The following is a 288,358-nucleotide window of genomic DNA, read 5'->3' as shown; positions in this document are numbered from 1 at the left end:
TGGGAGGAGGTAGTAGGAGAAAAGGAAGGGTGTGTGTTTATTAAGTTCCTGCTCTTTTTCCCTTCTCGCTGGTGCCAGCCTCACCCATGGCCTTACCTATGGGAAGCATGGCTGATATTGTTGACACACTGGGTTTTCTCATTCTGCTGTGTACTTATTCTTTGGGTGAAAAACGTTGATGTTTGCTGCCATGTGATCTTATCCTATGTTTGGAGCCAGTTTTCACAGCCTTTACAATTGACAAAGCACTTGCTAAAAGGGAATATATAAAATGCATGAAGGGAGAACCCACAGAGAAAGTGGCTGCCACCAATGTATCTTTTTAGCCTTGGTAAAGCCAGGCATTGGGCTGGGTATTTTACATACATCAGGTCTAATTTTTACGCCTCTCTCCATTGTATAGATGGGAAAACTGAGGCTTACATAGGTTAAGTAACTTGGTTAATCTGTTGTGAAGTCGGGATTCAAACTCGGGTCTTCGCGAATTCCAGACCGGTGCTCTCTCCAGTCCTGTGTAATGCATGTGAGGGTTCAAAGCCCAATGCCCGCCCCCCACACCCGGCCTTTGTCTCCTTCCTTCTACAGTGACCTGGACAGCTAGCTCAGTGATGGGAATGGATATCGATGGAAAACAATCACTTGCTGTTCCGGGGACGATGGCTGTATCTCAACTCATTAAGAGCAGTGAACATGGACTTCCCTGGTGGTCCAGTGGTTGAGATTCCGCGCTGCCTCTGCACGGGGCACGGGTTCGATCCCTGGTCGGAGGGGGTGGCGTGGGGGGGGGAGGAACTAACATCTCACATCGCGTGGCGTGGCCGGAAAACAAAAACCAACAAACAAAACAGTGACTCTGGAGTCCTCAGTGTGTGCCAGTGACTCCGCTAAGAGCGTCACATCCATGGTCTCATTTAATCCTCACTGCGAGCCTGTGCGCTAAGCACGCCGTGTGCGGTGAGCTGGGATTAGCACAGCGCCTTCCGAGTGCACTGCCTTGCCCCACCAGGGTGGGATCCACTGCGCTGGCTTCCAGGCTGGATGGAGTAAGAAAATTAGACTGGGGACTCCGATTACTTACTAGGTTCGCAGCATTCTCTGCCAGACCACGAACAGCTGGTTGTAGGCCCATTCCTTCCCCAGAAACAAGTGAGTGAGGAGTGCAGATGCAGTTCATTGCCAGGGACCCATGAGCTGGGTGGGACAGCAGTTTTGGCGGGGCCATGTCCCACCTTACTACCCCCGTCCCTGCCATGGTAGTGAGAATATTAGCTCATGTTTGTTGAGCTGTTGCTAAGTGCTGGGCACCGTCCTAGTCATTGGACATGCGTTTGCTCATTGCATCTTCGCAACTACTCTCTGGGGGTGGAACTCAGACGGAAAAGTCAGGGCCATTTGCCCAAGGTCTCACAGGAAGCAAATGGAAGGGCTCTGATTCAGACCCAAGTATGTTTGTTTTTAGAGGCCGGATGCCTGAAAAAGGTCTACAGCTGATAATCTCCACCTGATTGTAACTTCTTTGAGGACCATTGTGTTTTCATCCCCTTCACGACACTTGTCCGTACCTAGTAGGGACTCTGTAATTCTTGTTACTCAGTGGGACCGCGGAAACGTGGTTGCTTCAGGTGACTGGCAATGCCGTGGATCTTAACATACGTGCTAAGTGCTTCATAACCGACTTGGGTTGAGGCCAGGGTTATTTTCCTCTTCTAGATCTGACCTCCATATGCTCCCTTTGGCCAGCTGGCTTCAGCGATTAGGGTTGTTTCCCGCTTAGCTTCCCAGCCGAGTTTACTGTCTGAGCGTTCTGCTCACCTTTCACTTTTTTTCAAAAAAGAGAGACTCGCTTTTTTTTTTTTTTTCCCCCAACTTTATTTATTTATTTATTTTTGGCTGTGCTGGGTCTTCTTTTCTGGGCGAGGGCTTTCTCTAGTTGCGGCGATCTGGGGCCACTCTTCATCGCGGTACGCGGGCCTCTCACTGTCGTGACCTCTCCCGTTGCGGATCACAGGCCCCGGACGCGCAGGCTCAGCGGCCATGGCTCACGGGCCCAGCCGCTCCGCGGCATGTGGGATCTTCCTGGACCGGGGCTCGAACCCGCGTCCCCTGTATCGGCAGGCGGACTCTCAACCACTGAGCCACCAGGGAAGCCCTCGCCTTTCACTTTTAACTAAGCCTTCCTGCTCAGACCTCTCCCCTGTGTGAATCAGGTTGGATTTCCACAAAGGGCATTTGCCAGGCAAAATTCCATACTTGCTGCTTTCAGAGCTGTGAAGATCTGACCTGGGCGGAGGAGGCATTATGTTTTCAGAGAAGGTCGGGACTCGAAGCTGTTCCTTCATCTCAGGGCCCCCCCCCCCGCTCTCTCCCTTTGGTGCAGTTATCAGTTGGATGCACTTCATTAGAGAGACCCTGGGCTGGTTCTTTGGAGCTTCCTGCTGGCCAGCTGCTGCGGTGGGGTTGGCAGGTACCAGGTGTGGCCGGCAAACATACCTGCCGCAGAGGCCAGTGCCCTTTGAAGTGCCGCAAGAATGTCACACTTCAAAGAAACCTCCCTGCAGCTGTCACCTGGCTATCTAGTGGAGGTCAGAGAGTTAATATGCAACCACAAAAGCCAGTCCTTCCACCTCTGACCTACACCTGGGAAGCTGAAGCCCATTTTCCTCTGGCGCAGAGGATCTGAAAGCATTGTGCCTAACGTATCTCAGCATTGTTCCTGATTTATCTCGGCAAGAGCTCGGTGCCCTGGATCTTTAGATAAAGATCCATTGTACACACCCATCCAGCAATAAAATAAGTAAATGAGCTGCATTTTTCCTTTCTGAATAGGAATTATTTAGTAATGAAGTATTTACAATTACTATTAGCAGGAGTTTAATTATGGGACTAATTTATGGAAAAGATTAGTGAGGCCTTGTTCAAAGTGGCACCTTTTATCTGAGGATCACAATGCATTGTATGCAAGTTAATGAACTCTCCTGTGCTCAGTATACATTCAATTACTGTTTCAAAATTTCCTTGGGCATCCAACAGCTCTGGGGCTGGGTGGGAAGCCAAAGTTTATAAATTTCAGCAAGATGGATGTAGATTAGATCTAACACTGGACTTCCTGGTTGTGATGTTATTAAATGATGGCCTGAATTACTGTGTCAGTTTTTAAAGACTTGCGTGACGGGGTCTTTCTGCCACTCTGATGGAGCACTTTTCACCACCAAACCAAACCGTCATCCTCCTGAGCAGAACAAGCTGCGTTTTGGACTTAAACACAAATAGTAAAGTATTAAAGGAAAGAAAAAGAGAGTTGGAGTGTGTGACCTAGGAAAACCCCAATTCTGGGCGACTCTTCTTTAAGACTCTGGACTCTGGGAAACCAGCACAGCAGGAGGGTGTTGATGCCTCAATAACATCATAAGGAACAAATGTTTCACGTGATAGACTTTGACGCTGTTTCTGTTCACAAGTTGAGACTTCAGCTCCCTTCTCCCCCACTCGCAGCCACACATTCCAATAAAGGTTATAGGCTCCATGTCGTTAAAAAATAGGAGAGACAGATATGTGGACACATGTGTTTGGGGTGGAGTTTCATTTCAGATTTCTGTCTAGTCCTGACCCATCAACCAACCAGCCCCGTTGTCCTAATATTCCTTCCGCAGTTGGTTTATATGGGCTTCACGTTTCTTCTACCTAGTCCTCCTTGGGCAAGGAGAAACAAGATTTTGCAACACAGTAGGTTCTTTGCAAACTGTTCTCGATGACTCAGATGATGGAAACTTACCTTTTATTCTCTTTTCCCCGATATTCTTCCCCTCCCAATGTTTTATAGTTTATTAGAACCACCAAAATTTCTGAAGCTTTGGTGCTAAACTTTGCAATTAGTTTTCTTCCACCCTTAAGAGTCAGGGTCCCTGGACTCATATCCAGCTGCAGCAGAGTGAGTGGAAAGCCAGAGGAGTTAAGACAAGGGTTTCTAGAATTGGGCTTCTTGGTTCAAAATCTGGTTCTGCCACATACTAGCCACGGGAGTTTGCGCAGTTTTCTCATCTGTCACGTGGGGACAGTAATAATCCCTACCTATCAAAAAGTATGAGGGTTTACATGTAAAACACTTGATAAGCACAAAAGAATGTTCTGACGATAATAATTGTTACTGCTAAGTAACTGGACTCCAGAATATTAAGGATGAGTCTTCTAGGGGAAGAGTTCGGCTTACATCTCTTCCTAGGTCTAGAACATCTTCAGTTATTATAGTGTTTCTCCAGTTGTGGGTTGGATCTTATTAATGGTTTATGAAATCAGTTTAACTGGGTCTCAACTAGGCTAAGAGAAAAGAAAATGGCAGTATGTATGGCAGGTATTAAGGGCAGTTCTGTTTTATAAAACTTTTGTTTCTATTAGTGGTGTATACGTATATGTTATGTATTGTATATGTTTGCTTACATACTTAGATGTGTCTATTGACATATATACTCAGAGAAGTTATTCTGAATCACAAAGTAAAATATATGAATTCAACTACAGTCAAAAAATAAATAAAAGCAGAAAAACATGAGACTAAAAATACAAAGTGAAAAGAATTCCTTGTTGCAACCCTGTGACTCCTCTACAGCATGGATTATATACTGAGCTCTTTCAAAATATTTGGTTTTAGAATATGATTAGGAAAGTCATAAATGCAGCCAACAAGGGAAGAAAGAAATCGTTTAAATGACTTACAGGGCAAAGAGGACAAAAATGATTAGGTATCTATAAAATGTAAATCATGGAAGCTCATTCTTTGCAAAGTAGATACATGCAAAGGGTTAATATCCTTACTGTATAAAGGACACTCACAAGGCATGTGAATAGTTAATTCATAAAACAAGTGAATAGCAAACATGCATATAAAAAATCTTCAGGCTCATTTATTACTGATGAGGAAAACAGTGAAATTATTTTTTTCACATATCAAATTAACAATTTTGTTTTATGGTAATATCCAGTGTGGAGAAAGTTATAGGCAATTAAATACCTCCACACAAGACTAGTGAGAACAAAGATTGGTACAACTTCTCTGAGGGAGCTGTCTGGTAATTTGGTTGCAAAAGTCATAAAAATATTTATACCCTTTGAATTGATAATTCTACCTGAAAGAATTTATTTTATCGTAGGCTATAATAAAGCGAGTGAATGAACATTTAGCAGTCAGATATTCATTACAGGAATATTAAGTTAAAAAAAATGGAAGATAAAAAAATTATTTTTCAGAAAAAGACATTTGATTAAATAAACTTTGGTTTACTGATACCATGGAATAAGAGATAGTCAATGATGCTGTGGCTGGCTCCTGGGATAATTCCTCTAGGAATTTCCTGTGTGAGCCTGGTGCCCACAAGCAAATCCCACCTTGAGAGGAGGCTTTCTTTGTTTGGGCAGCAGACTTCCCTTAAATTATTTAGTGATTTAGACCTTAAGTGTGCAACTTTGCCAAAGTACAACAGATTGAACTTAACCGTAAGTGCTAAGCTGAATAATAAGGATGTGACTGGCTTTTAGTAATATATAACGTGGAAGAAATTACAGGTTATTTATACCTGGGCCAAGTAGCCCATGCCTGCCCTGCTGTTCTCCCTAAGAGCCCTGACCACACCCAGGTAAGCTTTGGCCTCCCTCCCAGGTAAAACCTGAGGCAAGGGTCAAGCATTCCAGACTGTGTGTTGTTGTTAAACCCACTGATGGAACTGCTGTCCTTCCACTGCCTGGGCCAGGTGGACCCATGCTATGAACCAGGGCCTGCAGGTACTTGCAGCTGTCAGGATGCTGCCCACCCGCTCTCTTCCCTGCAGTCAACTGGGAACTGTGGGAGTGGTAGCAGTTGCTCTCTCCTGGTCGGAAACCCAGGGGTGGGGATGGCCTGGGGCTCCATTTACTCTTCCCTTTTCTCTTCCTCATATCTATTGAGTCTAGCTCACCGAGTAGGATTTTTAAAAAAATGCTTTTACTCCTGCTTTTGAAATGAGGAAGTTAGCATTTAATCAGACTGTAACATATGGAAATATGGCTAACAACGTGACAAGTGAAAAAAGCAGCCATGATACAATATTATGTACATTTTAGTATTATCTTGGGGAAGATAGTATGTATGTACATATGGATTCATGCACATTGAAAATAGATTGAAAAGAAGAATATATATCCCACAAAGTTAACAGTATTTTTTTTTTTTCTGATTGGGAGAATTCAAATGATTTCTCCTTTCAGTTTATCTCCAGTTTATAATTTTTCTTGAATATGCATATATTACTTTAATAAGGAAGACAAAGAACCTTTTTGTCATTGCTCTTGTCCTGTTCACTGCTGCCCAAGTCCTAGAATGATGTCTAGTGTATAGTAGCCTTTCAATAAATATCTGTTGGACGAGTGAATGAATGTTGAAGGTCATTGCTTCCATTGGGAAGAGATAGCAGTGAAGAAGGCTTTTCATTCACTGTTCCCATCAGATTCTTCCAATATCTTTGGCTTGTTAGGTCACAGGTTAGAGTTTTGTTAGCATAGGTTAAAAAACATAATTCATGTCTTTTTCAAAATCACCTATGGCTTTGGACTCCCTGTTGTGTGCTCTCTTCCCTCCAGTACAGGTGGTTTCTGTCTGCTCACCCAAGAGGGCTCACTACACCCCAGTTAACCCAGTCAGCCTTCCCCTGGGGGTTAAGGGCCATTCATGTGACCAAGAACTTGGTCCCTGTTCAACCCAAGTCTGGCCAAAAGAGAGAGAAAAAACAATTTATCCTTGGACCATAGCTATCTACGTATTCAGTGCCCTTAGACACGGGGGTGGTGCGCGGTGGCGGGGAGGTGAGACTCACCATTCATCCTCCAAGAATGCTGAATAGCCCTTCATACATTCAGTTCACTTTGGGGTGAATTTCTGTCCTTACTAATGAGCCTCCCACTTGACTGTGGGAGTCAAGTGCAAAGGACGAATTAAATCTGGTTTTATTCAAGTTACATAGTTAATTCTGGTACTGTCATTGGTTTCCAAATTTTAAGCATGGCCTGTGTTTGTCAATGGAATTAAAAGTGAGGGTAGGGGTTGATGACATAGTGGCTGTAAGGTTCTTGTTCCCTGTCCTTCTTCATGGGGTTGTTCTGAAGAATGAATTAACTTAAGTACCAGGTGCAAGGTTAGGAATGTGGTTAGTGATGAGCAAATGGAAGTCCCCTGTCCTCTGTCCCTTCACAGCCCCCCACACTGGGGGCTTTCCTTTGGAGGCTGGGTAGCTCATTATTTCAAGCTGGTGTGGGAATTTAGCTCTGGAGATTGGTTGATCAAAACCTGGATTGTTGTGACCAAAAGGAGCACAGCTCTATACCTCATTAACTATCTTTGTGGCATTTTGTCTTTCCCTCTGCTTCGGGCTACGCTCTGTTCACACCCCTCTCCAAGACTGCTGCTGATGAATCTAAAGTTTTCACAGTACCATGCGGTTTGTGGGAACTGAATAAATTTCTTCAAGATCTAACATAAAAATAAGTCCTGGCCCCAAGCCCAAAAGAAGTCACTGGGAACCCAATCAGAACTGGGCAGCAAGCCCAGACTCAGGCTAATGAGACATTTACATTCTAGGCCTTTCCTTTCAGTTTGGTCCTCGTGTGTGAGGAAACCCAGAGCGTACTGCAGGCAGAGGCCAGTGCTTCCAGCTCGTGCCGTGGCTTTCTGAGGTAGAGTGGAAAAAAAACCAAAACCCAATACATTCGATAAATGACAAATCCTCAGCCCCAAGCAATTACTTATGTACCTGTTTTTTTTTTTTTTTTTAAATTACGTGGGTTTTTTGTTTTTTTTTAAATTTTTATTTTATACTGGACTGCAGTTGATTTACAATGTTGTATTTCAGGTGTATGGCAAAGTGGTTCAGTTATACATATACATATGTTTATTCTTTTTCAAATTCTTTTCCCATTTAGGTTATTACAGAATATTGAACAGAGTTCCCTGTGCTATACAGTAGGTCCTGTTAGTTATCTCTTTTATATATAGTAGTGTGTACATGTCAATCCCAGACTCCCAATTTATCCTCCCGCCCCCCACCTTTCCCCTTTGGTCACCATAAGTTTGTTTTCTAAGTTTGTGAGTCTGTTTCTGTTTTGTGAATCAGTTCAATTGTATCTTTTTTTTAGATTCTGCCTATTTGTGGTATCATCGTGTGTTTTTCATTTAAATCCTCTTCTGAGTCTTTACATCTTTTTTTTTTTTTTTTTTTTTTTTTTTTTTTTGCGGTACGCGGGCCTCTCACTGTTGTGGCCTCTCCCGTTGCGAAGCACAGGCTCCGGACGCGCAGGCTCAGCGGCCATGGCTCACGGGCCCAGCCGCTCCGCGGCATGTGGGATCTTCTCGGACGGGGGCACGAACTCGTATCCCCTGCATCGGCAGGCGGACTCTGAACCACTGCGCCACCAGGGAAGCCCGAGTGTTTACATCTTTTACCTACGTTCAATCTGTTTACTACTAAAGTCTAATCTTTTACTCTGAGAGGAGGTAGAAATAGGCAAAGGAAATTTCTTTCAGTATTTGTGGGAACACTTGGTCCTTGGATCAATATCTGTTGGAGTTTTAGGAGAGCATTTTAATCTATCAGGTTCAGGAAAGTTTAAAAGGGACCCCCAAAAGAATTTGGAGTTGGAAAATAAGATAGGAGGACATTAAAGGCATGGTGATCATTTTGTTTGGAGAATAGTACTGGCTTTCTAATCAAAGGAGAATGGCTACTAACAGAGGTAGTTGGCTGACCATTAATGCATAGAAAGGACAAGAGGGTAAGGACTCGTGTTCACTTAAAGGAAGGATTTTTCTCTTAGGTGAAAGTTGTTGGATGTTAGTGTGGCAGAATGTGGTATTTCTTCTAAAATAGGAAAACCGTTTGTGTAATTTGTGCCAGTGTGCAGAGGGGAGAACCAGATGGCTTTGCCAGGAAACTTTCAGGTCTTTATTAGAATAGGAAGAGAAAAAAGGGAGGCAAACACAGTGACTCACGAGATGGAGAATCATTCTTTCAAACCAGGGCTGAAGAAACGAAGTTAAATTTCATTTCCAGAAATTTTGTGTTTCCAGATTTGTGTTTCCAGGAATTACTTTTCAATAATGGCTCTTAACGATGTAGTATTAGAATCTCATTTTCATTTCTTCAAGCACAACTTCAGAGGTGGCAAGAAAAATAATCGCAAACTTGGAAATAAGGGCAAAATAGGACAGCATGTGCCATCAATGTTACACTGGGGAAATGTTTAAAAGGCCACCAAGGGTTATATAATTAACCAAGGAAAAGTACCTTTTGTTTAACACACAGTTTACTACCAACAAGGCCTAGACTCCATGGGGTTATATGTTGATTTGTAGATTTATGTCTGGTAGAAAGATATCTCCAAAGATTATCCAGTAGGACATTAACCAGTTTTGTATTTAACGTAGCAGTTTTGTTCAGACATTCTCTTTTACAAATTTCTACAAATACACAGGTTCTCAAAAGCCCTGGCAACCAGCTTTACCATTCCACCGGCTCCCCCATCAATGAGTTGAATATGAGTTAACACGGGTTCATTCTATGTTTGTGTGAATCATGTTTTAACTATTTAAAAGTTGCTCTTTGACAGTGGAATTTGATCTCTTATTGTTTACCAAGTAAGGTTTCTCACAGTAACTTCTCTACTGCTCTTTGATTAAGGCTGAATGGAGTCATGATTTGACCAACATTTATTTTGGTGGCGGCATCATGTGTAACCCCACCTGTATTCTTCAAAAGCATTTGTAAACCACCAACAAAACTCTTTCCTTATGTCAATCAGTGTGCAAAGGCTGTCCTTGTTCTTAAAGGAAGTTAGAACGAATGAGACTTCATCACAGCAATCTAAGAATTTTATCTAAATGGAAGAAAAATCAGTGTTTAATGTAGTTCAATACTGATTGTCAATAAGCAGACCTTGTACATATACAATTTTTGCTGGCTTTTGTGTTAAAAGTTTTATCTACCCGTATAAACGGTTTGCGGAAGAAAGACTGAATTGGTTTGGGAGGAAAATCAGCTCTTTAAAAAAGAAAATAACCTAAACCATAAACAGTTGAATGCAGCCAGAATTGGTTGTTCATTGCCTGAATGAATTTGACCTCTCATCCTTGAATAATGAGCCACTTGAATTTAACTACTTTTTGGTGTGATATACAGTTGCACCTTTGAAATTTAGGGGATGCAGAATGATCTCAAATAATTTTAATTGCTTATAAAGAAAAACAGGCATGAGAAATGGTGCCACTTTAAATGAAGCAGAGACACAGATCTGGGACTGTAGCAATTCTATCTGTCTCTTCTGTTCAGACAGGTAAGATCTCTTTATAGAAATAAGTACCTGATACCCAGAAAGGAAATACATTTGTGCTTGTTATATGAACCTGTCTGGAAGCTAGAACTAAAACTCATGACAGATGAGCGTCAAATGTTTATCTTAATGTTTCAATATTTAAAATCAGAACAATTTTTATAAACATAGAAATATATATTTCTTTAGAATACTCATTCTGCAGTTGAGTCCTTCAGTTCTTGCTCACAGGTTCGCGTAAATGGACTGCCAGGAAGTTTTTTCTTATTGAGGGCAGTGGGTAATGATAGAAAGTAACAAGTGGGTTGAGTTTGGCTTAGAAAGTGGTATTCACCACTTTTGCTCCCCAATCTATTTTGTGTGTGGCGTGGCCTTTATTTAAAGTTGGGGTAAGAATAAAAAGTTGGGGTAAGCAGTATGCCCCTCTTTGTACTAGTTCCTTTAGCAACTTGTTTCCAATGGAGTATCAACCAGTATTTGAAAGAAGAGAGAATGTACATACTAAAAATCTAAGAGCAAGAGGGAAATTCTATATGTACTCCTATGAATGACAAATTAGAGTTGGTTAAAAAAGTAAAAAGACAGGGGCTTCCCTGGTGGTGCAGTGGTTGGGAGTCCGCCTGCCGATGCAGGGGACACGGGTTCGTGCCCCGGTCCGGGAAGATCCCACATGCTGCGGAGCGGCTGGACCCGTGAGCCATGGCCGCTGAGCCTGCGCGTCCGGAGCCTGTGCTCTGCAGCGGGAGGGGCCGCAGCAGTGAGAGGCCCGCATACCGCCAAAAAAAAAAAAAAAAAAAAAGTAAAAAGACAGAATGGAGATACATAATTTTTAACATGATTTCACTAACCAATATGGCAGTTATTGGTATTTTTAAGGCTGACATCCCTGGTATTGTAAGTTTTCAGGCATCTAATTGGTAACAATTTAAAATGGACAAACAGATTTACAAAACTGTTTTAAACTGTTGTCAAAAGCTCTCTAAAGATAAAGATGTTTATTATTTGTTTCCTTTTTGACTAGTAAGGAACTGTAAATAAGTATAATGAAAAACCTTTGATCTTAATGAAATATCTTAAATTAAAAAAAAAAATTGGGGTTTGAAATTGTTGAAACCAGTTTCTAGAATCATTCCTACCACCACCCGCCCCCGGGGTTTTGGTGTTCTCTTGGTCTTCAGGATAGGGGCTACATAAAACCCATTGATAATGGTTTCTCTACCCGCCTTTAAGGCTGCTTACGGCTGCAAGAAAGTTCTACTAGTTCTGCAGGGGTTATCTCATGTTAGCTTGAGAGGCTTGGTTATCTTAAACAAGCAATGTTTACATAGTTCTTTACTGAGGCTTCTCATCCAGCTTTGATCTATTTGGGAAAAATAGAAATGATGATCTGAGAACTATTGACTCCTAGGACTCATGAAAGTTGGTCAGGTTTTGTTTTTGTTTTTGACAACTACTGTTCGGAAAAAAAAAAATTAACAGCAATAGATATTCCTAGCTGAATATACAGAAAATAATAAAGACCCATAAGGGCTCAAAGTTAATCCACAAAGCTAGATTCTACCATCAGCCAAAGATTACCCTGTTTCTCTTTTGTTCAGCAACTTTGAGGAGGAGGTTTCTGTTACTTGCAGCCAAAACGGAACTAATAAGTATTCTTAAAACCTTTCCCCCAGATTCATTTCTCTAATTAATAAAATGACACTAAATTCTAAATAGAAAAATTATGATATAGATAAATTATAGTTCTCATCCCTTTAGATGTTTCAGTATTTTGTTCATGTCGAATCATATGGCCTGTAACTGGTACCTTTAAAAAAAATCATCTGGCTCCATTTTCCTGTGGGTAGGCAGATAAATCTTCAACTTAGAACACTTTTTACTAAAGGAAAATAAATTTTTTTTACATTTTCTTGAAGTCATTCTCTGTGTAGTACACAAATTATTCAAAGATGACTTTCCCACAGTAGAACTAGCCAGCTTAACTCCTCAGATAACGCCTTAGGAGTGGCTTAAGATCGTTCTGAGTTTTCCTCAGAAAAGGCACCTTTAGCAGGCTCAGCGTCAGAAACTTGATGAATGTAATCATGGTCATCCTGAAGTAACAGTCCCAAATGACCAGAAATTGCTCTTTTCAGTGAAAGAATATAGGGGATCCCAACAGAAGTAACATAGCTCAAAGCATCTGGGGAGGAGTCTGGACATTTCAGAAGTTTTCAGCCTTAGGATTTAACAAGTGGAACAGCAGATAGTTTGTGTTGCTTGGTATACCTGGTAGAAAGGTTTGCAGCTCAGCTCTGGCCCACACAGAACTGGCCAGAGGTAGAAAGAATTGTAAGGCAAAGTTTGTTTCCATCTTCGCCCTGATTGACTAGCATTGCAGATAAACTCGTGGACCCTGGAGTCAGACTGTCTGAGTTCAAATCCTGACTCTACACTTGCTAGCTGTACGACCTTGGACATGTGGCTTAAACGTTTTGTGCCTCAGTTAACCTACCTGCAAACTAGAGATATCAGTAGAATTTACTATTGTGTGAATTAACCGACTTAATATGCATAAAGAACTTAGAAAAAGTGGCTGGTGCTGAGTGTGCATGTAATAAATGTTAGCTGTTATTATTTTCACAATTGTTCCTATGTATGTACTTTTACATTCATTTTGTGTGTGTAATAATCACCTATCTAGTCCTAACAGTACATTCAGAAACATTAAATAGGTCAGGAAGAATTTTAAGGATGGAGAAACCTTCCCAGTACTCTGAAATCTAATTACTCAAGTGCTGTCGACTTCAGGCTCACAAATTACCTGATAAGCAAAGTGAGGGAAAATTCCTGTTTAGAGAGCAAAGGCTAGGGTTTTTCTCATAAGGCACAAGGAGGATTAATTGATGAAACACTAAAAGAGGAAAACACCTTGTTCTTAATTGACATGGGTTTTGTTTCTTTCTTGGGGTGGATCTAAGGCATTCCAAGTTCTCTGTATACCTAGGCAAAGCTTCCTCTTTCTCCTGCATATTCCCTTCCTTGAAATCCTTTCTTTATTCCTACTCATCCTTTAGGTTTCAGCTTGGATATTAAGTCCCCTGAGAAGACCCCCTTCCCTCTTGAGCTCCTGTAGGAACCTGTTCTCCCACCCCACAATTATAGCACTTAACATATGCTGCATTGGAACCAATAGTTAACTTGTCATCCTCTCCCATTGGACCACAGATCGCTGAGAAAAGAAAAATGATCTATTTTGCTTATTATTGTAACCCTGGCACCCAGTACAGTGCTTTAGCACATGCTGCACGCTCAATAGAATTTTGTTGTATTATGTAGGGCATCCCAAGACCTCTAAACTTTGGTGCTGGAGGCTCTTATTAGCTTTGCATGTTAGTAAATGTGGACGCTGGCAGAACTGGGTGAATCTAAGGCTTTTCTGGACACATTTTCATGTGCAGGGTATATAGGAAGGATGGATTAGGGTTCTGGAATTCCCGAGGCAATGGGAATGTGCTTCAGTTTCTACTTACTTTGCTTCCTTCCTCCCTGCTTCAATCTTCTAATTGAATCTTTAATCCTAAAAAAAAAAAAAAAAAAAAAGTCATCCCTGATAAATATACTGCAGGGATGGGACAAGATCTACAGTAGGCATTAAGATGGGAAAGAGGCCAGTCACTTCCTGTTTACTTTTTGTGCCATCACAGTATACAACTATATTTGTTTTTCAGTTGAAAGGTCAAGGCGGATCCTTTATCTGTGAATGAACGGGTGGCTGTTTCCTTTTCCTTTTTTCTGGCATTACGCTACTCTGAGACTTCCTGCAAAGGTTTATGAGCATCTTTGCTCTAGTGGATAACGTGGGATTAAACTTCCTTTTGGAGGAGATAAACCTTTCCTGAGTCAGTCAAAGGCTTCTTGTCATTCAGATTCCTTTGTAAGTGGCAGGTTAACCTGCCGTGGCCTCTTCTATCATCTCATCTGCCTGTTTATCTTACCTGTTCATTTCTCTCAGCCAATGAGGATAGGAACTGGTCAGGCTGTGTGTGCAGTATATGCAAGATGATGTTGTTGTTTCGTCCAAGGAGGAGCCCTTTACCTTTTTGCTACTTGAATGAGAAGAAAAGGCCTATTCAGATTGTATGGATCAGTGACTTGACAGATATCAATGCAAGCCTGAATAAGAAAAAGAATTTCTCCCTCCTAAGCCATGGCATATCAGTTGTACAGAAATACCATTTTGGGAAACAGTCTTCAGGAGAGCCTCGATGAGCTTATACAGTCTTAACAGATTACCCCCCAACTTGCCCTTCAAGTTCTACTTCAGTTTGATAAGGCTGTAAATTCAGCATGGGCACAGAGGGTCAGGAACAGAGTCAATTTCAGGGGCTCTCTAAATACATACAGATTCTGTGATAATGTGTAGACTTTTGTATTGAACGATGTTGAATTCGGAGAGGTGACAGAACTTATTAAAGTGGATAAAGTGAAAATTGTAGCCTGTGATGGTAAAAATACTGGCTCTAATACTACAGAATGAATAGGAAAAAAATGGCTTTTTAATGCCATCCTGTTATTGTTCATCGCTTTTTGAAGAGAAGCATAGAAGAGACTTTTTAAAAATTTATTCTGGCATTGCAGAAGTGACTGCACTGTGCTGTACTATCAGAGGATTCCAGTAGAAAGAAGCTTATAACTCTGTACCTTCTTACATTACCTTTATTATACAGCATGAAGAAACAGAACTTCGTTTTACGACAAATCAAACATTGTGGCCTTCCTAAGACCATTCTTTAATAAATTCATTTTAAAACTAAAAAAAAAAAAAAAAAAGAAGGTTTGTGCTAGGTAATGATTATATGCCTCTATCTCTTTTAATTCCTGCTTTAAAAAGGAAGTGACTCATACGGTAGATAAACTGGACTTGAAAGAATGTCTGGTTTATGCAAAGCTCTTATTTACATACTAGTCTCTTTCATTCACAGGGAAATAGGGACTCAAGGACTTTGGGAGTTCCTCCCTTTTCTGTTTTCTGATAGGCAGTGGCCTAAATGATCTCTGGAAGTTTGTTGTTGGTTTTCCTTTTTTTTTTTTCCTGCCCTTAACGTGTCCCTGACGCAGCCTTTCCTTTCTCTGTTGAAAATATGAATTACATGAATGTGAGAGCAGAGACCAGAGAGATCCTATAAAAATTTCTTCTATCTTACATTCCTAACTCCTCGAAGTCTCAGATCCTTCATCACTAGTAGCTCAAGTCTGTCTACATGGGGCTTCATTTACTCCCTTCCTGCCTTCCCAGGGTTTAGTAAAGCAGTTTAAAGTACAGGTTAGAAGCATGTGTTTAGAGTCAGCTAGACCTGGACTGGTTTCATATTAGCAGATAGTCTTGGAAAAGTCATTTAACCTCTTACCCTGTTTCCTCACCTGTAAATGGGAATGCTAGTAATACTTGGATCACAGGACTACTATGATGGTGACATGAGAATTTATGTAAAGCACATGACTTAGTATGTGGCCAGTGGTAAACTCACTCAGTATTTGAGATTATCATTAATAAGAATTTTATTTGTAAGCTGACTTAGTCTTTAATTCTTTTTTCACTTTCTTTTTTTAAAATGTCTTTTCTAAATCATGTCTTCAATTTATTTATTTCTTTATTTATTTTAATTAATTAATTTATTTTTATTTTTGGCCGTGTTGGGTCTTTGTTGCTGCACGCGGGCTTTCTCTAGTTGTGGCGAGCGGGGGCTACTCTTCGTTGTGGTGCGAGGGCTTCTCATTGCAGTGGTTCTCCTTGCGGAGCATGGGCTCTAGGCGTGTAGGCTTCAGTAGTTGTGTCTCGCGGGCTCTACAGCGCAGGCTCAGTAGTTGTGGTGCACGGGCTTAGTTGCTCCGTGGCGTGTGGGATCTTCCCAGACCAGGGCTCGAACCAGTGTCCCCTGCATTGGCAGGCAGATTCTTAACCACTGCACCACCAGGGAAGTCTTCAATTTAAACCACTATTTTATTTCTCAGTCTTTGTTGAATAAATGAATCAACAGTGACTGAATGATAGTGGTCTATGTTCCCAATTATAAGAGCCAACTATATTCTCAAAAATTCTAATTTGTTCCTGAGATTCCTAGATGGGCAGATCATTTGCAGGGTGAGGAGTTTATTCTACTCGGTTACAGAGTTACAGGGGTTCCTAGAGGCCTGATTCCTTGCCCTGCTCACTGGCTTATGAACCGGAGATGACCTCAGGCTGGTGTGATCCAGATCAACTCCCATTTGAGCCAGGTCCCAGCCAGACAGCAACAGGGCAGGGCACTAGGCAAACAATCCTCTCTTGCTTTCCCCTCCCTTAAAATATCCTTTCGTACACTCATAGATAGTTATTAACTCGACCACAGCTCATATATTAGTTCAGGTATAAAAGACTGAAAAAGGAGTGAACTCATTTGAGTTTTTCTCGTAGGTTCTACTTTTAACTCCTTTAATATTTCTTTTGCTCTATGAATCCTGCTTTGGTGCATATTCATTGGTCTGTTTTTTTTGTTTGTTTGTTTTTTTGCGGTACGCGGACCTCTCACTGCTGTGGCCTCTCCCGTCGCGGAGCACAGGCTCTGGACGCGCAGGCTCAGCGGCCATGGCTCACGGGCCCAGCCGCTCCGCGGCATGTGGGATCTTCCCGGACCGGGGCACGAACCCTCGTCCCCTACATCGGCAGGCGGACTCTCAACCACTGCGCCACCAGGGAAGCCCCACTGGTCTGTTTTTTCCATGCCATTCTCCCACTCCCAATTAACCAGCTAACCAGTGGTGAGTAGAAACTTGAAGGCTTTAAGTTAAAGAGTTAATGACATGGGACTTCCCTGGTGGTGCTGTGGTTAAGAATCTGCCTGCCAATGCGGGGGACACGGTTTCAATCCCTGGCCCGGGAAGATCCCACATGCTGCAGAGCAAGTAAGTCCGTGCGTCACAGCTATTGAGCCTGCTCCCTAGAGCCCGCGAGCTACAACTACTAAGCCCGCGCGCCACAACTACCGAAGCCCGCGCACCTAGAGCCCGTGCTCCGCAACAGGAGAAACCACCTCAATGAGAAGCCTGCGCACCACAACTAAGAGTAGCCCCAGCTTGCCGCAACTTGAGAAAGCCCGCGCGCAGCAACGAAGACCCAGCACAGCCAAAATTAAATAATAAATAAATAAATAATTTTATTTTTTTAAAAAAGAGTTAGTGACATAGCCCTTCCATTCATGTACTCAACAACTATTTGGAGCATCTTCTCTGGTCCAGGCACTGTCTTCAATGTTGGGTGTATATTAATTTTTTAAAAAAGAGAGACATAGACCTTATCGTTACAGAACTTATAACTGAGCCTCATCTTTATGGGAGATTTTAGTGTTCTTTTAGTACCCATCCAGCACCCAACCTCACACTTTTATAACTGTCTTAATTCTATTTGACTTTCACCTCCATCCCACTTCAGCCATCCTTTTACATAGGCACTTCATAGGCATTTACAATTACACTTGACCTTGTCATCACCCAGAGCTGAAATCTTAAACACCATAGACTGGCTTGCTAACCACAGGCTCATAATTCTTCCAGCTTTCTCACCTCCATTTTCCAGCCATGCATTTTCTTCAAGACTTCCGGTTCCTTTTTGTCCCTATCATGTCAGTCACTTCCATATTTTCACATCCTTCCTATCCAGCCTAGACAGGATGATGGCTTAATACTTCACTTTTTCTCTAGTCAATACCATCGTATCCCTTCTGCTGTCATATCCTTCAAGATCCTTACCCTGTACCAATGCAACTTCTTCACTTTCACATCAAGCCTTCTGAAGGCTGCTAGGAAAAAAAGTCACTCAGCTTTGTTGCAACAAATTGTGTTCAACTTTAGGAAGACTTACAATGCTGCATATTAATCTTTCTATGTGTCTTGGGTTATCACTTTCATTCCCCACAATTGCCTTATTTTTTTCTTCTGGCTTTTAAAAATATGTATTTTTGGTTTAAAAACATTTTTATTATGGAAAATTACAAACATTTATAAAAGCATAGAGAATCGTGTCCTAAACCTCCCTATATCTGTTACTCAGCTCGTGACCAGTCTTGTTCCATTATGGCCTCTATCCCACCACCAAATTATTTTAAATCAAATCTTTGACACCATATTATTTCATCTGTGAATACAGTATGTACTCTAAAAGATAAGGACACTTTAAAAAACTAAGCACAATAGCATTATGTCAGTAAAAAGTTAATAGTCATTTTCTAATACCACTAGACATACATACAGGCAGTTTTCACATTTCTTTGTTGCCTTTTGACTTTTTAAAAAACGTTTGTTTGAATCAGGATCCAAATAAGGTCAATATTTTGTGATTGGTTGACATGTCTGGTAAGTCTCTTTTAAGGCAAAGTTTCTTCCTCCTTTTCTCTTTTTTTCTTTATATACATATACGTATAGTTTTCGTTTGTTTGAAGAAACCAGGTCCTGTGATTGCTTTTGAAACCATTGCTGTATTACTGTGACCAGCTCTCTCATTCCTGACAGCTGATCAGGATTTACAGAAAGAGTCTCTTAACTAGTACCCTTAACTACCTATAATCCTATTAGTAATTGCACCCATCCTTCCCTCCTCTGCTGGTCCTGAGAAAAGTGTCCCTTCTCCCTTCTATCTAAGGCTAATTCTTCCATCAGCGCCCTTGGTCCCTCTCCACCAGCTTTTTAGGGAACGCCCTTCATTTTTTAATCCTCCCTCTCCGGTATCTTTAGCCTCTCCCTGACTCTTTCGCTTTCAGGACATAAACACTGAAGGGCTCTCTCAACTATACAAACAAACTAACCAACCAGATAACATACACACACACACACACACACACACACACACACACGTGCGCGTGCGTGAGTGCGTGCGTGAGTGCGTGCGTGAGTACCCTCAGTTTTGTGTCTCATTTGGATTTTGGTCCCATCTCTCACATTCCTTTTAAAACCAAGCTTCTAAAAAAATCTCTTCATTCATTTTTTCCACACTTTCAACTTCCATTTACTCCCTAACCCACTGCCTGACTTCAGTTTCTATCACTCCTCAGAAATAGTGTTTTCCTTTCCAAGGGCACTAAAACCTCCTGACTAAATGCAATGGCTATGGTCTGAGTCTTCATTTCATTTGATATGTCTGCAGCATTTTACAGTGTTGGCCACGCCATGCTTCTGGAAACATCCTTCAGCTTCCGTGAATTGGTTTCTCTTGGTTTTCCTCCTACTTCTCTGATTGCAACTCCTCAGTTGCTCCAAAGGTCTTCCTTCTTTATCTGCCCTTGAATTTAAGCCTTTTGTGAGTTCTATGTACTTTCCCCAGATGATCTCATGTATTCCTATGAATTCAACCATCACCTTACAAGGACTCCCAAATAGATATCTCTGGCTCTGAAATCTCTCTCCTGAGATCTGGGTCTACGTAGCCAACTCCTACTGGACAGACACTTTGACATCCCTTAGACAGTTCAGACTCAGTTAGCTTAATTCATCCGTTATGTTCCCACTTAAACTTCCTCTACTTTCTGCCTTGTCTGTCTTTGTGAATGTTACGACCCAGAAATTTCGTAACTATCCTTGATGTCTTCCTCTCCCTCCCTGTTCTCTTTTCTCCCGTTTCTAATAGATCACCAGCTGATATTTCTCTTAATATTAATTGCCCACTTTTCACATTCTTTTCTTTGAAGCTCCTTTCATTTTACATAGATGACTGCCATAGCCATGGGTCATTCTGCCTCCTGCTTAGGACCCTCCAGTTCACTTCCCACACTGCTGCCTGATCATATGAAATCCTTCAACGGCTTTCCATTCCTCCAGGAAAAGAAAGAAGCTTGGTAACACAGTGTATAAAGCCCTGTATGACTTGATTAGGTCTTCGCCTCTTCAGCCTCCTTGTCTGTCATTCCCCACCTGATACTCTACATTCCAACTTCTTGCATTTTCAAAGAGGGCCTCATCTTCTCACCTCTAGGCCTGTGCGCATGCTGCCCCCTCTGATTTGACCACCCCTCCTTGCTCTTTTTTTTTTAACTCAACCTTTGCGCTTCAGCTCAGGGGTCATCTCTTCTACGAAGTCTTCTCTGCCCTGTAGTCCAGGTTAGGGGCTCTTCTTATCTATCTGCCTTGAGAAATCCCCCCATGATAGGCTCACATCTCCACCCTGTCCTCCTTCACCCACTGATCTGGCTGGTGCTCACAGACGTAGCTACCTAAGTCATGGACCAGCCCAGCTGGGAAGGATCTCCTCCTCATTTTGCGGGTGAAGATTTGTCTGTTTGCAGCTTGCTGTCTTTAAGGAGGGGAGCTTTTAGCAATTCAAAAACTGTTTACCAAGGACCTGCCATGGGCAGGGCTCTGTGTTAGACATCTTCAGGGAATAAAGAAAGAAACCCTCCCCTCAGGTCGCTTAGTGGGGGAGAGGAGATAAAATATCCACGTAAATAAACAGAATGCAATCAATAAAGAGGTACAGCTACAATGCTGTGGGACTTCAGAAGAAGGTGTGATAAAGGGCCCTGAGGTCACCAAGGGAGTCAAGGAAAGCCCTGTGGGGGGGCGGAGGCTAGTGTTTGAGCTGAGCCTTGAAAATGGATGGATCAAAAACAAGTATGGAGGGAAGAGCATTTGGGGCAGAGAAGCCTGTGAGGGGAGAGGCAGAGACTAACTTGAATTTTAAACTATGGGCATAGTTTGCTAAGTGTCTGTCTGGGAATTAGCAGGCCCTCTCATGCTACCTTAAAAAAGAAAAATTATGGGCTTCCCTGCTGGCGCAGTGGTTGAGAGTCCGCCTGCCGACGCAGGGGACACGGGTTCGTGCCCCGGTCCGGGAAGATCCCACATGCCGCGGAGCGGCTGGGCCCGTGAGCCATGGCCGCTGAGCCTGCGCGTCCGGAGCCTGTGCTCCGCAACGGGAGAGGCCGCAGCAGTGAGAGGCCCGCGTACCGCAAAAAATAAAATAAATAAAAAATAAAAGAAGAGGAGAAATAGATTCAGTAGGTGGAGAAATACCACAAGGCAGAGGAGAAAGGCGAGGACCTGGTTCCACAGCTCTGACTCTGCAATTCATACGCTGGGCAGTTGAGGAATGTTACTTAATATCTCTGGGCATCTGTCAGTTTGGGCTCTGGCCTAGTGATCTTTAAAACCTTTTCCAGCTTGAATGATACGGGGCCCTGTTTTCCATGACTTTCCCTCTGATGATAAAGCTGGACATATGTATGCTGATGGGTCAAGATCTTTGGCTCATTATTTGCTGAGAAACAGCAAAGCCTGTTTTCAGATTTCTTTTTTTTTCCCCATGATGAGCAGTGTAAAGTTTTTACCCATCGTCAGCTGTTTTCCTTGGAGCGAGGGAGGGAAGCATCAATTCTTTTAAAACATTCTGACACCTTTCCTTGCTACAATATCAGGACTGCCCTGAACTACATAATATGGTGATAGGAACTGAAATTACTCATTGACATTATCATGGGGCTATTTTGAAAACATTATCTCATGTTCATTTCCTAGAATATCATCAAGTCTCTGCAATGTCAGTTCCTTAAAAGAGCATGTTGTTTTTGTTCCAACTGCAGCCAAACTGTGTTCGTGAATTGTGTCTTCAGTACTGCTAACTTCCTTCTCTGATACTGTGACCAAAAATATAGCTTTGAGCAAACTATGCCGTAGCGGAATCTGATAAAATTTGCTGAATTTGAAGCTAGCTGTTTTCAGTAATTTATCTTTACTCTTTATGTGGGTTATCTACATTGTAGGTTACTTATGGCATATTTCAAATCCTGGACTGAACTTCTACCATCGTTACCTGTGGTGTTGTCGTCTCTCTCCTCATCCTCATCCTCCAGCAAGTCACCATGTGCTCAGGCAAAGATAACCAATTAATCCTAATGTTAGGCCAAGGATCCTTTCACAGCTGAATTCAGCATGAATTGATATTTTATATATTCCCAAAGATAGAAAAAGCTATCATATTATCTGAGAGTTTAGTTTGACTTGTTTCCATTAATGTGGAAGATTGTTGTCTAATAATCAGACACTTCTCTTGTCTGACTTTAAATCCTTATTCATGAGACCAGATGAAGTGAGCATTCATTAGTTTTTATATGGAAAGATGCTTTTAAAAACTTCTGGCAAGCTCCAATTTTCTTTGCCTTTTATCAGTCGATTCATTCATTCACTTATCCAAATCAATTCATTTTTTATATTGCTCTCTAAACTACTTATATACAAAGCTAATTTTAGGCAGCATCCTTAAATAAGGTTAAAGCAATATTAGTTAAGGGAGAAGACAGTCAGCAGTGTTTTATGACAGCCAAAGGCAGAGCAGCCCAAGGTAAGATAATTTGGAGCTTCTGAGAAGCCCAGGGGCTTGATGGCTTAGATTTCAGTCCTTAGAACTTGTTTCAGTAACAGTCCTGCCTTTACTACATGAGTCATAAACATTAGAATAGGCCATACCTTCGGCCAGATGCCATGGAAAATAGTTTGTTAAAACGCAAAAACTGGATGGCTGTTTCTCATACATCAGCATGATTCTCAGGACTGAGTCTTTTAGGCCTGCTAATTACTTTTTGAGTGAATTAATGTATAGTAAACATGGGTAAGGATGTTGCCAGAGCATTATTAGCCAATGAGCAGAATTCCTTGCAAGGCAGATGGAGACTGAGACCAGCTACCTAATGAATTTACATAAAGGATCACATGAGGCCGCTACACAGAGAATTTAGCAATAAACAGTTCTGTCAACTCTTGACCTTTTCAGCTGTAGCCTTTCTTCCTGTATTTCTATGGAATAACAACACCTAATATATAGTGATCAAGATTATGCTTATTTAATATAATACTTTTTTTTTCTTTTAAAAGTATCGTTGTATATCAAACAGTGCTTTTTAAAATTTATGCAAGGACAGTGCCTTGGAAACTACATTTCTCTGTTATTTTTCAGATCATTCTTCTGGATACAGAAATAATATGAAGGTGGGATAAATGCAAAGATTTTTATTGAACACTGCCTTATTTTAGGTACTTTTTAATATTTAATACCTCATATCTGCTAATTTAGGAGGAAAAAGTATTCTTTTGAAATCTTCTTTTGCATAGGTTATTTTACTCGTTATTTTCTGCGTCTGGAGGGTACAAAATGACTGATAAAATAGGTAAATGGTAATGAATCTAGTTTCACAAGAACTTGACAGCCTCATGGCCTTTAGCCAGCCCCTCAGAACACCTACTCTTCTCTTGAACAGTGACAGCAGGGCTGGGAGATGAGTGGCGCATTTACTCAGTGTTTCAACACTATGGGAAGGACCATGGTGGAAAGTCAGCTAGAAGCTGACAATGCTAGTTACAGAAAAGAGAACTTTGAAAAGGAGTGAGAATGAACAGATAAAAACAGTTGACTCTAGGTAGGAGGTTGGTGGATGATGAACTAAAAAGTGTAACCACTCTGAGATTGAGGTTCAGGATAAGCAAAGAACAGGGTGTATTCTGTGACCAAGGGCCAAGCTGTTTACATAGTGCGTGAAGCCATCCCATTCACTGTGTGTGCATTCACGGAGCCTCGGGGTGTGTGTGTTGTGTGTGTGTGTGTGTGTGTGTGTGTGTGTGTGTGTGTGTGTTGGGGGCCGGAGACTGAGGCAGACTGGAGAGAGGACAGTCAAGTCAGCTGCTCTGTCCTTAGCTCTAGCCGATTGTTGCATGTCAACCTCATGTGTTACCAGTTTTCAAAAGAAATGGGAAATCTGATATCTTAGAGGGAATGATCAAATGTAGCCTTAAAAACAATTATGTGAGCCAATTGACTGTATCTTTGGGCTGATAGGACCCTCTGGTCACCAGCTGGCCATATTTATTCTAAGCTGATTTCAGAATTACATCCTACCTGTCGAGACTTGTGCTACTTGTTAACTGGATAGCCTCAATACCTGCATCTGAATAATGACTCTAAGAAGATTTAGCCCATTGAGTTGTTTAACTCAAAGAGTTTATGATATCCTTTAGTGGGAGGTATGTTACCTCCAAGCTCTGAGAGTCCCTACACTATTGTCCTACACTATTAGTAGTCCGTACTCATGGGAACATCTTGGGGTCATGTCCTAAATTAGGATAATCAAAGGTCTAAAAGGAGCCTTAGAAAATGGTCTCCAACTTCCTGGTCAAAGGAAGATCTTACAGAGGCTTTATGAGCTAGAATGATTCTGTGTGTGTGTGTGTGTGTGTGTGTGTGTGTGTGTGTGTGTGTGTGTGTGTTGGGGAGCAGTTAGGAGGGAGAGGAGTTGGGGGGAAGAATCCCAGAAAGTAACCATGGACCCCAAGAGCAGTCCTCACTGTTAACAGTTGCTCCAGTGACTAAAGTTGCTCCAGCAACTAAACAGTTGCTCCTCCCCTGATTGTGGGCCTCCAAGGTTTACCAGCTGATTACCAGATTTTTTTAAGCAGCTTGAGTCTTCTTTCCTCTCTGGTCCCTTAAGGATTGAGGGGTTGGGTTAGAAAGAGAGAAACGGATTAGTTAAACATCCTAAAGATTAAATGGCGGTTTTATATTTTGATTATCAGTGTTACATGTGAATTTCGGCTGTTGAAAAAGTAAGTACAATGGTGTGGTAGTGTAGGTTCATCGATTGTGACTAATGTGCTCTGTGGAGGGGAGATGTTGATAATGGGGTAGGCTGCGCGTGTGTGCGGGTGAGGCTATACAGGGAAACAGGAAAAGCTGTGTATTCCCTGTTCAGATTTACTGTGAACCTAAAACTGCTCTAAAAACCAAAGCCTATTAAAAAAAATAAGCACACCTTCTTCTAGTTCCTTTTCAACTCTTAGTACTCTATAAATTCATACATATTTATGGTGAAAAATGTTGGGACTCTTGTTCTGGAAGGAGTGTGCTAACATATTTCTTTTCTCTTTTCTCCTTACTCTTCCCTTTACCTCCCACCGGTTTATAGAGCTGCTGGCTTTGAAATCTTTTACCCTCTCTCTGAGCTTCACTCATGCTCAAGGGGGTGTCTGGTACGTAGCAGATGTTCAGTACATTTTATTGACTGTCTGAGTAAAGGAAGGAATGAATGACCCTGGCTTGGAAGTCATGAGCCTTGGTGTGATGTTAGCCTCCATTCCAAACTCAAGGAGCATTTGTTTTGTGTTAGAACTCTGGCAGTTTGGGGTTTTTTTGTTTAAACCTACACTTATGTATTAGGAGTTAAAATGATTCCTATTTTCAGAACAGGATGTTATAAATGGTAAATGATTTTAGACATCATCTAATCATTTTTTAGATGACAGTTCATGTGTCTGTGCTCCTGTGTGTTTGAGGAAACAGAGGCCAAGAGAGATTTCCTGATGTGTCACTAGGCTGGTAGAGGGTAAGGTCGATAATTTGAAGCCCAGTTCTTCTGACTCTTAGTGACACGTTTGTGACATGGCTATTCTCAGAGAAAACCTAACCTAGGCGGGTGCTCTAGCTGGTGACAAACGCCACACTGGTGGTGCCCTTCTTCTATGGGAACATGGCTGTAACTTGTAGCTTTTCCTCGTCATCAAGCTAATTTCCACCAGAGAGAATGTTTTTACTTCTAGGGAGGGCTATGTGGCTTCATTTTGCCCCAGAGCCGAAGTTTTTAATGGGCTTCTAATGTATATATGTGCATATATGTATATATATTTCCCATCTTGCTGACATCAAGGAATTCTGAATGTGATCTTGTATACATTCAGATTCCTGCTGAGAGAAGAAAATTCTATAAAGTGAGCCCTGCTGATAACCTATCCCACATTATGTGTTTTTTTTTTTTTTTTCAACATTATGTTTTATCTGCCCGATCAAAACTGGTGTTGAGTGCAAACACTTATCTTAGACTCATCTCAGGTTAAGCACTTTTCTCATCATTGGCTTGGAAACCTCACCTGCCGGTGGTGAGAGTATGCTCACATGTAAGCTGGCAACAGAAACAGAGCAGGCATTCTGTTGAAGTGTGATCTTCAAGAGCATCAAGATGTCATTAAGAGAAGACTGGAAGCCCTTTGTAATTAAATGGAGAGAGATTGAGTTCACTTTATGTTTAATTCTCTGGAAAATATTTGTAGTCTTTGCTTGCCATCCTTGCTAAATTATTGTTTTCCTGGCTGCCTACTGGCCCTCCCCACCCCTTCCCCAAGCATCATAGAGTGGGTTTGGAAAAAACTAATGTTAGCTGTGCGTGCTTTTGGACATTTGGATTGACTGAAAGAAGAGGCAGAAACTGAGCCAATGGGGTGGATGATCCATAAAATTAAGGAGTAGGAAATCCTTAGGGCCTATTTTAGACAAAATGGTCATAGCTGGGTAGGCCTCACACCTTTTACTGATTACTCTTTATCACTTCTAGAAAGGCGCTGAGGATGCATTTTACACTTTAGTATAAATTACATTAGTTTCACTCTATTCTTTGCATTTTAAAAAAGAACTAGCTAAGACTCCAAATATTTTTGGTCCCATGTAGCCATGAAGGTTCCACAGTAAAGATACAAGGAAAAGTTTTCTGGGTTTAACTGAATTGAGATCTGATTAGATCTTAGCTTTACTATTTCCCTCCCTCCCTCTCTGCCTTCGTTTGTTCATCTGTTCCTTCCCCACCTCCTTCCTTTTCTCCTCTTCCTCCTCTTCTTTATCCTTTTCCTCTCTGTTCCCTCCCTTCCTTCTTTCCTATCAAGAGAGGAAATGGAAAGAGAAAGGTGAGGCTGGGAAATGTGCTTTATAAACTCTTCCTGCCAGAATAGAAAATAAATTACAATTAATCAATAGTAAAATTTAGACTCTTGAATATAAATAATTTTCCTTCTCAGCTTTTTGTCAGATGAGTAACTGGGGCTTGGCCAGAGAAATTTCATTGTGCTCCAGGCTGGACCTCTATTCTAGGGGTCCCTTCTCCCTCCCCATGAAAGGCAAGAGGAGGAGAGCCCAGGCCTCCGTGCTGTGCCCTGTGTGAGGGCCTGGCACTCCAAGCATCCCTCTCCTGGAAGCAGAGGGGCGGCCTCGGCCTAGGCTGTTCCTTTGGTCCCCGGCTGTGTGTAGAAGGTCTGAGGCACTGAATACACAAGCAGCAAAAAGTCCTGTTACTTCCCTCTCTTTCCTCCCCACTACGAGCCTTCCATAGTGCCTGGTCCATGGCGGGGAGCTCAGAATCTGTTGGTTGAACAAAGCATTATGAGGTGACTTTTGGAGCTGTTTTCTCAATCTCCTTAAAAGTTTTCAACTGGTACTTTCTGGTTTGTACTTTTTTTTTAGGGGCGGGGGCATGCTGCACAGCTTCCGGGATCTTAGTTCCCCAGCCAGGGATTGAACCCAGGCCCTGGCAGTGAAAGCGCCGAGTCCTAATCACTGGACCGCCAGGGAATTCCTTGTACTATTTTGTTTTAATCTTCCCCACTCCTTACCACTTCTCTTATCCTAAAAACATAACAGTGTATTTCAGATAATATGTGGATATTTATGCTTTTAGCGAGAGGGTATTAGGTATTAGAGAAATAGAAAGGAGAGTTTTAGTAGTTTTTCCCTGGATATAATTTAAAGCAAGATTTAAAAAAATTGCTGGTCTCGGGACTTCCCTGGTGGTCCAGTGGTTGGGACTCCGAGCTCCCAGTGCAGAGGGCCTGGGTTCCATCCCTGGTCGGGGAACTAAGATCCCACATACCTCAACTAAGCCTGCATGCTGCAACTAGAGAAGCCTGTGCACCGCAACTAGAGAAGCCCATGTGCCGCAACTGGAGATCCCGTGTGCCGCAACAAAGACCCAGCACAGCCAAAAAAAAAAAAAAAAAAAAAATTGCTAGTCTCAACCCATTAGTGGGTTGTCAATTCAGTTTAGTGAGTTTCAACTTGCAGCAGCATTTTCTGAAAAAGAAGAAATTGATAGGAAAGGGCCAGGGTGAGCTCTGTTTTAGTCACACACTCATGTAAGGGTGTGTACTAGGCTGTGATGTAAGTGCGTTTCTTACAGTGGGTCCCTAGACTCTGAAGCTATTGATCTAAGGCATTCATGCTTTCTTGGCTCAATTTAAAGTAATAAATGCTGTCTGTATAAGATCTTAAATCCCTCAGTTAACCACTGAGCTTACATTTCCAGTGAAGACTTCACTTGACCAGAAGTAAAACCTTAACAGATAACAAGATAAGTAAGTAGTTTAAATATCTATTTGTACCAACTGTATTAACGCTGAGCTAGTGGCTTATACAGTCAGCTCTCCACTGCTCCAGATTAGCTGTTAGCTGATCACATTTTGTAAAGAGGTCATCCACTTATTTAAAAAATCCTATTGTATTGTATTGGGAAGATGTGAGAACAAACTAAAACTGTTGTCAATGGAGATGGAAGGGTTTTTGGTTTTTTGTTTGTTTTATTTACCCAATAGAGCCCTGGAACAAACACGGTTTTATCTGGATCAGGACATTCAGTTGTGTTGGATACACGTGGTCAGAGGCAGAATAGAATTTAAACGTACAATAGCAAAGCTCTCGGTGACATCCTCTGTTCCCTTCGCAGCCACTTGGCTGACTTGTTTTGCAGTCACGATGGGTGACCCCCTGACGTGCTTATCTGTTTGGCCAGTTATCTGAATGGGGTCTCTCCAGACCCCCTAGGACTCTGGAGTGGGATTGTGTCATAGGACATGCACGCTGGGCTGGTGTTCACAGCTAGAGGGGAGGGCGGCAGAGGTGTGCCTGGCTGGGCTGGGAAGCCCATCTCAGCTTGCTGCTCAGGACACCAAGCTGGCGCTTGGAAAGGCTGTAATGCCCACACATGGCCGCCCCCTTTTGGATGTGCAGTACTCAGACCCAATCTGCTATTCAGTCTGACAAGGATGGAGGTTTTCACACAGTTTGCTCTGTATTGTACACAGGAAGGCACAAAGAAGCTAATTGATTTATAGACTTCTTTTAGGGAAAGCAAAGCATACAAAACAAAACCAAACAAAACCCTAACAAAACGTAAGCTCTATTTTCCCATCTGAACCTGGTTTTGTCTTTCCTAGAATTAGTGCTTCTTGGATGGATTCACAGCTTTGGAAATTCCTCCTGTTGTTGAAGGGCTCTTCTTGAGACAGGTCAGTGAGTAAAGCTCACTGAAGCTGTTTTTATTTTTATTCTGTCCAAGAACTAGCCCACTTTTCCCCTCTCAGACAATATAACGATTCCCCAGACTCAGGAGTTGGCAGATGGCTCATGGTAATATATTGATGTCCCATTTAGAAATCTACCTTTAAATTTTGTCCTTGTTCTCTCCACTCCCTTCTGTTATTCGAGAGGTCAGGGAGGGACAAAGACGTGCAGGAGGAAGGCTCTGACTTGCTGGTGATCTCCCCCACCGCCAACAAGCGACAGGGCATCCCGGTGTGCTGAGTCTGGACCCCTTGAATATGCGGTCTGCCAGTTGAACTCCTTTTTTATGTGCAGATCTAAAAGGAAAAAAAAAAATAAACTGACATCTCATTATGGGAGGCATTCACTTCAAGTGTGGACATCAGAGACGAGGCTTTGACAGGAAAATGCCTCCTGTCCACTCTCCCCAGCCTTTATTCCAGGACCTTTGAACTCTCATTGTTACTGATGGTGATTAGTGAGAAAATGGGAGAAGAGGAGGCACATTAAATGCTATGGATGGGCCCATAGGACTTTTCATTCAGTGGAAGAAACTGGACACTCATGAGCGAGTAGGGGATGCGTCACTTATGTCTGGATTGTTAAGTTGCTGGACCATCTAGGCCTCTTGTTCTCCTGTCACCCTGTTATTTGGTCATTAACCCAGCTGCCCAGGGGTTGAATGCTGGAAGGATGAGGGGATAAAACTAAAAAGAGTTTTGGGTTAAGGTGAGCAAAATGTAGAAACTTCCAGTCATAAAATAGATAAATCCTGCAGATGTAATGTATGGTGTGGTGACTATTTAAAAAAAAGAAAGAAAGAAAGAAAAAAAGAAACTAAAAATCCACAAGTGAGCATTTCCATTAGAGAGTAGACACATCTGATTCTACTTAATAAAAGAGAGTTTAGGGCTTCCCTGGTGGCGCAGTGGTTGAGAATCTGCCTGCTGATGCAGGAGACACAGGTTCGTGCCCGGGTCCTGTGCTCCGCAACGGGAGAGGCCACAACAGTGAGAGGCCCGCGTACCGCAAAAAAAAAAAAAAAAAAAAAAAAAAAGAGAGAGTTTAGCTCATCTTTGTCCATCACACGGTAAAGGAGGGCATCTCCTTAGTCTGCTCTCTCCTTTCCAGCTACCGCATTCTAGTCATCTGATTTCGCAGGGTGTTTGACAAGTCAAGCAGGTCCTCCTGACCCCAGGCTAATTACGAGTTAACTGTGTGTCTGTTCATTAAGTTGCTTACTTCCTAGTCTCAAAGTAAGAGCAGTTGCTCACACTCCAAACTTGGGCCAGGAAGTAGCATCCGATGCTGTAATTCAAGGTGTGAGGAAGGCTTTTCCCCATGATCCTTCCCACCACCCAATCACAGCACCTGAAATTAGAGTTATTCATGTGTGCTAAAACTTACCTTTATTTTTCCCAAGGAGAGGTAATACCATATCTATTTTTAAGTTTTTCACTTTTCTACGTTTTTTGAAATTGATATGCTTTAAAAGTGATGAATGTATTATAGCGTTTTTTTCCTAGCCAAGTTTTATTAAATTTATAATGCATTTTCAGTAGATGGGAGCTTAGAATGTTATAAATATGGTATATTAAACAGTTATTAGTTAATCATATCTAAGTATGAATTATTTCAGAATTTTTGTTTCTGGAAAGTTACCCGAGAGAAGTGCTTTGTGGAATAAGGAATACTAATATATATTAATATTAAATTTATTAACATTAAATTAATACCTATTGAGCACCTTGCAATGGTCCAGGCTCCGCTTTTTTTTTTTTTTTTCGGTACGCGGGCCTCTCACTATTGTGGCCTCTCCCATTGCGGAGCACAGGCTCCAGACGCGCAGGCTCAGCGGCCATGGCTCATGGGCCCAGCCGCTCCGCGGCATGTGGGATCTTCGCGGACCGGGGCACGAACCCGTGTCCCCTGCATCGGCAGGCAGACTCTCAACCACTGCGCCACCAGGGAAGCCCCCAGGCTCCGCTTTTATTAACATGATCTCACTTGATCTTTCAAAGAATCCTATAAGGCAGTGATTACCTGGTATTATTACTCTTATTATTATAGAATTTTGGCTCAAATAATTTAAATAAATTTCACTTATTTGTGTAACAAATGTTTTTTTATTGAGCATCTAGTAGGTACCAGGCCTCCTTTTTTTTTTTTTTTTTTTTTTTTTTTTTGTGGTACGCGGGCCTCTCACTGTCGTGGCCTCCCCCGTTGCGGAGCACAGGCTCCAGACGCGCAGCCTCAGCGGCCATGGCTCACGGGCCCAGCCGCTCCGCGGCATGTGGGATCTTCCCGGACCGGGGCACGAACCCGTGACCTCTGCATCAGCAGGCGGACTCTCAACCACTGCGCCACCAGGGAAGCCCAGGCCTCCTTTTAAGTACTAAGGAGTCAGAGATGAATAAGGCAGGTGCCATCTCTGATCTCAGGAAGCTGACTGTGATAAACAAGCAAACCAATACATGAGATAATTTCAGATATCAAGTGCTGTGAGGAAAATAAAACATAGTGCATCTGGTAATCACTGATTGTGGCGATGGTGGTGGGAGCAGCAGGTGTGAAGCAATGAGGGTTTACTTAAGGCTCTGTGACTTTTCAAGGTCACCCAACTAGTGAGAGGCTCTGAGTTTTCATCCATTTCTGGGATAGCAGGCAGCAGTGGCATGCATGAAAAGTTTCACTCCTTTAAGGTGGCTCTGTGAGAGTTATTGGAGCATGTTGAAACAATTTTTGCAGAACTGGAATGGTGCCAGGACACCTGGCTTGTGAGGACACCCCCCTCTCGGAACATTAGTGACTTCAGAGGAAGTATTTGTTTTCCTCGTTTCTGGAAAGGGGATTGTTCTTTGATGTTTTCTCATTCTGTTTGCCTGACGACCACATCAGAATCAGACTTTTTCAAGGCCTTTTTCGCCTAATGAACTAGAGGCTTTGGAAAAATCTACCAAATAATAGAAATATTTCTCTTTCAGCTTAACTGCTGACCCAGACTAGTCAAAGAAACAGCCTTTCAAAGGATAAAGCTATGAAATTCCATGTCTGGGGGCAAGGGCCTTGATTTGCATTGAGCATTGTTGTAAATGTCACTGTCCAGCTTCCACTGTCAGCTTGAATGGCCGGCAGTGTTTATCCTCCCAAGAATATTGCACCGACTTATTTAGCGCATGGTTAGAGGCTGTGAGGCTGTACTGTTTCTTGTTAATGACAGTCATGCCCCTCTTATCTGTCCTCCTTCCTTTTTCTCCCGTGAGCCACTTCCAAACTTTCCAAACTTATGATGAAATGCTGACTTCACTTAGCTGGGCTGTTAGTTTTCCTGGGCTGCCCTGCCGAGCCGACGTTCCCATGACCGATCTTGTGAAAGCCTGGGAGGGGAGCAAAATGTGAGCCCGTTGAAGAGGCTGAACAAAGGGACAAACTGGGGCAGTTTTCTTCCCTTGTACCTGGAAGTAGATGGGAAGAACCCAGGGCACAAAATAATTCCAAATCAAAAATACTGGAATGTAAAGTGCTGTCCTGTTTACCGCTCTATCCCCAAGACCTAGAACATAGCGGGTGTTGAAGAAATACTTAGTGAATGATGATTGTGTGGCAAGTTGTCTCTACGAGCTTAACCATACCCTGCATGGTCTCCTCGGTCCCTTTCTTTGACCACTGCTGGGCTTTTGCCAGTTGTTTGCTCTTGAGGAAGGGATTGAGACTTAGAAAGAGCGGGGAAGGCTAGTCTTACTGCGGGGCTTGATTGGCTGCAGCGATCATGGCTTTTTCCAGCCACAGAGCACTTTGTGTGTGATAAATGATACAGAAACATACCCCTGGTAGCCAACTGGCCCCTCACCAGTTCTTTGTAAATAGCTGCCAGAGGCGGCTCTGGTCTTGTGCCAGGCTAGAGACAGCCAGAGGAAATCTCACAGGTTCCTATCCCTCACATGGAGCTCATCATACCTCTACAGCTGTTGTCTCAGCTCCAGATACTGGTCGATGAAGTCTTTGTACTTTTCCTTCAGAGAATCTAGGAAGGAAATGTCATTTTCCCACTTCCCTCAGTCCGTCTCTGTTTGCTTTGGCAGAGAATCACTTGGTGGTCCTCTCTCCTCCGCTCTCATCTCTTTGATTCAAAACGATCTCTCCTGCTGGTTACTTCTTGTCCCTGGAGATATAAAATACAAGCGTGGCTTTGAGAGAAATGACAAGAGGATGTGTTAGGTCGCTTGAGGGGTCTAGATGAACAATTCTGTGTCTTAACATTTATTTCTCCTGTCCTTCCAAGTGGCTTCTTAACACTGAGACAGTCTAAGAAAGAGAATTTATATAAATGAAATGTTGAGTCCAATGACTGAGGGGCTGTGTTGCTATGTTTTGTGGCTTTTGGGACTCAGACATTTTCATCCTTTAACACCTGAGAATTTGGGAGGTGTCTTTCTTATTATGTATGTTACACATTAATTAATTGGCTTTTTTTTTTTTTTGGTGGTGGTGGTGGTTAAAATAATGGTGTCACTCACAGTTAATGAAATCTTAGATTTGATAAAATAAGGCAGTTAATTCTGCCCAGAAACGTCTCAATTTTTTCGAAGACTTTTTTTTTGTGTGTGGTATGCGGGCCTCTCACTGCTGTGGCCTCTCCCGTTGCGGAGCACAGGCTCCGGACGCGCAGGCCTAGCGGCCATGGCTCACGGACTTAGTTGCTCCGCGGCATGTGGGATCTTCCCGGACCAGGGCACGAACCCGTGACCCCTGCATCGGCAGGCGGATTCTCAACCACTGCACCACCAGGGAAGCCCATCGAAGACTTTATTTTTTAAAAGCAGTTTTAGGATTACAACAAATTTGAGAGGGGGGTACAGAGATTTCCCATATACTCTTTTCCTCCACATATGCATAGCCTCTCTCATTATCAACATCACTCACTGAAATGGTACATTGTTTTTTTTTTTTACCAAGGATGAACCTACACTGACACATCATAATCACTCCAAGTCCATAGTTTACCTTAGGGTTCACTCTTGATTTTGTACATTCTATGGGTTTGAACAAATGTATAATGACATATATTCATCAATATAATATAATGTAGAGTATTTTTACTATTTTATTCATCATCTCCTGCCCCCCTGGGGCAGCCACTGATCTTTTTATTGTCTCCATAGTTTTGCCTTTTCCAGAATGTCATGTACTTGGAATCATGCCGTATGTAGCCTTTTTTCAGATTGGCTTCTTTTACTTAGTAATAGGCATTTTTGTCTCCTTCATGTCTTTTCATAGCTTGATAGCTCATTTCTTTTTAGGACTGAATAAAATTCTATTGTCTGGACATACCACAGTTTCTTTATTCATTCACCTACAGAAGGACATCTGGTTGCCTGCAGATCTGCTTTACCAATTATGAATAAAGCTGCTATAAACATCCATGTACAGGTTTTTGTGTGGACATAAATTTTCAACTTCTTTGGGTAAATACCTAGGAGCATGATTGCTTTATCATCTGGTAAGAGCATGTTTAGTGTTGTAAGAAACCGCCAGACTGTCTTCCAAAGTGGCTGCACCCTTTTGCATGCCCACCAGCAATGAGTGAGAGTTTCTGTTGTTCCACATCCTCACCAGCATTTGGTGTCGTGAGTGGTCTGGATTTTGGCCATTCTAAAGCTGGGTAGTGGTACCTCATTGTTGTTTTAATTTGCTTTTCCCTAACAAGTGATATGGAGCATCTTTCCACATGCTTACTTGCCATCTGTATACTTCTTTGACGTCTGTTAAGGTCTTTGGCCCATACGTATATATTTTTTTCCCTGTAATTGATTTCTAATCTCATAGCATTGTGGTCAGAAAAGATGCTTGATATGAATTCAATTTTCTTAAATTTATTGAGGCTTGATTTGTGACCCAAGATGTGATCTATCTTGGAGAATGTTCCGTGCGCACTTGAGAAGAAAGTGTAATCTGCTGTTTTTGGATGGAACGTCCTATAAATATCAATTAACTCTATCTGGTCTATTGTGGCATTTAAAGCTTGTGTTTCCTTATTAATTTTCTGTTTGGATGATCTGTCCATTGGTGTAAGTGAGGTGTTAAAGTCCCCCACTATTATTGTGTTACTATCGATTTCCTCTTTTAGAGCTGTTAGCAGTTGCCTTATGTATTGAGGTGCTCCTGTGTTGGGTGCATATATATTTATAACTGTTATGTCTTCTTCTTGGATTGATCCCTTGATCATTATGTGTGTCCTTCCTTGGTTCTTGTAACATTCTTTATTTTAAAGTGTATTTTATCTGATATGAGTATTGCTACTCCAGCTTTCTTTTGATTTCCATTTGCATGGAATATCTTTTTCCATCCCCTCACTTTCAGTCTGTATGTGTCCCTAGGTCTGAAGTGGGTCTCTTGTAGACAGAATGTATATGGGTCTTGTTTTTGTAACCATTCAGCAAGCCTTTGTCTTTTGGTTGGAGCATTTAATCCATTCACGTTTAAGGTAATTATCGATATGTATGTTCCTATTACCATTTTCCTAATTGTTTTGGGTTTGTTTTTGTAGGTCCTTTTCTTCTCTTGTGTTTCCCACTTAGAGATCCCTTTAGCATTTGTTGTAAAGCTGGTTTGGTGGTGCTGAATTCTCTTAACTTTTGCTTGTCTGTAAAGGTATTCATTTCTCCATCGAGTCTGAATGAGATCCTTTGCTGGGTAGAATAATCTTGGTTGTAGGTTCTTTCCTTTCATCACTTTAAGTATATCATGCCACTCCCTCTGGCTTGTAGAGTTTCTGCTGAGAAATCAGCTGTTAACCTTATGGGAGTTCCCTTGTATGTTATTTGTCATTTTTCCCTTTTTGCTTTCAGTAATTTTTCTTTGTCTTTAATTTTTGCCAATTTGATTACTATGTGTCTTGGCGTGTTTCTCCTTGGGTTTATCCTGTATGGGACTCTCTGCGCTTCCTGGACTTGGGTGGCTATTTCCTTTCCCATGTTAGGGAAGTTTTCAACTGTAATCTCTTCCGATATTTTCTCGTGTCCTTTCTCTCTCTTTTCTCCTTCTGGGACCCATATAATGAGAATGTTGGTGCATTTAATGTTGCCCCAGAGGTCTCTTAGGCTGTCTTCATTTCTTTTCATTATTTTTTCTTTATTTTATTCCCCAGCAGTGAATTCCACCATTCTGTCTTCCAGGTCACTTATCCATTCTCTGCTTCAGTTATTTTGCTATTGATTCCTTCTAGTGTATTTTTAATTTCAGTTATTGTATTGTTCATCTCTGTTTGTTTGTTCTTTAATTCTTCTAGGTCTTTGTTAAACATCTCTTGTGTCTTGTTGATCTTTGCCTTCTTTTTCTGAGGTCCTGGATCATCTTCACTATCATTATTCTGAATTCTTTTTCTGCAAGGTTGCCTATCTACACTTCATTTAGTTGTTTTTCTGGGGTTTTATCTTGTTCCTTCATCTGGTATATAGCCCTCTGCCTTTTCATCTTGTTTATCTTTCTGTGAATGTGGTTTTTGTTCCACAGGCTTCAGGATTGTAGTTCTTCTTGCTTCTGCTGTCTGCCCTTTTGGCCCATATTTTAAGCATGTCGTTTGTTTTCTTATTGAGTTTTAAGAGATCTTTGTGTATTTTGAATAATACTCCTTTATCAAATGTCTCTTTTGCAAACATTTTCTCCCATTGTGTGGCTTGTATTCTTCTTCTTCTTTTTTTGGGCCACGAATGGCATGCAGGATCTTAGTTCCCTGATCAGGGATTAAACACCTGCCCCCTGCAGTGGAAGTGCAGAGTCTTAGCCACTGGACTGCCAGGGAAGTCCCTGTGGCTTGGCTTCTAGTTCTCTCAATAATGTCTTTCACAGAGCGGGGGTTTTTAATTTTAATGAAGTCCAGCTGATCAATGATTTCTCTCATGGTTCATGTCTTCAGTGTTGTATCTAAAAAGACACCACCATACCGAATGTCATTTAGGTTTTCTCCTGTGCTACCTTCTAAAAGTTTTATACCTTTGCATTTTACATTTAGGAACATGATGTGTTTTTGAGTTAACTTTTGTGAAGGGTGTAAGATCTGTGTCTACATTAGTGTCTTTTTTTTTTAACATATTTTGTGTCCAGTTGTTTCAGCACCATTTGTTGAAGAGACTATCTCTGCTTTATTGTATTGCCTTCCCTCCTTTGTCAAAGATAAGTTGTCTATATTTATGGGTCAGCTTGTTTTTCCAGTCCGTTTTTTAACCATTCAGACTAATCTATGAGCAAAATATTCTATAATCAACCTATTTAAAAATATGTCCATAATTGTAATTTTATTTTAAATATTTGTAGATAGATTTATATAGAGGAGGCAAGGAACCAGGAGTGAGACAGGCTGGGTTCTAGTCCTGCTTTTGCTTTAACTTTGTGTAAATCCTTGTATAAGTCATTACCTTTTACCTTCTCCTTTCTTATCTATAAAATAATGGATTTGCAGTGATGGCAAAGACTTTGACTTCATAGCTTCCTCTCCTCCCCATGAGTCATTACTCAGAGTTGAAGGCATGGGGAGCGCAGCATGTCTGGCTCACATCTCTTCAGAGTGAAGGTGTGTCATAGTGACTTGCGAGAACCTGTCATGCTAGACCAAATTAGTTTTCTCTGTAAGGTAATGATCCCGTAATGTGAGTGTATAAGAAGAGTAGTTATTGAGTGCCAACAGAGCGCTGGACAATCTTCCATCTGCTTGTTATGGGTTGAATTGTGTCTTCCCCCCAAACGTTGAAGTCCTAACCCTCAGTACTGATCGATGTAACCTTATGTGGAAACAGGATCTTTGCAGATGATCAAGTTAAGATAAGGTCATTGGAGTAAGCCCTAATCCAGTGGAAATATGGACACAGAGACCAACACACACAGGTAGAAGGCCACTGAAGGTGAAGGTAGAGACTGATGCAGGTACAAGCCAAGGACCACCAGCGATGAACAGAAAACCACTAGAAGCTGGGAGAGAGGCCTGTCACAGATTCTCCCTCACAGCCCCCAGAGCTGCCAACACCTTGGACTTCTAGGTTCTGGAACTGTGAAACAATACGTTTCAGTTGTTAAAACCCAGTTTGTCATACTCGGTTATAGTAGCCTAGGAAACGAATATCAATATGTCACTATAGACACGAGTCATTCAATCCTCATAATGACCCTATTCTTTATTCTCAAGGTGCTAGTGCTGATGCAGAGGACAAAGTGAAAAGTCCTGCTCTTGTGGGTTTTACATTCTAGTGAGAGAGGCCAGTTGCAAAACAAACAAATATATCAGATATCAGATATGAGACATGTAACAGAAGAAAGTTGGGCATGAAAAGGGAGACAGAGAGTGAGTGTGGAGGAGGGCCGCAGAGGTTTACAGTTTTATAATCTGCACATATTGTGTAGAAAGAGTCCTGAGACTACCCAACAACCAACAGGAAGGCAAATTCCTGGCATACTGTGCAAGCAAGTGCCTTTATTAGTTTTAGGTGTGGTGAAGCTTAGACACGTGGAGGTGCTTGCTCAAGGTCATACAGACAGCAAGTGGGGGAGTTGAGATTTGAACCCAGGAACTCTAACTGCAAGAGCTCACCCTCTCAATTATTAAAGGGCCTTTTGGTCACTCTTATCTCTTGATTTCAGTGTGATTTTATGTTCTCGTCAGCCAGATTCTATTTCCAGAGATACTACAATTAGGCAGGTAGAGTATTTACTTGACAGTCCTCCCAGAAGCAGTTTCCAATGATCTGGCATCAATGTGAAGGGCATATGTCAAGTGATCTTACTACCCTTAGAGTTATTGATATCTATTTAAAAAAATATCCACAACAGATTGTTTTCTTTTTTAAAAGATTTATTTTATTGAAGTATAGTTAATTTACAATGTTGTATTGATTTCTACTGTACAGCAAAGTGATTCAGTTATACAGCTATGTAACATTCTTTTGCATATTCTTTTCCACTATTGTTTGTCACAGGATATTGAATATAGTTCCCTGTGCTATACAGTAGGACTTATTGTTTATCCATTCTCTATATAATAGTTTGCATCTACTTATGCCTAACTCCCAATCGTTGATGTCCTGATGATGGACATTGAGGATATGCTTATTTAGCTGCTAGGTGATGCTACATCAAATAGACCACTGCAATATTATTCAATAGGAGCACAATCCTAGACAAACAAAGGGTGAGAATAGGCACTTAGGAAACCAAAACTATAAAAATCATTACCAGATTGACTAGCTACAGTCATTATTTTAAAAGACCTGTGGATCAAAGCTGATCATTATGTGAGTCAGCACCATCACGGTTGGAATAGAGCTGAGACGAACTGAGATGAATTCTTCCTCTGTGCTCTGAGTACCTCAGACACTTACTAGTGTGTTACAAATAATATTGCCCCCCAAACCTTAAAAAGAAGATTCAAACATTAGTATTTTAGTTTAACCAATAAAATTAGAAAAGTTAAAAAATAAGACTCAGTGTAAACAATTGTTTGAAAAAAAGGCTCATTTCGGGAATTCCTTGGTGGTCCAGTGGTTAGGACTCCACAGTCTCACTGCCAACGGCCCGGGTTTAATTCCAGGCTGGGGAACTAAGATTCCATAAGCTGTGTGGTGTGGCCAGAAAAAAAAAAAAAAGCTCATTTCACACACTCCTGATGGGATTCTGAAAGATACCACTTCTCTACAGGGAATTTGGCAACATGTATTAAGAGCCTTCAACTGTGAATATTATTGGAGCAATACTAATTTCAGAATTTTTCCCCTAAAAAATTATTGAAGCTGAATGAAAAGATATGAAAAGATTTAGTTATAAATTTTTTTTTTAACTTTTTTTTTTTTTGGCGGTATGCAGGCCTCTCACTGTTGTGGCCTCTCCTGTTGCGAAGCACAGGCTCTGGATGTGCAGGCTCAGCGGCCATGGCTCACCGGCCCAGCCGCTCCGCGGCATGTGGGATCTTCCCGGACCGGGGCACGAACCCGCGTCCCCTGCATCGGCAGGCGGACTCGCAACCACTGCGCCACCAGGGAAGCCCCTATAAATGTTTTTTACAGTATAATTTATAATAGCAAGATTGGTTAATATGGTGGAATATTATATGGCCATTAAAAATGCTGTGGCTATGGGCTTCCCTGGTGGCGCAGTGGTTGAGGGTCCGCCTGCCGATACAGGGGATGCGGGTTCATGCCCCGGTCTGGGAGGAGGGCTGGGCCCATGGGCCATGGCCGCTGGGCCTGTATGTCCGGAGCCTACGCTCCGCAGCGGGAGAGGCCGTGACTGTGAGAGGCCCGCATACAATAAAAAAAAAAAGTGCTGTGGCTAAATGAGAATTTTCAACTGTTTTTAGGTAATACACCCTTTTGGGAATATGATGAAAGCCACCAACTCCCTTCTTGGGAAGAAAACACATATGTACCTACATAAAAATTTGTATATAATTTCACAGAATTCATTGACTGTATGAAGCCCATGCACAGACTTGGGTTGAATACTACAACTCTATAGTAAAGAGCAATAATTAGTGACATGGGAAAATAGTCAGAAAAGAACATATGTACATTGGCATATGAGACTGGAAAGATACATATCAAGATAGTTAGCTCTGAGAAATGAGATGTTAGATTTTTTAAAATGTCTTCTTTGGGCTTTTCAGTATTTCTCAAATTTTTCACCAGGAAAATGTATTATATCAATATGATTTTAAAAAATTATTTTAATATGGTGTAAAAAATACACAGGAGCCTTAGAGAAGTCTCCAAGAAATATAGCAAAAGTTAAAAATGATGAAAAGTGCAAAGGAATAATGTTGCCTACGGTAGTAGGCACTGCTGTGAGGAGGGCACAAAATGGTTCTCTGTCCTCATGGAACATTCAAGGGAAATGGATTTAATTTAAACTAAAGGTTATGCTTGGGCAGAAAATAGAATTTCTTTTCTGTTGTGCGTAAAATACTTAGATGGGGCACCCAAGGACAAGGTGGAACCACTGTCCATGGAAATGCAAAAAGTGTAGCAAAAAATTATCAGTCTTGTTGGTTTAAGTTTCCATTTCCCTGAAGGCATAAAATGGAATCAGGTGATTTATCTAGAGCCCTTCTGTTCAATTTGTTTATATTTTTGAAGCAGGGTGCGCTGGTACACAAGAGGAAGAAGTGCTGTTGGTACTCAGCGATCCACTCTATCCCCATATAAACTCATTGATAGCTCTTCTCTCACAGCCAATAAAATGGTGGGGTGGGTGATGAGTGCTGCTTCTCCAATAAGGTGATTTCAGATCTCCTATTAATAAATATTGGCTACCAGGGAAACTGGTGATCTAATTGCAACGAAGCTGAAATTCATGTTTGTGCCTTGGTCTGATGCACATCATTAAGTGAAGTATACAGCAGGGAAAGTCTGGTCAAGTAAAATTATTCTCCATGCTCATGATTATTAATATTCATGACTTCTTTGGAGGAAAGCATTCTATGTATCAGGCAGATTGAATCCTCTGGAGACCTGCTGAATCTGTAGGGGAATTTCTCTAATTCACTCTGTAGGCTTGGCAATCCTTTGACCTTGTTATTTCTCGTTACTTATCATGCTTACCATTCTTTTTATGACCTTGAAGTATTGCTGCTAAAAGAATATTCCTTAGGACAATTCAGTTTCTATGACAGAATGCATGATTGAATGTCAACGTAGTACACACACATACATACACATATGTATGCACAAACATGTACACACATATGTACTACATGTAGAGATGTAGAACTATGCAATGTAGTGTCATGGTTAAGAGCATGGGCTCTGTGGACAGACTTTTTTTTTTCAGACTTTCTGAGTTCAGCTCCTGGTACCACCACAGCTTTGTGAACTTGGGCAGTTTATTTAACCTTGATAAAATTTAGTATATCAGAGTGGGGATAATAATGGTTACCTTCCTGATAGGATAGTGATGAAGATTAAGTGCATTAATACAAGTACAATGATTATAATATTGCCTGTACTATAATGCATGTTTGCTGGTAGTATCAACGCTTTCTGAGTATCAGAAGGTTTGAGAGAGACTCTGATTTATTGTCCCTCCCACCCCCAGATCACAAAAGTCTTGCTTGTTCCTAAGGCCACAAGAACCAGAAGCTGCGTTGTCCATTATACCCTTTCTGGCACTAGCTGCTCTAGGGCAGATATGCCCAGTTGCCCCTATTGGTGCTAGGTCATTATGTGGACAGGACTACCCAAAGGAGGTTCATGAAGTAGATAGAGCTCTCCAAGCTTTGTGCACCCATGGGAGTGGAGTCCTGCTAGTTATCCCTAAGTTAACCTACTAGCCAAAGCTGCCTGTAGAAGAGGATCCAATCTTAGTCCCTTGTATTTTTACTGCTCTTCAAGCTTGAGTACCATAGATTGTCTTGGGAGTATTGAGTGTCTTTTCTGGCCCATAACTTCATAGTCTAGTTGATTATCTCTTTACAAATTCTCTACCTTCCAACAGGAGACCTGAATAACTCAGAATCATGGATGGGTATGTCTCCTTTAATACAGAAGTAAAATTTCTAAAGTTGTATGTAAATAAAATTTTTGTAACTCAAATATACTTACCTTGTTGAAACAGTTTTTTTTTTTTTTTTTTTGGTAAAGATTCTGCCATAGTCTCAGATAACGCATCAAATAAACACAGGTAATAACATTCTTTATTGTGCAAGGCACCGTATGAAATATTGGGAGGAGGTTTTCAAAGAAGTAGAAATTATATTTGTCTCTACTGAATCTGTGTTTTAATGGAGAGTCACAGAAAAACACGAATTAGGGTTTGTTTTTTTCACTGTATGTGATCCTGTTTTGATTGCTTTGCAGTTGTGGGGAGTAGAAATAGTGCCTACTGAAATCCACAGTTAGAACTTCACAGAGGCAACTCTGAAATATCTTTACCATTTTGATTTCCTAAACGTTGCGTATTCTGGATTTACTAGTACAGCATCTACTTCTTGTTATTTCATTCTATTCAGTTAAAATGATTGATTAAATCCACAAATAGTGCAACTTAATTATTTAGGCTTCTAAAACTTTTAGTGCAAATCAAACAATAACAACAACAAACCCTAGATGGACTTCAAGTTCTCATATTGGTTCTGAATATACGTCTTTTTGGACTCAGAGCCCTTTGGTTTCATGGGCTTCTCAAAAGCGTTACTTAGGAAAAGAGACCAACATAGCAGGGGAGTCTGACAGTCCCCTGTGAGGTGAGGACAATGCTTTACTATTCCTGCAGGGCACCTTGCCTTTGGCACAGTTCATCCTGGTGCATTGTGACCTCGGTACCATGATTGATGACCTGGCAGCTTTTCCATCTGTCAGAGAGGACCAGGAACAAAGACTGAGCGATGCTGCCATTGTTTATCCCTGACTCCTGCTTGCTCTCTTCTCTGCTTCCCACAGCTGCTGCATTGTTCTCCGCCATTTAGCTTCCTCACCTGGGACACTTTGAACACTGGATGGTCCAGGGATAGAGCGAGGTGTTTATTGAGTGTCTAGACAGCCTCTGCTCTTTTTTCTTTTAAAGGAGATTAGAAAGGACATTGCTGGGCGTTTTGTCACAATGTAGGTCTGGCCCAGTTGTCTAATCTGAGAAGCAGAGAGTTCATTGTTCATCTCCTTTGTGTCTCTGGGCTGACAGTTCTTTAGCTGATTTTGTCCTTGAGCTAGAAAAGTAAATGTTACCCATGAAGCTCAAAGGAGTTTTCCTGCTTAGGATTTAATAGTGCAAATAATAACTTTAATACCGTACAGAAAGGACTCTGATGGTTGAAAGAAAACCTTTAGGGCCAACCTAATCCCTGAAGTTAGAAGAAGAGAGGAGATAGGGCAGGTCAAGTGTTTCTAATCTCTCCAGATCAGAGTTCTAGTTTTGCAAACTCTCTTATGGTTCATAAACTGCTCTATAAACATTTTAGAAAACTTAGTACAAAACATTCTCTAATAGGCTTCGGAGTCATCTCAAAATAATTTCCCTTAATTAGTTGTAATGGATTGTCTGGTGGACTGTATGACTCTGTGTGGCCTGGCAGAGGTAATTAGCCATGAACAATTGTACTTGGCCTTTTTTATTATGCAAGTGTGAGAATTATGCTTTTATTTTTTACAGCTGCCATTTGATGAAACTAAAGACTTTATTCAAGTGAATACCAGATTGTTGTTTTTGTTTTTTTCAAAACGCCTATTTAAAATCAGAACACCTTCATTTGAGGGCTGCCCACCCAACACCCCACCCCAGCCCTCACTGGCCATAAGATCCTGACAAATCCCTCACACTGTGTGTTTTCTGAGCTATAAAAAGGGGTTAGTGATACTCACAGGATTAACTGAAATTGCATCACGATCGCTTTTAATAAATAATGCCATGTCATATTGTCTATAAGAAATAATAAGGAGACTTTCTGGACCCTTGAATAAGCAATGTTTTTCAAAGAGTGCATTGCAACCCATTACCGGGTCCTGAAATCGATTTACTGGGTTGAGATGAATAGTTTAAAAAAAGGGAAATAGAATGGGATAGAAAACATGAGTATGCTTACAGGTAGTAAGGTAGTAAGTGTTGTTTCACTGAAGTTTGTGAAGTACGTATACGGTTGTGCTGTTTATTATATTTTTTACCGTGGATCAAGGACACCAGTGTTTAAGAGCCGCTGGGGAAGATGTGCCACATACAATGGAAGCAACATCAATTTCTGAGCAATTTTATCCGTGAGAAAAGTTTCTTGGGACTTCCCTGGTGACACAGTGGTTAAAAAGCCTCCTGCCAATGCAGGGGACACGAGTTCAAGCCCTGGTCCGGGAAGATCCCACATGCCGCAGAGCAACTAAGCCCGTGCACGACAACTACTGAGCCTGTGCTTTAGAGCCCGCGAGCCCCAACTACTGAGCTCATGTGCCACAACTACTGAAGCCTGCGCGCCTAGAGCCCGTGCTCCTCAACAAGAGAAGCCACTGCAGTGAGAAGCCTGTGCACTGCAACGAAGAGTAGCCCCCGCTGGCCGCAACTAGAGAAAGCCTGTGTGTAGCAATGAAGACCCAACACAGCCAATAAATAAATAAATTTATTTTTTTAAAAAAAGCTTTTTATAACTTTTCTAGCTGCCTTCCTCTGAGTTTGTATTGAAGACAAAATAGTTTTCTGAAGTCTTAATCCCATAGAATCTTAATCAGATTCATTCAATAACAATTTTGAAAGCACAATATGTTCTGTCTTTAGCAGACACTGTTGCCCACCTAATTGCCAAACCTCTACATCTCTTTTCCCTTGTTGCTACCTCTGGAGCTCTCCCATAAAACTCAGGGAAGAGGGCTTCCCTGGTGGCGCAGTGGTTGAGAATCCGCCTGCCGATGCAGGGAACACGGGTTCGTGCCCCGGTCCGGGAAGATCCCACGTGCCGCAGAGCGGCTGGGCCCGTGAGCCATGGCCGCTGAGCCTGCGCGTCCGGAGCCTGTGCTCCGCAACGGGAGAGGCCACAACAGTGAGAGGCCCGCGTACCACAAAAAAAAAAAAAAAACAACAACAAAAAACTCAGGGAAGACTGGCCCTATCTTCAGTTCCAGGGATAAAAGCCTGACAGGTTTAAACCAACCATAATGGTTTCATTTCCCTTGATGGTGATTGGTTTAGTAATGGACATGATATAATAATTCCGGCTGGCAGGATATGAAGGCCGCTTCTGAGAATGATTTCCTTGCTGATAAAAACAAGTCACAAGAAAAGGTTTCCCCTCTTCTTCTTCCACTAGATGTGTCATCTAATAATGCCTGGGTCTTGTGGTAGGCAACTTTTCACTGTAGAGGAAACAGCTGAGGACATCTCAGGGGATGGCAGAGCTGAAAGAAGGAATTAACTTGGGTCTTTGACAATGGTGTTGAGTCCTAAACTTTACCTGTCATGGGAATTCCCTGGCGGTCCAGTGGTTAGGACTCTGTGCTTCCACTGCAGGGGGCCTGGGTTTGATCCCTGGTCAGGAAATTAAGATCCCACAAGCCAAAAAAAATTTTACTCATCCTGAAGCTGTTCTACCTCTACCTCTGGCTTCTTTCTGAGTTAATACATAATCTTTGTGGTTTAAGACATTTTGTGACAGGGTTTTCTGTTGTTTGCCACTGAAAATATAATAGCTAGTATACAGAATAACATCTTGATTATGTTCCTAAGAAATGTAACTAAACCCTGTCACTGCGTATCCTTAGACTATATTGAGCTTTACCACATGACTGTTTAAGACCTGAGAGCCAGAAGGTTCACATCATCTGCTTCTGAATCATTACATCTCATACCCTTTGGAGTCATCTCCCTACAGAGGTTGTTGGTATAGATGTGTGAGATTCTTAATGCCTCATGTAGGTTTTGTGCTTTTTGAAGCAATTTTACATCTATTTTTATTGAGCATTTATTAATTAAAAATTATTTATTGGGCACCTACAAATGCCAGATATTAGGTATTGGAGATACAGTGATGAGTATGATCAATATGGTTCATCTTCACTGTGTGCCTCAAATCAAGTTATTCTCATTAGCTTTGTGAAGTATGGCCGCTATTATGAAATTTATTAATTTGTGCATTTATTCATTAATTCATGTTTTGATGAGATTCTGGTATTTACAAGGCACTGTGCCAGGGAATGCAGTGGTAAGCAAAACAGACACGACTCTACTGGGAGCTTAAAACCGGGCTCTTTGTGATCATCTTACAAGGTAGTTAATATTATTAATTCATTCACTCAACAAATATTTATAAGACACTTTCTTTTTCTTTTTTTTTTTTTTTTTTTTTTTTTGTTTTGTTTTTGTGGTACGCGGGCCTCTCACTGGTGTGGCCTCTCCCATTGCGGAGCATAGGCTCCGGACGCGCAGGCTCAGCAGCCATGGCTCACAGGCCTAGCCTCTCTGCGGCATGTGGGATCTTCCCAGACCGGGCATGAACCCGTGTCCGCTGCAACGGCAGGCGGACTCTCAACCACTGCACCACCAGGGAAGCCCTATAAGACACTTTCTATGTGCGAAGTACAGATGAGAAAACTGAAGCCAGAGAGGTGAAATATTATTAATTCATTCACTCAACAAATATTTATAAGACAATTTCTATGTGCTAAGTACAGATGAGAAAACTGAAGCCAGAGAGATGATATGACTGAATCAACATAGTACTAATTAGTGAGAAGGTACGGTCTAGAACAGAGAAATCTTCTGTGATTCAAGTGACCTCCTCAGCTTGATCACATGGTCTTTTAAACAATGCATAGGACAATGAGAATTACTTCCTAAGCAAGCACACCTTGTCAAGTTTGTGAAAGAATCAGCATCAACACTGTCCTCTCAAACAAAGCACAGAAAGTGAAACTGGAAAATTCCTCTGAACTTTAAATGTGACATTTACTTTTATATCTCAGGGTGCAAAATGATCCCAAATATTTTTAGCTCAAAAGACTGGGGCTCCATCAAAATGTAAGGTTTGCAAATGAATAAATAGAATGATTAGGGTGCTTAGAGAAAAGCAAAAATTCTAGAATTTATGGAGAAAAGAACACAGATCAGTGCCTATGCAGCTGTTCACTTCAAGTAGATCTATGTCTATATGATATTTCCCCAAAGAGTCCATGTATCCCATCTGTCTGTGTTGTTGGAGTTCCTGTGATTGTCTTGTTTGTACCTTTTTTTCTCCTCAAATCTCTCTTCAGATTCCTCACTTTTTCTAATGTCATTCTTGACCTGGCTCTATTCAACATCATTGACTCAGATTCTGATTCAGAAGGACAAGAAAGGATGCTTTAAGGCCATCAAACATAGAACTTTTAATGCTTAAGCGGTTTTAAGTTTCTAAGTACAGTAGTGCCCCCCTTATCTGTGGTTCTGCTTTCTGCCATTTCAGTTACCGTGCTCAATCATGGTCTGAAAATATTAAATGGAAAATCCCAGAAATAAGCAAATCATAAGTTTTAAATTGCAGTGCCGTTCTGAGTAGTGTGATGGAATCTCGCACTGTTGTGCTTTGTTCCTCCCAGGATCCCCAACCATTGACATCATCTGCTCCTGACATGCAACCATCAGTGATCCAGGAACACCCAAAGCAGATAATCCTCCTTCTAACATATTGCCCAAAGGTCAATAGTAGCCTAAAGATATGTCAGAGTGCCTTTGTCATTCATCTCATTTCATCTCCGCACTAGGCATTTTATCATCTCACATCATCACAAGAAGAAGAAGAAAGAGTAAAGTAAAAAAAGCTAGTTTGAGAGAGGAAGTCCATATTCACATAATTTTTATTAAGTATATTGTTATAGTTCTATTTTATTATTAGTTATTGTTGTTAATTTCTTACTGTGCCTAATTAAAAAAATTAAACTCTATCATAGGTATGTATTTATAGAAAAAAACATAGTATAAATAAGGTTTGTTACCATCATGATTTCAGAATCCCCTGGGGGTCTTGGAACATATCACCCATGGATAAGGGGGAACTACTATATCATAAATTCTCATAATTTGGAAACAGAGTTGGAAAATAACCACTTTCTGAAATGGTAACAAGCATTAAGACAATATGACATTTGTTACCTAGTGGAAATATTCTTAGGAAGTAGCATACCTTAAGAGAAGAAGGGGCTTCCCTGGTGGCGCAGTGGTTGGGGGTCCGCCTGCCGATGCAGGGGACACGGGTTCGTGCCCCGGTCCGGGAAGATCCCACATGCCGCGGAGCGGCTGGGCCCGTGAGCCAAGGCCGCTGAGCCTGCGCGTCCGGAGCCTGTGCTCCGCAACGGAAGAGGCCACAGCAGTGAGAGGGCTGCGTACCACACACACACACACAAAAAAAAAAAAAAAAAGAGAGAGAAGGACAGTGATGAAAGAAGAAAGCAAAAAATGTTGAATAAATCAAAGAAAGAAAGAAGCCAGGGGAAGGAGGTAGAGGATCAGTGAGAATATGGAATGAGAGGGTCACCTTTGTACCCTGAGATGAGTTGGTCCCAGGAAGTAAAGGTGGTCCCACGAGGTCTGGCCTTTCTGATTTGCACGTGGATTCCAGGTGGCTCTGCGAGTGAGCGAGCCCTTGGGAGAGAGTTGACGGGGAGGCTTCCTGTCAGATGACTGGTTCTATTGGAGTCATCTCTCGCTGCTCAGAACACATGTACTATTTTGTTCCTCAATTCTGCCTGTCATGCAGTTAGTTATAAGTTGAATGAATGGACCGCCTGGAGTCTTTTAGATTGTACTCTAAAAGGATTGGTTCATTCTAGTTCTATTCACATATTTATAGCTCTAAAGATAATTCCTGGACATGGCAGAGAGTCAATGAATGTTCTTGAATGTTCAGTCAATGAAATGGGACATGGGTGTGGGTGTGACTAAAACTCAACTACAGAGGTGAAAAGTTGAAATGCATCATTCTGTTTTTATTGCATTTAACTTCCTGGTAGTTGTTGCTTCTGTTGTGGTTATTACCTTTCAAGTTAGCAAATCATCATCAAATAGTGCAATATTGGAAAACTAGTTTTCTAATGGGGGCAGAGAAGGGTGAAAGCAACAAGATAGTGACAAAATAATCATCAATGGAAACTCACTCTGGTCCATGTGACCTGCTTGGGCAGGAGCATATGTGGGCAGACCAGGCAGCATGAAGGATTTTTATTATTATTATTTTTGCTTGAATTAATTTATTGTTCTTTTCATAAAACAGTTATCATAGATTTCTTGGTTGTGTCCCTGGTCAAATATAAGCCAGAGTATACATATACATTTCAGTTTGTACCCAGTTAGAAATATGCCCATTTTCATAGAATATGAAATCAATGTCAAAGTTATACATAATTTTCAGATCAAAAACAGTGGCACCAGTGTATTATTGCATAGCTGAGTTCTCACCTAATTGTGTTGAAATAAAGAGCTTGGACTCTGGAACCAGAATGCCTGAGCTTGAATCTCAGCTCTGTCTCTTACTAGCTCTGTGATAAATCACTTAGCCTCTCTGTGCCTTAGTTTCCTAATATAGAAATTGGAAATGATAATAGCTCTGCCTCATAGTGTCATTGTGAGGATTTAATGAATTAATATGTGTTAAGTTGTTAGAACGGTGTCTGACACATAATAACTGTTGGATATTATTAACAATCAAACATTACAAATATTAATGTCAAGATTTGATAAAATATTAATACTATTATATTAAAAATTTAGAATCACTACATACTGTAGCATTAGCAAATGTTGATCAAGAAAGTATACAATGATAAATGCTTTTACAAATTAAGTCATGCTTTTAAATAAACTTACATTTTATTAATAGTATTTATATCTACATTTGAAACAGCAATACTGAAAATTTATGAGTATACGTGGATATATCTGTGTATACATATGCATATATATGTATATACATATATTGCATTATTCATTCAGTCTTCATGTGAAGCACGGTGAGTATATGAATTTGTAACCCTTGATGTGTCCACGGAATGTGCAGCCCTCAGTTTGGGAACCACTAGCTTTTTACACTTAAGTGCTTGCTCTATACATAAGTCATACAAATTAGTACAGATCCTTTCTGAAAGGAATTTCATTGAATCTGAAGGAAATCAGGCGGCAGTTTGTTGAGAATCGAATACACTTAAATATAGTTAAGAAACAACCAATAGAACTGGTATAGTATCTCCCTTAGGCTAGTGGGGTTCACTCCACGTTACCAGGGGTCTCTTGGATCTGACAGAAGTGAAGGGAGAAACGGGCAATTTTGTGAATGGAGGTAGTGTAGAGAGCAGAGTGGTTAAAAGCCCATGGCAACCCTTTGAGGAAGATGATAATACTGTCCTCCTTTACAGATAAGAAAACAGACTCAGAGGGTTCAACAACTTGCTCAAAGTCTTTCAGTAGAGCTGAGATTCATATCTAAGACCAGCTGATGCCAGAGCACCATACTTTTAGGCTATAGTTCTTCCAATAATGGCTCTTATTTTAAGATAGCCTCAGGGTTGTGCAAGTTTTTTTTGTTATAGTTTTATTTTGCTCTATCCCCAGAACACACCACATCAATGTAATGCAGATGGAGACAACAGAAGAATAAATATAGCTATTCATTATAGCAGCCTGCAGCAAGGAAGTGTCTGGGATCTTCCGTGAAGTTCCTTACAAGCCAGAGACTAAAATCTAGGTTATTTGAATCAGTTACTTGGGCATCACTGGTCATTAAAGATTGGGCCTGCTTCAGTGCCTGCAGGCGGGGGATAAACCAGGCGAGGTGAACCTAAGTCTCCATTGCAAAGGTGGTGGTGGTGGAGCTGATGAAGTGGTAAGAAAGAGGCCATTCTAAGTGATAGGTTATCTTTCAAAGGAGGGGATAGTAGTGGATAAGGAAAGACCCTATCAAGATCAAGGAATGCATGTCTAAAGGGGAAGAGAAGCAGGCTCCATGAACACAAGGAAAGCAAGGAGACTGAGGCTGAGAGCTGGTATCCATTAATTCCCTGGGGAGGCCTGTGATGTAGGGGTGTATGAGGAGGAAGGGTGGCCCTTAATAATGTGTCTCTTCTTTTTTTTTAATCTTGTTTTTTAAAATTGAAGTATGGTTGATTTACAATCTGTTAGTTTCAGATGTAGAGCAAAGTGATTCAGTTATACATACATATCTATCTATTTTTTATTTTCAGATTCTTTTCTCTTATAGGTTATTACAACATACTGAGTATAGTTCAGTAAGCGTCTATTCTTTAGCTGCTCTATGCTCTAGGACGGCGTTTGGATGTCTGGTCTTGTCTTAGGCCAGTACTCTCTAAATTTACCTCTTATAATTGGCATGTGGCCTGTGGTTTCCTCTCTCTTCTACTATCCCTCCCTCTCCCCAGCCTGTTTCAGGTTTTCTTCCTTTGAGGATTCCAGAGGACACTCTCCTGCTGCCTTATTTTATCAAATGTTATCCCTGTGAGTGAGGTTTGTTAAGCCCCTTCCCTTTGTCTCAGGTACCTGGTCTGAGCTCCTGATGACTGTAAAGAAGCAACAGAAAGTGAAGATGAACAATTATTCACTGAGCATCTACTATGTGTATGGCCCTGGGAAAGCCGTGATCAATGAAACATAGTCCTTCCCTTAAGGAGGCGACATCCCCTTATGGAGGTGACCTTTTAAGAGGGGAAAACACAATTACAAACAAATGTATCTAATACAGTGTAAGAATATACTGTTAAGATTATGTGCAATGCTGACTGTGAATGGGTCTTTCTCAAGGGCTCCTCTTTCCATCTCAGGGGAATTCTGCCTGCTTAAGAGGTCAGTGTGGGTCATTATCTGGCAGCTGGGCAGCGGTCAGAACATAGGAGTGGGGAGTGAGGGGATAAGTCAGGGACTCATCAGGGTGAGCTGATGCCACCTCTTCTTCTTTTTTTTTTTTTTTTGGCTGTGCTGCGCTGCTCGTGGGATCTTAGTTCCCTGACCAGGGATTGAACCCAGGCCTTCGGCAGTGAAAGCAAGGAGTCCTAACCGCTGAATCGCCAGGGAATTCCCTGATGCCACCTCTTCAGACAAAGGACTGTGTTGGCCCAGAGTTGGCCCCTGAGTCTCCCTAATCAGTCCTTTAGCTTTCTGGAAGTGCAGTGTAACTTTTGTTGTAACAAAAGTTACAACATGTAAGATAATTATGCTTTCTCCTTGTAAAGAGAGCATTTCTTGATATTATCTCCTCTTTTAATTTAGATTAAAACTGGGTGGGTTAGTCTGTAAAACTTTTTTGAAGACGATTTAAGAAGAAACTGGATGGAAACCTGTCTGGCAGATAGTTAGGGGATTATTTTGAAGAGATGATTGTTCCCAGAGCCCGGATCCTGAAGGCTCAGGGAAGCATCTGAGAATAAGGAACAATAGGGACGGAAGAGACACTCACTACAGGGTACGTAGACGCGGAAGTTGCTTCAAGAGCCTGGGCCCTCCCCACCCCAGGAACACTCGAGGAGAAGATGCTTTTGCAAACAGGAAGAACTACAACTTGGCACCAACCTTCGGAAATACAGGTTAACTGATGCCAATAGATTGCAATGAGAATGCTTCAGAATAAGAACTTGGTAAATAATGGGAAGAATCGACCTGCCTTTGGGAAATCATCTGCCTAAACATCATGTATTAAAGTATCTCTGTGTATTGCAAAGTTAAAGGAGGAATATTAAAATACTGTGTAGATAGTCTCCTGTTTAGAGAAGGATGCCAATATGAAAAATTACCAAAACATGGACAGAAAAGAAATCGTTCTGAAGAAAATGTAGGGTCTTTTTTCCTTTAGCTATTTTTCTTTTTTTTTTTTTTTATTTTCTGGAAGAGATAACTTCAAACAGAAATGGGATTTCCTGAAATGGGAACTTTCAAAAGTCTCTGAACTCCCCAAGGACGAGAGCTGACTCAAGATCCAGAAATAGCAGAAATGGGAATGTGGCTTCACAAAGCCCTTGGCCCATTTGTGTATGGATGGGAGAGTTGCTTCTGGGCTGTCACAGTAAGAGGAACTATATAAAATATGAATCAGCAAAGATACAACCGACTAGGCACTGTTCCTTTGCTTGTTCACCTAAAAGGAACTAGAAGAAACTGCGATTTAAAATTTTTGGTTGGTGGAGTTCCGAGAGTTGTGAATGGTGTCATCTGAAGTTAATAGATGTTTTTTGAACGTCTGTGCCCATCACCAGTGCTGTGGAGGTACACAAAGAATGCTAAGATGGGACTCATATTCTTTGGCCAGAGCTGGGATATGATTCGTGAGTGGGATAAGAATGTGTTGGGATTTTTGAATACATTTTTTTAAAAACACCCTGTCAGATAGCGTGATCATAATGTTATTCACAGATAATTGATAATTGATCCGACGTTTTGAGAATCCAGACCTTGCTTGGTGGCAAACGGAACATATCTAAGGCCCCCAAAGCGGGTCTCTGAGATGTTATGTATTTTTCTCCCTGCTGTTTATTAAATAGTGACTGGAATTTGGGAATGGGGTGGGGAGAGGGGGGCGCCATGTATTAGGGAGAGAAGCCATTTCCAAACTGAGACTTTTGTTTACTGAGTATCTGGCTTTTAAACGAGCGAGTATTTAATCCAAAGTGAAATTGGTGGCTTTCACAGATGTATTTATTCCTCTATAATTAAAAGATCAGTCTCATAGAGTGCTTTTCTTTACAGATTATTCTACAATATGAATAAACCATTCTCAGAAATGGCAGCTTCTCTCTTCTGAACCCTTTCATCTCTTCCGCAGCTGATTAAAAGGGCTGCTCATGGTCTTTCTCAGCTGCTTATAAGGAATAAAAAGCAAACCAGTGCAGCAGAAAGAGATGCATAAAGATTCCTTTGTTCCTGATCACGTGCCTGAAGGGAGAACACCACTGCCCTTGAGGCGCTCTCTCGAGTGGGTTCAGGATCTTCCGCCTTCCTGTAGCGGTCGGTAGGCACCATTCTCTCACAGCCCTGCATGAAAAAGCAGCACTGTTCCCAGGCAGTGCCCCTGGCATCGGAGCTGCCACTGCCACCTCCAGTCCCCTTTTCCCAGACAACAGAGAGGAACTGCTAACAACACAGTGTATTTATCCCCTCCGCCCAGTGGAAATTGTTTCAAAGAAAGTAACAAGGATTACATGGCGTTAGAAGCTTCAAAAAATGGAAACACGTTTAAAAACACAATTTGGCTGCATTATAGGAATGGAAATGGTGGCTATTTGGGGGAAGCAATCAGCATATCCGTCAGAGAGGGAAAGAGGCAGAGGAAAAGAGATCCCCGTATCTTCTCTCTCTCTCTGTGAGGAGGCATCACATGACCTTAGTTTGCACATCACATCTGAGTTCTCTGCCCAGTCAATTGATATGTTTGTTTTGATTTCCTAAGCTTTATGCATTTCCTGGAATAATAGGGCATCTGGTCTCTGGAATCTTAAAATTCTAATTTCTGTGGTTTTTCACTCTTCTCTTAGAAATCTTCATCATCTAGTTTCCTGGGGGACTCTTTATGGTTTTTTGATGTGTTGATGATTTATAATCATCTGTAACCCTGGCCCTGATGCAGAGCCTCACATATACTAGATGCTCAGTAAATGTTTCCTGAAGAAGTCAATGAATAGAAAAGTAAAGAGGTCAAATATTGAACCGTTTAGTGAAAATCTGATGAGTAATCCTTTCTCCTTAGGAATATTCTGGTCTTGATACTAGGCTCAGATATTAGGCTCCTCTGAAAAAGGGGCTTATTTCCACTGGACTTTTACTGACGTGAACCCCTGAAACATAAACTTTGGGAAAACATTCAGTAGAATGGCCATGGGGGGGGATAAGATTAGGGGAAAGATGGCCAGAGTAAATTTGGCCCCATTTTCCTCAGGAAAATCTTTGGCTCTTTAGCTCCCTACCTGGGATTTACTAGGCTGTTAGTGTTTGAGTATAAAGAAAATAAAGGGAAACACTGGAGATCTAGTTTAAGCTACTGAAGAAGGTGCGTCTCCTGTGAATGACCCAAATCTGTCCTTCCGTATCAGTGGGACGAAGCATGATGGGAAGGTGGTGAATACCATGTCAGCCCCCAGTACTGTTCCTGTGTGCTAGAACGGGGCACGCTAACCACCTGTCTCCTCCTAACAGTAGCAGTGGGTATGGACGGAGGAGTAGCAATATCATTTTCTCCTCCAAGGTCATAACCAGGAGAGGGGCCTGCACTGGTTTTCTAGGGCTGCTATAACAAAATATTGATACTATAGCTTGAGTGGCTTAAACAACACAAATTTGGTTTCTCACAGTCCTAGAACCTAGAAGTCTGGCAGCGGGACTTCCCTGGTGGGGCAGTGGTTGAGAGTCCGCCTGCCGATGCAGGGGACACGGGTTCGTGCCCCGGTCCGGGAAGATCCCACATGCCCTGGAGCGGCTGGGCCCGTGAGCCATGGCCGCTGAGCCTGCGCGTCCGGAGCCTGTGCTCCGCAAAGGGCGGGGCCACAACAGTGAGAGGCCCGCGTACCGAAAAAAAAAAAAAAAAAAAAAGAAGTTATTGGCGGGGTTGTCTCTCTGTGTGTCTGTGTCTAGATTTCCTTATAAGAAGAGGAAATATTGAATAGGGCCCACCCAGTCATATTGAATAGGGCCCACCCTAATGCCCTCATTTAACCTTAATTATCCCTTTAAAGGCCCTATTTCTAAATATAGTTATATTCTGTGGTACTAGGGGCGGGGGGCTAGGGCTTCAACATATGAATTTTGGGGGGACATAATTCAGTTTATAACAAGGCAGTAGCAGCCAGAACAGTGTTTTACCATTGGATATAAGTTATTTTACCTCTGGAGGAAAATGAAGCTATGAAAATAGAGAATAGTTAACTACTAATTAGAAGCAAAAGTAACCAGAAATAGTTGATGTTGAAATAAAGCTGAGAAAGAGAAAATAATATAGCTGAGTGTGCTTAATTAAAGCAAAACAAAACAACCACATTGCTCCACATTGGGATGAAAAAGAGATTCCTAGCATGCAGCAAGAACAAGGGAATTTTCCCCTTAAACAATATAAAGCAGGCTACCATCTTACTGGGCCATTTGAGGCTTTTAAGAAAAGAGTGGTTGAAAAGGTGAAGGAAATTATAAAAGTGTAGGAAAACAAACTATGGAGAAAAGACAAAAAGAATCAAAGTTGTTTAGCTCAGTGAAAGCTGAGAGGTGAAAACAGAAGGCTCCATGATTTGAAGAAGAGTAGGTGTCTTAGCTTGGGCTGCTATAATAAATTACCTTAGCCTGGGTGGCTTGAACAATAGACATTTCTCAACGTTATGGAGGCTGAGAAGACTAAGATCTGGTGGGTACCTCTGGTGTCTGGTGAGGACTTACTTCCTGGTTTGCAGATGGCTGTTGTCTCCTTGTATCCTCACATGGCAGAGAGGAGAGTGTGGGTGGGGAGAGAGAGAGGAAGCTCTCATGTCCTCTTTTTTCAGGGCACTAATCCCATTTATGAGGGTTCCACCATCATGACCTAATTACCTGTTAAAGGTCCCACCACCTAATACCATCACATCAATCGTATGGTATTTGGGGGCAGGGACACAAATATTCTAGACATAACAGTAGGTTATATACTATGGGTTATTGGGGAGTGTGAGCAGAGAGAGTGTCCATTTTCACTGATGTCAAAGGGTTCCTCTAAGAAATTGTAAAAGAAATAAGTACTCATATGATTGGGGTTTTTGGTTGATATAAAACTTAAGGGACTTATCCTTAAGATGCCTTTAAAGTTAACTAATAATGCTGAATTTTGAGAGTCTTAAATTGAAACACAGTAGAGAGATAAAAAGTTCAAGTCTAAAATCAAGAAGAGGGAATTATTGACTGTTAGGGCTAGAAGAGATCTGTGATCTTCTGGACCAACTTTTTCCTTTTATAGAGGCCTACAGAGGTTTAGACTCCAAGGTCACTCAGCTAGTATGCATAATTACTGTTGCAGGTCTCACTTTCTCTCTTTTATTACTTAAATGATCTTAGGCAAGTTACTTAAACACATCATATTATGTACAGATAGGGTAGTGTATGAATGGCAGCAGGTGTAATGAGAATTTAATGATTTACAATATTGAGTCCTATGTGATTGAAAATGTACATAAGTCCCACGTGGCTCAAAAATCCTAGCATTTTAAAGAGGTAATTAAATTGAAAATGTGAACGTGTGACACTTTATTTAATGTCCTTTTTGTAGAGCCAGAATTCAAGGGAAAAATCTGTGATTTGACTGCTCAGAGCACCCCGTGTAAATTGTGCTTTTATTGCAGCTCTCTGATTTTCTAGCATGGAAGCAGAAACCATAGGGTTATTTATTTATTTATTATTTCCTACTTATTTTTCTTCCTCGATAGCTTTGTTTTCCCATTTTGATTAGAAAAGAATTCACTTTTTTTTTTTCATGCATAGGGCCAGAATTTAAGATCTAGAAGAGAAACTTCTATGCCACAAAACATTGCATGTTTTAATAATTCATCCTATCTTCATTCTCTCCTTCCTTAAATCTTGTTGAACAGTGATATTGTGCTCTGAGATCTACTAGATCTATCTTAAAAATATAGAGGATTCGGGCTTCCCTGGTGGCGCAGTGGTTGAGAATCCGCCTGCCGATGCAGGAGACGCGGGTTCGTGCCCTGGTCCGGGAAGATCCCACATGCCGCGGAGCGGCTGAGCCCGTGAGCCATGGCCGCTGGGCCTGCGCGTCCGGAGCCTGTGCTCCGCAACGGGAGAGGCCACAACAGTGAGAGGCCCGCATACCGCAAAAAAAAAAAAAAAAAAATATAGAGGACTTTTTTATCGGTACAGAATTTGAAAATACATAACATGCTTACTCAATTAAACTTTTGAATCATAATTTTTAAAGTAAGCTTATTAACTTAGATGCAAGAGATGTTTTTGAAAGGCATATACTGAATTCTTTCAGTATTTGCTGAGGTTTGATAATAGTTCAAACTTTCCCACCTTAGAAATGATAGAATAAATCAAGTTAAATCTTTAAGAATGGTACCCTGATTTTAGCAAAGCATAGTCTATTTAACACACATATTCATGCATTTTAAAAAAAAATCCCTCAGCATCTGGGGGAGTTTCCTTTTCATTCATACTCTTTTTTTAAGTGGTTGGATTCTGAAGATTTTACCCCTTTTTATTTCTTCCAACCACTTAACACCTTCTTATCATCTTTAACTACTTAATAAGGAAGATGTTGCTTCATCTTTCTAGCGAGGAAGCTGGGTATTTGAAATTCTGAGCTCAGTGTTCATTGAGGTGTTACCTCCTGAATTTGGTGATGGCTTAGTGTCAGGTTGAGTGAAAGAATTTACTATTTAAAAAATTCTATTTTCTCATTTGTGTAATGAGGTTCCCAGGGGAGGCCTAAGGCAGGAGATATGGGCTCATCAGGAGTCTTATCACTATGAAAACCTGATGGTTGGCCTGGGAGAGAACAGGACCAAGATGGTGACTGAAATTTGGGCACCAGAACATTGGAACATGTGAGACTCAAAGAATGAGCTCCCTCAGCTTCTTGGGAAGTTTCTTTTAAAGCCAAGGAATTCAACTGGAGGGAAGAGATCTGAGGAACCCAGACTACATCCTAGGATGCTGGTTTACTGTTTTTTTTTTTGGTTTGTTTGTTTTTTTCGGTACGTGGGCCTCCCACTGTTGTGGCCTCTCCCTTTGCGGAGCACAGGCTCCGGACGCGCAGGCTCAGCGGCCATGGCTCACCGGCCCAGCCGCTCCGCAGCATGTGGGATCCTCCCAGACCAGGGCACAAACCCGTGTGCCCTGCATCGGCAGGCGGACTCTCAACCACTGCGCCACCAGGGAAGCCCTGGTTTACTGTTTTTGAGAGCAACTCTCCAAGTTGTGGCAACCTGGGAGACATCGTCCCTTTGTTTTTCTTTTTTTTTTTTCAAGAAAGGGAGAAAAACAGCAAGACCACCCTTTTCAAAGTCTTATAAGAACTGTACTCTTAATGGGAAGAAGAGCCTCTTCCATCCTAGGCATGTCCATTTGTTCAGTTATTCATTCATTCACTCATTCATTCATACCTGAAGCTGTATGGCAGCACTGAGATGCTAGAAAGCTTAGAACAAAACTTCAGCCCTCGTAGAGCTGGCATTCTAATATTGGAGGTAGAAAATCAATGTGCATCATATGGAAGAAAGGCTATAGACAAAAAGAAAGCAGGGTAAGGGGCTAGGAAGCATGGTAGGGGGCAGTGGAAAGGAGTTGTATTACCTTGGAGCTCAGGGTAGATCTCTTTATATGGTGACCTGAAAGAAGTATGGGAATGAGTCACATAGACACGTGGGGAAGGGCATCCCACGGAGTGAGAACAGGTGTGCACTTGGTGTAGGCAAGGAGTAATAAGGAAGCCAGGTTTGCTGAATGATAATGACTATGGATGGTGGTGGTGTAGGAAATGATCAAGGAAAGATGGAGCTGTGGGACAGATTATGAAGGATCTTGTAGATTCTTGAAAAGAATTCTGCTTTGACTCTGAGATGGGAAGCCACTTGAGGGCTTTGATCAGAAGACTGACATAATATGACTTTTTAAAGGACCGTTCGGAAGAAGGAGTGAGAGAATAACTAGAGGGTGGAGGCAGGAAGCCCAGTTGGGAGGCAATTGCAGTAATCCAACAAGAGGTGATGGCAGCTTGGGCCAGGGTGGAAATGGTGTGGGTGTGAGAAGTGGGGGAGTTTGGATTCCTTTGACGGTAGAGTAAAAAGATTAGCTGATGGGTTGGATGACTGGTGGGAAGGAAAGAGAGGAGGCAAAGATGAGATGACTGTGAAGTTTGGCACTTCCCATCCTCGAGATAGGGAAATGGTCTGAAGAACAGGATCGGGTTGGTTTTAGGAAATGTAGTCCGACGTGACTCTTAGATACCTAAGTGGCGGTGCTGAGATGGCAGTTAGATCAGCATGGGATTCTGGGGGAGAAGTTAGTGCTGAAAATCTTAATTTGGGAGTTGTCAGCGTATAGGTGGAATATAAAGGCAAGGGGCGGTGATGGGAGGAACGACAGGGCATTTGGCAATAGCAAGGAAGTAGCAGCTGGGTGCAGGACCAAAAACTGCTATGGATTAAGGCTTTTGGCAGCGGGTGGGGGAAAACAGTCAGTAGCTGCTGAAGAAAAATGTTGATGACTGGCAAGGAGACTGGGTGACCTTGCGAAGGGAAGGCAAGCTGGTTGATTTGGGGGAGTAGGGGGCCAAGGACACAGCTTGGCGAAGGCTCAGGTCCAAAGATCCTTTTTGCTGCAATTGTGATTTTTACCCAAAACACATGCCTGTGTGCCAGGCAGGTGTGGCTTGGTAAGGTAACAGATACACCTTCACAGCCCTTGAATTACAAAGCTTCTTGTGTTTTAGATAATAGCTTCAAGCTTTCTACTTCCTGAATGATTATAAGTTCCTTAAGAGAAAAATATACCACGTTCTCATTCTTAATATGCATGGACATAAGACGCTTAGAACAGAAGACTTTGTATATGATAACGTGTTCAGCAAATATTTGTTGAGTGAATTAATTAGAAAATCACCAAAAGTTTCAGAAATCTCAGGATGCTTGGGTGGAAAGCACTCATCATGAGGATTAGCTGGACTGGGCTTTCCTGAACAAGTGGCTTGCTCTCTTGGGAAATGCCCTGAGCATGTGCATCTAGAATTGTGAAACTCGCGGAATCAATGACTATGGAGGGTGGCTTCCTAGGTATGACCTTTATAAGACTAAAATTATTGCTTGTTTGGCTGCTTGTTTAAAAGTATTTGTCCCAAGTAAAAGTTTTGCTGTGTTATTGGCAGAATTACTCAAAAAAATATATGCTTAAGTTGAGATTTCTAAGTAGGCTCTTGTAAAAACAGGCAATTACTTGCTCAAGGCAGTTAATTGCATGCACAGATGGGTGCTTGTGCTACCAATTACTCATTTGCACTGGTGATTACCATTTGCATTAATTCATGAAATCTAGGGGAATTCTTAGGTACTAAGAAAGGTTTTAGGCATTTAAAATACATATTAGTACCATAGGAGGAGACCAGAGGGGCACAAAAAGCTAAATATAAAACCCTATTCCAGTGGCTGTATTTAAAGAACAGTTTTTGAAGCTCACCGTTTAGGGAGGTTAGAGGTTTACTTGACTATCTTTCTTAAGTTGTTTCCATTCACTCTGTCAGCTTAAAAAAAAAAAGGGAAAAGAAAACAGTGTTTCAGCATTTCTCATTTTACTTTGTTTTTCCTGTGGCTTTCTGTTAATGGCAGCCTCTGTCAAACTGTTTCTACTTTGATGGCTTCTAGTTTGCCAGAAGAGTTGTTTTTTTTTTTTTTCTTTTCCTAAAATAGACACTCAAAGTTCTTTGAAATAACTTGAAATCATAGATCTGGGAGAAAAGTGGGTAAAAATCCCAAATCCTCCAGGGTTGAGGTGAAATGTCAAGGAGACTTGCTGTTTGAGGTGGTTATCCTGACAAGCCAGTGCTATGATAAATGGGCAGGGACGATAAACAGAAAATGAAAGGAGCTCCTCTCCTCATCAAAATAAGAGCACTAGCTTTTTTTTTTTTTTTTTTTTTTTTTTTTTTTTTTTTTTTTTTTTTTTTGCGGTATGCGGGCCTCTCACTGTTGTGGCCTCTCCCGTTGCAGAGCACAGGCTCCGGACGCGCAGGCCTAGCGGCCATGGCTCACGGGCTTAGTTGCTCTGTGGCATGTGGGATCTTCCCGGACCAGGGCACGAACCTATGTCTCCTGCATCGGCAGGCGGATTCTCAACCACTGCGCCACCAGGGAAGCCCAAGAGCACTAGCTTTAAGAAATATTGTTTTCAAAATAATTATTGAATATTCTGCTGTGAACAGCCTGAAATAAATGTTTTGTGAGGAAAAATATCCTACGCTAAGATGTTCTCATGTGATATCAATTTTGAGTACTGAAAAAGGAATTAACTTGTCAAACTCTCTACCCTGTGGAAGCTACAAAGAAATTTTGCTGTGAAGTTTCTCAAGGCACTTTGTGGGATTTGTTGTTTTAATCTGGTAGTTGAATCTATCGGCTGGAACATCCTGGGGAAAGAAGACAGGGAGTAAAACATTCCAAGGAAGCAGCTTAATTAATGGGACAATGGGTTTAAAGCCTAGAGACCCCTGAATGTCCCTTGGGCTGAAGAGTACTGCTTAGGAGACTCACAGATATAGAGAACAAGCTAGTGGTTACCCATTGGAAGAGGGAAGGGGAGGGGGCAATATAGGGATAGGGCATTAAGAGGTACAAACTATTGGGTATAAAATAAACTGCAAGGATATATTGTACAACATGGGGAATATAGCCAATATTTTATAACTATAAATGGAGTATTGGTTTTAAAAAAATATTTATTTATTTATTTTGGCCACGCCAGGTCTTAGTTGCGGCATGCAGAATTCTTAGTTGTGGCATGCATGCGGTATCTCGTTCCCTGACCAGGGATCAAACCTGGTCCCCCTGCACTGGGAGCACAGTTTTACCCATTGGACCACCAGGGAAGTCCCTATAAATGGAGTATTGTTACTGAACACAAGTTCGTGTCCCCAATGCACAGTGAGGCCAAACAAACCAAAACGTTGGGGTTTGGAGCAAAGAGAGGTTTATTGCAGGGCCATGCAAGGAGAATGGGTAGGTCATGCTCACCACTAACCCCGAACTCCCCGAAGGGTCTAAGCAAAGCATTTTTAAAAGCCAGGTGAGGGAGCATCGCCCCAGGGTTTGTGATCAGCTCGTGCACAATTCTCTGATTGGTTGATGTTGAAATAATAGGCCAGTTAACACTATCAATCCTTAGGCACCAGAAGGTTCCAGGGGCTACGGTGCTCATGATCATCAAGTAGTTCATTTCTTCCATTTGGTGGTGGCTTTTAGCACCCGAAAAACTCAGAAAATATGCATGAGATACTGTTACCTGGATACTTCAGAGAGGAGCTATAGCAGAGGATATGGGGGAGGAGGTCTGTCCCAGGAAGGCCCCATAGGGTCCTGCCTGGTTACAGTATAACTTTTAAAAAGTGTGAATTACTGTATTGTACACTTGTAACTTATATACTATCGTTCATCAACTATACTTCAATAAAGACAAAAAAAAAAACAGAAAAAAAAAGAGTACTACTTAGGGATGTGGGGTTGAAGAGTGAGGGAAGTCGGCCCTTGATTTGGAGGATTTCCAATGATGATTGGGTTGGTTCTTGGAGTCTCTTGTTGTAGTCCATTCTCGTGCCTACTCCTCCTGAACTGAGGGGATCTAAGTTAGGATAGGTGAAGTAATGCTACAGCAACAAACAATCCCCAGGTCTCAGCAGCCTAAAACAACAAAGGTTTACTTCTCTCTTGTGCTATATGTTCATTGTGTCTCCACACCTGGGGTGGAGGGCTTGTTCATCAGTGTCAGTCTGGAACCTAGGTAGATGAAGCAGTCTCCATCACTGATGCTTCTGACCACTGTGTCAGAGGAACAAGAGAGGTCTTAAAGGTCTTGAATCACCAGTTAAACGCTCTTTCTTGGAAGTGACTTATTTTCCTCTGTTCACAAGTTATTGACCATAACTAGTCACATGGTTTCACACACAATAAGGGAGCCAGAACAGGCAATTCTATCTGGGCAATAGGATGAACCGGAAATATTTGGCAAACGGTACTAATGACTATCCAAAGTGACTTTAGATTTAAGTGGACCCCATTGGATGTTCTCTAATTGGTTCCAGGAGCCGCAGAACTGTCATCTGTAGCTAGACTGGTGCCCAGGTGCTACCTTCTTTTTAGATAACTTTTCTTTCGCCACATACTCTCCTGGTAGGACAACTGTACTATGATACTTAATGTTACTTGGTGCACTTTTTTTTTTTTTAAACTCCCATGATGATGATAGGTTTTACATAACTAGAGGACCACTTCTTAGGAATTTCTGAGACATTTGAGAAGAAATCCATTGTATTACTCATGGTTGTATATAAAATTATCAGAACTCTAAAGCACTGAATTAAAGCATTCAAAATTATCTGAACTCAAGTACCTGCACTATTTCTTTTTGGCAGGAGGCATCTTTTCTCATTCTATTCTAGTTTTGAGGCATTTGGACTTTTTGTTTTGGGAAATATCAGCAGATCAAGAATTGTGCTGAATCTGAAAACTCAGAGGAGAATTGAATTGTGAATTTGTTAGCCAAACCAGCTCACAAAATAGAAAAATTGAGGGGAAAATAGATGAGAGGAAAAAGGATAGATTAATATTCATCCGTTATAGCTTCTTGATTTTTAAAAAACTGCATTCTAGCCTTGGCAACAATGTTTATTAACCAAGGTAGATGAATAACGGTATAAAAAAGATTTGTGCTAATTCTAATCTTGATCTCTGGTTTCTTCTCAAAGAGGACCTAGTAATAATACCAACAGGTATGTCTAAGTTAATATGGTCCTTTTTATTCTTTGTGGCCTGATCTAAGAGATTCTCTTCTTGCTTTAGGATCTTTGTTGCTAAGTCTTAGTCTTTGCTCAGGTATTTCTCAAAGTGCATTTTGAATACTGGGTTTCCATCGATTAACTTCCACCTTTGCTCTCTTTCAAGGTGAATTGCAAATTCTGTCTGTGGATATGCAACGCTGTAGTTCTCTAGTTTCCCACTCTGAGCTCTGTTTCCCTTTCTAGCTCAGCTGCTGCTTGCTCTTCGGAATGCATATTCTATGTTCTCGGGGATCAGTGTTCTTTCCTTTGCCTGTAGTAATGGGTGGTAAGTATTTAGATACTTTTTCCTGGGAGGAGTCACTTTCCACCCGGAATAGATGCTGAAATCTGGTTACTTATTTTCATAAAGCTATGATACTTTCTTGTTTGGTTCTACAGGGAAGGCTTAAATATTCCCCTGGAGACAGTGGTTTTAGTTGAGATCGTTTAATTGCTTATTGACTTGTTTGTGTTACAGTAGCATTATCAAATTTGTTGTCCATTTTCATGTCTGCCTCTGCTACTTCATAGCTGTACCACATTGAAAGAATTATCAAGATTTCCCGTTTTCAAAATCAGTGAAATCACTTAGTCTCTCAGATTGAAAGTGGAACTTGTCAACTTTGCTTGTGCTAATAAGTAACCCATGTGGCATCATGCATGAATGAATGCTTAGTAAATTCATGTTTTTGATGGTAGAGGTGATTATACTGGCGAAAAGCATCACGCATGAACCAGTTTCCCATTTTGTACAGTGGTCTGCATTTGTGAACACATGCATTGCAGGAAATCGAGGCTGTGTATTGTCAGAGAGAAAAGTCGCAGAATCATGGAAAGTGAGAACTGGGAAAGACGGATTTTTTTTTTCAAACTTATAAAGCTGTGAAAGCCTTTCTCTAAGGAAAATCTGATGTGGAAATTCAATATATAAACAGATAAGAACTGACTTGTGGCTAAAGTGTGGTGGTGGGAATGGGGTCCTAGAGACGCATGTATTCTCCAATATCTACACCCCAAACTTTCATGGTGCACAATTTGAAAACCACTGATGCTTAATCCCTTTTCTGCAGACAGAAAACCTGAGCCCAGAGACGGTCTGTGACTTCCCCAGAACTGCAGCAAAGCCAAACCACACCGAGGTCTTCTCACTTGCCTACTTTTGCCCTTTTCCATTAAAATGTGGTCTCTTTGCAGTCAGAGCGTTTTTATAAACAAGAAGGGAACGGACGCTTTGTGTTATTACTATTGCTACTGAAAGAAAAATGTGTGGAAAAAAAAAATCTTTTGAGATTGTTAAATTAAGATTTTGTGCCGAGAAGTTATCTCCATCATGAAAGAAAAGAAACTGGGCTTCCTCCAAGTCCCTGGAAAAGCAAAGAGAGAGAGAGAGCTTTCTGTGCAATCAGTCTCAACCCTCTCGCTCTCCCCTCAGCCACGGGTATGTCTTTTCTTCTGACTGTGTGTGACCCAGTATGAAATTGAATGAGAATTTGTCAGAACAAGTCAGTCTAGCTTTCTTGCTCAGAAAGGGCTTGGCTCCCTTTTCTCCACACCCTCTCCAGCATTTTATTCTTTATAGATTTTTTGATGATGGCCATTCTGACCGGTGTGAGGTGATACCTCATTGTGGTTTTTTTGTTTTGTTTTGTTTTTAACATCTTTATTGGAGTATAATTGCTTTACAATGGTGTGTTAGTTTCTGCTTTATAACAAAGTGAATCAAGTTATACATATACAGATGTTCCCATATCTCTTCCCTCCTGCATCTCCCTCCTTCCCACCCTCCGTCTCCTACCCCTCTAGGTGGTCACAAAGCACCGAGCTGATCTCCCTGTGCTATGCTGCTGCTTCCCACTAGCTATCTATTTTACGTTTGGTAGTGTATATATGTCCATGCCACTCTCTCACTTCGTCACAGCTTACCCTTCCCCCTCCCCATATCCTCAAGTCTATTCAATAGTAGGTCTGTGTCTTTATTCCCATCTTACCCCTAGGTTCTTCATGACATTTTTTTTTCTTAGATTCCATATATATGTGTTAGCATACGGTATTTGTCTTTCTCTTTCTGACTTACTTCACTCTTTATGACAGACTCTAGGTCCATCCACCTCACTACAAATAACTCAGTTTTGTTTCTTCTTATGGCTGAGTAATATTCCATTGTATATATGTACCACATCTTCTTTATCCATTCATCTGTCAGTGGACACTCAGGTTGCTTCCATGTCCTGGCTATTGTAAAGAGAGCTGCAATGAACATTTTGGTACATGACCCTTTTTGAATTATGGTTTTCTCAGGGTATATGCCCAGTAGTGAGATTGCTGGGTCGTATGGTAGTTCTATTTGTAGTTTTTTAAGGAACCTCCATACTGTTCTCCATAGTGGCTGTATCAATTTACATTCCCACAAGCAGTGCAAGAGTGTTCCCTTTTCTCCACACCCTCTCCAGCATTTATTGTTTCTAGATTTTTTGATGATGGCCATTCTGACCGGCGTGAGATGATATCTCATTGTAGTTTTGATTTGCATTTCTCTTATGATTAATGATGTTGAGCATTCTTTCATGTGTTTGTTGGCAATCTGTATATCTTCTTTGGAGAAATATCTGTTTAAGTCTTCTGCCCATTTTTGGATTGAGTTGTTTGTTTTTTTGTTATTGAGCTGCATGAGCTGCTTGTAAATTTTGGAGATTAATCCTTTGTCAGTTGCTTCATTTGCAAATATTTTCTCCCATTCTGAGGGTTGTCTTTTGGTCTTGTTTATGGTTTCCTTTGCTGTGCAGAAGCTTTTAAGTTTCATTAGGTCTCATTTGTTTATTTTTGTTTTTATTTCCATTTCTCTAGGAGGTGGGTCAAAAAGGATCTTGCTGTGATTTATGTCATAGAGTGTTCTGCCTGTGTTTTCCTCTAAGAGGATAGTTTCTGGCCTTACATTTAAGTCTTTAATCCATTTTGAGCTTATTTTTGTGTATGGTATTAGGGAGTGTTCTAATCGCATACTTTTACATGTACCTGTCCAGTTTTCCCAGCACCACTTATTGAAGAGGCTGTCCTTTCTCCACTGTACATTCATGCCTCCTTTATCAAAGATAATGTGACCCTATGTGCGTGGGTATTTGTATCCTGTTCCACTGTTGGTGGGAATGTAAATTGATACAGCCACTATGTAGAACAGTATGGAGGTTCCTTAAAAAACTACAAATAGAACTACCATATGACCCAGCAATCTCACTACTGGGCAAATATCATGAGAAAACCATAATTCCAAAATAGTCATGTACCACAGTGTTCATTGCAGCTCTCTTTACAATAGCCAGGACATGGAAGCAACCTGAGTGTCCACTGACAGATGAATGGATAAAGAAGATGTGGCACATATATACAATGGAATATTACTCAGCCATAAGAAGAAACGAAACTGAGTTATTTGTAGTGAGGTGGATGGACCTAGAGTCTGTCATACAGTGTGAAGTAAGTCAGAAAGAGAAAAACAAATACCGTATGCTAACACATATATATGGAATCTAAAAAAAAAAAAAAAGGTTCTGAAGAACCCAGTGGTGGGACAGGAATAAAGACTCAGACGTAGAGAATGAACTTGGGGACACGGGGAGGGGGAAGGGTAACCTGGGACGAAGTGAGAGAGTGGCATGGACATATATACACTACCAAATGTAAAATGGATAGCTAGTGGGAAGCAGCAGCATAGCACAGGGAGATCAGCTCAGTGCTCTGTGAACACCTAGAGGGGTGGGATAGGGAGGGTGGGAGGGAGACGCAAGAGGGAAGAGATATGGGGATATATGTGTACATATAACTGATTCACTATGTTATACAGCAGCAACTAACACAACATTGTAAAGCAATTATACTCCAATAAAGATGTTTTTTTAAAAAAAAAAAGAAAGAAAGGGCTTGGCTCAGTTCTTGGGGGGAAAAGGAAAAAGGAAAATTTAAAAATATAAAGGAAAACCACCCACCCCCAACCGTTGCCACACTTGAAACACGAAACCCTAGTCTGTTAATACATTTTAATAATTCCCAGACTAGAGACAATTATGTGTATTCCTATTTAAACAGAAATCAATAGTTGTCTGCTGTGATTGAACTGTACACTAGAGAACTGTACTTATATTCATGGCGGCACCAAGGACAAATCCTCTGGGTTTTGAGTAGGTGTGAGACAGGAAGGAATTACCAGCCCAGTCATAGAAGATTAAAAGAAAAATACTCACAAAGCTTTTCTTTCAGAACAGTGGGTTTAATGACATATTCTTCATCTAACATAACAGTTCTCTGACCCTTGCTAAAATCATTGCATTTAAAAATATGTGTCTGGAGGAAACAATGCTGTAAAACAGTTTTATCCACATCTCTCTGGGTTTTCAGTTGTTTTACCTGCTCCTGGTTGGGAGTGAATTTTTTTCTGCTTCTTCAAATTGATAAAATATGGGCACTAGTTTTAAAATTGTCATTGTTTCCCCTTCCTTCTATTAATGATAATTTAAAGAAGTGCAATAAAATCTATGATTCTGACATTGCAAATTAGGCTGTTCCCCTAAAGTGTTAAATTTCACATCAGTTTCCTGGGGCTGTTTTGAGGCCACTAATTTATGATTGGACTGGGAACCTTTCCTTTTCTCTGTCATATGATAGAAAAATTGATTGCTCTGCTTTCATCCAAAAACCGGCAGAGTCAGGCACACAGTAGGTCGATTCTATGAATACAATGGCACAGTCCCAGCTTTTGAGGGGCTCAGTCTACTGAGTGATTTTGGTAACAATTAACCCCTCACTTCTTAGCTCAGACTGTGTTCCTTACACACAAATAGGCCACCTCACTCCCTTCTCTGGCAGCCATGGAATTCTCTTTTCCTCCCTTGCTGTTGCTGAGAATTTCTCTGTCACTCTTGGTGTTCTCCACTCCTCCCATTACAGACGCCAAGGATCCTGCCAACGGACAGTGAACCTCACGGCCAGCCGGGGGTTGGGGGGGGGGAGGCTGGGTTCCCCACTTGCTCTGCCCACCAAGTCGAGAGATGGAAGAAACACGTTCATGTAGGTGTTGAGTTTTAAGGTGAGAGTGTCAAGTACATTAGTACCGAGTTTTCTGACCTGCGCATGAAGACCACAAAGACTGTTTTCTATGGGGAAGGAATTTAACAGAAGATTAACGGAGGCAGAAGTTTTTTTCTAATTTGCTCTTTTCAGAGTTGGGTTTAGTTTTTACCAGCCTGTAAGGCAGAGGCTGAAACCCAGCTGAGTGTGGTTAGAAGCTGTTCTGTTTGGCTCACAGCGTATGGTGGTAGTTGTTTTTAATTTGAGTTAGGGGCCAGCTTTCTTTTATTTTTTATTTGAGTGTAATTGCTTTACAATGTTGTGTTAGTTTCTGCTAACACAGTACAATGTTGTGCAGTGAAGTGAATCAGCCATATGTATACATATATCCCCTCCCTCGTGGACCTCCCTCCCCGACAAGGGCCAGCTTTTTACATTTGAGGGATTTCTTATGAAATCTGAAGTCTGGCTTTTCTTGAAAATCAGAAGATCCGGTAACCTGGCATGGCAAAAGTCAGCTGATAGCAGCTGCCTGGAAGGACAACTTCTTCATTGTGCCGCCAGGGCCCTTTTGATCTGCATTACCTTTATGACACCTGAAGACTTTTCAGATTCATCTTTTGTGGGTTAGGGGTAGTTTTAGTTTAGTCAGTAATCAATGGGGAGACTTCCCTGGTGGTCCAGTGGTTAAGACTTCACCTTCCAATGCAGGGGGTGTGGGTTCAACCCCTGGTCGGGGAGCTAAGTTCCCACATGCCTCGCGGCCAAAAAACGAAAACATAAAACAGAAGCAATATTGTAACAAATTCAATAAAGACTTTAAAAATGGTTCACATTAAAAAAAATCTTTAAAAATAAAGAATAAATTTCCTAAAAATCTCAGATGTTACCGTTTAAAAAAAAAAATAAATCAGTGGGGAAATTTCATTGCTCCTGGAACTGATCTTCTCTGGGAAGATCTCAGTGGCATGTATGGTTCTCCTTGGGTGCTCATGTTTTTTCATAAAGCTGCTGTGGTTTGTTCTACCTAACAGAGACTCGGAGCCATTGAGAAGTACCACATATAAGGGAAAGTGCGCCCTGTCTTCCCACCCAGCTACCCTGGGCCGCAGCTGCTGTTCTATTCTCATGGTCTGAAATGTGCACTAGAAAAAGAATACTATGCCTGGCAAGATGAGAGTTTAAAAGCAGAAGAATCATTCCTGGTGTTATAGTATAGATAGCTAAAAGTTTTTTCACCTTTTTTTAGACAACTAATATTTATTGAGCCCCCCTCACTCTGTGTCTGACCCTGAAGATAGAGTAGTGAGAATAAAAGGGATAAAAACATCTGCCCCCTCCAACCCGCTGAGTTTTACATTCTAGAGAGGGAATCAGCTGAGGAACAACATTATGTTAGATTACATAATTATAGCCAGGGATTGTGTATAGTGTTGAAGAGGGTAGGAGAGTAAGGCAGGAAGGGGGACAGGATGGATTGGGCGTGGGGAGTTGCAATTTTAGATAAAGTTATCAGGGAAGGTCACACTCAGAAAGTAATGTTGGGGTAAGACCAGAAGACGGTGCGGGAAGGTGCCAGGCAGGTATCTGGGGGAGGAGGATGCAGGTAGCATTCGAAGGACAAAGTCCTGAAGAAGGAGCAGGTCTGGTGGTTGGAGGACTAGAAAGTTCAGGAAGGCCCTCGTGCTCATTTATCTGGATTGAGCTTTTGCTCTGCGTACTTGGGCAGCCGTGATGAGAGACTGAAGGGGCAAAGGTGGGGGAAGAGAAACCAGTTAGCAGGCTGCTGTAGTGATTCAGGTGAAGGATGAGAGCAAGGAGGACCAGGGTAGGGGTGTATTGGGGGATATATTTTGAGAGTCGTGCTGACAAAATTTGTTGGCAGATTGAATGTGAAGTATGAGAAGAAGAAGGAAGCCAAGGATGACCTCAAGACTTTGACCCAAGCAATTAAAAAAATGGAGTTGCCATTTACTGAATTGGGGAAGCCTGCAGGAAGAGCAGGGTGGGGAGGGGTGAATAGTAGTGGTATTCTGGGGATATGTGAAATTTTCAATGTATATTAGACATCCGAGTGGTTGTGGAGAAGGCAGTAAATCATGGCAATCTCTACTATGCTACAACTTCAAGACTTCGCCTATACAAATGTGCTATAGAAAGTCTAAATAATAATTAAGTGTAACCTTATTCTTATGCAATTAAGGAAAGATGTGGTAAAAGAAGAAAGATCTTTTCAACATCCAGTTGCCTGAAAGGAGGCCTATTTTAATAACCTTCAATTTAACATTAGATTCTTCTATTATTAATGCAAATTTTAAAAATCATCATAAAAACTAGTCATTAGAAATCACCTTGGGCTGAGAGCTGGGAGAATAAGTTTTTACTTCAATAGACCTAAAATAAATATTTAATACTGATAATAGAGACACATAGGAAGTCAGTGGGAAATATGCATGACTCACAAGGAAGGCATCAAGGGCTTTTTAATCAAGTTGAAACCTTTTATAATAAAAGTTCTTTGAATTTTCATATGACTTTTTTTGAAGTCAAAGGGTTTCCTAGAAATAACCTCATTAAGCTCTAGTGAGACTAGCCAGGACACATAATATTATTTCTAATTTATAGATCTGGCTGTGGAGGAGGAGACGCTTCACAATAGGGTCGCTATGTTCTTGGCAACTCAGTGGCTAAACAATGCTTGGAGCCTGCATTTTTTTTCATTTCACATAAGTTATTTTGGAGCGTAACTAAATTGTTTCCTTTCTTTTCTGTTCTTTATAAACAAACAAACAAATCCTTGTTTTGCTTTCCTCAATGGCTTCTACCATTTTAATTTTAAGGGGTCATGAGCAAAAAAGGTTTTTCACATTAAAGGAAAGATTTGAGCTCTGGCCAAGTATAGCTTAATTTTCAGTCTCTAGGTTCACGATGTGGACAGACTCATACATTCTCCCCTCAAGATGTGTGTGAAGGATGGTTCTTTCCTCCAAAATTTCAAATAAACGAAGTGAACCCATCCCTGCTGTCAAATTGTAGCAAGATGCGTCATAACATCAAGTGTGGCCAGAGATGGCAGTTGTCTGTACTCAATTTTCAGTATCCCTTTAGAGATGAGGCACACCCAAACATGAGAGAGTCAGTCAACAAACATTTGTTGAGCATCTGCTAAATGGGTAACTCCAGTCAGTGAGACAGTGGTCTTTGATAGAGGGAAGCTCAGTGCATTCTAAGAATATACTAGAATTCTTTAGTTAGAATTTAGTGGAGAATGTGATCTTTTTTTAACTTTTTATTTTATATTGGAGTATAGTTAATTAACAATGTCATGTTAGTTTCAGGTGTACAACAAAGTGATTCAGTTATGCATATACATGTATATATTCTTTTTCAAATTCTTTTCCCAATTAGGTTGTTACAGAATATTGAGCAGAGTTCCCTGTGCTATACAGTAGGTCCTTGGAGAATGTGATTATAAATAACCCCTGAGCCACATCCTTCTACTTCCATGACCCCAGACACAGAAACCTTTTCTGCTAGCCCCATTTAGAACAATCCAAGGCAAAGTTTTGTTTTGTTTTGTTTTGTTTTTTAACATCTTTATTGGAGTGTAATTGCTTTACAGTGGTGTGTAAGGCAAAGATTCTTATTGGCTAAGCTTGTGCCACATCTCCACTCCTTGGACCAACCACTAGGGCCATGGATTATTATTTAAATTTTGGATCTAGGTAATGTGGCTGGAGGGCAGCAAACCATGATTACAGATACTGTAGACTCACACAGAATGCGTAGTGGGAGAGGAGCCATTCCCAAAGGAAAGAGGGGTGAGTTGAAGATATTATTAAAGGAAGGGATGATGAGAGGGCTACAGTAATAGATGTTAGCTAATAAGTGACCATAGGCAGGACACCGAAGAGGGAGTCAGGTGTCAGGATGGTTTCCTGCAGGAGGTAATGCCTGACCTGAGTCATTTAAAAAATGTGAGCTAAGTATTGAAGAAAGAGTAGGCATTCTCCAGGTGTTTATGTGTGTATTTGTTTGCAGACATAGGAGAGGTTAGGATGGTCCAGGTAGAGGGAGTAGGGTGTATAAGTAGGGTGTATAAAGTAGGGTGTATAGGGCTTCCCTGGTGGCGCAGTGGTTGAGAGTCCGCCTGCCGATGCAGGAGACACGGGTTCGTGCCCTGGTCCGGGAGGATCCCACATGCCGCGGAGCGGCTAAGCCCGTGGGCCATGGCCGCTGGGCCTGCGCGTCCGGAGCCTGTGCTCCGCAACGGGAGAGGCCACAGCGGTGAGAGGCCCGCATGCCGAAAAAAAAAAAAAAAAAAAAAAGTAGGGTGTATAAAGGTACAAAGGTGGGAAAAAAGAAAATGACCTATCGGTAAGTAATGAGGAGACAGGTAGAGGTTAAAGGGGGTAGATGAGATTGTCCAGAAAAAGTATATACAGAGAAGATGCTGGAGGATGGACTTGCAAGACAGGTGAGAGAAGCATTCCCATCAGAGAATGAGAGTGAGTGGCCAGGCATAGAGGAGGAGAAACCAGAGAAAGTGTGTTCAGTAAAGTCAAAATTCCTAGGAGCATCAGTAGATGTGGTTTTCTGATTTTCTCCAACAGTGCTGAGCAGCCTGGCTCCAAATGTGGAAAAGATATGCAGACAGTGTGATGGATCCAAAACTTGGGTTTTGCCAGGTCAACGTGGCTGACTATAGGCAAGGAAGTTGAGGATAGTACAAGAGATGCTGTGTGATGGACCTGAGCCTTGACAGGTAGGGCTGGAAGCGAATATAGAGAAGCCTTAATTAAAAGACGTTGGTCAAGGATGGGAGGTCTTAATGAGTCAGAGAGAAGCTGTGGTGGCCATAAAGGACTCAAGGAGCTGAAGGGATAGGAAATTATGGTTAGAATGAGGTGCTGAATTTCAGGTCAAGCCATAAAGTCTAAAGTTGTAATCATGGCTCATGGGTGTGGGAGGCAAAACTGCAAGGGAAGTATACTAGTTAGGGTTCTTCTGAAAAAACAGAATCAATAGAATATATATATCTTATGGTATTGGATATTGTATGTATTCCATACTCCATATCTATATATCCGTGTCTGTCTGTCTATCTACCTACCTACCTATGTAAAGAGATTTATTCTAAGGAATTGGCTCATATGATGATGGAAGTGGGCAAGTCCCAAGATCCGTAGGATGAGTCAGCAGCCTGGAGACTCAGGAAAACTGATGGCTTAGCTCCATCCCAGTCCAGAGGCATGAAAACCAGGAGAGCCCATGGAATAGTTCCAGTCCTAAGGCCGGCAAGCTTGAGACCTAGGAAGAGCCAATGTTTCGGTTTAAGTCTGAAGGTGGGAGAATTATGTGAATTCCCCCTCTTAAGTAGGGGAGGGTCAGTAGTTTTGCTCTATGTAGCCCTTCAATTGCTGGATGAGGCCCATCCATATTAGAGAAGGCAATCTGCTTTACTCAGTCTACCGTTTTAAATGTTAATCTCATCCAAAAACACCTTCACAGAAACACCCAGAATAATGCTTGACTAAATATCTGGGCGCTCTGTGGCCCAGTCAAGTTGACATATGAAATGAACCATCATAGAAAGTGATCCACTTACTCCGCATCCTCTGTGCTGGCTCTGGTCTTTCTGGCCTTGACCTTCTGGCTCCAAGTTCCCACTTCAGCTCCTGCCTTTGGCCATTGACCCTCAAAGCTGAGTCTGCTCGTTAGCACAGTGATGGGAAGTTTCTGTGCAGATTGGGGTTGACACCTGGGAGCTGGGACTGAGTTTTGACAGGGCTGTATGCAAAGATTGCTTGCTGGGAGTGGCCTGCTATGAAGAGAGCTATGTAGTAGTATGGCTGCAACTGTCTAATCTGTTTCCAGTACCCAATTCCTACAGGGAAAATCAAGGCTAAGTTGGTTCCTCAGAGCATTTGAGGGCCAAAGAAATGATTGCAGGTACATTACTATGTGCCACCGCTTAGGTGAGCTTAATGGAACAGATAACAGATGCTGTCTACATCCAGCTACAAAAGGAACTGCCCTCCCTGCAGATGAGGACTGCTGGAACACACGTTCACCTGCCAGGGACTACCAGAGAAGAGATTATGATTAGACCTCTTGTTTCCTGAGCAGAGCAGTGTTAATGGAAATCATGGAGATCATAATAAGTTGGTGGCTTCAGGGTAGTAGATGGATCATAAGGAAAAGACCTGCCTTTGTTGAGTGATTTTTGTTACCCCCAAAGGTAACAAGACTAGTAAGTAAGCTATCTCTTTTAAGGTGCTCTTGTGGTGTTAAAAAGTCTACTGCTTCTGAGCCTCCCAGGACTGGGGTTTTAAAGTGACCCTTGACAGAAAGTCTGAAAAATTGGACAACTTCTCTGGAATAGGCCTCGGGAGAGACAGATAATATTATCAATCTGTACTCTTGTTTCTTTCCTCATTGGGATCAGTTATATTCCCACCGATCCCTTCCACATGGGGTAGTCTCCTGTTCTGTTTGAATTTCATGGAGTTGAAAGTCTTACATGTATTCCAGACTCCATTAATTCCAAAGGAACCTAATTCAAAAATAACCTTCAAAGGTGTTCACTTATTCCTCTAGTTCTTAACTCAGCTGTTAAAAGATTGGATTTTTATCTTTTCCTCTGTTTGGGATTGAATCCAGGCCCCATCTTTTACATAATGTGCAATCTTGGGAAAGTTATTAAACTTCTATGGATGTCCATTTCCGTATCTATAAAATAGTGATAATAATAGAATCTACCTCCTGGGTTACCATGGAGAGTCAATAAGATATTCTATATACCGTTGACCCTTGAACAACACTGGGGTTAGGGGCACTGACCTACCACACAGCTGAAATCTGCCTCTGCCTCAAAAACAATGGAATTGATAAATGATTCACCCAAGGACAGGAAGCTGAAACAGTTTGGGTAGAATCAGAGTTCAAACCCTACTTTGAGTCCACACATTGTGATCTCTAAACAAACACAAACTTTTCCCCACACTTAGTTCAAGGGTCAACTGTAGTTGCCACAATTTTAGCAAAGAGCAAATGCTCAATAGACATTAGCTCTAATTTTTATTTGTTATTCTGCACCTCAAATTCTTTCAGGTGGTCTTTATAGGTATATAGCTGATATATGTTTATTGAGTGACCAACAATGGGATTTTTACCCAGCTGTGACTCATGCTTTATTTACTGTAGGTGACTATATTATATTTGAAAGTGGAAACAAGAAAATCTTGCTTTTCATAGTCTGTGCAAGTACCAAATTTTGCTTGATTGGGTGCATTTAAGGGGAGTGAGGTGAAAGAAGGAATATTTGGGTGGTAAATCTCTATTCCTAAGTCTCATTTCTAGCTTTCAGCTGTGCAGGAAGCCAGTGATTACATTTCTAACACTAATAACCTTCTTGTTCATGACTCATCTCAGATGATGGCATAAGGAAACCATGGTTCTGGTAAATGGACATGTAATTTGTTTCTCAGATTTAATAGTGTATGAACTGGGATTCTCTGAGCACTGATCTCCCTAACAAGGACAATTCCTGATTGCAAATTATTTAGTCTGTATACAATTTGGAAACTTAGGAATGTTTAGATATTCAGTATTTCACAAGCCAGACTATTCATGTTCAGAGAATGTCTACCAAATCCTCTGATTTGGTTCAGATAACATACAAGCTTACGCAACTCTTGTAGAAGGTATTGAACAAAAAAGCAGTGAATCACATGGCTTGGTTAATTCTGCCTTAGGTTATTCAGTCATTCTTCAAACATGTGTACTCTGGACACACAAATGAATGTGATACCATCTCTGTTCTCTGGGGGCTCAATGGCAGGTAGTACTTTAGTCAGAAAAATATGGGGGTTACAGCAGGAAACAACCATTTATCCATCTATCCATTTATCCATCAATTCAATAAATATTAATGAAGCATTTAAAGGAGCCAGACACCAAGCTAGGTATAAGTGATTCAACAATGGTAATATAGATGCTTCCTGCCTTCTTAGACTTGTTAAAACTCATAGTAGAGATAAAAAATTAAACACATTTACAGAACATTGTGATAAATACAAGCTAAGGAAACCATTTATAGCCCATTGTGACACACACGATCGATATAAGGAAAGGAGCTACAGTAATCAAAGTTAAAATGCTCAATTCAGAACTGATATTTTTTCTTTTCTTTCTTTTTCCCTCTTTGTTTTTGTTTTCTCTTTTCATTTCCTCTTCTTTTCTCTTGAGACTAGAAAGATCGGAAGTCATGAGCAGAATACAGTTCCATTCAAAAGAAGTTATATGGGAGGGTTGTACCTTTATACGTTTCTTTGGTTATATGAGTTTGTACAAAAGCAATTAGGAGTACAGATAGAAAGAGTGATAGTAATATAGTTGATGTCTTAAGTGGAAGAAAACCTGTATATTAGGCAATGGACTTTGAGTAATTGCAGACATAAACAGCAAAGAGTTCTTTAAGATGAGCATGTTAATACTGACAGCAGGAAACAACCAAAAAGGACCTGCCTGGATCTAGAGACCATGATGAAAGAAGATGCAGATTTGGACCTGGATGAGGACAGGGCTTTTCTTCTAAGTGGTCCTGGCTGAGGGCTTCACCAGTGTCCTAGAGAGGAGGGCGTTTAATACTTGTAATTGTTTATGTTTTACTCTACATATTTCTGCTTAAGATAACTATAAGTAAATTATATGTATTCAGTTCCTTTCATCATAGGGGATTGTATTTCCTTAAACATTGTCTCATTTTTCCTCATCAGGTACTGAGTTATAAAAGTTTATTTCTTTTACCATTAGGAAGTACCTGAATCAGAGAGAAACAACCAACACGAGTGTTCTAGCACCCAAGCAGGTAGCTGAGTAAGAAGTCCTCACTTGTTTTTGGTAAAAAGTCCTAAACACTGAAGGCATCTGCAAAGTCAGAAGTTCCCATGTCTCCTTGTGTATCAGAAATACCTGAGGAGCTTTGAAAAAATAGAGATAACCTTCCTATCCTGGGAGATTCTGATTTAGTAGGTTTGGGAGAGAGAGCTGGGGATATATTGTTAAAAAGGCTTCTCGGGTGATTCTAACGTACCTAGTCTGCCATGGGTGGCTGTTTCTGATCATTGTACCAGGTTAACTGTAGATTTCTCATTTATTTCCCTTCTCAGGTGGATCACTCATTTTAAAACTTAAACATAGGTTTACATCAATGGCAATTTAAAATTATTATTCCCTTCTTTTGTCCCATCCTCTCTTCCACATTTTTAATTGAATTCTAAAATTTGTAGATACACTGTGAACACCTTGTCTAAATCCTGCTTTGAAATAAGAGAAGAAAAGTAAATAAACTATTAGGGAAATCGCTTGCCCAATAAAATTTCCTGGAAGAGTCTCAGAGTCAGGTAGCAATTCACAAGTGGAACTACTTTACAATCAACACAACTGTGGTTGAAAAAGATGTGGGGCGGAGCACTTGACGATCTGCCGAAGTCAACACATTGTGCAGCTGGCCTTTTCAGACCTGCCTTCTTGCCTCTGGTAAGCTCTTTCAGTGTGTTCCATCCCGTCTCATGACTCATGACTCAGCTTCAATGACCTGGCAGGCTTCTCACTGTGGCCCCTTGGTTTGGCAGTTTGGTGAAGGTTTTCCTTCCAGGGCTGGGGCTGCTCTGAGCCCTACTCTGCCAACTGGGATTTAGCCTATCCGTCTCCTTGGCCCTTTCCGGCTTCCTTGTACCTAGGCTCCTTCCCTAGGCAAATGGCCTTTTGGAGTCACAGTCCCCCCAGAACTTTTTTTCCAGTGTTTCATCAACTTCATAACCAAATAATTTCTCCCTTATGTTCAGCTGAGCTCTCTTTTGTCATAACGTAACCATTATCTCCTTATCTAGTCTTCGGAAGACCAGTATCCTCATAGGACCCAATTTCTGTTCCTCTAATATTCTCTCTTACCTCTAAGCTCTCATGCTTTTTTCTTTTATGAATTCATAAGTATAACAGTGCTTGACATAGAGTAGACGTATGTAGGTGTTATTTCTATTATTGTTTTCTTTACATCCTTCTAGTACTGTGAACAGAGGTACATTTATTTCTCTAATAAATAAGTGATTTCTCGAATAAGGATCAGAGGAAGGACAGGGGTACAATTACTGTCACGTTCCTTTTACTTCATTACACACTTACTTCTACTTTCCTCCTTCGTATCTCCCGACCCTCAACCTCACACACCTCAGCTAAACTGCTAACTTTGAATTTGTTTTCAAGGACAATGACCTCCAATTTTTTTTTTTCTCTTTTATTTGTCACTGCTGAGTACTTTTTCCTCATGTTAAATTAGGTATGTTTGGGCAGTAATTTGTGGTAAGAGACATAGCGATGTAGTTCCCCTTTTCATTTTCCATAAAAATTGCTTATTGTGCCATATTTGTTTATGGTAGGAAGTTATGGTCACATAAACTCATATACATTTACATTGCCCAGAAGCATTGTTTGTAGAAGAGCAGACATTTTCAGTTTCATTACCCCTGGTCTTTTTTTCAGTTTGAGGTAAAATCTTCCTCCCTAAGATTCATTACATGAATAAAATGTGATCAATGAGTTTGCCTTGAAATAATTTTTGAGGTGTGATATGAAACATCTTCTGTTGACAAGAGACCTCTTACTGTAAGACTTGGTCTACATAGGAAGACAGAGGTACCTGCTGTAATTTTGGCAAGAGTCAAGGTAGGGACCAGAGGTTGGTTGGTCAATTGAAAATGTCTGCTAAAGCTAGGAATTAAAGATACATAGATATATAGCTATAGATATCTAAATGTCTTAAACTTTTTAGCTTAAACTTAAAATGCATGGGTTATTTTTTACTGTGAAGTCCGGCTTTTCCTTGCTATGAGTTCACTGTTTGGAGTTCCATGTCCTCATTCTTATATAAACCACTCTTGTCATGCATCATTAACCACATCCAGTTTCCATTTCTTTAAAGTGGAGAAAGATCTTTAAAACACTTGCAAAGTAAACTGACTGTCATCTCTTTCTAGATTAAAGTTTTCATATATTTTTCTTCCTGCCTTTTACAGTTGCCTTACCCACACCTAGATGGACAGCAGTTTTTAAAGCAACTCACTTTTGAGTTTTTTGAGACATTCAACTAAAGTTTTACAAAAACCTGTTCTGTTTACATTTATTTTTTTTTGGTTTACGTAGTATTTACTATAATTACGTAATTCTGATAACAAATACAACGGGTATAAACATGTCTGGGATTGAAGACAAGTGATTCTTTATAGCTCAGTTGATGGGCAACTGAAATGCAAAGGCTGCTGGGAAACAGTCTGTGCTTGCCTATAGGTCAGTGGGTTTAAAGAGGGACAGAGATGGCTCAGTGTGACCACATATCCTGGTTTGTGCCTTTTGTCCTGGCTTAACTATTAAGAGCACTGTTTTCATTCTTCCAGAGGTCCTGGGTAATAAATTACACTGTCACCCCTAGTGTTGGTTAACCCAGTTAGTCTGGTTAAGTGGAGGTAAAAGTTGATTAAGAGAGTTTCTATTGAATTTGGTTAGAGTTTCATTGTAGCTGACTTGACAATGCTTATAAATCCTTGCCAACTGGTGGGTAGAACTGGAGTTGTTGAGAGGATAGAGTTCTTTTTTTTTTTTTTTTTTTAATTGCAGTATAGTCAATTTACAATGTTGTGTTAGTTTCAGGTATATAGCAAAGTGATTCAGTTATACATATATATATATATTTTAGATTCTTTTTCCTTGTAAGTTATTACAAAATATTGAATATAGTTCCCTGTGCTATACAGTAGGTCCTTGTTGGTTATCTATTTTATATGTACTAGTGTGTTTATGTTAATCCCCAATTCCTAATTTATTCACCACCTTTCCTCTTTGGTAACCATAAGTTTGTTTTCTATGTCTGTGGGTCTATTTCTGTTTTGTAGATAAGTTCATTTGTATCAATTTTTTTTTAGATTCCACATATAAGTGATATCATATTTGTCTTTGGCTGGCTTACTTCACTTGGTATGGTAATCTCTAGGTCCATCCATGTTGCTGCTAATGGCATTATTTCATTCTTTTTTATGGCTGAGTAATATTCCATTATGTATATACGTATACACACATGCACACACACACACCACATCTTTATCCATTCATCTGTTGATGGACAATTAGGTTGCTTTTATATCTTAGCTATTGTAAATAGTGCAGCAGTGAACATTGGGGTGCATGTACCTTTTCAAGTTATGGTTTTCTTTGGATATATGCCCAGGAGTGGGATTGCAGGATCATGTGGTAGAGGAGGTAGAATGCTTGACTCAGGCTGGGAATGGGGCCAGAGGCACTGAGTAGGCCAGATGGCTGCTGAGAGGCTGTGTTGATGAGCCTCCCAGGTAAATGGTGCCACAGGGGGTCTCCTCCACTGCTGCTGGTAGAGCGGCTCATTCAGGTAGGCAGGGATTAGAAACAGGTGATGATCGTGAGCACCAAAGATGACTTTCATTGACGTGGGCATCAAAAGTGTACCAATTTTCTGTGTGTGTGTGTGTGTGTTAAGCATTGGTAAACGTGATTAACTGAAAATGATATTAAATAAAACCTTTTTGCTTTCTGGGCCTGAGTCTCCCCAACCACATCCATTTTCTCCATTTCTGCGGTTGCCTTCCTGTACTGTTCCTTCCTCAGTCCCTCCCTGTCTTGGTTTGCTCCCAACACTGCCTCTTCCTTATCTGGCTCAGGATCCTAGAGGGGATGCTGACCACCAGTGTGCTATATCTTGTGGAGAGACAACCCCGCTTCACCCAGCAGGCTGATTCAAGGGGACTGCTGCTCACCACCTCCACCTCTTCTTTCTCCCCTCCTTCTACACGCACCTACCTTTTTTGCCACGTGGACCTCTATGCTGGTTTCTGTGCTTGGAGGACAACTCCAAAGCTACAATCCTTAGAATGGATTGAGCCTGGAGTTGGCTCTAGACCCTGACATCCAGAAGATCTGACCGTCCACTATATAATCTATGTGGTCTGTAACTGAGCACTGAGCTTGAGTTGGGGCAGGAGGGTCACTGAAGAAACATCCATGGGGCCTGAATTCTGCTACTGCGTTAAAGCTTTTTTATAGCACTTTGACTCAGTTTCAGATCAGCCAGTAATTGAGTATTTGCTATATATACTAGTTCAGTGCTAGTTACTTTTATAAATACCATAACATTTAATCCTCACAACAATCCTTTGAGCTAATATCACACACACACACACACACACATACACACACCACACACACACCCATGCCTGCATGCACACATTATTTTTAAACAAATGAAGACATAAAGATCAGAAGGCATGAAGAAATATATTCCTGGTCACACAGATGGCAAGCATGGACCCTGGATTTGAACCTGATGCCTTTGACTCGGCATCTCCTTCCCAGCAGACCTTAGTTTTCCTCTTCTGTAAGCAGTTGTTCAGAGAGTGTTGCTATTTACACACTGTAAGTAAAGAGATCAATGCCATGGTTTTCAAAATAAAATCATAAAACCTGTTATTTAAGTGGAGTCTTGTGAGGGAGCTCAATGGCTGAAGTAGGAAGCGGGTCTAAGCAGGGGGTCTAAGCAGGTGGAGGGCGTCTGCAGTCGTCGCCATTGCCTCCCTGCCTTCCACCCCTGCAGCCCCTCAAAGCCGGCTGAGGAGTACAGCCCAGAAACACTGGATGAGTGTAATCATACATCTGCATCCGTTGAACTCAGAGGGCTCCGAAAGGGCAGGCAGTGGGAGATCGCCATCAGCCAGTGCTGAGTTCCCTCTCGGGAAGCAATGAGACTATACTTCCCTGTTCACCTCTGGTAGTTCCTTATCTACGGATAAGCAAATGCACATCTGTTCTTTTTGGTGAACAAATTGATGGAATTTGCATTTATGATCTTATTCACTTTCCCAGTCATCCTTGGAATCCCAAAGACCAAAACAACATTTTGTTAAGGTACTTTGACAAGTGGTGGCTGTGCAGTAGGATGACCGAACAACCCGGTTTGCCTGGGACTGAGGAAGTTCCTGGGACACTAGACTTTTAGTGCTAAAGCTGCAACAGTCCCAGGAAAACTGGGACAGTCAACCATGAAGCCATGAGGTCACAAGAACTGGCCCTGAGGACCACTCTCCAGGGTACCCCAAACCACTACTCCCATGACCTGGACAGTTGGTTCCTGGTCCCTGTGATCAGGTGAATTGCAGGTAGTTTCAGGGAGCTAGTTAACACTGCTCCTTTATTCCTGGCCCTGAACCTGATCTAAAAATCAACGACAAAGGAGGCCACTTCAAGGAGATTGAAAAGCAATACTTTTTGTTTTTAAAGCATAGTTAGAATATGGACGCTACCTCTTTTTCTTCTATTCTCAAGCTATTTTTAAGGTAAATTAATAGCTACAGCTATTTTTAACGTTACCTAATAGAGAAGTGTTTTTTAAATTTTTATTTTCTATGGATTTCAGTTATCCTTTACACTCTTCTTTGTTTGGGGCATAAATAAATAAGAGTTGGCTAAAACAAACAAACAGACACCCCCCCAAACCTCTCATTAGTTGTAAACTGTAGTAAGCGATATTATCTGGCAGTGTGATTAAATGGAAAAAAAGGGCTCCCGAGTTGCTTACGGACTGTAAGACATTGGGAGGGTCCCTTAAACTCTCAGAGTCCAAGCTGCTTCTTTGTCCCAATGGAGATAATTACACCTGCCTAACAGGATTAGCATGATATATCAAAGTGCTTGGCAAATTGCATTTGCTTGATAAATGTTAGTTTCTTTGCTCCCTGGCATGATCAAGTACCGCTTAATCAAATATTCTCATTACAAACTGAAAGCTTTCTACTAAAGAATAAAGCATGTTTACCATTAAAAATGTATCAAACAAGCATACAGGCATGAGGGAACTTTCTGGGTGATGAAAATATTCTATATTTTGATCTAGATAATGGTAACATAGTGGTTCTCCAAGCAGTACACTTAAGACTTATGTATTTTACTGCATGTAAATTAATCTTCAGTTTTAAAAAGTACTCCAAACATAAAAGGTATTTGTATTGATTTATATGATTCTTCTGAAGCAGGAGAGGGGTCATAACATAGGAATTTATTGGTACTTTACTCTTAGTAGGGAAAAAAATACCATTTATTAGCGTGTTTAGTAATTAAAATACTCAGCCTATTACAATTCATACTAATATATATGAGTCTGTATGTGTCTATATGTATATGTGTATATATATACATACATTTATATTTAAATTTACAGAGTAATGGACACTGATGTATTCTATGTGCAATGGGGAGAAATGATGCTTATTCAAGCTCTAAATCAGTTACATTTTGTATTCTCCGTGGAATGTATGGTAAAATATTGCTTTTTTTTGCATCTTGTTTTTTTGGCTTCCCTGGGAGCCTCAGCTAACCAAACTTTTGCAGTAGTTTAGTTATTATCTAATAGTTGGATTTGAGGAAGGTGGTCAAATTCTGTAGTCTGTGGAGCAATGGACTGGTAAATGATTTTGGAAAATGGGTTTGGAAAAAGCCTTTGGGCACTGGGCCTACACAGAACTCACTCATAGACCCCTGGTGACAACAGTTAACACAAAGCAATTGGCTTAAAAAAGAGAAAAACAATGGCATTTTGCAACTCATTTTTACATTGCACCACTTATTATAATCTCTTTGTGGCATCCTGTGTTTAAGGAAATAATGTTATCATCCTTTTCCAGAAATGGTTTGGATAACTTCTTCTTGGAAACCCTTCCCACGCATTTGTATTTTGGTATCTCTCCATTATTTCCCACTTAGGCAGACTGACCACAGGGACACCGGGGGACTCTCCGGCTCTGGAATACACAGGCCTCCCACTTTTGCATGCCGGAGACACACGTGGGATTGTCTGGAAAGAGAAGGAGGGAGTCATGATTTGGAGGGAAAGCTAAATATAGCATTTGGCTCAACGGAGGGAAAATGTAACCATCACCACCACCACCTGGTATCATGGGGAGGTGGGGAGATTCAGGAGAGCTGCCTGGGATCATCTCATGAGATACGGCATCCAGTGTCACCCTGGTTGCTGATGACAGGTGATCTCAGAATAGTGGTGGGCAGCTAGCCCAGGGAGCAGTCTTTCTGTATTGGAGCAGAAGAGTGGAAGCTCTGGGGTGGCAAGGATGTCTCTGAGAACATATAAAACGGAGAGATGTGTTCAGTCTATTAAAAGGTTTTTAATAGAGAGGTTTTTTGGGGGGGTGGGGTAGAGAGTTTGCCGATGAATTAGAGATTACTGAAAAACTAAGCAAGGGGATAAAATGATGACTAATTCTAAGAAAAACAGAAAGTTTACAAGAAAAGAAATACAGAAAACAACATGATGCAGCTGTGAATAAATGTTACATAATTATGATAATGTAATACTGAATACTAATTTAACCCAATGAGATTTGTTGTGAAAGCCCCCAGATGGGAAGATGAGTGGAAAAGCAGGAGTTTGTGTGTGTGTGTGAGTGCGTGCGTATATGGGTGTTGAATTATATGAAAGCTAATCTCTCATTTTCAGTAGTATGGTGTCAATAGGTAATATCTATTAGTAAATTGAAAAATCAAGAACTAGCAGTATAAGCATACTATTTCAAAATATGGAGGTGAAAAAGAGCTATAAGAATTGAAAGTAATTGCTCTCAGGAAGCAGGGAATAAGAATGTAACTTCGATCATTGAAATTAAGTTAAAAATTATCCCAAATTTGTCTTCGGTCATTTCAGCTAATTTACCTTTTAAAACTAAAGCCTTTCCTGAAGAAATTAAGGTAAGCAGAGAAGTAGGGCAGCCACCAAGTAAGAATTTTCAGTGAGAGTGGAAAACATAGCCCAGAGTTACCATACTGTTAACTAAAGCTGTTGGTGCACAGGCCTCTCAAAATGGGCTCTGGTAAGAATAGGAAGGGCTAGGAAGTGACTTTTGCACCATGTTCCTTTTCTTCTGGAGGCTGTTCAAGATTTGAATCTGCAGAAAAGTATCTCACCAGATCCTGAGAGCTGGAGAATATAGTCCTAGTGTAAAATAATGGTCAAAACATTTACTCTGTGGATTAGATCCCACCATTAAACTGGATCCACTCTACGCTCTTCCCACCGGCATTGTGGAGTTATCTGTAGTGGATTATGACTACTCCACATATTTTCCTGAATTCCAGATTGTTGCAAGGCCCATCCCTGACTATGCCAGAGTTTCTCTGGGCAATGTGGAACCATTCCTGCTCCCTCCTATGAGAGCCTCCTAGCACAGGGCTAGAAACCTGGGAACTACACTTCCAGAATCCCTTGCCATAAGGTCCCAGTTGGATTCTGTCACTGGGAGGCACTTGTGAGAGATCTGGAGGCAGAAGTGAGACATATTGTTCATGCAGCAGTGGGCGTAGATGGAAACGCTTTACTGGACGTGAGATTTTTGCAGCAACCTCTAGGCAACCCCTGGGAGTCATCTGTTGTGGTGTTGCCGGCAGCTGTAATCACTGGCCGTAGGTACCTTGGGATTCAGGTGACTTCTTCATTCTCTGAAAGCAAGGACAAACTTGAGAGCTAGTGATGTTTCCACTTAAACCTTAGATTCACAAAGACCTAGATTTGAATCCTGACTCTTCCCTTTTAAAAACTATGTTACCCTGAGTTATGTTTTTTAAAAAATTCTTGGTTTATGTTTTTTCAACTGTAGAAAAAGGGTAACATCATTTATCTCATAGATGTTGAGAAATAAATACATGTAAGAATGCCCAGCAGAAGACCTGTCACCAGAGTAGGTATTCAATACATGGTAGCTATTGCTATTATTGCTATTATTTTTATCCTCTGTTTGCCACCTGCCACTTTTGTTATTTATGCTATAGCTGCTGTGCAGTCACCAGGCAAGAAACCTGTGTGCAGGGTGCCGGGTTGAGCAGCTAGGATAGCTTGCCCGCTCCTCCTTCCATAGACTTCTCTTTTTACATAAAGCTGGAATGTCCACATTTTCCCTTCTCCCTGCCTCAGAGCATAAGCCTGTGTCTACCAGATACCCAGGCCTGTCTGTGTGCAGGAAACCAGGACTGATCAAGTCGGCTGTGACCTTGGCATATGGGTTTTGCTTTTTTTGTTTTTCCTAGTTTGCTTCTTTCAATAACCCAGGGAGCTCGGTAGCCCCTACCTTTTTCTCCATGTGATGAGCTGACATTTGATTGACGTCTTTGGCTCTGCGGCTTTTGGGGGGCCAATCACTCGCTCCTACTAGGTCTCCATGCTTGACCTAGACTCATTCTTACACATCTGGGGGCTTTCACAACAAATCTCATTGCAAGGCGGAACCCTTTTGAGGCGAAGTGGTAGAATTCTTGATTTGGAGAATTTCTTTCCCATCCCCCCTTTTATATGTGAAACACCAGATGTTCCAGCTGATGAGCCCTATAAGTGATTTCTTTCCCCTCATTGATTTAAAAAATTGTACCCTTTCACTATATGGCACATGATCAAGCACTTTAAAATATATAATTAATTAAAGTGTTTACTGAAACTACAAGAGGCAAAATAGATGCAAATGAAGGAGGAAATCTATACAAATAGCCTAAGAATAGCCAACTCTTCATGGGCTGACTTAATCCTGAGGTCTAAGAAACAGGAGTCCTTGCGGATGGAGGAGGTAGCCAGTTCAGACGTGGAGGCCACCGCACTTAGCATGCAGTTTCTACTTCCCTCTTGCTTACAGCTACAGATTCCTAGCAGAAATTTTTAGCCTCTCTCTGTCTTCAAGAAATATGAACAAACAGGGAGAGAGGAAAAAAATAAATGAACCTATAGAGTGAAAGTTATCATATCATGATCTGTTCCATTTCCCCCACTATTTCTAATTTCTTCTCGCTCTGTTCTACATTTCCAAAAGGCTCACAATGAAACAGGTCCTCAGGGGAAGGCAAGATGCTATGGGAGAAGTCTCTTCCCTGTCCTTCCTCAGAGACCCTAGCTCTAGGATGATTGCTTGTGATGCTGTGAGAAACAGGGTCTGCTTTCTTGCCTGGTGACCTATGACTAAAAATGAATTGAAACAAAACACCTTCATTAAGAGTCGTTTTTTTTCTTGAACGAAAAATATAAAATGTCCCTTACTTTAAAAGACAGGATTTTTGCATGAAACACATTAAAATCCCAAATAATCAAACACATGCATCTTTTCCTTATTGTGATAAGAGCCAAAGAAAAGAAGAGACAGAGGGAAAGAGGAAGGAAAGTATAGGGTTTTCTATTCAGTGGTCATTGGGTTGGTCAAATTTGTCTCTTTGACAATTGACTTTAGCTGTTAATTTTGGATGTGGTTAGCAGCTTTACGGTAATTCACCACTGTTCACAGATTTTCTGCGACTTTAAAAAGCCTTTCATGATCCTCAGTGGGGCATCAGAACAGCAGACTGGGGTGAGTGAGGGTGTCATTTTTTTTTTTTTTCCCAGGGTTGGGAGTTGGGAGGGAGACAAACTATGGTCTGTGGGCCAAATCCAGCCTGCCACCTGTTGTTGTAGATAAAGTTTTATTGGAACCCAGCCATGTCCATTTGTTTACATGTTGTCTACGGCTTCTCTTCTGCAACAATGGCAATGTTGAGTAGTTGTGACAAACATCAGCTGGCCCACAAAGCCAAACACTTTTACTATCTGACCTTTCACCGAAAAAGTTTTCCAAGCTCTGGTCCAAGAGGAAGGGTTGTTGTAGCTAGAGTCCCATTAGCAGCTGGTTGAGTGTGACAGACTAGGTGAAATTAAGCCAAGAACTAAATTTGACTCTTGAAGTGCTTTTGTAGTAACTGAAAACTGCAAACATTTTTTGGTAACTGAAAACTGCAAATAGCTTGTGAACTGTCCTATGGTTGGTTTCATGTAGATACAATCATTCAGTTTTTCAGTCACTCACGGTTTAAGCAAATGTTTACATTCACATCACCCTACATGGGTTTGATGAAGAATGGGCTTCGAGTATTTGTTGAAGTGAATGAATTACCCTTGCTAGCACCTAGATGTCAAGCAAATGATTCTGAAAATTGAACTCCTTTTTCCTTCTGGGATGAGATGGAAATATTTTAAGAAGGCTTGTTGGATGAAGAACCTTTATGATTTGTGAGAAAGATGGACACTAGAATATAAGATTACTTATAATTAGGCAAATTTACATTATAAAATCAAAATACTATTTTTAAAAAGCATCTTCATGCCCATGTCTCCCCAGTTCTTCCTCTAAGGACAGACATTATAAAGTAGTGAGTAAGATAAGTGAAGGATCAAGTGCCATAAACATTTGGGTTTGAATTCTGGCTCTGCCATTACTAGCTGTGTGGCCTTGGACAAGTTACTTAACCTCTCCGTGTTTCCTCATTTTTCACGTGGGAATGATAATAGTACCTATGTCCTGGGGTTGTTATGAGGATTGATTGAGATGAGGCAGGCAAAGACTTAGAACTGTGATGGTGCCAAGTTAGCTATTATATTTATAGTCCCCTCTCAGAAAATTCAACCAGCTCTACCAGAATCTTAATTTCCTGTACTTGCTTCTCAAAATCTCCTCCTTAATTTGCCTGAGATGTCTAAGACAGGGCTGTTTGGCTGTGTCATATGAAGACCCTCCTCTGATTAGGGGAAGATGTGCTCTCTACAGAAATGAGAGCCCTGGTGGCAGTAACCTGCGATGATTTGAGCTAGCCCCTAATATCCTGGCCATCAGTCTTTCAGGGAGAGAACTATGTGAGTCACAGAGGGAAAGGGACCATCTCTGTGTTACCGAACCATGACCAATGGCTTGCCAGTCACAAGAATGGGTCTCTCTCTTTGTTCAATACAAGTTTTTACCTGTTCCCACTGTTCTTCTGACTCGGGCCTATCTTTAGTTCTCGCATCTGGAAAAATCTCTGACAAGAGGAGTTATTAAGCTGCTCCCTTGGTTGGCATGAGGTTAATTCCACCAGACTTGTGATATTTTGCTGTTATTGTTCATGTGTGAAGCTGTGCCCACTGGTACTTTTGCATCTGTGCTTCAATCATCTTCAAGTTTTCCTTGGGTTACCTTTTATCACCTCCTTTTACTAAAAGCACAGATGTTAGGATTCAGAAGAGTTGGTGTTGGTGAATCTGAATCATTGCTTTGGGTGGAAAAAATTCCCCTGGCAGGCTTGTGGTTGGTAGAGGATTCACCATCCATCCATCCTTCAATCCGTCCACCTGCTGTGATACTGTGAAATGATATTGAATTTGACTTTTGTTTTTACCTAAAATTCTCCTGTTAGCTATTCTCATCTCCTCTTTCAACCTCCTTTCCCGTATGTGTTAAATGAGAATAATAAATGTTCGTCTAATTATCTTTGTCTGGACTCATTTCTTACCACCAGCTGTCCTCTCCACAGTCCCCTTCACCCCTTCACACCATACATACATTTTTGGATAAATGGACATACTGTGATCATTGCAGTTTTGCTGTGAAGTTTATGTCAGGTCGCATATGTGAAAACACTTATTACCATGTCTGGTACAGCACAGGTGTTTCTTGGATCCTCATATCTGAATTCCTTGTCCAGCTCTGTGTCACATTCACAGAGTTGTGTTTTAGAAGACTTGTGGTAGAGTCCCAGCTCTGTCACTTAGTAGCTGTGACGCTTCGAGCACATTATATCGTTTACTTCTGCAAACTGCAGTTTTTCATCAATAACGTGAGGAAACCTGTGCTACGTTGTTAGGGAGATCAAGGGAAAATATACGAAAAGTGCTTTATAAACTCTAAAGGATGATACAAATGTGTAGTGTTATATAGATGGTTGTGGCAGTTGCATCTGCTTTCAGTTGGGAATGATAAGAAAAAGTGAAGTTTAATGATTTTTTTTTTTTTTTTTGCTTTAATTCAGCTTTGCTCGGTGGCCCCAGGACACGCATCTAAGTACTAATAAACAGGAGAGCTCTTGACCTTGCTTTATAATCAAAGCAAACACACACACAGGTCTATCACATCCATCAAATGTACTACACGCTTTCAGACTTCAGCTGGGGAGAAGCGGGTGTGGCAGCCACAGCAGGGGAGCATAGGAGCCAGTTCACCCCATTAGTGCCCTGGTTCCAAGTGCTGATGGTGAAAAGCCGAAGGGGAGACAGGGCACCAGTTTAACCCAGAGGAGAGAAGTTGCTTAAGCGCCTGACCTGGCCAGTCTTTCCCTGTTGCTTCAGTTTAAAAGGGGTTAATTGCTCAAGTCACCCAGCTGTTTGCCATGAGTCTCTGATTCACATTGCAGTGGGGGAGGAAAGGGTGAGTAGGTAAGGGGTGTGTTGCCGCCCCTCCTGTTCCTCTCCCTTCTTCAATCCAGGGAAGTTGGAGGGAGAGCGTGGAAGGCGGCGTGAGTCACCTCTAAGACACAGTTGCTTTCCCCAGGGCTTGCGTTCCCTGAACATAGAGGAGACGCTTCCAATGCCATGAACTCTGGAGAAAACAGATGAATCAACGTCATCCTCATCTCACGCATCACACTTACTTGACCTCATTTTCTAGCTGACGGTTTGGAGGCCTGAGGTCGGCACAGGACTCGACAGAGAGAGGAGAGAAGACAGAGAATGTACCTGAGAGAATGTTGTATGCTAAGAAGGGTACCTGTCCAGGCGGGCTAGGTGTCTTAGAAGTAAGAAGACTCTCTGGAAGGTAGGTACCTGGTGGTTTTGTCAAAGCCAAGCCTTGTGTGGGACCAGGTGAAACAGCTGAATCATGGCTTCATACAAGAAATTGGGCAAAAAAAAGTCACACTGGCTGTTTGTTTCAAAGATGCAGTGGATGCAGGGAAGAGCATCTAGGACATTTTTAGACACTGTTGAGGCTACTTTACAAATGTAATTTTACTTAATCCCCATAGAAATATTATGAGAAAAGTTACAGATGAAAAAACATAGATTCAGCAGAGCCTAAAGCCATTAGCTTAAATGGAAGGGATTGATTTGATTCGGAAGTCCCTGTTCTTTCTTTAGTTTCGTGTATAGACCGTCAAGCTAAACTATGTCCTTTGCGGATAGGACTTTTGTCCCTCTAAATCCATGGGACCACTGTTGCTTCAGTTGTGGTGAGAATTTTGTTATCCTTACCCAAAAGCACTGTGGCAGCAAATGGCCCTGCTCATTGATATTCTGGTACTTCTCCTGCCACATAGGTTTGTACTGCTCCCCTCCTTGAAGATAGCCAGGGCCAGGTGACTTATTTTGAGCAACAGAGCATGAGTGAAAGTGACTTGTGTCACTTCTAGGTGGAAGAATGTAAGAGCCAATGAGAAATTCACCATGTTTTCTTCTAATGGCCACTGTTAACCCTCCAGTTGGTAAAGTGTCTGAGACTAGTGAGGAAACATGGAGTGGAACCCGTGCTTATTTAGCATAAGAAAAAATCAAACTTAATTGTTAGAAACTCCTAAGATTTTAGGATTGGTTGTTACTGCAGCATGACCTAACCTGTCCTGACTGATACCAGCGGGAAATAATTTTCCTATCATTCATGATTTCAAAAGGTGTGTTCTTAGGGAAGAGAAAAAATGGAGAAATGGGCTGACAGGAGTAAGAAAAAATGTAAAAACTAAATAAGTCATCTCTTTTGTTTGTTTGTATTTATAATGAGTGAACACGTTTTAAATTGTGGACACATTTTAGGTGGTGGATAATTTCTGAAGAATCAGAGATAATAACTACTAGTTTGCTTGGGCTGCCATAGCAAACTACGATAGTCTGGGCAGCTTAAGCAACAGAAACTTATTTTCTTGGGGTCCTGGAGGCTAGAAGTCCAAGATCAAGGTGTTAGAAGGGTTGGTTTCTTCCGAGGTCTCTCTTCTTGGTTTGTAGAGGGTCATCTTCACAATGTCCTCCCTCTGTACGTGTCTGTGTCCTAATGTCTTTTTTAAAATAAAGACACCAGTTGTATAAGATTAGGGCCCATCCTAATGATCTCATTGAACCTTAAGTATTTCTTTAAAGACTCACTCTTCAAGTACAGTCACATTCTGCGGTACTGGGGGTTAGGACTTCAACGTATGAATTTGGTGGGGGGGAACATTTCAGCCTATGACAACTATGGTATAGTACCTGCTATGTAATATATACTCAAAAAATGACTTTGGCCTCAGCCACACATTTCCTACGTATTTTGCTCTGGCCAGCCACCCCCAAAAGACTCTATCTCACAGCAACTGCAGTGTTTCACTGATCTCTTCATTCATTGCTCTTTTAACCCCACACCAAAATGATCTGGATGGGAAAGAACTCTAAAGGAATTGTGAGGAGGGTGCTCCTAGTCCCATTTTTTATAGCTAACGAAACTGGAGCTCAGAGATGTTAAGTGATTTATCCTAGGTCACACAGGCAGTTTATGAATTCTGAGCACCTGGAATCGTCTTTCCATCAGGTCAGAGCTAATGCAGTTTACACTAAGAGAGTCTGGGCTTTAAATGAAGGAGAGTGTATGAGAAGTTCTCAGAGAAGATTTGCAGACTGGGATGAGAAGAGCAAAGAGATCATTCCAAGTGACTGGAGTGACATAAGCAAAGGTAGAATCAGGAAGGGTAAAGGGGCTCCTTCTTTTTAGCCACTGTCCGTCCACTCTCTAATCTGTAAGATGGTACATATGAGGATTCAGGATGAGTCCTCACGTTGAGGTTGGGCTGACAGTGCCTCTCTAGATAATCCAGGAAATAATGAGACATCTTGATTGTGTCATCAATTTATTTACTGGTTCATTGGGAAAGCCATAATGGTTATTCATCAGCCAGTTTACATTTGCAAAATGGTTTGCCCTAGTTTTGATATGATTTCTCTCTAGCAAACTAGTTCAGGGTGGTCACCGCAAGTGACTCAGCTTGCCAAGGAAACATTTAAAGATATAAAGATATTAAATAAGTTCACCCAGAGCAGCTCAGAGCAAGAGCTGGGATTAAGAATTGGAAACTTCAGAGACCTCCTCTGTTTTTGCCTCTGGGACCGGCTTTTTCCACAAATAGGCTTCTTGGAATGATGAGGGGATTCCATGAAGAGCGTGGCATTTTCTATAACCATTTATTAAAACTGCAAGTCATCAAATTAGAAGAAAGGCATACCAGGAAAGCGGGGAGGCCCACACTCTGGGCCAGGGTTTTAGAGCAAGGGTCCTGGACTGGGCTCCCTGTTACACATTCGTACTGACGGCCATGAAAGGCTTCAGCGTCTTGAATGAGACAGCTGCTTGTACAGAGGCGTTTTTTATGAGCTGACAAGTTAGCCAGGAACAAAGCATGTTTGTAGGAAGTAAATCGTTGCCAGTTTTAATCTGAGCTTTTCATTCAGCTGTGGCCGGAGACAATTGAGTTTTTCATGTTCCGCATGAAGTTCCTTGTTTCAGATTTTGGTCAGAATAAGGCCCGGAATTTGGTTTGGCTTAGGTGCTCCATTTTCAAAATGTCACTGAAATCAATGAAAACAAAAGCACCGCTGGTTTTTTGCATTTCCTGCCGATCATAACTTTTCCAAGCTACAGGGTCTGGACAAAAAAAGCTGCCTCCACGAAGGGTGTTTATGTTTCTCGCTCCAAGACTGAGCTTAAAGAGGGGAGGGAGATAAACAACTGACATGTTATGATGTGAAAATGATTTAAGCTTCACAATGAGCTGAGAATTAAGCTGAGGTCCCGGGCAGAACCCATTGGGGTCTTGAGGAGTCCTAGGAAATTGTGCTGAGTCACACCGATGTGAGTGAAGAATTGCCTCTGATCTAGCTTCTCTGGGAGAGATGATTTTCCCAAGAAAAGTTTCCAGATAACTGAAGAGAATTTCTTAAAAAAACCACAACTTTACGGACTTCCCTGGTGGCTCAGTGGTTAAGAATTCTCCTGCCAATGCGAGGGACATGGGTTCGAGCCTGGTCCGGGAAGACCCCACATGCCGCGGAGCAGCTAAGCCTGTGTGCCACAACTACTGAGCCTGCACTCTAGAGCCTGCGAGCCACAACTACTGAAGCCCACTCGCCTAGAACCCGTGCTCCGCAACAAGAGAAGCTACCGCAATGAGAAGCCAGGGCACCGCAACTAAGAGTAGCCCTCGCTCACTGCAACTAGAGAAAGCCCACGCACAGCAACGAAGACCCAACACAGCCAAAAATAAATAAACAAAATATATAAAGTTATTTTAAAAAAAGGACTTTTAGAAAGCACTTTTGTCAGAATTCTTTAACGATGTATATTATACACTTCCTTGCCTTATCAACAAGAGTGTAGACCATAACAGGCCCTGTTGTTCATGATTGAAGGTAATCGTTGTCTGCACGGGCTCTGCTGTAGTGATCCCTGAGGGCTCCTGAGCTGGCCGTCACTGAACCAGTTCACTGGGGGAAGCTGCAGCTTGGCTGCATGATGGTTGGGTGCCCCTGGGGATTTGCAGTTTTATTCTAGACCATGAATGGAATTTTCATTAGAATCTTAAAATAAAGGCAGTATCTGAGAATACTCATATCCTGCTATGGGGGAATGATTAACTATTTACCAAGTCAACTAAGTTAACATTTCAACAGGTCAACGAGATGGGTTTGACCAGCCATACCTTCTCATTAGAAAGTTGATCCTGGGCCTCAGAATTTCTGTCACCTGACACTTTTCACTGTTTGTCTCTTCATATACATGTAGCAGGGCCTTAAAAACCACCTTTGTGTTTGCATAATGTCTAGTTATTGTAATGCAACTCAGTCCAGGACAACTCAAACTCTAAAAACTAGAACTTCACTGCTTTTCACCATACTCACTGAAGGATCCTTTGTCTCTTTTAAACTGTCTTCAAACTATGCCATCTCCTTTGGAATTCTACCTTCTGATGGATGAACCTTCCATTTCCCTAGGGATTTTACCCTAGCTTCCTGAGCTCATAGTCAGTAACCCCAGTGGTTGAGTTATTCTCTGGCGATTCTGGGATCCAGTCTGCACTGAGCACAGTCAGCCTGTGGTCGACCTGACCTTAATTGTCTAAACACTTTAATAATAAAGAGAATGGATATTTATTTCCATCTACAGTTGTGGGTGGGAAAAGATTGGTTTTGTGGCTGAATGCCACTAGGAAAACTTTCTTCCCCAGGAAAAAAATGAACCTGAATTCATGGTATTTCCAGCAATTCTATTTTGAAATAATCTTCTTTTGATCCTGTGGGATCAAAAATAATACCAATACTTTTGACTTATTTCAAACGATTTCTTTTCTAGCAGTTAATCCTTTTGGCAATTTTTAACTATAATATTTTTTTCTACTGGTAGGTTGTGATAATGTTTTGCATTGTTTTCTGATTCTTGTCTATTTGCTGAAATTCCTGGATGAGAGGGAGAATATTCTTCGTGATTTTGATTGATTTTATTTGTTTGTTTGCTACAGCTTTATCAAATCAAAGGGCCTTAATCTAAGAGTGTGGTAGGCTGGATAATGGCCCTTAAAGACGTTGACCCCAGTCCTTGGAATCTGTAAATGTTACCTAACATGGAAAAAGGCTCTTATTAGATGTGACTAAGTTAAGGGTCTTGAGATAGGTGTACTGAATTCTGTGTTAGACCACATGGAAGGTAGAGGTGAAACAAAAAATGTAGTTCTTTCCTTCAAGAGCTTTGTGTCCTAGCTGGGAAGATAAGGTGGCATTCACGAGACAAGAGCAGGTGTTACAGGGCAGTGTATCATTAAATGCTGTGTGACTTTCACAGGCTCATAAGAGCTGATGAGGTTCAGAGGAGAGGTTGATGAATCAATCATTCGTATAGAGAAAAGTTTTCCCAGAAGATGAGGGACGTGGAGAATTTTCAGGCAGGGAGCAGGAAGGTGGGCGTTCCTATAGAAGTGAGTGTGAGTGAGGTAGAAGTGGAACCACACCTGGTAAGCATTGTGAGACCAGGAACCACGTTCACGTCATTCACTGTTGATCCCCACTACCTGGTATAGTGCCTGCATGGAAAAGGTACTCTCTAAATACCTGATAAATGAATAGATGGTGTTTTGTGGGGTATCACCAATCTAGGGCAGCTGGCCTGTAGAGCAAAGGACATACTTTGGGAAAAACGGAGAATTCGTTTGGGTTTGTAGGGTGTAGTCAGTCCTGAAGGGCCTTGGGAGGCGGGGAGAAGAAAGTCACAGTACCAGAGTACTGTCATATTAAAGACAAATTATTCTTTCAGAGGGTTTGGAAAGGCACTTAGGAAACATGCCTTCCTGGCACATTTCTTTCCTTTTTTTTGAAAAATAAAATAAACAGAAAAATCTCCCCAGATCTCCAGTCTTCCTGTGATACTGGGATGGAAAATACATAAAATTAATTTGATAATCTCTTCACCCTGTTTGAATTGCCTTAGTTTCATCTGGAAGGTGGAGCTATTGATGGACTTTTCAGAACCAGTTTAAGCCATCTGCCTGAGAATTCTACCCCACACGTCCTGGCTTCTGAAATCTACAGGCTGTCCATGGCTCTCTGTTACGTCCCCTCTCCTTCCCTGAGCCAAGCTGGACAACAAATGCTGGCAGTTTTAGCAGGACAACTGGACAAATGCTGGCATTTTGCTGGGGGGAGACAGGGGTGTGATGATGCCCTGAAGGTGTTAACCAGCTTCCAAATGATAAGAAACTTAGGAAATTTAAATGCCACACCAAAGTTCCTTTTCCCAGAAGGGGCTTTCCATTCTTGGAAAGGCAGGGTTCTAGCTGTTCAGTGACATGCTCTACGGTGACAGTCTCCATTGCCATATCACAAAGGAACTGTTGTTTCAATAAAGAAATTATCCTGGCTGCTAGTGGGGCCTCTTTTACCTGTAGCGTTGTCCATCTCCTATAGAAACTACCTCTTTACAAAATAAGATGACAACAGCATGTATTGTACAGCTGTCACTTCTGGTTAATCAATTAATTCTGAATTGTACTTAACAAAGATCTTTCTTTCCCTGATGCTTATTTATCAAAATAAAGTATACTAAAATCCGACAAAATAAAATTATTGTTTTAGGCTGTACTGCCTTACATGCAACTTCACATCTCCTACTGTTGATTGTTAGGCTGTCTTCCTGTCAGCCAATAAAAATGCTTAGTTCTTCAAAAATCCTGAAACAAACAAGCAAATAAGCAAACAAACACTACTCAATTCTGCTAACCTTTTCTCATTCTTTCATTGCCAGACTTAATGAAAGCATAGTGGATTCAGGAAGTCTTACACTCTCAGGCAGTAAGCTGGCTTCTGCCTGTTTTATTGGCCCATATCATGTTTTTATTCCCCCTGACATTTAAAAATTGTGATATTTCCATAAAAATTTGTATTTCTCTTTCTCTTAACACACTGGGGAATTGGCAACACTGGGTCCATATTTGCACATGACAGCAGTCTCTTAGAGTTGACTTTCTGTTTCTGTTTTTAGACAGGGTATGCATGCTCCAGTAATCCACAGACCCCACCACTCCCTATTGTCTCCAAGTCTGAGATGAAATGTCAGTTACCATGTATCATTGCCTTGCAGTCTTGTTTTCCTTAGATACAGAAATCTTTGTGCTGATTTCTCTGTCACATATGAGAAGTAGAAGGTAGAGCCAGAGGGCTGTATGATCTTGTACTCAGCTTTTTTACTCTTGTATGTTATCTGCCTGGCTCCTTTGGCATCTGGGTTTGCAATCCCTAACTTGTATCACACATTGTCAGCCTCTGTGATTCTTCAACTCGTTGTTAGCTCTTCTTTGCGTCCACTGTCACCCGTCTTAATGATCACTGATAGTCAGATGGCTTTTTGTTGGTTCTGTTTCTCAAAGCCCTGTCTGCTGCCTTTTCCCCTCACTTTCACTTCATCCTAAACTGCCTTGCTCATTGACTTCATTAACACCACCTGGAATCCCTGATGCATCCTCTTACCTCCAACACTGTTTCTTTCTTCCCATTTATTTATTTGAAGTATAGTTGATTTACATGGTTGTGTTAGTTTCAGGTGTCTAGCAAAGTGATTCAGTTATATATATATATATATATTCTCTTCCAGATTCTTTTCTTATAGGTTATTATAAAATATTGAATATAGTTCTCTGTGCTATACACTAGGTCCTTTTTGGTTATCTATTTCATATATACTAATGTGTATATGTAAATCCCGACCTCCTAATTTATCCCCCCAGCCCCTTTCCCCTTTGGTAACCATAAGTTTGTTTTCTATGTCTATGTCTGTCGGTCTATGTCTGTTTTGTATGTAAGTTCATTTGTATCATTTACTTTTTAGATTACACATATAAATGATATTGTATGATATTTGTCTTTCCCTGTCTGGCTTACTTCACTTAGTATGATAATCTCTAGGTCCATCCATGTGGCTGCAAATGGCACTATTTCATTCTTTTTTATGGCCAAGTAGTATTCCATTATATATATACACCACATCTTCTTTATCCATTCATCTGTTGATGGACATTTAGGTTGCTTCCATTGTAAATAGTGCTGCTGTGAACATTGGGGTGCATATATCTTTTTGAATTACAGTTTTCTCCGTAATGTATATGCCAAGGAGTGGGATTGCAGGATCATATGGAAGCTCTATTTTTAGTTTTTTAAGGAACTCTCCATACTGTTCTCTCTAGTGGTTGTACCAATTTACATTCCCACCAATGGTGTAGGAGGGTTCCCTTTTCTCCACACCTTCTCCAGCATCTATTGTGTGTAGAATTTTTGATGATGGCCATTCTGACCGGTGTGAGGTGATACTTCATTGTACTTTTGATTTGCATTTCTCTGGTAATTAGTGATGTTGAACATCTTTTCATGTGCCGTTTGGCCATCTGATCACTGTATTTCTTAATGTTATGTTTAAGATCCTTTTAGTTTTATATACTTGGTCTGGGCAGTTTCCTTCATGTCATGGTTTTGATGGTTTCCTCTGCGTGGATGACTCCCAATTCTATCCTTTCCTCTGACCTCCCTTCTGAGTCCTCATCCTGCAGAACAGCTCCATTGGTGGAGAGGCAGGGCAGTCCTGCTAGCCCCTGAATCTCCTGCCCACACACCTACAGTATTTATTTCATTGCTTCTTTCTCTGAATGACATGATTGTCCTTCCAGTTTCTCAGGTACATGACATTATTCCATGTTTGATCAGTCTCCATGTTTGCTCTTTCTTTTGTCTCCCATGATCACTGTCTAGTCAAGTCCCTGTTACCTCTTTCTAAAAATTATTTATTGGTTTCATTATTTCAGTCTCTCTCTCCTTCAATCTGTTATGTATACTACGGCTTGGCTAGTCTAACCTAAGAAATTCATTCATTGATTCATTTATTACTGCATACAATAACTACTTAAAGCCTGTAAAATGTGTCATATTTTTTATTCTAAGTCATCCGTTGCTCTGTACTGCTAACAGAATCAAGATCACGCTACTTATCGTGGCTTGGGAGTCCTCTGCCATCTGCCCCCTGCCTCTCTTTCTGGTCTCATCCTTTGCTACTCCCACGTTCAAATCTTTGCTCCTTGAGTTAGTGTCTGGGAGCATATAAGCATAAAGCCCTAGAGTCTGCCTTGATTGAATCTCAGCTCTGCCAATTTCTGATTGTGTGACCTTGAGCAATTCACATAATTTCTAAACCTTATTTGCTTGACCCATGGAGTTATTTGAAGATTTAGAAAAAGAATAAGCCATGTAATATTATATAATGTCTGGTGTATAGTAAGAGCACAAGAAATGTTAGATGTCATTATCCAGCCAAATCATAGTTTGCTGTATATTCTCATGTTATTTCTTCGTCCTGGAATGCCTGCCTCTGTCTAACTCTCTCTACATGTCTAAATCCTGGTCATCTTTAAGGCCCAGGTCAGAGATGGTATGGCCTCCCGTGAAGCCGTTTCTGATCCCTACAGGTAGAAATACTCTCTCTTCTTACACCCTTAATAGAGACATTAACATTTTATAATTTGCAAGATTGTATTTATATACCAGTCTCATCTAGCATACAGTGCAGTAAGCTCTTTGATTCCTGGGATCTTAATCAAGTCTTTGTTTCCAATGTCAGCCAACGTGCCTTGTATAAAATAGATGCTCGATAACTATTTGATGAATGAATAAACATTCATCTGAGTGGCTATTTCCTTATAGTTCTCTATTTTGATTCATTCAAGAAAACATGAAGAAGTATCAGTCATTAGATTTGAGAAGTGTGATATATTTTTCCGTAAATTTTCCCCCTTACCCCTGTGCTATAGGTGTAACCCAGGTGTCTTTTGAGAAACTTACATATCTGTTGATTTATTCAAAACGTATACCACACCTTCTTTTAAAAGGATTTGAAACAGCATGGAAATTAAACCTAATGTAAAATAGGACAATTATGGCTAAAAAGAGAACACAGACCATCTCAAAGAAACGGGGAGCAGATGTTACCAGGCACCTGGGATGAGTTAATTACTATACTTGGTAACTGGATTTGGCTTTGAGTTTCTTGGCAGCTAAAGCTGAAGGGAAACACATTGGGTTATTCATTCAGCAAACATTTGTTGAATATCTTTGATAAACGGGGCACTGTGCTAACAGTGGAGATACTAAAATGAATAAGCCTGGGTCCCTGGCTTTACCACATCACTTAGACATGAGTTAAGTGATTGGAGGTGGATACAGGGGGTAGTAGGACTCAGGGAAAGGGCACCAGTGATGCTTGTAAGGGGGAGAGTCAGGGACAGTTCGCTGAAGCGGAGAGGCTTTCAACCAGACCACTCCTTGCGGGAAGTACCTTCTTGGTATAAGGCACAGCATATAGAGAGACTGTGAGGCCTCAACGGACGTGTGTGCTGAGTGAAGCAGAGGGTGCAGAAGTAGCAGAAGGTGAGGTGGGAGAAATTGGTAGAAGCCAGAATATGCTGGATTTCACATGCGACATGAAGGAGTTTGGATGTTATTCTCTTGGCCGGTGTTTTCCAATGTGACTGCATAGAAGAATCACTGGGGAGCTTTGAGAATATATATAGACTTACTGAATCAGATTCTCCAGACGTGAAGCTGGAGCATCTGTATATAGCGTTCCTTGGCTGATTTTCATACCACCAGCCTTGACACTGGTCACTGGACCAGGTTGGTGAATCACCATGGTGCAGGGGAGGGAGACACCCCCGAAAGAGTTTAATCAGGGGAGTATCTGAGAGATGTGGATTACAAAAAACTAACCGGGGTGCAGAAAAGGGAGGGTGAACAAGGGTGGCTGTGAGATTGGAAGAAAGGAGCAGATGTGAGTTTATTTTGCTCACTAGTACGAGTGCTTAGCACAATGCCTGGCATACAGTGGTGCTCAAAAAGTAACTAATTGTTAAACATGAAAGCTGATTTTAGTTACAGTGGTTGTGAGATTTCTGGGCTATAGAATGTGGCTGAATTTGGACACTTGAGCAGGACTGAGATGTGGTGGAAAGGTCTATGGAGTCAAACAGTCCCAGCTGCAGATTTCCGCTTCATCCCTGGGCAAGTTGTTTTAAATCCCCCAGAGCTTCAGTTTCCTCACCTAAGAGATGGGAATGCTAACTCCTAACCCACAGGACTTCTGTGCAGGTTAAATGAGGTAACATCTGAAGCATGGGGCAGTGGAGAGCTAATTCTCTTTCTCCTTCTCATTACATTCCTTAAAAGTAGTCAGGGATGCTTTCACTATCTTATGAATTCTGTTCTGGTTATCTGCTGCTGTATAATAAATCACACCAAAATTAGAAGTAGAAAACAATAGCCATTTTATTCCACCCATAGAGTCTGTGGGTCAGGAATTCAAACAGGGCAGAGTAATAATGGCTTTGTCTCTGCCCTACAATGTCTGGGGCTTGGCTGGAAAGACAGGAATGCCTGGGAGTGGCTGGGAGCTAGAACTCTCTAGAAACTCTTCACTCACATGTCTGGTGTCCAGGCAGGGATGACTTGAAGGTTGGGTTCAGACAGGACTGTCACCTGGAGAACCTATTTATGGCCCCTACCTGTGGCTTGGGCTTCCTCGTAGCATCGAGGCTTCGAATCATGGAGACCTCTTACAAGGTGGGATAGGGCTTCAAGAGTAAGGGTGCCTACAAATAAGGCAGATGCTACATGGTCTTTTATAATCTAGCCTCCCAAGTCATCTGGCATCACTTTTGTCACACTCTATTAGTTGAAGCAGCCTGTCCATATCCAAATGACAACACATAGGAATTACATCACTACCGAAGAAATACCAAAGAATCTGCCACCATATTTTATTTTTTAAAATATTATTTATTTATTTATTTTGACCGCAGCAGATCTTAGTTGAGGAACGTGGGATCTTCTTTGCAGCACGTGTGATCTTTAGTTGCAGCATGCGGACTTCCTAGTTGTGGCATTTGGACTCTTAGTTGTGGCATGCATGTAGGATCTAGTTACCTGACCAGTGATCAAACCTGGGCCCCCTGCATTGGGAACACGGAGTCTTACCCACTGGACCACCAGGGAAGTCCCTGCTACCGTATTTTAAAAGCACTGTCCATGTATCTGAGCTTTTTTGTTTTTAGTGCACCTAATTTTTAGTGCTTAGTAATGGTCCTTGTAAATAAGAAGAGCATGATTCTTTCTTGCCTGTGTTCTCTGTTGTTCCAGTGTCATCTACTCCAAGTAGTTGGCCTAGATCACCCTTGTTTTTCTACTTTTCTTATGTATATTTAATGCAAACCCAATCTTTATGTTGTATCAGGCACTATTTACAAACCTTCACTCCTTCTGGGATTCTTTATGAAGAGGATGTAAAACACGTTTTAAAAAGAACAAACTGGCCAGAGTAAATGAGTGGAACCCTTTCTGGGATCGACCAGGGACCATGGCAGGAAGACTCCTGATTTATTTGCCCTCAGTTTCTCCAAGTGCTGGAGAGAGTTCGAGACACTGAGATAAAATGGGAAGATCATTGTGCCTGCTTAGAGCTCATCACAGAAAAGTGACGCATAGTTAATGACCTTTTGTGACAACCTTATTCTTACAATCTAGTGGGGCCATATGTGCCCTGCGGTGACAGATGGTCCCAATCTGCTGTTGCCAGATAATGGCTTGTTTAGAGGCTCGGGGTGACAGTGTGACAAGTCCGGGCTGGACCAGCTGTTTCCCCTGCAACTAAAGCATGGTCTGGCTGAATGAGTGCAGACAACAGACCTTAAAAGACGTGCTTCTATTGCATGGACGGATCCATAATTTCTCTGGCAGGAGAACCGACTAATATATTTCTTCAAACGCATGTACACCGTGCTTCTTCTTTTTTCCCCCTAAAAGAACTGGTCTAGGGGTCAAGGCACCTGGGTTTTAATCTCATCTCATTGCTAACTAGCTGTGTAACCATGGATATATCACATAAATTCTCTGAGCTCCTATTTCCTAAAATGGATCTGAGTTAGATCATCTTTGAGATCTAAAATTTTGCTCTTTGAATCTTTGAATCCAAATTGTGGGCCATAGTGATTAATAGTCATCAACTTACCAAGTGTTAGGCCCTCTGCTAAGCCCAAGCTAATATTACTTTTTTTAAACAACAACAGTGGCCCTAGGTGGCCATTATCACTATTAGTCATCATTTTAAACATGGGGAAACTAAGTAACAGGCAGACAAGTAACTTGCCTACAGTCAAATGGCTGGGACAAGGTAAAGCTGGACCTGGCCTGTGCTTTATCCCCATGCTATACAGCACATCTGTGTGAACTGAAAACGAGGCAAGGCAAGAAAGAACCAAGATGGAGACAAATCAACAGTCTGATTTTTGTGGCATCTCTGTTTCCTCTCCTTGCAAGTTATTGTCTGTTTTCCTATATTTGTGATAACTTGGGAGAAGTGCCCTAATCCATTTCAGAACCCCGCCATGTGGGGACTTGCCACCCCTCTGGTACCAAGCAAGCCCTGAAGAGCCAGGCTGCTGGGGTTCCCACGTTGTGTGTTTGGAAGCGCCCCATTCATGTGCAACACTAGGGGCGCTTCGGTATGGGGTTGCACTAAGTATGAGAAGATGGCCTTTTCCTGGAAGAAAAGCAAAGAATCCACAGTATGCTCTCAATCTATCTCCGTGTGCTTAAGTCACACGTGCAGGTTTGTCATCTCTTAAGCCCACTTTATTTTAGTTCTCATTTCTGCAACATCTCATTCTATTAGCCTTGTGTTTCCTGGTCATATGAATTTTGAGACAGTGATCCCTTTCTGTGAAGAATGACCTCATTCTCCTCATAGAAAAATTCCTTTGGCCTTTGAGCAAATGAGAATTAAATTGAAACCCAAGCCGTTTCTCTGCTTATGGTAAGCTTCTCCACTCAGCAGCTCTGCAGTGTTTTGCTGTGGAGGTTGTTATATTTTTTCTCTAGGCTCAGGTTTATTTTAAGAATACAATATGAATATCGTTTAAATAAGTCCTTCCCCAACAAGTACAGGATAAAAGTCTTGGTCATACTGTGGAAAGAAGACTAGATATTTAGTTGACCTTGAGGTTAGAGAATATACTCTTTACTAAATTTAGGTCAGTTTGACTTTTGACTGGCATTTGAGTCTCAAGAGGCATTTTTTTGAAGAAAGTTTGTGGGTTTTGCCAAATACAGCCACTGATGGGTCCTGGAAAGAAGGAGGTATTACAGCTCCTGTAAGATATTGCCAGGCCTTTTGTTTATTAGTTGATCATTTTACTTTGGTCACTTGTCCTCTCATCTGGCATTGTTAGGGTTAGTCCCTCCTCTGCCTGGCATGGGGAGGATAGAAGACCCATTGGAGGCCTGCTGGAGGGTTGGTGGTATTTAATTGGTGGTGAGATCTTTAATACTAAAGTCAGCCCCGGGGCATGCAGGTAATAAGGGAAGGCCATCTGAATTAGAAAAGAGAAAACTGAGTCCACAGGCAAGGCCGGTAGCTCCATTTCATGAGGTTTGAGGGAAGCTAGACTAGAATGAGATATATTAAATTGACATTTTAAATTTAGAAAATGATTTTCTGTAGACACCAGCTAACATAGGTAGCTGTGTGAATTAGCGAAGTATATCATTGCCTGTGTCTCGCACCCACAGTTCGTAGCAGACCGGTGATTACATTATAGATCAGTTATATTGACAGATCTGACCAGGTCAGTAAAGTTGCTGTACCATGTGCACTGTCTATGGAATATTCCTTCAGGTTGGTGCTCTCTGCCCTTCCATCATGATGTGAGGGTTTCTGAACCTCGACAGTCCTGGCATTTGGGGTCAGTAAATGCTCTGTTGTGGAGGAGGCTGCCCTATGCGTTATAGAATGTTCAGCAGCGTCCTCAGTCCCCACCCTCTAGGTGCCAGTTGCATCCTCCAATATGACAACCAAAAATGTCTCCAGATGTTGCCAAATGTCCCCTGGGGGACAAAATTGCCCTCCTTCCTGATTGAGAACCACTGCATCAGATTCACACTGACCAATATAGGATTAAAAGCGTCCCTGGGTTTGTATGTGCATATGTGCACACAGGCACACACATAAACATACACTTCTTTCTTTTTCCAAGGTGTGAAACTAATAGCAATCCCTTATACACAGCAAACTTTGCATAAATGGAATGTTATCAATAACTCTTACTTAATAAAATGATGCTACCTCCCCTCCGCTTGAAAAGCTGATTTATCTCCAAGAGTGATATGAAACCAGGAATGAATGATCTATGGTAGATTATAACTGGAGCTGAAGAGAGCTTGGTAGACCAGACCTCCGAGGCCTACTGTTGAGTGAGGTAATTCATGGAGTGAAATCTGAGAAAACAATGTAAACACTTGGTTCCACCAAGGCATTCCTATGGCACTTAGAAGAATTGTTGCTGAATTTTTGGAAAACCTAGGGATAAGTTTCACCATAAGTTGCACCATTTCATCTTATTTACCTTTCCTTCAGGTAAAATTGCTATTTGTTTTGAATTAGTTGGAAAGTGAGGACAGCAAAAAGAGTCACCAAGGGAAACTTCAGGGATAAGTGAAGTAGAAGGTATTTATAGCCTGGCACAGGTCATCAAAATCATAGAACCCAAAGGTGGGAAGACTTTAGAAGCCCAATGGCCTGTGTCCCCCAACTCTACTGCATCAGTTCACATCAGGGTCACCAGGACTACATATGTATTGACAAACCCATGGCCAGTTATCTGCCCCTCTCTTATACTGAAGCACTTGACACTGTTGACTGTGTCCTCCTCAGAACACAATCTTGTCTAGGGCTCCTTATCATCATACTCAAAGAAACCTTTCCATTTGTCTCTTTTGCAGGCTCTTCTCTACAAGCCTGTAAATATTGGAGTTTCCCAGAGCTGTTGCTTTTCTTTCTTCTCTCTTGAACTGATTTTACCAGGTCCCAGTGACTCGTGGCATATATACTTCCAACCCAGAATTCTTCCTTAAGTCTGTCTCATATGTTCATTGGTCTTCTTGACATCTCCTCTTGGATGTCAGACACCTCAAATTTAATATGGCCAAAGCCAGGTGATTTCACCCCCATCCCTGGCCCACACCTCTCAAGTCTTCTCCATGGTGGTCAATAGCCGCATTGTTTATTCAGGCCCCACATCTAGGAGTCATCTCTCCTTTCCCTCCTTTTCTCACACCCACATCAAATTTGTCAGAATCTCCCATCACTACCACCTCTTAAATATATGCTGAATTGTATCACTTTTCATCAGCTCTAAGCTCCAAGCTGTGGTCCAAGCTACCAGTTGATCTTGCTTCTACTCTGCCCACCCTCAGTTGGTGCTTTTCACAGCATCAAGAGTGATCACATGTACATCATACCAAGCTACTTCCTGGTCAAACCCTTCAATGGCTTCCCATTATACCAAGAATAATATCAAAACTCTTTCACATTGTCCACAAGTCTTACAAGATGCAGTTCCTGGCTCCCTCTCTGGCCTTATCGTCCTGCATTCCCTCTCATTCCTGTCTCTCTAGCCGATTTTGGCCTTTTTTTTCCTCACCTCTTGAAAAGACATCAAGCTTATGCCCGTCTCAAGATCTGCTATTTCCTTCTGCCTGACTGTTCTTCTCCTGATCTTCATATTGCTGTCAACTTCTCATCATGCATATAGCAACTAAGGGCCCCTCTTTATCATAATATCCTATTTCTCTTCCTCCTAGTACCTATCAGAATCATAAAATACCTTGTTTGCTTACATGCTTATCATCCATCTCTCCCTCACCAGAAGGGAGGCTCCCGGAGAAGCTCTGTCTGTTTTCTTACTGCCTGGAAAATAGCAGGTGTTTAATAAGTACATATGCATTGCCTGGCCAACATTCCACAACACAGTAAGACACAGCCACATTCTGACTACAGGCTCGGCTGGCTAAAGGGAAGTAGCAAAAGGGGTGTTGGCTGGTTCAGAAGAAGTTTATTCATATATGTCGTGGGTGTAGACAGGGAAACAATTTGTCTGAATCTCAGTTGTCCTTTAGGAAAATTTGCCTTTGACATTTGAGGTCAGGAGTCATCCCCTAAATTGGGCTGACATATTGAATAGACTCTTCAAGCAGCTGTGTGTTATGCCCTAAGAGTTCTCTTTTCATTATTTCCGATTAGTGTAACTAAAAGAGTAAATCAGTCCTCATTGGCCTAGATTTCCAGAAGAGACCCTCCCACCACATTTTTAAAACAGAAAACCCCCAAATCCAGAAATGTTTCCATTCCACACTTATCATATTTCCATAGAGAGACAGGAAATTCACTCTTGGCTCTAGGAAGGCAGATCTTGGGAGGGATTCTTCCAGGGTCTCTCGGCCTCTTCACTCATGCTCATCAGAGTGGGACTTAGCTGATTGATCAGTTTGAGAGGAAGAACTGAACATGCTAAGCTCCTGCATGTCTCTCTTATTCCATCCATCTGTCCACAAAAAGGTGCAGTCTCATCTGCTGTCTGCCACATGGTGAGCTGTCTGCTCTGGCATGGCCTGTGGATGTTGAATGATGCCCGTGACTGGGGTGGATAAGGCCATTTAATGGGGCAGCACATAAGGAGGCAAACACACCCTTTGGTCCCACTCTATAGTAAGTGCATTGTGATCTCTAGTCTGTGTCTGTCTCTCTGTTGGTTCTGAGCTTGTGCAGGGCAGAGTGCTGTCATTTATGGCCCCTCTTAAACTCTAAATAAAAGGACTGATTCAGTCTCAAAAACTCTAGTTTGAAAGGTACCAATAGATTAGAAGAAATATTCAAACTTTTCTGCATCCTGACAGATAAAACTTTTAACCATAAGTCCCCATTTCTAGATAATTTTGTACAGTGAAAACTGATATTCCATGAAGTCAGCAGAATGTTGATGAAAATATCATATGTTTCGAAATCAATAAGACATGACACCAGTTCGCGGCTTGGCCCTGTACAAATAGCTTTGGATAATTCACTCAACTGCTTAACACTCATTTTCCTCATTTGTAAAGTTAACATGATAGCATCTGCACTTCCCAGGGCTGGTGGGAGACTTAAGTGAGATTGTGTACATAAATTGCTTCCACAGTGCCTGGAACTGAGTGGTCGATCTATAGAACCTAGTTCCCATCTGTCTTCCCATGCTGCATGACTAGAAGTTAGCCAGAGTGTTAAGTCTTGCATAATGTCTGTCCATTATAGTCATTAACATTTGTGTTATTCTTTACACCTATTAAATGTATTCACATATACAGTATGATCTTTCTAAAAAACTATGTGGACTATGAGATAGATGCATGGGTAGGGGTGATCCTATGTCACAGATGAGAAAAGGCAGCTCAGATGGTCAGTTGATTTGCCCAAGGTCAGTAGAGTCAGGTCTCAAACTCAAGTTGGTCTCTAAATCTGATACTCTTCCCACCATGCCTTGCAGCCCTGTGCTATTCTGTTTGAGAAGCATGTTATTTACTGGCTATTTCCAACAGATAGGAGAACTGGGAGAGGGCAGTTTGAGTACATCAAATCTAAGGTAAGTGTTAGAGTAATTCTTGGATATGTTTCCTCACATAATTGATGCCAAAAGCTCGGCCTCTGTGCACTGGTGCCGAATTGAATCTCAGAGATAGAGTTTTGGGTGAAGTAGCAAAGAATAGCTTTATTGCTTTGCCAGCAAAGGTAGACACAGTGGGCTTGTGCCCTGAAAACTGTGCATCCCAACCTGGGAGGATTTGGTGAGGAGTTTTATAACAATGGTTCAAGGGTGGGGTTGCTGATATGCGTGTGTGCAGGGCCTGCACTTCTTTAACCTGGTCTCATGATGAGTTTCTCTGGTTCCTTTAATCTGGTCTCAGGTGGTCTTCTCTGCAATGAAGAATGCTAACATCTTCCATTTTTGGGGGGGGGTAGTTCTGTAAAGAGCTCGAAGATATTGTTATGTGTATCCCTTGAGGTGGAACCAGGACCCTGCCCCAAGGCTGCACTATTGTTTCTTGACTGCTCCTCCCTTGTTTCTGCATCCCCTCCCTTCCCTGACTAGCAACTGTTTGAAAGGCTTCTGTGCCCAGGAGCCCCACAGGCTCCTGCTCGGCTTCATTATTCCAGCATTCCTTCACTGTTTGGTCCTTTTCCAATGATGCTTCATTTTTTAAAATGTTGATCTTCTCCATCCATTCATTCATAAGCATTTCTTGAGTCCCTACTGTGCATTATCAAGCAGCATAACACATGCTGTGAATACAAAAGCCCAAGACAGTGTTGTTGCCCTCTAGGAGCTCAGTGTTGCTGAGGATACAGATGTACAGACAAATAATTATAATACAGTGTGTGGTAGGTACCATGGAGGAGGAATATGCTGGGTGCAGTGCAGCTTCAGGGAGGGAGTGATCAAGGAAGCCTGGAGGGGCAAGGCCATAAGCAGAAAGGCTTCTCGGAGAAGATGCTTGAATCAGGCACTGATGGGGAGGAGGAATTGGCTTCTCTCTCTGAGCCACAGCCTCTCATCTGTGAAATGGTGGTAACATGAGTAACTACCTCACATGTTTGCTGATGTATATAAAGTGCTTAGATTTGTGCCTGGCAAGTAGTAAGCACTTGATAGATGGTGGCTGTTATTACTATTACCATTTCATTCACGAAAAAGCTATTTTGTTTTATGTCGACTTCACACAAGACAGTAGAACAAAATGAATACCCTCATATTCTTTAGATATTGGTTCCAGAGATGTGCTTAAAAGGGCACACATATATCCAAATTTTAGATAATACTAGGGAGAATAATCTTTACATTTTATTTATAAAGGCTTGAAAGATACATGCTACCTGACCTCTTCCTACCCTGGCCCTTCCTCCTCATTCTTTTGCCCATGGCAGGCAATATTAAAATGTAGGTTTTCTAATTTCCTGTCCAGAAACTGCTGTTCTGCCCAGAGTGTTTCTGATGTGTCTGCAAGAGTTAATTTCAGTGTGATTTTTTTTCCCCTAACCTTTGGGATCTGGCTGACCCTTGTTAAACTCTGTTCATCCACCATGGACGATGACATGTTTAATTGCAACACGTGAAGACTTGGGAGTCATGGAGAATCCTAACTTGAGAGGGTTGTTCTTTAAAGATGCAAGCTTGGTCCACAGGCTGAATGCTTTCTCAGGGCAGCTCTCTTCTGAAGGTCTGGAAACTACTCTAACCCTTTACGAAATGAAGCTTCTTATCAATCATACTCACCTATTCATCATATCATTTTTTTCTTTTTTTCTCAAATCACTTCCACAAAGCAGACGGTTGGGCACTGAAGATGTTGGTATATGCTATAGAAGAAACTGCAGGGAATTTTATGGGTTTTGTGTTGCTTAGTAGCCAAGAAGGGATAAAATGACACAGTCAAGTAAGAATCCTGAGAACAGTGGAGAGTAGGATTGCCTTGTGCTGCCTTGTCTGGGAATAGGGATTCAGATAAGTCAGTGGCCTAAAGTGAACTTAGCCCAGTGTTTTATCTTACTTCCTACTTGATAACAGTTCACATCTCCAAAACCCAGTCTGGAGAACAGGGCTCGGTTGGAATTTAGAAAATCCACAGAGTGAGTTGACATGCCAACTATATCACATTTCTCCTCTTGAGAGAGCAAATGCTGGGCTGCCAATAGCAATAGTGTTTAGCATTAATGGGACCGAAAGATAGAGCAGTTGAGGAAAAACCCCAAGGCTCTGTGACTGAACTTTACCCTGATAGAGGGGTCTGTGTAACCCTCTCTCAGGCCCCTAATTGAAATATATTCTCCTTCTTCATTATTTCCGAGGCTTATCTGATGATATCTTTGACATGAAATATGAAAAATTAGATGTGCGTTTATGAATGTGGTTGAGAAATATGTTTGCCCTATAAAAGCAGTTACATTTTTAAAATTTATTTTTATTTTTATAAATTTATTTATTTTGGGGGGCTGCTTTGGGTCTTCATTACTGCTCTTGGGCTTTCTCTAGTTGCATCCAGTGGGGGCTACTCTCCATTGCGGTGCGCAGGCTTCTCATTGTGCTGGCTTCTCTTGTTGTGGAGCACGGACTCTAGGGCGCACAGGCTTCAGTAGTTGTGGTGCATGGGCTTAGTTGCTCCGCGGCATGTGGGATCTTCCCGGACCAGGGCTTGAACCCGTGTCCCCAGCATTGGCAGGCAGATTCTTAACCACTGCGCCACCAGGGAAGCCCAGCCCCCAAAGCAGTTACATTTTTAATAACTACATATTTTACTGCTGATGTTAAGCTGATATTTTACATTTTAATATTATATGGTGTTATTTTTACTTACATAATTTTCAATATTGTTAACGAAACTAAAGCTGCACCAGAGGCAATAAAGGTTGATTTGCAAAGAAATTAGGTATTTTCGCAATTACCGTGCAGTATGTCAGAAATATAGCAGAAAAATGCCTGTCTTATTTTATTGTATGCCATATCACATTATTTACACTGTCCAACAGTGAACCTATAAAATATATGATACTTTTAGGTGTGAAGATTAATCAAATTTCATTTTTATTATGATTACTGTCAATGACATTTATGAAATTCTTTCAATTCTCAACAATGAATAGCCATTGTTTTTGCTTATTCAGAGATACTTAACTGTGTGCTCCAAATATGCTGAAACTAAGTTATACAAATGACTAAAGGCAATAGAAATAGAGATCGGTAAAAATATTTTACAAATTGGCAAAGAGATGTATCTTCTATTGAGTTAAAACACTTGAATTTTATGATTTGACATTTATTTTAGAATTTAGCTCATTATTTGCACATTGAAAAATTATCTCAAGTTCATTGCCTCATGGCAGCAGAAAGAATATTTTAAACGCCTCCATTTAACAGGAGGAGCAAGAAGTTGTGGGCATAAAAACTCTCTTGTATGTAAGATAGGTACATTTGAGGAGGCAAAATATGCATTGTTATTAAAACTCAAATTTCACCTCTGAAATTAGACAGGCTTCAGTTCAAGTTCAGCACTACCACTTAATAACTGTGTGAAATTAGACAAGTTATTTGATTTGTCTAAACTCGTTCCCTCTTCTATAAAGATGAAAATAAAAACTTCTCATATGGTTGTTAAAAGAATAACTAAGATGCTTAACAGATTACTTAATAATCATGCAATTAATGACAGCTTTTACTGATCTTATTTTGGATGAAGAGATTTAAGTGTACCAAGGAACAGCAAAATCTCATGAATCAATTCAAAGATTACTAAATGTTCTAAAGAAAGATTATGTCTTTTTAATAAAGGAACATTTTGCTCTACATATGATATTTGTGGAATTTGCTAAAGCCAGGAATATAATCAAAAGAATCTACACATAATCCATGTTTGTCATGTCATAACACAGGATAAACTGTTAGACATTTTTGTAGTTTTATTTATGAGAATAATTAAAAATTAAGGGGTGAGGATTTAGGGAAGTTAACTCTGTTTCTCTGGTTTTTCCTTTTCCTTCTAAGTTTGTTGCTTAACAAAAAGCACCCAGAGCCTGGTTGAGTTGGGTAATAGTAAAACTGTCACAACCACAGAAATCATAAAATATTCAATGTATCTGTTTATAGAAAATGTGTGATATCAGTCCAGTTGGTATGAGAGAGTAAAAATGACAACAGTAAATTAAACATATGTCCAAATTTTTGCTTTTAAAACAAACTATCTATGTTCATGAGAAATACTGCACTGTAGTTTTCCATTTCTTGTAATGTCTTTGTCTGGTTTTGGTATTTTGGTAATTCTCGCTTCATAGAACAAATTGGGAAGTATTCCTTTCTTTTCAATTTTCTGGAAGAGTTTGCATAGAATTGGTATTATTTCTTCCTTACATGTTTGGAAGAATTCACCAGTGAAGCCATCTGGGCCTGGAGCTTTCTTTGTGGGAAGATTTTGAAGAACACTTCAATTTCTTTAGTAGATATATAGCTATACAGGTTATCTATTTCTTTAAGTGAGCTTTGGTAGGTTTTATCTTCAAAGACTCTTCCAATTTCGTTTAACGTGTCAAAATTATTGGTATAAAGTTCTTGATAACATATTAACTCCTTTAAAAAATCAATAGAATCTGTAATGATGTCACTTCTCTTATTCCTGAGATTGGCAATTTATGTCTTCTCTCTCATTCTTGTTGTTGTTGATGTTCTTCTTCTCCTTCTCCAATCTGTGTAGAGGTTTATCAATTTCATTGTTCTTCTCAAGAGCCAATTTTTTATTTCACTGATTTTCTTTGTTTTCTGTTTTCTATTTCACTGATTGCCTTTCTGATCTTTATTATTTTCTTTCTTCTGCTTACTTTGGGTATATTTTTCACTTCATATATCTAGTTTCTTAAGATACATGAAGTTTCTTAAGGTGAAAGTTAAGGTCATTGATTTGAGATCTTCTTTTCTGATATAGAAGATTAATGTTGTACATTTTCCCCCAAGTAATGCTTTAGTAGAACTCCACAAATGTTGATATGCTCTGTTTTCATTTTCATTAGTTCAAAATACTTTATAATTTCTTTTTCAGGTTCTTCTTTGACACATGGGTTGTAGAAATGTAGTAAAAAAGTGTTAAGAGGTTGTGAGCTAGAGGATTAGTTTGAGATATCGTCTCTGGACTGGGTAGAAAGGAGGTAAGGGAAGGTGCTGATGAAGATATGGTTGTGTGAGTGGAGTGAGGAGAGGATTGGAAGGTGAGGTAATTCCTACCTGATCCCTCTGTGTCCTTGGTGAAGACAGAGGTAAGGGTGTCCCCTGGGAATAAGAGGATAGGTAACTGAGTGTGGTAGAGAGTTGAAGCAATCTTTGTGGGGAATGATAGTGAGAGAGAACTATCTAGAAAAATATTGAGGCAATAGCTAAGGATGAAGAGCATGTATTTGTAGAAGCATGCTGTACAGTATTTATTCTGCTTTGCCTGGATGCTTGAGTACAGGTTCAAGCTGAGGATTTTAGAGGAAGTGCAATGGAATAAGAAAATCAAAGTTATTGATTAGAGAATGTTTGAAGAGCTTGTTTAGGCTGAAATAGGAAGGGAAGTGAAGACAGAAAGGAACTGACTGATCAGAGAAAATGGGTTCATGGGGAAGTGGGTCAAAGGACTAGTATTCTTTTTTATGAAGTTGAAAAACAAGTTTAAAGGAATTGACGGAGCAGGAAGTTTAAGTAGGTTGTGTGGTCAGGCTGCGGGATATTGGTGATTACGTTTTCATCTATGAAGCAATTCTGTGGGACAAGTTTCCAGGTGTGGTTATATAAGCAGGTGACAGAGTTAGAGTAGAATCGAAGGTTATTGAATTGAGAAAGCTTAGGAATTGGGAGTAAAGGCATTTTAAGGGGCCTGCACATAGATTGTGAAACCACTGTGGGTGATGGTAAGGCTAGGGATGGAGAGGAGAATGTGAATCAGCTGCTGTCTCAGGTTTGGGGATGAATGTGAGGGGGTTGGTTGATGACAATAAGAAAAAGGCATTTCGGATTGTATAACTAGAAGACACAAGCTTGAAGAGAATGCGGGCCCACCTCTAAGTCTCGTGTCAAGTGAGGCTTGGGAGACCAAAAGCCACCCCTAGTGAGGACTGTAGAAGAGAAGAGTACCCATGGGGAGGACCAGACTTGGGTTCAGCAAAGATGTGGTGAAAGATTCCCTTTCGGAGGATGAAAATGCACTGGACTTTGATGATCAGGAAATGGGGTTCTAGAAGAGACAGCAGAAAGATTTGGGAGTGAACAGGAGATGTGGGCATTTGGTCTCCCTGATCCAAATGTTAGTCTGGTATTAAGGGTTAAGGGCAGGATTGCTGACTGGAGGGCCTTATCTTTGGGACAGTGATTGAACATGTCAGGGAGGTGAGGCATGGTATTTTTTTTTTTTTTAACATCTTTATTTGAGTATAGCTGTTTTACAATAGTGTGTTAGTTTCTCCTTTACAACAAAGTGAATCAGTTATACATATACATATGTTCCCATAACTCCTCCCTCTTGTGTCACCCTCCCTCCCACCCTCCCTATCCCACCCCTCTAGGTGGTCACAAAGCACAGAGGTGAACTCCCCGTGCTATGCTGCAGCTTCCCACTAGCTATCTAATTTACATTTGGTAGTGTGTATATGTCCCTGCCACCCTCTGACATCGTCACAGCTTACCCTTCCCCCTCCCCATATCCTCAAGTCCAGAGGCATGGTATTGACCTCAAGCTTCCAAAGGGAATTGTGATGTGAGGTTGCTTTAGTGTTGAAACTGATGTTCCAAATGGTACTACTGGAAGCAATCTGTGAACTTGCCTGCTTAACGCCTCTTTCAGCTCAGGGGAGTGTAACAGCATTCATTTGAAATATCAGTGTATAATGTATTTCTCCTTCCTGGTGACTGAGTTGTCTTTAGAGATTGTCTCATGGGTTGTAGTTCCCATGCTTCCTACAAAGGCAAGGACAGTCCACTTGACTTGTGATAAGGCCCATGTAGAAAGCATTGGTCCAGGGAAATGTGGGCAACCACAGGGCTCCAGCTGAATCCCATGGCAATTCCCTGTGGAATCCCTGTGTCCCATGATTGTGCCTCTTTCTATCCCTTTAACCATCTCCCTTCAAACTGCCAAAGTAACCCTTGGACCCATCCAAGGTCACAATATTGAGTATATGACAGGCAATTTTATGCCTTCCTTTCCTCAAGTATATCATTAGAAACATTTTCTTTCTTCATTTATGAGACTTTTTCTCTGAATTGAGTTCACTGTTTTCCAGAAGAGGGAAGATTTCAAATTATACATCTATGATTCCCATCTATTCTGTTTGCATGTGAAAATAGCAAGATGCAGTGGTCATCCCAGGGTTGTTGCTTACCTGGCAGGAGGACCTTGTGTCAATTGTTTTGCCTTCTTATGCCTCAGTCTCCTCTTCAGTGAGACACAATAACACAGGACTCACCTTGCAGGGTTGTTGGGACCTCTATAGTTGATATGCATGAAGTTCTCGGTCCAGAGCCTGGCATATAGCAGGTATTTAATAAATGGCGGCTGTTACTTTTATTCAGAACATCATGCCAGAATCATACAGAGTTCATACAGATCATACAGAATCATACAGAATCACACAGAATTTGTGTTAAAACACAAATTCACATCTTCACAACAATTCTGTGAAATGACCATTAATGATGAACTTGACAGATAAGGAAATTGAAGTTCAGTGTGATGTCAAAGGTCGAAGTCTAGCAAATTGCAGAGCTCAGTTGTGGCTTCAGGTCTCTGATTCTAAACCCAATGTTCTTCCCAATGTATTGGGAAGATGTATTAGATTATCCGAGGAAAATTATTTAGAATTTAAAGAAGAAAATTTCAAAATGTTCTGTTGTTGCCATGGCATATTGCAATCCCAACTATCAGGTAATTTTCTTGGGTCAGTCTCAAGCCCCTTATGTAAGAACTGTAAACTCTTTTCATCTTATTCAGTTTTCAAGGGCACAAAGAGAGATATGCATATGAAAGCTGATTTCCTAGGCAAGGAGAATTGTACTCAGAGCAGCTTGGTGGTTTCCTCACAGGGAGCTCAGCAAATAGGCTCAAATTAGATCATCAAAGCTGAGCTGAGGGAAGCGGTAGTTGATTTGAAATATCAAGGGAAGAATAGGAACACTAAAAGTCAGAAATATCATACAGTCACATTTTTCCTGATCCAAGCACATCAGAATTCATTTAATTAGCAGAGAACAGAGGCTACCCACTGTGTTCCTTAATTATAACACCAGGGCACTCTACAAAAACATGAGAGGAATGCCATTTCTGGCAATTCATAAATCAGGTGATTTCACTTCCCCTCTGGGATGGACATTTTATTGCAGACCAGGTAGGGTTTTGCTGGACATGCAAACTCCCTCCATTCACTTAATCATGGTTCATGACAAGCTCCATAATGCCCGGGGGGAGTGATTTTTAATAATCCACAGCCCTTCAGTAGTTAACGCTCTTTCCCATACCAAGCCTGAAGCATTGCTGTATTTCTCCTATCAGCTTGTGGAGTCACAGCTCTGAACTGAAGTTTTAGAGAAGATCTTGGAGATCATGGAGTTCCATCCCTTTACAGTATAAATGAATAAACCAGAGCCTCAAGAAGTTTAATGCCTTTTCTGACACTACATGGCCAGATAATAGAAACATTAGAACTGGAGGCCATATCTTGATGAGGCAAACTAGTGTCATGCAATGGGGCAGACTTTGGAGACAGAGACAGGGCTTTTTTTTTTTGATGGGGAGAGGAGAAATTTCTTAACCTTTTTGAGCTTCATTGCCTTGTCTGTAAAGTGTCTTAATATCTGTCTGGTGGGATGGTTGGATAATTGAATAAAGTCATGTGCTTTGCAGAATGTCTGGTAAGTGCTTAAAAAAATGATAGATTTTACAAATCTGCCTTTGAATTCTACATTATCGTATTTAAACTAAAAGAGACACTTGCTCCACTTTCTTGGTATTTCTAGCTGAACTCATTGTCCTTCACTCACCAACTCAACCCAAACCAGTTTGGAATCAACCTAGCTTATGGTCATAAGCACTCACAGCTCTTAGTGCAGTAGATTTATGAAGCCTGGAGAGAGTCTTGCTTTCATCTTCACGTCTGCTTCACCCTTGCTCTTTCCTTCAGTCTGTGCCTTACTCACGCTTGCCATACTACGTGCCATGCTTTCGGGCACCGTTCTTGAGAGGTTGATACATCCAGCTCTGTGCCTCATTCTCCTCTGAGCTTTCCTGTTCCCCCTGGTATTCCTGTTTATCTCTCATCTCAGCATCTTTGGCTGGAGCCATAACCTGATTGTGTTGGAACCAGTGTTTCTCTCCAGTCCCAGAGAGGTCTAGCTGGAATGGTTGCTGATTAGCTGTAGCTAATCCTAGTAGTCCCAAATGTACCCTCAGGTGCTTACATGTTTTTCTGCATCTCTTCCAGGCCCAGGTAGAACTAGGTACCTAGAAAAGTAGAGTGCTAGAGGGATGTGGATTTTCATGATCACACTTGACCCATGACTACCACAAGAAGTTACTCTGTTCTGTCCAAGAATATGAAGGAGCCAGGTTCCTTTCCACCTGGATCATCTAGGCACCTGACTTTTCTCTCTTATGATTCAGGGTTTGATGTCCAGCGGGAATCTCTTTAAACAGCCTCAGACAATCTGACTGGGATCTGTTCCCGTTCCTGTCTTCCCCAGTTCTAGACATGGAGTAGGGGTTGCCGTGAGGTCTTGTCTCCTTTAGTAGCTGGCTTTCACAGAGAATCCAGACCACCCGCATTTGGTGACTGACACTCACTGTACCTTTATGGGGTGGTTATGGGGCCGCACCTTGCTTGATTCCCCCAATGAGATCACCTCTTAATCTCACATGTGGTTTAAGCTTAGAGGAATGAACTGATTCTGTGCCCTTCCTACTCACTCTTTGGGACTTGATCTTGGGCAGTCAGCTGCTGAGGTTAAAAAAAAAAGGTTATTTTTCATACTGTCAGCCTGGAGATTTGACAAAATGTCTACATGACACCAAGCATCCAATACATAGAGCTTTCATGATTTTGGCTCGCTATATACACAAGGCAGTAAATTCTATAAACCGTTACAAAACTACCCTACTTTGCTTGTATCAAAAAATAAAAATTTTTACAGGTTAACTTTTTTCCTTTATTCAAAATGGCAATAGTTTTAATGAGTCCCATAGTGGGGCGTGGGTATTGGCAATTGAAAATACCTACTTTGTTGAATAAAAGAAAGTCAATAAGAAAATGTGTGTTGCTTTTCAACTACTAATGTTAATCTCCAGGCGCATTTGAGAAGCAGCAACGTGGAACTGCTTTCTTAGCTTTCACTGATTCTAACTCTCAGGCTGAATCACTTGAATCCTGAAGATTAGGGTTGCTTATTAATACTGGAGGTTCTTGTCTTTCCCCACCTTACTCTCTCTTGCCAGGATTATGGAGAAGACTGGAACTGCTTTGCTGAAATTCCAATGAAGCAATATCTTATAAAAATGATCATGCCAGGTATAAGACTGATTAGTAAAAGGGCAGGGTTACAGGCTTTTAAAAACGACAGCAATTCATAATTCTTCCTTAGTGCTGGTCTCTCCCCTTCGTTTTTTTTTTTCTAATTGGAGGGAGTATTGAGACTGGAACTTCAAAACCATCATTGGCCTGGGGTAGCCAGTAAGGCAATAAGATGCAGCTGTTCTACAGGGCAGCCAGAAACATAAGGGTAAGAGACAGCCACATGTTTTCCTGGTTTTGATTGGAGCATATTGTTCAAACGTGCTTTTCCAAAGCCCCATTAATCTTTGCTATTGGTTCATCTTCTGCTTCCAAACATGACCTCACCCCACGCTCTGCCCAGTGGTTCGCAACTCTAAAGCATATTGTTTTCTCAATGCCAGAGAATCGGAATGGAAGATCCCTGAGTTGGTGCTTGTTTAGGAGCTTTTCAAAATGAATCATTAGAGTGCAGGGATTTGGTGTGGATGACTCATCCAGTAATTATCTGAAGTTATTTAGTTATCAGGTCTTTGCATAGAATTCAAGCTCAGGCCCTGACACAAAAGCCTGTCATTTGGGAGTGATCAAAATGATGTTGCCTTGTTCTCTCTTCTTAATCCTTTTGGAATGTCTCAGCTCCCCAGCTAACATTCCCTGTTATTCCAAAGGTGATTTGGAGGTAAGATGGAAAGCCATTAGCTGGGGACTGAATACAGAGCCACATTTTAACCCAGGATCTGAACACCCATCTTTAATCTCTTTTCTCTCAAATGACAAGGACATTGATCTGGTTAGCCCGGAGGTTAAGAGATTTGTCCAAGTAGACACATGAGTCACTTCCAGACCACGCACTGTAAGTTGTATTCCAACACAAGTCTCTAAAGACTGAGCATCTATGTTTTTTCTAGGAGATACAGGTGTTACCTTTAGTTTTAGTTTTTTTTTTTTTTTTTTTTTTAGGAGATGATACAATTCATTGAGTCCTTGGTGAGTTCAAGCTGTTACCCCCTGTTAGGCTGACAGTAGTGCCTTGTGTTCAATAACTTTCATGTCTGAATGGCCCCAAAGAGAAACATCAGCACTGGAACTGTTTCCTAGTTTGAAAAAGTTAACTTGTTTCATTAAATTTCCACTGGCTGAATTAAAGAGTTTATGGAGAGTCATCTAAGAGAACCAAATGAGGGCATTTCTCCCAAATGTTCTGACCATTAAAGGAGAGAGGAGAGAAATGAATACAGAGTTTATCTGGAAGTGAGTTGAGCTGAGGGAGAGAGAAAGCAGCTGAAGGAAAAGGGCCTGAGGAACCAGCAAGAGCTGGTTTCCCCTGTGATTTGAGTGTTCATGCTTTATTTGTGTATGGTTGTACTTTTTCAGATATGCCAGAGGGAAATAAAAATAAGCAAAAGAAATGCTTCTTACCTGCACGATGAGACCATAGGACAGAGAACAGACATCTTCCTTTCTTCATCTCCCAAACTTGCAGAGGGTACCTTCCTTTGGAGAACCACCAGAGTGCTTCTCCAGCTCTTTTTAGGTAAGTGTGCTAAAGGCTTTACATGTTTCATTTAATTCTCTCTGCATCCCTATGAGGAAAGTGGATTAATATCCCCATTTTGAAGACACCGAAACTAAGGTTTATAGAAGTTAAATCACCCAAGGTCCCATGCCGAAGGAAAAGCTGGGCTTTGAGCTCGTTCTGCCTGATTCCAGCCTTTATGCTCATAAGCGTGTCTGATGCTGTCTGCATTCTTGGTAAAGGATGTCAGTCCTGTGCTCCTTTGGCGGCTGGTGCCTGTCCAGTGACCATCAAGTGACAGGTTGGCTCTGGGTCAGCAAGGAGACAGGGACATCCCCCTGTAATACATCATTCACCCGGCCAGTTCTTTTACTAAGGTGTAGGAAACTTACATTTTCCTTCAAATGTTTTTTGTACAGGGTTAAGGAAAAGTTATCAAAATAAATAGGATTATAGAAGAGAATAGTATTGTAGTATCAGTTGGTTAATCAAGTATCTCAATATCACACTCTGTTCTTAAAGTTGTATAAGGTGAACAGGGCTGGAGTGGTGTTTCTTTCTTTTTTTTTTTTTTTAATTTATTAAATTTATTTATTTTTGGCTGCGTTGGGACTTCATTGCTGTGCGCAGGCTTTCTCTAGTTGCGGCGAGCAGAGGCTGCTCTTCGTTGCGTGGGCTTCACATTGCAGTGGCTTCTCTTGTTGTGGAGCATGGGCTTTAGGCACGCGGGCTCAGTAGTTGTGGCCCGTGGGCTCTAGAGTGCAGTCTCAGTAGTTGTGGTGCACGGTCTCAGTTGCTCCGCAGCATGTGGGATCTTTCCCAACCAGGGATCGAACCCGTGTCCCCTGCACTGGCAGGCGGATTCTTAACCACTGTGCCACCAGGGAAGTCCTGGAACGGTGTTTCAATGGCCTGTCTAGGCCCTTGACAAAGAACTTACAAGCTCCACAAGGCGACATCAGACTATTAAAGGTCCAGAGGCATGTATTTAAGTTCTAAGTGCTTTAATTCTGAATGTTAAGGATGCTTGGGGAAGTGGATGGTTTGTGTGGGTCTTGAATGTGCTGTTTTGAAGAACGTAGAACTGCCATATTTTAGAGAATTGAAATTATTTAGAAAGAAGAAGGAATGAGGCACTGAAGAGAAAAGCTGTTGTTGTTATTTATTACATGCTGATTGCAACCGCAGTGGTGACAAAGGTATAAAAGGAGGGGACTGCCGGAAACATCACAGTGGGTTTTACCGCATATAACAATGTGTGCCGAATCAGTTCATTATCTTCGTGTCAATATCAGGAAGCTGGATGGAGTGCATCATATTCAGTTTTATGTGTTGTTTGCAAAATGTTTGAGTTTAAATTCTTAGATAGGCATGTCTAGTGTGTTAACCTGTTGTATTATCATGAACTACTACATGACACTTCTGACAAAACTACTTCTGACAAAATTACTACATGACACTTCTGACAAAAAATGTGGGTTTGGGGACTTCCCTGGTGGCGCAGTGTTTCAGAATGCGCCTGCCAATGCAGGGAACACAGGTTTGAGCCCTGGTCTGGGAAGATCCCACATGCCGTGGAGTAACTAAGCCCATGCACCACAACTACTGAGCCTGGGCTCCAGAGCCCACGAGCAACTACTGAAGCCTGTGTGCCTAGAGCCCGTGCTCCGCAACAAGAGAAGCCACCGCGATGAGAAGCCCGTGCACCTCAACAAAGAGTAGCCCCTGCTCGCCACAACTAGAGAAAGCCCGCGCGCAGCAACGAAGACCCAGTGCAGCCAATAAATAAATAAATAAACAAACGAATAAATAATAATTTAAAACGTGGGGGTTTTTTTCCTCACATTAACCAGTTCTCCACTCTCTGGATACTTACTGGGTGTTTTACAATTCAATTCATTTCTGATACTAATTACCAGAGTTAGCACAGACCCCACAAGTTAAGGGCTCAGTCTCACAAGACTGTTCCCATTTCAGGTGCCAATCTCAAGTCTCAGACCTCCCGTACTTCTGACCAACTGGTGATAAATTGGAGGCTCCTGTGACCCCCCTCCTCAGGTTTGATAATTTGCTGTAATGTCTCACAGAACTCAGGGAAATACTTTACTTACTCTTACCAGTTTATTGTAAGGTAGATAAATGAACAGCTAGAGGAAGAGGTGTATAGGGAGAGGTCTGAAAGGATCCAGATCACAGGAGCGTCTGTCCCTGTGGAGTTGGTGTGTACCACCCACCTGGCACATGGGAGTATTTGCCAACTCAGAAGTACCCTAAGCCCTGTCATTTAGGAGGTTTTACGGAGGTTCCACTATGTAGGCATGAGGATTAAATAATTGGCCATTGGTGATTGAATTCAATCTCCAGCTCCTCTTCCCTCCCCAGAGGTCTGGGAGTGAGACTGAAAGTTCAAGCTTCTAATCAAAACTTGGTCTTTCTGGTAACCAGTCCCCATCCTTCCTTTCTAGGAACCTCTCAGCCAAGAGTCATCTCATTAGTATACTAAAGGCACTCTTATTATTCAGGGAATTCCTAAGGTTTTAGGAACTCTGTGTCAGGAACCAGGAAGAGAGACCAAATATTATAACAGAAGATACTTGTATCAGCTCCCCTTCTGATACAAGATACTTGTATCAGAAGATACTTGTATCAGCCCCCATCACTCAGGAAATTCCAAGGGTTTTAAAAGCTCTGTGTCAGGAACCAGGAACAGAGACCAAATATTATAACAGAAGGTACTTGTATCAGCCCCCCTTCTGATACAAGATACTTGTATCAGAAGATACTTGTATCAGCCCCCATCACTCAGGAAATTCCAAGGGTTTTAAAAGCTCTGTGTCAGGAACTTGGAAAAAAAGACCAAATATATATTTCTTATTATATCACAATATCATAATTATCAAGCCATGTGACTAAGTTTTCTTAAACAAAACACAATTATAGATTATAGTTATTATCTGGGGAAAGGTCAGGCAGGCATCTGCTCGTTCAGCAGTCATGTAAGTCAGTGGCAGCTTCCTTACTAGTCAAGATGGCAAATAAGGGGTCTAAGGAATCTCTTAGTGAAGCTCTACTCAGACAGATTCTTTTCTCATAAGTTTGCTCCTACTGCATTTTATGCATAGCTGTTTCTTATCCTCTAAGCGAGCAATCCAAGAGACAAGGTAAAAGTTTCTATACCTTTTTTTTTTTTTTTTTTTTTTTTTGCTGTACGCGGGCCTCTCACCGCTGTGGCCTCTCCCGCTGCGGAGCACAGGCTCTGGACACGCAGGCCCAGCGGCCATGGCTCACGGGCCCAGCCGCTCCGCGGCATGTGGGATCCTCCCGGACGGGGGCACAAAACCATGTACTCTGCATCGGCAGGCAGACTCTCAACCACAGCGCCACCAGGGAAGCCCTCGATACCTTTTATGACCTCACCTTAGAAGTCACGCAGCATCTCTTCCATGGTATTATAGTGGTCAAGGCAGCTAAAGGTCTGCATAGGTTCAAGAATAAGGAAAATATACCTCTTGGTGGAGAATGTTAATATCACATTTTAAGAAGAGCATGTAGGACAGAATATATGTCCATGAGGCCATATTTAGAAAATGCAATCTGCCCCAATATGGAAAGCATGTAAACACATAAAGTGTTCACAAACATTAGCTATTATTAGTATCGCTAAATAAATGTGTTCATAAGAGTGAATCAATGTATCTTCCTTTGGCTAGAGCTTCAAAATGTAGTTAAAGAATTATTTACTTGTGAATTTTCAGTTTGAGCTTGTCTTGTTTATGTCTACCTACTACCTGCATGGATCCCTTGAAATTGAAGAGTTTTTAAATTTTACTTTTATTTTTGAAATCATTTCAAACTTAACAGAAGTTTTAAAAATAGTACAACGAACTAACTCTCTAAACCCACCTGGATTTACCTGTTTTAACATTTTTGCCTCATTTACTTTTACTTGCTTTCTCTTGTCTCGGTGTGTGGTGTGCGGTGTGTGTGTGTGTGTGTATGTGTGTGTGTCTACCTTTATTTTTCTACTATTTTAGAGTTAGTTTCAGACATCATACCCCTTTATCCCTTATAGACTCATAGTACCATCATCAAATTCAGGTAATTTAACAGTGATACAACACTATTATTTAATATACTATTAAACCATATTCAAATTTCAACAATTGTCCTAATAATGCTTTTACAGCAGTTTATTTTCTCTCTGAACCAGGATCTCAAATTGCATTTTAATCTCCTTCAATTGAAGCAATTCCTCAGCTTTGTCTTTTATGACATTGCATTTTTGAAGTGCACAGTCCAGATGTTTGGGTAGAAAGCTCCTTCTATCCTATTTACTTGAATTAATGGATTCTTATTTTTGTTAAATGAATTGTAATCCAGTACTGTCAGTTCATTCATTTTGAAGCTCAAATTGTCCCAGATTTGGCCAGTGGGTGCCCTTAAAGCTGGCTCCTGAGTTTTTGACATATCTCCTATATTAGTTTGTTTGGGCTGCCATAAAAAAATACTACAGACTAGATGGCTTAAAGATCAGGCACTTATTTCTCACAGTTCTGGAGGCTGGGAAGTCCAGGATCAAGGTGCTGGCCAATTTGGTTCCTGGTGAGAGTTTCTTCTTGGCTTGCAGATGGCCACCTTCTCTCTGAATCCTCACATGGTGGAGAGAGAGGTGTAGTGTCTCCTCCTCTTCTTATAAAGTCACCAGCCCTATTGGATGAGGGTTCCATCTTCGTGACTTCATTTATCCTCATAGACCCTATCTCCAAATACAGTTACATTGGGGGTTTGGGCTTCAACATATGATTTTTGAGGGGACACAAACATTCAGTCCATAACATCTCCCATCATTTTTTTGAGTACTTCCTTACTTTTTAGTATAGCAAGATATTCTAAACCCTTCTTGTGTTTCTTTGTTTCATCCCTCCTTCCTCTAAGCTCTGATTCCTTTTAGCAAGGAATGGTACTTAGAAACAAGATCTGCAAGGAAGCATTTGTGTAGGTCATCTAATGTTGAGGCTGTTCTGGCAAAAACTAATTAAATAGTGAATCTGTGAAAGAGTTAGAAAACCTTCCTTGAATTAGAAAGTGTGAAGACATTTGGGCACTTCTTGACCCTTGTCTAAAATGTTCTATGTACAATATTACTTTTACATTCAACCAATTGCAAAGCCAGAGTATCAGAGCCATATGCCTAGGCTTCATGAAGTGAGGATCTATTGAACACTGAGTCAGGAGAGTAGAAATTGAGAGCCAGTAAGAGGTCTGGATGCCAGGAGAAGGTACAGCACTTGTGGAGCACCCACTTTTCAGAAGACTGGTCAGAACCAGCAGACAAATAGCCTTGTTTTGAAATAGTGACTTTGTGTACCATCTGGACTTAACCAATCATAAAGCTCAGTTGACACTCCAAGGCTATTATGGCCTTAGAGACGATTTGTAGTTTTTTATTTAAGCTCCATTTCAAAGATCCAGCTTCTCTGTGTAGGATCAGATTTCCCTGCCTTGCACTGAACTTGGCTAATCTTTGTCCATCCTAAATCTTTATGTTGCTTATCCTTGCTGATTATTTAGGACAAGAGACATAGTCAGGGAACGAGGAGGCCTGGCCCTGGTACTCAGTAATTATACATCTTTTGATGACTAATTGACTTACTGTGTAAACCTAAGCCCCTCTCCTTTCCAGTCCTCAGTTTCCTTATGTGTAGAATGAGAGACTGAGGCTAAATTATCTCTAAGTTCTTTTCTGGCTTTCAAGTTCTCTGAAACCTTCCCTGCCTAAAATCTTTAAAGTGTGAATTAAACTCGCAGATCAAGATAAATTACTAGAGGAGCTGGGTGCATTACAGAATTAAATTCTTCAGAGCCCCAGCAAGCCTGCTTTTTAGAGCATGCTTTCTTTTTACAGCTGTGAAGAGAGGAATCAGCACACTAGTTATAACTTCATATGACTAATGGTTACCATGGCGACCACTAAATATTCCTTCTAGACCTTGCATCTGCACAGCTCACTGAAGCAGAGGAAATAAACGTTGCCGCTTTGAAAAATGATAAAAATAATCTGAACCAGCGACAGGCTTAGAAGGAAAGGAGAGATCTCACATCTGAAGGTCAAGCCATTTCATCTCATTATCTCTCAGGCCTTTGTTTAATCTCCCAAGGCATTTGATGCCAACTGAATGGATAGGTCACAGGCCTGAGGGATTTAGCATGAGGCTTCTGAAGCACTTGACTAATTTTTAAAGAAGCTTCTGGGCTTCTGACAATATTTGCTAGGTTAGTGTGATGACCCCTATGTTGAAATGCTGAAAGTGAACATCAGGACACTAGGAGAGGACCCCTGGGCTTCTGGTAGTTCTTGATATCAGGTCATCTTAGTGGTTTAAGGAAAGAGCGACTAGAGGACTGGCCCAGGTCAGACCACACTCAGAGGGCAGGAACATGGGCAAGAGAACTGGGCCTCATGACGCCTGCAGATTAGACAAGGAGAACGGATGACAGGTTGACATCACCTTGGTAAAATGTGGGTGGGCAGTCACCAGGAAGACTAATGCTGTGGTGCAGCCCAGGAGAGTCACCCAGGAAACGTAAATGAGTGGATTCCTGGAGAGGGGGTGGGGTCTGTGCAAAACTGGAGAGCACATGGCCTGTCTCATGAGGTCAGCCTATTGTTGCCATGGGAGATTGCAGATCCAGAGCTTCCATTTTTCAAGAGAGGCTATACATCTGGAGTTTTAGAAATATGAAATTTCTTAATTATTTCATGTTGACATGGTATGGGCTGCCATTTTGAATTCTCTGAAATTACAGGTCCATTTTGAAAATGAAAACAGGAAATGCCAGAGGAGTGAGCTTCTGTATAATGACCTGTACAATGACCATGAGACCAGGAACACTCCAAATCCAATCAAGTTGAACTGGGTCTGTAATGTCAGGGAGGCACAACTGTGTGTGATGGTTTTGGAAGAAGTTGGCATTTCAGTAACTACATTGTGCTTGGTTTGGAGAAAGAATATGTGAATAGATAGAAGATGATCTGCATGGCAGGTTTAAAAGGGGTCCAGAGTGACACACATTGCAGTCTGTCTCCGGCACCAGAGGCTGAGAATACCTTTCCAAGTGGCTAGTCAGTCTTCCTGAAGCCGTCTCCCACAGCTCCCCTACCCCCACTATTTTCACCTGAATTCCGATAGACACACTAGCACCAGGAACCCAGCCTTGAGCCAGTCCTATGCTTTAGGCTACTCTGGGGTCTACACATATGTCATAAACACCTGACTAGGGTGGGGAGTGAGGGGACAGAGAGAGCAAGTGGACAGTGTCTGACAGAGGAGAGAAGCCAACGTATGTAAAATTGCCCACTATCCTACCCACTCTGTTACCCCACTGGGGACTAGTCTGGTTATTGCCTAATAAAACTTAGCGCCCAGGCTTCAGTAGGGAGCAGGGGATCACTTTACCCTTTTGAAAAGCATAATTACTTACCAGATTACAGAATTATTATAGGAAAATCTGAAAATTGGGAAAAAAAGGAAGCATAACTTATAATCATATCATGAAATAGAGATGAACAGACAGGTCACAGAAAAAAAGTGAGACCAGCCAGCAAAATGTTGTCTTGTGGGAAATTACTTTGATGTATGGTAGCCTCCAAGTACCATTCCAGGCAAGTCATTACAGAAGTTATGGAGCGGAAAGGCTTATAGACCGAATTAATATGCTGGAATCATGTAGCTCATTGAATCAATTTAAAACACAGAGTGAGAAACAATTGGAAGAAACAGCATAATCAGGGCAGATGCATGTGGGCAGAAGGGCCACACTATCTGAATCCTGTGCTACACAGTGTTCATATGTCCTGACTCTGCCACACCAGCCTTCCTTCCTGGCCCTGTGGATATGAGGCCCGGAGTTGCAGGGAAGAAAGGCGGTTCCAAGCATCTGGAAGATGCTTGGAACCAGCACATATTTCCTCTCTGGGAGAGATGCAAGGGCAGGTATACTGAACACAGCTGCAGCTCCCTTATTAACCTGATGAGGTTAACTTGTATATTTGGTGTGCATTTGCTAGGCAGAGGATATGTGGGCCAAAACGGGGCCATAATGGGCGTCACCAGTGTGTGGATAATTTAGGGATGGCATAGCCATCAATCTGGAAATGACATTTTTACCTTACTAATACTTAAGATTTACTTGTGTAGCTTTTGAGCCTTCAACACTGGTGGTGGTCGTGGGCATCCTCCTCAAGTTTTGGAAACCCCAACCCTTTACCAGACAGAGAATGACAGGCGGAAATATATTCACTGCTGCCTTTTGTGTGAAGAGAGTGTGGAGTTTCCTCATGAAATTCGGAATGGGCTCATATAAAAAAGTAACCAGGGTCAGAAAGGGTCTAATATGAGTTTCCCTTTAAGAGCTAAACCAGCGCTATTTTCATGGGGATATTTAGGTCTGTGAATGCCCCCAACCTGCAGACAAGAGAGTAAGTGTACGAAGTAAGATGAGTGGAGGACAGAAGTCCAGAGAGATCAACATCTAAAGGGCCGATGGAGAGGGCTTCCCTGGTGGCGCAGTGGTTGAGAATCCGCCTGCCGATGCAGGGGACACGGGTTCGTGCCCTGGCCGCGGAGCGGCTGGGACCGTGAGCCATGGCCGCTGAGCCTGCGCATCTGGAGCCTGTGCTCCGCAATGGGAGAGGCCACAACAGTGAGAGGCCCAAGTACCGGGGAAAAAAAAAAAAAAGGGCCGATGGAGAAAGGGGAGCACGTGAAGGGGATGGAGCTTGAAGGACCAGGAGATGATGCTGTCCCAGAAGCCAGGGTGCTACATAAATCCTGCTGAAGTTAAAGGGGCCGGTCGTGAACTAAAGATGAGAATGTCTCAGTGAGCACACCCGTCTAGAAGGGGGAGGGGAGAGAGCCAAAGCGAGGGAGCTCCTGCCAGGCAGGATGGAAGGTAAAGGAGAGAGACTACCTAATCCAGAGTGCTTCGTCCTGCACAGTGGGAAGAGTGCTGACGGTGTTAGGAAATCAAAGTGCCATTTTGGGTTCCCCTCTTTGAAATCACATCACTCCACAGTGGGGTTTATAGCATTCCACTACCTGCCCCTTTCTTTCATTCCCCACTTCTGAAGGGTTTGCCTATGTGCACATTCTTTTTCAGATGTCTAATTCTGACTCAGAAAATTGCTGGTTTCAACTCTTTTGCCAGATGGCTGAGGAAAGAGCAATTGACTGTTAGTGCTAAATGCCTGTGTCAGAACCCAAAGCAGCCGATTCCAATTAACATAAAAAGCAGAACAGAGCTCCTAAAGTGCAAGTGTAAAACGATGGGATGATGAAACCTCATCCTGGCTGAGAAAAGAAAACACACAGCATCCTCTCTCCTCTCAGATGCTGGCAACGCTGCTGGGTTGAGAGGCGGACGTATTCACGAATGAGAGGGGACTGCAGATCGGTACCCCTAGAACAGCCCCTTTGGTTCCTTTCTGTTTAGCAGGATGGGAGTGGTCCTCAAAGTCACATGTCAGAAATCTTTATTTGTTTGGGTGGATAGAGCACAACATTGTCGTTTTCAACACAACTTCCTGTTTTCTCAAATGAGACTTATTTCATAGAAGTGAGTGGTACTGATCTTTTAAGTGGATGATATAGATAAAGAGCTCTTGATTTGTCACATTTAGAGAGGCTAAAATAAAATAAAAAGATCGAAATTGAGATATTTTGTTCCCATCCCATTTCCATCTACCCTATTTCTTTCTGCCCTTAAGAAGTAGTCATTTTAGGGATTTCCCTGGCAGTCCAGTGGTTAGGACTCTGTGCTCTCACTGCCAAGGGCCCGGGGATCGATCCCTGGTCGGGAAACTAAGACCCCACAAAAGAAGTAGTCATTTAAATTATTCTCTTGCTTATTCTTCCAATATTTCTTTATGCATATGCAAGCATATCTGAATTTATGTATTTGTATTTATATATGTGTATATATATACATTTTTATTTCCTTTTTCTCCCCATAAAAGATGGCATATTATATAAATTATATTATGTCTTGTTTTTTTTGTTACTGAATAATATATGTGGAGATCTTTCCATATTAATACACAGAGAACTTCTTCATTTTTTTTTAACTTCTATATCATATTCCACTGTATGGCTGTACCGTAGTTCATTTAACCAGTCCCCTGTTTTTGGACACATGGATTGTTTCTAGTTTTTTGCTATAACAAACAGTTCTCAGTGGATGGTCTTGAACATAGATCCTGTGATATATGTATGAGAGGAATCATAGGAGAGATTCCCAGAAGCAGCATTTTAGTTCAGCTGCATCTGTAATTTTGGTAGATGTTGCCAGATGGCCTTCCATGGAGCTTGACCATTTTGCATTCCATCTGGTATAGTATGAGAATGCCCTTTCCCTGCAACTTAAGTAACTGAATGTTGCCAAATTTCTGCTTTTATTAGTTTGTTTTTGTTTAGTAGGTAATGAAATGGTAGCTCAGCGTAGTTTTCATTTGTATTTCTCTTATTATTTTTTCTTCAGGGAATAGAATATTCTTATTTTACTTTGTTTTCATTATCGCTCAGAGAAGGATTATGACATGATGATGCAGGGGAAAAAAAATCTTTCCAGGTGCTCCACCCTTCGGCTGTGAGGACTTCATAAGACTCTGGGCTCTTTGCCATGTCCTTGTGTGTTCGTTAATTACTTCATATTTCCTTTTAGTGGTTAGTAATCATAATGATAACCAACATGTTTTGAGTACTTACTGTACACCAGGCATGATCCACTTTATGTATTAACTCATTTACTCTCCAAAACAAACAAAAAAACAACTTTATGTAGGAGGGTTGCTATAATCTTTGTATTCAGATGTGGAAACTGAGGCACTGAAAGGTTAGTAACTTGCCTAAGGTCAGAAAGGCAGTCTGTCCTAGGGTAAACAACTGTCCCATTTTTCCTGGGAGCATCTCGATTTTAGCACTGAAAGTCCCATGTCTTTAGAAACCCCTCATTCCTGGTACAGTTGGTCACCCTGGTCTAGCCCCAGAGTCTTTGTTTATCACTGTTAGGCTCCTCTGAAGGTCAAAGGGCCTACCTGCTTGTAAGCAGAGGAATGGGGGAGGTGATGTTCCTATAGCAGCATGTGTGAGACTTAATTTGCAGGTTCTTAGTTTTATTCAATTGTCCTGATGCCAAGGGAGTAAGAAAGAAGAGAGTAGGGCCACTTCCTCTAATCAGGTAGCAGCATAATGTTCATAAGGAGAGGGCAGTTAATACAACTACTGTCATGAGAAAGCCATGTGGAGATCTAGTAAAAAAATAAAATAAAAATTGTCTTGCCACTGTGGTAAGTGAAAAATGTTTGTGTTATCTCAATTACTCATCGGAGTAGCCCTGTGACGTGGGTACTAATATAATACCCATTTTACAGAGGAGAGGTTAAGAAACTTCCTGAAGGAAGGTTGATTGACACTCAAGTCTGCCTGCAAAGTCCATGGTCTCAAGCATTATATTTTACCTAAATAGAAGCACATATTTGATTTCTGACTGGACCCTTAATGCCTGTCAGCAGGAAAGACTCTCAGACGAGGAAAGTCTGAATCTTTGGGCTGCTGCAACAGATGTTGGTTTGTGCTTGAATAGAGTAGCTCAGAAGCTAAGCGATTCAAAATGCCTGTGAGGATTTCCAACAGCTCTGGGGAATATCTGAGAGAACAAGGCCTCGTGTAAACATGCTGATGCTGTGAAGAACAGTGAGAAAGTGTCTGCTCTCTTTCTGCTACCTGGAGCCATGTGGGACTGAGCACGTCTCACTTCATCTCTGTGGATTTAGGCACCTTCAGTATAAAATGAAGATAACTGTTTCTTACTTGCTTCCAAGATAATCTTTTGAAGACCCTTCTAGTTCTAAGATTCATGACTGTCCATATAGGCCTGATTTCACAAGCTACATTATCCTTGAGGAAAATCAAGGCCTCATTATAGAAAAGTTTATACCCAGAGCATTGTATATACAAATTGGTATAATTCAAGAATGAATTTGGTTAGAGTCCTGTGGTAGACAAAATTTCTAAAATGGTCTCCCAAAGATGCCCTGTTCTCATCCCAAGAACCCATGAATGTGATAAGATTTCTCTGATTATGTTATGTTATATTGCACAGTTGGTCTTAAAATAAAGAGATTGTCCCGGATTCTCTGCTAGGCCCATTGTAATCTCATGAGCACTTAAAAGCAAAGAGCTTTCTTTGACTGGTAGCAGATGAGGCCAAAGTAGGAGACAGGGTGGTGGGAGAGATTTGAAGCACAAGAGGGCATTGGACACAGCATTGTTGGCTTTGAGGATGGAAGGATACTTGTGCCAAGGAATGTGGGCAACCTTTAGGAGCTGAGAACAGCTTCCGGCCCACAGCTGGTAAGGGACTGGGGACTTCAGTCCTACGAGTGCGAGGAAATGAATTCAGCCAATAACCTGAGCCAAGAGCCACCAGATAACCTCCCAGCCTGAACACACCTTGATTTCAGTTTCTTGAGACCCTAATCAGAGAACCAGTGAAGCTCAACTTGGATTTGTAACCTGCAGAATTGTGAGATAATAAATGGATATTGTTTTAAGTTGCTAACTTTGTGGTCTTTTGTTAGATCAACAGATAACCAATGTATGTCCCAATCCTTATTTCCTAGAATCCTCATTTTCTACCTGGTACCCCTGTAAATTAGAACCCAGCATGAGCTGGGCTTACTTATGGGGTGTTCCACTTATGTGCTATCTTAACACCTGATCATGTCACATTGTATTGTCTTTGGCTGTTTATTATTTGTTTCTTCTATTGGGTTATAAAGTCACAAGGGGAACAGTGTGTCGTGATCATTGTTGAAAATTCAGTACATATCTGAGGGCCTGATATACAGTAGTTCTCAACCAACACTTGAATGAAAATGCCCAACATGGTAGTTAGGTAACAGTTTCCATGGATACTTTTTTGGTATGTGGATTATATCAGAGACTTTTAATGAGTTTTCTAAAAAAAAATTTCATAATCAGAAACATTTCCATCAAGGAAAACCATTGGTTGAAATGTAAAAGAGCAAGTATAAGCTCTGACTACCTCTAGCAAGTAGAGAATTTATGGTATATTGATCAATTAATATTTTCTTCAAAGTGCTATAGGTTCATGAAGCACAGTAACAGCACCCATTAAATACTAAAAACCAACATGCAGTGCTAGGATAGCTATATCATTTTTCAGGAGCAGCCATTCTTAACCAATTTTTATGTCTTCAATGCAGTGAATTCAGTTATTATATTTTCTGGTTCCCAGTAACCAAAAATTTTTTGACTCCATTTTTAAGTTTCAAAAAAGTTTTAAATGTGTCTATTGGATGAAAGGAGAATATAGGACTTATGAGAAATCCAGATAGTTTTTGTTGGCCTAGTGTTGATGGGAAGACATGGGGACAGAATTGAAGCAATAAAAGTGGAGTCCTAAGTGACATGAGACTAAGATTAGAACTGAAATCATTGTTGTGAAGAGTCAAAATTATACCAGATGCTGGAGTTGAAAGAGTGAAGTAGAAATGGGAAAGAAATATCGAAGTGAATAGCTAAAAACAGAACAGGGCTAAGGTTCTGAATGGCAGATTGGTGCTTGCTATGTATTGCAAGGGTGAGTATTCTGTCTCTCTGGACATATAAAGCATATTAGTTATGTCCTTAGGAAGTTCAAGTCCTAAACATGTATTAGCTGGTCCTAAAGCACTCTGTGTGTGTGTGTGTGTGTGTGTGTGTGTGTGTGTGTGTGTGTGTGTGTGGAGAGTGAAAGACAGGCAATTCATAGAAAGGTGTCCATATAGGATGGAGCTGAGTGGAAAGTTGTTTTTGAATGAAAAAACAAATTGTATATGGATACAAGTTGATTTCTTCTTCTTATAGTGAGTTTTACTGCTTTTATCTAAACAAAATACTCTTTACAAATTTGGTGGCTAGGAGAAGGAGTCTTTTTGGTATGAAGTGTTATTTTAGCTGTGAAAAAAGGTCTTTGGTAAAATTAGCTATGTAACCCTTGGGCCCAATTCATGAAAATGTATACACCAGCAACATAGCTCTCTCTAGCTGTTACTCCGTCTCCAGTACCTGCTCAGTTAGTGATTCACAGTATTCTATTACCCCAGTAGTATTCTACACTGCTTCAGAGCTGATGTTGGAAGTTTTTTGACATTATCTCTGTAAATAATAAAGTCCCCATACTGTAGGCTTCACCTAATGTGTGTTACATCTCCTTGGAAAATTTACTGACATTATACAACTTCCTTCTCTCCCTTTGGGTTTCTTCCGACACTAACTCTGGCCCATTTCTCTCTTAAAATTTTTAAGCTGGAAGGAGCTGAGTTTGGTTTTAACTGCTAAAATTGGTGCCTTGGTGGGTAAACTTCACCAATATTATTGATCAGATGAAATGGTTTTGTAGACATCAAAAGAATTTAAGTTGAATTAGGAGCCAGTAGCTTGAGAGTTTTAGCTGGAACTTTGAAATCTCTTAGGTCTTGAGAATATGCTTAGGGAGCCAAATATTGGTCCTTTTCTCTGTGGGTGCAGGGTTTATTTTTTATTTGGGCAAAATGTTGTTCTTCTGTCTTTTAAATTCATGCTATTGTACTTTGATTACAGTAAGAGCTTCATTGCCATTAATTATTGATGGAGGTGATGATGGCTATGTAATCTCATGAGACCAGGTGGCCTTAACAGGTTTTAAGCTTGGTTCCTCATTCCTACTCAATCCAGCATGACTTTCTCCTGGTATTTTCCATGTTATCAAGGTCTTGGATCATTAAAGAGAAATGCAAATTTAAAAAAAATCTCACCAGAAATTGTAAAATATCTTAATTCATAAAGTAACTATTTTGTGTGAGCCTGGGGCACCATACTTTATTTGATCAGACACTTTCATTGGAAACCAATATGTCAGATAAAATTAGTATTTTCGTGGTTGGTAACTGAAAGAATTGCTAGGCAATCTTAATACCTTGCTTTTGGGTTATTATCTACTGTAATATGTAAAATTTAACCACTTCAATGTCTGATCTAAAGAGCAATACTCAGGGAGTATCATTCATATTTCCTCTTTCTTTCATTTATTTATTTAGTCGAATATTTATTGAGTATCCACCATTTGCCAGATACTGTGTTAGATGCTGAAAATATATCAGTAAAGAAAACAAACTCTCATAGCAATTACATTTTAACCAGAAAGACAGACAGTAATTAAATAAAGCAAGAGATAAGTACTATCAAGATAAAAAGAGACTACTGTGGAGGAGAGGGGTTAGTCATTAAAGCAATGTGAATTCCTAAGAAGGAGGGTAATAATATATCTGTAATAATCATAATAAAACAAGGCACATGGATGGACCTAGAGCCTGTCATACAGAGTGAAGTAAGTCAGAAAGAGAAAAACAAATACCGTATGCTAACACGTATATATGGAATCTAATAAAAAAAAAGGTTCTGAAGAACCTAAGGGCAGGACAGGAATAAAGGCACAGACATAGAGAATGGACTTGAGGACACGGGGAGAGGGAAAGGTAAGCTGGGACGAAGTGAGAGAGTGGCATGGACATATATACACTACCAAATGTAAAATAGATAGCTAGTGGGAAGCAGCCGCATAGCACAGGGAGATCAGCTAGGTGCTTTGTAACCACCTAGAGGGGTGGGATAGGGAGGGTGGGAGGGAGACGCAAGAGGGAGGGGATATGGGGATATATGTATATGTATAGCTGATTCACTTTGTTATAAAGCAGAAACTAACACACCATTGTAAAGCAATTATAGACCAATAAAGATTTTTAAAAAATGAAAAACAAGGCACAGTAGTATAGCATATAGCTACTGATCATCTGGATAATTGCTGTTTAGTACATGACTTTCTTTTTCCTTGAGCTTTTTTTTTTTTTTTTTTTAATTTCCTTGAGCTTTTGATTTCTATTTTTATTTATTTTTTTTAGGTTTCCTATTTTATCTAACATTAAGGTGAGGGGGCAGGGAGACACAATTGCAGAACTTTTATCTTAGAGTTGATCCAGTCTAATTTCCTTCACTCTGTAGGTGATGAAATTGAGGCTCAGAGAAGTTACCTGACTTACTCTGGGTTTCACAGCTAAGTAGCTCATCCCTGTGGATTTCCAGTGAGTGGTGCATCTCTGGGTTTTTAATTTATAAAACCCCAGACCTGAATTTTTATGGTCTCACACGTGATTAACCCTGAGATATCCCAAGTTCTCCAGGCTCCAGGAATTTCCTTGTATTTAATACCTAATAACAACATACAAGTCCCCTTTCCACTCCCAAATTAGCAAGAAATCTAGCCCTTAATGGGCTCTCATGTGCCTCCTCTCTGTCTGGCTTAGTGTTCTAGGTTTTACTGTGGGTGGACTCGGGAAGTTTCATGACTGCTCCTCCAGGCTGCTGGGAATTTCCTCAGTGTGGTCACAGTTCATTTTCTAAGCCCTTCTAAGACCAGGCTATCTAGTTTACAAAATTTTACCAATGGTTTGGGGATGACAGAAGAGAATTACTCTGCAAAAAAGGAAAAGGAACTTGAATGCTAGCTATGACTAGAGTTCATTGGTCAAGCCACGCAGAAGAGGTCCCTTATTGTTGTCTTAATCTTTCAACCTTCCTCTAAGCCCATCCCTGCCGCCATATTGCAGGGACCAGTTTAACACAGCACGGCCTTTGACAATGTCCCTCCTTCCTGGAGTCCAGGCCATTAGGTCTTCATTGGCTCTAGGGAGTTAAAAAAAAGTCCTTTCTTCTCCCAGAGAGGCACTGCAGTCCACAATGATGACAACTACAGAGCAGTTTAGTCTTCATGGTCTCATGTTTTCCATTCCAGGCTTGAAGTTGGGCTTTCTTTTCACATAATCATAATGCTCTAAGTAAGAATTTTTTCCAAGACAAAAGAGAACCTCTCCCCCACCCACTATGAATAATGCCTCCACTTCCAGCTAAATTTTAAAAATATAAAACAAACAGAAAAAACCTGTTTGCAGCTTTGAAATAACTATCTCACATAACAGCCAGCTATCAAAATTTCAATCTTACTGGCTCAAGTTTCTGAACAGCTCCTTATATAACCTGTAGAAATTCTCCACTTCTTCTTGGCCCGTTGCCTTCCATCACCATCTTCCAAACGTATTTCAAAACCCAACCTTTTTTGGAAGCCTGGTTATCCTCAAGTCCTTCTAATTAACACTTTATTCTTAGCACTTATGTGTTCAGTTTGTGTGATGCCATTTTGCCATATTTCATCATTTGTACATGTGTATTCTCCTCCCAATTAGAAGGAACACAAACACTTTAAGGACAGTTACTTTGTTTTAAGAACCCCTCACTCCCTGTTTGACAACAACGCCTATTTAGTACTCAACAAAATAATGTAACATGATCTTGTCAGACTGAAGTCTATTGTTTACCCCCCAAACACTGCCAAAGGCCTTAGACTTAACTGCATTGCTCTATTTTGAAAAAGTCTTTCATTTCACCTTCCTTCTGAATTTGTCCCAAGTTCAGTTGCCACTGCTTGTCATATGGATTTGGGCATGCCATCCAGTGAAACTCCCATTCGAGAGAATTGTTTAATCTCATTTGACATGAGCGAGTTTACTCTTTAAATTTCATACTGTGATTTTCTATTGCATAACCCAATGGGAAAATAGTATGCTGAGATGCCAGAGACTGAACTGAAGCCAGGGTGTCACATTGGCACTGCTTTTTCTATGCAAGAGGTTGCTGGTGATATAACCGGCAGAACGAACGGTAATCAGAGCTTGAAAAGGTGGTGGAGGGGGGTATGTGTGCAAAGGGAACACACCTACTGATACATCTTCTTGAGAGCAGGAAATGAGGTAAGGAAGGGAAGTTGAGAAGCCTGGGCCACGACACCTCAGATCCAACTGTGTCCTGAAAATACCCAACATGTGAGGAGGAGGTATAGAGATGGGGTCAAGGAAGGAGAACTAAATTTTGCAGGTCCACACTGAGATGTAGAAGTAGCTGAACTCAGTGTCTGTGTTATTTAAAAATTTTAGGTCAATAAAATAAAATGGAAACATATCTAATAAACGTCATTACCCACCCCTGGGCCTAGCCCCACCCCATCTTCTTTTAATGTTTAGTACCATGTGAAAATTTAGGGAACTTTGACTTTCCAGTGTTTGAATTCAAAAATATGCTAAAAAATGCTATTTGATAGTTTGGTTACTTGCTTATTCTAATTATGTTTTTCTTATAAGAAGGAAGTATATCTCCAACTAGGAATGAACAAAATTAATTCATGTTAGAAATCTAAGACCTACACATCTGCAATGGTTTTAACATTATGCAAAACTACTCTGGGTGTCAAAACATGTACTATACATATCTGATAGAATTGACATATAGCTAACAGAATCCAGAGGGGATCTACTTGGAGCCAAATAGCTAGAGCCAAATAACTTAGGTTCCAACCCCACCTCTACTCTTAATTAGCTTGGTGATCTGAGCAAGTTACTTGGCCTCTTCAAGTCTCGTTTCCCCTGTTAAATGAGACTGGTGATAATAGTATTTATCTTATAGGGGTATTGATCGTTTAAAATGAGTCAATATGTATCAAGTTCATAGAAGAATGCCTGGTACACTGTACCAAATAAGTGTTCACTATTATTATGATTATACTCCCATGGTCTACTTTTGCAGTGAGTTCATGCTTAAGGTGCTTGGAGGTGAAGATTTCATTGCTAATCAACTTTACAAATACTGAAAGTCGAATTTTCTTTTTTCTTCTGAAAAATATATGTGTATGTGACATATATATGCATACATGTATATGTATTTGTGTATATGTATATGGTGATTTTTAAGTGTGTGCTTGTTTATTTCCATAATACTCAATAATGGATTGAATTTTTTTTTTATGGTAATTCTGAAAATATTCTACTCATGGGGCAAGTTCTTTCTCATCTTAACCACCAGGGATAGAATGTACTTCAAAGGCGGGAACAATTTCAGTGAAGGTGTGAGCCCACAGAGTTCCCTTTATATTAGGGCCAAAGGAACAATTTAATTTTCTCTTTGTTATATTTCAAATGCATCTCAAGCTGTACTGGGAATATCACTGTAAAATAAAGAGGCTCTTGCAATTCAGCACCTCCTACACACAGCTAATTAAATAGAATGAGAGACAAGGAGCAGACAAGAATCAAGCTCATAAATATTACACCTTTTTATTAATAATATACAAATGATCTTAATTAAACCTGCGTTTTCCATGAGTAACAATCTCACACACAGTTTGTTCCCTTGTCCAAGGGGTGGAAGTGTCTTGGAGTTTTAATATGAGGAGACTGCTTCCTGGCTTAACAGACTTCCCTACTCTCTGTTTTGCGGTCTTTCAGAAAAAGTGTAGTTTTTCCCAGTTTCTAGGATCCAAGTGACTAAATGAAAGACCTGCTTTTCCTCTGAGCTCTAGATGAGCCTGGGATCATCGAGATAAGCCTTGCCAATTAAAAAAGATTTCAAACCAAACCCATATAGTCCACAAAGGTCTCAGTTAGGTCTCTTTATATTGTTTATTCTCATTGACGCCTTCATTGTACTTACTAAAATTTGTGATTATATATTTTCCTGTGATTATTTTTAAAAAGTCTGTTTCCCTCTCTAGATACAAGCTCCTGAGATCAGGGACTCTATGTATCTTGTTCATGTTCTATTTCCAGTGCTAAGCTCCCCTCTGATCTATGGTTGGTTCTTTGTGATTTGGGGTGTGTGTGTGTGTGTGTGTGTGTGTGTGTGTGTGTGTGTGTGTGTGTGTGTGTGTGTTAGGGGGAGGTGAAAGCCAGGGATTTTTTTTTTTTTTTTTTCAGTACGTGGGCCTCTCACTGTCGTGGCCCCTCCCGTTGCGGAGCACAGGCTCCGGACGGGCAGGCTCAGCGACCATGGCTCACGGGCCTAGCTGCTCCGCTGCATGTGGGATCTTCTCGGACCGGGGCACGAACACGTGTCCCCTGCATCGGCAGGCGGACTCTCAACCACTGCGCCACCAGGGAAGCCCCAAGCCAGGGATTTTATAACTGCTTCTTTTTCTAGCTGTAAAATAATTTACACACAATACAGTTTACACTTTGAAGTGTATACTTTCATGTGTTTTGACAAATATATGGAGTCATGTAATTTTTACCGTAATCAAGATGAAGAACAGTTACATCATTCCTTAAAGTTCCCTCCTTCCCCTTTGCCGTATATCCCCTACTTTGCTTTCATCTCCAGCTCCTGGCAACCACCAATTTGTTTTCTGTTCCTCTAGTGTTTCCTTTTCTAGAATATCATATAAATGGCCTCAAACAGTGGGTAGTCTTTTGTGTCTGGCTTCTTTCATTTAGCATAATGCTTTTGAAATCCATCCATGTTGTTTTGTCTGTTAGTAATTTGTTGCTTTTTAAAACTGAGAAGAAAGAGAGTAGATTCTTAATAATTATTTATTGAATATATAAAAAGGAATACAGACCTAGAAGAACATCTACTAATGGATTAATTGAGAAAATGTAAACAACTTTATCCATAAGTACTTGCTGATTGCCTGGATAATATGTTAATTATCCTTTCAGGGTAATTGTAGATTTGAGTACCAGATCTTGTTTTTATCTTCAGATTTTTTAATGGAGTAGTTTTCCAGGATAATTGGAATATTTAAGCACCATCTCTAGTGGAAAGGAAGTCATTTTTTGTTTCTGTGATACCTAGGAGTTAGCATCTGGATACTGTCCCATGAAATCTTCAGTGGAGACCCTGCAATAAGTTTGAGGGAGGCTGATATTTTCAGCATAGATTATCCCCACTGGGAGAATAGGCATTGCACTTTTCAAGTAAAAATTTCATCTTTCAGCTAACAAGGTGTGAAAATTATCTTATTTGTATGTTTAAAAGGAGAATTTAAAATATATTACTTGCCCAACCTTAGAAAAATAAAAATTAATAGTGGATACTTCCTGAAAATTTTATCTTGGATCCTTGGAGAGTACTTTCCCCAGTGCTTACTTGGACCTTGACAAGGAGAACTTTGATATTTTGAAGAGTGCTAACAGTAAGTCATTGAGATGAAAGGAAAATCAGGTCTGCCTTTTCCTCTTTCTCTTTCTTTTAAAATTTATTTTGGCTGCACTGGGTCTTCACTGTGGCACGCGGGCTTAGTCGCAGCATGTGGGATCTTAGTTCCCTGACCAGGGATCAAACCCGGGCCCCCAGAATTGGGAGCACAGAGTCTTAACCACTGGACCACCAGGGAAGTCCCAGGTCTGTCTTTTCTAATGACATAAAAGATCAAGGAGAGGCAAAATGTAGAAGGAAAGAAGACTAGATTGAGAATGAGGTGTGGAATCTATATATTAACCAAGTGATTTAACCACTTGTGACAGTGGTATTCTCTGGTAAAATTGGGATAAGTAGTTAAATCCTGCCTATCTCTCAGGTTGCTGTTTTTTTAAAATTTTCAAATGTTACTACAAATGCAGTTAGCAACTACATTCTCTTTGGATTGGCTGTTCTTTTCCTCGAGACAGTCCTGTATGATATTTGAACATGTTGCCCTCTCCTCTAACACAGCAGTGGAGATTACTATGGGAAAAACTTTCTTCATTCACTCCTTTGCATAAATGTCTCCATCAGCACATAGGAATCTTGTTATTAAAACAAAACAAAACAAAAACAAAAACGCTTAGGTTTTAATTCAGAAAGGATATATGGCAATATATGAGATAGTTTGTAGAATTCTCTACATTTGCTATGGAAAATTACTAAATGCACAGCAATTTTCCTAGTATCTTTCTTATTTATTTACTATGTAGCAGGCACTAAGAGTATGACATGTATTATCTCATTTAACCTTTACAACAGTTCTCTAAGGTAGGTAAAGTATTGACCATATTTCATAGATGAGGAAACCGGGACTTAGTTTTTTTGTTGGTTTTCTGTCTGGTTGTTCTAGTTTTAGCTGGTTTTCATGGCTACCATTATTGTGAGGCTATTGATTTTCAAAGCTACTCCAGAGCTGTGGAAGGTGGAATGGGAATAGGGCAAGTTAAAACTCCACAAAGCTAGCTATTCTTATCAAGATTCAGCTCTTCTGTTGTTGTTGTTGTTGAATAAATGCTCTCTTCAGACTGTTGTAAACCTTTGGCTAATTTCCAGAGTTCTAAAAAAATTGACTTTGATAAAATTTTTCCATGTTCTCATTAGAACAGATTTTTGGGGTTCTTACTTCACCATTCCCACTGATGTCCTAGGGAGTGATAGTGTTTTAGCATGGGAGGTGATAGCGAATCTGAGCCATTTCTTTAAAAAAAAAATTCACAAATATTGCAATACATTATAAATATATAAATACAATGTGAATAAAGCTGAATTGATCAAAATATGGTTGAGGACCATCTCCATCGGAATCACTTGGAAATTTATTAAGGATGCAAATTACTGAACCGCCTCAGTCCTATTAAATCAGCTTCTCTAGAGAGAGAACCCTGATCCTATATTTTTCACAAAGTCCCAGGTGACTGATATTGGAAGTTTTTCACAAACTCCCAACTAAAAGTGAAAAAATCACTTCCACATGGTATTCTACAATTGACATATTTCAGTGCTTACATACTAGATATTGGGTTGTAGGATTAATTCTGAACATCTTAAAATTCAGCAATAGGAATTTTGGTAGATAATCAGTTTCCTTTGGGTTTACATTTATCAAAGATATTTCAGCATTGCCTCCACATAAGTATATCATGAAAATATCTAAGAGTTGGGTTATTAAGCACCTACCATCTGCTAGGGGTTCAGGGCTTTCACTATATCATTTAACTCTCAAAGATCTGACTTTTTATCCTTATTTTAAAGGTGAAGAATCTCTCCAGGTTCATATGGCTAACAAAATGGAAGAATTGGGATTTAAAGAAAGTATCCCTGACCCTAAATTCCATGCTTTTTCTGCTTTACTTTCTTGGTTCTCTTAAGCTACAACCCTATTAGACATTTCTCACTTGAGTGTAATGATTATTTTGCCAGTATATTCACAACCTTATTCATTTCAGTTCTCTTTTAAAAACTTCAAGACATTGGATGTCTTTCTTATCTCATTAATGCAATCCAACATGTCTCTGTCTGAACGTTATGGAATAATTGGCAAATAAAGGGACTTGTTTGGTGCAGACATGAAATGTGGTATGCATGAGCAAGGAGGTAAGATGATTTGGAACCTCTGCGTGGGCTGAGGGCTGAGTTTCACAGCAGCTCTAAAATGAAGGTGAAAGAAAAGAATTGAGGCCCTTAAGCAAACCAAATCAAATTAGTTCAAAGAAAAGGAAATGACTTTCCAGATTAATAGAGATGAGCTGGCCTGTACATGCTGAACACCCTCATATTTTGCAATGACTGTATGTTATTTATCTCAAGGCTGTGGGCAATGGGTGTATATTTAAAAAGAGGATTTCAGAAGAACAGTTTTTCTCAATGAGCTGGTCAGCATTTTCTGATGTCATTGTGCTGTTTCTCAGAATTCTGGATTCGGTTCATTATGTGTCAAAAAAGAGAGAACATGGCCCAGAGAGGTGTCCTGTAGCCCCAGACAAGACCTAGAAAATTGGCTGACCTGACTTTTAGAGCTGGCAGCTTATTTTTGATCTCACTCTATCTGTGTCTGTGCAGAATTCCTTAGGTCATTTATACAGCATAGAGAACTCGAGAGAAATCCAGCTTGTGCTGAATTAATTTTGTGTTCTGAATTTTATCAGATTGGTTCGTGTACGGGTATATATTTCTTAGTAGATGTTAATTTTTAGATAACTAGACTCAGATCTCTTTTAAAGCAGGGACTGTTTCTCATTCAGCCTTGTACTATCAAAATCTAACACAGATCTCTCACACTTAGTAGGCACTCAGGATGTTCGAGGAATGAATAAAAAGTTGGAATCAGTGAGATGCAGATTAGTAGAATATATTTGTCTCATCTGTTCTCAACATACTGCTTCATTTGAAAGTAGATTAAAATATAGATAATAATTCAGTAAGTATAAGGGTAAAGAATAACAATAAAACAAAAATCCATGTACCCGTCTAGTGTAAGAAAAGGAATGTTGTAATTAACTTTGAAGCCTCTTGAGTCTCCAAACTCTTTCTCCTTCACTGTGTACCCCACCTCCAGGGGTGGTGACTACTGTCCTAAGCTTGAGTGTATCATCGTGTTTGCTTTTATATTAGAAATAAGTGTGCCTGTTGTCATTACTAAAACATGGCTCTTTCTTTGTGGCGAGGATAAGATTAATTTCTGTTTAAAGCAACAGTAATCCTTATTTTTTCTTTTTTTTTTTTTTTTTTTTTTGGTATGCGGGCCTCTCACTGTTGTGGCCTCTCCCGTTGAGGAGCACAGGCTCCGGACGCGCAGGCTCAGCGGCCATGGCTCACGGGCCCAGCCGCTCCGCGGCATGTGGGATCTTCCCGGACCGGGGCACGAACCCGTGTCCCCTGCATTGGCAGGCGGATTCTCAACCACTGCGCCACCAGGGAAGCCCAGTAATCCTTGTTGATAGGCTAAAAGTCTATAAGGGGTGACATGTAAAGGCTCATCCGCTCAAAATATATTCAAATCTTAATAAGAGTTTTCATAGCCTTCCCTCACAGGAGTAAATAACATGGGAGTTTCAGGTTCCTTAGTGGGGTGAATGAAGGAGAGATTTTTGGCAGGGGCTGTTCCTAGTGTCCCTGTGTATTCCCACTGGACTGCACATGCTGCTGTTGTTAAGACTCTTCAGTGGCTGGTGACGTGTTGCCTCTGAGAAGTGTGGACCTGCGGTGTGGAGAAACGTGGTCACGATTCCTGTTATTTAAATGTCTGCTCCTTGCGGCTTCATTGATTGTGACAGCAGCTTTACCACCTTGTAGATTTAAAAGGCATGAGCCGTGTTAAATGCCAGGCTTGATAAATCAAAGCTGTTTTCCCACAGGAGGAGATGAAAGAAGTGATTTATAGTTTATTCACAGTGAAGAGTTTATGTGAGATCACAGAAAAAAGGAGAGAAAAAGTTCTCTCTTAGAAGAACCTGATTGACTTCTTTGGGGACTCTCCAGAAGAAGGAAGATTTGCTCTTGTTTTTCTTTCCTATGGGGCTGGATTGCCTTCTTTTTCATGGCTCCTTTTTTCTCTGAAGAGGCCAAGTTTTTTTCTTTGCTCATCAAGGGCGGGGCGGGGGTGAACAAAGGTAATCTTTTGAATACCCTCCAAAGGGGGTCTGTCAGTTTTGTTTGCCAATGACTGAATATAATTCAATTTTGCAATACCTGGATATTGGAAATGGGGTGTTGGTGTTCTGGTTATTATATTGACAGTATTTATACATTCGTTTTCTTCATGTTACATTAGTTTTTTTCATGTAGCTCATGTGGTACATTCATGAGTATCTAATGTGTGCTAGATGCTGGAAGCAAGCAGAGTATAGAACAGATACAGTCTCTGCCTTTAAGAAGTTTATAGTCTGTCATGGGAGGCAGACCATTAGTCCCAATTCAGTAAGTGCCATGAAGGAAAAGTATACTTCATTTTGCCAAGTGTTACGGAGATGAACCTTCTTTGCATCTGCTTCACATTTCCTTGTAGAGGGACATCAGTTAAAGGAGTGCCCCTGGCTTCTCTGAGCTGGGCTTGTCTAGCTTAGCCCTTCGCTTCCCTCTGCTTTGGAGATGAGCCTGTCTGCTCTGAGCCTCTCTGCCTCTGAGTGGGAGGTGGGGTAATTTGGGGCCTTCCAGCACTGCTATGACACTGCTCACGTCTGTCCAAGTCTGCAGTTCAGATTAGGAGAACCACTGCTGCCTCGTACCTCTGCTACATTCCTGACACAGCCTTGATTAGTAATATGCTGATACTTGACCCTCATCTGCTTGACTCCACTGTCTCTAAATTAATTCAGAATTGGGGTGGGAGAGAAGATGCTGTTATTGGTTCCTTCAAACCTCAACACTGAGCGTCAAACTTGATGCATATACTAGGATGCATGTATTGATAAAGTCTAATTTCTGGACCAGGGGTTTTCAAATTCTGCTTCTCAGAGGAAGAAGGATTGGGGTGAACTGGCAGGGCTGAATCCTTCCTCCATACACAGTGCCTTCAGTGAGAGCAGATTTGCTTGGGTCTATTTTATATATTAGTCTTCCACACAACAATTCTGAGGTTAAAAGGAGTTTACAGACTAGTGCCTTAGAGTCAGAGCTTTCAAACACTTTAGATCACAATCCACACTGTGTATAATTACAATTTTATATCATACATATGCATACGTATTAAATACAGGTGTATACAGACCTTACCATCTGCATTCCATTCCATTCTAATCCAATCCATTCAATTGCTTTCAATTTTATATCATTGGAAAGAAAAGTTTGGTTAAAACTCACTAAAATGATTCCACCACACATATGACATGAAATTTGGAAAATTCTGCATCAGACTGTGTTCATTTTGCCAAAAGGATGTACTCTGATCTCTTGTCTGCCAATGATCTGACCTTCTCCTGATGACATCTTTTTGCTTTATGTGCCTCATTCCTTTTGAAGCTTAATATGTTATTTGTTTTCTGCGTGCATATAAATTAGGGTTAAACATATTATGAAATTATTGTCCCTTCTGAGAAAGTATTTTTTTCACCGTTGTTATTATTGCTGAGACTTTCACTAATACCAAAGTGATGTATTACATTCCAAATCTGGCAAACATTACTAAATATTTCTCCTGAGGCTCTTTTTTTTTTTTTTTTTTTGCGGTACGTGGGCCTCTCACCGCCGTGGCCCCTCCCTTCGCGGAGCACAGGCTCCGGACACGCAGGCTCAGCGGCCATGGTCCACGGGCCCAGCCACTCCGCAGCACGCGGGATCCTCCCGGACCTGGGCACGAACCCGCGTCCCCTGCATCGGCAGGCGGACTCTCAACCACTGCGCCACCAGGGAAGCCCTGAGGCTCATTTTAAACCATTTTAATTTTACTGGCCTTTTTTGCTTTGTTTTGATAATGGGGTACTTTTCTGTCAAGTCTCAGTAGTAAGCCAAGCTGACAAAAATTCTCAAGTTCACAGAATTTATACTCACCTGGAGTGTTTCTTTTACATAAAAATATTCATAGGACTCCTATTTTAGACTGAATTATTTATGTGAACTTATTCATCACCACCACCCCATTCTTGACAGTATGACATCCAGAATATGGCAACATGATGAGGATGAGGAGGACAGTATCATTTTTTTGCTTGAGCCAAAGCCCAGACATTTCAGGTTTGGGTGGAGCGTGAGAAAGGGCAGCTCAGTGACCCTGGGCACAGGAAGGGTGAGGCGTCCAGAGGGATGTGAAGTGCTCTGGAAGGGAAGTAAGAGGGCATCAGACGTCACGCCAGCCTGTCCCCTAGTCTGTGAAGCTGACTTCAAAGCAGTAAACACTGAGAAGTCAACCCATTACTTAACTTTTGTCTCCATGATTGGACATCTAGTTAAGAGAGCTTCTGATAAGGGGCAAATTGTTCATCCCCAGATGGAGGAGGAAGAATGTGCTTGCCCATCAAAGCTTGGCCTCTCCCTGGTTGCCTGCTTAAGAGCCCTCCTTCCTGCCTACCTCCAGTCACTGCTTGTTTGCCTGCAGTAGGCAAACACAGGTGCTGTCTGCATTGGCAGCAAGGCCTCTCCTCCAGAGGCAGGCTCTCCCTGGATGGCACTGGCTGGTAACCACAAGAATGAAAATGGAATCAAGTGAATACTGGCTCTCTGCCCACCACTGACTGGTTTATTCAGCTTCCCCATTGTTGATGATAAAACACAATTGAGCTTTCAGTTTCTTCCTCCTGCTTCCAAAACCGGCCTTTGCTGCAGGCTCTCTGACTTGACATTTTGTGGTGTCATGGAAAGAATGCTTTGCGTAGATCAGCACACCTGGCTTTTTCTCCAGATTCTGTCTCTAATGTACTGTGCACGTCACTTAACCTCCCCGTGCCTTCTTTCAAATGGAGATCCTAATCCCTAATAATGGCTAAGCTTTGTGGTTCTTATCTCAGGGATTTATCAAGTTGAAGAGTGTCCTGGAGGGGGTAAGGGGTGGAGAGTGGCAGTTAGGTTGCAAGGAGAGATTTCTGGAAACTGGGAGAGAGAGAGAGAGAGAGAGAGAGAGAGAGAGAGAGAGAGAGAGAGAGATCCTGCCAGAGAGATCCTGCCTTCAGAACTTGTGTTCTGATCAGGAGGTGATAAGGCCTCAGGAGGGAGGCGTGACAAACAGTGCAGGCACCCTTAGAAGGCTTGGGTTCTACGATTCGTGAGAAATCTCACGTGAGTGTTTCCAACTCACGTGAGATTTCCAGCCTCAGCAAAGAAGCAGCAGAGCCTGGGACAATGGGTGACTCGGCTATAGGCAGTGTGGACTCTGACAACCTAAGGTATTCCCCACCTTGGAGAGGGATAAGACCCCAGGGCTTTCTACCTTTACAGGAGGGAGGCCTAAGAAGGCCTAGGGCTTAACTTCTTCAAAGTCCAATAGGAATAGGACTTGGAGTCAGAATTAAACTGATTTTTTTTTTTTTTTTTTCCGGTTCGCGGGCCTCTCACTGCTGTGGCCTCTCCCATTGTGGAGCACAGGCTCTAGGCACGCAGGCTCAGCAGCCATGGCTCACGGGCCCAGCCGCTCCGTGGCATGTGGGATCTTCCCGGACCGGGGCACGAACCCGTGTCCCCTGCATCGGCAGGCGGACTCTCAACCACTGCGCCACCAGGGAAGCCCTAAACTGATTTTTAAAAGAATAAAACTAGCTAATGTGTAATTTTTTTACATACCCAAGTGAAGGGACTGTGGCTTATGCTCTATTCTGTGTCCCTGTATTTACGGAGTGAAATCTCTTGGAAAACGCTGTACTTTCATTCTGTACACATGGAGCTTCTCTGCCAGGCACCTTCAGAGGCCACCAGAGCTCCAGGCCAGGCCAGGCTGACCTTGGTGCAGTGTGGGCAAAGCCTGGAGTAAGAAGCAGAATGAACAATTCGAGGCTTGGAGTCCTTCCCATGGTGGGGTGAGAGGCCTGGACAGGCCCAAGCAGGGCTCTGAAAGCCCATCACTGAGGAATCACCCCCCTGGAGCTAGCGTCAGGGTAACGCTCAGCAACGCTTCATTAGCCGGGGCTCCTGGCACACCAGCTGAAGCCATTAGGGACTGATAGGTTCTTAGGACTTCCTCAACCCCAAGTTTATTTCTACTTTCCTGCCTAAGGGCCAACAGACTTCCCTCCTCTAACATAGAGACAGGAACCCACAAGGCTTCTAGGCCAACACTTCTCTCCTGCTGTCATGGTTTCCTGAAAGTGTGGAGACTTTGCGTTGGCTCCTAGACCCCGTTCTCCTTCCACACTTCACAGTTCCCAGACAGTCACAGAAAGAGGAACGTGCCTGAAAAGAACCACCAGCTGGGCCCACAGAGTTCAGCAGGGGGCATCCGCAGCTAATGGAGAAGGTTTGAAGCCTGCCCCCGTGGTTCTGGAAACTCAGCTGTGGCACGCTTGCCAGAAGAGCCCTTCAAGTCATCTTATTCTTAGTGCCTCTCAGGGCAGCCTTTACAAAGGCAAGTTCTCCTTTCCTGCAATTTATTGAGGTCAGCCAAGGAGAGCAGTTTTGGGGGAAATAGGAAGAAGAAGAAGACAATGTATTTTTAGTGCATTTTCTCCTGGCTTTTTGTTGCCCCTCTTTTCCTGCCTCCTTCCTCAGTCTCCCCAGAAGCCTCCCAGCACCCCAACATTAGCCAGGTCGCTTCTGTGGCTGCACTGTCTGGATCCCTGGAGACGTTCATGGTTCCCTGAGCCGCCTTTCCTCATAGCCCCTTGTCTGGGATCTCACTCTCTCTTCTTCATCAAAACTGACATATCTGTCCTTCAGGGAAGGAAGTTAATCGGATAAATGAACTCACAATGAAGTACAAAGGAGGATGGTTTAAAATGACCTGTTATACAGAGTACAGAACATTGTTTCAAACTGTGGTTAAAAAACACATTTCATAAAATTTACCATCTTAACCATTTTTTAAGTATACAGTTTGGTACTGTTAAGTATGTTCACATTATTGTGATGCAGATCTCCAGAACTTTTTTATCTTGCAGAATTGAAACTCTATGTCCATTTAACAACTCCCCATTTCCTTCTTCTTCCAACCCCTAATAACCACCATTCTACTTTCTATATCTATGAATCTGACTAGATACTTTGTGTAAATAGAATCATAATGTATTTGTCCTTATGTGACTGGCTTAGGGTTCATCTATGTTGTAGCATATGACAGGATTTCCTTCCTTTTTAAGGGTGCATACTATTCCACTGCATGTACATACCACATTTTGTTTATTCATCCGTTGATGAGTATTTGGGTTGCTTCCACATTTTGGCTATTGTGAATAGTGCTACTATAAATATGGATGTGTGAATATCTCTTTGAGACCCTGCTTTCAGTTCTTTTGAATGTGTATCCAGAAATAGGATTGCTTGATCACATGGTAGTTCTGTTTTGAATTTTTTGAGGAACTGCCATATTGTTTTTGACAGCAGTTGCACCGTCTTAGTAATTCTACCAATAGTGCACAAGGGTTCCAACTTCTTTGCATCCCCACCAACACTATTATTTTCTGTGGGTTTTTTTTGTTGTTGTTACTGTTGTTGTTAGTAGCCATCCTAATGGGTGTGAGAGTATGTTGAATTTTAACAGAATATTTTAATGCTTCAGCCTAAAGGAATAATGATGGTGTTGATTTCAGACGCTGGCACAGGCACTGGGGAGTTATTAGATGTTTTGGTTAGGAGAGTATTATTGAATCCTTCAAATCACATGACATAGACTTCAGCAGTCATTATATCACCTGAGTGACAGGTAGCTCACCTTCCCTGAAATCTAGATAAGAATACCTCTTTTTTATTAATAAATTTTATTTTTTTACTTCTATAAAATAGATCAGGCATACCAAAAGAACAGAGTAACATTCTGAGATAGTGACAAAATGTTTATCTTTTCTATGAAAATTTTCAAAATAAGATTGCCATTAAATGCAGTCCCTCAAAAATATATTCCTGACTATATGGACCAGGATTAGAAAAGGAAAACTCCCCTACATTCTAGAATTATCAGTGAAAAGCCATGGTGAGTATTTGATATATTTTAAAAATTCTTCCATCATGCGAATACATTTTTCTTTATAAAACAGGTCAAGGATAATCTTGACACATCAAAAACTCAAGTGAAAACTATATCCTCAACCATTTTGAAACTCAGAATATGAGCTTTTGAATGGGTTCTAAACTTGCAAACTATAGCTTCTCATCCTTACTAATACATCTGATAAAAGTGATACTAAATTTTATTATTTCATTTATATATTTGATCAATATTTATTGACTTTCCATATATGCCAGAACCTGTGATAGGTGCTCAGAGGTCAGTGATTTGGCCATAACATCTGCCCTTATATTGCTCACTGTCTAGTGTGTTTCTCCATCCATCAGAATAGCAGACTTCCTTTTAGTGAAGCAATATATTGAACTGAATTATAGAATTATTTCTCATCCTTAACATGGAGATAATAGGAACTACCTTATAGTGTTATTGTGAAATTTAGGCATGATAATATAATATATGTAAAGTGTTAGAACTTTAGTGCATGGTACATAATAGAAGCTCAATAAACTTGAGCTAAAAAATAAATAAATAAATAAAAATCATAGAACTCTATAGTTGTAGGAGACCTTACAATTTGTTTAACAATCCAAACTCCTCAATTTAAGGTTGGAGAATATGACTCAGTGAGGTTAAGTAGCTTACTTAAGGTTGCAACTTGATTGTTAGGAGAAACAATGGGACCCAAGATCTCTTGATTTCTACCTCATTGAAATTTTTGCTATAATAGCTGTCAGAGAAGTTGTGGGTGGAGAAGAACAGCATAATAGTTCCAAGCACGTGGCAGATACTCAATAAATGCAGTAAATGCTTATTGCATCACTATTCAACAAAGTCACTACCTCAAGGAAAAACTCTAACAGTGTAAGAGCTTCCAAAAGCCTGATGACATGCAATTGGATGTTTTTATTCTAGTTGAGCATAGTCTGATTCCTTAAAGATATCACGTTGGCCGGTGGTTTATGTATGAGGTGATTTGCTTGGGTTGAGTCCATGGAAAACAGGCGCCATGCAAACAAGCCCACCATTGTTTACTGATCAGGTGCGGTCTCCTACCTACTTACCAGGCGTTGGCCACAAAACATGTTCCCTTCGGCAGTAGTTTCCAACATTACCAAAGGCATCCTCTTGGTTATGGAGATTTGAAAATCTGAGAAAAAAATCTTCCTTATTTTCAACCCAATCTATTTCACCTCTGAAAATATTGAAGAGGTATGAACAAGTGGCAAGTTCTCAGTACATTCCTGCAGACAGCATCCAGGGAGAGCCTGAGCTAGACTGTGTGAGCACATAAACCTTTAGAGTCCTATGAACCACACAACGTTTTAATCCACTATTTAGGGAACAAAGCAGCAATAACCTGCAGAGGGTCCAAAGAGGAAAGTAACTGTCCTTTCTGAAAGGAAATGAAGTTCTGTTTGTGCTTGCCTCTCCTCACACCTTCAAGATCATGAAAGGCTTTTTATTTTGGAGATCAGCCACAGTTACTGCCTAAAAAGCCGCACACCTCCTTCAAGGCTTCAGTCACAGACTTGAAGGAAAGCATGAAATCACCAGCTAAGCAGCCTGTGGGCCTTAGATGAGCAATTGTCCAACTTAGGAAGAGGAAAGAGAAGAAGGAACAAGAAAAGGAATCAGGGTCAATATCAATTACATTTGGGTGAGGATCCATTTGATTAATGATCATTTTAATCCTTGAATTTCAGGGACAAGCCTCTTAACTTTTCTTCTGTAACTGTAAGTATAGTTATCCTTTACCTGTTTTGTGCAGTGACAATTTAGTATAGGGCAGTGATTCCTAGTGAGTAGTGGTGGTAGGGGGTGTGATGTGACCTCTCCTCCACCACAGAACTGTAGCAGTGTCTGGAGACAGTTTTGATTTTTACAACCCCATGGGTGGTGTGGCGGGGGTGGTGCTGTTGGCATCTAGTAGGTAGAGACCAGAGAGGCTGCTAAACATCTTACGATGCACAGGACAGCCCCCACAATAAAGAATTATCCTCTTTAAAATGCCCATTGTGCCAGGATTGAGAAACTCTGGTATAGGAGCTAAAACTTCATTTATGGAGCCAGATGGGCTGAGTTTCACTTGACCTTGTACAAGTGACTGAACCTCTGTCTCTCAATTCCCCATCTGTAAAATGAAGTAATAATAGTATTTTCCTTATAAGATTTTTATGTGGATTAAATGAGTGTATGTATATGGTTCTCAGAACAGTGCCCAGTATATAGTCAACACCATGTAAATATTAGTTGTTATTCTTGTGCAAAACAGCACAGGGTAGATATCAGAACCATCAGAACAATAATCTCTGCACAAATATATATATATATATTTTAAATAAATTTATTTATTTACTTATTTTTGGCTGTGTTGGGTCTTTGTTGCTGCACGCTGGCTTTCTCTACTTGCGGTGAGTGGGGGCTACTTTTCGTTGTGGTGCACGGGCTTCTCATTGTCGTGGCTTCTCTTATTGTGGAGCACGGGCTCTAGGCATGCAGGCTTCAGTAGTTGTGGCACGTGGGCTCAGTAGTTGTGGCTCGCGGGCTCTAGAACTCAGGCTCAGTAGTTGTGGCGTATGGGCTTAGTTGCTCTGCGGCATGTGGGATCTTCCCAGGCCAGGGTTTGAACCTGTGTCCCTTGCATTGTCAGGCAGATTCTTAACCACTGTACCACCAGGGAAGCCCAGCACAAGTATGTTTTTGAAGGGAACTTCATTAGAAATCGCTTTATAAGGTAATGATCAGTACAGACTGACTAATTTGATGTGACCTATGAGATATTGGAATCTGAGTGATAATGAACTGTGTGACACTGTCATTACTCTGCTAGTTTCCTACAGCCAATTTAGTGCTGTGGTGTTGAAATGGAAAAGATGTCCAGGGTGGTGTTTGAGTTTAGTTAGTAATCATGTTTTCAAGATTCTTAAAAGATCAAAGATGTGAGATGGGGGAAAAGGAGAGACTAAAGGACATAGAATTGAAAATTAACCACTCACTTGACAGGGCTGTTGGTGTTCATAAGTGAAGGCACTTGACCTTTAAGATAACAGAGATAAAACTGTAACGGGCCAGAGTCTGATGAAAGACCTTGAAAACTAAAGGTGGTGATATTTGTGGACAGAGCCAACGCATTATCATATGATTTATTCTCCCAATAATTGTAGAGTTGAAGACACCAAAAAGGGAACATTTAAGTACATATGACAAATTATAGGTGTTCAGCAGGGGAAAGAGGCTTGAATTGGCTGAACTGGACTGTCTGAATACTATGCCCAGAATTATATTTAATCTAGTGGTTTTGATTTGCATGAGAGTCTGAAAATATCTCTACTAAGCTCGCTTAAATAGTCCTTGACCTTGAGGCTCTTGTTTTATTCTCTAGATAATTTCAGCAGCCAGGGGACCCACTCTGACTTTTCCCTATTCTAGATTCTTTCTCTCAGAATGAAAGTTTTAATTAAGAAGATATTTAACATTAGGGGCTGTAGGAAATTTCACAAAGCCTCAGGAGACCAACTTTAAAGTCACAGTTTCAGGCCATTCTGTGATAACTTCCCATCTACTTTAAGTATTTGTGAACCTAGAAGAAGATATTTACAGTAATACTGAGATCCTCCAAGCCTCCATAAAATGTGCCTTTATGGTATGTTCTCACTTCTAAGCTTGAAGGGCTGAAATTCACCTGGTTCTGGTATAGTCTCTTACCAGTAAAATGGAAGAGGTCACAGAGAACAAGGGTAATAACTAACCCTTTTTGAATACCTAGTATAAGCATAATCAGGTACTGTGCAAGGTATTTTAGATATTAAAAACATATTTTAAAAACTCTGCCCATTTTTCAGAAAGGAAAGCCAAGGTTCAAAGTCAGGTAATTGGCTCAAGATCATAGAGCTGGTAAATTATGGTGCCAGGATTTAGATGCAGGTGTGTCTCTCCCTAAGGCCTTTTCTGCATTATCTCATTTTCTCTTGAGTAATTAGCATAGAAAATCCAGCTCTCAGGCACTACCAGCATCCTAGGAGTCTCTGAAAGATGAGGGATTTGAGGTGGGTCATGTCTGGGGCTGGGGATCTGTTCATTTGGAATTAACCAAAAACTTATGTCCTCTTCTGATATTTTAAAATATGGGGATCCCAAATTTTGAGCAGTTATCACTACTGACTTGTCACTTAATAGAATGCAGGTATCATCAGAAGGACATAAGAAATATCTCTTAGTCACAGAAAAACAGTGTGCCTACACATATCCTGTAGATCCTACCTCTGAAATATATTCAGAGCCCAACTATTTCCTCCCATCTCCTATACGACCACCCGTGTTTAAGTCTGCGTCATACTACAACTTGCTAACTGGCTTTCCTCTTCCTACTCTCAGGCCCCTACAGAACACTCTCTTCATAGTCGCTGGTGTGATCCTTTAAAAAGGTAAATCTGATTATGTCACTCTTTGCTCAGCATCCGCCAATGGCCCCATAATGTATTCAGAATAAAATCCAAACAAGTTTGCATTGCCTACAAGTTCCAGCGTTCACTCTTCCTACCTTCCAAGCTCTTCTCTGCCCCAGGCTCTTTGTACTTGCCGTACTTTGTAATGCTTAAAATATTCTTCCCATAGCTCTAGAATCCTGAGAATAGAAAAATACTAGTGGAAGCAATTTCCTCCCCTATTTTCCCACTCAACATCCTTCCCCTTCCCTCTTTTCTCCACATGCTTCCCTTTGTTTTCAAACGGAGATAGCTACTCTAGGTGACATTTGGGCAATGCCTGGCAGCCTTCTCTCATCATCCAGGTGCCAGTCCAAAGGCATCACGTCCTAACCCCCATCCTCCTGTCAGGCATACAACTCTCCTTCATGACACTTTTTTTTTTTTTTTTGGTTTTCTTGAGAGCAATTATCACCAACTCATATTTCCTCCTTTATATATGTCCATCCTCTTAGAAGTTAAAAGATTTTGTACTCATCGCTTCTGTATGCCCTGAGTCTAGAAACAGTACATGGGTCACAGTAAGCACTTAATAAATGTTCATTAATATTGAAAAGAATGCTGGGTTGAGGGTCATGAGACCTGTATTTAATCCTGGCTTCACTATTGGTTTACCGCGTATGTTGGACAAGTCACCCTTCTTGGGTCTCAGTTTGTTTCTTCCTCTACGGATTGGATCAAATAACCTCTGTGACCCCAGTCTAATTCTAAAACACTGATTCTGATAACACCCTGACTCACTCTGCAAGCTGTGGAATGGAGTTCCCTGACTCTTCTCTTTGTAGACCCCAAAGGGTTTATAGTAATATTAATAAATGAGAAATGCTGCAAGCCTGGGTCATCTTTAGTGGCAAGGAGAATTTGTTCAATGATGTTGATAATGAACTTTTTGGTGCCCTGAAAGTGAGTTTTATACATAGAAAAAGCTAATTTGATTTTACTTTGGTCATAGAAATTAGTATTCAATTTACTAAAGTTGTAAATAAAAAAATCTAGTCTGATAACCTCTAATTCAGTTCGAAAATCTTAATCTAGTGAATTTTAGCAACTACTTTGATGGGTCTCTGAATAATATTATATTTGGTCCCATTAATATTTAGTCATTTAACACTTTTAAACTTTTTTTTGGGGGGGGGTGTACGCGGGCCTCTCACTGTTGTGGCCTGTGCCGTTGCGGGGCACAGGCTCCGGACACGCAGGCTCAGCGGCCATGGCTCACGGGCCCAGCCGCTGCGCGGCACGTGGGATCTTCCCGGACCGGGGCACGAGCCCGTGTCCCCTGCATCGGCAGGTGCACTCACAACCACTGCGCCACCAGGGAAGCCCACTTTTAAACATTTTAAATTACATTTTATAGATTTGAACGTTTCTAAAAGACATTAGCTGTCTGTCAAAGCTCTCTATATACTTAAGTACTTCTTATAAATCTAAGAAGTACATTTCTAAATATTGCAAACTTGAGTCTTCTTAAAAGTTCTAATACTGTACATAAACGTAGCAAGGTTTCAACTTAAATTCACAAGTTTAAATCAGTTTCTCATATGTGTATTTTAAACTGCAATAAACAGGCTGAACCGTTGTTCTAATATGATAAATTTTATAAAACATTACAAGAACAAATAATTCCAGTTATGCACAACTTTCTTCACATAATAATATTCTTTTGTTTTGATGCACAATGTTATGCTTAATTTTAAATCTTCTTGAGATTAAAATATACTGATCAGGGCTTCCCTGGTGGCGCAGTGGTTGAGGGTCCGCCTGCCGATGCAGGGGACACGGGTTCGTTCCCCGGTCCGGGAGGATCCCGCGTGCCGCGGGGCGGCTGGGCCCGTGAGCCATGGCCACTGTGCCTGCGCATCCGGACCCTGTGCTCCGCGACGGGAGAGGTCGCAGCGGTGGGGGGCCCGCGTACCGCAAAAAAAAAAAAAAAAAAAAAAAAAAAAAAAAATATATATATATATATATACTGATCAGCAATAAGGAAATGATTACATCATGCCCCTCCTTCCCCATTTTGAGATATAAGTGTGTTTGTGTGGGTGTTAGTTTAAGCTGAATTGCGGGGATAATCAGTAACACTGATCAAGAATTCACATTCCAAGTGCTGTCAGTTCACATGTGGTCAGAAAGATCTATTTCCACAGGCAGCTTCTGTAAAAGCTTCAGCTATCTTTCTTTCTGATTGAGACCAGACATTTTGTCTAATTCACATAATAAGAGAGATTTGAAACAGTGGCTTGTTAGCATAGTAGTTGATAGAAATACACTCTCATATGTGGAATTAGATCTATTAAAGATATGTGGTTTGGCTAGCCCTTAACCTTTACCTCTCAATGTACCTGTATGTGTGGTAGAATTTGGTTTGAGTCTTACCGTCTTAATAGCATAGTGGTGAGGTTGTGTGTGAGTAGCTACTGTTATTTACCAAGAAGAACCTAATGGTTGTTCCTAACTAATTTGGCTTGAGCCCCTTGGAAACATCTTTCCATGTAATTTTGCTATTAACTTACGATTGCATAATAAGAAGAGATTCTTTTTGGCAACCTTGATGGAACCCTATTATAGTTGTTATGTCATTGAATTCATAACTGCAGGGGAAGTGGTGGTTTCATAGGTCAGGATCTTTAATTTTCTACTCAGGAGAATCTACAATCTCCACATTGTATGATTAGATGTTGTAATTCTTGAGCTTTTAACTATGTGACGGTTTTTCCCACTGAAGTTTAAAGACCATTGAACTTGATGGAATCCTGTGTTTTATACCTTGTATTCATAAAATCACATCATATGACTCTATGCTTTTTAAAATAATACTGGATTAAATTTTAGCATTCTCTCTTTCTCTCTCTCTCTCTCTCTCCTTGGTAACTGTTCAAGTCAACTCCCAAAAGTCATTTTGCTGAAGTAGAAGTGAACCGTGTGGCAAATCCTTAAAAAGCTAGCTCTGGAAATACTTTTTATACCAACTAATTGGTGGATCAGTGGTCTTTATTTTCCAGGGAAATGTTTCAGAAGTGTAGGTTCCCTCATAGGGCGCATGGCACGTGCCCAAATGTCAACTAGAGTAGCTGTCTCCATTTGAAAACAAAGGGAAGCATGTGGAGAAAAGGGGGAAGGAGAAGGATGTTGAGTGGGAAAATAGGGGAGAAAATTGCTTCCACTAGTATTTTTCTACTATCAGGATTCTAGTCAAGATGTACTTAGCCAAGAATGTGGGGGAGGAGAGCAGTCAGAGGTAAGCCATTTCAAATTTTTACTATTAGGGATTCCTTTAATAGAGAGTTTCTCTGTAGACCCACGTTTTGATAGATTTTTCTCTACTCAGCACATTTATTACATAATAACTTATTTTCCCACTTTTATTAATCAAAGACCCGTGTCTGATAGAGATTCTGATCAGCACGTGCTGAGTTGACTTGATCCTTTCGGCTAAAGCAGAGAATGGGATGCTACTTAGGGATATTTTAATTAGTCTTATCATAAATGAGTTTTCTTAAAATCACCTAGTGTTTGAAAACAAATACAGATTTCCAGGCCTTACACCCAACACTTTGAAATATAATCTCTTGGGTTGGAACATAGGAATCCTCATTTTCAAATAGTATTCTTATTGAAATAAGCATTCTGTCCTCATTCTTCAGGTGGTTCAGATCTCATTGTTCCTTGAACCATACTTTGAGAGCCTCTGCACTTGAAATGTTGAAATATTGAACAAAGCTTCCAGACCTCTGAATTCACAGATCTGGTAACTTCAGGTTGGGAACCTCTGGAAGGGTGGATAATTGCAAACTCAATTCAGCTGTTCAGCCTTAGGCACTACTTCAAGAAGCTGTGACTAAGTTGACCTTTTGTGATATCTCTTTTCCTCCCTGTTTATTTAAGTTACCATCTTAACTGGCTCTAAAAGTCAAAGGTACTTTTGTTCTCTGCATGAATGGTTTGATTCACATCACACCAATATCGCTTCAAAGGAAGAAAAGTCTCTTACCTTTGGGTAATCTCTCCCTCCCCCTCCAAAAGCCACAACCCAGCTAAAGGAGTTTTAAAAGTTTTTTGTTTTAAATAAAGTCAGATTACTGCTCTTTTCTTCCTCCTTGGAAGAAACAAGGCCAAAAGAAAGAATACCCACTTAGAGCATTTTTAACAAAGGTGATTTCTTCCACATAATATTGTATTTAAGGCAGTGATTCACAAACTGGGAGCTGAAAATGCACAGCTTACTGGGGCCACCTCCAGAGTGTCTGATTCAGGAGGCATGGGAGGGGTCCTGGGAAATTGTATTTTGATTTAACAATTAGCTGGTCTCTGAATCAACATTTTAATGAATGAACCCCAAGGGATCACTTGCCCAAGGCTGAATGACCAAGAAGTGACAAATTTTGACTAGGATGCCTGTGTTCTTTCTACCATCTCCTGCTGCTGGAAATAAAAAGGACAGGAAGGAAACGAAGGCAGTCTGAGCTACTTGCCGTTTGTTGGACCTCATTCCTTCATTCACCTCTCTCCCTCTACCCCTACATTCACTCCACGTTTCAGCAGCACTGAATTGCTTATGGCACCTGACCGTGCATGCTTGTTTTTTTCTTCCTGCTTTTGTACATGTTCTTTCCACCTGGAATTCTTGCACTCAACTCTCTTCTCCCTGCTGAACTTCAAGACTCCATTCAAATATCACCTCCTTATGAAGCCTCCCTAACACCTCAGACTGAATAAATCCCTCCCTTCTTTATAGCCAATAGGATTTTTGTGCATACTTAGAAACCAGTGTATCTTCTATTGGTTGTAATTTATTTAAAATACTTCCTCATAGGCATTGAGATATGTATATGAGTAATTTAGTGATGAACTCTACATCCTAGAGCCCGCTTGGTGTATTATCCTAATCAGGAACTAGCTCAAGAAGTGGCAACAGCCAGATTCGAATAACAGATACTTTCATTTTTAGAGCCTGCTCATTTAGGCAACTTGTCTAGCTTTCAGTGAAGCCACCGCTTCAGGTGAAATGCATTTTAAATAAATTTGTAAATATATTAAATATAATGCCGATACATATGCTATCGTTACTAAGTAAGGTCTCATATGAGTAGAAAGCCGAACTGAGACAGTGGATGTTTGCAGCAGAGTAAGGGTTTAATTGCAGCACACCAAGCAGGAGAATGGGCAGCTCATGCTCAAAAGACCCAAACTCCCCCATGGCTTTCAGGCAAGAGTTTTTAAAGACAGTGTTAGGGGAGAGAGTCATAGGATGTGTGATCAGCTCATAGACCTTTCTTCTGATTGGTTGGTGGTGAGGTCACAGGGTGATGTTTCAGCAATCTCAACCATCTGGTTTGAACCAGTCTGGGGTCTACGTGCTTCTGGTCAGCATGTAGCCTCCACCCTCCTCCTGAGTGGGGGTCTTAGTTCCTGCAGAACAACTCAAAGATATGCATCAGATGGTTATCTATATCCCTTCAGGAGGAACTAGGAGCTCTCTGACTTGTCCTGATCATTAAGTGCTTGGGCCTGCTCTTTGGAACTGGGGAAAGGCCTAAGAAACTAAAGCCTTTTTTCCTGCAAATAAGAAACAGGGAACGTAGAGGGGTTTTTGAACCTGGGAAGGCCCCGCAGGGTCCTGCTTGGCTTCAGTCCTCCCTTTTCTTTGATACTCCTCATCCCATGGGGAACAGGGGTGGGACAAGAAAGGGAATAAAATTTTGGATAGAGAGGTTAATCATAACTTCAGCAGGGGAACTCAGTTTAGGCGAACTCAGTCACACTTTATGGATTTTTTTATATCTCCCCCCCCATCCCCCCAGCCAGACCACTCCCCCAACTATGCAGTTGATTTATCATCCCTTTTTGTACAATCTGAACAAAGGCAGCGTTAAGAATAGCTGCTGGGAATACGTGGTACACTCATTTGCAAACAGTGATGTTCATTTTTCAACCCTGTCAAGAAAATTCATTTAAAGAAACGATAAGCCTAAAGAGTTTCTACATTAGCCATTTGTCATTTGAAGCATTCCACGCAATGAATAGGCATTACAGGTTGTTAAGCATCTCCAGGAACATTGCTCATTGAAATCTGTTGGAAAGATGATTGAATGTTATTTAAGTAGAACTTACATGCAATAAATAATACATTTGCCGACTGCTGAGAAAATTGATGAAAAGGATAATATTCCATTTTGGACTCTAAAGAAAAGGCAATCAATTAGTAGGACCAGTTTGAATAATGTGAAAGAAATGGTGCCTAGAAACTCTCCTGCTGAAAGATTGGACCTCTGGCTGAAATAACTGCTTTTGCATTAAAAAGATGTATAGCTTGGCATAAACACAACGCAAAAGGATATTATGAACAGAATCCATTTCTGGACCCACTTCCCTCCCCAGAGCTTGATTTCTCTTGAGTCCACTTTCTTTGCTCCGCCTCCCTTTTATTATGGACTGCATTTCAACTTCCTTCTGAGCTCATAACCACACTCTGGCCAACATTTAAGGTGTCCTCCTCAGCAAAGATTTTAAGTGATTTAAAGAGGGATCCCTGGGCTTCCCTGGTGGCGCAGTGGTTGAGAGTCCGCCTGCCGATGCAGGGGATACGGGTTCGTGCCCCGGTCCGGGAAGATCCCACATGCCGCGGAGCGGCTGGGCCCGTGAGCCATGGCCGCTGAGCCTGCGCGTCTGGAGCCTGTGCCCCGCAATGGGAGAGGCCACAACAGTGAGAGGCCCGCATACCGCAAAAAAAAAAAAAAAAAAAAAAAAAAGAGGGATCCCTAACAGGAAGGTCAGAGGGTTATTATTGACTTTTGAGACTAGCCCTCCAATGCCACAGTGCGGGGTTGTCGGTAGGACTATGCATTTTGCTGGTAATGGGGATGCGTTAGCTTTGATGATGGTTTCTTTAAATCAGAAGTGGACAATTTTTTTTTTTCTGTAAATGTCCAAAGAGTAATTATTTTAGGATCTGTGGGCCATATGGTCTCTGTCATGACTCAACTCTGCCATAAATAGCCCGAAAGCAGCCATAGACAATACAGAAATGAAAGAGCATGGTTGTGTTCCAATAAAACTGTGTTTACAAAAATGGGCATCTGGTCCCTGCTCTACATCAAGGGACTAAAATCATGACCGAACAAGTCCCACACAGAACAGTCTTCAATCATGCATACATATTTACAAAAAAATAACTAAACTCATGGATGATGATTTCTAATTTCATATTACTTGTATATTATCTTTGCATCATAGATTGAATGACCAGTATTGAACTTGAAGCTCCCCATTTTTCCTTTTGTTCCTTCCTCTCTAGCCTTCTGTGTCTGTCAATACTTCCTAACCTTTAATATTGGATCAGATTAGATAGGTCCCCCTAGGAAATGGAGCCTTTGGAATGTGCTTGTGAACTGTTGTATAATTGCTCTGCCAAAGCCAAGAAGAAATTTCTAACTAGCTTAATGGATATCATTTATTGGTACCTTTCAAATATTTTGGTTTTCTCCCCTTTCTCTAAGCCCCGGGATTTTTATACAGGTGAAATCAGAAGTCTTACAAAGAAAGCCAATTAAACAACAAAACAATAAAACACCCTCAAACACATTGAACGTGAGGGATGTCAGGTAGGAAAATGACATCCACTGATTCTATACATAGCAGTTCTCGTAACTGACTTCAATGAGCTGATTTACTCCCTGTTACTGACTCTCTCCACGGTGTAAAAGAGAACACCTGATTCTCATGCCACATGAATACTCGCTCTACATTCTAGTGTATTACAATCATCTGGCAAGCTTTTAAAAATTCTGTTTCCAAGCCCCCACTCCAGACCACTTAAAGCAAAATCATCAAGGATGGGACTCAGGTAATTCTAATGTGCTGCTGAGGCAGGGGACCTCAGTTTCTAGCTACTCAAAGTTTGGTCCATTGCCAACAGCAGCAGGACCTGGGAACTTAGAATTTACAGATTCTGCCCCACCCCAGACCTACTAAAGCAGAATCTGCATTTTAACAGGATGTCTAGGTGATTCTTATGCACATTAAAGTCAAGAAGCCCTGCTCTGGCAGGTCCATGCTCTTTTATCACCACCTGGTAAATAGCATGCATACTAAGGGTCAGTTGCGTTTGTTCTAAATCTGCCTATCCAGCTGTAATTATGTAAATATTATATGACTGATGAATTACAATTTCAAAAAGAGAGTTGATTTCCTGAAAACGTAATGAATATTTTTAAAGACAATAAAGCTGAGTATAAAATTGGCTTTCAAATGAGGTTTGAGATAAACTGTAAAAATTGGCGGGGGGGGGGGATTTATAAAATTCTAGATTGATTGTGCAGTCATCTTGCTTCACAATTGTCTTTAAATTGTTGTGCCACTTAAAAAAAAACCTAAAAGGGTACATTCTGGACCCTGAGTTTTGAATGTGGTTCATGCAAGAAGGATTACGTGAAACTCCAATCAGCGGCAGGTCCAGTGAAAAGAAAAGTCAAAGAAAAGACCCTCCACATAGATGAAGATAGGTGAATAAATATTTTAAGTTAAAATAGAAAAGATGCAAAATATGTATTTTTTAAATGGTGTCCCATCTTAATTGATGTTTTGATTAATTCATTAATTACTGCTCTTCTGGATCACACAGGATAAGAAAGCTTCTATTGTTAACACTCAACTAACTGATGAATCAGCCAGCTTGTCTACTTCCTCTTCATGGTCCAACAGGTTTTGCTCCATCAGAGGGGTTTCTGGACTTTTGGATTTCACTGACAAGGAACACTTCAGAAGTATTTTGGAGAACTCACATAGAGTTGCCTACTACTTATTAGACCAATTAAGGAGGGGGGAAAAAAGGCCCTATCATGTATTATCCATGATTTCAGAAAAGAAAGGACATAATAAAAAAGTTAAGCGAACACAATCTTAGGATGAAAGAAGTCCTCAAATGGCATAAAATTAGCTTTAGGGAAATAAATTGATTTTTAATAATTTATCTCATTTTACTATGAAGTGGCGAAAACCACTATAGCTCTGCTGACGGTCCTTTGGGAACCACTCTGCTATATGCTGCTAGGCAATGACAGAAGCATGGGATTGCTGAAGTTTACTCTTCACCAGAATTCTGCCCTGATAGCACCTCCTGACACAGTTAAGTGTGTTTTCCTTTGTGTCATGGGTACTAACCTCACTCTGTTGTAGTGTTAGTTATCTGTTTGTCTTCATTCCTGGATTGTGAACTGGATCATCCTCATTATGTATTCCTTATACATAATACAGTACTTGATGAGCTGTGGTGAGGCAATGCATGTTTGCTGTTGGAATGAATGTAGTTGGTCTGCTTCATATACATGTCAAAGGGAAAATGGAACTCATTGCAAGAAGTACGCTATTCTGCCCCTCTAGAATTCTGGTTGAATATTTTTGCTGAACTGTCAATAATGTGGTTATATAGGTCAGTAATTAAGCACTGTAGAATTGGCTGTAGTTGGTTGCATTTTTTGATTACTTCTCTTCTATGAACCCATTTATTGTAGTATATTTTATTAATATTGATTTTTTCAGACTGAGAGAGTTTGGGGATAATAAAAACATATTAACTGTTATTATTACATTGTATTTTCATTATGTAGTAACTTTTGTAGCAAAGCTCTGTTGCTTTTTTTATTAATACAACAAAAAGAGATTTTATTATATTGGTACTAGTCATTCCAAGAGACTAAAAATTGAAAGTGTACCATAAGACTTTCCTTTTGCAGAACTAATGAAGGAAATAAGACTTGTAAGAAAATGAAAGTGCTCTTTTCTTTTGAAAATAAGATATTAAAGGAATAATTAATATCTCAAGTTGATTCTTGGAGAATCAATTCCCCCCTGTATTTGAAATTAGGTAGTTATGGCTTGTCTTTTCATTAAATCTTTTGTCTTTTCATTAATGTCTTTTTCATTATCTTTTGTCTTTTCATATGTCGGTAACTGAGTGACAATAATGCCCTTATACTGATGTTCTACTTATAAATTTGAATTTTAGACACCACATATATGGGATTTTATTTAAGAAATAGGAAAACAGGGCTTCCCTGGTGGTGCAATGGTTGAGCGTCCGCCTGCCGATGCAGGGGACACGGGTTCGGGCCCCGGTCCGGGAAGATCCCACATGCCGCGGAGCGGCTGGGCCCGTGAGCCATGGCCTCTGAGCCTGCGCTCCGCGACAGGAGAGGCCACAACAGTGATAGGCCCGCGTATCGCAAAAAATAGAACAAAACAAAACAAAGAAATAGGAAAACATACTTAGGACTGGTACTTCTACTACCCTTCTATTCATCTTCCTGTGGTCCAATAAGAATGTAATTTGGATCACTTGTTAACATTTTTGTATTACTGGTAATACTGTTAACCTATTAGCTGACATGCTATCCTTCATACATGAAAATTACTCTTCTGGTTTGTTGTGAACCAAATGTGAGAGCTAAGATGTTTTTCTTCTGCTGATATGCTATCTTCCCGTATTCTCTGACTGGGTTTCCTTTGTGACCCTTTGAGTAAGAGTGGCCACCAAGTAAGTGATGCAGCTATGGCTGAAGCAGAAGAAGCCAACTGGTCCTTGTCAGGATGGAACCCAGGCTTGGCCTGTTTAGCACTATGATTTGACCCTCTGGCTGATGCCTTAGTTAGATCACTAGTATGGCTTCATGCTTTGAACAATAGGGACTTTCCCACATGAAGATACCTGGTAATGAACTTCTTGGTATTTGAATATTCTCCTTTTTATTTGAAATACTTGGTTTTAATTCAGAGTTATCTTTATTTAGATTAGAAAAACAATTCTGAAAATGCAAGGCCGGACCTTTTTTTTTAATTTTTTGGTGGTACGCGGGCCTCTCACCGCTGTGGCCTCTCCCGTTATGGAGCACAGGCTCCGGATGCGCAGGCCCAGCAGCCATGGCTCACGGCCGGCATGTGGGATCTTCCCAGACCGGGGCACGAACCCGTGTACCCTGCATCGGCAGGCGGATTCTCAAGAACTGCGCCACCAGGGAAGCCCAAGGCCAGACATTTTGTTCTCTCCCTTTTAAGACCTTTACAGATCATGTCTTCCAGGCAGGAAACCAGGATCCTTCACACATAGAATATGAGGGACGAATGGGAACATTCTTTCTGTTGTCATCAAAGCATTCATTATGGAAATATGATCTGGTGAACCAAGCTGCCATGATGTAGGGGGTCAGCTGAGTCAGGACCTGGCTGTCGTGCAACATTAGTGAAGACAGAGATATCCACCACGTAAACCAATCTGTCTGGTCCATGCCATCGAGGAGGGGCTGATGGGATGAGGATAGAAATCCTGGACCAAGAGTGTTTGATGCATGAGGGACATGTGGAGTTACAGCTGCTTAAAAAAAAAAAGATTCTGCATATTGAAGTCTTATAATGATCTAATTAAAGCTTATTGCAGCTTTATTCCCCCTGAAGGGAAACAGTATTTTATTTTTTGGTTTCATTTCATTTTTTTTGATAACTGGGAGTTTACTGGATTGAGGATTCTGCATATGAGGGAAGAGTTACATCACCTACCTGAATTATTCATTTATTCAGCACCCAAGCTCAGTGCTAGGCATTGTGCTTAATGCTCAAGAGATGAAATAAAAGGCAGAAGAGATACCTGCTCCCGCGAAACTAACTACTACTCTGCTCTGGTTTGAGTGTTCAGGGCTATGATAGACAACAAACAGATATACAAATAAGTAAAAGATGATTTCGGTAATTACAGGCTGTGATTATTCCTGAGGAGGAAATAGAAACCAGTGGAGGGATTAGAGCTCTGTGTTGACATTAGTGCAAATCTTTCCCAATACTGAACACTCCAGAGAAAGATCAGGCTCTGGGGTCCCCAGTGCTGCCTCTAAGACACTGGAAAAGCAGCATCACCTTGGTCATCTAGTTGCTACAGTGCAGAGAGATGTCCAGAAGGCAAGCTGAACTTTCAAAATGTTCTTCCTTTGTCATCCGCTTAAAGAAGCAGATTTAAATTTTCTAAGCCATTCACTCTCTCGAAGCTTTTTCCAATAATTGTTTCAAATGGCCCAAGGGTAAAGTTTCTGTCAGCATCCTTCCTACAGCCATAACAGTGCTCGACTGTCACCTTAATGACTTTAGGTACTACAAAGTTTAATGGGAAATGTGCCACTTGGATGAAACCAAAGAAACCTGAAAATGGGATATAGAAAATTACACTGTTACTATGGTGATGGCATCTCTTTGGCAGTTGAAGAAAATTGTTTGATAAAGTTATAAAACCCTAGTAAATATTGGACAGCTTTATGGAAATGTAATAACTGATGTCATATATCAAAAAGCACTAAAACTCATTTTGTGTTTATGGCACACAGCAAAGTTATAATGCAGGTGAGGACTAAATGACCTATAAATGTTCAGCACATAGTTAAGCGTGGGATAAGTGAGCCAGAGTCTCTGTGGTTTTTCTCTGCGATATGTTCCAGTTAAATGCAATTGTGGGGAGAAATAGCTGCCTTTTTCTAAGCCTGTGTATTTTGGGGGGCCTTTTCTGAGCCAGAAAGGTAGAACAAAAACCATATCCATTTGCTTGCCGATAGTCAGGGAAGAAAGAAATGAGCCAGCGTGTGTCCTTGGATATGAATTTAACAAGGTAAACACTGATAACATTGTTAGCCTGGTACCACTACCGCTCAGCCTTATTCAAGACATAATCGCATTTTGTGTTGCGTGCACGTCCTCTAGTTTGTGAGGAAACCACTGATTTTATTTACAGTACATAGCTATTGTTTTGTATTTTTCTATATACCACTGTCAGAAGCTGAGCTTGGAGGTGTTTTGAATAATGCATCCTGAGACATAAAAGCTTTTCAAATTGGAGGGAGTATTTTATCCTATAAAGAAACTGGTTTCTCCCCAGCAGCTGGTCTAGATTACCTGCAGAAGGAAACTGAAAGGGAGAGGGTCTTCCTAGGACACAAAGAGGAGGCATTTCCAGCTAAGAAACTGAAGGTGCATGTGCATATTTTTTCCTATGCAATTCAGCCAATTGCTCCGGGATAATCAGAGGAGATACACTGCTTATTCATAAATGGCCGAACAACCAAATGAAACAGTCCGTCAAGTATCACATTCTCAAAATGCAAAACCACAGAACTGACTGATGCTTTTCATTGAGTCAGCCAATGAGCTAAAGTAAAGCCATCAATCTAGGAACTCTGTGTAGTCAAACCTCGGGCATGAGTTTCGTTTTTCATGATTTGTCCTCCTAGGTTTGGTACAAGTATCTCACAAGTGGCTTTGAAGGGTTCCACGCCCTGTTTCTTTGGTTCCTGAGCTTGAGGAGTTCTCAGTTACTCTGGCTTCGATTTCTCAAGATGGTTCTCACACACTCTCTGCTTTCTCCTCTTTCCAGCTCTCCAGGGATATTGTTCAGTGCATATTCCTAGCCCCCTTTTAGGACTCTCTTAGATTCTATACTTGCTTAAAGGGATCACTTGCACAGAAGAATTGAGAGCAGGGTTCTTGAAGAGCATTCTTAGGCCAAGTTGTTGGTTTGGCAGGGAAGGAGTAAAGACAAAGGACTATAATAAAATTAAGTGTAAAATGTTCTGGGTAAGTGTTTTACAGTCTATTAGAATGTAAAATTTGAAGTGAGAGGTGGTGGTACATGAGGTTGCACAAATAGAATGCGAATGGGAGCACTTTACGTACCAGGCATGGAGTGTTTTACGTAGATCATCCCATTTAATCTTTTTAAAAAACTTCTTAACATTGCAATGTAATTGACAAATAGTATTGTATTGGTTTTAGGTATGTAGCATAATGATTTGATATATGTACGTATTGCAAAATGATTATCACAATAAGTTAACATCAATTACCACACATAGTTACAATTTTTTTCCTTGGGGTGAGAACTTTTAAGATCTCCTCTCTTAGCAACTTTTCAAATATACAATACTGTACTGTTAGCCATAGTCACCGGGCTATGTTTTACACCCCCAGGACTTATTTATCTTATAAAACTGGAAGTTTGTACCTTTTGACCACCTTTATCCCATTTAATTTTTATGTTTTAAGGTGGGTATCATTATTACCTGTATTTTTAGGAGACAAATGACATAAAGCAAATAAGTAACTTGCTCAAGGTCATGTAACAACTACGTGGTAGGACTAAGATTCAAATTCACGTCTCTTTGAATCTAAGTCCTGTGCTTTTAACTGTTATATCATATTAAGGTAAATCGGGTCCAGGTGTAGCTCTGTATAGCAGTCTCTTCTAATGGAACCAAAGGATGCTGTAATTAGCACCTATCATTAGAACTGAAACTTAGGGACATCCCTGGCGGTCCAGAGGTTAGGACTCCGCGTTTTCACTGCCGAGGGCCCGGGGTTCGATCCTTTGTCGGGGTACTAAGATCCCGCAAACTGTGGAACGTGGCCAAATAAATAAAATAAATCACCGTTGGGGGGGGGGAGAAAAAAAGAACTGAAACTTAGAATGTCTTTGTATCCCTAAGTCCGAGGAAGGCCATGCAATGCACACTGGGGTTCTCCTTGGGGATACTTTAATAGAGCTGATGCAGGGGCCACTCCAGGGATGTCAGAAAATTGATGGTCAGCCCAGCTCAACACCAAGTTCAGAAAGTGAAAATGAACAGTGAGTCTGGGAAATAAAACTATGTATCATAGGCTGGAATGTAGGTGTAAATCAAGACAGAGCTAGTGCTAATGAAAAAAGGTTGATTCAGACTGAATATTGCAAAGTCAGAATTCTGGCTAATATATAGCTTAGTCTACTTCTGTTGGGTCAGGATCAGTAGCTTGAAGAACCTTGACTAAATGAAAGAGAGGGAGAGGAAGGAAGGAAAGAAGGAAGGAAGGGGGGAAGGAAATTACATGTGATATATTCTCAGTATAAAAAATTTAAAATATTCAGGGACATTTTTAAAAAGAGAGAGAAAAAGAAAATTTACTATTGCTCCCACCTTCTAAAGAAAACCACAGTTAACATTTTAGTATATTTCATTCTAGTCTTTTTCTCCTTTAGGTGAAAGATTTATATACTTTTATGCAGATGTGCCAAAAATATATATAGTTTAGTGTCCAACTTATTGCTTTGAATATAACATAAGCATATTCTATATTATCAAAATTCTTTATAAACATTGTTTTATTTTCTATCTGATGTTCTATCACTTGTATACAGTTATTTATTTTTTCCTTTTATTAGACTTCAGAAGATTAGCATTTAAAAATTTTTAGCTGTCATTCTCTGACATTTATTGCTTTTTCCTCTCTGGTTTAGGGCTCTTTCCTCATAGAAACCCCCAAGGTGGAATCCGTGGGTTAAAGGTTAAAGACCTCTTTTGATCCTTGACACATATTGCTAAATTGTTTTCACTTCCTGCAGCAGTGTTTGAGGTACCCTTTTCACCACATTATCCTCAGCATTGAGTACTGTCATAAAAATAAAAGACAAAAATAAAAATTGGGCAGAAAATGGCACTGTATTGTTTGGAAAATTGCATGTCTTTTATTCCCATAAGCCAGTTATTTTCTTATAAGATGATTAGTCATTTGCATATCCTCTCTTTGTGGTTTTTCTATGCACATCCTTTGTCCATTCATCTTTTGAGATCCTTTTCCCTTTCTTATTGTGAAACATGTATTGTACATATGGAAGAGCGTGTAAAACATATGAACAGTTTAAAGAATAATTGTACAGTGAGCTCCCATGTAAGCATGGCTCAAGTTAAAAATGGCATGTAAAACATTGCCCCCAAGAACCATATGTCCCCCTTGACCATCACATTTTTCTCCACTGTGTCCTATGCACTCCCATCCTTGGTAAACATGATCCTGACTTTTGATTAACCATTCTCTTGCTTTTCTTAATATTTGTATTACCTATGTGGACATTCATGAACAATTGATTTCAGTTGTGCCTGTTTTTGAACATTACATAAATGGAATCCTGCTCTAAACTCTTGTGACTGGCTTGTTTTGTTCAGCATTTTGTTTATAGAATTTATTCATGTTGCTGTGCGGGGCTGTTGTGGATTACAGCATTACTTCCATTCATTTCAGTAATTTCAAATACAATAGAAAGTTTTGTTTCTATCACATTTGAGGCAAATATGCTTTTTCAGTTTTTAAAAATTCTTTGTAATTTTGGCTAGATTTCAACATCAGACGGTTTAGACAGGTTTACCTAGTAAAATCCATTGATCTTTTCCTTTATGATGCCTTTCATCCCTTTGAGACTTAGATGGTCCTTCCCCTCCATGGTATTGATAAATATTTGCTCTTATTTTAGCTCTTTCACACTTTGAGTTCTTTTTATTTTCCAAAAAAATCAAAACAAAACTTTAATGTTTTAATCCACATGTATTTATTTTGGTTTATGGTCTGATTAGACATCTAGATTGATTTTTCCTCCAAATGGGTAACTGCTTATTGAATAGTCCTTTCCAACACCAATTTGTGCTGCTTTCTTTGTGTAGCAGGGATGAGGCAGAGTTGGATTTATGGGTAAAAAAGCAAGTGTCTCCAGATACAGTATTGGTCAGAAGGGGAGTAATTTAGCATCCAAGGGAATTAAGGAGGGCTTCTCAGAAGAGGTGGTAATTGGGGCTTGTCTTATAGGGCCAATAGGAGCCTATAAAAAGAATGCAGGAGAGGAAGGAAGGTGGGTGAACAGAGGAAACTGACAGTGCAAGGTAGTTTGTGGTTATAAGCTTGAGCAACTCTAGAATCAGACAAATCCAACTGTTCAACTGATGAGCTCTGTGATCTGCAACTTACTTAAACTTTGTGCCTTCATTTATTCATCTATAAAATGGGGATACATAGGTTCTACATCATAAGATTATTGTAAGCAATTATAATGCAATATGTATAAAGTACTTAACATAGTACTCAGTATATCCTAAACACACAATAAACATTTGCTGCTAATATTATTTAAATATTAGCCACCACTCTATCCCTCCTGCTTGCTACTATGTTTGAGGACACATGTCAGACAATCAGTATGTATTTGCTGAGTGAATGGATGAAGAACAGAAGTTTGAAACATCATGGTATCTTCAGGAATGTGGAAGTAGTTTGGCGTCACTTGAATAAAATTTGTGAGGAAGTAAGTGGCGTGGGGACCACATAATATAGGAAGGGCTTAGAATAATCGTTCCAGGGGCCTTGCTTTTTATCTTGTGGACAATATGGAGACACTAGATGGTTTTAAGTAAAAGAGTGATGGGGCATAATTAAGAGAAAACAATGACCTTAGGGTCATAGAGACTTTCAAGACACTAAACCCACATCTTCTGCCTCTATAAAACTCTAGGAAGAAGAGGTTTTAACTTTATCTTTTCTTAGAAATAGTCAAAGATAGAGACATTATTTCCTTAAATAAACGACTCCAGCCTTCAGTAGACCTTATCAGCTAAGGTCTTATGTAGGCTGTTCTTTATTTCTAAGGAAATTCCCTGTGTTTCTGAGGCCAAGTTTGCTAGCTGCCCCCTAATATCTGTTTCTCCTCTCCTTTTGTAACAGAGACCACAGTTTTTTAGTGAGGCATTTGGCTATCTGGACTTAGGACTGGCTTCCCTTTTGGCCTGCTGTGATCATGTGACTGGCCAATGGAATGTTAGCTGAAGAGTTACCTGCGATTTCTAGGATCTATTCTTAAAGGGAAGAGACGTGCCTTCTTCTTTGCTCCATCATTTTTTGCTACTGTATAAACTGTAGACGTGATGGCTGGAGCTTAAGCAGCTATGTTGGAATCCAAAGTGTAGGCCAGACACTGTTAGCTAGCCATGGCTTTTCTTTCTCCAGACCCTGTTTATGTGAGAAATATGCTCCTGTCTTTGTTATTTTGTCATTTCTGTCATTTGCAGCTGCAACTAATTTACACAAATACTGATTCACACCTATGTGCTCTGAATCATTAGACAAGAAATGCAGAATTTCCCTCTCTCTATATATATATTGAAAAAAAATCCCTCTCGAGTAGTAGGCCAGAATTATTAAATTTCTCCTCTACCTGTAGTGTTAAATTCTACAAATCACTTTTTTAAGGCTTTTCACCCAGATCATTTATTTTCTGATTTGCAGTGTTTTCCTCTGGCTTCCTAAAATGTTTCAATATTCCTCCCTTGGGTTAATGGGAGGATGGGATTAATTCTGTGGAGAATGGAGAATTGGTTGGTACTGTTCTTAATGTAGATTAATTTTATTTCTTAATTCCAGAAAGGTGTTGGCATCTTTCAGTTATTTCTCAAGTGAGCATTATAATTGTTAAGAAGATACGATTAGGTTTTCCCATGGCTAATTTTTTCATTTCTGATTTGTGTGCATTCAAAGTCAGTAAATCATGTCCTGGTCTGGAGAATCACCCCAAACTTTGTTCCTTGTGTACACAAGAAGCAGAGCATAATCATAATAATATTATGGGGAGGGCTGGGGAAGACTGCAAAGGCTGGACAGGAAACAGTGATAGTTCTGATCATTAGCTCTGGGTGTCTAACTCAATAAAGTGATTTAAAAAAATATGTGTAAATTGATGCTTTATGGTCCTGAGCAACAGATAATTATGTTTTCATTTCAGTAGGAATTGCAGTCCAGAGATGGGTTTGGGAAATAAATATCGAATGGCAAATGAATAGTAGCTCAGAGAAGTAACCATTCATTGCTTCTCAGGGAATGTGAAAGGAATCACAGGATCTATTAAAATGGACTGTCTTGGTGGATGAAAAGGAATGTTGTGCTTTGCCTGCTGATTTTTACTCTTTTTGAGAGGGGGGGATTATGTTGTTTACTTGGTTTATATGCCCACTGGACAGGATTATTTTTTAAGCATCAGAGTGAATACTGGTTCACATCAATAGATAAGTGAAAAGAGATGGAAGAGTCAGAGTGGTGTAGCAGTAAGAACATAGACTTTGGAATAAGGAACACCTGGTCCAAAGCCCACTTCTATGACTTACGAGCCACTTGACCTTGAGCAATCTCTTTGATGTCTCTGAGTCTTAGTTTCCTCATCTATAAAATGGAAAAAGTGGTATCTTCTCCCCACTGTTGTTCTGGATAATTTATCTTTACTTCAGGGTTACTAAAATTACTAAAGACTACAAGTAGCCCACAAAACAACGGCCATATAGTACCTACTGATCCTATGGTGCCTGGAGCACAGTAAACACTCTCCAACTATTGAATAAAGGAGTGGCAAATATGTGTACACATCTGTGTACATTCTGTTTACTTTTCTGAAGGCTTCGGTTCCCACAAAACAGATGTAGTGGGCTGAATAGCTGTGTTGGAAACGGAGGAGACAAAGGGATTGGGTATGAGACAGGATGTGTGTGTGTGTGTATGGAAAAATCCCAAGCTCATCAAAGACTTCTGGTTTGCTTTGGTATTTCACTCACATAAGGAAATGTAAACAGAGGGCTCTGTTTGGGTTATGACTTTTAAAAGCTATCCGCCTATTTCAGGTATCAGGTGGTTTATAGTTTTGACATTGGCTCTCTCCCAGGGAGAGATATAAAGCCTCTCAGGTGCAACACTATAGTGTTTAGATTTTTACTCATGATTCTGAGCCGGGACAAACAAACCAGGGGAATTAAATGGTGCGGGAGATTGTATATGGGATGGCTTCATCCATGAAAAGAGGAGGCAGGGCGCTCCCTCTCTCCCATCGACGGATTGATGCCCCCCACCCCCCATATTTCACCCTCACATGAGAATTTGTGTGAATTGCTTCAGAAGGTTACTTTACATAAACCCTGCGTTAAGGTGATTCCCTTGACTGCACATCTGCTAAATTCAGCATCTGCAAGCCACAAGCTCTAGGTCATTGGGATATTCAAAGCATACAGATTTCACTTAGGTACAAACTGATTGGAATTTATAGCGTTGCTTTAGCTGCATACCAACAAGTGTTATTAGGCAGCTTGGTTATATGGGTAACTATTTTCCAGTCCTCTGTCTTCCATCCTGTGCTCTGTTTAACAAAGTGAGATAAGGTAAGGTATAGGAAAGAAAATTTTATTTAAAGGTAAAGTGCTATGCTCATGTCAGAAGAATAAGGTACTGATTTATTTAGCTGCCTATAGTAACCTACAACTTGGTCCCAGATGCAAAAGCCACTTGGCAAAAGGGTCTTTAGAGTCAAAACTTTTTTTCCCCTTTTTAAACTTTATCTTGACAGTCAAGCTCACTAAAAGCATGTGCCTCGTCTGTTTTGATACGTGATTCCTTCAGGTTTGGTCCAGGTTTCTGTACCAAATTGCACTCTCTCACCTCTGATTTTATAGAATTTCTATTTTCACTGCATCTATAGCCTGGCTCAACGTCAGAGTTCTGAAGTGTGAGACTACCATCCTATCTGCGCTGTGGATGAGTGTGTCTAAGAAAGGAAATAACATTCACTCTATTTTCATGGCTTTCCATGAATCATTTGATACAGTTCATTTGTTGTTTTAGTCACTGAAGAAAACGTTGAATAAATCTATGTGTTCTGCTGTGGGCTTTCATGGCTCAGGGAAAGGAGGTTATTTTCTTAATTTATTTCTCATAATTAAAATGCAAAAATTTTGAAGATAAAACAGATGAAAAGGTGAAGTTTTAATGAATCTCTTGGAGCAGAGACCCTAGATGTTTGATTTAAATATTGATTGAATTATTGAGTTATGATTCGATATCTATGAATGATATTCAACCATCATTCAAAAGGATTCAATTTTGACTCAAACCTAAGTGTATTGCAAATCAGTCAGGATCCACCCGACACAGCTCCAGCTTAGGAAGGCTTCTGAGAACACTAATCTAGGTTCAGAATTTGTGGTCCATTTTTAATCGATCCATGTGTGGATCCCATACAAGAGTTGTAATATAAACTGAATTAGCAGTTTCTCTAAAACACTGGGGCACAGGTAGCCCTGCTTTGGGGATCCTTTTGAATGGAGTGATGCAAAGAGGAAAGACCTGCTCTTCTCAGATCTCTGGAGACCACGACTGTCGCACACGAGGGTGTCAGTGTGCTGGTGGCAGCGCCAGAAGGTGACGGCAGGTCCTTCAGCGTAGCAGCCACACCCCATGGGGAAGGAGACTTGTGGACCACCCTTCTTTTTTAAAAAAAAAATTTATTTATTCATTCATTTATGCTGCACCAGGTCTTAGTTATGGCATGCGGACTCTTAGTTGCGGCATGTGGACTCTTAGTTGCGGCATGTGGACTCTTAGTTGCGGCATGCAAACTCTTTAGTTGCGGCATGCATGCAGGATCTAGTTCCCCGACCAGGGATTGAACCCAGGCCCCCTGCATTGGAGTGCAGAGTCTTACTCACTGGACCACCAGGGAAGTCCCTGGACCACCCTTCTTGATGGGGGAGGAGATGGGGGTCAAGAAGACTTTCTGAGGTAAGTGTGTGGGCAAGAACCAGTGAAAATTGTGTCTTTATCATTACTGTGACCATAGACTGGTGGAATGCTGGGAAATTTAGGTTATATATAAAACTAGAAATTAGAAGGGGAAGATAAAAGAAGATAAATAATGAAAGAATAAAGAATGGAACTATCTCCTGTCCAAATCTTTCTTTCTTGCTCTAATCAAATGTTTTCAACTGCCCTTGAAACCCGGCCATCTGGATATTTCATAGGCATCTAAGTTTACCATGTCACAAACCAAATTCATTGTTGCTCCTCTTTCCCCCCAGACATCCCCAAGTTGGTTTTGTTCTTTAGTTCTGTAAATGGTATCTTTATTCTTCCAGACATCCAGATTTGAAAATGAGTACGTTTTGATTCTTCCCTTTCTTTTATTCCTAACATCCAGTCAGTTGATGAATCTCATAGATATCACCTCTGAAATCTTATTTACATGAATCTTTTCTCCTCTATTACAACGGCACTGCTTGAGATGAAGCCTTCATTTTCACTTGCATGTCCATTGTAAATAGTTTCCTAATTTGTCTCTGCCTTCTGTTCCTCAGCCCTTGTCCTGTCACTCTCCTGCTTGACAACCTTCAGGAAGGTCTTGTTCAGTGAATTAAACACAGACTCCTTTCATCCAAAGCCCACAAAAATAGGCTTCAATCTGCCTTTCTGAGTATATCTCTAGTCACCGCTACTGACAACCTCTGCTCCAGTCATACCACGAATATGCCCTAAGCTCTTCTCTCTTAGAGTTACTTTTCAAAATTTTATTTATCCTTTTCAGATCCACTTCCAACACCATCTCATTCATGAAATCTCTTCCAATCCCCTTATCCCAACCAGATATGAGCCTTCTGACTCCTAGTTTATCTTAATATTATAGAGCATGTATCTGTGCTAGTATTATTGCTATTTGTATACTTGTCTTTGCTAATATGTTGTATACCTGTGATGTTCCTGGCATTATGCTAGGCATTCTATTTACATTATCTCATTTAAATGTTCAGGCTTCACATCAGTTCTATGAACTACATAGAACCTCCCTCTTTTAATTAAGGAAATTGAATTTGAATAACTTGCTCAAGGACAAGTGCTAGGTTCAATCCAGACTCAATTTCACACCAAAGCACATGTTTTCTCTATTAGACCATGCTGCCTTTGTATGATCAAGGGCTCTCTTTTACTTGTATGTGTGCCTCCTATAGTCCCTAAAACAATGGTAATGATTTGTATGTTGTGGACATAGAAGGATGTAGGTTGGGAGCTGCTGGCAATTATTTTGTACCATGTGAAGACTGAGGTTGAAGCCGAGAACTTCACTTAACTGACATGTTTTGGTGACATTACTGGAATATCCGCATCAACTCAGTTGTATCTTTGAACTATTTAGGACTATGATCTGGTACGGTTGAGTATGACTTAGATTTTCTATTTAGTAACTGAAAATTACTAAAATGATATAGCAGGAGAATATTGTTGGCCTTGATTTCAGCAAGGTATTGGACAACATTTATTAAAATAGGCTCATGGACAAGAGGATGAATTAGAGTTAGTATATAGTGCTCAAATTATCTTTATGAAGATACATAAGACTGGAAATAATTCTGTAAGTTTTATAGTTAGGAGAAAATATAAATGAGCAAATATGAACTCTTACAGATCTTCAAGATAATGCTCATATGTTGGAGACCCAGATTCTAGATAAGTGGAAAGCACTGCCTCTAGCATGACTATGGATGGTGCAAAGGAAAAAAGTGGGAGCATCCAGGCCAGTGTTGTACATCAGAGAATAGGTGACAGCGTCTATCTGAGACCAGAGAGGCAAAGGAAAGGGCAGGCAGCCAAGGTCAATAAATACCCAGAGGCAGCACTAGCATTAAAACCACACAGATGTAGGTTCAAATCCTACCCTTGTCAATGAGTAACTGTGTGACCTAAGGAAAATTTCTTTCATCTCAGATCTTTTGTTTCTCCACTTTAAAAATGGATATGATGGTACCTACCAACTGGGTTGTTTTGAGGAATAAGTGGGAGAACTTCTGTGAAAGTGTTAGGCACAGAGTAGACGTTCAATGCCTATGATTTGTTTTAAAGTATATTGTTCATTTACTAGGAATTGGGTAATAATTTACTGGGAACAGGACGGGAAGGCCAAGGACCTGCAAGGCAGGGGAGTGGAAATAGTCATGAGGAGAAATGAGTGATTCTGGACAACATGGTCTTTCTCATTCAGGGATGACTTATCCCCTACAACATCTTAAATACTCTGCTTCACACCTCATAGGAGGAAGAAACCAAGACCATACAATCAAACTTAACAAAGATAAATGTAAAGTTCCACATTAAAAATTTATTCAGATAACTATAGGACACAGTAAATATGCTGGTTTAGTTCAGGATCAGCTTCATTACAGCCCACAGAGTGATACAGCTTCTAAACCTTGGCATCCTTAGGAGGCTTTAAGAGAAACAGAGGGTGCACTGCATAGGAATGATAAAGTAGCATAAAATTTGACCAAGAGCAATTGGGCTCTAAACAATTTGATCAGAAGTACCTTGGTTGACATAATGATGTGGTTGAAATTGGTATTTCCTAATCATGGAGTTTTGGAACATTGGTCATTTTGGTGCTTAATTTTCAGCCAATTAATCTTACTCTGCCTTGATTTTTTTTTTTTTTTTTGATGTAGACCATTTTTAAAGTCTATTGACTTTGTTACAATATCGCTTCTGGTTTTTTTGCTTGTTTGTTTTGTTTTTTATGTTTTTTGGTTTTTTTGGCCACGAAACGTGGGATCTTTGCTCCCCGACCAGGGGTTGAATACTCACCCCCTGCATTGGAAGGTGAAGTCTTAACCACTGGACCACCAGAGAAGTCCCTCTGCCTTGATTTTTAAAGGTTTGGAACAATCTCAATGTTAGTATTTGAATTCTTTATAGTTTTTAAGTACTTATTTTTTTTTTCTTATTGTAAAAAATGGAAACTCATTATAGAAAAGTTAGAAAATACAGAGAAGCAAAAGCAGAACAACAACAAACCCCATAATGTTGCCATCTGTAGGTAACCACTGTTATTACCTTGACTTACCTCGTTCCAGATCCTTTCCTCTGTGATATGTCATCTTACCAAGGAAGGGGAGCTACAAAGTAGTGAGCTCTCCATTACCAGAAGTTTTTAAGCAGAGGTATGAAAATCTGTCAGAGCTATTTGTTGTAGAAGGAGTTACTGTATGGAGGAAGACTGAATTTTACAATGTCTAAATTTTTTTCTACTTTAGGATTCTAAGAAAGAAATACAGTAAATGTCATTAGAACGCACACTTGTGTATTGCTCATTTATATTGCATTTGTAGGATTCAGCTGAAAAAGAACTTCTGAAAATTCCAGCTCTGATTTATAAGCCATTCTGTTGTTTTCTAAAGTATTGGCTGCAATGCCTGTATTTGATTTCTGTGCTTGAGTAAACCCACCCACATGCCAGACTGAACCCCAGTGTGTTTGACATTTTCCCTTTTGAACAGCATCCGGCATAATGTAGCTTACTGGAAAAAATCTACACAGTGTGACTCAGCCAGTCATGCAAGCTTTTTCTTTTTCTGTGGAATTCATTATTTTTTTTCTCAAAATGAATATGGACCACATTATTTAAGGATAAACAAATCTGAAAGTGTTTCCAGTAACAGTTTGTTATGCACTGGCTGCTGAAGATTAACTAAAAATTCTTGGTTAAGATCTTGCTTCCTACCTAAATGTTTGAATAAACACAGTTTTATTGAAACAGAATTCAACTTTTCAAATACCCTAACTGGAAACAGAAACTGAAGCCCCATTTCCCGAGAGGAGAAATGCTTTCCCATGCTTTCCTTTTCCTTAAGATGTCCCTAATTATCCAACATAGCGCCAGCCACACAGTTTACATTTAACACTCTCTAAATCAAACTATGTAAGGTAGACTCACTGCTTACAAATAGTCATGTAAGCTACGTGGCCTAACAAGATCTGGATTCTTCTTCCTTCATTTTCTGATAAATTCCAGGGAAACTTCCCAAATGAGTCCATGTATTCTTAATCCTCATCACTGGAAATCTGCTATTTTTCAGGAGTTGTATTTTTGATCTGTTTTTAGAATTTTCAGTGGAGTTCCACTAGATGAACTTGTACGTTTGAGAAGTTTTTTAGGTGGGTAGCTTTGGCAATTAGGCAAGCACTTCTGCAATCTATTGACTGTTATCATAATGTTAACTATATAAAAGGAAGGGCTGACAGGACAATAAAGCTTGAAATAGAAACTGAGAAAATGGGAGTGGAGAAAGAAGAAAGCTACAGAACGTTTGATGAGTAAATAATAGCAGCAGTAGCCAAAGGTATTGAGTGTTCACTTGTATGTGTTGGATTCTAGGTGAGGCGGTTTAGATTCACTGCCTTTTATAGCAACCCTACAAATAAGCCTTATCAACTCCATTTTACAGATGAATAAACTGAGGCTCAGAAGAGTGAGGGGTCTTATAACCGTTGGCAGAGCTGAGATTTATGGTTTGTTCCACAATAAAGCTTACTTTCTTCCTGCTACACCATATTGTCTCAGATGTGGTGTAAATATAACCAGGAAAAGACAAAGAATCAAAGAGGTGAAAAATATTAAATAAAAATAAAATGTACTTCTTATTTATTTGGATGGATTTATTTGAACTTGTGTATGAAATTTGTGATAGCAAAAAAAGGAATTGGGTTGAACAGGCAAAATGGAGCTGGGCTAGGACTGAAAAAACACTTCCTGCCTTAGTGACTGACAAGTGCTAGGGCCAAACATGGCAGTGACCGCCGATTCTCTCCCTCTAATTCCTGTAGCTGGTCAACTCTGGAATATGCTTGTCTTGGATGGGGTCTTCAACACTGCCCATACATATGGTGCCATTGTGAGAATAACAAAATGGTACCTTTGATAACAAAATGTCTGGCTGATGCATAAGAAAGGGCTCCCTTCCTCCCCCCGGCTGGTCCACAATACTTGGCCAGCAGACCACAGTCTGATTTTCAGCAACTGCTCACCTCTTGGAAAAGTGTATTGTGCAGGGTATAACCTGCACAGCCATATGTGGTGGCCTTGGCCTTGTTCTTTTCCACCTTCATTATCTTCCCCATGGTTCAAGTCACCATCATTTCTTCCCTGCAGCGTTCTCTTAACTGTGATCATGCTGACCTCACCAACAACACTACCATACGTCCCCTTTGTCTTCCTTACGGACTTTCTGGAATAGCAAACACACTGTTCTTTACCTGACTCCGTGGCCTTTCTCCTTTCTTCTTTTACCCCTTCTCTTGTGCCTTTTACTCTCCTGCAGTTCAAATGGATCACACTGCCTCATCTTTGATATCTTTGTGCCTTGAATACCCTTTTTACTCCTAACCTTGGGCCCTTTATCTGGCAGATTTCTTCTTGTTCTTCAGAGCTCAGCTCAGACATCGTCTCTGGGAAGCCTTTCTGACCCCATGATTCTGAGCTAAGTGTCCCTCTGGGCTCACATGATTCCTTTACTCACTCTGGACTATAGCACTTAAGAGGCTGTGTTGTGGTTGTCTGCCTCTGCATCTGTCTTTTCCACAAGGCAGTCAACTTCTCCAGCACAAGAGCAATATTTTATTCACTCCCGTGGCCCAGGGATCTACTCTAGTAGTTGACTCAGCTGTCAGCTGGTAGCATAATTTGCTATTGAGTGCGTGCAAAATCATTTGTTTAGCTGTTCCAGAAAATGAGAATATAAGGATGGGGGAAGAAGAGTGAAAAGGCAACCACTCTGGCTTTAAGCTGTTCAGTGCTTCTGTGACAACTTCTCTGGAAGGTTCCTGATCCATGAACTTCCCCTTTTTTCTCATTCTGGAATGGAATTGGAATTCCAACTATCTTCTTACACCTGCTTCTTCAGTGGTGTAAAGTGACTCTGAAGGAATGTACCAATTAAGCAAAGAAAGCCGCTAGAAATAGCTCTGACAGTGTTATTCCAAAAGGATCTGCATTTGGAAAATGAATGAAATCTGAACTGATGTTTTGGGGTTTTTTTGCGTTACGCGGGCTCTCACTGCTGTGGCCTCTCCCGTTGCGGAGCACAGGCTCCGGACGCGCAGGTTCAGCGGCCATGGGTCACGGGCCCAGCTGCTCTGCGGCACGTGGGATCTTCCCAGACCGGGGCACGAACCCTGCCCTGCATCGGCAGGCGGACTCTCAACCACTGCGCCACCAGGGAAGCCCCTGAACTGATGTTTTCAATGTCTCATAGGGCCATAAAATCAGAGAATGTGGCTAGGGGAAGGCCTGCAGGTGGGGTGTTGTTGATATTTAAAATGCCGAATTTTGGAATTTTCAGACATTCCTTTTAGTGGAAGAATTACTGCCCATGGCAGAGAACTGGGTCCCTTCGGTGATTTGTTTAGCTCTCCAGAGCCAGAAGATGCCTTTTGTTTTGGCCTTAGGAATAAGGACCTAAGTGGAAACTGTCCACTCAAATCCCTCATGATTTCTTCTTCATATCAGAACCCCCAGGATAATCCTCCTCCTCTCATCTGTTTAAAACCTACCCTCTGTCCTTCTAAGGGAAGAAATCAGCAAGCCATGAAACTGAATGAAAGTAACAGAATCTTCCTCCATTCTTCAAAGACTGTGCCAACAAGATGACAGTGGGATGATAAAAGAGCATTTGCACCTGTTATGGGTACACAGGAGAGAAAGCATTCATTCAGGCCTTTCTTTTTTCCTTCAGATCTCATAACTTGCAGCTCTTTTTCTTTTCTACCATGTGTGTTTTCTTCCTGGGACAAGGCTCAACAAACTTTTTCTGTAAAGGGCCAAATACTAAATATTTTAGGATTTGTTCACTATAACAGTCTCTGTTGTAGCTACTCAACCCTGCCATCCTAGTGCAAAAAGCAGCCCTAGAAAATATGTAAATGAATGGGCATAGTGTGTTCCAATAAAATTGTATTTATGGACCTTGAAATTTGAATTTCCTATATTTTTTCTGTGTTGTGAAATATTCTTCTTTTTATTTTTTTCATTTAGAAAAGTAAAAACCATCCTTACTTCACAAACCATACAAAAATAGGTGGTAAGCTGGATGAGGGCTGTGGGCTGTAATCTGTTGGTGCCTATGATAGAATGTCCACTGGGATGACAGGATCAGATTTGCATTTTCAGCCAGTGAGCCTGGAATTCAAATGTGCATATGAATCATCTGGGGATTCAGTGAAAGTGCAGATTCTGTTGTGAGATTCTGTGTATCTAACGAGCTCCTAGGTGATACTTTGGTAGCAAGGTTTGATCTGTGAATCACACCTCGAGTATCAAGGCTTTCAAAGATCCCAGGTTGGATCCATTCATGGAAGAGAGCCCAGACTGGAGAGCAAGGGTGAGGATGGAGGGGAGAGCAGTACCCTCAGTTAGGAGTCTTTTGGGAGGTTGCCTCAGGAGGCCTTGGTTGCTGGGAGGAAGTGAGAGCTGGGAGAGAGGGAGAAGTTGAAGATGACAACAACATTTTGTTGGTTAGTGGTGCCTTAAGCAGAGATCCCAGTGATCCGTACAAAACTGGGTACAGAGTAGTGCTAAAGAAGTTGTTGTTGAATAAATAGAAAGGCAGGGAGAAGAGCAGATGGGGTTAGAAAGGGATGGGAGAAGGGAAGATAATGACCTCAATATGGGTATTTGAGTTTGGTTTTGCAGAAACCCAGAGAAGGTAGCAAGAGCAGGTAATTTTTTTTTTTTTTTTCTTTTTGTTGTTGTTGTTTGTTTGTTTTGCGGTACACGGGCCTCTCACTGCTGTGGCCTCTTCCGTTGCGGAGCACAGGCTCCGGACGCGCAGGCTCAGCAGCCATGGCTCACGGGCCCAGCCGCTCTGCAGCTGTGGGATCTTCCCGGTCCGGGCCCCGAACCCGTGTCCCCTGCGTCGGCAGGCAGACTCTCAACCACTGCACCACCAGGGAAGCCCAGCAGGTGATGTTTTGAAGGCAGAATGCTATGTGACACCTGCTGGCCTGGGAATGGGTTGTTCTGCATCAGCTGAGAGCTAGACGTGGACCAGTAGCACGCCTGGCCAGGAGCAGCATCAATGGCACTGAACGTGTATTTTTCTTAATCACCAAAAAGGGGCTGGAAGCATTTGTCACCTTGCAAGTGTTCTCACATAAATGGTTAACTTTATCCGTATTTTACGATAGGACTTGTATTACGAAAGCCATTGAGGAATCAGAATTTGCTTGCAGACATTTTAAAGCTCTGGCCTAAGAATGGACTTAGTGTGAAAATTATACCATAAGGCTTGTTGTCTCAGGTTTTACCCTCCCTTATGTCTAATTTAGTTTGTTCTTCTACTGAAGACACAAAGTGTCTTTCATACATCAGAGGAATTGGCTCCTTACGTGGTAGCATGTAGTGCTTTCTCTGCTGAACAGGTTTTCTTTCCTGGCTTTTTAAAAAAAACTCACTTTTACCTTTGTAAACTCTGATGAAAATGGGTCTATCTGAATTTTCTGGTGATCTGTTTTGTCATTGGCCAAAAAAAAAAACCCTAACATACCCAGTAATATTTAATCAACAACCTCCTAAGACTGTCTCTAGTCTCTCCCTCTCTTAATCCATTTTACACACTGTTGCCCAATTAATATTTGTGAATATTAATATTTGTGAAGCATATCCTCTATCTTATTATCTCCTTCAATCAACTTAAATTACTCTCTATGGTCTACAAGTGATGTCCAACTTTTCAGTCTGCTTTTCAATATCATCTGGTTTCCACCATCTGATTTCCATATACGTTTCTGAAAGATTGACTATTACTCACTTTCACCCACCCCACCCGATGACCAAATCAAACTCACTGCTTCCTCCCAGGTCCTGCCTTTTCTTGTCTTTGGGCTATTGCATACGCAGTTCCACCCACCCCTGCTCTCACCACACATCTCTGAACCCTGTGGTCCTTTGAGGTCTAGGTTAGACTTTCCCTTCTCCATGAAGCTTTTCTGATTTCTAAGTTGGAAATAATACTCTTTTTATTTTTTTAATTTCCAAAGCTCTTTATTTATGCATCAAAGTGTAGCAGAAAGGATATGGATCTCTAGAATATAAGATCAGTCAGGACTTAGTCCATTTTATTCATTCATTCAGAGCCTTGGCAAGTGCCTAGAACACAGCAGGTGCTGAATAAGTATTTATTGAATGAATAAATGAATGAATGAGTGAATAAATGTAGGTATGTGTTTACTTAAATTCAGTGGTATTATCACATGCAAATGCCTAGGACAACGTAGGTATTCAATATGTTAGCTTCCTTTCCCTTTATTCTCTTTTTTCTAATGGAAGTTATACATTTCAAATATATCTATTTCTATAGTGCCTGGAACCTAGTGGGAGAGGGAAGAGAAGTAAACCTATTGAGCATCTACTGTCTGTCAGGGACTGTACTGGGTGCCTTATATTCACTTTCATTTTAATTCTCCACAAGAATTCTATAAGGTATGCGTTATTCTTTCCATTCTGTAGGTGGAGAAACTAAAGCTCAGAGAATCTTTTCTAAGGTCACAGATATAATAAGTGGGCAGAGCTGAATTTTAAAGCCAAGTCTGTCTGACTTCAGAACTAATGCCCTTAGCATCCATTTATACCAATGTGGGTTATTGCTAGTAAATTACAAAGCAGGATGCGAAGCCATGTTTACCTGACTTGAAAAATCCATTCTTGCCACTGTATCGTGATGCCTCCCACTATGCCATTAGATAGCAAATGCTTGATAAATGAATTTTAAATTAATTAATTAATTTAAAAATAAAGCAATGAATTCTAATGGAAAAAAACTGATGAATTATAGAACTAATGTACTAGGAATAAACCACTTTCCTACTAGAGAGATTGGAATCATGCCACTTGGCACAGAAAAACCAACTGCTTTTGCTCAAAGAACAAGATTAGCTGCACAATGGAAATAAGCCCCAATTGACAAATAGCCGCGTGCTGCCGTGGTGGGATGGAGAAGTTCTGCCACCATCACTGAAACCTACACTCTTAATTACAATGCCTGCCATGCCGTTTTAGAGTCTCTAGTCTATGACTGCAGGCCTGAAAAAGCAACAGCCAAAACCTTGTTGTTTTGACCTGTCATCCGTAGCAGATCCCAGACCATGTGTAATGCCAGCTCCAGTGGAAAGTTTGAAGTCAAAAGCCTCTCTGAGCCCCTACTTTAGGCTATTCAAATCGTGAAATTAACCAAGTTAGCGGTAGAGGAAATTTCAGATGAGAAATTTTTAAGTTATTCACAAGCCGTCAATGTGAGTTATCACACTATGAAAGATAAATAACGAAGTGAGTCTGCTGTCAAAAGGATCTTCTGAAATCTTTTTTTAAAAAAATATTTATTTATTTTTGGCTGTGTTGGGTCTTTGTTGCTGTGCGTGGGCTTTCTCTAGTTGCGGCGAGCAGGGGCTACTCTTAGTTGCGGTGCACGGACTTCTCATTGCGGTGGCTTCTTTTGTTGTGGAGCACGGGCTCTAGGCACTTGGGCTTCAGTAGTTGTGGCACGTGGGCTCAGTAGTTATGGCTTGCGGGCTGTAGAGCACAGGCTCAGTAGTTGTGGCGCACGGGCTTAGTTGCTCCACCGCATGTGGCATCTTCCCGGACCAGGGTTTGAACCCGTGTCCCCTGCATTGGCAGGCGGATCTTCTGAAATCTTGGAGGCTGTGTCCTACTCAATCTGTGACCTTGGAAAGTTGCTTAACCTAAGGCTCAACTGTCAAATAGGGGCAACAGTGAATGCCTTATCAGTTGGTTTTAAGGATTAAGTAAAAAGGAAAAAAAGCATATGTAGCATTTAGCACCATGCTCAGTAAGGGTTTTAGTTAGTAATATTAATTTGTAATTAATTAGCAACATTATTTTACATTTACCACCCTACTTTCAGCACATGTGGGAATTTCTCCCATAGTGACACTGACTGAAAGCTGAACCAAATGACTTGAAATTAATCGGGCTTTTGAAGAGACTCCGATGTATATTTTATTTGCAGGAACTAGTATCCTGAGAGTCTCCCTCAGGTGTGTGCAGCCATTCTCAGATACTTGAGTGAGACCTCAGAATCTCTTTCAGGTACTTGTAGCATATTGTCTATGAGTTATGGTTGATTTTGATCTGATTTGTATAGGAATAAATTCTGATTTTCATCATTAATATGATAATACTAAAAGCTACCTTTTATCAGACCCTGGGAAGTGTTTGATATGTATTATCTAACTTAATTCTTAAAATGTATCTGCAGGGTAAGGATTATCCTCCTCACTTGCAGATGTACCACTTGGATTTAAATGAGTTCATGTAATTTGTTGCCCAGCATCGTGGACAGCAAGTGACTGAGCTGTGATTTAAGCCTAGATGTGCCTGAGTCCAAAGCATGTGTTCTTTCCAATGAACTACACCGCCGTGGCGCTCTCAAACACATGGTCACTGTGCCACATACTTGTCTCTGATAGATGTTTAGTGGCGTACCAGTGTAAACCCCTCTGCTAGGGGCTGGCGGTACAAGAACGAACAAAACATGGTTCCTTAAGGATTTAGGAGTTCAGAAGAAAAGACAAATGAATATGTGGGACTTACAATGTGAAAAGGGTCTGACTGATGTATAATTGGGAGGGTCTGGATTAGGTAAGACATTGGAGGAAGTGATGCCTTAGGTGAATTCTGAAGAATGAGTAGGCATGAGTCAAGTAATGGGTGGGGCAGAGGTGGGAGAGAAAGATGTCCTAGGGAAAAGGCACAGCATATGGGAAGATCTGCAAGAAGAGAGATAGAGGCATATCTCTATATAGAGATAGAGCAATTCAGTATGTTTGGGGCGTGTAGAGAGGAGAGTGTGGAGAGCATGAAGCTTTGGGGTGAAGGTTAAGAAGTTGGGCTTTATCATCGTGGATACTTATATTGATTAAGGATGGGACTGAGTTTAGAGACGGACAAGGGAGCTAGAGAGAAGTAAAAGTCATGGACCAGGGAGGCCAGGCTGGATGGAAAAGCAGAGGAGTCTGGAGGAGGCCGATAATTTGAAACTGGTTCAGAAGAGACTGGCACATACCTTGCCAGACTTCTCATTGTCCCATGTGTCACATCCTGACCTGCAGTGGATATGAAATTGTAGAATCAAAAATTGGACATTGGGGACTTCCTGGTGGTGCAGTGGTTAAGAATCTGCCTGCCAGTTCAGGGGACGTGGGTTCTGTCCCTGGTCCAGGAAGATCACACATGCTGTGGAGCAGCTAAGCCCTTGTGCCACAATTACTGAGCCTGCTCTCTAGAGCCCACGAGTTACAACTACTGAGCCTACGTGCCATAACTACTAAAGCCCACGCACCTAGAGCCTGTGTTCCGCAGCAAGAGAAGCCACCACAATGAGAAGCCTGCGCCCCTCAACGAAGAGTAGCCCGATTGCCGCAACTAGAGAAAGCCTGCATGCAGCAACAAAGACCCAACCAAAAATAAATAAATAAATTTATTTTTAAAAATTGGACATCGTTCGCTGGCTTATTACATTTCTCTCTCCATCCAGTCTGAACCAAAGACTTACAAGAAGTTTCTGAACCCTGTTTATTCAGAATCTTCTCCACCCATTTTTCTCAAGAGTTAGTCATTGCCAGAAACTGTGGAGTTGTGCTTACTTCAGCAGCACATACACTAAAATTTAAACCGTGGAGCTGAGCCAGCATGAATCCTGACAGTATGAATGAGGTTGGAACACCTGAGTCACGTAAGATCCAGAGAGCAGGTAGGCAACCAGGATATCTCTGTTAGCCAGGGCATCTTGACAAGACAAGAGCTGAATGAAGAATCATTTTTCCTTCAGAGGCATATGGTGTTTATATGGGAAGGACAATGCCCAAGGATTCACTAGAACTTTAGGGAGAGCACTGAAGTTTTGGTTACAGATAAAGGGGAATTACTTGGTGCTGCCATATCTTCTAGGGCAGCAAGGGACAGCTTCACAAAAGGTTGTCTTTTGCAAATAAAAGCAAAATACAGCACAACAAAGGATCTGCAAACGATAAGCTAAAGGGAATGCTGTGAGTCCAACTTGTGTTTTTACTCCTCATAACTCATTGTTAATATTGTGTTCCTGTTGAGTTCCTGTACTTACCGGATGTAGTAATTTAGAGCCTGGTTGACTTAGTTATTCCTGTTGCATTTATATAGGTAGCACTTATATTGTGCGCAATGCAGTTCTGACGACATTCTATGTAACTCATTTAGTTCTTTTATAATCCTGTGAGCTAGGTACTGTTATTATCATCACCTCCAGTTGGTCGATGAAGAAATTGATGCAGAATAATATGCCTATTTAGTAGAGTTGAATTTTGAACCCAGGAAGTCTGGCTCCAGAGTCTATGCTTGAAACCTGGAGTACCTAAGTTTTAATGTGAAGAAGGAATACTAGGGAAGTGTGTTAAAATGCAGAATCCCAGGCTGCACTCTTGGAGATTCTGATTTAACATGTACAGGAGGGGCCTGGGTATTTGCATATTTAACAAGTGCTCCATATGCTTATGACGGGGGCCCTCCTCAGACCATACTTAGAGAAACACCACTCTAAATCAAACATTAGCCTGTCTCTTGCTGCTGTTGTTGAGACTCTGCTTGTCCCCTGATGTTTCCTACTATCCCAATATACTATTAAATGCAAAGAAGAAAATAATGACATTTTGAGGATTATCTATGTATCCATCCATCTATAATTTATATATCTTACAGCATTGGTTCTGTCTACATATATAAATCAGCTTGAATGACACTAGTTTCAAATCAAGTTTTAAAAATTCTGTATGGGGGCTTCCCTGGTGGCGCAGTGGTTGAGAATCCACCTGCCAATGCAGGGGATACGGGTTCGTGCCCCGGTCTGAGAAGATCCCACATGCCGCGGAGAGGCTGGGCCCGTGAGCCATGGCCGCTGAGCCTGTGTGTCCGGAACCTGTGCTCTGCAACGGGAGAGGCCACAACAGTGAGAGGCCTGCGTACCACCAAAAAAAAAAAAAAAAAAAAAAAAAAATCAGAAAATCATCACCAGTTACAAGTGAGCCCTCTAAATTGATAAAGGTCCTGGACAGTCTTGTCCTCTCCCTTAAGGTTGATGCCCTTTGACCTATAATGGAGGGCAGCTTTGCTGGAACAACTCCTGCCCACCTCTTTAACTGAGTAAGAGAAATGATGTAAGAGACAAGAGGTTTGGCTTGGAAAAAAATGGGAGAAGGGCATGAGATTAGCTAGAGACTAGAGCAAAGGCACATTAACAAGGGCAGGAGAGGCTCAGACTGCTCAGTGCACCAAGGAAGCATCAGTTAGAGAGTGAGAAGAAAAGGGAGGAGCTTTAAATGAATGAAATGTGCATTCCTTTCCACAGTCTCCTTTTATTCTGCAGTGAGCTCACAATCCCATGGACTCACAATCTCTCCTCAGAAGCAGCTTTTTCTCTGACTGTCTTTCTCGTTGTGACCCTGCTCCAGAAAGTTGTGCACCTCTGGGTTTAAACATTGTAGAAGGACCAGTCAGTTTCTCCCATTTTCCTACTGAAGCTTTGTTGTGTCTAGGTAGCCAGGGTAGATCTAACCTAACTCATAAACTTTCCTGTAAGGACACAATTATTTTTTCTTTGTTTCTCCTCCTCATATTGAGGGTGTGTGGTAGAAGTAAATAATTTTCAAAAAGAAATAATTGACTTGTGCTTCTGGTCAAGATAGAGAAAATGGGACCAAGTTTACCCTTTGCCCTGAAACAATGAGGAAAAAAAACAAGGAAAAATATATGAAACAAAGATTATTAAGACATTGGAGATGAGGCGAATTAAGGAAAGTGATACCTGCAAGGTGGGGATCAAACAAGGTAAGCTCTAAAATTGCCCCAACTTACTGCTCTGAATGAGTTGTCAGGTAGCTGTGTAGGGAGGGGGAACCCAGGTTGGTCCAGTGGACCCCGTGAGTTCAGGAGATGGAACTAACAGGCTGGAGAGACAAAGACAGAGTTTGCAGGGCAGAGTTCTGGAGAGGAGAAACTGCAAAGGAAAGAAGCTCAGAGGCCTATAGAGCTTTAAGTTTTAAGCAGAATGTTGCTGAGCACATGTGTGTGAGAAAACTACTATTGGCTGTGGAAAGAACTTCCAAAAAGATTAGGAAGAAATTTCCAGGAACTCACATAGGACTGGGATTAGTACCTGTTCCCATCAGCCAGATTGGAAAAGATAATTCATGGCACATTGGATAGAGTACTCAGAAAGATTTTGCCTCAGTAGTGGGGAATAACTAACCCAAGACTAAATGTGCTGCTCTAGTCTTGCCCAATAAATCTCAAAAATATGACTTGAAAGTATCAAATTGTTTTCAAGTAATGTAACTGTGTCTCAGAACAAAACTCAAAGATATTTATAAGAGTGCAAAAATATCCAGCACACACCACAGGAAAATTCAAAATGTGTGGCATCGATTAAGAAGTTACCAGGCATGCAAAGAAGTGGGAGGATATGACCCATAATGAGGACCCCAAAATAGAATTGGTCTAGATATTAGAATTAGCAGACAAGGACATTAAAACAGTTATTATAAATGTATTTCATAGTCCAAGAGCTAGAGGAAAGACTATTTCATAGTCCAAGAGCTAGAGGAAAGACTATTTCATAGTTCAAGAGCTAGAGGAAAGCTGGAAGATAAAAAAAGGCCCAAATTGAACTTGCATAGATGAAAACTATGTCTCAGATGAAAAACACACTATAGTGGGATTAACAGTAGATTAGATACTGCAAAAGAAAAGACGAGTGAACTGGAAGACATTGCAATAGAAAGTGTCCAAAATGAAAGATAAAGACAAAAAGGAATAAAAAGTAAATAAACAAAGCATCATTGAACCATCATTTACCTATTGGAACAGCTAAAACTTTAAAAATTGAGTATGCTGAATGTTGGCAGTTTCTTAAAGAGCTGTATGATCCAGTGATTCCACTCCCAGGTATTTGCCCAAGAGAAATGAAGCCTTGTGTTCATACAAAGACTTGTTCATAAATGTTCATAGAAGCTTTATCTGTAATAGCCCAAACTGGAAACAACCCAAATGTCCATCAACAAATGAATGGATAATAAATTGATCCATTTTATGGTATATCCTAAAATAAACACTACTAATTAATAAAAAGGAAAGAAGCTAGAGAAAAAAATAATGCATACTGTATGATCCCATTTATTTAAAATTCTAGAAAATGCAAAGTAATCTATAGTGACAGTAAGCAGATCAGTGATTGCCTGAGTCCAGGACAAAGGGCGGCAGGTAAGGGTGATAATGAAGGATTAAAAAGGGGCATAGGAAACTTTTGAGGGTAATGGATATGCTCATTTTCTTGTTGTATTAATGACTTTTGGGTGTATACTTATGTCAAAATTTAACAAATTGTACACTTCAAATATGTGTCATTTGTTGCAGGTCAGTTATACATATAATAAAGCTATTTTAAAAAATCACTTTTTCCAAACTATGAACCATATACCTTATAGGAGACTCTAGAATCACTTAAAAATAAGATAAAATGGGAAATTATTTGTTCTTAAATAATTGGTAAGAGGGGCCTTTCCTTCAAATCAAAGCCCATTGTCTGGATTCTGGATCTTGGAGAGCTGAGAAGAGGCCAGAGGCATGGTCTCTAGGCTGTGCCAGCTTAAGCTGCCCACTGGGTCAGTACCCAGGGGAAAATCTCAGGGCCATCTTAAAGGGGATAGTCAGAGTGTACAGAACTGAGCAAACGTGCCAAGAGTGGGGAGACGACAGAATAGAGAATAAATGGAGAGGGTTGTGATTCCGAGAAGAGCATCAGTCTGGAAGCCACGTGGGCAGGACTAGAATAGAGTCTGAAGGTCAGTGAGAGGAAACCAAGGGGATGAACAGGATTAAACAGAGGTGAAAAGAGGCAAATGCAGGCATAGGCCAAAGTGGGAGCTTCTAGTGAGGCACCCCTTTGGACTTCCTCTGGTCAATGTTTAATGAGTTTTGCAGGTGTGAGGCAAAGCCTAGAAGCAAAAGAAATGCACTCACTCAACTGCTGTAAGACATTACATAATTGATAGAAATCATTTTCTTGCATAGGTTATGGCAACATACAGGCTGAAACCCTTGATTAATGCGTTAGGAAAGAAAAGGAATCTAAAATTTGTTTATTTAAATGTCAGTGGAAGAAGGTGCTCAGAAAGTGTGTTTTCAGGACTACCACAGGGTTCCATTAAGGAATTTCCATTGGTCTGGGCTATGAAATAGAAGAGTTTTTAATCTGTATATGCCAGCTGGCACTTGGCAAAGGTGCGCAGTTAGGTGTGATAGTTTATTAGTAATGCTTTACATTTGTGTAGTATTTTAGAATTCATAAAATTCTTTCACATATGTTTTATCTTGCTCATGTAGGGATTCCATTTTTTATTAGAATGATTAATTACTACACTGATAAAGATTAGTTATTAATATATACCAAATAATTTATGAAGTAAATTTCAGGGTGGGCAAAATAACAAAGAGTCATTGTGGGCCATTAGTTAGGTTTACCAATCATCAAATTAGAAATTATTGAACCTGCATTGTCCAATATAGCAACCACTGGCCATGTGTTTGTTTTAAATTTAAAATGATTAAAATTAAATAAAATTAAAAATTCATTCCTCAGTCATAGTACCCACATTTCATGTGCTGCTCAATATGGCTAGTGGCCACCATCTTGGATAGCACATTTCCTTCTTTGCAGAAAGTTCTAGTGGACAGTACTGATCTAGACACATTCCTTCCTGTTTTCAGTGGCTGAAAACACATTATCTTGAGTTTAATTTTAGGGTTGAGGAATTTGAGGCCCAGAGGGGTTAAATGATTTACACAAAGTCACACAAGAAGAGCCTGAAAATGAACCCAGATCTCCTAACTTCTGTGCAAGTGATCATTTCAGTACCCAAATTTTAACTTGTATTGTTACCAAATAGGGTCCTGTTGCTTGTTACTTACAAAATGAAAACTCAGAAATGTTGATAGACTGGAAAGTCACCTTTAATCAGAATGCCAGCAATCTGGAGACATGGTGGACTCAGCGTCCCCCAAATACCACCTCCCAAGATTCTACTCGGCCATGAAAGTTTTAAGGGGAAGAAACATTGAGATGGGGGGTCAGAGTCGTTGCCATCCCCCCACTGCATGCAGGCTGATGTGATCTTCCGCTAGGTGTTATCTTGTTCACACAGTTTGGTCGCACAGTTTGTTCAGGAGATTACTGCAGGGGAAGCTAGGGAAGAGACCTGGTCATCTCTTACCTATTCTTCATTTCTGCTTCTTTGATCCTTTCATTTCTTCTTCTTGTCAGAAAGAACCAAGAAGTTAGGCAAGGTATTGTGTGATTAAAAGATTTGAAAGGTGTGCTTGGGCCAGAGAGGAGTAGTGCATGGGGCTGCCTGGTTTAAAAGTTAGTTACGATACAGCTTTGCTACAGTGACGAAGCAAAGGGGCTTCATGCTTAGGGCGGTTTCCTGCAAAGAGCTGCTTACAGTATGTCTGCTCATAAATAAGAGAGGGTTGGATGTATTCAAACTGGCAAGTAATCAAGCAATCATTTAATTTTTAATTTGTATTCTACACTTACATTTGAAGTTAGGCAGAGCTAAAGTACAGAAATTTTACTTCAAACAGAACAATGATGTCACACTATGAAGACATGATCTGGAGGAACTTGGGAGCATTCCAGTTTCTCTGTTCTGTCCCTTTATACAAGCTCCTGGTCAATCTACTGTACTCCATGCTGGGACCAGACAGTTTGTTCTTAGGTTAAAAGCAAAATAGGCAGAGCTGCACCCTAAGACACCCCTGGAACACCAGGTGGTAAAGGGCCTGGATTTTCAAAGGTTGCTCATTAGGGCTTTGAAAATTAAAGAGAGACCAGATGAGATGTGGGGAAAGCATGCTATTACATTTGAGAAGGTGCAGCCTTTCACCTGGGTGAATTCTCGATGATACAGCAAAGCGAGTCATTGAACAGTAGGCTGTCTATGAAGTTGAGACCCAGATTTTCCTTGGATTGGCTGCAATGCCAATAATTTAACCACCCGAAGAAACCATGGGTGGACCCTTGGTAAACCCTTGGACCTGTTTTTATTATAGTCTTAAAAACCCTCTTTTTTTTGAGGGGGGGTACTTTCCTGGTGGTCCAGTGGTTAAGAATCCGTCTTGCAATGCAGGGGGTGCCAGTTTGATCCCTGGTCAGGGAACTAAGATCCCACATGGCGCGGGGCAACTAAGTCTACATGCCGCAACTACTGAGCATGTGAACCACAACCAGAGAGCCTGCATGCTGCAACTACAGAGCCCACATGCTCTGGAGCCCATGCACCACAACTAGAGAGAAGACCACGTACTGCTACGAAGAGCCCGCACACTGCAATGAAAGATCCTGTGTGCTGCAACTAAGACCTGATGCAGCCCCCAAAATAAATAAATAAATAAATAATTTTTTAAAAAAACAACAAACCTTTAAAAATTTTCTTCCTGAAAATAGATAGAGAAAGGAGTAGATGTATATTGAAGAGTTCCTGATGAAATTCAAGGGCACTTTTAAAAAACCAACCCATTATGCAGGGTCATTTGGGAAGGTCAATGCTCTATAGCCCCTTTATTGGTCTCAGGGAAAAATGATCACTTCCACATTTGAATTTTGGTAAAATTTGGTTTTCCTGGACCACTGTTAAATTTCATCCAGCTTTTGGCAGGAATTGCCTTCCTGGACCCTGCTGGAGTGCTGGCTGACATGTTACATCTTCCACGGAGCAACAACTGTTCTATCAAATTCTGGGAGAGCAGCCTATTTTTGTTACCAGACGCTAGAGGATGCGTGACATGTCATTAACCTTCAAAACTGGCTCTACACATGAGTATTGTCAACAGATGGTGACTCTGATTCTGCCTCTCTCCTCTCCCTGCCTTCCTCCCTCATCTCCATGGTATCTTCTGGCACAGAATGCTCATTGGTTTCAAAGGGAAATTAGTGTGTGTGTGAAACAGACATTGTGGAATGTGGAAGAAGGACTGGAGCAAGGTTTCTTATATTTATAATTGAGGATTACAGAAATCAAATGGCAGAATAAACCACCAATACTGTTCATATGCAAAGACAGGCCAATAGCGATGAAATGAACACCTCTACTGAGCGCCAGGCTGTTGAGTACCAGGGAAGGATGGCTGGGGCACTGGATGGAAGAACTGAAAGCCAGCATTGGGCTTAGATTTAGGTCTAACCACTTAACTTTCAAAGCTCTCATTTTGCCTTTTTCATTTTTATCAGTGGAAATCAATAGTAATTAGGACATTCATTATCAACCAACCCAAAACATATCCTTGAAAAGAGGAAGTTAATTGATTCATTCAGCAAATGTGTATAGCATGTTTGCAATATACCAAGCACTATGCTAGGCTCTAGCGATAATACAAGAAAGAAACCAAAGTGCCTGTCTGGAGGAGGAAGACCAGTAAACAGAGGGCTATAATATAGCTCTAATAACTTCCCATGGAAATACAGATGAGGAAGGCAGAAGGCTACAACTAATGACACAAGGGTGCCATGGGGTGCAGTTCCAGAGGGCATAAAAAAATGTGGTAAATGTGTCACATCTTCCCAAAGCATCCATTTTATCTCACTGGAAATTTAAACTCTCTTAAAATGAAACATAGGTTAAAACGTAGACATAAATTTTCAAATAAATTTCTTTTATTTAGCCCATTTCCTGGTTCATTCTCTATTCTCCTAATGAAGACTTCTAGGGAAAAAAAAAATTGAGATCATGGGCCTAGGACATGATTATCAGCTTTTTGTACAGGAGTCACTGAAGCCCTGTAAGCCCTTTAGTGCCACTTTGCCCTCAGGGTTAGAGGTATCCAGCATCACACTCTTTTACATTCATATAACACTAAAAGTGCATTTAAAAAGTACATTCAGTGGATTTTGCAAATCACATTAAACCTGTGTGCCATAGCCACACTGGTAAGAGATGAGGAAAGTGAAGCTCTGTAAGATTAATTCAAGAGTAATTCACTTCAGTGACTTTTTTCAAAGTCACAGAGCTGTAAAGTGACAGAACCAGACTTCATCTTGGGTTTTCTGACACCAAATCTATTATTTTTTCTACTAAATCATACTGCCTCTCTTTGCAATAATTAAAAACAGGAAGACCTAGGTTAAGGAGCTCTAGCCTTTTTGTGGCTCATATCCATTTCCTTGCTATATCACTTTGTGAATGGAGAGTGAAAAGAGGAGGAGTAGACCTTGGGTGATGCTAAAATGAGGGTCTTGAGAGTCTGGGTAAGACGGAACACTCCGCTTAATATCCAGGAACCCTTAGGAAAAACAGCATGGAAGGTAATGGAGGGCTAGCTTGGTTAAGTAGGGAGTGTAGTGGGGACAGTTTAGGGATCTATCATGAAAGATTTCAAGATCTTTTGCTAGATTTTGAATCATTGGTTAGGTGCCCTTGATGCACATTTGAGTGCTTGTTCTCCTGTGAATGCCTCATGACCTTGGGCTTGATGTTTTGACTTTTCCGTTCATCAAAACTGAAGTACAGTACTATATAAACTAGCTAACACTGGTGAAACTTTGGAAGGATATTTCATCAGGAAAATGTTTGAGATTTGCATCTTAAATTAGGTTTTCTGAAAGTATCATGAGCCACATTGATGCTTATTAAAAAACAAATGAGGCAAAGGTACATATTATCAATACCTGGCAATTTCTGAATTGCTTAAATATTTCACATGGATCTCCGTCAACAGATTAAACAAGGCATTTGCTTATAATAATTGCAGATTGATTAAGATCATAAACTCTTATGATTTAAGATTTAAATTTTTAAGGCTGACACTAAGAAGTGATGAGCTAAAGGAAGCCACAGTATGCCTGCCAATTATTGTTGGCAGGAAATGGGATGACTCATCCTGAACATGTGCTTTCATTGCCTGGGACAATGGGGCATGATGAAAATGTTCAACTTCTTGAATATTGTGGACATTTTTGTCATTCAGTTTGTAGGAGACTGTTGAAATGCAACCACAGACTAATAAGAATGCCAAAGTGCCCCAATGCTTTTGTGTGAGAAAACTGATGATAAACATTGGGGAAAAGACATGGATCGTTTCAAAATAGTCAACAGATGTGCTATGGACTAAAAGAGACTATGTGTGATGGGTCCCGGGAAAGTAGAGGTGGAGAAATTCCAGAATTTAGGAAGGAAGTGTAATATTGCTAATGGAAGGCATGACCCATAACCAAGAGGGAGGGAGTAGGATTCGTTGCTGGGGAGAAGTAAACAAATGTATTTTGGTTGCAGGAGAATGGGAACATTCGTGAAGTTCTTCCTATTGCAACTCTGATAGGATATCATCTCCTGTCTGGTATCTCATTCTGTAAAAATATCTGACAAATATAGAGGAAAAAAGGTATTAACTTGGTTTAACCTCCATGGACTGCTCCAGAGTTACTGGGAAACTTACAAGGACTTGGAGGCGTGTGTGGGGACAGGGCAGGATATGGGAAATCTCTGTACCTTCCACTCAATGTTGCCGCAGATATAAAACTGCACTAAAAAATTGTCTATTAAAAGAAAAGAAAAAAAAGAAAAGGACTGGGAGTTGTTGACCAAGTCTGATCGAGGCCATACTGGTTTGGCGAAATGATAGTAACTGAAGATCAGGTTTTATTCTTAACTGGTTCTATAACCTGAAGTAAGTTTGCTTTCTGGGCTTGTGTTTCTGTATCTATTAACAAGAAAGTTCCCTAGATTATCTTCAAGGTATTTTCCAGCTGGAAAATTCTGTGATTCATGTGAGGAGAAATATCTGTGTACATACAGCAGTCTCAGAAGGAAGCACAGTTTTGCCAACAGATAAATACCTTGAGTCATTTTGCCATTTTCCCCAGGAAAATCTACCCTCTGTTGTTATAGGTCTGCGCTAACAGGTGTGCTGTTGATGGGTGGGGCACGAACTGAAGGACATGATTATTGTGATTGGGGAAAGGGGATATAGATGAAGAGGATTAGTCATGAAAGTTGTGCCGGGGATCACTTTTCACTGTAACCTTAGCCATACTGTCCACAGGGAGATCCTAGCTTTGCATTTTCTCGTTCGATTTGCAGCCCAGAAAACGTTTGTTCATTTGGGGCCCGCTTTATAAAAAGTGTGCTACACACGTCCAGAACTGTAAAAGGAAAACACAAGAGGTGGGTAACCGGAGTCTTGTGGTTTGTTCCACAGTGGAGTGGATGTTAGGTATTCTCCCATAGTCTGCAGAGATGCAGGCAGACGATGCCCTTGAAGGCAAGCTCGCCTTTTCCTGCATACATCCCTAATAACACCGCAGTGAATATTGCAAGAAAATGATGCAGTGTAAAGTGATGCTAAAGCCAAAGGAGCCTTGTGTAAACAAATCCTTGCAGAGATCTTGGACGATCTCTAAATACTCTCCTGATTTATTCACTCAAACATTAGAGCATCTGTTTGTGAGCCAGAGAGTTTTTCATTTGGAATCATGACACTCTGCAGGCAGTAACACGGAAGAAAGTCTTTTTATCTCAGCTTTCAAAAAGCTCCATTAGGCAGATCCTTTTTCTTCTTTTCCAAACAGACCCCTGATTATTTGGGAGGAGGTAGGTTCTTGACAAGTGCTCTTCCCAATGGCACTGCATTGTAATTCAACCCCCAGTAACTTGACCAGCTTTTGACGTTATCGGATTGGAAGAGAGGAGCACTCCAGCCTGAGGCTCTGGCCACAAGGTGACTGTTAAGAGCAGAGCCCTGCTGCAGCCTCTCCGTGGGTCCTCACCTCCCAACGGCTCATTTCCACTTTTATGTTAGAGCTGCATGTAGAGACCTATCAGATAGCATAAGAAACAGATATTGGTTCCTTGACTCAGAGCTCTAAGGTTTCAGAATATATGAAAACTGGTATTTATGTGGCATTTATCTCGCAGCTCCTGGGATGGTTTTGATTTCAGATTATTTTTCTTGGTCTTCAATATTGAAAATGTGCTTTTTTATATCAGTGGTTCTCAAACTTCAACGTACATTACAATCGTCCGAGGGCGCTTATTAAAAATGAAGATTCACATGCCCTTTGCCCAGAGATTCTGATTCAAAACATCTGAGGTAGGGCCAGACATTTTTATTTGATGCTTAAATCTTTTTATTGAGTTGTCAAATACCCACGGTAAAGTGCTCTCAAGTTCACAGTTCAATGAAGTTTTAAAAGACTTCATAGTTTTCGAACCGTCTTAGGTTTACAACAAAATTGAGAGGGACGTATAGAGATTCCCCTTATTCTTCCTGCCCCAACACATGCCTCCCGTATCACCAACATCATTCACCAGAATGGTACATGTTTTACCAAGGTTGAACTCACATTGACACATCATAATCACCCAAAGTTTATAGGTTACCTCAGAGTTCACTCTTGGTGGTACACATTCTATGGGTTTGAACAAATGTATAATGACAAATATACGTCATTCTAATATTATACAGAGTATTTCCACTGCTGTAAAAATCCTCTGTGCTCTGCCTATTCATCTCTCCAACCCCCCAACCCCTGATCTTTTGTCTCCATAGTTTTACATTTTCCAGAATGTCATATAGTTGGAATCACATAGTATGTAGCCTTTTCAGATTGGCTTTTTTCAATTAGTGATATACACTTAAGACTCCTCCATTACTACGTAGCTTGATGGCTTATTTCTTTTTAGCACTGAATAATATTCCGTTGTCTGGGTGTAGGAAAGTTTATTCATTCATTCACCTACTGAAGGACATCTTGGTTGCCTTCAAGGTTTGGCAGCTATGAATAAAGCTGCCATGTATATCCATGTGCAGGTTTTTGTGTAAACATGAGTTTTCAATTCTTTTGAATAAATGCCTAGGTTCTTGATTGCTGGAACATATGGTAAGATTATGTTTAGTTTTATGAGAACCACCAAACTGTCTTCCAAAGTGGCTGTACTATTTTATATTTCTACCAGCAATGAATGAGAGTTCCGTTGTTCCCCATCCTTGCCAGCATTTAGGGTTTGTCAGTGTTCTGGATTTTGACCATTCTGACTGGTGTGTAGTGATATCTCATTGTCACTTTAATTTGCATTTCTCTGATGACAAATGATGTGGAGCATCTCTTCATATACTTATTTACCGTCTGTATATCTTCTGTGATAAGGTGTCTGTTAAGGTGTTTGGCCCGTGTTTTAATTCGATTTTTGTTCTGTTATGATTGAGTTTCATGAGTTCTTTGTATAGTTTGGATAACAGTTCTTTATCAGATATGTCTTTTGCAAATATTTTCTCCCAGTAAGTGGCTTGTCTTCTAATTCTTTTGATACTGTCTTTAGCAGAGCGAAAGCTTTTAATTTTAATGAAATCCAGCTTATCAATTATTCCTTTCATGGATCTTGTCTTTGATGTTGTATTTTTTTTTTTTTTTTTTTTTGTGGTACGCGGGCCTCTCACCGCTGTGGCCTCTCCCATTGCGGAGCACAGGCTCCAGACGCGCAGGCTCAGCGGCCATGGCTCACGGGCCCAGCCGCTTCGCGGCTCGTGGGATGTTCCCAGACCGGGGCACGAACCCGCGTCCCCTGCATCGGCAGGCGGATTCTCAACCACTGCGCCACCAGGGAAGCCCTGAACTGGTTCATTTGTTCATTTGGATACTAGTATTTGTGTGTGCAGTTTGTGTTTTGTTTGTCTTGAATTTCTGTCTTAAAAATTGGGGAGGGCTTCCCTGGTGGCGCAGTGGTTGAGAATCCGCCTGCCGATGCAGGGGACGCGGGTTCGTGCCCCGGTCTGGGAACATCCCACGAGCCGCGAAGCGGCTGGGCCCGTGAGCCATGGCCGCTGAGCCTGCGCGTCCGGAGCCTGTGCTCCGCAATGGGAGAGGCCACAGCGGTGAGAGGCCCGCGTATAAAAAAAAAAAAAAAAAAAAAAAGGCATCACCATACGTGGGGCGGTTTCCTTTCAGGAGTCTCTGCTCCAGTAAGCTGTGACTCCCTTTATTCTCCTACCTGTCTCTCCAGTCTTGAGGGCAGCAGTTTGCCCTGTGTCCTCCCCTCTCTTATGGATCCAAGAAGAGTTATTGCTTTTTCAGTCTGTTCAGCTTTTTACTTTTTGTTTTAGTAAAAACAAAAGGATGGAGTGGCAAATTCCAAGCTCCTGACATGAAGAACCGGGGGCCAGAAGCCTTCCAGTTCACTGAATTTTCGCATACATATATATCTCTGTATACACAGCCACCACCAAGATAAAGCTGTGGAATGTTCCAACACCCCAGAATGTTTGCTCATGCCCCTTCCCAGGCCAACCTTACCCCACCCTGTCCTGAGATAACCACCATTTTAACGATTCCAAGAGTTTGCAGTTTTAACCAGTAGCTCAAGTGATCTGGACGTATATGCCTTTCTTCATCTTTTGAAAATTAGTGGGTTTAGTACCATGGTCAGGAAAAACTCACCTGCAGTTCTGAGGCTGAAACTATTCAATAGTAGAAATAGTCACATAATTAATAAACTTCACACCCCTATCAAAATAACCTTCCCTGGAGATCTAGGAAACCCTAAATCCAGAGGAGGCTGCCAGGCACAGAAAGTCATGCCTAGAATGTGACTGGTGAAAAGAAGACTGATGAAAAAGTAATGCTAGGGTGTTTGGTGGTATCCTATGAAAACAACCTTGAAGGTAGGAAGTTTTAATACCTGTCAAGCGCTGCTATCCAGGTGGAGGGTATTTTGATTCCGTAAAACCTATTTCTTTAGCTAGAAACAGTAATACTTAATATTGTTAGAGCATCTTAATTAATTCTCACAACAACCCTATTAAAATAAACTTTTCCCAGAAAACCAATATCAATTCTTTAGTTAGAAATATAACGCTGCACATTTTTTGACTGTTTCCTATGTGTCTGTTGTTGTGCTTAGTGCTTTAGATGGATTGTCTTATTTTCATTATTTCCATATTCAGAAGAGAGAAATAAGCACTAGTGAGCTTTCCCAAAGTCACTAATAGGTGGCAGATGAGCTTTGAATCCAACCCTAGTCTCAGCCGTATCCTAATCACTTAGCTTCTGTGCTGGACTCTTTCTCTAGAGAAAAACAACCCATTAATTTCTTCGCTTGGTGGAACTCTGATGTCTTAAGATTATGCAGTTTACTTGGTTTTACTATGTCTTTTCATGGAAAATTTGGAGGACTGAGTATTCGTGACCATCAGAAGACATAAACTCCTACTAGGAGGTAACTTCCAACATGGGTTCATAAATTGGCATTCTGGTTTATACATCAGAATCTTGTGGGTTTGAGCAATGTGTAAGTGGGCCCCTAAAGGGCTGAACAGGTCTGTGTACCATGATTAAAATTAAGTTTCAAAACTTGAAAACCTGAGGATAATAGCTGACCCCAGGTAATTTTGCCGTGGTAATATCAGCAAACTAAGTTCCATCTCCTAATTATCTCCGTGCTCCAGGCCCACAAGAGTTTCTTTCTGTACTAAAGGATTTATACACTTAGTTTTTCTTACTTCACTTGAAAATTCCAAAGAAGGAATATAGATTCAAGAGAAAAATATATTCTTTCTTTGCTTTCGTCATTAAAATATGCATATAAGGATGGTGAATATTAGTATTTAAAGATCTGGTCCCACTGTTTTATTGGTTGTACCATAAAATTTAGTGAAAAAAAAAATCAACTCAAGGATTCCTAGGCAGGCCTAATTTCTTTTGGAAACAAGAATTACAGATTCCATAATCTCCCCTCATGAATAACTCCAATTCCTTTTGCTTAAGCAAAATCCAAGTGTATTCTCATAAACAGTTGACCAATACCAGTCTTTTTTTGGTTTTCAATCACATTTTAGCTCAGAGCACACAAGCTTCTTTTTAGATAGGTCTTTTATCACTCACAGAGAAGGAACAAATGCCCTTTTCACTGTAACATCTTCCCTTAGCTTTAACCTTGAACTCCATCTATGGGATCTGGCACTCATCAGTATAAAGGGCAGTTTGATCACATTGTCAACAGTAACTCTACAGCATCAGGCTACTAATCCTTTTGGGTCTATCCATGTTAAGGTAAATGAACTCTTATGGCCTGTGAAGCAATATAATAGGGACTTAGGAGCTCCCATAGCCATTTAGAATTTATTCAGCCATCTAGTTCTTATTCCACTAGAATGTATGCTCCATGAGTACAGCGATTTTTATCTGTTTTTGATCACTGTGTTTACTAGTATCTGATACATAGTAAGTACTCAATAAATATTTATTGAATGAATTGATTCATCCATCCATCCTTCCAATGATTACCACCCCTCAGGTAAGGTACATGCATCTTTAGGTGCATAGAAGGAAAAATATTGGTTTCCTCTAAGAGGACTAAAAAGCAGCTCCCCTGCTCTGACATTTCACACAGCTCGAACAAGTACTAAAGTATATCAGACTACTGCATTTTTCTCTTTATTTAACCATCCTGCTGCCAAAAAACAAAAGTTATTCTTCTGATGAAGATCATTTAAGCGACTGTATATTTGCCAAACAGCAGTTTTGGTAAATTTTCACTCAGCAACACTGGTTTGTTCTTTTTTTTATCAATTTATTTACTTTTGGCTGTGTTGGGTCTTTGACGCTGCAGGTGGGCTTTCTCTGGTTGCGGCGAGGGGGGGGCTACTCTTCGCTGCAGTGCGTGGGCCTCTCATTACGGTGGCTTCTCCTGTTGCGGAGCACGAGCTCTAGGCGCTTGGGCTTCAGTAGTTGTGGCACACTGTCTTCAGTAGTTGTGGGTTGAGGGCTCCAGAGCACAGGCTCGGTAGTTGTGGTGGCGCATGGGCTTATTTGCTCCTTGGCATATGGGAACTTTCCGGACTGGGGCTCGAACCCGATTCCCCTGCATTGGCAGGCGAATTTTTAACCACTGCGCCACCGGAGAAGCCCCGGCTTGTTCTTTTTTAATTCCACCTTTCATTCATGGAAATACCAATTCATCTATTATTATTCAATAATCAAGGGAGTTATTTACCCCTGAAATGAGTTTGATTTACTAGTAAGATAGGTAAGTCATGAACAGAGGAATTAATCTTTAAAAGGGCACTTTTCCATTGAATGGATATTTTAAATCTGTTGGATTACAGGAAGGATGGGAAGATAATGGCAGACAGGACTTTTGTGCAGCTCAGGTCCCACCCAGCTTCCCCTGTTCCACCGAGTAGCGATGGTGGTGATCACATCCCGTCTCTATCGAGCACTGCTATTAGGTCATAAGCAAATAGAGACAGATGGCTAGCTGTGTCTGGGTCTCCATGGGTCATTTTTGCTTGTTAACTGTTGCAACTCTCACCACCTAACTTCAACCCCATCACTTCCTCTCTGGTGTATCCTTTATCAAGTTTCATTGCCTGGGAGCTCTAGGATACCACTCTAATACATGCCACCTTGTGTTGTTGAATCCTGCACAGACCTGGAAGATGAGCATATTCTTAAATGTACTAAACCCTTCTGCTTGGAGTGAACTGGAGGTGCCCAAGGCTAGACAAGGGGAACAGGAGTTCAGTAACTCCATGCCCTGACTGGTTGTCATTGAAGCCACTGTTGCCACAGAAACGGGGAAATGCTTAAATTCCAAGTCTTATTTGCAAATCCCAAGGCTTTTCCTTTACTGACAGTGGAAGTAATTATGCCAATAGCTCAAAGACATATTCTTATGGAATCTTATACATCAAACTCTTTGCAAAGCCAAATCTTCATGGATCATTCAAACTAATTAATATTGAGTGGTAATTGCTGCTGAAAATTCAGGGCTTCACATATGACAGGATTTCATTTTATCATTACCCTGGGGTTGGGTTAGTAGATTAGCACGTGCTGAGACGTGTTGTGCGCAGTGATGAAGTGAATGCAGTGAAATGGAAGATAGGAACATTATTACCGTAGAATGTTATGTTAGCCTGCCAGTAAACATAGTCAGCCTCAGCTTCACTTTACTAACTCTGTGGGGATTCTGCTCTTGGTGTGTGCAGATAAAGCATCTCATATGGGACCAGGTCTTTTTGGATTTTGAACTCGGATTCCATCATTCATAGGAAAGAATCCTGTGCCAGGCCCACAGTCATATTCACAGACTGCAGTGTCATGGTTAAGAACTCAGATGCCACAGTAAGGCTGCCCAGGGCTCTAAATTGGTTCCTCATTTAAACTAGCTGTATGACCTCAGATAAGTGCCTCAACCTCTTTGAATCTCTGTAATGTCAGGGGAATAACAGGACTTATTCCATAGGATTGTTAAATAACAAAAATTCAACTGAGTAAATTTAAGGATCAAGTTGACTTTATTAAACAATCATGAATTGGGCAGCGTCCATCTGGCAAATAGAAAAGAGCTTCACTGGACTGTAGAAAAGGAAAGGTTTTGTGGAAAGGGGGAGGAAAAGGAAATTATTAGCAAAGAATGGATTGTTTCAGGCAAGGTTGCCCTCCTAAGGGGAACAGAAGGGCCCATGGGCCGGATTACCTCTCTTAGTGCTGACCAGGTAATTCCAGCTTGACTGGTTAAAGGTTACATTCCTGGGGGGTTGAGACTGCAATTAGGTTAGGTATTAAGCACAAGGGACTCCATTTTGGATCTGCTGTCTGCTTTTTAACAGGATTAAATGAGAGAATGCATTTGTCATGCTGGCCATTGTACCTGGAATTCAGGAAGTACTCAATAAATCTTAGCCATTATATTATTATTGTTCATTGGGGAAAAGAGTTTGAAAGGGAAATGAGGCTAGAGAAAAGTGGGAGATGGGAGGAATTTTAAGAAAGACACACAAACTATCTTTATATTTTTTCATTTTTAACCAATATTTATTGAGTAATCACTCTGTGCCATGCATGCTCTATTCTATGCATTCGGAATATGGTAGTGGGAAAGAATAAATATTTCTGCTCTTGTGGAGCTTACCGTCTACAGAGGAGACAGTTAATAAGCAGTAAACACAATAACTAAATAAAGTATATAGTATGTTAGAATTTGATAAGTGTCATACAAAAAGAAAAAAGTGAAGTACAGTAAGGGGAATGAGGAGCGCTGAGGGGCGGGGAGTGGGGCTAGGTTAAATCTCAGATTCTGCTCATAACCAAAGTGGAGAAACCCTGCTGTTCAGACTGTGAGCCTTTGATGTGACTGGATTTGTTTCTATCAAGAGCACCAAACAAAAAACAAACGTTGACTGAAAATTCACTCTGTGCCCCCCACTGTTCTAAGAGAATCACAGAGGATACTTCTGAAAATTCCAACAACAGACAGACATTGTTATTACCTACATGTTACAGAAGAGAGATCTGAGGAACAGAGAAGTTAAGTAAATTGACAAAGATGACAGAGTTCATTAGTATCAGAACTGTGATTCTAGCGCCACCAGCATTCTCTGCAACTAAGCTCAACCCACAAAGCAGTGAGCTGATGTCAGAATGTAGAGACCCTGACACAATTTCAGGCTGCTGGGACAACCTGGCCTTTCAAAATAACAAAGTAAGCCTCAAATCCAATCATATCTGAATTTCCCTTCCCCCTTTTATAAAGTGTAAATACTTTTAAGGTAAAATATGTTATCAGATATTCATATGATGATTGCTTTACTTTAGTCATCCACTGATAGAGAAAATGCAAAATGGTTAAAAGGGACTAAGTGACTATGAATTCAGTAAGTGTTTTAAATCCATTTGTATTATTATTCATCTCAACAGTCCCTACTTAGGTTTTTTATTCAGAGAACAGATATGTACTATACTTGGTATACTTACGGATTTGGGAATTCAAAGGTTTATGACCTATAGGTAAGGCCTTGAAATAAACTTTTGGTTAGATTTTTGTGGTTGTCTTTAATTGGGGATGGATGACACAGTTCAATAGGAGGGGAAAGGCAGACTTTGTTTACTTCTTTATTCATTTTCTTAGATATAATATTGTTTCTCTAAAGAAAGGATCCCAGGTGAGAATTCTCTGATTTGAAGCTGCATAAGCCTAGAAGCCTTCCTAGTGGCAAACTTGTATGAAATATATAGTATATGGAGTTAGGACTGAGTGTCAATCAAGACTGATCTGTGATTGTATCCTTGGCCACATAACAGCTGCATAACCTCTCTGAGCTTCAGATTGTTTTTCTATGAAATAGGAATCATCATCATCTCTTTGGACTGTGATAAGTAAATGAGATACTACAAGTAAAGTACTCATCATAATACTGGGCACACATGCAACATTCAGTGAGTGTTATCAATCATTATTAATTAACAAAAAAGCCATTGATGTTCTTAGCAGTTGTATGAGAGATGAACTTGTAGACTAAGGACAAATGATCGAAGTGAGTAGCTAGCTGGCTTTGCTTATAACTTTTTGCATTCAACACAGCAAAACCTCAGGCAACTAGTGATCAGATGTGTTTTCACCCTCAAGCATGCTAAATAGAAAAAGAAATAGAGTCATTTGTAGTAGGAAGAAAGCGCTTTTAAACAACTAGCATGAAAAGAGGGCAGAAGAACCAAAGGCCAATGTGCCATGATTGGCCTGTTTTCTGACTGGAAGGAAGAGAAGGTAAAGCATATGCTAATTAGTGATGTCTATCTGCAGAGAAGTCAAGGAAAACAGGAGACAGAAGCAAAAGAAAGAAAGGGGAAAAAGAAATACAGGTTCCTCCTGTTACCTGCAAGTAGAAAATTCCTGTGAAACCTTTCATGAACCAAAATGGTGTGAATCGAAACAGCAATTACCTTAGGACACATCTTGCTAACGGATGCACAAAATCAATCGAGATATAGCACAGATGCTCACAGACACAGTTCAAAGCTATGGCAGCTTGATGCTGAGATGCTGAGTGTAGTTCCTGGGGAAGGAGTTTTGTGGTGCTACTCTCACTGCACTGCCTCTCTAACGGCTTCCTGCAAAACAAACACTGAATGCTCTTCTCGATTTTCACCTTGTTGTGTAAAGGGAAAATCCTCTTCAGATTTCTTTCTGTTAGGAAAACGGGTACTCAAGTAGGTCTTTCGTAAAAGTGAAGTGGTATAAAGCAAACTTTTGAAAAGCGGGGATACCTGTAGGAGGGGATAGAAGCTGTGGCCCTGATGGTAGCTCAGAGGCAGCTGGGTGACAGGTGGGAGATATCTGATGGGGTGTAGGTTAGGGGGAGAATGGAGCCAGCAAAGAAGACAAAGATGGCAGAACAGTGCTCCTGTTTGGCTGATGTTTCATCAACCCTTAAAGTAACAGGAAGTTTGCATTTTGTACTCCCTGGGTCCGGTAGTATCTGGAAATGATGGAGTAAAACACCTTTGTAATAATTGCGATTGTCTAATCAGTGTTTATTATGTGCCAGCTATGTTCTTCATATCTCATAAAGTAGATTATCCCTATTTTATAGATGCAGAAATGAAAGCTTAAAGAGGTTAAGGCCACTCAACAAATTTGTAGAAAATACGCTAGAGTCTCCTGCATATTTTATCCCTTCATAGCTCTTAGATTAAAAACAAAAAAAAATGCTGCTCTTCTCTGTTTGCCAGAGTAAACAACCAACTTTATGAAACAAAGTCAAAGCTATCAAATGCTACAGATCTGGCATTTGATGATTTTCAGTTAATTATGAATGGCATTTGTTTAAAATTTAGGCAATTTGAAAAGGGGTTATTGTGTATTAGCAGCATTAGCAGCAAGAACTATGAATCAAGGTAAATAAAGGTCCCTTGGTTAGAAAAGGGCACCAAAAGAGCCTTTGAAAAGTAGTTCAACTTGACTTTGACTTATTGTATCGCTGGGAACTTGCCCAGTTTCAAGGTGAGACTATTGAGACAGAAAGTACAGATGACAGTATAGATTACAGGGTTCCAGTTAAATCCTCATCTAGAAAGGCTGAAACTATAAGGGAAGTTAGCCATGAACTCCAAAGATAAATTAAGCAAAAGTTAGAATTGAATTGTGACTTGAAATTCTCTAGTCTTTCCTTTACCAGAAAATGAGTGACCAAATAATAAATATATTTCCTCTGAACACTCCCTAGCAAGTTGTCTTGTAGACACCTCAAAAAACCCTGAAGTATCAATACCATATTAATTAATTCTGTCCAAATTCCACTGATGTTAAAAAGAAAATAAAAACCATCCACCTGATGTTAAAAAATAAAACCAGTTGCCTATTACCTGGTTAATTGATGACATTTGTCTGCCTATAACAATCAGCATTTTGAGAAGCTGGTATATTGTCATATAATACAAAGAACTATGGCATGAGGGGGAAAATGATGCATGTGAAGAAAGACAAATAGACAAGTTCTAAGGTTCAACTTTTAACTCCCCTTTGTTTACAGTTCTAGTTTTCAGGTCCTAATCTTAGCATTGGCTTCTATTTTTGTTGACCAGACAAAAGAAACTGGGGAGCTTGGTGGAAAATCAGAATCAAGAAGGGAGGTCATTTGAAAATATAGGTAGGAAATACTTGCCTCTAGACAATCCAGCTCATATTTTCCTTCTGAGCAGAGCATGCATCAGCCCATCCTCCCTAAGTCATTTCAAAGTGATGTTCTGGACATTCAGTTTTGCAGAGAATACCTTTCCTTTTCTCTGGTGGAATAAGATGTGTCTGAGTTGCCAGGAGCAGGGTCCTTTTCTCCCTCCACATGGCTAGAAGAGCAAGAGTTTTTTGTAAGCAGATAATTCAGCTCTAGTGGTCGGTTTGATTCAATTAGTGATGGAGCTAACTTCAATTTCCACATTCCAGAAGGAGGGGTTGCCCTTTTCACACTGAGGCAACAGACCATGATCCTGACTAGTTTGATCATTTCCTTATAATTAAAGTGAAGGCTCAGACAGTGATCCTTGAGGAAGGAGCCAGTGCCCACATACACAAATACATTTGTCCAACTGACCTCTAGCCAGCAGAGAGCATCTGAGCCAGGAAATATTTAGCACGTATAGATGTGCCAAGCACTAAAGTAGGGTGTGTTTCTTTAATAAGTAGGTGACTAATTCACTGGACTCAGTGTCTAATGTCCACAGACATATTTCCCATGTACTTTGAGACATTTTAAGGCATTGCTAGACTAAACCATTGGCGGTTTGGAGATCTGTGGTGCCTTCTTTCCTTTGTTTACACATGAGCTCATAATTGGGGATATATATAGAATTGATGATTCTTTCCGGCATTATTAGATATTGTTGTTTGGATAACAACTCAGGGTAGGGAAAGACAGCCAGAGCATTAAATATACCCATGCCACAGTAGTAGGCAGGCCAGAGACAGAAAGTTAGGATGTGCAGTTCCCATCAGCGTTTGGAATGTTTATCCAGATAACCAAGCCCTTTGGAGAAAGTAGAGATCAACTCTTGGCTGCCAGTGGGCATGTGCAAATCTATGTATTAAGATGGAAAGGCAGGAAGCAAGGGCCACGTCTATTAGGTTATAGGACCTAAGGGCTAAAACAACCCTGATTCCCAGAGCAGGTAACTAATACTTATTTTTAGAAAACTGGCCTCACATGCACTGGGTGTGAAAAAGTACCCAAGACTCTCCTAGGCCCCCGCTGCCAGGAAATCTAACCAAGGGAGCCAGTCATTCTTTTTCTCAGAGACCAGCCTTTTCTAGGGCAGATAATGAGTCAGTATAATCGCAGTCACCTGGAAATAAAGCGCACAAAGAGCTGCTTTTGTTCTCCGAGTGAAATCTTCCAAAGGGGATGCATTACTTTCCTAGCTCTCCTCCCTAAAAGGAAAACAGTTTTATGTAATATTTCCTGCACTATTTTGTTGTAACTTTCTAAAAAAAAGTCACTTGCGATTTTTATGAACATGTAAAAATAAAGGCTAGTACCTCGCTGTACCCTCTATTCCATGAAGACACTCATCTGTGTCTTGATCTCTTTTCATTAAATAGTATAAGAGCTGCACAGAGAATGGACACTTTCAATCTAGTAGAGATTCTACTAGACTTAAAACCTTAGCTCTTTTTTCTTTTTTAAAAAAGTACTTTTCTGAAGTAACTCATCATTAAAAAATTTGGTCTGAATTAGGAGTATGGGATTAACGGATACAAACCACTCTACATAAAATAGGTAAGCAACAAGGATTTACTGTACAGCACAGGGAATTCGATTCAATATCTTGTAATAACCTATAATGGAATATAATCAGAAAAAAATAACTACATCACTCTGCAGTACACCTGAAACTAACACAATATTGTAAATCAGCTACACTTCATTAAGAAAATTTTGGTCTGAACTCCTACTCTTTTTGAAGAAAAGGACTGATCACTTTTAGTGCTGCTGTAAATACCATGGTCAGTGGCCCAGTGTTCTGTTGTGTATCTCCAGCTGGATCAAGTTCACCTCCGAGAGAGCTCTGTGCCCCCATGGTGAGAGGAGGGGAAGGGGAGGGGAACAGGAATCCCTGGAGGGGCAGCACCAAAGAGTGGGTTCTTTATAGGCTCTGGTGGTTCTATTACATATCCTGGAGCTTTGCATGTGATAGAATCCACAGATGAAGCTCATGTTGTCTGTTTCTCTTCTCAATATACAAGGCTCTCCTTGGATTATAATCCGAAACTAGTGGCTCTGACCTACTGGCTATAGGGCATATGCTCAAACTTTGTTTCTCTGGCAGTGTTACTAGTGTACTGACTTGTACTCTCTCCCTGGTCCTACTTGTGACCAACAGGGTACGTTTCTGAGTTGACTGTGGAGGGGGAACTTTGCAGGTTGGCTTTAGAACAAAGTTCCAACTCAACTACTCAAGGCTGTACAAATACAGAATAACAAATGTTCTGAAATCTGCCGTTTTCTTTAACATGTTGAACTCCTTCTGGTCCAGCATGAAGATTCAAACGCCTTCCTGACTTTCTTTTACCTTCTCTCTTTACCCCTGGTTAAAAAAAGATATGTAACTGTTCTGCTATACAGTGGCAAGAACATGGGACTCTAAAGTTAGAAAAACCCAAGTTTGAATTTCAGCTTTGCCGTATATTAGCTATGTGATATTAGGCAAACTTTTCAACCTCTTAGAGTCCCTGTTGACTCACGTGTAAAATTGGAACAAATAGTGTGACATGGAGGAGAGACAATTCTTTTTAGAAGCCGAGGAAATGAGTTTAAATCCTAGTTCCTCAGCCTCCTGGAGCCTAAGAAAGTGTTAGTATTCACTTCATATGGCCATAATGAGGATGAATCACTGTCCCCGCCTTGAGAGTATGTAAGCGTTAGATGGAGTAGATGTGTGAAAGTTGCCGGAGCTATGCCTATAGGACAGCAAGGACCGCACGAGAGTTTAATTTCCTTGTTCATTATTTGGGCAGCTTTGTAGAGGTCAAACCTCCTTTCTTTTTCAGGAGCTAAGGACCCTGCCCATATTGGCAGTGAGCGTTTTGAACTGGAGGCCCAGAACAGGTCCGGACACATTTATCACCATGCCTGGACTCTCCAGCGTCTTAATCTATGTGGGCTACTATAACAAAATGCCATAGACGGGGTGGCTTATAAATGGCAGCAATTTATTTCTCACCGTTCTGGAGGCTGGCAGGTCCAAGATCAAGATGCTGGCGGATTCAGTGTCTGGTGAGAGCCTACTTTTGGTTCACAGTTGATCCTCACAGGGAGGAAAAAGCAAGGGACCTCTTCTCTAAGGTCACAAATCCCATTCATGAAGGTTTCACTCTTATAAACTAATTCCCCTGAAGGCCTCCACCTGTTTATACCATCACATTTTGGGGATTAGGATTTCAGCATATGGATTTTGGGGAGACACAAACATTCAGTCTATAGCACACGAGGTGAGGATAGGATCTTAGAAACATAGGAAAATACACATTATAAGTAGTTTATGGATATTACCGTAAAATCTGTGGCATGTCATTATGTCATCCCTCACTCACGACGTATAGTTGACTGCGCTGTGCAAAGCTGCGGTGAGCATGGTGCATCACACAGCTTTTGCATCGGTCTCTAACCAGACTTCCAACCCTACCACTTTGGCACAGTGGGGGTGGTGCGCCATCCTGATAGAATCACTCTGGACGCCCATCAACTACAGGCATTATTTAGTCACTTAAATGGGGCACACGTGTACCTGTGTTTCCAGACTCCATGGCCATCCTCTGGTGAAGTTTCAGCATTTGAATTAGATGAAGGCATTTGCTCTGCTTTCTATACTGCAGAAGTAACAAAAGCATGGTAGCAGCTTGTTTTTCTGGAGACTGGAGGGCACAGAGTCCACCCACGACTGGTATTTCAGAGGCAGTTGCTAAGAGGACCCCCTGCTAAGAAATGTTTTCCCTGTACACCCCATTGACATATATTTAGTGATTTTCTTTTTGTTTGTTTTGCCTTAAGCTGATGAATTACTGAGATCCTGTACAATGGATTATAGAGAACTCTTACCAAATTCACTTCAGTGTTTAGAGGCTGATCAGCTGGAGAAAGATAGAGGGCCGATAAGAAGGACTAGCCATTGAGGCAGGAGAAGAAGCAAGAGAGTGTGATGTTCCACATCTGAGTAAAGAAAGTGGTTCAAGGAGGGAGTGACCAACTATGCCAAATACTGCTCATAGGTCAAGTAAGATGAAGATTAAGAACTGGGCGTGGATTTGGCTGCATGACTACCAGAGCCCGTGATAAGGGCAGTTGTTAGTGTTGGGGCCAAAGACTTACCGGAGTGGATTAGAGAGGATGGGAGAAGAGGATATTGATTACGGACAACTCTTTTAGAGTGTTGCCATTCTTTTATTTGTGTTGCTGCACTCAGTGTAAGATAGTTTATAAAATCATCATGTCTATAGACATACTATTAGTGATGTAGAATCGGCGCTATCTCTGACCTCTATCTGCTCTGATCATTGCTTTACAAAGAACACAGTGCTCAAGCCAACCTGTGGAAGCTAAGGGCCTAGATGGCTTCTAAGGTTTCTCCCCATTGAACCGTTGTGGAGTATTACATTTCCCAGCACTTCCTGCCAGATGGTCCTTGGGACTGCACTTATTTCTTGTGTGCTTGTGAATGTGAGGCATAGTTTTTACAAAATTATGTAGGTATATGCTGTTAGGATCCAACAGAGTAAAGGGAGGGCTAAGTGAATCGACACAGTCACAGCTGGAAAAGGAGCCTTATGCAGGACAGGTATGTCTAGGTGCCACTCTATTCCCTACCCTAAACCCCATCATATTAGGCCGGATGGAAGTGGGTAATCTTAGGGGCTATACCTCATAATAGCCTTGCTTTCCACATGGGAAACCTACTTTAGAGGAACCTTTTAAGGTGAATCCTTACATGCTTACCCAGGGGGTGGTGCCACTTACATGATTTCCCTGCTATGAAAATTCTTTCTTCAATTTTCTGGAAAACACGATTGAGGAGACTGTCATTATTGGAAAAGAGCATATTTCCCCATCCATACTGTACCTGCTTGTGTGTATTTTTCCAAGCATTTCAATCTTTCTCCCCACTGCATTTTTTTTTTTTTAAGATCAGCTTTTCTCGTTACAGTTCATGGCATTCTGTTTTATGTCATTGTAACCCTGACTGCTATGTAAAAGTGGGTCCTGTAGTGTAGGAAGCCTGATTAAAATCAACAGATAAATCTGTTTTCTGGAAACTGTGCATTCCACAGCAGCCCCAGCATATATGATTCTGAAATAATCTCTTTGCTTTTTCCCCAAACAGAAGGCAGTCAAGTCAACCAGTTTATTCTTCCAGTATTGCAAGAGAACTCCCATGCATTTCCCAGTCTTTTTTTTAAGCTGCTGTTGTAGAGTTTAGTGTGCTTTGGGATGTGTCATCTCTTATTTCTTAAGGGTCAACTGTGCTGAGAGAGAGAAGGTCAACCTAAATAGTTCTCAGATTTCATTCCGGGAAATTCCAGGCCCTAGCTCAGCTTGTTCTGTGCATGTCCACCTACCAAGGCTAGGCCCTCTGTTGTTGCAGCTGTTGCTGAGTACAGAGCCCATTTATTCCCTTCCTGTAAGTGTTACCCAGATGCTTTTTCCTATTCCTACTCAATTTTTACAAATTTATCAAACAGTTTGAACCTCACAGGGCTTTGGAATACATACCTCTAATGTCTAATGGCTTTTCAAAACTTAGATGCAATCCTAGCGGCAAGCTATCAGGGATGTCAATTATCTTACGTAGTTCAACCTCTGCCATTCTGTAGGTGCCTCCATGCAGAATGGGGGAGATGGAGTGAGGAGGTAGAATGAGCACCTGGAAGGTTTCTTTCATTGAACCACTCTCTCCCCAACCATGCTGTGGCAGAGACCTAGACAGTCTTAGGACTGAAGGAGAACTCAGCGTCAGAGCCTTGACTCAGTTCCTTTGTCCTAAGATAAGAAGAATTGTAGTGACTTGCCCAAGGTCATCTGGCTAATTTTGTCATTATCCTCTTGTAATATTTGATACAGTTGATCTTGGAAAAAGAATCTCAAGGTGATACACAAGGAGTTCCTTTGTACAAAGACGTTTTTGTCCTTGTTATTATTTACTATGGAACATTGTGTTTGTTGGTGATAGTTTGAATATAGCCTGTTCTTTCTTACTTGTCAGAGGTCTGTATTTTGATAAGATAGAAATATATATTTATACTATATCTATATAAACACTCATACACATGCAGGTGTGTTTTGCTTCTATTAATAGTTCCTTTCTCTGCAGTGACAGGAGGCAAATGCATCTGAATTTGTACAAAATGAAAACATCAAAGATGTAAAATAAATTGATTGAATATATACTATATGAGGCATTTAAGTTCTGATAAGTCATGTGTGCTGTAAGCTACAAGAATATGAAATGGTACATGAATCTCCTTTTTTTTCATAAAATTAGAGCAAAAATAAAGTGTTCTAAAATAAAGGAGAATGTTATTTAAAAATTCAGGCCTCACCTTTTATTCTTTCTTTTCCCTTTGCCTGAAAAAATGCAGCACTCTCCTTAATCTTCTTGATTTTTAATCCTGTGATTTAAAAATGCCTCTGCTTGTGTCTTGGGACAGTAATCACACCATTTTGTTTTCATCATCTTTTAGAGACATTGGCTTTCTGGGCAGATTTGGGCCAGAATTCATCAGCTGAATCTTTTACTTGCAGGCTAACACTGACTCTAAGGAAGGAGATTGTACTTTGCTGACATTTCCCGGGGCTCTCTACAGTGCATTAATCAATTTACCTGTCAATAGTTAATAACGGGCACCCCAGAGTCATATTGCATGGGTTGGAATCCAGGCTCTACCTCTTTGTTAGCTAGGCAACCTTGGGTTAGTTATTCAAACTATCTGAGCCTCACTTTTCCATTCTTAAAAACTGTGGATAATAATAGCATCTCTCATACAGGATTTTTGGGAAGGTCAAATGAGATAATCCATATGAAGCAATTATTCTCTGGTGCAAATTAAAAGCTCTGTAAAGGATTGCTATTATTATGATTATATATGAAATTAAGTATTCTTAATTTAGAGAGATGGAGAAGGTCAGATTACCTAGATTTTCCAAAAGGTGCACCTGAATGGAACTGTGGCCCTCAATGGCCAGCCCACACAGGTGTTCACAGCTTTTCTATGGACCTGTCAGTCATGGAGTTGTTATTCTCTCTGCTCTCTTGACTTTCAATGGACTAAGAGGAAGGCTCATTGTTAGCCACTGAAGGATATCCATTGGCCAGAGTACATCTGACCATGGCCTCTTATGGGACAAAAAAAATCATTCTTTATTCATGTTCTAACTTCCTCTCCAGGAAGTAAAACAATACAGCAGACAACAACCTTCTGTCTAAGGTGAGTTCAGGCTAGATAAACAGATAAATAGACAGAGCTGTGTCCAGTTTTCTTCCTTTCTCGCATTCCTCTAAGTGTATGGTAAGATTGTCGGTCTAAAGTTCCTATCTCTCAGGGTGAATGCCCTGTGTATACATTTAAAATTCACTCACGTTCCTTCTCAGGAAACCACTCACCATCCCCCAAGGGGCTACTCTGATTTGTTCCATTTTGTATTAGTTTCCTAGAGCTTCATATTCATTAAATCATAAAGTATGTTCTATTCTTTAGTGTCTACCCTTCTTCAGACTGTTGGGGGAGTTTGGTGGCATGTCTTATGCAGAGATACCAAGTGTATAGGTCACTAGCGTATCTTTCCTTTTTTTCTGTCCTCGAATGTCACTGTTGGGTAGAACCACCATTACTGAAAGGCTGGAATATGTGTAAGTGGGTACTCAAAATATATTCTCCGGTAGACAAAATGATACATTTGAATCCGCAGTGGTTGAAATGTATCATTTTGTATCATTCAGGTAACTTTGGGGTTTCAAATGTCAATGAAACAGTCTAGAAATCGAATAGCCATATAAGCATCCATCTCTGCATTTAAAAGAGGGTGTAGGGAGTGCCAGCTAATCCAGTAAACCTGGGAAGTGGTGAGGAATGTTCTGGTGCACCCTGGTATCAGTTGAGTTTGTTGAGTTGTTTGCTTACCAAGGGTTAGTTACTTGAGTTTGCCTTGGTTCCCAAACTTGCATATGCCAGGTATGCTATTATTTTACTTACGTACTTTAAAAATTATATAAATTGGTGAAAGGTGAATGCAAAAAAGAAAGAGGCATACTGATTTTATGGCAACTAAATTTTTACGTTATGGAAAGGCACAATGCATTTAGGTGACCAAAAAGCCTGTCCAGTTAAGTATGGATGAGACAATTGTTAAAGGGAAAAACTGTATGCAGGAAAAATCAGAACAACCTAGAATTATGCACAGTGATGGCTTTACATGTGTCTTTGTCTTAAGGCAAAACAACTAGAAATGTATGGGGCAGTTTATGCAACAAAGACACAAAGCAAAACCGGAGGAGGACCCGTGATCAAAGACAAGGCCAGTTCAGAAAAATTGGTGCATTTATGTTCATCTCTATATGTGTTAGTTTTCAGCTTTTCATTGCAGAAATATTAACCACACACAAAGTAAACACAACAAAATGAACCTCCATATACCTGTCATGCAGCTTCAATAATCACCAACTTTCTGCCTTTCCTGTATTGTTACCCATGCTTCCACCTACTTCTCTCAACTCAATCGCATTGTTTTTCCTTGGTTCCTTTTATTTATTTACTTTTCTGGAGGTAAACTTTACATGCTTTGAAATGCACAGATCTTAGCCCTGCAATTGTGACAAACAGATAGACTTTCGTAATACACACACTTACCACAATCTAGAACATTTCCATCTCCTTCAAAACTTCCCTCATGCCCCTTCCCAGGGAATCCCCAGATGTGACCACTTTTCTGATTTTTGTTTTTCATTTAGTTTCGTTTTCTAGAACTTCATAGAAATGAAATCGTGTAGTATGTACTCTTTTGTGTCTGGCCTTCTTTGGCTCAGCATAATGTTGGTTGAGACTCACCCGGCTGTGAGCGAGCTGAAACCAGGCTGTGAGAGTCAGTGGCCTGCATCTCTTCCCAACTCTGCAATCACTGTCAACTCGAAATGGGAATATTCAAGTGGGAATATTTACATCATGGAAATTGGCAAACAATGCAAAACAGGGTTTTCTCTACCCTGAAGAGTCACTTGTCAGCACATCACTGGATTCACTCATGTGGTCAGGTGAATCAGTAAAATAACCCTTTATATTGCAGACTAGTATTTCTTTATATAGATATACCACAAATAATTTATCAGTATATTGTATAGATATATTGCAGATTGTGTTGATGCATATTTGTATTGTTTCCAGTTTGGGGCTATTGTGAATAAAGTGGCTATGAATGTTCTTGTGTAAGTCTTTCTATGGACATATGTTTTTCTTTATTTTAGATAAATACCTAGGAGTAGAATTGCATATCATTTGAACTGAAAATTAAATGTTCAGGGTATGGAGGCATCTTTATTTAAATTATTTTTATATTAATGAACTTTAAATTGACTGATCCACTGACCTAGTCCAGATCATATCAGGTAAGGCTACAAATTCTCATGAAGGTTTTTATTTTAAAAAATAATAAAATAAGGCACGCATACAGAAACAGAATAAACATGCAAAACAGACAAAAATGTACAACCCAGTGAATTATTACAAAGTGATCATCTGTGTCAAGGAATAGAACATTGTCAGCATCTCCAAAGTTCCCTTTTCCTCCCATCCAGTTATTACCTCCTTTATCCCTCCTTCACCAAGATTATCATTATCCTGACTTTATAGTGTCACTTCCTTGCTTTTCTTTAGAGTTTTATCACCCGCATATGTGTTTCTAAATGCAATAATTTAGTAATGACGGCTTTCAAATGAAACCACGCATTCTTTCGTGTCTGGTATCTTTTGCTAAAAATTGTATTTGTAAAAATGTGTGAGTTTTTTTATGTTGTTGCATGTAACAACTTGTTAATTTTAATTGCTTTATAATATTCTGTTGTATGAGTATTCTTTATTTTTTTTTTTCTAATGCCATAAAAATTTGGGAGTTCTCAGTTTGGGGAAATGATAAGTAATGTTACTTTGAACATTTTTGTATATGAATCCTGATGCATATGTATATACTTTTCTGCATCCATATGTGGACTTGTTGGGTCATAGAGTATTATCTTAGTCAGTTTGAGCCACTGTAACAAATTACCATAGACTGGGTGGCTTGAATGACAAACATTTATTTCTCATAGTTCTGGAGGCTGGGAAGCCCAAGATCAAGGTGCCGGCATATCCAGTGTCTGGTCAGAGCTCACTTCCTGGTTTGCCAGTGGCCGTCTTCTTGCTGTGTCCTCACAGGGCAGAGAGCAGAGAGAGGAAGCAAGCTCTCTTGTGTCTCTTCTTACAAGGGGCATTCATCCCATTACAAGGACTTCACTCTCATGACCTTGTTATCTCCCAAAGGCCCCACCTCCTAATACCATCCCATTTGGGTTAGGGCTTCAACATATGAATTTTAGGGGGAAATAAATGCACAGTCCATAGCAGGTATGTACCTCTTCATCTTTAGTAAGTGATACCAGAATGTCTTTCCAAGTGTACTTATTTATGCTCACTCGGAATGCATGAGAATTTTCATTTTGCCATATTCTCTTTTGCTTTCCTCCTTAATTTTAGTCATTTTATGGATATATGGTTACTGGTCAACAGAAAAAAAATGTTCCTCTTTATCTATTACAATGCTTTTTGCCTTAAAATCTGCTCACTTTGACATTAAGATGGCTACTTTTTTCTTGCTTAATGTTTGCAAATTCTATCTTTTTCATCCTTTAATTCTTTGTCTACATCTCCCTTTATATATAGCATATAGCATTAAAAAATTCAATCCAATTAGCCACCTTTTAACTGGAGCATTTAACATTTATCTTTAATATAATTTCTGATCTACTTGGATTTAAATCTACCATTTTATTATGTTCATTTCTATTTGTCCTAATAGCCCTGCATTTCTTTTCTCTTTCTTTTGGGTTAATGCTTTTTAAAGTTTTCCCATTTTACATACCCTTTAGTGTGATCCTAGGGATTGCAACATGTATCCTTAACTTATCAAAGTACAATATTAATTGTTACTTTTAACCTATTTCCAGAAAGTAAAATAATCTTAGAGCATTTTAATGCCATTTACCCTTCCAACTAAATGCTACTTGTGTTGTTAGTTTTATTTATTATTTTATATAGTCAATATTCAAATATATTTACTCACACATTTACCATTTTATTTGCTATTTCTTCTTCTAATTTTTTTGGTTTGTTTTTTTTACATTTCATCTGGTTTCATTTTTTTCCACCTAAAGAATGCTCTTGGATATTTCTTTTAATATTGGTCTGTTGGTAATGAATTCTCTCAATTTTTATCCAAAAATGTTTCTATTTCACCTTCATTAGAATTATAAATTAGTACTTGTTTTCTTTCAGCACTGTAAATATATCATTATCTCTAGCTTTTATTGTGGGTTTTTTTTTTTTTATTGTTTGTTTGTTTTGAGAAGTCAACACTCAGTGTAATTGTTGCTCCTTTTAAGGTAATCTGTGTTTTTTCTCTCCTGTTTTGTTCTTGACCATAATCAGTTTTACTAAGAAGTGCTTAAACGTGTATTTCTTTTTATTTAAACTTCTTGAATTTTTAGGGTTTCTTGAATCTGTGTCTTAGAATATTCAGTTTTGGACTATTTTCTACCATTGTTCATATATTACTTCTGACCCATATTCTCCTCCCCCCACCCTTTATCTGGGACTATGATTTACACCCAGTTTAGACCTTCTCATTCTGTTCTCCAGTCCTCTTAACCTTTCTTCTGTATTTTTTAATCTTTTTATTTTCTTTGTCCTTCTTCTAAATTGTTTCTTCTGATTTATATATCACTTCACTAATTCTCTCTTCATTACTTCTAAGCTTGTGTTAAACCCATCCTTGGGTTCTTAATTTTGTTGACTGTATTTTTGATTTCTAGAATTTCTGTGTGTGTTTAAGAATGTACCATGTCCTTTTTCATGGTTTCCAGCTATATTGAAATTCTCAATTGTATCTTTATAGCCTTAATTATAGTAATCATAGTTATTTTAAAGTCTGTGTTTGATGACACCAACATCTGCAGCCCCTGTAGGCCTTTTAAATTGCCTTTTGTTTCTGCCGGTTCTCATTTATTTTATCTTGCACTGTCACATGTGTGAATGTATTTGATTTCAGCACAGACATTGTACTTAAAAATTGTAGAAATTGAGACCTAGTATAATGTCTTTCTCTAGAGATTATTTCTTTTGCTTCAACAGTGGCCTCTGGGCACTAGCAATCTGGTATCACCTCCATTTAATTTCTGGGACTGAGAGGATTGAAAGCTTGGCTATAATTCCAATGAAGGACCACTTCTGGTTCACTCTTACTCCTAAGGGACAACTCTTCAGAGTCCTAACCCAAAGTACATGGACTAGATCAGCACCTCCTTGTACTCCCACGTAGTTCCTGGAGTCCAGCTTTTGTCTACCTATTCCTAGGATATTGTCAAGAACACTGCTCAGCCTCTTGGTCCCTTAGCAGCCCCAGGGGAAAAGTGAGCCTAAATCCTGACCTTGTATCTCTTGATTTCTCTCTTCTTCTGGATGATGGATTGGTAATTGCTTACTATCTTGTTGAGTCTCCAGTGCCTTAAAGCAAATGCTTGTTTACATCTTGCACAAGGTTGTCTGAATTATGGACTCTCATTACTACAAATGTAAGTCTGGAGCTCTTTTAGCATCTAACTCTGCACTACATACAATTGAAGAAGTATCTGTCCTTGAAAAGCTCCCAGTATGTTTAGGAATACAAAGTGTGTGATGTAGATTTAAAGGAAGAATACATATGGAAAATCTCTAAAGCTAAAGGGAAGAGAATTAAGGGTGGACTGGAGTCACTAAGGACCTTATCCTGCTTTTTCTGTGTGACTGTGGTCTTCTTTCATTCCACATTCTATATTTGTCTGGTCTCATTCACTAGTCATGGCTTTAGCCTTATTGCTAAATATGCAGTCTGACCACTTTACCTCTTTTGAGCTTAACAGGTACAGCCCTCACTGTCTATGTATATATTACCACAAGATTTTCACAGGTACCTCAAGTGCAATGTGTTTAAACCTATAGTCTTTCTAGATTTTTTCCACCCCATTTAATAGTAAGGTATTGTTTTTCTTATCTGTATGAAAAACTTAATTTCCTTTATTAAGAAACTTTTAGTGTAAAAAATTTTATTAAAAAACTTTATAAACTTTATTAAACTTCACTAGATTCTGATTACTTTGTAATTTTCTAAGCCACTTTAAATGATCATAGCTTTAAAGTGCTGAACATTTCTGTAAACTGCTTTACCTGAAAACTGGATAAGAAATGTTTAATGATACTAACCATACTTCATATTAAATGATTATTTGGGTTTTAACCATATACAAGTACTTTGGATTAATTTTTGTATTACACAGTATTGTGGTAGACATTTAATAATTTTTTCTTTCATTTTATGGCTTATAATTTATTAAAATATTTTATTAAATATTCTGGAAATAACCTTAATAATAAATGATTACTTTTCTATTTTATGAAATACCTGTTTGATGAACTGTAAGCAATTATGAAAAGTTATCCTTTTGAGGAATTTTAACAACATAGGTAAATATCCTTTATTGTAATACTAAGTGAAAAAGGACAAAAATCTACATCACTATAATTGTATCCCTCTGTATGTATATGTGTATGTGTATGCATGTGCACATTTATCTTTCTTAGAGAAGCCTTTCACTCTTAAATTTACTTGAAAGTGAGGATATATTCTTCCCTTTTGCATTCAGAGGTTAATTGAGAAAACTGTAAAATACTTGGCACAATTATTTCACTTGGGACATTTTTGTAAAGAAAGAAAAAAGCTGAGTGGTAGGCCAGAAAAGCAGACAATTCTGTAATGAATTTCATTGACTGTACACTAATGGATTCCAGGGTACAATTTGAAAATTGGATGTAGAGCAAAATGGATTTAAACTGCAGGATGAGACCCATTATTAGATCAACTAATCAGTTTATTAAAATTAGCATTAAAAATAAAATAGCAAATATCAAAATACCTCATATGTTTTAGGGTACATATTATGTGTCAAACATTTGTTCAGTTATACTCACGCATGTGTGGTTTTATTAGGTCATGGTAAAATGTACATCATGTGCTGACTATAAAAATTAAATCTTGTTCATCATGTACGTGTGTGTGTGTGTTTGTAACCCATTGGAGTTCAACAGTAATCCATTGGATGATGTAGCAGAACAGTAAAGACCTGGAGTGTGAATTAAGTGTACAGAAGGCTGGACTTGAAGATGAGAGAGAATGAACTGAAATACATAGAGTGTATGTGAATTATACTTTATTGCATTTAGCTTAAAGAATATAGCTCTCAATGAAGGCTACAAGATAACATCAATTAGGGGCTGCTCCATGAGTATAACTTCTCAGTTTTCTCTGGTTCTTTCAAGAAAGACATGCTTGGAGACGGCTTAAAGATGGCGGAAGAGTAAGACGCGGAGATCTCCTTCCTCCTCACAGAGACATCAGAAATACATCTACACGTGGAGCTTCTCCTGTAGAGCACCCACCGAACGCTGGCAGAGGACCTCGGACCTCCAAAAAGGCAAGAAATTCCCCACATATCTGGGTAGGGCAAAAGAAAAAAGAATAAACAGGGACAAAAGAATAGGGACGGGACCTACGCCAGTGGGAGGGAGCCGAGAAGGAGGAAAGACTCCCACACACTAGAGGCCCCTTCGCGGGCGGAGACTGCGGGCGCCGGAGGGGGAAGCTCCGGAGCCGCGGAGGACAGCTCAGCCACAGGGGTGCGGAGGGCAAAGCGGAGAGATTCCCGCAGAGGATCGGTGCCGACCGGCGCTCACCAGCTCGAGAGGCTTGTCTGCTCGCCCGCCGGGGCGGGCGGGGCCGGGAGCTGAGGCTCGGGCTTCAGTCGGATCCCGGGGAAAGGGCTGGAGTTGGCAGAGTGAAGACAGCTTGAAGGGGGCTAGTGCGCCACGGCTGGCCGGGAGGGAGTTCGGGAGAAGTCTGGAGCTGCCGAAGAGGCAAGAGACCTTTTCCTCCCTCTTTGCTGCCTGGGCGCGAGGAGAGGGGATTAAGTGCGCCGCTTAAAGGAGCCCTAGAACCGGGCGCGGAGCTGCCGAAGAGACAAGAGACTTTTTCTTGCCTCTTTGCTTCCTCGGGTATGAGGTGAGGGGATTAAGAGCACCGCGTAGAGGAGCTCCAGAAACGGGCGCGAGCCGCGGCTGTCGGCACGGACAGTAGAGACGGGTGTCGGACGCTAAGGTTGCTGCTGCCACCACCAAGAGGCCTGTGTGTGAGCACAGGTCACTCTCCACACCGGCCCTCCCGGGAGCCCGTGCAGTCCGCCACTGCCGGGGTCCCGGGATACAGGGACAGCTTCCCCGGGAGAACGCACGGCGCGCCTTGGGCCTGTGCAGCGTCACGTCGGCCTCTGACGTCGCGGACTCGCCCCGCCCCCGTGCCACTCCCTCCCCCCAGCCTGAGTGAGCTGGAGCCCCCGAATCAACTGCTCCTTTAACATCGTCCTGTCTGAGCGAAGGGCAGTCGCCCTCGGACAACCTACACGCAGAGGCGGGACCAAGTCCAAAGCTGAACCCCAGGAGCTGTGCGAACAGAGAGGAGAGGGGGAGATCTCTCCCTACAGCCTCATAAGCGGCGGATTAAAGCTCCACAATCAACTTGAAGTGCCCTGCATCTGTTGAAATCCTGAATAGACAACGAATCATCCCAAGTTGAGGAGGTGGACTTTGGGAGCAAGATATACTATTATTTTCCCCTTTTTTTTTCTTTTTGTGGGTGTGTATGTGTGTGCTGCTGTGTGAGATTTTGTCTGTATAGCTTTGCTTGCACCATTTGTCCTAGGGTCAGACCGACCCATTTTTCTGTTTTTTGTTTGTTTGTTTGTTTGTTTGTTTGTTTTGTTTGTTTGTTTTTTTTTTTTTTTTTTTTTTTTTTTGTTTTTTAAAAGGAAATTTTTCTTCTTAATAATTATTTTTTATTTTAATAACTATACTTTATACTACTCTGTCTTCTCCCTTTCTTTCTTCCTTTCTTCCCTCCTTCCCTCCTTTCTTCCTTCCTTCCCCCTTCTTTCCTCCCTTCCTCTCTTCCTTCCTCCCTTTCTTCCTCTGCACCTTCCGTCCTTGCTTCCTTCCTTCATTTCTTCCTTCCTTTCTTCCTTCCTTCCCTCCCTCCCTCCTTCCTTCCTTTTCTTTCCTCTCTATTTATTCTACCTTTTATTTTGAGCCGTGTGGATTAAAGGTTCTTGGCGCCCCAGCCAGGCACCAGGGCGGTGTCCCTGAGGTGGGAGAACCAACCTCAAGACACTAGTCCACAAGAGACCTCCGAGCTCCACGTAATATCAGACGGCGAAAATCTCCCAGAGACCTCCATCTCAACACCAAGACCCAGCTTCACTCAAGGACCAGCAAAGAACAGTGCTGGACACCCTATCCCTAACAAAGAGCAAGACAGGTCTACAGCCCCATCCATTAGCAGAGAGACTGCCTAAAATCAATAAGGTTACCAACATCCCCAAACACACCACCAGACGAGGACCTGCCCACCAGAAGGACAAGATCCAGGCTCATTCACCAGAACAGAGGCACTAGTCCCCCCAACCAGGGAATCTACTCAACACACTGAACCAACCTTAGCCACTGGGGACAGCCACCAAAAACAACAGGAACTACGAACCTGCAGCGTGCAAAAAGGAGACCTCAAACACAGTAAGATAAGCGAAATGAGAAGACAGAAAAACACACAACAGATGAAGGAGCAAGATAAAAACACACCAGACCTAACAGATGAAGAGGTAATAGCCAATCTACCTGAAAGAGAATTTAGAATAATGATGGTGAAGATGATGCAAAATCTTGGAAATAGAATAGACAATTTGCAAGAAACAGTTAACAGGGACCTAGAAGAAATAAAGAGGAAGCAAGCAACGATGAGCAACACAATAAATGAAATTAAAAATACTCTAGATGGGATCAATAGCAGAATAACTGAGGCAGAAGGACGGATAAGTGACCTGGAAGATAAAATAGTGGAAATAACTACTGCAGAGCAGAAGAAAGAAAAAAGAATGAAAAGAACTGAGGACAGTCTCAGAGACCTCTGGGACAACATTAAACGCACCAACATTCGAATTATAGGGGTCCCAGAAGAAGAAGAGAAAAAGAAAGGGACTGAGAAAATATTTGAAGAGATTATAGTTGAAAACTTCCCTAATATAGGAAAGGAAATAGTCAATCAAGTCCAGGAAGCACAGAGAGTTCCATACAGGATAAACCCAAATAGAAACACACCACGACACATAATAATCAAACTGTCAAAAATTAAATACAAAGAAAACATATTAAAAGCAGCAAGGGAAAAACAACAAATAACACACAAAGGAATCCCCATAAGATTAACATCTGATCTTTCAGCAGAAACTCTACAAGCCAGAAGGGAGTGGCAGGACATATTTAAAGTGATGAAGGAAAAAAACCTACAACCAAGACTACTCTACCCAGCAAGGATCTCATTCAGATTTGATGGAGAAATTAAAACCTTTACAGACAAGCAAAAACTGAGAGAGTTCAGCACCACCAAACCAGCTCTACAACAAATCCTAAAGGAACTTCTCTAGGCAAGAAACACAAGAGAAGGAAAAGACCTACAAGAACAACCCGAAACAAGTAAATGGTAATAGGAACATACATATCGATAATTACCTTAAATGTAAATGGATTAAATGCTCCCACCAAAAGACACAGACTGGCTGAATGGATACAAAAACAAGACCCATATATATGCTGTCTACAAGAGACCCACTTCAGACCTAGGGACACATACAGACTGAAAGTAAGGGGATGGAAAAAGATATTCCATGCAAATGGAAATCAGAAGAAAGCTGGAGTAGCAATTCTCATATCAGACAAAATAGACTTTAAAATAAAGACTATTACAAGAGACAAAGAAGGACACTACATAATGATCAAGGGATCGATCCATGAAGAAGATATAACAATTGTAAATATTTATGCACCCAACATAGGAGCACCTCAATACATAAGGCAAATACTAACAGCCTTAAAAGGGGAAATCGACAACAACACAATTATAATGGGGGACTTTAACACCCCACTTTCACCAATGGACAGATCATCCAAAATGAAAATAAATAAGGAAACACAAGCTTTAAATGATACATTACACAAGATGGACTTAATTGATATTTATAGGACATTCCATCCAAAAACAACAGAATACACATTTTTCTCAAGTGCTCATGGAACATTCTCCAGGATTGATCATATATTGGGTCACAAATCTAGCCTTGGCAAATTTAAGAAAATTGAAATCGTATCAAGTATCTTTTCCGACCACAACGCTATGAGACTAAATATCAATTATAGGAAAAGATCTGTAAAAAATACAAACACATGGAGGCTAAACAATACACTACTTAATAACGAAGTGATCACTGAAGAAATCAAAGAGGAAATCAAAAAATACTTAGAAACAAATGACAATGGAGACACAACGACCCAAAACCTATGGGATACAGCAAAAGCAGTTCTAAGAGGCAAGTTTATAGCAATACAATCATACCTTAAGAAACAGGAAACATCTCGAATAAACAACCTAACTTTGCACTTAAAGCAATTAGAGAAAGAAGAACAAAAAACCCCCAAATTTAGCAGAAGGAAAGAAATCATAAAGATCAGATCAGAAATAAATGAAAAAGAAGTGAAGGAAACAATAGCAAAGATCAATAAAACTAAAAGCTGGTTCTTTGAGAAGATAAATAAAATTGATAAACCATTAGCCAGACTCATCAAGAATAAAAGGGAGAAGACTCAAATCAATAGAATTAGAAATGAAAAAGGAGATATAACAACTGACACTGCAGAAATACAAAAGATTATTAGAGATTACTACAAGCAACTGTATGCCAATAAAATGGACAACCTGGAAGAAATGGACAAATTCTTAGAAATGCACAACCTGCCGAGACTGAACCAGGAAGAAATAGAAAATATGAACAGACCAATCACAAGCACTGAAATTGAAACTGTGATTAAAAATCTTCCAGCAAACAAAAGTCCAGGACCAGATGGCTTCACAGGTGAATTCTATCAAACATTTAGAGAAGAGCTAACACCTATCCTTCTCAAACTCTTCCAACAGATAGCAGAGGGAGGAACACTCCCAAACTCATTCTATGAGGCCAACATCACCCTGATACCAAAACCAGACAAAGACGTCACAAAGAAAGAAAACTACAGGCCAATATCACTGATGAACATAGATGCAAAAATCCTCAACAAAATATTAGCAAACAGAATCCAACAGCACATTAAAAGGATCATACACCATGATCAAGTGGGGTTTATCCCAGGAATGCAAGGATTCTTCAATATACGCAAAACAATCAATGTGATACACCATATCAACAAACTGAAGGAGAAAAACCATATGATCATCTCAATAGATGCAGAGAAAGCTTTTGACAAAATTCAACACTCATTTATGATAAAAACCTTGCAGAAAGTGGGCATAGAGGGAACTTTCCTCAATATAATAAAGGCCATATATGACAAACCCACAGCTAGCATCGTTCTCAATGGTGAAAAACTGAAACCATTTCCACTAAGATCAGGAACAAGACAAGGTTGCCCACTCTCACCACTCTTATTCAACATAGTTTTGGAAGTTCTAGCCACAGCAATCAGAGAAGAAAAAGAAATAAAAGGAATCCAAATAGGAAAAGAAGAAGTAAAGCTGTCACTGTTTGCAGATGACATGATACTATACATAGAGAATCCTAAGGATGCTACCAGAAAACTACTAGAGCTAATCAATGAATTTGGTAAAGTTGCAGGATACAAAATTAATGCACAGAAATCTCTGGCATTCTTATACACGAATGATGAAAAATCTGAGAGTGAAATTAAGAAAACGCTCCCATTTACCATTGCAACAAAAAGAATAAAATATCTAGGAATAAACCTACCTAAGGAGACAAAAGACTTGTATGCAGAAAACTATAAGACACGGATGAAAGAAATTAAAGATGATACAAATAGATGGAGAAATATACCATGTTCTTGGATTGGAAGAATCAACATTGTGAAAATGACTATACTACCCAAAGCAATCTACCGATTCAATGCAATCCCTATCAAATTACCACTGGCATTTTTTACAGAACTAGAACAAAAAATTTCACAATTTGTATGGAAACACAAAAGACCCCGAATAGCCAAAGCAATCTTGAGAACGAGAAATGGAGCTGGAGGAATTAGGCTCCCTGACTTCAGACTCTACTACAAGGCTACAGTAATCAAGACAATATGGTACTGGCACAAAAACAGAAATATAGATCAATGGAACAGGATAGAGAGCCCAGAGATAAACCCACACACATATGGTCACCTTATCTTTGATAAAGGAGGGAAGGATATACAGTGGAGAAAAGACAGCCTCTTCAATAAGTGGTGCTGGGAAAACTGGACAGCTACATGTAAAAGTATGAAATTAGAACAATCCCTAACACCACACACAAAAATAAACTCAAAATGGGTTAAAGACCTAAATGTAAGGCCAGACACTATCAAACTCTTAGAGGAAAACATAGGCAGAACACTATACGACATAAATCACAGCAAGATCCTTTTTGACCCATCTCCTAGAGAAATGGAAATAAAAACACAAATAAACAAATGGGACCTAATGAAACTTAAAAGCTTTTGCACAGCAAAGGATACCATAAACAAGACCAAAAGACAACCCTCAGAATGGGAGAAAATATTTGCAAATGAAGCAACTGACAAAGGATTAATTTCCAAAATTTATAAGCAACTCATGCAGCTCAATAACAAAAAAGCAAACAACCCAATCCAAAAATGGGCAGAAGAACTAAATAGACATTTCTCCAAAGAAGATATACAAATTGCTAACAAACACATGAAAGAATGCTCAACCTCATTAATCATTAGAGAAATGCAAATCAAAACTACAATGAGATATCATCTCACACCGGTCAGATTGGCCATCATCAAAAACTCTAGAAACAATAAATGCTGGAGAGGGTGTGGAGAAAAGGGAACCCTCTTGCACTGCTGGTGGGAATGTAAATTGATACAGCCGCTATGGAGAACAGTATGGAGGTTCCTTAAAAAACTACAAATAGAACTACCATACGACCCAGCAATCCCACTACTGGGAATATACCCTGAGAAAACTATAATTCAGAAAGACTCATGTACCAAAATGTTCATTGCAGCTCTATTTACAATAGCCAGGACATGGAAGCAACCTAAGTGTCCATCAACAGATGAATGGATAAAGAAGATGTGGCACATATATACAATGGAATATTACTCAGCCATAAAAAGAAATGAAACTGAGTTATTTATAATGAGGTGGATGGACCTGGAGTCTGTCATACAGAGTGAAGTAAGTCAGAAGGAGAAAAACAAATACCGTATGCTAACACATATATATGGACTCTAAGGGAAAAAAATGTCATGAAGAGATTAGTGGTAGGACGGGAATAAAACACAGACTCACTCGAGCATGGACTTGAGGATATGGGGAGGGGGAGGGGTGGGCTGTGACGAAGTGGGGGAGTGGCAGGGACATATATACACTATCAAATGTAAATTAGATAGCTGGTGGGAAGCTGCTGCATAGCACAGGGAGATCACCTCTGTGCTGTGTGACCGCCTGGGGGGGTGGGATAGGGAGGGTGGGAGAGAGGGTGATGCAAGAGGGAGGAGATGTGGGAGCATGTGTGTATGTATAACTGATTTAGTTTGTTGTAGAAGGAAAACTAACACACTATTGTAAAACAATTATACTCCAATAAAGATGTTAAAAAAAAAAAAAAAAAAAAAAAAAAAAAAAAAAAAAAAAACTATACAATATAAAAAAAAAAAAAAAAAAAAAAAAAAAAAAAAAAAAAGAAAGACATGCTTGACCCTTGGCTACTGTCTTTAGTTTCATGAGGGAGGTCATCCTGCAAGGTTGAAGGAAGTTCCAAATAGGATCTTGTTGAACTTTTTAGGCCCCAGTCATGTCACTCTAAAATTAAAGAATAATTATTTAAGTGATTGAAAAAATTGCTTTTGACAATCTTGTCACTTAGATTTAATATTCAAATTTTACTTTCATTTTCTTTCTATATCACCAGTGCATATTGTGTCTTTGGTCTCAAGTTATATGGTAGTGACTAAGTAACACATAGGCAATATTCATTATACTATCTTTTTTTTCTTTTCCATTATGGTTTATTACAGGACATTGAATATAGTTCCCTGTGCTATACAGTAGGACCTTGTTGTTTATCCATTCTATAGATGATAGTTTGCATCTGCTAATCCCAAACTCCCAATCCATTTCTTCCTCATTTCCCCTCTGCCTTGGCAACCACAAGTCTGTTTTCTATGTCTGTGAGTCTGTTTCAAAAACAAGTTCATTTGTGTCATATTTTAGATTCCACGTATAAGTGATATCATATGGTATTTGTCTTTCTCTTTGACTTACTTCACTTAGTATGATAATCTCTAGGTCCATCCATGTTGCTGCAAATGGCATTATTTTGTTCTTTTTATGGCTGAGTAGTATTTCATTGTATATATGTACCACATCTTTATCCATTCACCTGTTGATGGACATTTAAGTTACTTCCATGTCTTGGCTATTATGAATAGTGCTGCTATGAATGTAGGGGTGCATGCATCTTTTGAATTATAGTTTTGTTTGGATACATGCCCAGCAGTGGGATTGCTGGATCATATCGCAACTCTATTTTTAGTTTTTTGAGGAACCTCCATACTGTTTTCCATAGTGGCTGCACCAACTTACTTTCCCACCAGTAGTCATTACACTATCTTTGATATGCCGTGTCAAAAGTCCTAGAAGCCTGGTAAGCTTGACCATGGCCCACCTCAGAGGATAAACCTTACATTGAACTGAAGCCTTCTACCTGTTGTCCTTGTATTATTCTATTCAGCATAGCTCAGACTTTGGAAATGTCTAGGATATTGTATTCTATGGATTTCCTAGGAAAGGAGAGAGATGGAGTCTAACACACATCTCCAGATAAGGAAGGATAGCATTTTAAATTGTACTTCAAATCCCTGAAGTACAAGAGTTGGGGCAAGTCCTTGCTTGCCTGGATTGAGGACAGTATTGCTCTAGCCCTGCCTTCATTAATCCCATTCTCAGTTGTAGGAAAGAGGTCTTTGCAACAGATATGTTGCATAACAATCTTAAAATAGCTTTGCCTAAAGCATGGAGCCATGGATATACAATGATCCAAAGCAAGGTGAGAAAATATGATACAAAATTATCAAAAGAGATACTTAAAACCTGGGTTTGTGATATTGAATTCCTTACCATATTAGAGGGTTACTGATGTGTCAGATTTGACCTGTTTGGACTGAATGCTTCTATTCTCACCAAATTAATATGTTGAAGCCCTAACCCCACAATGTGATGACATTTGAAGGTGGGGTCTTTGGGAGGTAATTAGGTTTAGATGAGATCATACGGGTGGAACCCCCATAACGGAATTAGTAGCTTTTTCAGAAGAGAAAGAGATCAGAGTGCAGTTTCTCTCCCCCCCCTCTCTCTCTCCATCTCGCATGTGAGGATATAGCAAGAAATCAGCTATTTGCAAGTCAGAAAGAAGGCCCTCACCAATAACCAAATCTGCTGGCACCATCTTAGACTTCCTAGCCTCCAGAAAGGTGAGAAATAAATGCCTGTTGTTGAAGTCACCCAGCCCATGGTATTTTGTTGTAGCAGTTCAAGCTGAGCTGCTTAGTATTCCATTGTATAGATGTACCACATCTTTATCCATTCGTCTGTTGATGGATATTTAGGTTACTTCCATGTCTTGGCTATTGTGGATAGTGCTGCTATGAACATAGTGGTGCATGTATCTTTTGAATTATAGTTTTGTCTTATAAGCAGTAAGGAATGTTTTCTCTTCTCTGTCTGTTGGAGAGCTGGAGTATGAGCTGAACTAGCCTGAGTCTGACCTGAAATGGGGAGGACACGGTACACTGTAATTGTTCCTGGCATTTGTTTGGCTAGTGCTCATTAAATTCTGCAGTTTCTCCAGCAGCCATTACCATAGCTATTGGAACAGGGTTAGAGCAGAGTGACAGACACTGAGTAGTATCTATGAAGCTAATATTAAGCATATTTAAAATAATCTCTGGGGACTTCTGGAATTTGTTAGGAGGAATTTTAAGAAATGCTCTACATTTTATAACAGTTGATAAAATAAATGCTACGGTGCTGATGATAACAATGATGACCCTGATACAACCTGGGAAATTTGGCTTTTCCTGTTTATTCTTTTACATCTAGTCCTGAATTCCTACTTATATGTCCTTTTAAGAATTTTATTATTAATTTTAGCACAGAGACAATTATTTACACATTTTTATTCTTGGGGCCTGGAACATTCATTATATGTCTGATGGTGGTATTGGTGATGATCAAACCAAATAGCAGAGATGTAGGCATCTTTTCAGGTAGGAAAAACAGATGGCCTGCCTTCTTTTAGAATTTTGCATGATGCTCAAAGCTGAAGTTTTCCCCTTGTATAGCTAATTATAAACTTCCTGTTACATGAGTTTCTAAGGAGTGGACCATCTTGACCTTTTAATTATTAATGTCTTTTCTCAAATTACAATTATATTCTTAATCCTCGTCCTGCTAACTGGCAATTTTCTGATAGGCTGAGTTTTCATTATTCCTTATTTCATTAATTGCAACTTGTATAATAATAGAATCTTCAGAACAGCACTTTACCAACTGCAAAAGTTATCAAGTGCTAATGAGCCCTTTAAAATGGCTTGTTAATTCACCTCAAGGCTTTCTAAGGTTCCATATTTCCTTTATTATTTCCCTATTTTTCTACACATTCTTTTTTAACAAGTATTCTTTGAGATAATTTTAAATGTTCTTGGAAAAATTAATATATTTGATGGCCTTCAAGAGGGAGGGGATATGGGGACATATGGATGCATACGGGTGATTCACTTTGTTGTACAACAGAAACTAATACAGTACTGTGAAGCAATTATACTCCAATAAAGATCTATTAAAATATATATATATATATTTGGTGACTGTCCAGGTCACCAAATATATATTTGATGGTCTTCTATATGTCATGTATGCTCACATGGTCATCTTAGTTATTCTTTCAACAAGACCTGTGAGTAAGTGCTTCCTACTCCTCTCTAGCAAAGGGAAACGAGGACAAAAAATGCTAAGTGATGTGCTCAGCGTGGGGCAAGGATTTGAGTTCAAGTTTTCTATCTTCAAATCTTGTGTTCTTCATTCTAGAGAACTCAAGGTGCTATGTTAAATGTTTACTGTAAAGACAAAATAAATGTGGAAAAAAAAGTGGCCACTAAATAAATAACAATGGAAGGACTTTCCCCCATCAGATGCCCTCATTGGCTTTCCTCATCTGACTTCACTTTTCTTCATTATTCTACTCATTTCTTGCCTTTAATCTGACATAACTTTTCTTTTTTCATCTTTTTCTTTTCCAGTTTTCCAGCTAATATCCTGGAGTTATGTAGGAATAGTTCAATTACCCAGATAAATGATCTATGTCCATATTGACCTATTGGCATTCTATTTCCACTAGATTTCATAAAATTTGAATTTAAGATAATGAAAAATACCACTTTAGAATGGTTTTTGTGTAACTGGTATAAACCTGATCACCTACGTGGGGTACAAATATAATCATGCCTTATTTTTTTAATTAATTGCTCAAGACGTTGCTTCTGCCCTTCAGAAGAATATCCTATGCCTTCTTATTGAGACCTCCATTGCACTCCTCCTTGAAATTGCCAAAGGATTCTGGGGTTTCCTGAATTCTTAGGGATTGAGTCTGTAAATGGAAGGCAGAATGAGAGCTAAAGTCTAATCTGGCCACTAAAGGCCACAGCATTTGCCTCTGTCTCAGTTGTTGTAAACTGTCTCCACAAATCAGGTGAACTTTTGTCCACTGCTGTGGACTGGTGCTGCTCACCCGGATCTTGGATCTTCTACATTTAGATTGCAGTCCTTTCAGTGTACTTTCTCATGCTCGACTATTGCTACTTAAGTGAACCATTCATGTAAGAGGGGTTGGGTGGGGATGAGCTTGCAGCCTCAGTTGTCTATTCTGTTAGAATCTGCTTTCTGTATAAGTCTCCAGATGAGAAACTGTCCAGGTCACCAACTAGACCTTTCCTTCTCACCTCTGATGCCTTTGGTGATCTTTTCTGCCATTGAGATTAATAGCAGAGTTTCTATGAAGAAATGTGGTTTAAAACCTTAGAATATTATTTTTCATGATTTTTTATTAAAAAGGCTAGTTGTTTCACATTGTTAAGAATTTTATAGAGTACTTTTTGAAATAGGTTTTTAATTCCTTGGTTCACTCTTTGGAACAAGATTGTGGATTTGCCCATAATTAGAATCCATCATCCAGAAAACAGGTCATAATTTAGGGTCGTAAACGTTTCCTCTAGCTTAGCTGTGATACCTTGGTCATGTCTTATAGCCTATTTATGTGTAGGACCCTCATTTGTGTAATGAAGGGATTGGATTAAAATAGAATCTACCTTAGATATCCATTTCTTGGCTCATAAACTCCTTCTATAGTAATGTATGATCTCACTAACTTCCTTAGGTTTTTAGAAATCATTTCATCATCTTTTGTGTTGTACGATAAATAAATAAATATAAATTTTAAAAATTAATATATTATTACAGATTATAAGCTTAGCATTATTACTTAAAGTCCTCGTTTCTTCAGGATAGCCCTAGATTTTATATATTATCCTGGTGATTATTAGTAACACTTATCATTCTCAAACATTTCCAATTTGGATGACAAACTCTTTAATTATTTGATTATTTAAATACAATCTCAATAATAGTTATAAAAATGCATTTAAGCTTTTTCTAGTTTAACAAGTAATACCAGCTATTCAATTTTTTAAAATTAATTATGTAACTGAACACATTATTAAGGGGCCAGAAGTATAAAGTGATTATCTATCATGTTTAGTTGGGGACCAATTATACATTAAAATGAAGATATATATTTAACTCTACGTGGCAACATCAACAAAACTGCTTATTTTATAAGAATGAACTTCTTGTATTTTGCTCTTAAAATTGTGAAGTGTTTTATTTACAAAATTATATTTTGTTCCTAGAAGATGAATTGAGAGAAAGGATTTGTGTTGCTATTTGCCAGTCTTTGTTCTCAAATGGACATTTTGTTACAGATAATCTTTAATCGCAATAAAAAAAAACCAAACTCTGTATTATTGGTAAACTGTTTTCTTTTTTAATAGTTTTTTTTTTTTGTGTGTGTGTGTGTGTGTGTGTAACTAGAGACACCTTGATGTGCTGTATAAATATTTCAGTCAGTTAACAACCTGTGGATTTGGTAAAGAAAATCTTAAGGAAACGTACGGAATATCATTATTTTATTTTATTTTTTTAACATCTTTATTGGAGTATAATGGCTTTACAATGTTGTATTAGTTTCTGCTGTATAACAAAGTGAATCAGCTATACGTATACATATATCCCCATATCCCCTCTCTCTTGCCTCTCCCTCCCACCCCCCATCCCACCCCTCTAGGTGGTCACAGAGCACCGAGGAGCTGATCTCCCTGTGCTATGCGGCTGCTTCCCACTAGCTATCTATTTTACATTTGGTAGTATATATATGTCCATGCCACTCTCTCACTTTGTCCCAGCTTACCCTTCTCCCTCCCCGTGTCCTCAAGTCCATTCTCTAGTATGTCTGCATCTTTATTCCCGTCTTGCCCCTAGGTTCTTCAGAACCACTTTTTTTTTCCCTTGTGAAACTAGAGACACCTTGATGTCCTGTATAAATATTTTGGTCAGTTAACAACCTGTGGATTTGGTAAAGAAAATCTGAAGGAAACGTATAGAATATCTTTTAATGTTCCTTGTGAATTTGTATTTCAACATCAGTCTTCTTTAGCTGTCTGTCTTTAACTGATGATACAACACAGATACAAATTAAACAATGAACATGAACAAAAACTATTGAGAACTGCATAATGGTCAAAAGTGCCTGTGGATGGTGTTCTGATGATGATACACTGGGTGAGGTCTGGCTTGTGAACCATTACGCATGCTCACTTAACATTCTCAACAAGGCATCCAGCTTGTTCGTGCTGCTGGTGGAGCAGGAGCCCTCTGCAGGCCCTCGTGGCAGGGCAACCCCAATCACAGCTCAGATGCCGGTTGCTCTGGAATCTACAGCTGATCTTTGCTGCTGCACTACCTCTGTGAGAGCATCACTCTGTGGGCACAGCTTTCTTCCACCGTGCGCTGCTGCCATTGCCATTGATCTTGGGAAAAGTTTGACTACTCTTTTGGACCAGCGCACTCCAACTGTGAGTGCTATTCTTTGTCTTAATTTCCCTTGGTAAAACATAGGCCAGGAAGTACATTTCATCATTTTAAGATTTTTAGGATTTTGAGCATTTTTAAAAAACTTAATTTATTTTATTTGTTTATTTTTGGCTGTGTTGGGTCATTGTTGCTGCACATGGGCTTTCTCTAGTTGCAGCGAGTGGGGGCTACTCTTCATTGCAGTGCGCGGGCTTCTCACTGCAGTGGCCTCTCTTGTTGTGGAGCACGGGCTCTAGGCCTGCGGGCTCGGTAGTTGTGGCTCTTGGGCTCAGTAGTTGTGGCTCACAGGCTCAATAGTTGTGGCTCGCGGGCTCTAGAGCACAGGCTCAGTAGTCGTGGCTTACGGGCTTAGTTGCTCCGTGGCATGTAGGATCTTCCCGGACCAGGACTCGAATCCGTGTCCCCTGCATTGGCAGGTGGATTCTTAGCCACTGAGCCACGAGGGAAGCCTGGATTTTGAGCATTTTAAGGATTTAGTTTGAGGATAAAGAAAGGGAAGTACAGCCTATATAGAACATTTTGAAATTACCGCCTCTGTTGTTCTTGGAGTTTCTTATGTGAGTAGGTTCTTGCTTCATTCCTGGTAGCCAGGAACAGCTTACCCTCAACCCAGTCACTAGAATTGTTGTTAATGTATTTAGGCTTCCGTGTTTGCTAAGGTAAGTCCCAAATCTAAAAAATGGAAAGGTTTCCTGTGTTCTCGGGGACTGTGATATTCTCTCCCAAGCCCTCCTTTCTTGTTTTAGGATTGACTTCTTTGTGGGATGATAGACAGTGGGCATATCAATTTTTTTTTCCCCCAGGGAAACGTCACTGTCACCCATTGCGGTGTGTTAAGACCCTGAGGCTATGTTCAGCACATGCATTTCCCAATGTCAGAGTAATGTCATAAATAACACCATCTGGGGATGCTAAAAGTTCAGTCCAGATAGGACTTGTTCAGACTTAGTTTTTTTTCAGTTTCTCTTCATCAGAGTCAAAGTGTATTGGGATCTAGTTTTACCCACGAAACCTTTAACAATACCCAGAATATGAGCTAATCAGCCCCAAACACTGCAGTTTTTTCCCATTGGTATGTTGCTAAAAATCATTCTGATTATCAAAAATAAAAAGCTATTTTCACGTCCTTTATGGTAGAATGTGAATTTGGTTAAAATCAGGCAAATTTACATTCATAATCTTCAAAGTAGGATGACTCTTACTGTGGAATGTGTGGTCTGATGGATTTTTAGGAAACAACACTCCAGTGGAGAGCACAGACTCTTAGACCTCATCCACTTCATTTTCCTTCTGACACTTAACTTCCTTCTAGAATATTCCTGCCAACATGAGCTCTGAGATGAGCTGTGCTGCTCAAGGCTGTTGCTGTGTGGATACAGAGCAAGGGACTCTCCAGGGGGCACAGAGGGTTCGTGTGAGCCCAAGAGAAGAGGATAAACTTGCACACCTAAGTTCAAGCAGCAATTTTAAATATATTGCACCAACAAGCTCGTGATCAGTAACTCCTTTGTTAAAGAAGAGAATGCACATCTCTGTCAAGCTTCCTTTTCAGAAAGCAGAGGTCAAAATAATGAGTCCAGTGGAAAAGGGCCCTATGTCAAGAAATGGGCAGAAAACAGGCCTGAAAGTGAAGAAAACTCCCCCAGCACATCATCTGCAGGCTAAAGGGATTCAAGGGAGTGGGCTTCTGCTCCTTAAACGCCTTTTTTTGCATTTGCTTGATTATGTTTTAAATTTTTCAACAGGGAGTAAATCCTCCACAACAGGAGATAAATAATGTAAAATCAAAGTGTGGAATTGAAGGGACTGAGTTCTGTCCTTTAGTCAAACTGTTTGTGCTATTTTTAGGGCACTATTATCTCTCACCTGGGTTACAGTAACAACCTCCTAACTGGCCTGAGTGATTTTTTTCTGAAACTCATATCTATTCTTGTCTTCCCTAATTAAACCCTTTCATTGTCCTCCAGTTGCCCTTAAGCCTTTGACACTCAGAGAGCCTCCCAATCTAGTCCCGTCTGTTGTTACTATTTCCCCTGCTCCTCTTCCACCATCTTCTTTCAGTTCTTTTAACAGGAAACCCTTTGTTCCCACCCCTTTATACCTCTTGCTCCTTCAAACAGGCTTTCCCCTCATTCCCCACCCTGCTTGATTTTAGGTTTCAGCTTAGAGTAATTTTCTCCAGGGGCTTTTTTGCTCACCTCCCCAATAGGGGTTAGAGACAGCCTAGGCCTGCTGGGTTCTCATCATAGCCCTTAGCGCCCTGTATTGTACAAGCTGTTTTGTGGTCTACGTCTTCCACTGGGTTGGAGTTTCCGGGCATGTCTTGTTGTCCATGGTATCCCCCACCCCTCCCATAGTACTAGCTTGGAATAGAGGCTCAATAAATAGCTGTGGGGCTTCCCTGGTGGCGCAGTGGTTGAGAATCCACCTGCCGATGCAGGGGACACGGGTTTGTGCCCCGGTCCGGGAAGATCCCACATGCCGCTCAGTGGCTGGGCCCGTGAGCCATGGCCGCTGAGCCTGCACATCCGGAGCCTGTGCTCTGCAATGGGAGAGGCCACAACAGTGAGAGGCCCGCATACCACAAAAAAATAAAATAAAATAAATAGCTGTGAATGGATGATCAGATGGACAGATGAATGAATGAATGAATGAATGAAGCCTTTCCTTTTCTAATAAGAGAAAGTGATGAAGAGAATAGTTGGAAAAAAGTGTGCTGGCTGAAGATGAAGGGAGCAATCTTTTCCTTACTTGAATCACTGTACTTTCCTTAAAACAGTCAGGAAAAAAAAAATTAAGTTGTTGGTTGGTTTTAAATCTTGCTACCTGTGAAATCTTGCTGCTGTGCGCCTCTGTTTTGTTTTCTATCATGGCCTTCTTTACAAGGAATTTGTTATAAAAGAACATTATTCCAAGATATCACTGTACAGAATTCAGTGTCACAAATATTTGTACTTGGTAATGTTCAGTGGGCACAGTCATTTAATCTCCAGTGTAGCTCTCACATGAATGTTATAAGTATTTCTGTTTACCTGGGACATCTGAGCTGGTAGGAAGAATATAGGACTGGAAAGCTGGAGGCTTGGGGTTTGTTCTTATTTGAATCATTACCTATGTATCTAATATTAGGACACTAAACTTTCTATAACTAATTGCATTTAATTAAATGCATCATCTTTGAAATGCGCTGGTGCTTTTTCTGACATTGTACATTGTGTGAAGATATAATGAAATAGCATATATGACAATACTGTAAGCTACTCTACAAAATATGCATGCTGGGCTTCCCTGGTGGCGCAGTGCTTGAGAATCCACTTGCCAATGCAGGGGACACGGGTTCGAGCCCTGGTCTGGGAAGATCCCACATGCCGTGGAGCAACTGGGCCCGTGAGCCACAACGACTGAGCCTGAGCGTCTGGAGCCTGTGCTCCGCAACAAGAGAGGCCGCGACAGAGAGAGGCCCGCGCACCGCGATGAAGAGTGGCCCCCGCTTGCCACAACTAGAGAAAGCCCTCACACAGAAACGAAGACCCAACACAGCCAAAAATAAATATACATAAATAAATAAATTTATTTTAAAAATATACATGCTAAGAAGTATGATAGGAAGGGTAATAGCCAAGGAGTTTGGAGACCTGTAGCTAGCCTTATTAGTACTATTATTATCCACTGTTTCTCTACTGCTCTCTTATCAAACAAAATAAAGCATAAAATAAGGAAGTTAGGCAGCGTGTTATTTTGAGATTCCTTTTAGCACTTATGTTCAGTCTAAGAAATTTGAGTATCTTGTACTCATTAAATTTCTTAAAGACTCCCATTGCTCTTTAATCCTTTCTTCAATTTCATGGGTTGCTGTAGTTCAGTGGCTGTCACAGGCAGTGTTGTCTCTCCTTCTTGTTCCATTGCAGTTATTTTCTGAATGTTCCAGATGTGCACCTTCTACTTTGATATATCTACACATTTCCTTAGAATGGGATGTTTAAAATCTACCCAGGAACCAGTACTCGCTGACAGCTCTTTGTGTTTCCCTCCACAGCTATCCAAGATGACTTCAGTAATTGTATTCTGTAGAGCCCAGCAGGGATTATGTTACCCGAAATATTTTTCTTGCTTCTTGGCTTTTAAATTGATATTCAGAACACCTATTCCCCAGTGTTCAGCCTGAAGGAAAGACAGTTCTGTTTCCCTGCTAATGCTAAACCAAAAAGGTGAATTCCAATTAAACAGTCTAGGAGAGTCTAGTTGAATGGTGAATATTACCATCTTTCAAAGCGAGACCACCTGCCTTTAGGTGGTTTGTGGCTTTCTATTCTTGTGCAATACAAGGGACAGATACCTCACAAGTCGAAAAAGAATGTGGAAAATAGAGACGAAATATGATTTCTTTTCAGGGGAAAAATCACTTCATTCTAGTAGCTGCTTAGTTTTGCTGCTGCAAAAGCAGCTTATTCACAATTGTACTCTCCATTATTAGTTTAAGTGGGCTCTTTGTGGGTGTGTGCAACTTTCATTCAGACCCCTTAATCACTATGTGGAATATTTGTTCTTGGTTTCTTACAAATTGATAAGCATAGCTACAGGGAAATCTGTGTGGAAATTCTATTTTCCAGCCGTTTGGTGGTTTCTCCTTAATTAGGTCTTGGGGTATCTCAGGCTTCACTAATTTGTGTTTAACTGGATGGGAAAAATTCTGGTGGCAGCAGGAACCTTCCTCTGCCCCATAAATTAGAGAATGCCATCATTCAGGCACTCAGGTAAATCTTTTTTAAAAACCTACAGTAAGACTGTTACAGAGATGGTTATGAGAACCATACAGTATTATCCAAACATAGGAACAAAAGTTGTTCTTAATGGGATATTAGTTGCTATCTGTGGATTTGTTCTTACTTGCTGCTTTGCAGCTGCTATTATAGGCAAGAACAAGGGAAGAAATGATGCTCTGAGCTGATGAAAACAGATGCTAGAAGCAGTTATTACCAAGTTGTGGTTAGAGAAACAATCTGAGAAACAATTTTACAAAGTTTCCAGAAGGGTTTGTGCAAGCTACATACAACCAGGAACAATGTAACACACTACAGGAGGATTCAGTGATAAAAGTGACACTCTTCAGACAGACTTTAGTATTTACAAAGAGCTGCAGGGTTAAAAGGCTCTGAACTTTTGAGATGAACAATTTCCTATAAAGAGGTAGTACACCCTCAAGGTTAAGAAGCTGAACTCCAGAATCAGACAGACCTGGCTGATATCAGACCTTAGGCAAGTTACTTGACTCTTTTGGGCCGCAATTTTCTTGTTGGTAAAAAGGGGGTAATGATAAGCTCTTTCTGTTGTTTTGAGAATGGAATTAGATAATGCTTTCCAGGTACATAACAAGTATTTAATAGTATGTGTCAATAAATGGTGCCTATTATTGCTATTGTTACTAACAGGTTGTACCTTGGTGTGGACTTCATTAATCCAGAGTATTTGGTCACAGACTGAGCATATCCAAACACTGTGTAGTACATTATAGCCTAGGACTGACTCAGAAATTGCATTTTGCCAAGAATTTTAAAGAAGGTAGGTTTCACCTTCCAAATGGCTGCAACAATATTTCCCCAGCCCATTTGTTTGATAATATGACCTTGCCACTCCGCCCAAGAGATGGGGGTCTATGTTTTCTTCCCTTGCTTCTGAATGGACTTGTGACTGTTTTAACTTGGACTTGTGAGTGTTTTAACCAATGGGATATGGAGGGAGGGACACCACATGACTTCAGAAACTAGATCAGAAGCAGCAATACAGCTTTCATGTGGTTGGCTGGTCACACTGGGAGCCTGACTCCCCTGAGGCTGCCATGCTGTGAAGAAGCCAAATCACATGAAGAAGACATAGATAGGTACTCTGTTTGGCAGGCTTAATCTTTGAGTCATTCTCACCCAGTCACCAGACGTGTAATTGAGTCTTCAAATGATTCCAGCCCCCAGACATTGAATTATCCCCAGCCTTAGGGTCTTTCTAGCTGAGACCTCAGACATCATGGAACACAGAGAAGCCAGCCCCACTGTGCTCTTTCCAAATTCCTGACCAATTGAAATTTTGAGTGTAATAAAATGGTTGTTTTAAGCCACTGAGTTTTGGGGTAATTTGTTACATAGCAAAGATAACTGAGATAGAAATTTATCCTAGTTTGGCCAGTTCTGCCGACTATGGATTTTCCAACTTTTCTCAATCAATTAGTCATTATATATACCATGTTCCTTTTTATACAAGACACTGTGCTGGAACAGGAATAAGCCAACACAGTCAAATAGAAAATAAACACAGAATAAAGAGTGTTATAGGAATCATATAATTAGAGCTGCATAGCATAGAGTAATTCAGACACGGCCATAGCATAAATTCAAAAAATAAGACTTTACCTTGGACTGAGGCAATCTTGGAGGGCTTCATGTAAAGAAAAGGCTTATAAAGGGCCTTGAATTATAGGTGGGAATTGAATAAATAGAAAAGGGAGAAGAGATAATTCCTGACAAAAATGTGAAAAAAACATAAGATTTTGGAAGAAATGAAATGTGTTCAATGTATCTTAAAATTAATCTGCTAGAGTAGTATTTATCGTATTTATGAAATAATATTTACAAGGAGGAGTGCTTTTAGTTATGTTCCTAATTCTAAGAGAATTACTTAGCACTTTATATAGACTGAATTAACTAGAAATATGTTGATATTAGTGATATCTTAGTTGGGCTAATTTCTGCAAGGTTGATAAGCAAACTCTGCCTCCTATAAAAATATAATTTACAAGTTACTAGAACATACTGAATTTTCCACAAACTGCAACAAATGTGTTATAACTGATGTATAATCTCAAAGTTACATATCAGTAGTCCTTAGAACTGTTAAATTAAATCATGTAATCTAATAGAACAGTGCTTTGCTCTTTTGGGGACACATATTTAAATAGAACCTAAAATTTTGATGACAAGACATAGAATAGATATGGATATAACTTAAATTTTATGGTAACTAATATATAAATATTCACTAAACATCCTCATTTTTTTTTTTGAAAAGCTTTTTTTTTTTTTTTTTCTGGGTCTCTATGATGGTTTGTCTGATCAATGAATATGGGAATGAATTTCACCTAGATTTTTTTTTTTTTTTTTTTTTTGGTTCACGGGCCTCTCACTGCTGTGGCCCCTCCCGTTGCAGAGCACAGGCTCCGGACGCGCAGGCTTAGTGGCCATGGCTCACGGGCCCAGCCGCTCCACGGCATGTGGGATCTTCCCGGACCGGGGCACGAACCCGTGTCCCCTGCATCGGCAGGTGGACTCTCAACCACCGCGCCACCAGTGAAGCCCCATCTTCATTTTTTTAAACAAGAAGGAATGGCTAACCCAGGCCTTTGCATTCTCAAGGCCCCTGTGACAACTTCTCATTAAGTTCTTTTGAGAGGTATGGACTCTATGTTAACTATAATTTTAAATTTTGGAATTAAAAATTTTCCAGAATCTGCTTCAACATAATTAGTGGCTGGAGTGCATCACTTTGTAAATAGCAGATTCTCCTGCTGAACAGCTCAGCTTCCTTCCTGCTTTTGCTGATATTGGGGCCACGTGATCTCTCTTTAAATTCTTCCGTGTGATCTTAGTTCTACCCTGTGGAATAGAGCAGAATAACATGCGGCCTTCTCCTACATGACAAGCATTCAATTGCTTGAGGGCGGCACCCATACAAGCTCTGCATCTTCTCTTTTCTTGGCTAATAACCCCATGTTCTCTCATATGACCATCTTTCCAGACCTTTCTTCATCCTGTTGTCCTCAGAATCGTTTTCAGAATGTCTGTCTTAAAATGTTGCCCAGAATGATTATAATGTTCTAGCTGTTGGGAGAAATGCCTTGATTTTCAGACAGTAAATGTTTACATTGATCTGAGTCTAACCACTGGCAAGTGAGGGTTTATTTTTTCAATATTGAAGAAAGTATTTTATGACAATTAATTTGGTGGTGTAAAAACATTCTTCGGCTTGAACGTCCCCAAATTTATAGAAACTTTTTTTTTTTTTTTTTTTTTTTTTTTTTCCGGTATGCGGGCCTCTCACTGTTGTGGCCTCTCCCGTTGCGGAGCACAGGCTCCGGACGCACAGGCCCAGCGGCCATGGCTCACAGGCTTAGTTGCTCCGCGGCATGTGGGATCTTCCCGGACCAGGGCACGAACCCGTGTCTCCTGCATCGGCAGGCGGATTCTCAACCACTGCGCCACCAGGGAAGCCCTATAGAAACTTTTTAATCCAAAAGAATCTTTGAAGCTTCAGCATTATCTCAGACTTTAGGTAGATTTCGTTGGGAGATTTTCTGGCTCAAATGAATCACCTAGCTCTTCCTTGATCTAGAGCTTTCTCCTTCAGGTAACCTAGAGTCTCCATTATGGCCCCTGATACATAGTATACCTGGCTCTGCCAATGACAGACAGGTCAAGATATGCCTGCAGTATTAATTTTGACTATTCCAGTGTTGTGCCACTAGCTACATATGTCCATTTAAAATTGAAGTTAAATTATGTAATTAAAAACAAATTAAATTAAAAATTCTATTCCTCAATTGCACTAGTCACACTTAAGTGCTTGACAGTCACATGTGGCTGGTGACTACTGTATGGGAGAGCACAGCTACAGAGCATTTCTTTCATTGCAGAAAATTCTTTTGGACAGTGCTGCCCTTTAACTTCACTCATGCCACTTAGATAAAAACATGGAGTATGTGAGAATTTTTTAATACATAAATGGAAAATAATATGATAAAATGGATCTGGGCATAGTCGTTTCTAACATTAACTATTTTGTTATATTATATAATATCTAGTCCAGTGTTTTACCAGAGATGCCTAGTAATTAAGAATTTAGGCTTTGGAGACAAGCCGTCTGAGTTCAGGTCCTGCCTTCACCATTTTTTAGCTGTGTGGGCGAGTTATTTAACTAAGGTCCTAGTTTCCTTAACTGTAAAACAGACTGAATGAGTTTCTGAAAGTGATTGTTAAGGTCAAAGGTGATAAGGCTTGTAAAAATACTTGTACATTTTTCTAGCACAGTGTCTAACACTTATAAGCTATCCACATAAACATAAGGCATCACTGCTATTACTATTTATAGAAATGTAATTTTTAGCCCAAAGTACTAATCACAGAATGTGTGCATAAACAAGATGTAGCACTTTATTAAATGAATTGGGTTTGATAGGAAGCAAGCGTAAAGCAAATTCATTCTTTCCCATTCCTGTCCCTTTAATCCCATTCTCCTGAATTGTTCTTTGCTTCCCTTGGGTGCAATTGAGGCTGACTCCATAGCTTTTCATGTGATGTAAGTATCATTCCCAGGGAATTAAACAGTCTAGTTCAGTTCAGTACATGAGTTTAATTTCTCATCTCATTCAACTCATCTCATTTCTGGCTAAAACTCTGAAATGGAAAGGTGGGTTTGGGTGGTCTCTTTCCCCCTTCTTTCCAGTTCTGGTACTCCTTCCTCATTTACTAGGCTGCTTCAGGATTCTCTGGAGTTGGGGAGGGGGAGGATGGGTGGGGAAAATATACACACTGGTAAGGTCTTCCCTAGCTCTCTCGGCTCTCCACTATCTCTGATGTGGCAGACGTGCCAATACCGGCACATGGTGAGGTTTTGTGAGTAATTAGGAGTGCCCCACAGCCGTGGCTTGTCCATTTGCAGGTCCCTGACACCGTGGTGTCTCCAGCAGTCAGTCATTTACAGTTTCCTCCCCAGCCTCTGACTTCCAGACGCACCTCAGATTCTCCCTGGGGGTGTCACGGCATCCTTGCAGGTGAGCTTTATATTCGGGGTTCATATAAAGATGATTAAAGCTCAGCTCTCTTTGACAGAATCCATATTTGGTCTTCAGAATACATACACTTTTGTCCCACCATTGAGGAGAGAACAGTCAACTCCATTATAGTCTTCTTTTCTCACGCTGCTGTCAGGAGAATCACGAGTTCATGTTTAAAGTTTTTCTGGTGTGAGTCAGATACAACAGGCCATGTCACCTAACTTTCAGGCGACACCGGGATAGCTCTCCTGGTGTGACTCTGAAGCCTTCTCATTTAGTTTGGTTGCTGGGGGGTAGAAGCACTTCCTTCCTCTACACCTTTGTGTGTTGGGCAAGAGGGATGCATAACCTGCTGACAAGCCCTTTTGAGGAAATCTTCACCACCCACATTCTTTAAGTAGAGGTGGTGAGCGAGACTCCACCATCGTGTGTGTCGGGAGCTCACGCACCAAGTTTTACAGTGTCTTAGCCTTGAGTTAATGATCTCCACTCAACTGGTTTTGGCCTAATTATACTCAGCACTTGGGCTGCCACTAAAATTCTAGGACAAGAGGACAATTGATTTAACATTCTGTTCTAATTGTGCTCATGGAGGTTGTAAGATTGATGCTTAGGCAAAGTAGAAAGCAGTTGGTTTTCAGGGATTCAGAAGTCATCACTTAGTGCTCAGGATATAGCTGCTGACTAGTACTTCAGTGTATTTAGACAAGGAACCAGGGAAAGAAGGATTTCAAGAGGGTCATACACATTGCATGGTGATCAATGGAAGGCTACAGGGTTTCTTGGTAAAGACCTTTTCTTCTTTATAACTTTTTTTCTTTACTGTGGCAATCTGTCTTTTAATGAAGCTGCCCCTGAACTCTGGCTTTTCATTGTTAGATTGGTCTGGGCATTCATCTCTATTTCACTGATCACACTGGGTGGTAAAAGAAATGTTGATCTAGTGACAAAGAAAAATGACCTGTTCTATTCCTTGGCCATAACAGTTTCTGAATGTAGTACTTCTGTTAGTCTTGACTCCTTCCCTGTCTATGACAGGGATACCATGCTCCACTGTCCTTTATTAACCATTTTCTTATTTCCCAGAGATACAGCCTGGGAGTTAGGTGACCCTCCCAATTAATGATCATTCTGGTCACACATAAAAAGAACATAAAAATGGTGACATAATATATAATATTTATAATATATAAATAATATTTAAAGTACAAAGTGACAGTATTAGTAATGATAGTCATATTAAGCCAGAGATACTTTAATATATACAGAATGAGTAAACAATAATAGTAAATCTCCACTGATTTGGATAAAATGAATATAGTAACCAAATTAATAAAACCATCGATACCTTCTACTTACAATATAGTTATATTACTTTTATGTAAATTATTCTATGGTATTTAGAAACAGTTTGCTCTTTTAAATAGGTAACCATTTACTTTGCGACATTCTACTTTTTTTGTTTAAAATGCCAGCATTTTTTCTTAAGAAAAAAGATACATTTCAACTAATTTTCAAATTGTTTTGTTAAATCTGTGAAGATTTTCTGTACTTGATACTCATCATGGGGTTAAAAAAAATGCATTTAGGGACTTCCCTGTTGGTGCAGTGATGCAGAATCCGCCTGCCAATGCAGGGGACACGGGTTCGAGCCCTGGTCCAGGAAGATCCCACATGCCGTGGAGCAGCTGAGCCCCGTGCGCCAGAACTACTGAGCCTGCGCTCTAGAGCCCGCGAGCCACAACTACTGAGCCCCGTGCCACAACTACTGAAGCCCGCGCGCCTAGATCCCATGCTCCGCAATGAGAGAAGCTACCGCAATGAGAAGCCGGCGCACCACAATGAACAGCCCCCACTCGCTGCAACTAGAGAAAGCCCACGGGCAGCAATGAAGACCCAACACAGCCAAAAATAAATAAATAAATGCATTTAAAATCATCTCATTAACTCTTAAGAAAATGAAACTGGATGTTTATTTATCCATTCTTTTTGGGTGTGTGGGACGGTTCAGCTAAGCTCAATGGTTGTGCACAATTACGGAGACTCTCGCCAGGGCTCAGTGATGTACTCCACAAGCTTCCACTCCCTATGGCTTAACTTCAGCAGGGGGCACTTATGCCCCATGAGATCCTGTGCCAGAGCTCTAGAATTTCATCATTGAAAAGACTTTCAAATCTGGAACTAAACCCACATGAAACCAGATGCAGGCTACTGGAACAATAACTGGTTTTGTGTGTCTTCTCTGTAGGGATTCCTGCTGACTTCATAGGTCATCACCTTCGGGGGCTTTCCTGACCAAACATATCATTTGTACAGAGTAATGTCAAGGCTTAGAAGCCATGGATATTTGGAAGCAACTAACTAATACCAGACTCTTGACTAACAGTACATAACGGATCATTATGCAATCTTCAACCCAACCTAGGGTATGAAAGATAATTTGAGCTTTTAAAATAAAAATTAGCTATACAGGTTTTCTAGAGAGAAGATTTAAGACTTAATAGCAGAGATGAATCCAACCGTCTGCTGAGTGTGCCGATCTCTGTTGTGTTTCTTTGGCATTTTTCTCGCGTGTTTCTTCTGACGTGCAAACCAAGCAGTAAAAGCATAATATTGATCTCAATCTTTTATACCCTTAGGAGAGGACCTTTCCATTCTTTTATTGTTTTTGCAAGCCTGTGATTACAAGGCTTTGACATTTAGGTAAAAGTAAATGCTACAGCAGAAATTGTATGTTAATGATTTTCCAAGACCTAAGTATTTAATAGTCTGCCTATGTTTTCCATGCTTGAATGAGATTGTGTGAGAATATTATATTACTTAAAAAAGAATCCTCATATAATGGCGTAAAATTCTTTTCTTCTTTTTCTAGGCTGTTAGTTAATTTCTCGTATCTTTAACAGAGCCACATTTTAAGAATGGGACTTTTTTTTTCTAAATTTATTTACTTATTTATTTTTGGCTGCGTTTGGTCTTCATTGCTGCAAGCGGGCTTTCTGTAGTTGCGGCGAGTGGGGGGCTAATCTTTGTTGTGGTGCGCTGGCTTCTCATTGCGGTGTCTTCTCTTGTTGCAGAGGACAGACTCTAGGCATGTGGGCTTCAGTAGTTGTGGCTCGCAGGCTCTAGATCCCAAGCTCAGTAGTTGTGGCGCACAGGCTTAGTTGCTCCGTGGCATGTGGGATCCTCCCAGACGAGGAATTGAAAGAATGGGACTTTTCAATGCCTATCTTTTATTGCTAAGAGAGGCAGAATTGCGTAGTCATTAAGAATGTAAACTCCATAGTTCTCCACTTGCCTTTGGATCTTGGCTTTCCCACTTAGTAATGATGTGATCTCATCAGTAAAATGAGGAAAATGATGGTATTCACTTTCCAGAATTCATTCATTCTACAAATACTTGTTGAACGTCATCTGTGTGCCAGAAAGTTTGCTAACCACCCAGAATACAAAAGTTAGCGACACCACAGGGTTATTGCCTTTCTGGAATTTACAATTTCGTATAGAAATGTTGTCTCCTGATGATCAGTCCACTTGGTTTTATTCTAAATTTAGTAATGAGTTTAGATTTGCTTAGTTGTTTAGACTCTGGTCATCGATAACAGATTAAACTCTTTAGAGTGAATGGATATGAATACACTAACTCATTTAGCAATAGGTTGGGTGGAATAATATACAAAAACTTAAAACAAACTTTCAGCTGTAAAATAAATAAGTCACAGGGACGTAATGTACACATAAGGAATATAGTCAATAATATTGTAGCGTTGTATGGTGTCGGATGGTAACTGGACTTACTGTGATTATTTCATAATGTATAAAAATATTGAATCACTGTGTTGTACACCTGAAACTAGTATAACATTGTATGTTAAGTATAACTTTAAAAAAAAGATTACTGGGGCTTCGCTGGCGGCACAGTCGTTAAGAATCCACCTGCCAATGCAGGGGACGCAGGTTCGAGCCCTGGTCCAGGAAGATCCCACATGCTGCGGAGCAGCTGAGCCCCGTGTGCCACAACTACTGAGCCCACGCATCACAACTACTGAAGCCCGTGTGCCTAGAGTCCGTGCTTCACAACAAGAGAAGCCACCACAGTGAAAAGCCCGCACACCGCAATGAAGAGTAGCCCCCACTTGCTACAACTAGAGAAAGCCTGCTCGCAGCAACAAAGACCCAACGCAGCCAAAAATAGATAAAATAAATAAATTTTAAAAAAGATTACTTACACCTACATCTAACGCCTACTAGTTGACATCTAGTAGGATGTCAACTAAAGAGTAAATATGGGTGTATAATCTAAAACAAAACAAAACAAAAAAACCCCAGTATACTCCTGAGCCTTATTACATGTTTTGGTTTGAGCATTACCAGGTTGCAAACTGTCTTTTTGGTGTGTGCACAATAAACTTTTACTAATCACTAAAACAAAACTGAAACCAAACCAATACCACCCCCCACCAGAAAAAAAAAAAACAAGGAAAAAAAAGGATAGAAAGTGAGATTGGAGATAGAAAGTGAGTGTTATGGGTAGAAGAGTAAATAAGATATTAGGAGGAACTCATATGGATATTATGAGTGAATTTGCAATTTGTTATACAGAGAAGTTATGAGGCAAGCATTTGAGAGATATGAGGTCTATATTGTCATGGCAAAAATGAAAACAAATATTCTTTTGATCTTGGCAGGCTGAAATTAAAAGAGAATTGAGTAGTCAAGATCACAGAGTGTCTAGAAGTATATCTTTTTATTTTAAGCAGTACATTTGGAAACAAAAAATAGAAATCTATGTGTAAAGAAGGAGAAGACTATAAAAAAGTAAGCTTTTCATGAAATCAGCTGCTTGATAAGTTAGAAAAAAATTAAAGAATATTAGTGATTTCTTAAAAATTCATATAATTCTGAGTTATATTACATTTCACATTCAAAAACTTCTTTCTGCTTCTTTCCCAAGCCAGGTCTCCACCAAATAACTTAAATGATATAAAGCTATTCCCTGAACCATTCAGACATTGTATCATAATTATTAAGTATATGCAAAATTTAAAATATAGGAGTATAAATCATAATTTTAAAAATCAAATTATACTCCTTAAAGTAACTTATTATTAAAAATAATTCCAATATATTTTAAAGTAATTTTAAGAGAATCAAGGAACTTACTATTTAAACATAAAACAATGTGAATCCTATTAGAGATTCAAAATAATTTTAAGTGAATAAATTTGTTTTATATATTCAATATTTAGAGGAGTAAACCACTAGTATTCTTTTGAACAGTAATTGGAGAATTGTGAAGGTACTTAATTGCAAATACTATATTTGAAGAGCTTTTCTTTTCTAGAAGCACTCTGCTTCTGTTGCTTCTATGGAACTATTTTGCTGGGGAAAGAGCCCTGCAATTCCAAGCTCCCTCTCCTCCCCTTCTTTTCCCTTTCCCTCCCCCTCCTCCCTTACACAAACAGGCAGCCCTGGCTAATTACACTGCCTCTCAAGAAGGAAAAGGCTACAGCCTCCCAGATATCAATTACAAACCCTGGTTAGGACTGTGGCCTCTGCTGAACCCCATTAATTCTCCAGACTGCTTAAACATCATCAATCAAAAAAAAAAAAAATCAAATTGTGATACTGAACAGTAAACTCTTCTTAGCTGGGAAAGTATAGGGATGGTAATATGGTCATTAGACAGTTGCTGCTGTAGGATTATGTGTGCTACGATACAAAATTGAGAGGGTCAGAATCACTATTTGTTGGTACTTTGAAAGCCTGGGGAATACTTGGTTATGTGTTGTATATATATATATGCCCAACCTGCTATTTAAGATCCAGCTCAAATGTTCCTCCACCAGGAGTCCTTGATGGATCTCTCCAGCTATTCCTGGTGACTTAGCACTTTCCACATTGTTTTACAGTTATTTGTGAGCACACCTTACCTACCTGCCCTAGACTTCTTGAGGGTAGGATCTCTCTCTGATTCATCTTTCCAGACTTTATAGGAACTGTAACAGTAATTGCATAAAAAAGACTCATCATAAATATGTATTCAGTGAATGCTTAAATTAAAAGATCTGTTACAAATAAGATTTGGGGGAAAATGCAAATGTTTTATTTGTCCTTCATGGAACTAGTTATTTGTTGCTGTATAACAAATTACTCCAAAATTTAGCAGCTTAAAGCAACACACATTTATTATTTCTCAGTTTCTGTGGATAAGGAACTCTGGCATGGCATAGCGGGGCTCTCTGAATGCGGGAATTAAAGTGTCACTGAGGACTGAGACCTCATCTGAAGGCTTGACTGGGGAATGCTGTTGGACTGAGACCCTCAGGTCCTTGCTGTCTGTTGGCTGGACACTCCTGCAGTTTCCTGCCACATTGGCTTCTCCAGCATGAAAGCATTTTTTATGGAAGCATATAAGCTGAGAAGTCAAGAGATAGAATCTATTCGTAAGGCAGAAGTCACAATCTCATGTAACCTAATTACAAAACTGACACCCACTCACCTTTGCCATATTCTGTTGGCTAGAAGTGAGTCATTGGTCCCATTCACATTCAGGTGGAGAGGATTACACAATGGCATAAATACCAGGAGGTAGGGGTCCCAGGGGTCATCTTAGAAGCTGCCTACCACATTTACTGAAATGTATACTATGCAGTCAAAGAGTTCTTTGCCCTTCCTTATACTATAACTTGCTTTACAGTAAGTAAACTCAGACTTCTAAGTTTACAAAGCTTGTCAATTCTTTGAGGTCCAAATCAAATACTACCTTCTTACTAATGTCTTCTTGGATTCCTCCTTTTTTTTATAAACCCATAATAGTTTGTGTCCTTTCTCATGGCTCACATTTAATTCTGAATTCACCAGGATAAATATGGTCAGTCCACCTTTGCCTGCCATAATTATTTTCCTATCGACAAGGGTAAAAGCATAAAACATCAAGATCAGAAGACTTATTTTCTAAAGGCTATGTCTCTTGCAGGCAAATAGTACTATAGCTTGAGTGAAAAGATAATAGATAATGGGAGATAAATTTCGGAGGACCTATTAGAGCTGAGTGAATATTGTCATGTGTCTTACAAAATTTAGGATTAAAAGTAATAACCCAGAAGAGACATCTAACACAGTACTTGGCATACAAAGGGAGTTCAGTCAATGGTTGGTGCCTTCTTTTTTACTCTTCTTTTCCCCCCTTCCCAATATTCCCCCTCCCAACACATACACTATTTGGAAATGCTGCTTGAATTATAATATCAGGATTTGTTAAGTCATTTATTGACTTAAGTTTCCAAACAATTATTGAGCATCTCCTAGTACCAGGCAGTACTCTAGACATTAGGGATACATAAGTGAGCAAATGGAAAAAAATATCTTTTCTTGCAGTGGAGCTCGCATTTTAGTAAAGGGAACCAGACATTAACCAATTGTGGCAGATGGTGACAAGTCCTATAAAGAAAAATAAAGTGAGGAAGGAGATAGAATGATGAGGTGGATACTGTTTTATACAGGATGATGCAGTGATATTTAAGTATAAACCTGAAGGAAGTGAGGGAATTAAACTATGTAAATATTTGGTGGAAGAGAGTTCCAGGAGGAGGGAAGAGCAATTACAAAAACCTTACAGCAGGAGCACGATTGCTGCTAGAGGAACAAGAAGGAAGCCAGCAGAGCTAGAATAGAATAAACCAGGGGAAACTATAAGAGATAACGTTAGATAGGTAGCTTGGGGGTAAAGAGTTAGGTAGCATAGCAGGTCACGTATGATCCTGTACTTCGTAGCAAGACTAGGGCTTTTAGCCTCAGTAAGATAGGGAATCATTGGAGGGTTCTCAGTGGAATATTATGGTCTGACAAATATTTCTAAAGGATCTCTCTAGCTGTCATATAATGAGTAGAATTTAGGAGGCAGGGATGGAAAGAGAGAGACCAGTAAGCAAGTAGGCTATTGCAACACCCCAGGGAATGGTGATGAAAGTTTGGAGTAGAACCAACAGGATTTTCTGATTGATTTGATATGGACTATAAGAGAACAGGAGTAGTAAAAGATGACTCTGAGATTTTTGGCCTAGATGACGAGAAGAATGGTGTCACCATTGTCTGAGATGGAGAAGACTTTGGGAGGAACTGATTCAGCAGCAGGAAGAATCAATAGTTTAGTGTTGGACATGCTAAGGTTGAGGTGTCTACTGAACGTTTAAAATGAGATTTCAAATGGAGTTTAGCTTTATGGAGTTCAGGAGAGAAGTTGTGTTCTAGAGATGTAGATTTGGGAGTCATCAGCATGTAGATGGTATTTAAGAGGTCAAGCAGGGACTAGATGTGGACAGAGAGGAGAAGAGGTCCTAGGGCTCAGTCCTGGAGCTATCCAGTGCCAAGAAGGCCTCATGTATCCAGAATGGTGTGTCCTATTTCACTGATTCTTTGGCAGAGGTTCAAGCTTATTGTTCTCCAGAGGAGAAGGGCTCGCTGCCCACTCAGTCTGCTGATGGGAGGTCCTTTCTCATGGGAGAGTGGAATCAGAGTATGGCGAGAAAGAGCCGGAAGTAAAACCCTCAGCCGAGGAAACCAGTAGAGGGGAATTATGCTGGGTCACTGTAAGATTTGTGTAAAGATCAGCTTCAGGGGCTGAAGTGGAAACAAATACCCATCAGCCTCTTAGGGAGAAAGGGCCATCTTCCCAGCTGAACCCCTACTCCTACATTTTATTCTGGCAGTATTCCAGAGAACTAGAAGTTGTAGACAATAAAAAGGCTAAAAATTAGTAATAAAACAGAAAAAAAAATAAGATTGGGCAGTTCAGTAAAGACTAAATGATATTGGAAACTAGGTTAAATAATTGACCCCTTTTCTGCAAACCACTTTCCCCCACCGCTGCCCACCAAAGAACATAAGATAAAAGAAACGGGAAGGCAGCGAGCAAACCATGAGGTAAGAACAATTAAGATAAAATAAAATTTAAAACTAAGGGTCAGAGAGAATAAAAGAATAACCCAAACAAGCTAAAGTGATAAAAAAAAAAAAGAAAGTAAACAATGATTTCAAAGCCCAAGAGGTTAGCTAAATTCAGCTAACCAGCTGAATTCACTAAACAGTAGCACAAGTTCCAAAGATCAACCCGATTTCCTTAAGCTACAGCCGAAAAGCCTGTAACACATTTCTTCTTTAATGGCCTGGCCTCGGCAGGCAGCTGCCAGCTGGGCAGAAGAGGGGCCCTGACTTTTTTCCCCATACCTCTTCTCTCTAATTCCTGGCAAATTTTTTCTTTGATTCTGTAGCTCCTTGTCTCCCTGCTCTTCCACAGGAATGTGTATCAGGTAGCCATCTCTCTCTATTGTGATTCTACCCTCTGGCTCTAACTGGTGGAGTAGAGGTAAGCACCTGACCCAAGTTGGATCATTCAGAGTCTCTTTCCTAGAAATCTGGATTTGTGACTGAGACCCACTCAGTTAGGGCTGGCTTCTTTAATAGTAATAACAGTAGTAATAAATAATATTTATTGAAGATATATATGCTAGACATTGATCTTTAAATATGGTTTCTTGGTTAAATTTCTTAATAACCTTATGAGGTAAGTGCTATTTTTGAAGAAACTGAGATCAGAGAGGTTGACTTGTCCAATGTCACACAGCCTAAATGGCAGAATTAGGATTTAGACTCACATCTGTCTGACCCTGGAGCTCATGATCTTAGCTTTCATGCAGTACGGTCTCTTTTAAACAGAGAGGATAGAAACTTGGGAACCATGGGATGGCTGTGTTTTGCCCACGTGAGCAGAGAGCAAAGAATGAACTGATGCTAAAGTGCATATAGGAGCCAACGTGAGAGAGGGAGATCCCTGAGCTTCTCTTTTGAGTCTAGGCTCTATTCTATGACTACGAGTCACAAACCACCCCTGCTTCCCCATAATAAATGTTTCTTTTGGGGGCTTAAGCTATCAGTTGAATTTCTGGAACTTGCAACCAACAATTCTAACTAATTCTAGTGCCATTCCTTGATGTGGGCAAGGGAGGACCTCAAAGGTCCAAGCTTCCCCCTTTGCCGTGCTTTTCCTGCTTGCTAAAGAGAAGTGGCCTCTCCTCTTTGGCTCTAAGTCCCCTTTCTCTGTCACTCTTTTCCCAAACTGTGGGCCTTTGAGTAAGACGATTAATAGTCGTGTGTGTGTGTGTGTGTGTGTGCGCGCGCGCGCACACACACACACACACTTCTAAAGCACTTTACATATTTTGCAAATGATGGATCTTAATAAACTGCTTGTTTAGGTAAATTGATATGATAATGTCTATATATTTCCTTATATAAATGTGCTTTCTTCCTAAAGTATGTACTTGGGAATGATTAAAAGTGTATCTTCCCAGAATCAAAAGGTCATATATTACATGATTTTATTTATATGAAATATCCAGAACAGGTAAAACTATAGAGACAGAAAAAAGACTGGTAGTTCCCAGGGACTGGAGGAAGTAGCAGAATGGTGAATGTACTTTATTCCCTCAATTGTTCACTTTGTAATAGTTAATTTTATGTTATGTGAATTTCAACTCTATTGTTTAAAAAATTAACAATAAGAAATCCTAAGTTCTGGAAGGGGAAAAAAAAAAAAGGCTATCTTCCATTTAGATGGTACCTATTTGAGCCTGAAGTCATCATGTTGAGAACTCTTTCTGGGTATGGAGGCAGGGGCTTCCTGACCGCTGTCTTGTTACAATGCTTTCTTCATCTGAAATAAAGGAGTCAGAACTCTCATCAAGAGAGCATGGCATAGCAAGACTTACTTTGTCCCATGCCCACAAGATAATCTATGTGAATTATAGCCAAAGACTTGAAGAGAATGGGGCTGGTCTCTAGTCTTTAAAAATGTATCTCACATGTTGTCTTGAGAAGTTCTGTGGGGTCTCCGCCTTGTCATCTCTATTGCCTAATAGAGAAGTGCATCTCTTAGTTCAGTTGAGGAACTTTTCCTTTGGAAAAGGAAAAGTACATGTACAAAAGTACAAACATGTACTTTTCCTTTTCCTTGGAAAAGGAAAAGTACATGTTTTTGCCCCGCTGCAAATAATCTGAGATATAAAATGGGAGGTAGGTAAACCTCAGGGGAGGGTCAGATAGTGTCATTACTGCTTGAAAATGATAATCTTTCTATTGGTCCTTCTAGGGTAAAGGCAGTCTGAAATCTCTGCTTAGAACTTGAACAACAGTGAAGGAGAACACCTTTATCATCAAAGGTAAGAAGCCAATGCTGGTGACTACTTAATGTCATCTTATGTATAAAACAAAGAAATGTTACTAGAAAACCCTACTTCTGGGTGCCTGTCTCTTAGAGTTCAATTTTTTACACATTAAATTATAAAAGGAATGATTTACTACTTTTTGACCCTGGCAGGGAAAAAGAACCTTCCTTTACTTTTGTATAAACATACTCCTAAAGTTATTCCTTTGTCAGTGTTCTTGGAAATTCCTTATTTACAGAGTTCTGATGGCTTCTAATTCTTGGCCAAGTTCATGTTTATCAAAATAATCAAGATGAATCACAGACTTTCAGAACTAGAAAGATTGCAACTTCCTCCTTTTTAGGGAAGGATCCAGAAAATGAGATCCAGAGAGATTGACAGGCTTTTGCTGGGACAGAAGAAATAGTGGCAAGAAACACCCACTACCTGATGCTACGATGTCCCCATTAGATGATGGAGCCCAGCACTTTGGGGGTCTTGAGATTAGATTTTTTTTTCCTATTTTAACTGGGAGGAAATGAAGATATTTGTGTGACCTAATATCCTCTTTACTTCTTAAAATGAAGCACTGTCTTGTATTACCACAATTCAATAATATATTTAGAGGGTCATAGACCCATGGAACTTTCAAATATTTTCAGAGTTCTCCCTGCCCACTCCTTTCCCTGACCCATCACTTCTTGAATACCATTCCTTCTAAGAGGTTTTCTAAGAGGTTGTCTAGCCTCTGCTTCAATATTTGAAGTGACAGGAAACACTACTTCATGAAGCAACAGATTTCATTTTTGTGTGCCTGTACTTATATGCTCTTCTCTCATAAATACAGAGTTGGGATCACAGCGTATATGCACATATTTTGTAGTCTCCTTTTTTGCAATTGACATGACACAGATATTTTTCATATTGATACAAAGCTCCCATTATGGCAATTATAAATAGCTTCATATACTGTATAATTTCCCTAAACAAAATGTATATAACCATGCCTTAAATTTTTACTTTTATAAATAGAATTCAATCCTATTTTGGCTTGGACAGTTTGGTTATTAGACCATAAAGAGATCAAGATAAAATTTTCACTCCTTAGTTCTAATTGTATCTTCTAGAACAGCACTGGAGAAATCGAATCCCTCTTTCATGAGACGGTTCTTTTCAGTGTCTTTTAAAAAACTATCATGTTCCTCTTAAAATTTGTCTTTTCCAAAGTAAACATCCTTAGCAATTTCAATCGTTCCTCACAAGCTGTGGTTTCCAGACCCTTCACAAGATTGTTTGTTCTCCTCTGGATAAGCTCCAATTTGTTCATGTCCTTAGTAAAGCATGGTGCCAGAATTAACTGCCGTAATAGCAATAACCATAATAATAATAACCACCATTTATTAAGTGTGCACAATGTTCTAGAAACTGGGCTAAAGGCTTAGCTCATTCAATCTTTACAAATGTATGTGTTATTATCCTTATTTTTTAAATGAGGAAACCAGTTTTAATATGTTAACTAGAGTGTCCAAGGTCACACAGATATGAAGTACACAGCTAAGATTAAAATATGCTCTGCATTCTGAACCACTTTATAATGCTCCAGAGTTTTCTGACCTTGTAAAATTTAGGAGCTAGATATTAAACTTTTGTGAGAACATCTTAAGACTTCATTATCTTGTTTGATGAATTCATGTTTATGGAAAGTATGGCAGAGCTCGGTTCTTCCAGGATAGGCTTAAAAAGACTAATTCATTCATTTGTCAAACACTTATTGAGTGCCTACTTCCTGCCAGACCCTATTTTAGAAGGCGGCAATACAGAGATAAGCAAGGTAGACAAGTGTCCTTCTTTCATGGGGCTGACATTCTATTGGGGAGACATTCTATAAGTAAATAAATAAATAAGCGTGGTAACTTCAGATGGTGATAAGCGATATAAAGAAAATAAGACAAAGTAATGTACTAGAGAGTAACTGTGTTGGGACCTGGAGGGAAGACAGGATGAGGTTTGGCGATCAGAGGAGGCCTCTTGGTGATGTCTGGCCTTAGACCTGAATGATGAGAAGGAACCAGCCATGTGAAGATCTGAGGATCTGGGGGAAGAACATTCAAGGCTCAAGAAATGGCAAGGGCAAAGGTCCTGGGATCAAAATAAGCTTAGTGAATTCGAGAAACATAAAAAGGCCCATGTGGCTAAAAGCAGAGTGAACAATGGGAGAGCAGAGGGGGATAACTTCAGAGTCAGGCAGGGGTAGATCACATAAGGTCCTACAGGCCATGCAAAGGATTTTGGATTTTTTCTAAGTGTAATGGGAAACCCATGTTGAGTTTTATGTCAAGCGGACTGATCTAATTCAAAAAGATGACATCTCTACTGTGTACAGAACGGATTTTAAGGGGCAAAAATGAAAGCAGGGAGATGAGTCAGGAGGCAGGCTATAACCCTGTCTTGGTAAGAAACCATTGTGGTTCAGATCAGGTGGTAGCTGATCCCACTGTGACTGAAACCACTGGAGAGAAATGGATGAGTTCAGAAAAAATGGATAAAGAGTAGACAGAAATTTCTGGTAAATTGAATGTGGTAAGAGAGAGAAATTGATTTAACTCTTAGATCTGGGGCTGGTGGGAGTGTTGTACATACTTGTACCAGATGTAGTATATACAGGTATCTAGAGGTGTGTATATAGACCTCTGTATACTTTGTACAGGCCATTGACACATTAATTATTTCTCACCAGAGTCCTATGATGTAGCTAATATTTCCCAAAGCTATTTCTGACAAAGAAACTGAGATTTAGAGAGGCTAAATAACTTGCCTCAGGTCATGTAGGTAGTAAATTGGGAAGCCAAGATTTGCACCCAGGTGTGCCAGGCATCAAAAGCAGTGCACTTTCTCCTATGCGCCAGCGCCATCCCTGGAGCTCTGATCAAGATTGCAGCTTGCCCGTAAGGGGAGAGGTAAAGAATACATACATACAGAGTCACACGTGAGGGGCTCCATATTGCCACAAGGCAATACCAAGGGGCTCCATATTGCCACAATTCCTTCTGGTTCCTTGAAGGGCTATTTTCCATTTTTGGAATCTTATGTCTAAGAGATGTGAGCACCTTGGATGGAGTCAGAAGTAAATGAAATGATTAAGCAGATGGAGAAAATGACTTCTGAGAAATGAAAAGATTGCAGCTCTGCTTGGTGATGACTAAAGAGGATATCAGACTATAGCTATCTAATTGGTGGAAGCAGCAGGAAGAGGGGAATAGTTGGTTTTTTTTTTTCTTCAGAAAGTAGAGAGGAATTGCATGAATGGACAGGCAAAGAATAGAGTTCCTGAATCTGCTCTTAACTTTATGACGTCCGTGGCTTATCATGACTTTGTGTCTGAATATTCTCATCTCAAAGGAATGAGCTATGATCGAGGTAGTCTCTCGAGAAAGGCATCAAAATCCACAGAAAAAAATTCTTCTTCCTTGTATTTATTCACTGATCACTATTTATTAGTTCTCTACTTTGCAAGAAGAGGATTTGGGGCCAAAATATGGGTGTCCATTTTGAATATACTTATTTTACAATGAAACCTTCTTTTAAACGAGGCAGCTATTATCATGACAATTTGTCCAAGTAATCGTCTCTCTGCGGTCAGAATTAATCATACACTGAAACATATTAACTATCATCATATGACAGAGTCTTAAAGGAGTCTGGAGAGAAAGTATGATGCTGGTACCATGGATCGCTATTGTCTAAATCATGCTACACTCTAAAGAATGGAGAGGCTAAAGTTTCAAACACAGGCTAGTGATTTCCTTGCATTTGCCACAACGTACGTTTATCTGCACATTTGTTAGTGAAATGAGAGAACACCGCTGCTTGATAACAGGGACAACTATCTGATACATTGCATGAATTATCTCCTCATATACAGTATGAAAATTATATCTATCAGGCTGCAAAGTCAGAGAACTTCAGTATATCGGTTACTTCTGGGCTGCTTGCAAAAGCTAAAGCCACTGAGGGAAAGGCTTCTTGAAAAACACACCTGTCCTTTCCAGACATTTTTGAAATATATTCTTTTTCTGATGTTTTTGGCCCTCTGCCCTTGCTTCTCAATCATGGTTGGGAGGCCATCCTGCGACCCGAAGGTTAAAGAGAAATCCAAGTGGATGTGCTGTCTTAATGGGCTTTGAATAAGCTCCCAAATGACACTTTTCCAGGGATGCTTATACAAGTTACACCTGCAAAAATGGGACTGAGTCCAGTAAGAAAGGACATAACAGTTTCCTAAATATGCAAAAAATGAGTGGGGTGTAGTCTGTATCCTGTAGGCTCTTGGCAGACTCATGGGTAAATGAGCATTTGTTCCCTGTGTACCATCTTTGAGTTGAAAATGAGTCATACACTCATGAAAAGAATGGTGCTATCTTCTTTTGTCTAGTTCTGTGTGCTTTTGCAGTTACTGAATTTGTCTTAATGGGAATCTTGATTGTTTCTCTTTTGAGACAAGTTATTAGAATTTATTTTTAATCTGGAACAGGATTCATTTAAATATATTTTCCTTGATTCATAACTTGATTCACGGCCAGTATATAAAATTACAGGAACTTTCTATGGGGGAAAAAATCTTTCAGGTTCATATAATCATCTCGAAGCATAGGTTGGTTTCCAAGTGTTTCAACTAGTTTGCTTTGAAAATAGTAAGTATAATGTGTTGACTGTCGACTGTGTACTGTGCTATGTTTTTTATAGATTATTTCTAATCCATGCAACATGCCCATATGCAAGTAGCAAGAGTCCCTTCTTATAGCACAGGAAAACAAGGGTTGGAGAGATGAAGTCACTTGCCAAAAGTCACAGAGCTGGTCATTGAATGAACTTACATTTATACCCATTTCTGTCCAACTTCAGGGTCTATACTACCTCCATATGACACTTTGCCTCTTTGATAAGGTCATTTGATGACAAGTTTGCCCCAAATTCTTATTAGAAAAAGGCAGGTCATAAAGTAAAAGAATTAACATTAATATCCCCCCATTTTTATATTTTGTTGATTAGAAATCACTTCTGGTCTTTCCCAGATGTGCAAAGAGGCTCCGTTGAGTACTGGAATAGCCTCCATGATTGAGGGGACTCTGGCTCTAGTCTTGGTTCATCCAGCTCTGCCTGGCTTTGGCCTTGAAACTCCCAGGCCTCAGATATCTGAGAGTATTCTGGGGCATACACAGGGATGAATTCTTGCTCCATTCCAGGTTCTTGGTGAGGGCGAAGTATAGAATATGGATCAGATTCTGATGTAGGCTTGCAGGAGAATTTTCAGACTCCTGGAAGAAGGGGAAGAGACACCAGAGCAGTCAACTTAATAGGAAAAAAAGGAACTTATCACAAGGAAAACATCTGAAAAGTACCAGCAGAGGCTGCAATTGTAAACCATTAATTCAGGAAAACTAGCTGAACAGCTAGCATGTTAGGGCCAGGAACAAATAGTGGCATGGTTTGTAGTATTAAGCGCAGTTCAGACACTTTTCCCTTATTTCCTCTTGAAAATTGGACGGGGCATGCTTCTGAGGAGTTTACCATTTAAGTTCCCGATTTTTGCTGCGTATTCATTTTGCTCTTCCCTTTGCTCCATTAGCTCTATTTCTATGTACTTGCAACAGTGGAGCCACCGAGGGTGTGGAGCAAATGCCCGGTTGTGGAATTGTGGAAGAGTAACATCTCCAGTCTGAGGGTATCACACAGCTCTGATTTTGATTGGTTTCTTATGTACATTGACTTGGATTCTAGACATTTAAAAAACTGATTACAGAATGTCAATCCCCCCCCCCCCAAATCACATTTGTTAGTCAAGGCAAATTTTCCGAAGAAGTTTATTCATGGCTATGTTATAATCTATGCCTGATGTGTGGATTACTTAGCAATTTGGCTTATTCACATCTATCTCCCCTGTATTTCTTCAGGTGCACATTGGAGAGAACTTCCCATTACCCGTTTTCTATTTTTACAACTTGGCATTCACTTCCTCTAGCTACCATATCTGATTACGAGTGCTGGGGACAGAGGGGGCAAAGGATGATCTATAGGACTAGACGTCGGGCTCTGTACAAATAGTATTGTTGCCTTTTTACAAAACATTGCTGTACTATGTGTACTCTTTGAGGGCTTTTATATGCAACTGAATGAGGGCTGAAGTTTTCATTAGAATGCACTCACACTACAATTGTACTTCTCGATGAAAACCCACTTTTGGATCATTAGACCCATCAAGGCTTCCTTTTCTGTTCACAGAATTATGCCGACTTTGTCAAGTTACCTTGGCAGGGATTCCCTGCAGTCAAAAAGACTGGTAGCGATTTTTGGTTCAAAGTTTTTAAATATTATGTAACCTGTTAATGGTTTTTTTTTTTTTTTTTTTTTTGTAAATAACACTTTGTTATGAAGACCTTACAAACCTCTTCTTAATACATTCTTACTCCAGATCCAGGCAAAAACACTTCAAGGTTTGTAAATGACTGTTTCCTGACGTAAATTCGTTTTTATTAAAATGCAAAATGATCTTCAGAATAAAAAAAAAAAAATTACGAGCAGACTCCAGGCTGGCAGAGCAAGCTGATGCAACGGGCAGAGCCTCTGCTCACCAGGAAATGAATGAATTCCTTTCCATGACTGTCAGACAGGGGAAAGGGCAGGGTCACGCCCAGCAGGTCCTAGCTCATTCCTCCCCAGCCAGCCACGCCTTCCTTGCAGATGACAAGGCCTATTCTTTTCCTCATTTATCATATCCACTTTTCCTTCAATAGCACTTCTGCTGAGAGACACTTGTGTCATTTTTATCAGCTACTCCAGCCCTCTCTGATTTTTTACTTCTTTGGTTTCTGTGGCATGTTTACCCAGGTTCCCCTCTCAATGAACACCTATTTTGATCACACTGAAGGTTGTCTCAGTTGTAATGTATTCAGTCACTGATATCAGAAAACACACTTCAAACTGGCTTAAGCCATAAAGTAGAGTTATTGGCTCACAGAACTGGAAGTCCAGAAGTATGTAGGTATCAGGATTGGTTTGATCCAGGCACACAACTGCATCACCAAGGACCTGTTCTGTTTCCTTGTCTCTAACATTCAATATTATCAGCTTCAGGTTGAGGCTGCTGAGCTGTTATGGTCCCAGTATGGATGCTGATAACTCCTAGTTCTACATACTTCCACTTCCCAAAGAGTAAATTACTGTTTATTCCAAAGCTCCAGCAAACCCTCCCTGCTGTCTGGCTGGCCCAAACATGTATCTGGGGCCAGGTGGTAGGAATAATCTGATTTTCTCAGCCCCTTACGAATATGCTGTATCCTTAGAGTCAGAATTGGTGTCAGCATCCCCAAAGCTCGTGGGCTGCTCCCCATGACAAAAATATGGGTAACAGGGGCTAGATGTTGGAGAGGCAAGCATTTCATCAGTCAAGTGCAACCATTTGCCTCCCCTGTCCTGTAAGTTCAAAACTCTTCATCTCCAGGCTTAATTTCAGCCCTCTCTAGATATATGAGATTTGTCTTTATATTGTCTTGGTCTACTTAAAGTGGTTGCTTTCTGTGGCCACATACTGATTCTCACACTAATATCTGCTTGCTGGTGACCCTCATGTCTCATCTGCTTATCTTAGTGTCCTAGACTTTTCCACTATGGGACTCTGATTACCTACTATCTGGATCTCCTGAAGGTCCTGGGGACAGAGTTTTAAAATACAGGATTCAGTCCTTGATTTAAAGAGACAGGATTTTTTACAATCCACCCTTTTCTAGGAATGGTTAGAAATTGTGAGTGCATTCCAAGTGACCCTGGGCTGACAGAGGTATGCTGGAGCCAGCTAGCTCATACTGGCTCATCAAAGCTAATTATTAAATTTGCAGGAACTTTGCGAGCTGGTTGTTAAACATAGCCTTTAAAAATTAAATTTATGGGCTTCCCTGGTGGCGCGGTGGTTGAGAGTCCGCCTGCAGATGCAGGGGATACGGGTTCGTGCCCCGGTCCGGGAAGATCCCACATTCCGCGGAGCGGCTGGGCCCGTGAGCCATGGCCGCTGAGCCTGCGCGTCCGGAGCCTGTGCTCCGCAGCGGGAGAGGCCACAACAGTGAAAGGCCCGCGTACCACAAAAAAAAAAAAAAAATTACAATTTAAGTAAATAAATTTACAATTAAATAATGTTTAAAATAAAGTTAATAAACAGTCCAAACTCATCATTTCCTAATCATTTTACTATTTTGCTGTTACATATGCGCTTGAAGCTATTTCCATCTATTGTGCATGTAAATATTGTATATTCTATACTAACTACATATGTATACTGTATATATACTGAATCATTCTACACAATAGTGTGCTATTTGCAACTCTCCCCAACTCTGCATTCAGTGATGTAATGACGGTAGCTTAAAATTGGCCAGTATGGGAATATTTATACCATAGAAATTGGCAAACACTATAAATTAGGGATTTTTTTAGTTATTAAACATTTACCAGCACAATGGACGGTTTTCCAAATGTAAAACAAGAATGATAACAGTATCCACGTTACTAGCGCAATGAGAGGTTGCAATGACATAAATTGTATAAATAATCGAGCTCACGGTAAACCAGCTGATGGATCTTGGCAATGACTTGTTAATAAGTCATCATCCCTGCCTTGTTAATAACAGTATATTAACATATATATTTATACAGTATATTTAACATCATATGATATTTAATGGCTGACTCAGGGCGATCCTTAGGAGTATGAAATAATATTACACTGTGACATTGGTAGAGTTATAGGAAGAGATAAAGCCCTGTGTGATATGGAATAGAATCATGTTGCCATCTGACTCCTGTGTGATAAGTGGGTCCAATCCTTCAGCCCACACTCTGGTCCTGGTACCACATTAACTCCCTCAGGGGTTCCTTCATCTGCTTCCACCTCTCTGCTGTTTTCCTCTTCTACTTTCTACACTTGCTAGAAATGGCCTGTGCCTTGGTCTTTGAAGGCCACTGAAGTACCACACTGGCTGTTAACATTCGTCTCTTATCTTACCTTGCTGAGAGTCAATGCTACCTCTCTGTTATTACCGAGGTTGCTGCTTTATCCCATGCCACCGTGGTTGATCTCTTCCTCTCCTGACGTCGAACCTGCCATTCATCTCTGAAATATCCTTTTCTCTGATTTATTTTTTTCCTGCCTTTTCTGTCCTCTATTGACACCTCTTGGTTTTGGCACAAAATGAAAACCGTTTTGAGACACTAATTGCCATTCTCCTTTTGCTTGGTAATTCATTCATTTGAAAACTGTTAACCCCCTACTCTATGCAGAGCACGTGTACTTGATACATACCCAGATTGAAAAAGTACTTAGTGCAAAGTTCTTGACACAAGTTACAAATACAGAGATGTAGGAGCTATAGAAGAAAGAGAAAAGAGGTCACATTTCACAAGGAGGTGGGAAGGCGGAGGCGCAGAAAGTCGAGAATACCTTCCCCCTTACTTGTGGTTTTGGAAATTTTCTGGATACTTGGCAATGTTTATGGACAGATAGCTGAGATTTTAGTTCATATAATGCCTTATGTGTTCCTAATTATTTCTTGAATGTCTTATCTCTCTAACTGCATTGTATTGTAATTTCATTAAGGACAAAGGTATTTTTATCCATCCAGCTCCATCTCACTCCTAATGAACACACATGTACTTAAAGGTGGCTTGTGGATAAAAAAGTACGACAAATCTCTGTGGCAGGAAAGAATGAATTATTAATCTACACATTCTGACTTGATTTGAAGATTATATAGCCTCTATTGAGAAAAAACTAATTATATCCTTAAAGAGTCATTAGAAATTCAGAAGTGAAAAATACCTTAAGAGTTATTTGGTCTAATGATTCCTAAGTCTGACCATATACCAGAATCAAATGGGGGTGAATTGGGGCTAGGTAACTTTAGAAAGCAATTTTCTGACCTTCACTCCAGACCAGATGAGTGAGAATCTGTGTGTTTTGTGACAGTTTCTGCTGAGTTGCCAGGTTTAGGGCCCACAAATGAAGTTTGACTTTTCTAGAGTCTGAAAACCACTAGATCTCCTCCTTTAGAGTGTAATAGTAACACCTTTGCAAATATCAAGATTATCATGGGATGTCTCCAACTCTCCAGCATTCAGGAGCCACCCTTGCTCTCAGTGGCTAAGTGAAATGACTTGCACCCTCTCCCACATTTCTGAGAGTGCCTGAGGGGACACTTAGGCATGCCTGAGTCTCTCCAGCCCACGCTGGAGCCTTTTTCTCCAAACTCTCCAGACTCTTAACTGTTCTTCAAGTTTGCAGTGCTGTCCTCCTTTCTCCCTACTCCGCCCAACAATGCTAACAAAAAAACCATTGGGATGGTTTATTAAAGTATGTATTGAGAATCATTCTGTGCCAGGCAATGCACTGAGAAGAGAATGTAACCTCCCCACAATCAAAAAATGACAAAACAAACAAACAAATAAGATCCCTACCTTCATGAAGTATACAGTCAATTGGATGAGACAGGTATTATTGATCCAACAGTCATTAAAAATATATGTAAAATACAGCTAAAGCAGATAGAGAAGGCGCACCCTGAGATGCTATGGAGGAGAGGTATAGAGGGCAATAAGAATAACTAGGAAGACTTGACCTATTTCGAGACTTAAGAGCTGGCTTCCCTGAAGAAGTGACAATTAAGCTGAAAATTATTTAAGATTATAGCATGTGTCAAGGCCCTGTGGCAGGGATGGTGGGTACCAAAGAGAGACTTGTATGTTGTACCTCAGAGAGAAAGTAGAAATGTGGCACATGATGAGGCTGTTGAGAAGGATGAGCCTGCAAATGAGACAGAGGATCTAGGAAAACTGAGACAGGGCTGCTGCGTAGGAGCCAAGGGGAAACAGAATTCAAAAAAGAGGAGCTGATCAAATATATCACATGCCTGTGGGTCAAATAAAATGAGGTCTTACAAATAGCTGCTGGATTTAGGGTTGTGAGGTTATTGACAACCTACACATCTAGAGCTGTTTTGGTGGTGTAGAGAAGATAAAAGTCAGACCGAAGTAGGCTACAGGATGAATGGGTAGGAGAACATAAAAAGAGAAAGAAACAATAACACTCTTTATATGCTTAACTATATAAAGGAGAGGAGAAAAAGAAAGGGATAGTTGAGGGATTTTTTTTATTGTGGTAAAACATAAATAACATAAAATTTACCATTGTAACCATTTTTAAGTTCTGTAGCATTAAGTATTTTCATATTGTTGTACAACTGTCAGCCTCATCTATCTCTAAGAACTTTTTAATCTTCTCAAACTGGAACCCTGTACCCATTAAACAATAACTCCCCATCCCCCTCTTCCCCTAGTCCCTGGTAGCCACCATTCTCTTTCCTGTCTCTTTGAATTTGACTGCTTGAAGTACTTCAATATTTGTCCTTTTGTGTCTGGCTTATTTCACTTGGCATGTCTTCAACACATCCATGTTGTAGCATGTGTCAGAATTTCCTTCCCTCTTAAGACAATAATATCCCATTGTATATATATACACCACATTTTGTTTATCCATTCATCCATCAGTGGACACATGGATTGCTTCCACCCCTTAGCTATTGTGAATAATGCTGCTATGAACATGGATGTGTGTACAAATATCTGTTTGAGTCCTGGATTTCAGTTCTTTTGGATATATATTCAGAAGTAGAATTGCAATAGAATGGTAATTCTATGTTTAATTTTTTGAGGAACCACCATGCTGTTTTCCACAGCAGTTGCACCATTTTCCATTACCGTCAGCAATGTGCAAGTGTTCCAATTTTTCCAGATCTGCACCACTCACCACTTGCTATTTTTGGTGTGAGGTGATATCTCACTGTGGTTTTGATTTTCATTTTCCTGATGGTTAGTGATGTTGAGCATCTTTTGTGTGCTTATTAAACATTTGTATGTCTTGTTTGGTGAAATGCCTATTCAAGTTCTTTGCCCATTTTTTTTAACCAGGCTGTTTTTCCACTCACTCCTGAGTTTTAGGAGTTCTTTATATATTCCGGTTATGGATCTCTTATCAGATATATGATTTGCAAATATTTTCTCCCATCCCATAAGTTGCCTTTTCATCTGTTGCTTGCTTCCTTTGATATGCAGAAGTTTTTAAGTTTGATGTAGTCCCATCTCTGCTTTTGTTGCCTTTGCCTTTTGGTGTCATATTCAAGAAATCATTACCAAATCTAATGTCATTAAGCTTTTCCCCTATGTTTTATTCTAAGAGTTTCATAGTTTTAGCTCTTACTTTTAGGACTTTGATCCATTTTGAGTTAATTTTTGTATGCCTATTCCCAAAAGGAAGAAACCACTTCAATTCTGTTTATTTTAATACAATTTATCTTTCCTAGTTTACCCACCTTATAGAGTTGCTGTAGTGATAAGACAAATATCTAAAATGATATCCATGGCATATCACTTCCAGTTTTTAATGACATAATAAAATTATTTTGCCACATTATCCTCTCATAAATTACCCTGAAACAACAAGAAAAATGATAAAGAGAATCGAAAACTCCATTTTTAATAAAATTAAGAGACAGCTATTACCCTGAACCATAATATATAAAAGTAAAAAGCAGATAGAAAAGTGATGCTATAGTGTCTGATTCACTTTCATCATCTGCATTCTGGTAAGTAATGATCTCACAGTTCTTTTCTAGGCTATGGATCTATATTTTATTTATATCAGCAAAACTGAAAGGCCCATTCAAATGGTTTTCCAAAACAAGAGTTGGTCTGTCCAGATGTAAAGCTAAACTTTCATCTCTTAAGAGCTAGAAAATCTCTTGCTTATCTAGGGTTAGTCTCAAAAAGGATCTCATTTTCTCTAAATACACTGGATAATACCCACTGTAGAAAGTGTAATCCATAGATTAAAACCCATTTTTTGGTTTATCTCTTCCTGTGGAAATGGAGAAATTCCTGTTACCAAATATGGCATCCATAGACCTTCAAATACTACATGTTTACATTTTGGTTTAAGTGAAACAGAATTCAAAGAAAGCATGGCTTTGAAAACCCCCAAATTCTGCCTTACGTTTTCCTCCTTGGTGCCGTTAGGCATTTCATTGAGCCCAGGTATGTATTTTCATGGGGCTTCTCACTGCCCGCACTGCAGTGGTAGAAGTGCCAAGCTGGCTTAGTCTATAGGACATTTGGGAATTGTCTTTACTGAAGGAATTTAATTGGTCTCCCCCTGGGTGGTACAAGTCAGAGCAAGATGTACTTACTCCCATATAATGAACACTGATACAGCAAAATAAATGACAAGTGGTTCCAGCCCTTACCCTCCAGCCTAGTACTTTCCATAAAAAAGATAAACAGTTGGCCAGATACTCAGAACAGGGAAAGCCACAGAGTTGGCTCTTCTTTTGCTCAGTTTCTATATTAATAGTAATAAAATAAGTTGAAGTTGAGGAATAGGTTTCCCTCGCAGAGCTCCCTCTGGTGCAATAAACATGTAGGTGAATCCTTTCTGATCTGTACCAAGCCTCTCTGATTACCCTCAGAGGGAGAAACACATGAGAGCACTGCAGACTATCTGATAACTCTCTGCGCTGTAGTTTGCAGATATGCGGTGCATATCCAAGAAAGAAAATTTAGCCTTTGCACTCTGGGAACTCACTGGCCTAATTATTCTATTCAGACCTTTTGTCATGAGAAAACAATTTAGTGCTCTCTCAGCCCCTGCTCATGGTTAATGGAACAAAGGAGAAAAGCGGAAATTGCAGCAAAGAGGCCAAACGAATTGCACTGGGGTGTAAACTTCATTCCCCACTTTGGACTAATTAAGGGATAAAGCTGATTATAAAGCGTGAACATTCTGATGAAGGAACATTTTAAAAGAAATGTAACCTCACTTTTAAACATGAATGATTACCACCGGTAGTGGTTAGAAATAGGCAGAGGTAGATCCAGGCCTACTGGGGGGAACAGGAAAGACTGTTTGTCAGTCTGCACCTTCCTTGCAGAAGCCGTTGCTGAAGTGCTTGTACAGCTTTGCATCTTTATAAGGATAAAGCTCCTCTCTCCAAAAGCAATAATAGCAACATGGGCTCTCTTCCTGGCACCCAGAAGCCAGCTTCTTTATTCCACTCATTCATTCATTCATCTGACAAATATTTTTTGAGAACCTTCTATGTGTCAGGCCCTGTTCTTGGCGATGAGGACTCAGCACTAAATAAAAAAGAAAAAAATCCCATCCCTCGTGGAGCCTTGGAGAAACAGGCAATAAGCAAGTAAATAAAGTGTCTAGTCTGTCAGATGTGTTGAGTGATTGAGAGGGAGAAGAGAAAGGAATTGAGTGAGAAGGGTAAAGAGAGGACAGGGTTGCAGTTTTCAGTGAGGTAGCCAGAATAGGCCTCTTTGAGAAGGTGATAGGTGAACAAAGACCTGAAGATAGATGGTCAGGCAGCAAGCCATGTGTACATCTGGGAGATGACTATTTCAAGCAGATGGAAGAGCCAGTGCAATGGTCCTGAGGCATGAGCACGTTGGACCAGTTCCAAAAGCAGCTAGAAAACTGATGTGGATGGAGAAAGGTAGAGAGCAGTAGGAGATTAGATGAGAGAGGAAATGGGTGGTTATGAGAATGAGAATAGGGCCCAGATTGCATAGGACCCCCTAGGTGATTGTAAAGACTCCACTGGTATCTTGGACCATGAGGTGTATGCAGTAAGAAGTGGAGCTTTTGGAATTCTGTAAATTGAAAATTATATTTGGTCAAAATCTCTGGCCATAGGGTACTTAAGCATATATAATGACATGACACTATGGCCAGAGATAGGTAGGTAACTCCTCAAATAATAAGCATCTAAATAGCAGGTTGGTGAGAATTGCCCTGGATGTTTAAAGTTGTAGATCTCACTGCCAGTTAAAATTACTAGTCAAGGGACTTCCCTGGTGGCACAGTGGTTAAGAATATGCCAGCCAGTGCCGGGGACACAGGTTTGAGCCCTGGTCCAGGAAGATCCCACATGCCGCAGACCAACTAAGCCCGTGCGCCACAACTACTGAGCCTGTGCTCTAGAGCCCTCGAGGCACAACTACTGAGCCCGCGTGACATGACTATGGAAGCCCGCACGCCCTAGAGCCCGTGCTTCGCAACAAGAGAAGCCACCCCAATGAGAAGACCGCGCACTGCAACAAAGAGTAGCCCCTGCTCGCTGCAACTAGAGAAAGCCCATGTGCAACAACGAAGACCCAACGCAGCCAAAAAAGGAAAAAAAGAAAAGAAAAAATTATTAGTCAAAAGTTACCTAAGTTAACTGAGAATACAATGGTTCCCTGAGACAGAAGCATCATTTAACTATGGGAATATTTAGGATTAGTATAAAAATGTTCAACAGTCACAACCATAGTATTAATATTGTTATGTAGGAATTTGTGCATAATTTGAATTTTATATGTTTGAGGAAATCTGGAATCTTTGAGTGACAATCTTATAATTTCAGTTTCAAATGTGTATTGAATAATTAATTTTGGTGAGTACTACTAAGGTTATATACAGTATTTGAATATTAAGAGGACTCAAATTTCATCATAGTCATTAGGTTAATTTGATATATCTGAATTACCTAAGTATTTGGAAGGGTTTGCCAATCAGACATTTTTAACTTAAAAGAAAATAGAATATATTAAATTTATAAATAATGTTTACAATATTTGAAGGTGTTTAGGTTACCAAGGTTATAAGTGGCAATTAACCAGCATTTTTCCAATCTCCTTAACAAGTGGTTGTAAATATTTGCTAGGTTTTTAAATAGAATAATAAGCTGAAGGTAAAAGCTTAAGGAAGAATTAGGTTTCAGCATCTATAACTTTATTTTTTTTCAGTTTGTGTTTTTATTTTTATTTACTTTTTTAACATCTTTATTGGAGTATAATTGCTTTACATGGTGTGTTAGTTTCTGCTTTACAACAAAGTGAATCAGTTATACATATACATATGTTCCCATATCTCTTCCCTCTTGCGTCTCCCTCCCTCCCACCCTCCCTATCCCACCCCTGTAGGTGGTCACAAAGCACCAAGCTGATCTCCCTGTGCTATGCGGCTGCTTCCCACTAGCTATCCCCCTACGTTTGGTAGTGTATATATGTCCATGCCACTTTAATAAAAGGATATTAATGAGATGTCCTGAATAATTTTTCTGTACTGACAAGTACCCTTAACTTTGCCAGAATGTTCATATTTAGCAGCAGCTGTTTACCATATGGTTTCTAGAACTCCATTTTTGGCCACTTTTTTACTACTCATTTTCCCACTCACATCTTTGTTTGCAGCATGTATTTTAATGAAATTACTACTTAGAAGGGAAAAAAAGAGACTTCTTGTGGGGTCTTGACAAAATTCTGGGCTATGGGAGGGGGAGTGTAGCAGGATGTGAACTCTGTTTTTACTGCCATTTGGTAGCTTTCCTTTGCTAATAATTGTTCTAGAATACTGGAATGTAGCCCAGGCAGAATTAATTTACAAGATTATACGTTATGCACATCTCTTCTGGAACAATGAATTTTCCATTATGCACCGTATTTCCTAAAATTTATCATCTTATAGCAAGAAATGTACCTGTGTGACAAAGAACAGTGTGCTCCAGCTTGTGTCAGGCTAATGAGATATCCATTAAAGGATAATATTTTTTCACCTGAATTAATTGAATAACTGTGTAGTTCCATGGTAGGGAGGGAAGAGGCTCTTAAATAGTCTTGAAAATTATATTACAATCTCCACCTTGAATTTCTGTTTTTGGTGCATTTTAAAGTAAAGCTACTATGTGTGATAAATCACTTAGTCTGTATCCTTCTGGCTTCACAGCCGTGATGAGGTCAAATTTAAGAGCTTCTCAGACCTGACTTTAACAGGCTCCTAGAGGTTTTTGTTTGTTTGTATATACATATTTATTTATTTCTGAATATATTAAGCAAGAGGAAAAACTGTGAAAATCTAAAAAGATGAGTTTAAATACCACTTGAAGATTTATAAATTTAAGTCATATTCCTCTTATATTTTGCTGTAGCTCCTTCTGATTTTTGATGTGTTACAGATTTTATAGCTTTTTGTTTTAGGGTTTGTGTATGTGTGTGTGTGTGTGTGTGTGTATTTCCTAACAGAAGCATATGTTTTTGCTGATATTTGTGAAGGAAGTGGCAACAAATGGAAAAGGCCACCTTAATGCCAGTGAAATAGAACTTGAGGGAACTATGTGTACAGTAATTATCAAGTACTATCAAGAACTTGGGAGAGGTTGTTTTTGTTTTTGTTTTTTTTTAAAGAAAAAAGGGTTCGATAAAACTGAATGCATTTTGTAATTGGAGATGAAAACGTTGGCCTTTCATAAGTTTTGACCTAGGTTTTTTTCAGGAGAGATTTGCCTGGGATAAGGGCATTTCTTTATCACAAAGCCCTCCTAACTCTGTCCCTGACCCCAGCCTCCTCTCCCAGCCCAGCATGAGTTGTTCTCTTTTTTATATTTCCATGGAAACTTGTGCCTATCTGTGTCACCCAGTATTGAAATATTTATGTATATTTCTTACTTCTCCATTGTATCAGAGGATCCATGAAGTCAAGATCTATTTACACTTATAGAAGGATGAAAATTATCAACAAGGAGAGAAAATAATCAAGAGACCAAATGGCAGGGATTAGAGAGTAAGAATGAGAGAGGGCTGTACTTGGGCAAAGTGTAAGATGTTCCCAGAAGCTTCAGGGTGCCTGAATATTGCAAAGGACCAAGAGTAATTAAAATTCTCCTCGGCAGGTTGCTCAACATCATTAATCATTAGAGAAATGCAAATCAAAACTACAATGAGATATCATCTCACACCAGTCAGAATGGCCATCATCAAAAAATCTACAAACAATAAATGCTGGAGAGGGTGTGGAGAAAAGGGAACCCTCCTGCACTGTTGGTGGGAATGTAAATTGATACAGCCACTATGGAGAACAGTATGGAGGTTCCTTAAAAAACTAAAAATAGAACTACCATAAGACCCAGCAATCCCACTACTGGGCATATACCCTGAGAAAACCATACTTCAAAAAGAGTCATGTACCACAATGTTCATTGCAGCTCTATTTACAATAGCCAGGACATGGAAACAATCTAAGTGTCCATCAACAGATGAATGGATAAAGAAGATGTGGCATATATATACAATGGAATATTACTCGGCCATAAAAAGAAACAAAATTGAGTTATTTGTAGTGAGGTAGATGGACCTAGAGTCTGTCATACAGAGTGAAGTAAGTCAGAAAGAGAAAAACAAATACCATATGCTAACACATATACATGGAATCTAAGGAAAAAAAAAAGGTCATGAAGAACCTAGGGGCAAGATGGGCATAAAGACACAGACCTACTAGAGAATGGACTTGAGGATGTGGGGAGGGGGAAGGGTAAGCTGGGACAAAGTGAGAGAGTGGCATGGACGTATATACACTACCAAACGTAAAACAGATAGCTAGTGGGAAGCAGCCGCATAGCACAGGGAGATCAGCTAGGTGGTTTGTGACCACCTAGAGGAGTGGGATAGGGAGGATGGGAGGGAGGGAGACGCAAGAGGGAAGAGATATGGGAACATATGTATATGTATAACTGATTCACTTTGTTGTAAAGCAGAAACTAACACACCATGTAAAGCAATTATACTCCAATAAAGATGTTAAAAAAATTTTTTTTAATAAAATAAAATAAAATTCTCCTGAATCACATATTACAACAGTCAAGAACTTTTGTGAGTAACAGAAGAAAAGATCAAAGTTTAAATGCAACACAATCCCAAGACTAGACCACTAGGGAATTATATCTTTGTATGCCCCTTGGAGAGATTTTTGTTCCTACTGTGGGAATTCTTAGCGCCTCATGCAATGTGGTTTACAGTAGGTGCTCAATTCATACTACTCATTGAATGCTGAATTGAACAGCTTTATGCCTGCCATTCTCTGCTTTTCATGGGCTTGTTTTCATCCCTTGGAATGGACGTTTTCAGATGATTCCCTCCGTTATATTTTGTATATTCTGGCTCCATAATAGATATTAGGTGATGATTAACTCTTATTAACCATCTGTTTGAGAAATTTGTACAAATAATACTGGAGTTGCTTAACAAGCAAATTTTTACTTGACATTTTTAAGAGGCATTGAATGTTTACATCTGTGTTAGTAGTCCTAAGAGTTAGAAGTAATGCAAAAACTTTTATTATTAGATAAAATGATTGATAATCAGGAGCCCATGTGGTGAATTTCTGGATGTTAATTTTATATTATTTTTCTTTTTCATGTCTACACATAATCTTACATTTAGCTACATGGTTCTCCTTCCTGTACGATAGCAAATATTTCAGTGCTAGGAGGCAGGGGGAAAATAAGTGATACAGGCAGGTTGACTGAAGGTCCGTATAGTCCAGAGAATATCTTTAGGGTTCCAGATAATTCGGAGGAGTGTGGACTCTCTGAAAGCGTTTCTGGAGGCTTCCTTTAATTTGAAGCAAATAGGGTCATTCATCCTTCTTTACCAGCTCTGCCTGTGTCAGCTACTCTGATATCTCAGCCAGAATAGTTCAGTGGGATAAGGGGCTAGTGATGAGGGCAGTGAAAGTAATACAGAAGGAAGAGATTGTGGCAGGGGGTGAGGACTGGGGACTGGGTTAGATGGAGGAGAGACAGGGAGAATAAACATGACCCTCTAACCACGTGAGCCCTCAGCCCTATAATTATAAGAATTAGCATCAACACGAATGGTCAACTCTTTATTTACCCACTATTGGTCTTCTGTAATGACCTCCAACCCTACACTTTGGGAGTTGAGATTAGGCAGTTGACATTAGGGTAGAGCCAGATTGATTGCAGAGAATTTGTGTCAAAGGCAAGTGATTTGGAAATTTTCTTTTGCTTTATTAAGTTTGCCTTTTTTGCTTCTTTAGGTATAGTTAATTAGGCATTGGGTCCATGTTCCTGTAATGATAGTGAATTGTTTACCTACTATTGTTGCTTAGACTGTTCTAATTCACAATCTCTCTAATACTTAAAGCTGAGTCTTGCAAAAAGACTTCTGGCTTACTTTTTCCTAGCAACTGCTGGCATATTGCATTTGGTAGTCCATCTTGAACTTGCAAATAATACTATACTAAAAATCTATTATAGGAGATGTTTGACTTTACTAACATTCATTTTATGTTCATACATAACTTTTTATATACAGTTATTTTGAATAAAGTATTTCATGGCTTAAAAACTTGAAGAGCCCCTAATATAAATGACTGGAATTGCTTGAATAATAATGTGCTGAATCTATTTACTTGAGTTGTTCAATAATCTGTTAACATTCTCTGGTATTCTAATAGCTACAGGATCAAAATTGGACACATTTTGCTTTATGGGTTCGATTTTATTCTAAGTACTTGGAGACTGTGCTTTCTTTTCAAAATGTTCAAAATAATTTGTGTCTATAGGCTAATAATAGCAGCATCTAGAAGAGCTTTTCTTCCTAGAGCCTTTTGGGGATGAATTGAATATACTGTAAAAATCTTAATAATTATATCAGACAGATATCTTAGATCATTATAGATATCTTAATAATTATATCAATTGGGATGTTTTCAATTGCAAATGGTTAAAACAATTGAACCTTAACTGGCCTAGGGGATTTATTGATTCACATTCCTAAACAGGCCAAAAGTAAAGCTAGTTTTCACATAAATTCAGGGTTTCAAATGACTTTGGTGATCCATCTAGTCAATTAACCCCATTCTCCAGTAGGTTCATCTCTAATAATTAGACTATGGTTTTTGAAGGTTTCAGGTGTATATTCTAGCTTTCTCAACAACTCTGGTAGAAAAGAGAATTTCCCAACAGTTAGGAACAAATGCCAATTCTAATTCTCATTGGCCCTGAACATACGTCTTTCTGAGGCAGCAAGAATGACGATATTCTAAAAAGAAACAGGTGAAATTAATTTTATTAATACAGTTGATCCTTGAACAACAGGGTTTGAACTGTGCAGGTCCACTTACACAGGGAGATTTTTCAGTAAGAGCAGTACTATGCAGTGTGCGGTTGGTTAAATCCGTGGATGAGGAACCATGGATTCAGAGGGCTGACCTGGGACTTGATCATCACTGGATTTTGGTATCCATGGCAAGTCCTGGAATCAATGCTCCAGAATACTGAGGGAGGACTATATGTTGATTTTCTACTGTGCAGCAGGGGTAGATGCCCCTAACCCCCGAGTTGTTCAAGGGCCAACTGTGTATTTTATTTAACTAATATGTAAAAAATATACAATTTCAGCACATAATTGATATAAAACTTATTAACGAGGGTTTTTTGTTTTCGTTTTTTCCTGTACCAAGTTTTCAAAGTCTGACGTGTCTTTTCACACTTAGAGCCAAACTCATTTTGGTCCACCCAACCTTCAGGTGCTCCATAGCCACATGTTGCCAATGGCAATGTTTAGTTTCTACTCTCAGACATTTATCCTAAAGAGAAAATATACAGATAGTCATACATCTCAGATGCAGAAATCTTTAGCATGTCTTGCTTAGGAACAATGGTCATAAATTCTTCTGTTCTCAAAGAAGTCATTAAATGTCAGGTTGATGTTCAGGACTCAAAGGTGGTATGGGGGTATGTGTGGGGAGAACAGATTTTCCCATAGCTCTCCCGTAATATCTCTCTGGACATCATTCATACATTTTTTTTCTGTTTTTTCTTGTTTTCTTTTGAGCTTTAAGCCATTTCATATCAAAACCACTACCTGTTTTCTTTTTTTTTTTTTTTTGCGGTATGCGGGCCTCTCACTGCTGTGGCCTCTCCCGCCGCGGAGCATAGGCTCCGGACGCGCAGGCCCAGCGGCCACGGCTCACGGGCCCAGCCGCTCCGCGGCACGTGGGATCCTCCTGGACCAGGGCACGAACCCGCGTCCCCTGCATCGGCAGGCGGACTCCCAACCACTGCGCCACCAGGGAAGCCCCTGTTTTCTTTTTTTAATGAGACAGACTGACCTGATTTCAACCAGTTTTAAAGATGGACTCTAATTATCTTTTTAAGACTTCTGCTCTCATTTTCTACATGTCATTAAAGAAACTACTAAGGGAGAAGAAAAAGAACATGTCTCTTCCTATTCTAGGATAACTTCTTCTTAACCTCAGGTAGGCTGTATAAAACCATGTGATTTGATACATTTATACCATTGTTCCTCGATCAGAATGTTGATTGGCCTCCTTATTAATTTGTTCATTTTCCCTCTTTTTCTTACACTCCTCCTTCAAAGTAAATATTTTCCTTGTGGGTTTTATAAAAACAAACCTAAGTGTAATTTTTACCATAATAATAAAATCTTAGATAGTATATTGAAAATAATACATTCTAATACAAAAACTTATTGTTAAGTAACTGTTTTCTTTTATTTCTAAATCTCAGTTTATACCAGAGAGTAACCTTTTAACAAAAGCTAAACAGCATTTAACAATGGTTTAAAATCAAAATATAAATTAGGTTTACTACAATTATTTTGCCTTTTAGAAATGTGTAACAAGATTATTAAGAATCTACCACCCCGATGTTGATACATGATACCTGTGGGAGATACCTGTCATTTGTAGCTGCCTGTATTAATTTCATATGTGCATAACAAAATGCCAGAAAGCTGGTAGCTTAAACCAGCACCCATTTATTATCTCATAATTTTATCTGTCAGGAGTCTGGGCAGGTGTAACTGGGTTCTCTGCTCAGGGTCTCACAAGGCTGAAATTAAAGTGTCAGCTGAGGTCTGCATCTCATCTGAGGCTTAGGGTTCTCTTCCAAGCTACCGTGGTCATTGGCAGAATTCATTTCCTTGCAAATGTCAAACTCATGGACCCTATGTCTTCAAGAACGGCAGAAAAACCCCTCTCATGCTTCAAACCACCTCTCAGAAAGGACATATTTCCTTTTAAGGGTTCACCTGGTTAGGTCAGGCCCACCAAGGATAATCACTGTTTTGGTTAACTCACAGTCAACTGTTTAGGACTCTTAATTATATCTGCAAATCCCTTTTGCTGTGTAAGCAATCATGGGTATAATGCCAGGGTGTGGCACTCATAAGGGCCATCTTAGAATTCTGCCTACCCACCCTTTCTCTGTTGATCGTTCTCCACATTGTGAACTCCATCTTCTCAGGGCAGTTTACAAGAAACTTGCATTCTCAGACTCCCCTGTGGTTAAGCTGAAGGCATGTGACCTTGGTCTGAGGAGTCAGATGCCTGTAAGTAGGACTTAACTGGGAGATGAACTGCAGGAGGAAGCAGGTTGGGGGTGCTGATGTGGAGGTGGTAGTGACACGCTGCTCAGGTCAGTTCTGTGGTGTGGTTCTAGGATTTCTTCCTAGAGGCCAGTCCTGAGCCTGTCTCTTCAGCCCGACCAACAATTCTCTGAGTGATCTAAGAAATTTAAGATTTATTAGAATATATTAGCTCTCAGTAAATTCATTTTCTACCTACACTAACTTCAGTAGATTGTGTTGCTTGCAACTTATAGCCCCAATTGATACAATTCCTAATATTCTCTGTGTACACCCTGCGACTCTAGAGGAAATAATGTCTTTCTGATACAATGAGATTCCATTAAGGTATTTTTCCCTGCTGGAAAAAAATG

At 40.4% G+C, this 288,358-nt stretch overlaps 1 long non-coding RNA gene and 1 pseudogene across 1 annotated transcript; both read left to right on the top strand.

The window, feature by feature from the left end:
* Positions 1–14,514: 14,514 nt before the first annotated feature.
* Positions 14,515–14,863, top strand: LOC131766921 (transcription initiation factor IIA subunit 2 pseudogene; annotated as a pseudogene).
* Positions 14,864–93,036: 78,173 nt separating this feature from the next.
* Positions 93,037–264,689, top strand: LOC136792278 (uncharacterized). Its single transcript, XR_010835842.1, has 3 exons — positions 93,037–93,208; positions 123,278–123,437; positions 264,620–264,689. It is a non-coding gene; the product is annotated as an uncharacterized lncRNA (long non-coding RNA).
* The last annotated feature ends 23,669 nt before the right edge of the window (positions 264,690–288,358 follow it).

This window comes from Kogia breviceps, chromosome 12, assembly GCF_026419965.1.
Source record: "Kogia breviceps isolate mKogBre1 chromosome 12, mKogBre1 haplotype 1, whole genome shotgun sequence".
In the NCBI taxonomy this organism is placed as follows: Eukaryota; Metazoa; Chordata; class Mammalia; order Artiodactyla; family Physeteridae; genus Kogia; species Kogia breviceps.
This window is presented reverse-complemented; position numbering and strand designations above follow the sequence as displayed.